The following is a 223307-nucleotide window of genomic DNA, read 5'->3' on the forward strand; positions in this document are numbered from 1 at the left end:
CAGAGCAATGAAAACAAAAAAGCAGTCATATGGTAATCTGAAACTCAAACTTATTGAGACATCTCATGAGAGATAATTTAACATATAACATCTCTGATGCCCCCTAGCACTAGGGCCACACACACAAGTCATATTCAATGCATTTAAACAACCTGATAAAGTTAATCAGCTCCAATTCATTCAATACTTCAATTCAAGAGTGTTTCAATAAGCTTATTGCTTCCAACACAATCAAACTAAAACTAATACTGCAATTTTTAAATCTATCCAATTGATTTCAAATCTCCTATGCAGTGATCTCCCCTTATCAGTAGTCTGCCAAGGGACGTAATTGCTGTGGAGGAATTTGATTTCAGTAAAATTACACATCAGGGGAGGTAACCATGGGAGGTAGCTGGAAATATATTTTTTGATTAAGCCTAGAGTTTCCTTCATATAAAATCATTTACAAAATTGTAAGTAAAATATACATCATTTCATGATACCATTCAAAAATTAAATATGATGCAAAAAAATCCTTGTACTTGTTCAGCACCTTATCCATCTAAAACAAATATTAAACACATACTCAGAGATCTTTAAACATTACCCTTTCATATTAGTTATAGAGATTGTTCAAAATCTCCCCTCAAAAACTAACTTTATAAATTATTCAATAGAATGCTTCATACAAAAATTAAAAAGAAACTTTTGCAAGGAAATTTAAACAATTACCATTTATAACTTAAGAAAAAAAAACATCACTGGCTCTGAGACATTGTAAATTCATTACAAGAACCACATTATTGGTTCAATAAATGATGACAAAAAGGTGTCAGCTGAGTGACTAGCACGTGATTTAATAGCATTTCTCTTTATCACAATGTACAGTAAGGTAGATGTCATAATGATGCTTAGACTGTGTTTCAATTTCCCCCAAATTGTCTTCACAATTGCAGCTCTCTCTCTGGAGGAAGTGGTGAAAAGTACCAGTCTACGTGTTCTTTGGTCACCCCTTCAACTGTGGCAGGATCCCATTTCGGACTCTGATCTTTGTCTATTAATACTGCAAAAAAAATATAAATAAATAAACATGCATAAAATTATATTTAAAAATACAAAACTAAACAAAATTTAACAATATATGATGTATCCCTATTAAACTTTCTTTTTCTATTATTTGAAAAGTGGGTAATTACAAAACATGTTTTAGGCTTTCCTTTTAAAGTCCAACAAAACCTTAAAGAATCACAGAAATCCTATTAACCATAAAATTATGTCTCTAAACAATCTGGGCATTTTGTTCATTGGTGATTTGCTTGATATCAGTATGTTGCTAACCATAAAATAGCAAATAAAATTAATAATCATTGATTTGTACTTATAGGTATACAGTGCAAGATCTTGTGACAATCACAATCAAGTTAAGTTCAAAAGTTCAAATAACTGCCACATATGTGGATTTTTATAAATTCAAAATTTAACTATTTCATGTTAAAATGTTGAATTCTGCTTAAGCTGGTGCTAAGGGGGCGTAGATAGTAGTTTGCACTTGACAGTACCATCCATGAAAAGGCTCAATCAAACTGAGCCTGCAACATTTTCAATTTTGCTGTTTTGGGCTTTCTTTAGGGATTCTTATTTTCTCTATTTTACATGTAGATCTGATTGTCAGAAACCCTTTTTTTCCCTAGCCAAACTAGATATTCCAATAAGGCTATTTGTAGCCCACCAATAAAATTATCCATTTCAGAGCAGCGTTTTACAAAAACATCATCTTTTGTGAAGTTAGTAATCTGTTGTTAATTTTGCCTAACAAAAAAAATCAAGTAGACATTTGGATTTTGAAAACATTTTATGCGGAACAATAAATTCTATCATTTTTGTTATTAATGCATTGATTCAAGATTATTTATCTATTAAGCATTAAAAATTTAACATTGACATTTTTGTTCACCAGTATTATCTTGAAATTGTTAAATTATGAACACATTTCTAGTTTCCCAATGATTTAAAATAGAAATTGATCCACTTTCAAAAAAGTTACAGCTGCCACTGATTGGCTGATTGAGGGGTCAAAAGAAGCTGACCTCTTATCTGTCACTGTCAGATCCTTAAGCATAGCATTATTCATGAGCTGATTTTTAGTCACATTATGCCAATCATAGCAGAGTTTTCATTTCTATCTGAGGCAAAATATGTGCCACTGAAAACAACTTATTTGGATATTTAAATCAACAGGCTAAATATACATCTAATTTCAACAGCATGTTGACCGATGATATGGATCGCCAATCTGTTAACAATGAAAGCCTGTCATAGACGGAATAAAACAGACAAATGTTACCTGCTCTAACACCTTCATAGAAATCTTTATCTTCTATACATCTCTGACTTAGTCTGTACTCTACCTCGAGATCTTCCTGTAATGTCCTAGCAGTTCCCTCATTCAATAATCGTAATGTTATCTTCATAGAAACTGGTGACTAAAACACATGTGATCAAATATTACATGATGACAAATATCCACTCTTTTTAAAGCGGCATATCGCCAGATTTGTGTAATGTTTTATATAATCTGACAAATTGTTCGAATGAGCAAAAAGAAAACGTTGTTAAGAGTACAAACTAAAAGAGTTCCGCTGAGTTTAAAAGCCTAAAATTTGAAAATAGATCATCTGGGGCACATTAAATGGAAAAATTATGAAAATCTTGAGGAAAATGTCTGTCAGCCATCACTGCTTCAGTCACACAACTGCTTCAAAGTCAGTCACCATTACTTCAAAGTCAGAAAATGCTTCAAAGTCAGTTATCACTACTTTGAAGTCACACAAACGCTTTTAAGTCAATCGTATAACTTTAACTTTGAAGCATATCAGTTTCAAAGTCAGTTTTGAAGTCTTTTATATCAAAAAAATTTCACTTTGTCATCAAAACTTCAAATCAGCTTCAACAGCTCTGCAGCAAGTTGCAATAACTGCAGTTAAATTTACATGTATCTTCTCACCAATGATTTTGTTGAGGGGTACAAATGTACTTATAATTACAACATTCAAAATTTTAAAAAGGAAACCAATACAATGTTATTTTAATATAACATTAACAAACCATTTTCTTTAGTGTTTCTAGCTGTTTTGATGCCCATGGAGAACCATCTTTTTCAAGGTTTTGCATAATTTCTTCCACTGTTTCACCTTCAAACAATCTGTTTATTTCCTCCATGTGATCCCTTAAGATAAAGTCTGTATCAGGTATACCTGTGCTCTGGTGGAATAAATTATCACTATGTTATCTTAAATGTGTACACTTTGGAATGATAAGGAAGAAAATATTTAGACTACTTGACCAACTCTCAAAACCGTTTCCTGGACCTAACCAGTACTGATATCATATGAAGAAAAATAGTCAAGAAAATTAAATTCCAGAAAGTCAAAATCAATTCCCTGAGATAGGAATAGCAATAGACTTGTGCAAAGGTTACATTGGCTATAAGTATAGAACCAGTCAAGCCTGTCCATCTATACAGTATGAAAACACTCAATAACATTGCCGCCTCAGGCTTTTTTTGGTGACTTCAATCATAAGTCATAATGGACACTGTTATGGACATATGGTGACTTTCTAACTTGACTTGCAGAAAAAACTTGGGTGCACCTTTGCTTTATTTCAGGCACAAGCAGTCTTCAGAATGGAACCATACATGGTGGATAGCTTCCCGACGAAAAAAATTCCAAAGTCCCTGACTGGACTGTTTTACAATGAAGGACAAGTCTGTCATACAAATTTAGCTATGTAAAAGGTAGGAGTTAATTAAAAGGTCACAGCGAGGACTTACCTCGTGCTGAAACTTATCCAGTACATGAGCAACATCCAACGGCTCTGGATCATGTAATTTAAGTAATGACTCCTCTAAGGCATGCATCTGAAAATGACAAAGATCTATCTATACTTAATATATAACAAAATAATACAGTATGCACATACATGTACTAGCATTTGATATTCATTTTTTTTTAACAATTGCAATATTATATAAAACATTACATAAAACAAACACACATTAAAATCATTTTTAACACTCAAAGACCAAGATCAATTAGCAAGAGAAATTTCACCCTGCCCAAGGATCGTAATGTTTTGTACTGTATATCTGTTTAACATTTGATATATGTGCAGCTTTATTTTTTGTAAAAGTAAGTAACCTTATCAGATTGTACAAAGTGAGTGGCAACTCCTGCTTTCTGGACGTCCCTTCCTTTCAACCTGAATCCTGTAAGTGCCAGGTAGACTCCTAACCTACCACCCAATCTTGACAAGAAATACCCTCCACCAACATCAGGAAACAAACCTGAAATAATGGTTAAATTGTAAAAATCGGGAAACAAACCTGAAATAATGGTTACATTGTAAACAAACCTGAAATAATGGTTACATTGTAAACAAACCTGAAATAATGGTTACATTGTAAACAAACCTGAAAAAATGGTAACATTGTAAACAAACCCGAAAAATATGGTAACATTGTAAAAAACCTGAAATAATGGTTACATTCTAAACAAACCTGAATAATGGTTACATTGTAAACAAACCTGAAATAATGGTAACATTGTAAACAAACCTGAAATAATGGTTACATTGTAAACAAACCTGAAATAATGGTAACATTGTAAACAAACCTGAAATAATGGTTACATTGTAAACAAACCTGAAATAATGGTAACATTGTAAACAAACCTGAAATAATGGTTACATTGTAAACAAACCTGAAATAATGGTAACATTGTAAACAAACCTGAAATAATAGTAACATTGTAAACAAACCTGAAATAATGGTTACATTGTAAACAAACCTGAAATAATGGTAACATTGTACACATCAAATTCACAATAAAACAAAAACTTTTTTTAAATTTATGTCACACAGGCACTTTAAAAATTTATGTCACACAGGCACTTTAAAGGACATAATATTTATGGCTACTTTTCGGCTTTACTTGTGGACGATGACATCTGGGCACCTGAGAAAAACCAATGATTGTAAGCTCGCTGGACAGCTTCCTCAAATGAAAGATTCCAAAGTCCTTGATAGGATTCTAACCCACAGAAGTGAGAGACAATTTTTGTGACCATAAAAGAAGCAAAATGCAGAACATTATTCGATACCTCTATAGCATCCACCGACGAGCCTTGCCTCTACAATAAATATGACAATTAATCAAGGCAATAACTTGAACCTTCCATAATAACATAAAGTGATGCCATCAAAAATATATGTAAGTATTTCAGACAATAGTAATAAGCCTAGACAGACTTAACAAATGTGCCAGATCCTGTTGGCAAAGCCTAAGCTGTGAATGTCAGTTTCAATAATTATAAAAAATACACTCACCAATGGCAGTTTCAGGCATTGCAAATAAGGTTCTTTCTGTAGCAACTCTGTATGTCCCATGTACAGATAGACCGACACCCTGTGAATAGATGACAAAAGTTTAGTTGAATAAATGACAAAAATCTAGTCATACCAGAGTTTTAAACCTACATGTACTTATAAAAGTGATATTTCTGACTAAAAATTATAAACAATATAAATTACTTAAAACTTAGCTTGCTTTACAAAATACCTTTTAATTTGGTTTATATTATGGACGAATATTAAGCAAAATCACATACAGTATGTTTACATTTTAATTTGAAATTCAACTATATGTAAGGAGGCATGGTACATTTTTTTTTCAGGATCAAAAAGAAACATGTAAATATTAGTTAATTCAAGCTCTTGACATAATCTTGAATAAAGAATATACTTACCCCACCCATAGTAATGCCGTCAATAAATGCTATATAAGGAATCTCATATGTACCTAAAAATAAATAAAACACCTATAGTTTGTTTGTTATGCTTATTCTAAATAATTACTAGCCACCAGTCCAGCTAAACAAGCAAATTCATAGAATTTATATCTCCCGCAGAGTACTGGTTATTACTAACACAACAACTGAAGACAAAGGGCTTAATTTATATATTTATCATGGCAAAAACAGTTATATTCTTTGAACTTGATAAATATACAGGGCAGAACAGAGCCATAACTCTAGTGTTAAATAGTAATATCTGGAAATGTCAATGAGATGTATGCATACTGCATAACTAATCAAGGGCCATAAATCTGAGTTATAAGTATCTGACCGGAACAAGGGGAGTGTATGAACATCTCCTCTTCGTATCCCATAAAGTTTCATTGAATTCCAGCCAGTAGTTACAGAGAAGTAGCACAAAAAACAATTATTGCTCTGTATTTATACTGCATAAGTTATCAAGGGCCATAACTCTAAGTTTAAATGTCTGACACAAACAAGGCGACGATATGCCCATCTCCTCTTGGTATCGAAGGTTCCAATAAAGTTTCATTGAATTCCAACCAGTAGTTGCAGAGAAGTAGTGCAGAAACAAATATTTTTCTATATGCATACTGCATAACTAATCAAGGGCCATAACTCTGAATTAAAGTGTCTGACCGGAACAAGCCGACGATATGCGCATCCCCTCTTGATATTGAAGGTTCCCATAAAGTTTCATTGAATTCCAGCCAGTAGTTGCAGAGAGGTAGCGTGGAAACGATTTTTACTCTATATGCATACTGCATAACTAATCAAGGGCCATAACTCTGAGTTAAATGGTCTGACTGGAACAAGTCGACGATATGCGCATCTCCTCTTGATACTGATAATTCCCATAAAGTTTTGTTGAATTACAGCCAGTAGTTGCAGAGAACTAGTCCGGAAAAGAAATTCAGACGGACGGATGGACGGACGGACAAAAGGACGGACAACGCCAAAACTATTCAAAACAACTTTCCATGATTACCAACCTGTAATTACTAATTTCTACACAATGTTACCAATGTTAATCCCATACGATTTCTGATTAAGCATTAATGCCCAAAAGACTCAATGTCAAAGATAAAATGTTACAGATAAAATTTTCCTTGCCAACAAAATGGCTCACAATTCTGATGCTCTCCCTATTGACCTACATGTATATGGGTGGACCAAAACGTCTTTAGAAGCATGTGAATAAAATGCATTAATCATGTCACAGTGTAGTGTTTTTATCCTTTGTAAAGCATCATCCATTAAGGGCCCTGTAACTTTTTAAAATAAAATATGCATGTTTTAAACATAATTTAAAATAAAATTACAAACTTAAAAAAAGATTTCCAGCATCTTAAGATATATCCAATAAAGCTATTTGCAGATTGTTTGAAATAAATATTGAAACAAAGTTTAATAATTTTACCAAGTACAAATGGTTAAAACACAATCTTGTTGATTTACCAAATTTGCTCAAAGTTAAAGGAAATATAGCATGAGGCGCATTACTATGCCTTATGCAAGAAAGTAAGCTTCCTTGATAGAATAAATTTCAAACAAAACAAATAAAACTAGAGGATGCTTTTGTAAAAAAGCGCATGTCTCCCCCACTGCTGAGAATAACTGTGAATGGAAACAGGAATGGAAATGGAGATAAGATAATGTAAATACCCGGTAGTCACTTCAATGAAGGCTGTCTATGGATGGTTTCTATTGTTAAGGTTGTATGAGAAGATGCTTCCTAAACTGTTTGTTTTTAACCAGGTATTCAATTTCTATAAGACCAATCATCCTATGAAGTTTGAGGGCTGTAGGTCAAAAGGAACTCTAGTTATCATCCGGAAAGAGAAATTGACCAACGGTCACTGTGACCTTGACCTTTGAACTACTGACCCCAAAAACAATAGGGATCATCTGCTCAATAAGACCAATCATCCTATGAAGTTTGAGGTCTGTAGGTCTAAAGGAACTCTAGTTATCATCCGGAAACGAGAAATTGACCAACGGTCACTGTGACCTTGACCTTTGACCTACTGACCCCAAAAACAATAGGGATCATCTGCTCTATAAGACCAATCATCCTATGAAGTTTGAGGGCTGTAGGTCAAAAGGAACTCTAGATATCATCCGGAAACGAGAAATTGACCAACGGTCACTGTGACCTTGACCTTTGAACTACTGACCCCAAAAACAATAGGGATCATCTGCTCTATAAGACCAATCATCCTATGAAGTTTGAGGGCTGTAGGTCAAAAGGAACTCTAGATATCATCCGGAAACGAGAAATTGACCAACGGTCACTGTGACCTTGACCTTTGAACTACTGACCCCAAAAACAATAGGGATCATCTGCTCAATAAGACCAATCATCCTATGAAGTTTGAGGTCTGTAGGTCTAAAGGAACTCTAGTTATCATCCGGAAACGAGAAATTGACCAACGGTCAGTGTGACCTTGACCTTTGACCTACTGACCCCAAAAACAATAGGGATCATCAGCTCTATAAGACCAATCATCCTATGAAGTTTGAGGGCTGTAGGTCAAAAGGAACTCTAGTTATCGTCCGGAAACGAAGAATGGACGGACGGACTGACGGACGGACAGGGCAAAAACATTATGTCTCCCCCCGAGGTGGGGGAGACATAATAAATATGTGACATGCTTAGTAGTCGGTATTAGTTTATAAATGAATAATACATGTACCTATTTTGTTATTGAGAATATACTCCTCTTTAAAGAAATCCTTGGCTAGTTGACCTCCAAGTTTTCCTGATTCTGTAACAGCTGAAATATAAAAGAACATGACATGATGTCACAATTCTGACTCATATGTTATAACAGTTATACAGAAAAGTTATTTATTGGATACCCATTTTAGTATTATAGAATTAAACCGTAAATATATACAAGAGCTGTCTGTAGGACAGCATGCTCGACTATTCTAAGTGCTTGATAGTAAAAGAGCCTTGATATTGTTAAATTTTTTAAGTTCACAAAAAGGCTAATTTTTTTTTTATAAATTCATCTTATAGGCCTTAGAGAGAGTCTAATTATACAGAATTGGCTTGACTATTCGGAAGGTAATGTCACAAGGGTTTTTTACTGAGTATAATAATACTAATTACCTATGAATACATAAATTTGACAAAAAGGTACAAAGGTTTGTTATTAAGATGTTTTATCAAGTAAATCACTGCTTTATTATTATGAATGCATAAAATTGTCCCAAAAAAGGCACAAACCCTTCAGTAGTTATTGAGATAACAGCTTACAAGCAAAACTGTACCATGAATTTCTAAGTTGAAAAAGGGGAGAAAAATCAGCCTTAATGCAAGATAGAATTATGGATCTTTGTCAGTGACCTACAATTATGACCCTAATTGCATATGTGAAGTTTTAAATAAATATCTTTAATAGTTATTGAGATATGTAAAACTTGCATGTAAACATTAACCAAGAAACTAAGTAGAAAAGGGGATATAAATCAGCCTTAATGCAAGATAGAGTTATGGAACTTGGTCAGTGACATACAATTATGACCCTCCAATTATGACCCTCAGTGCATGTGTAAAGTTTCAAGTAAATATCTTTGAAGACTGTTAACCTTTAACCAAAATTTCTAAGTTTCAAAGGGGCAAATAATTCTGCAAATATTGCAGACAGTTATGCAATTTTGCAAACTGATGTACATTGTTACCTTAAATAAGTATTTTATATTTCAATTGAATATCTCAAGCAATAATTGAGATATTTGACTTTACAAAAAAACTTTAACCAAAATTTCTAAGTTCCAAAGGGGCATAATTCTGTCAATATGGTAGGCAGAGTTATCCAACTTGTCAATCTGATGTACATTGTTACTATAAATAAGTATTGTAAGTTTCAATTGAATATCTCAAACAATAATTGAGATATTTGACTTTACAAAAAACTTTAACCAAAATTTCTAAGTTAAAAAGGGGCATAATTCTGTCAATATTGTAGGCAGAGTTATCCAACTTGTCAATCTGATGTACCTTGTTACTATAAATAAGTATTGTAAGTTTCAATTGAATATCTCAAGTAATAATTGAGATATTTGACTTTACAAAAAACTTTAACCAACGCCGACGCCGACGTGGACGCTGACGCCGACGCGACTACAATAGCTCTCATATTCTTCGAATAGTCGAGCTAAAAATGTGTTTTGACCGCAAAGAGGTATTAACTTACTTGGAAGCTAGCATTACATGGATTAACCCTGACCATACTAAATTTCTTAAATGGATTTGTCCAGCTTCCTTTTTATGAAATGCCCATTATCAATAATAGGGATATCAAGATGAAAACTTAAAATTAGTCAGCCAATAATTTTGAGCCTGGTAAGACTGTATAGATGTCTAGGGCTGGCCTGGCTCTATACTGGTGGCAAATGTAAGACACATTTGGTTACAGGAAAAGAAGGGTTAAAAATGAACCACATACCTACAATGTCACCACCAGCACAAAATGCCTTGTCACCAGTCCCTTTCATGATCACCATTGTCATGTGGGGATCATTCTCCCAGGTCTGAAAGCAAGATATTTATCATATTATATACAATTCTACCTTGAATTAATAGTTAGTTTCAGACCATGCTTTTTTCTATCAATAGTAAGGGCCGCTTTCATGAATTTAATCCTAAGGAAAAGTCTTCAAGGTTGGAAGTTTAAGCAAAATCTGCCATCTGGTTTAAGAGGAGTTGCGTTCACAAAATTTCTACATTATAAGTATCTAGTGAAAAATCAACAAAGGGCCATAATTCTGTTTAATTTGGTCGCAGCAAAAATTCCTTCCTTTACTACCATCTACACCTTAAGGTTGTTCATCCCTGGAAGTTTAAGCAAAATCTGCCATCCGATTTAAGAGGAGTTGCGTTCACAAAATTTCTACATAGTATATAGTGAAAAAATCAACAAAGGGCCATAATTTTGTTAAATTTGGTCGCAGCATAAATTCCTTCCTAAACTACCATCTACACATTAAGGTTGTTCATCCCTGTAAGTTTAAGCAAAATCTGCCATCCGGTTTAAGAGAAGTTGCGTTCACAAGATTTCGGGACGGACTGACGGACGGACAGACGGATGGACAAGTGCAACGCTATATGCTCCCACATTGTGGGGGCATAAAAATTCTGCATCCTATAATTCCTATTTTCACTTAACTGTTCTCAAAAGAGTTAATCTAACCATTCATTTAAACATTGTATCAGTATCCCAATCAATATAAAGTAAGTTAACAACATTGTTACTTAGACACTAACAGGTGCTCCTTTTGAGTTGGTTTTATCGTTATATTTTTCTTATTACAAATGTAGCATCAAACTATTAGATCTACTCAGTTTCTGCATGGTAAAGGTTAAAATATACAAAATAATTTTTGGACACTTACTGTCATCTGGGGCATTATTTTCTGGATCATATTCAGGTTTAGAGCATTAAGAGCTTTCGGTCTGTTCAGGGTTATAATTCCCTTTGTATCAATCTGTTGTATGAGAACTTCATCATCTACACTAGATGATGTTGTGTATGCAGCAGCCATTCTCTGAAATATTTTAATCATATGATTTTTCATGTACAATTACTGATAACTTAAATGTAAAAGTTTCTTACCTTATACTTTAAGCTACATGCAGTGTTTTAATTTTTTATCAGAGGCAAAAGTGGCCCCAAAGAAAATAACAGATTTTGTCAAGGGTGATATTTTGATATACAGGAAAAAAATACATCTGAATTAACAGCATTTTAACCAAAGATAAGGATTGCCAATCTGTTATTAATGAAAACCATGTACCTTACATGAGAGCTCAACCACTTTTAGTTGGAGACTCCCACTTTCTGCAGCCACATTTTCAAAGATTTTTCTTAACTTAAGGTGTATTTTTACAAATTAAAGAAATCTCCCCCTTTTTGATGTCAGAACTTCTTTGTTATTTGCAATTTCTAAAATCTCCCTCTTTTTGAAGAAAATTCTCCCACTTGATCATCAAAAAATGTTCACATGTATACTGTACATGTATGCCTTTGATTGACTTATGAAAGTAAACTTTTCATCGTTATTTGATTGATGAGAATACAAAAGGAATAACAAGAGCTGTCCGTAAGACAGCGCGCTCGACTTTTTTATTGCTTGCCAATAAAAAAAGTTTTTGCAGTAAAAGGCAATACAAGAATCTCTGTATTTTTAAAGTGAACTAGTTGTTTGATACCCTTGAATATTACAGCAATGTTTATATGACATAATTTATGGTAAAGTGAACAAGTGGATAGGAATGAATTTTTTTAGATTTTTTAAGTTTTTTAGTGCTTGCCTATAATACAAAACATTGACAGTTAAGGGCCATAATTCAAATAAAATCTTTGACAGAATTACCTTCTCCTGGACATGTTTTGGGAATCATGATTGTAAACAAGTATTCCAACTTTCAAATTAATATCTCAAACAGTTCAGTCAAAAAGTGGACTGGTACTAAAAACTTAACCAAGATTCTAAGTCGATAAAAGGCCTTAATTTTTTAAAACAAATCCTTGACAGAGTTACCTTCTCTTGCGTACAGATGGGGGTAATGATGTGAAATAGCATTAAAAGTTTCAAAGCAATATCTCAAAGGGTTAAGGCAATAAGTGGATTTTACCCATATTCAATGTATTTTCTAAGTCAAAAAGGGGCATAATTCTGTCAAAAACCTTGACAGAGTTATGTCCTCTTGTCTGTTGATGAAGGTCGTGATGGTAAACAAGTATGGTCAGTTTCAAAGCAATACCTCCAATGGTTTTGAAATAAAGTGAGGTGGTACAAAAAACTTAACCAAGCTCAATACACTTTCTAAGTCAAAAAAGGGCCATAATTCTGTCAAAAACCTTGACAGAGTTATGTACTCTTGTCTGTAGATGGAGGTTATGATGGTGAACAAGTATGGTAAGTTTCAAAGCCATACTTGTAATACTTCTGAAATAAAGTGGGGTGGTACGAAAAACTTAACCAAGGTGTGACGCCAACGCCGACGCCGACGCCGGGGCGAGTAGGATAGCTCCCCTTTTCATAGAAAAGTCGAGCTAAAAATCTCATACTGTAAAACAAGTATATTTATAATGCATATGAAAAATATTACCCTTGAATATTTTTTTTGATTTTTGAATGTTTTCATTCTTAAGAAAATCCCTACAAGATATTAACAATTTATATATCAAATATATATCAATGAAAACTATATATTATCCTTTATCTAATATGTGTTTATTAGTTTCCAATTCCTAACTGGCCTATTAAAGTATTTACAATGTCTTGTTCCCAATGTTTGAAGCATTTGTGGCCTTCCCAAAATATTGAATAATTAGCACTTGTACATATGATTATTCGGAAATTACAACAAAGTCTTTTCAGAAGTATGAATGTTTAACAGATTGGAATTAAAATCTGGAGATCACACCAAAGTTTGTTACATGTATGTAAAATGTTTTATACATGTAGATTGGAATCAAAAAGTGAAATTTATTTATTGTAGACAGAAACTCACCACATGTTTGAAAACTACGCCCAACCTTCTCAAGGGTCTAAACAACATTTCTTTATCAGTCTGCTTCACCAATGATTGCCCTGAAATAACAAAATAATACCTGAATCAGGATATCATATAGAATCTATTCCAAATTATTCCCAATATTGAATAATCTAAATATTTGCTGTCTGAGAAACAGAGACATGTTCCTGTAGCTTTAACTCTAAAAATCACTATGTGGCTGATGGGTTGCCTTTACTTGATTACAGGCATCAGAATTGCAGCCACTGTTTATCTCTGCATGATCCTAATAAGAGACAAGATTGGTTCGAATTACTGAAGTCTATACATCTCTTACCTCCAGCAGGCAGTGTCTATTCTAGGATTCGAAAAACGGGGGATTTTTATTGAAAAGTGAAAATTGATTACATTTGTTGATCTTTTTCCTTCTTTGTCTATGTAAAATTTTCCCCTTTCCTCTCAAAAAATAGGGGTGAATTCTCAAAAAAAAAGGGGTGAATCCCCCCCATCGCCCCTCCTAGAATAGACACTGGCAGGTGAGATGGTTTGAGCCCTGGTGTTACTTTTAAGTTTGTAACACCCAGTTTAGCCAAAATCATCTTTCCTGTTTTGGCACCATTAAACCAAACCAAACAAGACTGCATTTGAGAAAAATGCTATGCCACCGCATTAATACAACACTAAATAGTAGTGTAGGAACAGAATTTTTTGGTTTCTATACAATTTTGAAGATTGTCATAATGCATAGATGCCTGGCCTATCTGATTCCTATTATCAGATTTAATTCAAAACAATCTTGATACAGGTCCACCAAACAATTATAATTTGAACAATCTTGGTAAAGGTTCCATATAAGGAAAACCTATAGCCCCAAGGGCGTGGCTAATTTTGACACAAGACGCAAAATTTGAACAACTTTCGTAGAGTACCTATAGATGAAATCATTTAACAAATATTAAAGCTCTAAGCCTTGTACTTTCAGACAATAAGATTTTTGATTTTTTACTATATGTATATATTGAAAATCAATGACCCCCGAGGTGGGGGCAAATTTGACCCAAGAGCTATAATTTGACCAATCTTGCTAGAAGTTCACTTCACAATGTTTCATGCAAAATATCTAACCTCTAGCATTTGTCAGTTGCTAGAAGAAATTTTTTTAAGTTTTTACTATATACATATAAGGAAAACCAATGACCCCCGGGGCGGGGCCGATTTTGACCCCAGGGCTATAATTTTAACAATCTGGGTAGAAGTCTACCTGACAATGCCTTATGCAAAATATCTAAGCTCTAGGCCTTTTGGGTCTTTACAAGAAGGTATTTTAAGTTTTTACTATATGTACATATAGTGAAAATCAATGACCCCCAGGGCGGGGCTGATTTTGGCTCCAGGGCTATAATTTGAACAATCTGGTAAGGGTCTACCAGACAATGCCTTATGCATAATATCTAAGCTCTAGGCCTTTTGGGTCTTTACAAGAAGGTATTTTAAGTTTTTACTATATGTACATATAGTGAAAATCAATGACCCCGGGGCGGGGCCAATTTTGACCCCAAGGCTATAATTTGAACAATCTTGGTAGAGGTCTACCAGACAATGCCTTATGCAAAATATCTAAGCTCTAGGCCTTTTGGGTCTTTACAAGAAGATTTTTTAAATTTATTCTTATAATACCTTTTGGTTGCCATGGCAACCAGATTTCTGCATGGAATGAAATTCTTTGAACAACTTTGGAAGCCCTTCACCCAAGGATCAATCCTGCCAAGTTTGGTTGAAATTGGACTAGTGGTTTTTCACAAGAAGATTTTTTAAGTTCACTATATAATCTATATAACACACACACACACAAACAAACACACACACAGGTGAATCGCTATATGCCACCGCATCGCAGATGCTGCGGTGGCATAACAAAAACAAACAAATACATTTTGTTACTATAAAAAACAAAAACTACTTTCAGTGATCACATGTGTCACCTCATGATAGCCAATTGCATGCCTGCTACTGTGTTGCAGGAGTCACAAAGATTAACAAGGGCCATAACTCAGTCAATAATAATTCAACTGGAAAACCTTTGTAATATGTGCAGATACTTAAGTTAACAATCAATCCAGTAAAGCTTCAATAAACTAGCATTAGTGGAGCAGTGATTAATTTAGATGTGCGTCTTGCATAAAATATGCATAAAAATCTAAAAAGATGCACAGTTTCAAAATATGTGCATTCAATTTGATGCATGCAAATCTGGTAGTTTATAATCCAAAATATCACAATTAGTGATTGCTATGTACCATTTGTACTCCACTAGAGTAGTGTGAACAAATTTTGAAAATAAAAACCATTAAAGGGCCATAACTCATCAAACTGGAAAATATCAATGATATGCACAACTAGACTTGGTATTAATTATTCTTGTACAGTTTGGAGTTTCTAACAAGCAGTTCAGACAAGCTTCTGTGCAGCTGCAACAGAAAAAACACTTTTCTTTTTTGTTCAAGGGCCATAACTTCATTCAAGTGGAAAACCTGTGTAGTATGTGCAAGTAATTGAGCTATCCATCAATCCTGAAGGTTCACAAAAATTGCATAAGTGGTAATATACACTCGGCCACGGCCAGGGCAATCTTTTTTTAACACCTTTTATATTGCCTGCTGCACGGTAAATGGGCCAATTTTTCAAAAATACATGTAATGCAGGCTTTTTCAAAAAATATTTTGCATTTGCAATTACTTTTTTGTGTTTTTACAAAGGACTTACTATAAAGCAAATGTGCCCAAACGTTTTTTATTATAGCATTACCCAAAATATAGATACAGACATTTTTATACCCTAAAAATGCCCAATTTTACATCTTTTTTGGTGTTTTGAGAATTAACACCACTTTTATCTGTTCTAATTTATCTCTTAAATTTTTTTACATGCACATAGAAAATTTAGTTACCTTTCCGATGATATATTATACTTGGTATATATCATCCTAGTTTTTATCGTTAAGATGATATTAGTAAATTCAGACTTTCGTAATGCATCAGTTTTTCCAAAATATAGTTATTAATTAAACAAGTATACCTTTATGCAATTACAAATAAAATAGTACTTTATTGTCTTAATCTAATGAAATATGAATTAAAAACATATGTAAAGTGTTTTCAAAACAAATTTTGAAACAATTTTACCATAGTATGCATAATAGTGGTGAATAAAAATTTGTGATGAAAAAACTGTAACGTCCGTCCCCCTCTCATTAAATATCCAATTTTAAAACAATACTCATAAAAAACAATGTTTCTGGTGCCTATTGATAGTCTTACTATGAAAATGTTACAAAAATTGCCAATTTCTATGTTAATGGGAAAAAAAATACAATAATGTAAAAGTTGTCTGTTACATCCGTCCCCGTAACATCTGTCCCCCTATATATGGTACTTATTAAATCTCAAATAAACTGTAACTGAAAAGGGAATTTTACACTAAAACATCAAAGTTACAATGAAAAATGAAGAAATAACATAAATAAAGGACTGAAATGATGTATTTATATAAAAATTATTATTTGTGAACACCAAATTCCTTAATTTTGAAAAAAAATCATTATTTTTTGCTAAAAAACAAAAATTATTTACTTTGAAATAAAGTTTATATGTTATTTTTAAACATCAAATGGGCCTATAAGTTTATAAAACTAATAGTTTAGTTAAGCTTATATGAATTTATGACAAATATAATCTTTTGTTATACTGTGTTTTCAAACTAAGGGTACAGGAGGGGACGGATGTTACAGAAATTAACTATTAGAACTAATGATTCTTTTTACAGTAATACTCAAACTTATCTTGTTCTTATGATGCATGACAGAGAAGTGGTAAGTTTTGCAACTGTATAGGAATGTTTCACACAACAATAAAATAGTATTAAAAAAATAACTAGAAGAAACAAACACAAAATCCAAAATAGGATATACAGAAAAGGTGTAAACAGTAGAGATGTTGAAAGTATCTTTTTGATTAAAATTAGTCATTTGTTAAAACCTTTCTTCTTCTATTTGAATTTAATGAGGGTCCATCCGCCCGTGAGGGCACAAAATGCAGCTTGCGCTGTCGAGTACGGACCCCGGACATGTCACCAGTCATGTCCTTAAAGAGTTAATTTTGAAGCACAAAATGGTGATAATTTACCTCCATGCAATTTCCATGGAGTATTAGCCAAAGATATGAATTTTGAGCCAAAAGTAGGTCTCTGTACGGCGGTCAATGAGAACCTAAATGTACAGTAACCTGTGACAATAGGAAAAGTGTTTAGCCCTGAAAAGGGCTGTTGGTGTCAGCTATAGGCCTGCCTTACAAGCCGTCTATCTGTACTAGGGGCTCACGCACCCTAGCACACCATCCTCGTCGTCGCAGCCTACTTTGTAGGGCCCTCCCCTCGGCATTAGTCAGGACATCGGCAGCTGGTCAGCAGAAGTGACAAAGTAGTAGTTCCGTAGTTACCACCCACGGTTGAAGGCAAAATTAAAGTTGTCTACCAGCCAAGTTGTAAATCTTCTGCCGAAGCCCTGTGCCTTCTCAGCGACGTGCACGCTCCGAGGGGAAGTGATAAGTCATTTGTTAAAACGTAAATTCTTTAGCCTTAAATAGTTAACAAATCATCTATCCCAGCCCCTCATAAAACAGTGGGATATGGATCCTTAATCTATACACACAGAAGGGGCTGGCACTTTATTGGAAGTTAACGAGCTGTATATTGGGAGCTGTGTATTGTATATTGGGAAGTGTGATATATTACAAAACAGTAGGGGTGCCAATATAGGGTGATGTACATATGCTTAAAAACAGTGGGAGGGACTACCATATCTGTTAGAGAAGGCCTGTTATTAAAGTAAACTGTAGATCAATTAAGTCAAAGGATTTATTGAACTTCAAAATTTTACAGGCTAAAGATGTAGTCAATTAAAAAAAACAAATAAAGAAATACAATTCAATACCCTGATTAAATTTCTTTTTCTTCAAAATTCCAGCATATTTTCTTACAATTTGACCCATTTAGTTATCACTAATAAAGTGGAAGAAAATCTTAAGTAAAGGATATGGTTCGGATTCCTTTAATGAAAAAGTTGGGATAACTGTGAAAAATTGTCTGTATGAACCCTTCGCAAATTATTTTGAACCTATATACATTTTATTGAATGATAAATTAGTTCATAGTTAAGCAGTTCATGTACAATGAAATATTTACACAGAGAATTTAAAAGTTAGAAATAATGAGTTTATGATACTGAATCATAATGAAATCTTTGGATAATGCTGCTGACATTCCACAGTAATTTACTTAAAATTTCATCAAATTGATAGTACTTAATTACAACAATTTAATATCTTTTTAATGAAATTTTTAAATTGTTTATAATTTATGTATTTAGTAATGACAAATTCAAGCTTGCATATGTTTCAATCTGAAAACTTCTTATCTACTTCACACTGTATCATATCTTTTACAAAGATAAATCTTATTATAAAACAAAAGTATTTTGTAAAATTTACTAAATGATTTCATGTATAGAAAGGTACCGTTGGTATGACATTCTTTCTTTAACATAGTGTTAATGCATTATCTCAGGCAACAAGGATAATTTTATTTCATTAGCAATATTCTTATTTTATTCCAAACATTTCAATGTTCATTCAAATGTAAGATAACTGGAAGAAAACTAAGTCATTGCAGCTTTTCATTGTGAAACGCAAAAAGTAAGAAACTCCATAATTGTTGGGTATATTTCTACATTTTGCTCATAATTTGTTCAATTATTTTACATTTATTGTACTATATAAAGCATAATACTCTAAGAAATTTTATTACTTGAAAATAAAACCAAAGAAAGTATGAACTATAAGCTTTAAACATCTAGTGTAACATCCGTCCCCCCAAAAATGTAACATCCGTCCCCCTGATGCAATTCATTTCTGGATTATCTGACAAGAAATAAACATAAGAAAGTCCTATAATTTTTTACTGTTTTATAAGAAATGTGTTTGCAAATTTGATTTAAGTATGATTTGATGTACCTATCCTTGTTTTTTTACTTTGTTTCTAACATGTTTGAAAATTTAATTTTGCAGGGAAAAAAACTGACAATTTGATAGCAAATATTTTTATATCTAAGACGAATTTTCTGAAAAAAAATTGTGACACTTAATAGAATACATAATATTTTAATAAAATAAAGAGAAATAATACAATTTTAATTGTAAATTTTAAGATATTCAGACTTTGAGTATATCTTTGTAACATTCCATCCCCTACCCATACGGTTCACATAAGATGTAATATTTTGAAAAAAGTATTCAAAAACTTATCCTTTCTTTCCAAAAATTTTTTTGTTACAGACATTTCTTTTTTCCAAATTGTTTGTTTCTTATAAAAAAGTAAATTTATTTTTCTTTTTTATTGTTTTTTAACTTTTAATTTTTTTTTTTTGTACTTCTTTTTAATTTTTGCTTTTAAACTTTTTTTCATTTTTTTTTTTCTCCTTTTATTTTTTTTTTTTTTTATTTTTTTTTTTATCTGTGCAGCATTTTTTTGCAATTTTTATGTTTTGAATTTTTTTTTTTTGGCCAGTGTTATAAGTTTTTTTTTTTTTCCAATGAAAATTCATTCAAACTTTTTTTTTTTTGGTAAAAAGATTCATTGATTGTAAAAAAATTGTTGGACTATTTCAATCTGTCAACAAGACTTGTGAACTGTATTATTTTCCTTTTGTAAATGTTTTTTTTATTGAGATTTTGAATTTTTGTCACAAGTACATTTTTTTTTTATTTTTTAGAGGATGTAATTAGTTTGTTTTTTCTAGACAAGTTCTCAACTTTTTGTTTGGCAGACGATTTTTTTTTATTTTTGGAAAAGAGATCCCTAAATGTTGCTGCGACTCTGTATTAAGGCCACACAGAAATGTATAGTTTCCATGAAAATAATCTGCTGGCTGGGCTTTGCTCTCATCAGTTGTTAAATTGTTATCTTGTTTAATATGGCAATGTATAGTAGATTGAATTAACCAATAAAGTTTTCATCTTCATCACTACAGAGAAGAATCTGTATTTATGTGCTTTTTCACACAATTGCAAGCATTCATTTTTAAGTAATTTTCAATTCTAACCAAAAGATATATTTAGTATTTTACAAATGTAAAATTAGTATTGTATTATAAAGCTAAAAATTCCACATGACTTTCGAAAAATGCAGGGTCTTGGCCATGTGATCAATACTTGACTGAATGAAAATTACTCAATGTCATTTAAGATATTTCACCAATTCTTCACCAATAGATGTACGGTACTTAAAACCACAGTTTTAATATAGTATATAGTATACTATATTAATAGTATATATGGATGAAATTTTTTAAAAACAAATTTTCTTTGTTGATTTATTGAAAATAAGATATTTTAAAAATATTTTGAATAAAAAAATATTTTATTAGTGAAAAAAAAAAAATTTATAAAAAAGTAAGTGGGCGTGGTCATGTACATGTATACTATCCAAGCCACGCACCGATTGCCTGTGCATTTTCCAAAGTAATTGCTGGCATAGGTATATTAAAATCGTTTTTTAATTTAGTTAAATGTCCCATTAAAATGTGAAGGGGTCGTATCATCAGAAAAAACAAAATGGCCGAAAATGTCAAATTGAAAACTTGATTGCAAGTTACCAGATATGCGTGGAGAGAACGAGAATTCTTTTATGGTCCTGATTTTATATCAGATTTACACAAGACATTCTCAAAATATAAACATTTACACCCATTTTATTCAAAAGAAACTTTGATCAAAATTACATGACGTACATTTAGCCAGTTCCGATGGATTTGTCTGCAACTTTTTTCATGAGGTCCCATACGGGGACAACCTTTATTAAATTATTTTATCAATTTGATTTGATTACATGGGTCATGCTTACATATTTCTCCATGCAATATGAAGTATATACAATGCCAATCACAACTTGTAAGCATGATTTGGCTGATTTAATGGTGGTGTGACATGAAATAATTATGTTCATTATATTACATGATGATGAAAATACATCTAGTCATTGTATTATGTTGTTCTTCCAGTTATATTGTGAAATAATAATAAAAAAAACACTGAACATTGATCTAAGATAATTACATTTTATGTTGCTTGCCTGAATGCAGAAATGTTTAAACTTAAATATGTGTCTTTCTAACAGGAGTAATGGCCAGAATTAAGAAGACCAGTGACTTGGGATCTTGTAGGACACCTTGCAAATCAGCAAGAAAAAATGCTAATATTGCCAGTCCAGTCCAGAGTAAAGCAAACAAAATAACTTTAAAATACAAGAGAGGGTTTAGAAAATCCCCAGGTAAAATAGAAAGAGTAAAGTTTGCCATGAAAGAGGTTTTAAATGGGATGTCAGTTCTGAAAGCTGCCAAGAAAAACAACTTATCTGAAAGTTTTTTGAGGCGTAGGATTGCTGGGGATGTTTCATTAGAGAGTAGAAATGGCCCAAGGCCTGTTTTTAGTGCAAAAGAGGAAGAGGAAATGGCTAAGTGGTTGGCTGAGATGTCCAGAAGAGGGATGGGTTTAGGTGTGGCAGACTTTTTAGAATTTGTTTGTGGTATTTTAAAGAAAGACAAAAGGAAGAATAACTTTAAAAATGATCGCCCAAGTTATACATGGTATTACAGTTTTATGGCACGTAATGCTCATTTAGTAGAGATAAGAAAAGAGTCATCTTTGGAAAGTTCAAGGGCCAAAGTTACCTCTACAGAACTTGATAAGTGGTTCTCTAATTATTACAAGTTTGTATCTCAGCTTCATCTGTTGGACAAACCAAATAGAGTCTACAATGCAGATGAGTCAGGGTTTTCTATGGGGAGTAAGGCTGGATCTGTGATTGGGCCAACAAAGTCAGAATACCCTAGGAACTTGCCACATTTGAGTGGCAACAGTAAGAAGAGGTTGACTGCCATGTTCTGTGGTAATGCTGAGGGTGATATCATCCCACCATTTTTGGTATACCCTAGTCCTCAGCCTACAGCATATGATCCCTTGATTAACAGCAGGAAAGGTACAGTCATAGAGTATACTGACAAAGGATGGATGAATGCCAAGACATTTTTCAAGTTCCTCCAACATTTTGATAAGTATGCATGTCCAGACAGACCAGTAATTTTACTCATTGATAGTGTGAGCAGTCACATTGATTTGGATGTTTTTACCTTCGCCAGAGAGAAAGGGATAGAACTATATAGACTTGTACCAAATGCAACTCACTTCTTACAACCCTTAGATAATGGTGTATTTGGGCCATTGAAAAAATCATGGTACCAAATTGTTAGGAAAAATACAAAAGAAAACCCAGATAAGAGCATTGGGAAGGAAAATTTTGCAGCAAAACTTCAAGAGGCATTTTTAAATTTTTATAAACCACTTACTGTAGTTAATAGTTTTAAGTCAACAGGTATTTTTCCAATTGACCGATCAAAAATCTCTGAAAGTCACCTTAAGCCTGCAATGACTTTTCAGTCACTATCATCTGAGAAAGAGTATGCTCCGTTTGATTGTAATAACAATTCAGTAACTAGTCATGTGGTCAGTCCTATGTCTGCTGTTAGTGTAACACCAGTTACTTCTTTAGCCAACCCTGTGTCAGTTTTACCAGGTACCAGCTGTATTAATGTTACACCCCATTCTATGTCAGCAGAAAATATGTCCCTTTTGACAGTTACTACTACTAGTCATGCCACCCCTGAGTCAGCTTTACCAGGTACTAGTTTTGTTAATGTAACACCCAACTCTTTGTCAGGAGATATATCTGGTACTACTTTGTTAAATGCAACAGAACTGCAGTCTCCATTATCTCTGCTTGCTGATGTTGCTTTTAATTTGTCTAATACTATATCTTTACCTCACAGTGTGAGTACATGTAATGTAAATTCTGACAGTTCTGATTTAAGTACATGTAGTAATGTAAATTCTACCAGTTCTGATGTAAGTAGTAATGTAAATGCTGCCAGTTCTGGTGTAAGTACATGTATTACTAATACTAATACTACTCCTATAACACCACAGTGTGGTTCAGGAGTTCATGATACAGTTTCATCATCTGTTATGGAAGCACTAGTATTCCCATCATGTAGTAATGTAAAAAAAAGAATATCAACTTCTGACACTTTGCCCGATTGCTTAACTTCAGCAGAGAGTATTAGAACATCTGCTTTAAAACAACTAAATGCTACTAGACTATTTGCTAGAAAAGAACTGGCAGCTAAAAAAAGATACATGAAAGAAAAAGTTAAATCTCAGGTAAAAGACAAAAAGGTTGCTGAAGGTAAAAGTAAAGGTAAATCTGCTGCAGCTAAAAGTAAAGGTAAATCTACTGCAGCTAAAAGTAAAGGTAATTCTGCAGCTCTTTCTTATAGTAAGAAATCTTGTGTTAGTAGGGTTAAAGCAAAGAAGGCTTTATCCTTTACTGCAGGTTCTAAATCAGATCAATGTTTGGTTTGTAAAAAACTTACAGAGGATCCAGATGGTTGGGTCCAATGTGATATTTGTGACAGCTGGATACATGTATCATGCATACCTAAAGATCATGATTTTGACCATGCTGCTTTGACATTAGAAACTGTTGAATTTTTCTGCCATATTTGTGTTACATAATGAATGCAGGATTTTTGCATTTATAAAAGTCATGCCATAATTAGCACAACATAACTTCTGATTATCATGTATAACAGACACTTTGCTATAGTTTTAAAATTTATTAACATAAATAATATGTTATTGTAAAACTTTGTAGTTTGTCTCTATATATATATGCATTTACTTGCCATATACTGATAAGATTTAACAAATGAAACACATAGATTCACTAGAACAATAAAATTGAAAAGTTGCTCTTTTGTATTTCAAAATAAAAACATCATTTGTGAGCATTTCTTAATTGTTATTTATCAAATTGATGTTCATTGCCTCCTTCTCAGGCATAAGATTTAGGGCATCTGTTAATAACTCAAAATCTTTTTGTTCATTAGTATGAATTTTATAGTCACATGGTATGACTGCACCCCCTCCAGTTGCATCTGGTGCTGGCCATGGAGGGAAGCTTGGGCAAGGCTCTCCAGTGGCTGTGGCAGTGATTGTCCCATCTGATTCTAATATTTTTCGAAATGCACATGCAAGTCCTCTTGGAACATGGCCTATAGGCAAGCCTGCAACATCAGACAACCTCAGATACCGTTTGCTGTCAGTGACAATTTCTCTCATTTCAAGTGGAAAGTTATCCAAAGGTGGAATCCATACTAAGGCTGCATTTTTATCATGTACATTTGTATATTCCAGATCTACTTTTAGGTCATATTGCATTGGAGGCCTTATCTTAAAATGGTGGTATCCTTTTATGACGCTGTTTTCAATTTTAATATGAAACATGATGCAAAATATATGATCTTAATTACTTTATGTGGAGTGAGGCAGTATAACTGTGACACTAGAAGTTTCCCGTGAAGGGCCTCTTTACGTATTCTCACGGAAGAGTAAAAAAAACGATATCCGCCGTAACCGGTGAAAGTGCTTCGGAACTGGTGAAATTCGACCAATGAAAATAAGCTCGGCAGCGAAATAAGTTAAATAAACTTTTACTTAATATTTAGCGACTTTGAAATTAAGACTAATATCATACTAAATCAGCAATAATATTTTTCTTTATCTGGTCTATTTTGTAGTTTGACCGCATAATATAAAAAGTTCGTCGAAACTGGCGAACAAACTGTACAGTATACAGACTCGGCACAATATGGCCAGTTATGTGTTGACGTGCCATAAAAATCCACACAAAAGTATACAGACAGAACTAGAATCTAGTTCACTACACTAGTCTATTTCAGTCTAGATATAAATTTAAAATAGAAAACATTACCATATTTGCTGCATACATGAGATTCAGTACTCGACATTTCAACTAATCACATAAGAACCACAACAAAGTTTTGAACCAATAAGAAAAAAAGATCAGTCATTAATTTACATACAACAATGCACAATCAATTAAACAACTTGTTTAAGATGTAGGTAATCAACTGCTGACAATGTTCAGCAATTCAATTGTCAATGCAAGACCTACATGTATGCAGGTAATTAGGTCAATATCTCTACTAAAAGCCAGTGTCATGTCATAATCTAGAATATGTGATAAAAATAATCATTTAGGTATACCCGTAACAGATCACCGACAGTCTACTTTACCGTTATATACTAATAAAGCTCGTTATCTTCTGTCCAATTTTTCCAGGGCCAAGGGTAATGAACCGGAAGTAGATCTTCATGGAGAAAAACACATAAATCACAAATATCTACAAATGGCGGAAGCAGCAAAATTTTTCGAAGAGACTTCAGAACCTGCAAATTTCTTTGAAAAGAAGAGTCAGATCGAGAATTTTGTTGCTAAACACAATGAAGAGAGTACACCCGTCGTTCTTGTTACGGTAAACCCTTGTTTTTGCTTTTCGTCAGTGTCGTTTATACAAATAAGTTCCAGTCATTTCGGCCCCAAAACGTTTCGACCCAATATGGGCTATTCCAGAAAATATCCGCACTCCCCCTATGGAAAGCACTTTTTTGTCCAATGGGGTATTTTGAAGAAGGATTTTGTCCGAGGGGTATCCGTGGGGGGACGAGTGTATTTGAAATGGTTTGTCCAGGGGGTGTGTGTCTCTTATATCCTCAAGGTACTTTATACCGGGAGGTACTTTGTACCGGGAATGTCCAGATATTACAAACAATACTTACATAAAAAATTTCTTTTGTATGCAAGTGTTTTTCACATTAATTTCATACAAAATATCCCTGTTTCTCGTATTCTCGGGGTTTCTCGTATTCTCGTGGAATCATTAAAACGGATGGAAGCGACGCTCGCGACTTCCGTCGATATCCGAAAACATGTCTATTTAGCAGAGCAATTCATCTCCATTAAAAAATAAAAGAAATGCGGCAAAAACAGATAAAAAAACCAAAAAAAACGGTGGAAATAATCGTAAAATCGGGAAATTTAATTAATTTTTTCAATTTCCCCCCAAAAATCATCAGTTTTCTAGTTTTTTCCATGTTGCAGAAACCTGTAGCAGGTCTCTGACGCAAGACGCTTCAAATGACGATCTCACACTACTATTTATACAATACAGCTCAAAATATTTGTTCCACGAATAGATGATATAAAAAAGATATGAACTCCAATTAAAAACAAATAATGAAACATTGTTTGTCCTAAACACATTTCATTTTTGACAACTGCAACGGAAAACAGTAGTATTCATTGTTAAATGCTCATATAACTGATGAGTAACTAATAAATAAACGTAAACTTAATGTATATTAGAGAGATTATGTAAATAACAACACTAAATGGAGTTCAAACTATTTTTGGAACAATCAAAATCATTTGGTACCAAAGAGGCGTCAATATGATCCTTAAAGTTTGATATGGCCTGCCAAGCTGTTATTAAAACACAATAAAATTACAGATTTAGGCCATTTAACACTTAATTAGGTGTGGCACTAATGATTTGAACTGGTATGTAGAATAAAATCATCACATAGCGACCAGCCTTAACAACCAATCAAATTCCACGAGAATACGAGAAAGCACCTGCTTCACATTGAGGGTGAAGGTCAGTATATACAAGCAGAAATATCTTTAGTCTTGCTTACAGTTACGATCTTTCTTTCATTGTATTTTGTTAATAAGGTATTTCTCTGTGTATCAGGCTAAAAATACTTTAACAGAATGTTTTATAAATATTATGCAACCAAGTTTAGTCCTTAACCCCCCGAGAATACGAGAAAACAAGATATAGCATTTTTTGAAGAAAATTCAAAGTTTTAATAACCCTATTCACATAAATGTGTTTTATGTATAAAAACCAGTAATATTGCTAACAATTTGGACCCATCATGATATTTTGAATGCGTGTGCAAATGCTTATCAAATTATTACCCTTTTACTGTGTGATAACTGATAAATATTGAATAGAACTTCAGTATCATTAACAGTAATGGACCATTTACATATGTTTTTAACTTTTTATTGATTGCTTAAAAGTCATTCCTGGTATTAAGTACTTAAAAACAAAAATGGCTGCCACTCATATGAGGTTATTAACAGAACTATCTTTTTGATGTATAGTTAAAATTTCTTTTGGATGATTGTTATTTTCATCAAAAAATGGTACCTCCTACAGAAAATAACTATTTTATATTAGATTTTTTTTGTATTATATGATGGTGGGCCTAATAAGGCTTACACTCCCGGTAGATAGTACAACCAGGATAGTAAAAAAATGGTGTCGACGGGGGGGTGTTTCTCAGCAAAAAATGCCTTCCATACAGTGGGTATCTGTCCAGCGAGGTTTTGAGACTGAAAACGTTTCGACCCATAAAATACTGAACATGTTTCACTCAAAACATTTCTGTATTTTACAAAGCTGACCAATTTTTTAATTAGTTAAAGGATGAACAAACATGTTTTTACCAAAATTATTGTAAGAAGTCTCAGTAAGTAAAGAATTTATCATAAGTTTTTGAGTAAATAGTAGAGGTGCAACGATACCTTTCCATGCATCGAAAACCGGTTTTATGATCGCCAATTCGATTCCCGATACCAACAGTAACATTTGAGATTCGATTCCCCACCCAAAAATAAACATGGAAAAAAGTGAGAATTTTAGTCTTTCCCTTCACGCTTTATCACATTACATAGGATTGGCCAGTTAAAACTCGGTCATCCAATCAGTGGGCGCGTAATGTTTTATTTTCGGCAAACAAGTCAAAATTCTACCAACATCAATGTTGATAAAATAAAATTAAAAAATCCTCCTAAAAAATTAAAATCAAAGGTTTGGGAACACTTTGGGTTTCGGGAAGGCCAGGACACGGATAAAGCTACTTGCAAAATATGCTTTACGGACGTGTCATATCCAAAGTCCGTCAGTACGCAGCGTTTTTTTTCTCTACTTTGGGAATGGTGCCGGTACCAGACTCATTGGGAAAAATGCGTTATTTTTACTAAAATTGGGATTTTTTTAATGCATTTTTTCAGCTACAAATGAGATTAGACATCATGAATAAAGATAGCTAACAGCTTCTACTGTCTAGATAGAACTATTGAGTGGTGATTTATATGAATATGTTGGATTTAAATGATTTTAGAAAAATCACTTTGCCTTGTGGGCATTTTGAACAGTCATTTTGGGAATTTTCCATTGGAAATTGGGAATTTTAATGTCTATTTTCTATTGGGAATGGTACCGTTTTAGGGTAGTAGTTATATAAAGAAAACAAACACTGGTACGTCTAATTTAATGCAATATATGAAATGAAAACACGATGTGGACTTGTTTTGGTCAGCTTTATCCGTGTCCTGGCCTTCCTGAAATGAGTTTGATTAGTACTACAGTAAGTAGGCATATTTGACATTGGGATTGATTATTATTTCTTTAGTCAAGTGTGAAAAAAGTGATAATTTCATGAATTTCATTTTTTCTGTATTGTTTACTAGATTTAGAAGTATTGTGTGACAACACTAACATTAGGATTGATTATTCATTTTACATATTATGGGAATTATAAACAGAATATCTGAATATTAGTTCTGACAACCTTGTGAAACTTTGTTCATTATTATTTAATTTACAATTTACATACTTTGTTAAATTCCTAGTCAGTAGAAGGTATCTGTGATAGTCATGTAACTGAGATGGATGATTATTTGCCTGATTAAAATTATTTCTAAATAGACAAGAGCTTTTTATTCTCATAAACACAATTATTAAGTCACTTAAGTTTATAGAATAGTAATATTACAACGGAAAAGCAAAGCACTAGGTTGAAGGCCACTCACTTTTTGAGCAGACAAGCAGAATTATATACCAAAGATAAAGAAGTAATCAGAAAATTGTATCAAATCGAAAAAAATCGAATCAGATTATAGTAGAGCCCACTGAATCGAACATTTGGTGTATCGTTGCAGCCCTAGTAAATAGGGGTGAATTTCCCCCCTCATAGGTGACAACAATGTTGCTTTATGAATATCAATCAAGGACCAGTTGTTTTTTTTTTCCAAAAAAAAAACAAAACAAGGTAGCTGGCTACATAACATTTTGCCTCATTTAAATAGGCTAATGAAAATGCCCGATTGTGCTTAAGAAATAGAATATCATATTTCTAGAAAAATAATAAATATGTTTCTTTCTCACTTGTTTTGTTTACTAAGCATTGATATATGATTGAAATCAAAATAAAATATTTTGGTTATCTTTATTTTGTAGAATTATTTCCCTTTTTTCTCATTTTCTAGAAACATAGTATTTGAAGTTCATAAAAATTATATAGTAATGTGAAATTCTAATTAGAAATGTGTCAAACAACTACATTTTCTTTAAATACTATGAGCAGGTATCAGGGTTTTGTAAACCCCCAATTCCAATTCTGGTTATATAGCATTTATTTTTGTTAGACTGTGCAGGAAGCTGATAGACATACTTTTGAATCTGTTCCAGTGACCAACCAGCACTGAGTAATGAGTGTAAAGTTTTTTGCTGAAGGAAACAGTGACTTACCCCTGATGGGGTTTGAACCCATGTCGCTTGAGATCATTAGGTTGTTAGTCTGATGCATTAACCACTTGGCCATGCCACCAAGTTTGGTATAGAACTGTCTTTGCCCTTTTAAGTACATATAGTGTAATGTTTCGAAGCATAGAAATTAGTACACTTGCTACTACTTGTCTCTGTATTTATTTGTTTGAATATTTTTCAGTCAGGTGGCACAACTGTACCATTAGAAGGGAATACAGTAAGATATATAGACAACTTCAGCATTGGAACAAGAGGGTCTGCCTCAGCAGAGTATCCTTTTAAAGTTTATCATAACACATTCTCATTATCTTATTCTTGTACAGTCTATGCTACCCAGTGATTTTACACCTTATATAAATGAGGCCTATAAAAGGCTTCTTCCCAATTAAAATTTCTTTAAAATCATACAGTTTCCCAAAAATCTGAACTTACACCAGCTTTTTTTGCTTCCGAAATTGAAAGTTTTAGTGATTTTTCATTATTTCACATCACAGATTGCTGACCAACAAAAGGAGATGTGTTGCATAGGTATTTTACATGAAGCTATACTTTTGTGGTTTGTTGTCACTAGAGGCAAGATCATTAAAAATAAAAGTATAATTACTGGTATTTGATAACTAAGATGTGTGTGCACTTGTGCAAGCTTAATGATAGAATTTACAGTTTCACTCAGGCATATCATGGCCCTCTTCTTTAAATACTTTCCTTAACATTAATTATACTTCAGACCCTTTAGATAACATAATAGTATGTTCTTGATAAAAAGTTAACAATTATTAATGATTTTGTATGTATGTGCCATCGCTTTTCGATAAAGACAATAATATCATATGTAACTTTAATTTCCATAACAATAAATATACAGATATTTTCTGGAGCATGGTTATGCTGTTTTATTCCTTCATCGTCAGCGTTCCCTGCAACCTTTTACTCGACACCTTCCACAATCACATCTTCTTGACATTCTGGAGGTCAAAGGTGACAATGAGGGGCCAACACTTTGTGGTATTAAGATTTATTTTAAGACTTGTTTATGTGTTTTCAAACCATTGACATGCTCGAACCGAGAGTGATTAACCTTTGCTACCATTATGGAGCCATGGCAGCCAAGCATATCAGTGCAATCATTCCAGACTGTTGGCTGACAAACTTCAAATTTTCATATTGATAGCCTTCAAGTTAATAATGTACAGTTCCAAAATCATCGTTGCTACCAGCAGAATAGATTCAGTGCTTATCACATAAAACCACATCACAGGAGTGTTATAAGCCCATTTGATAATAAAGATTTTGCATAAGTGTAATAACACTGAGGTGATGTAAAAATGTGTTACATACAAAGATAGCCTTAAAGGCGCTAATGTTAACAATAAAGATCCTGCAACTCTGATTTGATCTATAAAAAGATGTTTTATCTATTTACTCAGTAATATTCATATTTGAATAATATATAAAAAGATGTTCATAATAGGAATACAAATGTGGATTTTTTCATGTAATACAAATGCAGATATTTTAATAATGAGTGATACACCATTATCATTTCTATTGATGACAGCTCTAATATAGATTTATGTTTTCTAGTCAAACAAGAGAGCACATCAAAGTTGCTGAACATAATTCAGAAATACCATGCAGTTCAACAAGAAGGGAGACTACTCATGATAGAGTTTACAACTCTGGTGGATTATCTGCACTTGCTGAGAGCTTCTTCTCTAATACTGTCAACTCTAGGGAAGAAAGCTTCATTGTACTTAGCAGCAGCAGTGTCTGACTTTTACATTCCAAAAAATAAAATGGTGAGTCAAAATATAAATAAAACTAATTGTCACTCTTCGAACACAATTTTAAAAATATATGCAAAAGATCAAGTGATTGAAAAAATCATAAACTTTAATGTTTTTACCATATTGGTACTGGTGCTTATGAAAATGATATTATATTGTACTGTTATATTTTAAAATTACATGAATATTAAATATTTATTGCTTTTTTTTCAAATCTTAGCCACAGCATAAGATACAGTCATCGAATGGTCCCCTGCAACTTTCTTTGGAGCTGGTTCCCAAAATGCTTGAAGCTCTCGTGAAAAACTGGGTCTCATCAGCATTTGTTGTATCATTTAAGGTAACTTTTATAATTCAAGGTATTCACAGTTTTCAAAATCACCGAAAATCAACTTTTTAAAGGAACTCCACTGAAGTTCAAAGCTCTAAAACATAAAATCTGAAAGTCTTGCAAAGGTCGAGTAGAGAACTTAATCCAAAAAAAAAATCTGCAAACAATTTAAAGAAATACACTCGAAATTAAATTGAAAATTAATTTTTTTGTGCGATTCTTAGCCTGATTTGATTAAAAAGAATGAACAATAAAAGTTATAATTTTGTAAAAGCAGGATGAGAGAATGATCGTAAGATTTGCACACCATTGCCTGATCCAGATCTACATCAAATGGTACACAAATCTTAGACAAATATTTCCAGTCAAGTCATGTCGAAGAAATATCAGTGTAGTTCCTTTAATGAATTACCAGTACATGTAAAATTAAAAGTTAATTTACCCCATTCATGATTTATCACTTAAGCATTTCATCTTAAAGTTCTCAAATTCTTACCCTCTTCACATAATTACGCTGTTACACAGACAGGGCAGTAGAGTGCATTATTCTACCATATATGGGCAGCATCATAAGGAATGCTTAAGTGTCCTTTGATATAAAGAGTAACCGTATTATCATTTAATCTAAATGAATGAATAAATCAACATTTCAGTTAGAGACGGACCCAAACTTGCTGACTGTCAAAGCCCAACAATCGCTGGAAAAGTACGAGCATCAACTAGTCATAGGAAACATACTTGATACCAGAAAATACGAGGTTGTGTTTGTGACCAATAGTGACATAGACTGGATAAAGTTGGACGATAAAGATATACAGAACGGTGTTGAGATAGAAAGTAAAATTGTGAAAAATATAGTTGAAAGGCATAGACAGTTTTGTTGCGAATGATTCTTTACAATATATTTGGTTTTTTAGCTCATCTGTCACAAAGTGAGCTTTTGTGATCTCTTTTCGTCCGGCCGTCCGTAAACTTTTACTTAAAATGACATCTCCTCATAAAAAAAAAAAAACAAAAAAAAACACTAAGCTAATTTCATTCAAACTTCACAGGAATGTTCCTTTGGTGGTCACCTTTAAAAGCTGTTCAAAGAATTTAATTCCATGCAGAACTCTTTCGCAAAACTTAAAAATCTTCTTTGAAATAATCCAAATAACTAGAGTTTAGATTCTTTTAAAAAACCCTGAGAGCTAGACCTTAGATATTTGGCATGAAGCACCATCTAGTAAGTGTCTACAAAGTTTGTTAAAAAAAAGCCCTGGGGTCAAAACTGGCCCCGCCCCTTGGGTGTCAATGTTTTTAACTATATTTGTACAGCTGGTCATTGCTTTACAATATACATTGTATGTGTGTAGTAAAACCTAAACATCATGAAACATCTTCTAATGGGTGTCTTCCAAGTTTGTTCAAAAATAAAAGCCCGGGGTTTAAACTGGGCCTGCTCCAGGGGGCCTATATACAGGTGAGCGACCTGAGGGCCATCATGGCTCTCTTGTTATTATTTAAATTGTAACAATTATTTGAAAAAAGAAATACTGATGATATATTATAGATTTTAAAATATATATTATAGATTTTAACATTTTATCTATTAATTGTATTTATACAAATGTAGATAGTAGATAGAAAGCGGGACTTGGTGTGTATATTCATACATATATATTATATGGATAATTGCAAGGGATGGGAATGAAAAAGCTAAAAATAAGTATTGGTATGATATGTTATACTTTATATCCGTACGTTTGGTTGATTGGGCCATGATAATGTTTATACTAAAGAGACAATATACAGTATATTATATTGAAAATAAGTGACCTCATATGAGCCACGTCACGACAAAACCAACATAATGGGTTTGCGTCCAGCATGGATCCAGACCAGCCTGCTCATCCGCGTAGTCTGATCAGGATCCATTCTGTTCTTTATCAGTTTCTCTACTTGTAATATGGTCTGTATGCGAACAACATGGATCCTGATCAGACTACGCAGATGTGCAGGCTGGTCTGGATCAATGCTGGTTGGAAACCCATTTTGTTGTCATGATGCGGCTCATTAATGATAATTAGTTTATATCACACAAGTATTTAAGTAAGAAAAATAGTTTTTAATTTTTCTGGATATATAGAGAACTCAAGGTATTAATGAAATCCTCTGTCCATCCATGGTAAGAACTTAGTACTATGTTTTTCCTTTTGTATTTGAAGGCTCATTATGTCACAGAAATGAATAATTTTTTCTCTCTTTAGAATTAGCAAACATGAGTTTTATCATGATGAAATAATGGTTTTAGAGCATGTAAAATGCTTATAACATGAAAAAAATAGCGTCAAATGTGAAATTATTTGTCATAAATAGTTGCAAATTGAAAACAAAGTACTATTTTGACTTAAGTAGTATTTTGACTTCTAAACAGAATACTAAATTACCATAACTGCCTTTATAACCAAAAGGCGTCAGAAGCAATAGATGGTGAGGCTTATTGGCCAATGATTAAACTTTTTTGAAACTATTACAGCACACAAAAAATAAATAAGCTTTGAGAAATAAAGAATAAAATCATTTCTGGGTGATAATGGGCCTTTAAATGACACTTTTACATGTTTTTGTTTTATGACACATCTGTATGTGTCTCCTATATCAGTTATCCAAGATATATGCATAATATATTTATATTAATTTTTAAACAAGATGTTTCACTGTTTATGTATAAAATTCTCAATATTTTCTCATGTAATTTTTTATCTGACATGTGTTATGTGTATTTTATATAACCTGTTGTTACAGAATTTTGTTGTTTTCATACTTCAACATATCATTACTTTTAAGGATGTAAAGCTATATTTAATGAAATACTTTTATTAGATTCATAAACTTTAAAATTAGGTTGTTTCCATTATGTTTTATATTCCCTTTGAAGCTTGTCAGAGTGAGGTATTGAGCAACACAATGGTTGTTGATCAGGTGAGGGATGAGTTGTCTCAGCTGAGCTGTTACACCATTTCTTGCTCCAACCATTACACTTGATCCATCAGTTCCAAAGGCACACATCTTGGTGAGTGGAAGTTGTAGTTCTTGAAGATGTATTGTCAAGCTGCTGGTAATGGTTTCTGCCTTGCCATTGGGAAATGGTAGGATTGAAAGGAATCTCACCTGACTCAGGCCGACCTTCAGGAATCTTTTATAAATAATGATTTTATCTAACATATCACAATTCTAAATTTGAATTAATGGATCTTAAACAAGTTCTAAAAAATAAAAAAGTAAATGCTAAATAAAATTAATATCTTCCATTTTATCATTTGTAAAAGCACTGAAGTAGGGGTGTACTTGGCTGAGTGGTTTTGTTGATTTCAAACCACTAACCCCTCACCTACTTGGTAGAGTTTTAACTGTTATGCATGTGCCATTCAACCCTAAAGAAATATACAAACATGATTTTTTCTTAAAGATATTTTGAAATATTCCTTCTATATGCCTATTTTTAAAAATGTGACATAATTATGGGATCAGTTTTGCTGTGTCCAAGGTCAGAAGAAGTCTGCTGGATAAGCTCAGTAGGGGACATCAATTTATATTGTAATCCAGAAGAAATTGGTAATTACTGGTTACATATCCAAGAAGGCCGGTTATGTACACTAACTTTCAGAGATATGACCAAAAATTTGTTGAGAAATTAGTGTAGAAAAACAGACAAACAGTCAAAATGAAAGATTAAGTACATGTATTAGTGGATTGTAGTCATTATGAATTGAGGGATGTTAATGTTTATGTAGACAGGGCTTTTTTATAGCTGAATATTTGGTCATATTCCCAATTGAAAATAGTATATTATTTTCTCAATCCACTGGAAAAAATTCCCAATTCAAAGTTACAAAATATAAAAAAAAAAATAAATAACTAAAATCTTTGAAAATAAAGAGGCTGCTTTACTGTAATAGTGCTTAAATGTTTGAAAATGCCATTCTAGACAGTGATTGTTTGGATTCATTTAATTACTTCAAATTTTCAGTCATGCATTTTTCCCCCAATTTTTGACAAAACACCTTCGAAATTCCCAATTCCATAGGTGACAAACATGAGACTGAGACTTTGTGATGGGTGTGTTTTGTGACAATGACATGAGACTGATGGAAATTGAAACAGTAAGATTTATTTTATCTACATGTAACAGATGTATAGCTTTATGCACTTAAAAGTAACACCTGAGATGATGTTTTTTCTGTATCATAACAAAATGTTTGTTATGATAATTATAATATTGCTACAGTCAATTTGAGATTTGTTAAATTATTTCTGATTTGGAAACAAATGTGTATTAGGTTAAGCAAACATGATTAAAAAAACTTTATGCATATATAAGGAGAATGAAAGTTTAATCCTTTACCCTGCTGAATCTTGTCCTACACTGGTCACATGATTGGTTAATCTTCCCCTACGGAATCTTGGTCTGCAATGGTGACATATTTATGATTAATCCTTATTCTACTGAATTTTGGTCTTCACTGGCCGATATTAATGTTTAATCCTTACACCTGCTGAATATTGGGCTGCTTTGGTCGCATATTAATGATAAATTCTTACCCTTGCTGAATTTTGGTTTGCATGGGTCACATATTAATGTTTTATCCTTACCCTGCTGAATCTTGGTCTGCACTGGTCGCATATAAATGTTTTATCCTTAACACTGCTGAATTGTGGTCTGCCCTGAACTCATATTAATGATTAATCCTTACCCTTGCTGAATTTTGGTCTGCACTGGTCGCATATGAATGTTTTATCCTTACCCTTGCTGAATCTTTGTCTGTACTGGTCACATATTAATATTTAATCCTTGCCCCTGCTGAATTTTGGTCTGCACTGTCACATATTAATGTTTAATCCTTACCACTGCTGAATCTTGGTCTGCATTGGTCACATATTAATGTTTAATCCTTGCCCCTGCTGAATCTTGGTTTGCACTGGTCACATGTTTATGGTGAATCTTTACCCCTGCTGAAACTTGGTCTGCATTGGTCACATATTAATGTTTAATCCTTGCCCCTGCTGAATCTTGGTCTGCATTGGTCACATATTAATGTTTAATCCTTGCCCCTGCTGAATCTTGGTCTGCATTGGTCACATATTAATGTTTAATCCTTGCCCCTGCTGAATCTTGGTCTGCACCGGTCACATATTAATGTTTAATCCTTGCCCCTGCTGAATCTTGGTCTGCATTGGTCACATATTAATGTTTAATCCTTGCCCCTGCTGAATCTTGGTCTGCATTGGTCACATATTAATGTTTAATCCTTGCCCCTGCTGAATCTTGGTCTGCATTGGTCACATATTAATGTTTAATCCTTGCCCCTGCTGAATCTTGGTCTGCACCGGTCACATATTAATGTTTAATCCTTGCCCCTGCTGAATCTTGGTCTGCATTGGTCACATATTAATGTTTAATCCTTGCCCCTGCTGAATCTTGTCTGCACTGGTAACATATTAATGTTTAATCCTTACCACTGCTGAATCTTGGTCTGCATTGGTCACATATTAATGTTTAATTCTTGCCCCTGCTGAATCTTGGTCTGCATTGGTCACATATTAATGTTTAATCCTTACCACTGCTGAATCTTGGTCTGCATTGGTCACATATTAATGTTTAATCCTTGCCCCTGCTGAATCTTGTCTGCACTGGTCACATATTAATGTTTAATCCTTACCACTGCTGAATCTTGGTCTGCATTGGTCATATATTAATGTTTAATCCTTGCCCCTGCTGAATCTTGGTCTGCATTGGTCACATATTAATGTTTAATCCTTACCACTGCTGAATCTTGTCTGCACTGGTCACATATTAATGTTTAATCCTTACCACTGCTGAATCTTGGTCTGCATTGGTCATATATTAATGTTTAATCCTTGCCCCTGCTGAATCTTGTCTGCACTGGTCACATATTAATGTTTAATCCTTGCCCCTGCTGAATCTTGTCTGCATTGGTCACATATTAATGTTTAATCCTTACCACTGCTGAATCTTGTCTGCACTGGTCACATATTAATGTTTAATCCTTGCCCCTGCTGAATCTTGGTCTGCATTGGTCACATATTAATGTTTAATCCTTGCCCCTGCTGAATCTTGGTCTGCACTGTCACATGTTTATGGTGAATCTTTAACCCAGCTGAATCTTGGTCTGCACTGGTTGTATCCTATGTTGAATTCTTACTTCAAATTTGATATCATTGATTTTTATAACACCAAAAAATGGAGTAGCTCCTAGTAAAGGGACATGTTAGTCTGCTCAATGTGAGTGCTGGCCTAGCTGGTTCTATACTTGAGGACGTGGTCCATTATCTTAGTTACTAGAGTTTTAATGGTTAAATACATACATGTATTACAAATATAGAAAAATATACAGATTTTTGTAGAAGTATATTTAAACCTGGGCTTTATTAATTTATATTATGTGTATTATCTATTTACAATGTTAATTCTTACAAAATGAAAGAAAACCCCGTTGGGTTTATTATGATCCCAATCCCTGGCATTAGTTTAAACCCCTTTTGGTTTAAATTTTGTAAATTTTAATAATAAAAAAAACTTTTTAAATTTTCACTTGGATTTCCTGTTTCAGCCCCCTTTTTGATAAAAAAAAGTTAAAATTAAAATAAAGAAACTAAAAAAGGTTTATTTTAATGTTAAATTTTACTTCTATTATATAATTTGTTAGATTATCTTTTGTTTTGAAAATAAATCTTGTTTTATACATCTTAACCAATTGCTGTCATAAATATAAACAAAATTTCATAATTATGTTTTTCTTTTTAAATTTGGAACCCCCAAGCTATTTTACTGCTGTACCACTAGAATATCTGATACTAGTTTGGATGTCGGGTCCACTTGTTCCTTGGTCAGGCAACCCCTAGGCAACACATGACCAGTGTGATCACATTTTCCTTTGTTTTAAGCTCACCTTCGCACAGAGTTCAGAAGTGATAACTGTGGGTCCGCTTTTTAGCTCACCTGTCACAAAGTGACAGGGTGAGCTTTTGTGATTGCTTTTCGTCCGGCGTCCGTCCGTCGTCCGTCCGTAAACTTTTGCTTTAAATGACATCTCCTCATAAACCACTGAGCCAATTTCATCCAAACTTCACAGGAATGTTCCTTTGGTGGTCACCTTTAAAAATTGTTCAAAGAATTTAATTCCATGCAGAACTCTGGTTGCCATGGCAACCAAAAGAAAAATCTTTAAATATCTTCTTTTAAAAAACCATAAGAGCTAGAGCTTAGATATTTGGCATGAAACATCTTCTAAAGAGTGTCTACCAAGTTTATTCAAATTAAAGCCCTGGGGTCAAAATTGGCCCCGCCCAGGGGGGGTCATTGATTTTCCCTATATGCATATAGTAAAAACTTAAAAAATCTTCTTTTAAAGAACTGTAAGAGCTAGAGCTTAGATATTTGGCATGAACATCTTCTAGTGAATGTCTACCAAGTTTGTTCAAATAAAAGCCCTGGGGTCAAAATTGGCCCCACCCCAGGGGTCATTGATTTTCCCTATATGCATATAGTAAAAACTTAAAAAATCTTCTTTTAAAGAACCCAAAGAGCTAGAGCTAAGATATTTAGCATGAAACATCTTCTAATGAGTGTCTACCAAGTTTATTCAAATAAAAGCCCTGAGGTCAAAATTGGCCCTGCCCCAGGGGGTCATAGATATTCCCTATATGCATATAGTAAAAACTTAAAAATCTTCTTTTAAAGAACCCAAAGAGCTAGAGCTAAGATATTTGGCATGAAACATCTTCTAGTGAGTGTCTACCAAGTTTGTTCAAATAAAAGCCCTGGGGTCAAAATTGGCCCCGCCCTGGGGGGTCATTGATTTTCCCTATATGCATATAGTAAAAACTTAAAAAATCTTCTTTTAAAGAACCGTAAGAGCTAGAGCTTAGATATTTAGCATGAAACATCTTCTTGTGAATGTCTACCAAGTTTGTTCAAATAAAAGCCCTGGGGTCAAAATTGGCCCCGCCCCAGGGGGTCATTGATTTTCCCTATATGCATATAGTAAAAACTTAAAAAATCTTCTTTTAAAGAACCCAAAGAGCTAGAGCTAAGATATGTAGCATGAAACATGTTCTAATGGGTTTCTACCAAGTATGTTCAAATAAAAGCCCTGGGGTCAAAACTGGCCCCGCCCCGGGGGTCATTGATTTTCCTTATATGTGTATAGCAAAAACTTAAAAATCTTCTTTGAAAAACCCAAATAGCTTTAGTTAAGATATTAAGCATGAAACATCTATAAGTAAATATCTACAAATTAAAGCCCGGGGGTCAAAACTGGCCCTGCCTCAGGGGTGTCATTGTTTTTAACTATATGTGTATAGTAAAAACTTAAAAAATCTTCTTTTAAAAAACCCAATGAGCTAGAACTTAGATGTTTAGCATGAAACATCTTCTTATGGGTGTCTACCAAGTTTGTTCAAATAAACAAATAAAAGCCCTTGGGTAAACATTGGCACGGGGGGAGGGGGGGCCCTCTTGTTACCATTTGTCCTTATCCACTATTTCTTAGAAAAACATCTGCTCCTGAACAATACCCTTGACTTTGATTAAACTTCACGGGATGGAGTGTGTGTGTGATAGTATGTTTATTTCTGCTTGGAGCCCGAATTAACCATTTGTCCAAGATTCATCAGCGTTCGTGCCGATCAACTTTAGAAGTCACACCGGGGACATGTTTTCTTTCTGAATCTTCCTTGACCTGTTTTTCTTGAGGAGGGGATACGGCAATACTGGCAAGGCATCACATTTCTGATAGCATCATAACAAAAACAAACGGCCTCTTATTAGCCTACCCGTACGAGGTAGTCACGATAGGTCAACTCATCGTCTCTGGTACTTGAGGTGACTTGACGTACATTGAACTGCCGTATGTCTTTTGCGAAACGACGCCTAGGGAGGAATTTGGAGATGGCTTCACATGAATGGTTTAGTAATCTTGCCCAGAAGTTGCCCTATTGGTCAAAAACGGATCGCCCAAGGGATCACTTAGTTAACGTAGGTTTTGTAGGAAACTACATTTAGGTCTTTTCTTATAAAGCTGCGATGCCAATAGCTTAAATATTTGGCATATAGCACAGTCTAATGGATCTCTATATAAGTAACTTAGATTGTGTGTAAAAATGGCCATATCTTTTGGCACATTTATGTAACCTAGACTTGTTAGCAAAAAGTCCTAAAAAGTTTTCTACTCTGAAAGAACAATGCTCAGAGTTGATTCAAAACATAGCTGATACTGTTTAATGTTCTATACTCGAGGTTTACTTTTCACTAACCATCACATTAAATGTTCATTTATGTCAAGTTTTGTGTTTGTTATGAAATGATATAAATAGGATATAATATCATGTCTATGAACTCAAATCCATGATTCCAAATATGAGATCGTTTTTTATATGAACACTTGCAAGATCTGATAAGTGTACAGAAGTTTAATGAATAGTCCCAATCTGATGCTAAAGCAGATCTCAAGAGCTGAAAATAGATCTTTAAAATCTGCTTCTCAGAAACTGTAATTTCTATATATTTGGCATGTTGCAACATATTGTGGTCTTCTACAAATTGTATTTAAATCATGACCATTTGGCCATTATTTGGTCCTGCATCGGGGGTTTACTTTTATCTAGTTTATAATTGACTTGTATAGGAAAAATACATTGTGAAATAACATTGCTCGGGGGTTCATTTATTTGACATGCAGCATTGCCAAGTCGGCCTCTTTATTAAGTAATACAAGCAATGTCCGTTACATAAAAAAAATGAACCTGCCCGTTGGTAACTTAACCTTTTAATAAAAGTATCTCGAATAGCCTTTTATACGAAATAATAATGCTTAAAGCTGAGATATTTGTCAATAAGAAATATGGACCTAGATTTGTCTTTGACTCCTCCTTAGCCAAGTTGTGTCACTTTTCAACTTAGTGCACACATGATCTCAAATCTTGCCCACTATGGACATTTGATTCTTTAATGTGAGAGCTATTCAACAAGGTGATGGAACATTTGATAATCCTTCTCAGTGTTCATATGTCTGAAAATAAATAATGAATGAAGGGGAAACTGAAGGCTTTCAAAGATACGACAATTAACTGTCGAGTTTACTGCTGTCGGTCTTAATCCAAAAGTTGGAAAGTTTGCATAATATGACCTTTGCAGTTGTACCATGGTGACTAATAATCTACAAACCCATGTATAAGCCCTTCGTTATACTTTTTCATGTCTAGAAATAAGCAACCTATAATTTGGCAATGTTGAATCATATTTTATAATTTTAAATAAGTTAAAATGATTTTAAAATTCGAATTAAACCCATTACCAGATAATAACACGCCTTTCAACGCCCTAGCATCGCCTTTTTTCTCAAAATGGTGAAAAAAATGCCTTATTTAGGACTCAGACACTTGGATTTTTGTTTGTAATGAGAAATGTTGTTAAAACAGTACCCACTTTTTTCGGCACCGCCTCCTATTCAAAAGATACATCAGAGGGTTGCCAGAAGGGGGATGTGCCTCCTTCTGTGTAACCAACACTGAACAGCTTTTGACTCTATCGTAATCCATTAAGAAGTTGCAGCACTTTGAAATCAATTTTGATGGGAAAAAAATCAACGCAAAATTGGGATTTTTGGCAATTTTTGAGATGTCCCCATGGTAACAGGAAATTTTAGACTTAGCATGTTGCTACAAAGGCAATGGCCTAGTCAACATTTGTGCCAAATTTTATTAGTATTGAAGCAGTTTTTATAGTTTTTATAGCAATTTTGAACTTGTAACGGAATTTTTTTCAATAAAAAACAGCAATTTTTTCACAAAATGCTCATGCAGTTATGACTTTAATAACAAAACACATTTTGTAAGTAATATATATTTACTGTTTACATTTAAGTATTCATATAGTATAACACCAGTAAAAATTCGATAGACCTCAATCAATTTCTGCAATAAAACAATTTACCGTATGTCTTCTATCAAAACTGTTTAAATGTTTCGGTGCATATCTACAATTTTAAAATCCCAAAAGTATAATAACTATGACATTATCAGATCCCTCACCCTATCCCAAAACACTTCCTCATGTGCCTGGTCCTCAGGAAGTTCTAGGTACGTTTGGTTTCGCAAAATATCCATTATTTCCAATGGTAATCCTTTAACTGTCACAGGTTCAAGCATCATAACCAACAACACGTTCCTTTCTGTGTGAAGAGCCTCCATTCTTGCATAGTTCATCTCACGGACGCACCAAGCACTTCTTAGAAAATCGCGACTCATGAGAATCATGGTCTTTCTTGATTTCGTTATCGCATTAACAATATTGTCGACAACGAAATTTCCAGGAATGAAATCACGGTCATGAACCATAACTCTAACGTGCCTTTTTGCCTCTAATTCAGGTACAAGAACTTTTTTCACAAATTTCCCGTTGGAGTCACTGTATGATATAAAAACATCGTAGGCAAATTCACTGGTATCATCATTTCTACAATCTACAGGTGTGTATCCGCGATGCCTCATCTTTGCAGAGTAGTATAAATAACGAAGTTTCCACCTATATCTATAGATTATGCAAGATCCAACGACTACTAGAACAAGTAGAAAGGAAAGTGAGGACGCTATTATAGTTACTTTATAATCGGCACAATCTTTCTGAAGAGTTTCATAAATTGTTTCCGCGTAAGTCAAATCCTTTGTAACACCCGATTCGTATTTGCAAGTGTATGACTTAAGCCGTCGAAAATGTTGTGTCATCTCTGAGAATTGCTTGACAAATCTAATGTAAGAACACGAACAAACAAGTTTGTTATTCTGTAAATTAACAGACAAGTCATGCTCTGTGTCACGAGAAAATTTCAGAAGAGTTTCCATGGTGCTTGTGGCAATTGTTACCAGGAGGTTATTACTGATATCTAACCAAGTTAACCAATTCATGTGGTTAATTTTAACATCAAAAGTCAGAAGAAAATTGTTCGATAAGCACAATTTCATCAATCTTTTAAGACCTGTAAAGAATTTTTTAGGTAAGGTCCTTATCTTATTGTCTGATATGTCTAAAAATTCTAACTTTGCCTGATTCTTGAATATTTCGCCATGCAAGTCATTTCTAAAAGCATTTTCAAGAAAATTTCCTGATAAATTCAAAGACAAAAGATTTGGTAATATATGAAAAACATCTGTTGACATGTCTTCGCAAGCATTCCAGGCCAAATTGAGATTCAAGAGGTCTTCTAAGCCTTTGAATGATCCGTTCCATCTCCAAAATATGTTCCTGCTTAAGTTTAATCTCAGTATTTTGTTTGGCTTACAAACACACAGGTCGTTTAATTCCATTCGTACTCTCATATCACTTGCATCAATATCAACGAGCGTTTCTGTGAATTTGAAGGGAGCATATATTAATGGACAGTTATAGCATTTTCTTGCATAATCCTCGTTAGATATGGTTTGATTATGTGATACAAACATGGATGATTTTAGTGACAATTTTCTTCTTTTATTCTTTTCATCCGTTGCAAGAGCTGTTTTTGACTTTCTCCTGAAAGCATTGACAAAGTTCTCATTTATACTTTGCATAGAGAGATTTATGAATGTAAGATTGGAGAAAATCTGTTGTCTGAATATTTCATATAGGTATCCCCCAAATAAAATCATGTTATCTTTTATAGAAAGACCTTTTATGTTTCTCGGAAGATATGCAACGGCCTCGTTAGAAATAGTTGCTAAGCGATTTGAATCGAGGTAGAGAAGACCAACAGACATATTTCTCATGAATTTGACATGCTCCACTTCAATTGTCATGCATTCGCCTATATTTTGATGTATGTTTATAAGCCTCAGTTCTCGCAATTTCTGTTTCTGTAGACCAGACGTTATATTTGCAAGCCCATCAATCTTGATATCTGGATTGTATGATAGATCAAGAAATGTAAGATTCTGAAGTATTTCAAATGAGTCTTGTTGAACAGATTCAACTTGACAATTGATCATTGTGAAGCTGCTTATCCGCTTACAGAACTTAAACATTTTTGGGTCTATACTCTTTACAGAACATCGTCCATTATAACCATTAAGTGTTAGTGACGTTAAACGTTTCATTTTCTCCATGTGGTTAGCAAATGTCCGGTTTTGCAAACCGTCAATAAGCAGTTCTTCTAGAAAATTTAGACTTGAAAGAGCCTTAGTGGGGTATTGCTCTTTTGGTTCAACATCATCAGTTGAAAAGTTTTGCTGTAAGTTCATGCGTGTTAGAGATTTGAGTTCTGCAAAAACTCCGTTAGGAATACACTTGATTTTGTAGCGTATCTTATTTCCATTTAGTTCAAGGGTTCTAAGGTTGCCAAGTCCTGCAAATGTTTCACTATGTAAAGAAGTTAAGCCAGTTTTAGATAAATCCAGATACAGCAATTTCGATAAGTGTTCGAATGATCTCGGACCAATTTTCGTGATATTGTTACCGTTTAGGGTGAGAACTGTGGTATTCGACGGAATATTTGTTGGAACGGACGTAAGGCCAGCATCAGTGCAATTCACAAGCAACAAATATGAACCATTAGTATACACAGATTCGTCCTTGCAATAACAACTTGGACACCAGGAACATTTTTCTAATTTGCCTTCCGACGGAGTCGCAGCTGTAGATGAAATAAGTAGACATAAAGACAGTAGAAAGATAACCTGAAGTGTTGCATCCATCTCTTTCTCTGTTGTGTTTAAAGAGACAGCCTGCAATAAAATTATATTACTGTATATGACCATTTTTTGCTTGAAATGATTTAATTATTCAAGAATCTTTAGATTCAATAATTGTAAAAGATGCAATCAGAATAATACATTCGAGTGATTTCTATTTTTCTTATTAATTTAAGGAAAAAAAACTCCCCAAAAATCCAAAACTCTTTTTGCAAGAAATTTTAGTTTTAATTTGTGTAAAAAATAAATCCCCTTCCCAAAGAAATAAAAACTTTTTTGGTTGTGCCCTTTTATACCAAATTTTAATTGAGATGTTTTTTTATTTTTCCCCTCTTTTTAAAAATAAAAACACAAACATTTTTTTGAATATCTGTGGGCTCCTTTTCACAATAAACCCCTTTTGAGTTCAGGGAAACAGGTAAAAGACGACTGAAACGGTAATTTAAAAGCAAATTCCTATCAGGGGAAAATCAAAAAACAAACTAAATCAAGTTTCTAATAAAAAAAAAAGGGAAAGAAATAATTTAAACATATTTAAAAAAAACGCCACAAAAATGTTTTTTGTGGTAAAATTTAGGGGCTAAAACATTTTAAAAAAATTTTCTTTGGCAAGTTTAAATATTACGCACCGACGTCGGTGATATTATATTTGGTTTAAACAATATCTATTTTTCTTCCTCCATATTTTCAAACACAATTTCAATACATAAATTGCATTCAGGATTGGATAAAAAGTTTATATGAAACTATCTTCTGTATATAATGATATAATATATTTAAATAAGTCACACGTGATTCATCATCTGAATTGAAATAAAAGAGAAAGTGTGTTGAGCAAATGTATTACATTCATAAATTCAAAATTCAGTTTATTACAAAAATGCATTAAACATATATTTCATTGTAAATTTGCAATAAATATTGAAAACATGCTGCACAAATGATTTAATTATGAGATATTTAGGTGAAAATTCATTTAATTATGTGTCTCATAGTTCAATATATATCGAGTCTTGTACAGGTTTATACCAGTGCATCATATAAATGCAAAATTGGCAAGACTATAGACACGCGCTCTGAACATTAAAATGTCTAGTTATGTTGATTTCTCATCATTTAAAACTTATTGAAAAATCAATTCAGAATCAGGGGTAAGAGACAAATGATCTTTAGACTTAATGTTAGAGATAAATTATAATGGAGATATTTCGGCACCCAAAGGTGCGGGATAACAAGTGTGCACTCTAAAAAAGTCAAGTAGACAGCGTTCTGAGTATGACCATATGGAATTATAGCATTTGTAACAATTCGGCATTCTTCGGCAAGTCCATAAGAAGTGACTTATTGAAGTCGCCTTGGGTGTTCCGATCGGGAAGATAAAAGATTTGCTATCGCTGAAGAATAATGATTTTTGACAAAGGAGGAAGTTTTATGTGAAACTTAAGTTTAAGGAAGTAAAGAAACATCATCCGAAACTTGTCGAAGTTTTTTGCTCTCTGTGAAAGTACAAATATACATGTTTAATTAATGGTTTATGAAATTTTACGTTTTACTTTAATTTTATGAAATGAAAACTGGAAGCAGGAAACATTCTAATAAGCATATAATACATACATAGCTTTATAAGCTGTATTGTCATTAAATCTTTATTTATTTATTTATTTTTAAATTTATATACAATCCTCGCGACTAAATATTTTAAAATTCACAAAAAGCTTGTATATTTTTAAAAGGAAGTAAACATTGAATGGAATTGATAAAACCGGCCGTATTATTTGGGTTTGGATAAAAAAATGCCTCAAAAAGTATATGTATGTTTAATTTTAAAACATGCAATTATTTGCTTTGTACCGGGACATTATACATTTCATTTCAATTGAATAGACTTGCTAATAATACACTAACCAAATACCTTCCAAGATGAAGACAATAAGGTCTCCTTTTTACGGAAGTTTAATGCTTACTCATGTATATTTATTCTCTTACGAAAACGAAAACTTTGATAAAATTTTTTACCAGTGTAACCTTTAGTTGCTCGTGTTATCTTTTTTTTTATCTCGATTCTTCTTTATTTCTTTTATACACGTATTCTTACTTGAAAACGTAAAACTAAGATAATTTCCCCTTTCGTTTTTTTGGAAGACGGTCTATTCATTAACCTGTGTATATTTAAAATAATATGATGTGAAACTTTGATGAAATTGCATATACAATTTCATTAACGAGTGACCCACAACGTCCAGCGACCATCTTCGTAAGTTGTGTATCACAAATGCATTAAATTCGTACTGTTTATATCGTATATATCGTGTACACTGCCGGTCAAAGGTAGCTTTAAATTTAAAAAGGATCATAAAATACGCATCAAGAAAACTGTATATTTTTACTGTATAAACTACGCCGCACAATTTTATTTATTCACCATATAAACGTTGGTGTTTTATTACGTTCTTTCTAGCAGGAAATGTTCTAAACTTAACATAGTCCCTTTGCAAGGTAGCAAGGGAATTACGTCACATAATAAAGTAGAATAAAATACGGATTTGGGTTGCGTTTGTACATATACTGATAGAAAAAAATGAAGTAAGAAACTTTTGGAGAACTAGCATTGAAGCATGCAATCAAGTACGAGTTTATACCATAAATAAGATCTTTAATTGCAGTCGATACGCATTCTTCTCATTCCGTGATATTGCTAGATAAATTGGGCGTCTAACCAGAAAATGCTGAGTGGCCAGACAGAAAAAGCCACACAAGTTTGAATACTTTGTGAGAGTTGTGTCCCACTATCAACAGCCCAAAACTGCAAAAACGTAAAACCGGGATTCGCCAGACAGTGTACAAAACGCCATTGTATTGCCTAGGTGCTCAGCGGCGATGAAATCAAGCATATTGTCAAGCCCTGTCTCACTGTGCCTTGGCGTCAATGAATTACAAACGTATGGTCGGCATGCTTTGAATCGAGCAACACGCAGCTTGTGGCACAAACGGTCTTCTTGCAGTTTAGTTTTACGAGGTCTTCCTGTCATAGGCGTATCAACAATGTAATCTGTTTGCTGTAGTCTGTGCCCAAAGCAACTTATTGTTGATTCATGTCGATGATTCTCTCACTGACAAACCAGCCATTATCATTTCCACTACTTTCAGATCTTCTACTGTCATTCCAGGTCGACGTGCCATGACTGATTTTCAAAAGTTTGCTTTTCAGTTTTAAAGATGTACACTAGCGTGTTTTTCAGCAAGATTAATGGTATTACACTAGCTGTGCACGCACCGAACATGTTTACTACCTTGTTGTATATGAAAGTATTAAAATAAATGTGTAATCAGCATGTTTAACTTTTTTTCTATCTGTATAAATATAGTAATTAATTTATGGGGATATGTAACGGTATTTCTAAATATATCAATAAAAACTTACATGTAAAAACTATTACCCATGTCTTTAAATAGAATCGAGCTATTTGGTAAAACTAGTGGTTGCATTGCTACCAGTGAAAAGAGGCTCCCGTTACAAACGGGGCATCTTTTCCCTTCTTAATCTTTTGACAGATTGTACGATAACTTGCTTACCTTAATTATTTTACTGTTCAAAATGATAATTTACATTTCATGAAAATTAGCTTGAATCAGTGAGAAGCGTACTACTCATTTAATTAATTTGAAAGAGTTTGGTGAAGAAACAGCAGACGATATCTGAAATACAATGGCTGCATCAATGTTAAAAGCATGTCTAACATATAGATATGAGAATAGAATAATACTATAATAGAACAATAAAGAAAGTACTCGACATGATAACTAAATTGGTCTGATGTAATTTTTTTCCAGAGAGCCATTATCGACTCTTAAACAGTGACAACCTTATTCAGGTTGCCCTTTAAGTCAGGACCGGTAAGAACTCTTATTATATACTTATGTCAGCATTAAGGGTGATGTAAGACAGTTGTGTATGATTGGTAAAAGCAAATATTTTAGGAAAGAGTATTATAGTTATCTATGATAATTAGATAATTAATATTATCGGCATGCAAAAGTGTGTTTAACTATGTTTGCATTATTGTTAAAGCAGTTTGGTTGAGTGTTTGAAAGACAGAATTTTACATCAAGAATGTGAAGGGTGAATGAAGACAGTATTGTATGATGGTTAAGACAGCATGAATAGTATTGTTTCAGAGTGTTGTATCATAGCTAAGGCAGCTAGAATGATGGTATAAGACGATGAGTTATGATGGTAATTTCAACATTTAGAAGGAGTAAGACAGTGGTGTATGATGGTTATAACAGCACGTGGGTTGGTGTAAAACAGATCAAATGTTAAAACGCCCATATTAAGCATCTTGCTTTTTCGATTTAGTTAAGGCTTTTCATTAACGTAAGTGACTATTAGAATCTTACAAGTACGGAATGATAGAACTCTGCCTTTACCTGAAATTGTTTAAATCAGAATTTTGAACCATAGACTGATATGTTTATCCTAGAACCTTCAAGTATGTGTCGCTTTTTAGCCATTACATAGAGTAAATGTTTAACAGGTTATAAAACTTGCCTATAATGAACATGCACCTGGACGTCCGTCCGTCCGGCCGCCTGTTAGCAGTTTTCATGTTCGGCCTGTATCCTTTGAACTCGGGGAAGGAAATTGAAACTACTTGGCAGTAATGATAACCATAATAAGACGATGTGCAGAGAGCAGGTTTTAAATTTACTTTTCTCAGGTCAACACTTTGTATAAATTTCGAAATTTTGTGTCCGATCTGTAACTTTTGAACCTATAGAAAGAAATTAAAACCTTTATAAGACTTATATAGGAAAACACATTTGAGGTTTATTGTGTGAAACTATGACGCCAAGACCTTAGATATTTGTAAACCATAAAATAACTGGTATTAAGCTTGCCCATTGGGTCAATATTTACCTTACCTCGGGATTCACTTATAATATAGTTAATATATTTTTGTTTAGGAAACATATTTTAGTCTTTTGTGAAACTACAATGTCTAGGGTTTAGTTATTTGACATGTAGCATTGCCTTGTTGGCCTCTACAAAACGTTTATTAATCATGCCCCTTGTATGTTGGCTCACTTAGTTTATATAGTCTAGTATGTGAAAACATATTTCATTCTAATTTTGTGAAACTACAGTGCAAGTAAAGATATTAAGCAAACAACACTACCTTGTGATTTTTTTGTTGATAAATATGATATACATGCCTCTATATATGGCATAGAGCATTGCAAACTAAACTTCTTTCTCTTATATGAATCATGCACTTAGGGTAAAAAATGCACCACCTTGGAGGACATAGAGTATCATAAAGATAACTAAAGTAATGCTTTTTTTCAGACAAGTTTCTTGATTGGGTCTCTACACTTATTGAAAAATTGGTTGCTCAAACACATGGTTCATTGCCCCGCCTTTGCGGTACCCTTATGATAAGTTGTTTTAGTTAGTTATAAAGATAAGGATCCTCGTTCAGATTAACGCATTTGTTTTAAATTAAGGAAAGTCTTCATATCATTTTTTTATTATCTTAAACGGTTATGACTTAAAACTCGACATATCTTTATTACTAGGACACAAGAATGGAAATAATCATATACAAAGACATGGTTTTAATTTTGTTGAATATTTATTTCACCCATTCTGACAGATTAACAAATACATATCCCCTGTTCATGCTTTGCAAATAAATGCATCAGTTTTGTGTTAAAGACGCACACGCATATACATATATAAATCATGGTTGATTCTATTCATAATTTCAGCAACAAAATAAAATTTAAAGAATAAACATCATAGATCAAGTAGTTTATAATAAGCTAAAAGGAAGAAAAATAAAAAATGTATGTCTTTATGTTCGATTATCCCCTCACTAAAAACTGAAATAGGTAAAGCAGAATCCTAAGAAATTGTTGCTGCTATCACTAACGAAAGTAATTGTAAGCTCATTGGTTGATGACTGGATCCAAAAAGGGAGTGGGACTGTTCCCGACAGCATACCAAGGCAGGCTTGAACACCATTGATCTGACCTGTATGTTTTAAAGAAATAAAGTATTAAAATCAAAAGCAAAAACAATAAAAGAGCAATAAATCATTTCATCCGAGGTATTTTAGAAATATTGTAAGCGACAAATCAGATGACTGTTATATAAACTGAAGAAATCAAGTAAAGAAACCGATAAATATTTTCTTTAGATTAACTTGAATGGTTTAACAAATCCAGCAAATATATTCTCTTAACAACATAGATATACAATAACAATATTTTACTTCCTCCAATTCTCTCTCTATTTATTTTAAAAAAAGCTGTTATACATGAGACAAAACTGAATAAAAATCTCACCGTCCCGTACATACACAACATCATTATTCAATTCAGTTAGGAAATCCCTGATTGTAACCCAAATGACTTTTCCGACATCTGCAGTTATGTTCCACTGTACACTAAGATTGTCGCTATAACCGAATGGGAATCCAGGTGAACACGTTTTGGTTTTTGGGACTTGAGTGGTAGCAAAGAGTTCTTTGAAATAAACAAATTCGTATTTATCTTATTGTGTTGATGTTTAATTGTTTGTAATCGTTAAACAAATCTGTATATTATATGTAGAATAAATATTTTTTTCTTACAAAAAGAAAAAAAAGAAAAGAAAAAAACCTCCTTAACGTGAAATGAAAGGGAGATAAATACATCAACTTGTGATTTACAACTCGAACAAAGTTTGCTCTCTTCCATTTATTACGCCTAAATATTTTAAAATCTAAAGTAAATATTTTGATAAAAATGAAATGTTCTTTTAAAGCAACTTTTAACAAGTTTATTACAATTTTAATATCATTGAAAAGTTAAAACATTGTTATTTTAGATAAAAGACTTTTATACTTACCATTAGTACTTGACACTGATTGCACTGGATCACAAGTGCATACGTAGTCATTACCTACAGTTATGCATGATTGACCTTGGGAACAAGGGTATGGATTGCATCCGTCTAAACCTTAAAATATGGATTTGGTTATTAATAATGAAGAACAGAATCAAGACGACACATGAATATTTATATATATATTTACAAGTAAAACCAAAGAAGTTATATCACAAGCAAATACAAATTTGCAAAACTTGTATTACTCCGCAGTCTGACCAGGCACTTTAATGTTGGCTGACTTACTAAATTTTCATCTTGATATCCCCAAGACTGATAATCTACAGGTAATACAAGTTCATTTAATAGACTTTACATATTAATTAGTAAGATATTTTCTATAAAAATCAAATTAGGCAAATGCTTGTTTGTTTTATGGCGCACCATCACAATTTTGGTAATAAATATCTAAAAATATAACTTGACATGTCATCCCTATTTTATCATAGATTATATAACAAAGTACTGTAACAAAAATAGTGGATCACATATTGTACCTCATTTCTGTCCTGTGTCTGCTCTGTATATCATTTTATGTTTTGCAAACCAAGTATCCTTCAATTTTCTCAACCAATTATCGTTGTTCTTATATGGACATTACGATTTATAAGCAGACATCTTACCGCAGTAGTTGCATTTACAAACTCATCAAAAATTAAACATTCCGATTTTCTTAAATTCACTTGTTTATTACATAACACAACAAAGCCATTCAACTAACAGAGTGGAGCTTGGCAAGACTGTACCATACTGGTATCGAGTAAAGTTTCAGAAGAATCCAGCAGGGACAGGTTTTAGAGATATATTAACAGAGATCCTCAAGTTTTGACAATTCATTGAATATTTAAGTTAAGTCGTTACAAGAAGTGAAATAAGTATAAACATCTTATGGGACTATACAGAATGAACTTTTCTACACAAGATTGTATAAGACTAAAGAGAATTTCCCCTTGAAAAATATTTCTCATTTGCTCATTCTGTCAATAACTATATGCTGATAGAAGGCTTATTCCTTTTTACGTCGTAATAGAATTACAATTTAACTATGTACTATTCTAAATTGAAAGCAGGGCAAATTTTATTAAAAATTTAGTAGGTTTAGAATTATAAGGTGTACATGCACCAATGAAATAACATGAATTATGTAATAAAATAGACTTTATAATATGTATACTCGTTCCACAGTCCACCCCTGTATATCCTTCAGCACATTGACAAGTGTACTCATTAACACCATCAAGACAGGTAGCTCCATTTTCACAAGTTGCATTTACACAGTCATCAATGTCTGAAACATTAAAATAACGTTTGGAATTCAGTTGTACCATGTGCAACATCAACACGTTACATGTAATTGTATAATTACTAAGGTTCGCAATAGTCTATATCTAAAAAGGCACAGAAATTATTTTCATATCTTCCATATTGTAATTACACAGCTTATTTGCTCGAAAATTCATTAGTTGAGACGTTCTATATTATATTAACATTGAACATGCCGAAAGATATTTTCCCTCAAAAGACCCTAGAATGTATTGACATAGATATACATCTTCGTGTGTTTTTCACCAGTCGTTTTATAATAACTATCGTTATACTATGATATTAACAATTCATGATTATAATTTTATTATAATAGAATCATACGAAAAGAAGCCAGAGCTAAAGAAATTAAGACGTTTTATGTTTTCAGCAAAATATATCAAAATTGTTTACTCGTTTCACAAAATTCTCCAGTGAATCCAGACCCTGAACAATTGCAGAACGTGCCTTTAAAATGAGCATTGCATTGGTCTGTCTCCATACAATCACCTGAAACATATAAGGACACTGTGATGATAGCGGTCTTAAAGTGATAAATATCATTGAATTGTATCTGACCTGTGACCAATCTTTTGAAATAAAATGGCCAAAATTGTATGGTAATTTTCTATGTTCATGTTCAAAAATTGAATTCACAATAAGCCTTGGGACACTAATCACTCGCCTCAGTGGACAGACATAAATTAGGGCGTTCTTGATTTTTTCATTTTTAAACATTTTTAACATTCTGTTTAAGGTGCAAATTAGAAAATGAATTGAGTTAAAGTTTGAAGAAGATCCAATAAGCAAGGTGACCTCATTTAAAGTGTTAACGCACCAATCATTGATGACGGGCACTATAAGTAGCTCTCATTACAGCTATTCTATAGTTATCTTACAATTTGACATTGATCACTATCAAATTGCGAAACAATTTCATTTGATAAGTATGCGCACAGATTTGCCTACAATTTGATGACAACTTTAGTATGGCTAGCGTTAATGATGCACGGTGTAGAGCTAAATAAGTATGTAAGTCCTTTTTAACAAGATAACATAGCTCAGTAAATTAAATTAAAAAAATTAAAAAAGACGCAAATATGTATGTGTAAAAATCCCAAATGAGAAGATATTTGATAATCATGATATGATAAGACATTGGAAACATATAAAATAATCAGAATTTGTTTTGTTGTAATGCAATGTTTCCAGTATTACATTGATTTAATAAATGTTTTACTACTTACATTTATAGCAGATTTTACGCGCTTTCACCTTTGCTTTTCCAAAACCCGCCGCCAAGCACGCATATCCATCTGGACACTAAAAAAGATAAAGCTATATCTAACGATTTTGAACTAATTCAAACTTTAAAAGAAGTAATTAAAAAGATACATTTATGATCGGAATTGACGTTGAAATCTTTTCTTAGATTTGCTCTTGCTATACTTTGTCAGTCCTGAGTGTAAAGCGAAATGATATTGTCATTGTTTCGTGGCACATCTCGGATTTGAAGAGTTTGAATACATCAACTCTTGTATTAACGTAAAATGATTTTATTATGTACCTCATTGTGATCATAGCATATGTTGATTCCATTTCCGATTCCAGTTTCCTTTCCTTGCCACGAACGTTTTGATCGATTTATTAACTTTGTGAACTCATTTTTGCTTGCTGCCCTCACATGATTTTTCATCGATGGTTTTGATGCGGATGTTTTCAAATTCACGAATAAAACCAACAACTAGAAAAAAACATTTGTGAAAGTATGTAAGTTAAAATAACATTCGAATGTGGCTTTAGAGAGATTAAACAGAAGAAAGCTGCCTGTATACTTTAGAAATTTAGCGAATTCGTGTAACAAAAAACATAAAAGAATATATATTTACTCACCAGACATATGATGTTAAAATATCCCATTGTTCTTCACTCACTTTATATCAGTTAAAGAAAACTAGTCCTGAAAAGAATATAAACTGATTTGTTTCAAGTATTTAACTGTCCTATTGCAATTTTGAAGAAAAGAGAACTTTGCAGTTTGTAGTTGAATTTACATAGATTAAACCACTGATTACGTCCTAGGATGTTAATGAAACCAAAGAAAGTTAAAATCATTTAAATGCTAGTATCTCCTTAATTTTTACAGACACCATTTTCAGTACCGAAGGTCAGTAATGCCAACTAACATAAAACAATTACGACTAAATGCTAAAGAATATTTAATAAAAAAAATGACCCTGAATATCTGTACTATTTAAAAAGATACGCTGGATGTGTCTCAACTTTCAAATTACGGAAGAACTGATACTTTGTTCCTGAGATAGCAAACCATTGCAAGACAAACCAACGAATTATCTACTTTTGAAACATCTATATTTTTTAATTTTTAAATTAAGAGACATTAGTTCAAGCAAATTTATTTTCAGATTTTTAGTATAGGTTTTATGTATCACAATATTTAGTATCATAATAAAACTTCATTATATAAAAGCATTTTGACAAGAAATTTTTTTTATCTTATCTTCCTTTCACGTTGGCCTGTAAAACTCAATGCTTAAGAAAACGGATCACCTTTTTCGCGATTTATTAATTCACTTTTTACCGATTCACAAAACCGCCTCTAAATAATCCGATAAAAAATGTGGATTATTTATAGATTTTGGCATTGCATTGAATCCATTTGAGATCGGTTTAACTCCATCTGTTATGAATTTATAACTTATGTTCACATTTTTTTGCATGTACCCGTCGAAAGTTTAAGACTGATGGCGATGAGTCGTAGATATTTTCTATAGATTCGAAAAGAACTTAAACCACGAGAAAAAGCTAACGCGTAACAATAAAGTTTGTTCTCCAAGCAACGTGTCTCTGTGAAAAATATAGAATATCATAAAATAATGTATGAAACAAGGAGACTGTAATGAAAATACAAAGTTTTACCTTCCTATAATCCTTTATATCAATCGATAAGTGCACGACTGAAGTATAAGACAAGCGTTCCTGTATTTATACAAATCATAACACTTTTTTTTCAAATTAATGTATATCGTTTTTCCATAACAAAATAATATCTGTTAGATAAGAACATCCGTCCTTCGGAAACCCACCCATCGGGACATAGTGACCTCTTACATTAATAATATCTGTCATATGTCAAATATCTTTATTAACCAGAATAAACAATTTTATGTCATTACAACCTAACAATTTTCATATGAAAGTACAATTAGCGTATGAAATAACAACTTCATTTATAACGGTTGATTTACGTCATCCTACGCATGTCATTGTATAGCACGAAACTTATCTAGCACCCCATGCCAGATGAAATGACCAGCATGGGCAAGAAACTACTGGTACATGTACTAAAAACAACAATACAAATATTATAAAAAAGATCATAGACCGATTGATCAATTAATTACAATGCATTTAAAGCATATACAAACAACAGGGCTTTCTTACATACATAAATATTTATTCAGAATAGAGTTAAAATCAAGGACAAATGAACATGGTTTTTAATTCAAGTTGAGGTTCGAGTATCTGTTATGAGATCAACCCATGTATTTACTTCGCTAAGCCGATATCATTATTCTGGTTATTAAATCTACCCTTTTGTGCAATGGTTTGATGTTGAGCCCTGCCTAGTTATCTAAATTATTCATCTTTAAATTGACAGTTATAGAAATTTCCTTTATTTCAGTTTCGTTATCATCTAAGAGCAGCGTGATTTAAATGACAAACATATATTTTTATATATTTTTCCCTATTGTATGCTAGTTAATATACATTATAATCAATACGTATCTAACTGCGTTATAAATTATGTCTTGATTTGAGAACGTTTCAGATTCATCACTTGATTTTTAAAAGTTTTGTCATCCTGACCTCAACAGTGCAGCATATGTTGTTTACTTGGTGTTTAATACATACAAAAAATAATTCAGTCAATTTTCTGACTTAGGTCAAGAATTTTCAGGGCCACGGAAAAATATAATCAACATGCGTAGGTATATTGTAAAAACTAAACTGCTGTAATAGACGGTGTGATGTTCAAATTATTATCCCATAGATGAACATTTATTAAATGACAGATAAGTGAAAGATATTATAACACTATTGAAAATGTTTAATTATTAATATTACTATTTCAAAGATGTTTGATGAAGCTTTATGAACATTATCGTGTTAATCATAGTTTTATTTCTCCTTTTTTGCAATTCAGTTTCGGTACATTGTCGTTTTTATGGATGTTAATTCAAAGAAGTTTAAGAGGCAATTCATTTTGTGACTTATTTCTTTAGAACTTAAATAGGTCCAGCCAGTGTTCGGTGTCCCCTCTCGATATATATTTCTGAGCTTGACAGAATAAGAAAAATACTGAAGAGTTATACTCCTCTATCAATTTAATGTTACAATTTCTTTGTATGACAAAGGTCAAAAACAGAACAACACATATTGGTTGATAATTTGTGATATGACAAAAATAAAATACACACATAAAAAACTAATTGGGCGCGGAGCTATTTTTGTTGACTATTTTGTTTTTCCATGGACCCGATTTTTACCAATTAATCCCTTCGATTTACAGCTAAGAATATATTTGGAAGCAAGAATTCCTTCCGATTCTACTATGTAAAGCCATATATTGGCTTACCTTTCGGTGATTCGCAGTATGTCATATTAATGGATGAAAACGGGAACAAATTTCATACATGAAAGCAAAATAAAAAGACAACATAAAAAATAAACTTTAAATTTGGTAATTTATTTCTTTGATTTGTATCTTCTACAGGAAATTACTAATTATTTTGAAGTACACAGTGGGTTATGTATGTTTTTATTGTTGTACATGAAAGTTATGAATAGATATGACCTTAACACTGTGAAAGGCCAAATCTATTTACGGTCATTTGTTTTGCGCTATGGACTGGAGAGTTTTGCAGGAAATGATATGCAAACATATTCAACCATAAATTGCACTCTTCACAAAGCTTTTATATCTTTGACTCGCATGAACAGTATTAATCTGAAACTTAGAATATAGCTATTGTATCTGAACTCCTAGGTATTAAAAGAAACCATTTTACTTAATCTGACATGAAAACATGCATGAAATATTATATTAGTCCCTTTTATTGCTATTTTTATATTCTGTTTGTCTATTGTTACAATCATAATAATAGAAAACAGACTTTGTTAATTTTGATAACTGTTTGTATGTTCTAAAGAAAATACATTTAATATTCTTATCTCTAGCAAGCCTACCAAAGTTCATGATGAACAATGTCTCTCATCCGCAAGTCTGTTAAAATCCAATTAGCCATTGAAACGTTAATAAGAATATCTGGTCATCAGATGCCTACTAGTTCATCGTCACTTGCTGCATTTCTTGCTTGGATGACCTTAAAAATGTACACTGGTACTTAATTTAAATAGAAAATGGGTTGTGTGCAGGAATGATTTGGTCAGGTATCTGTGATGAGCGCCTTTTTTGCGCTTAGCTTCTCAATTGCTGCATTGCATCAATATTTGTACTTGTTTTCAAATTGATCGCTTAAACTATGTTTACACAACTTAGATTAATGGCAAAACACCTGGAAATAAGTTAAGCACACCCCAGAAATTTAAAATTGGTTGTGATTGAAAGAACTGTCGTGAGATGACGGCTTAATTGAGCTAAGAAATAGTAATTTGACAAGAAGCGATACCAATTTAGTAATCATAAACCAGTATATTTATGAGTTTAATTCATTCTTAACCAAATTATTGAAGCATAAGCAAATGTGTTGATTTTACATAAAATGTAAGTGTTGTAAATATGGTGTTGGAGCGTTTACAAAACATTTACTGGTTGATATTTTTTGTAAATGTTGAGGATTATGTAACCTAAATGACGTTAAAAAAAATAAATAACGTGCGTAGCCGCCACGTGCGCGGATGATAGCCTCAACCCGTTTCCTTACACCCAGCATTTTTGCCTAAATTGTGACATGACTACAACTGAAATTTTAAATTGTATTTAGCAATGGTACTAACCACCTGTACAGGAACAAACTCTGCACGAAGAATGGCAAAATTTACCTCAAAATCGCATTAAACGCCTTACTGTAAGTAGAAGGATTTTCGCCGATTTGAAGGCATTTTGGTCATATTGAGACAGTTAGTATACCTTACGTAGCGAACTGAGCAGTAATGGCCGATTTCTCACAAGTGACTGACAATAAACCCCTCATATTGTTTCTAAGTGACTCATCGATGACAGACAAATAACCATTAGACCAATAACATTTCGCCTCACCCTTATCTTCTTTTTTTTGTCGTCATAAACTATTTATGCAATCTTATATAAGTTATTTAAAGTACCGTTAACCGTGATGATTTGCTTATGATACTTTATAAAATCAGGCCGGTCTCTCATAATGATAATTTTGTTTAATGGATTTATTTCCATTTGCAATATACAGTTTTTTTAACAGTTCGATTAAATAGACATCCCAAATGCCCAAAGCACCGGTCACAACACCATTCAACATTGAACTTGTTGTAATCAATGGTCTGGAAGGATATGAAAATATAACAATGCATGAATAAAAAGGTTTAAAAAGTTTTACAGTTGCTCACAACACTTGACAATTGATGTTGTGAGTAAAAGTATACTGGGAAAGGATGGACGAGAATACAAATACAATGGAGATTAAAGACTCTGGTTGTGAAAGGTAATGGAAAGAGCAATGTCCCTTACGATCTCTGGTATGTAAAGGACTGTCACCGCTTTATCAAAAAAAATTAAAAAAAAAATTAAATAATAATTATAAAATACACTGAAATAATTTGCCTTTTACATTGTTATTTATGATACATGCTGTCTTCAGGCACCATGATGAATTCACAAAACTTTCGGAAGCTTGATGTGTAGTTTTCATATTCCGTGACACATTTTGGGCAAATATGTATTTTAGAAATCAAGTATTTAGCATTAAAATATAGAAACTGAAATTTCAACGCAGTGAGAGTTTTAGCATTCTGACATCCACCACATAAATAAATAAATAAAACTATCAGCACAAGCAATCATGTTATACTCCGAGAACATATTCTACATTGATTTGATAGTGTAAAATCCGCACCCTGTTTAATTTTTCTTTTTCTTAATTTCTTTAATGAACCAATGTTTATTCACAAATGTTATTTTTAATGAGGATGATGTGAGTTTATCATCATACTTAATTCAACGTACGGTCTAAAGTGTGAAGTACACAGCTGACCATGCTTTTGCAGTCATTTTATGCGTGAGTAAAACCTCGCTTTTGGTTTACTTGGAAGTACACTTCGATTTTGATTGGAAGTACAGAGATATGAATGAGTATCATAGATTTTGTTATCAGTATACTCCTGAATTTATTATTTTCTCTGTGATCATACAGTAATAAAATGTACAAAATATATTATTAAATATAATATTATTATGAAACTACAGTGCAAGTAATACAAAAACATGGTCACTAGGAGTTGTTTGGGTTTTTTTACACAAAAACACACGTACGCACACACATCCGCACCCATACTCACATTTCCAACAATATTAACTACAATGTATACATATTTCGAACATAACGCACACATAAACAGCACACATATTTTTCGATTACCATCAGTAATACAGTTCTCGTAACAGTGTAAACTAATATAATAACAAAAACAGAAAGGAAAAGTAAACAGAGTGAAAATTGGATACAAAAGAACAAAACAAATAATATATCTATAGTTTTGACTATTTTTAAACATAATTATTTTATTTTTCATGTAAAAAAACATTTTTCATATGTTAAATATATGTATCTGGGAAAATATTTCATTTTTGAAAATGACTTTCAAGTTTATCGCGTTTAAATGCAATACATTTTACAATGCATAGTCTGCTCCGAAAATAATGTAAACATAAGTTAAAGATCCTGTGACACAATTTTTTCATGGTTTTATTTCATAAATATAATGCTCAAATTAAGATTTGTCAATATTGTAAGTTCCAATAAGCATTATGTATAAAGATTTTACTGAATGCATGTAATTTAATGATTACATACCATGTGCACAAATATTTGCAAAACACATTTTACATATTCCTCGGTGTTGGAAAAATTGTTTTATTTGCATAATTATATACATATATAATTTTTTGCAAGTGTGGTATACACTCAGTAACAATATCAATCACAAAACATACGGGATCTTTAAATTGCGGTGTCGCGTACGTTTCCTATTTTGCAACTATGTTATATTTTGCCACCAAAATATTTTTTTGCATCTTTATGTGTATCTGTGTTTGTAATTAAGTGAGATATTTTTCAAGTTAATTTATATACTAACAATTTTTCTTTAAAAAAATAATATTCTATTGACGTTGTCTAGATTGATACACGTAATGACATCAGGATGTATATTTCTTATTAAAGTCTAATATTTAAGGTAAACTACACCAGAAATTTGAAAATTGTTTCAAAAATTTGAAAAGTGTAGAATTGATTAATTCTAAAGTCAAACAGATGTTCCAAATATTAAGAGGATATTTTTTCGTTTGAGTAAAATATGGAATATATTTTAACGAAACATGATAAAATGCCACATATTTTCACGAGCCGGGACGGCGAGTGAAAATATGTGGCATTTTATCATGTTGAGTGAAAATATATACCATATTTCACGAAAACGAAAAAATAACCTTTTTATTTAATTTCAATATCAAAGAAAAATGATTACGAACCCCCTTGCTTTCTACGCAACTGCAATTGTACAGCGCGCAGTAATATAATAATTGTATTGTTTTGCACTACATTGTGACGTCACGTAAACAACTTTTAAAACGTCTGTACAGCGTTAATGACTGAATTAAAGATATTGGTGTTCGAATTTATTTTCTTAGTTAGACCATTTTCTATCCCTGCTATCATTCTAGATAGTTTTCAAAACAAAATTCAACAAAAATTTGTTTTGAATTTTTTAGATTTTTCAAACAAAATGGCGAAAGAAGTCCCCTTAAATAAATATGAGTTTTGACTCCGCCCACTTTCATATTTATATTTCATATTTATTTTTAAAAAATATGAAATATATTTGACTGATATAGCACCATATTTCATGGGTAAAATTAAATAAACAATACCATTTTCATACTAATAATTATAGAAGAATGCTTTTTTTAATGTTAGTTCCATATTATTTCATATTATCTTTATTTCGGTTTATGTTTTGGTATAACTTTTATTTGGTTCCAGGATGAAATTATATATCTTTTAAAAAGGATAACTTTTAAAATTGCTTTGTGTAGCTTTGTCATTTAATTCCCATTCAAAAAGTAACTTGCCTCCATAATTGTCTAAATGAGATAAGTATATCGATTTACATAAAGATGTCGAGTCATCATTCATCTATTTTTTTTACCCAGCTTGCTTTTATGAATAATATATATTTTTTCTCAAATCAATCATTTTTCCCCCTCATTTTCATATTTATTCTTCAATGTATCCCTTTTTATCTTTTCTGGTTTATTATCCCAAATGAGCTTATCTCAAACATACGTTTCTCTAAAGTTTTTATTATTTTCAGGCTAGGTAGAGGTAACACAGATAGAGCAAAGATCAGTTAAGGTAGAGCAAAACATATGTTGTGAGCTTGAAAATGAATGGAGTGATAGGTGAGAACATGAAAAGTGTCATTGCAATAAAAGTCACAAACTGTTCTACACTAGTCTTTATATGAACGTATTTTAAATAAGAAGACAGCACAACATATAAACCAAAATAATAAGCTTGGATGTTCATGTGTACTAGGTTATCGTTTGAAGATTTCTTAAATTCATCAGGATCATATAACAGTTGATTTGGTGTAAGTCTGGCTAGTTCTTCTTGTTCATCACAGATGCCTTCCTCTGATACTTATTTAACAAAAAAAAAAAATTGCCAAACACAGAGTTAGTGTTGAAAGAGTAATAGCTAAAGTTAAGACATATAAATTGTTGTCTCATAAAATTTCTACATCATTATTAAAACAAGAATGATCATAGAATATCGTCAATTAAACCTTATGTATTAGTATATTACCTTTATGTTTAAAATATAGTATCTACAAATATATTACCTGATTTGACAGAAATGAACAAGGATGAACTTGACCAAGATTTGTTGAAAATAATGGCCTCTTTGATGAGAAAAGGTATTCAAGAGGATTGCCTTTGGCCCCTTTTAACTGCTCTATATCATTGCTGGTAACCTCTGGAAGCCTGTAAATTTATGAGAAAGGTTTCATAAATTAAAACATTTTTTACAAATTTTTTACATGTTGAGTATTTGACAATTTTTTTTAAAATGACTGTAAGTAAAATGCCTGAATTATTTCTGTTATAGTTATATAAGATAAATAAAGAAGGAAATTTTTAATACATATGTGTAGTTATTTTTTGTACTTTGTTTAAAATCTTACTTCTACTGAGTGTCAACTTGGCACAAAACTGGTTTTCTCTGCCTTGTCTCATAAGCTTTGGCCATCACAACATGGTTAAGTGGGACAGGCTCTACCTTCTCCCCTCTTGGAACATGCCATTGTTGGGGCACACTTGTACGACTCAACTAGTCAGGTACATTACTGAAGTTGTGTAGTTTCAGTCCTTGAAATGTTTTCACTAGACCAATAACGTGGGAAGAGTGGTTTGTTAATCTAAATAAAGTATCTTTAAGTATTTCAATGTGTAGAGTGTGCAGCTTCACGCTTTTTCTCATCGACCTCCAACACCGAGCAACAACCTTTACCTAATTAATTTGGTGGATATAGCCTTGGAGATTGTAGTTTGAAACCTCTTTTAATAATCTTGTCCGTAAAACTTCTATGATTAGGAAGAAAACTAATCGATATATTATCGGGTTCATGTTTTAGCGAGTCGGTTCTTGTTGATATTTGGATGCTGGCTTGTGAGGCATAGCAACAATCACTAGGGATTGCGCAATAGGCGGGAATAATCGAAACTGTCCTTAATGCCCGACATCTTCCTCCCACGGATTTTCAAGTAGAGTTTTAGTCCAACTGGACACAATGGAAGAATGGAATATCCCATGGGATGTCACACTTTGAATGCTTTCCCAGCGCTTTATAAGTGTGCTATTTTTGTATAATCGGCCAATTATCGTCTATTCACATTATAAATACTGTTTGAATTAACATTTTGTATTGAATTTTTATTAAATTTATTAAAAGGGTAGTTGAGATTGCGAAATTCCGCATTTGCAAACTACAAAACCTTTGCACAGGAAAAGTTGCATTTCTTGCATGTTACTCTCAAAAAGCCTTCTTTACAAACTGTTTTATAAAACTGTATACTATTTGGACCTGTGACGAAGTTTGTAGACCACTCTCTTTTCTTTTAGACAATATTTATGTCAGGTTTGGTAAAACCCTATTTAAAAAAATCATAGGAATTGCTATGGGTACCAATTGTGCAACCCTGGTCGCAGATTTGTTTTTATATTGCTATGAAAGAGACGGATCTTCATAATACACAAAAAACAATTCTATTCACAAGAAAATCTATGATAAAAGAGATGACTTTGATTTTGGTATAATAAATTATCAACATTTGGATGGAGACGTACCGCATGCAGCATATAACGGTGTTTATATATCTCAGTTAATTAGATTCGCTAGAGCTTGTAGCAACGTAAAGGATTTTAACGAGCGTAATATTTTCATTATAAGTAAGCTACTCAAACAGGGCTACCGATATTATAGTTTACGTAAATATTATACAAAATTTTACAATCGTAGCTTTGATTTAATTTCAATATTTAATAGTGATCTAAAAACACATCTGCGACAAGGGATTAGCCAGCCTGATTTTTACAGGGATGTTATTTACAAACTTCGTAAGATCTTGGGTCATTGCATTTTTTCTATTGTCTTTACTAAAATTATTAAACGTTTTATTAAAAGGGGTTATGACCCTAGTATTTTAAGACATACCGCATGCTTAGTTTTCAACTCTTTACAGTTGTTCGCTAAGCTCTTCTCTTTTGTTTACATCTGACGGACCAAGTGGGAGACTCTATGATGGACAATTCTTAAATCCCCTGGGACTGAATTGCTTTAATGTTTGTCTTCTGCCTTGCTTCGACGGGCCCTTGTGGGTGATCTTCTTGTTGCGCCGTCTTTCTTTAATTAAGACATTGAGTACTTTTGTTATGGTCATTGGGTTTTCTTTTTTATGTTTCTACATGAGCATTTCGGTGTTTTACTTATTTCACCTTTTGTAACCATAACAACTTTTAGAATTTGACTTGGCGGGGATTTATTTTATTTACGCTGTCTCGTTTATAGGAACATGATGGGGCTAAGAGCGAGGTAGGTAATTTATATGTGTGTATAAAATCTTGTTTCTACTTCTGAATTATGTTTTACATGTTATTGTTTATCACAATAAATAATTGTGAATTCAGGAAATCTCAAAAACAAACACCTAGTACACATGAACAGCCAAGCATATCATTTTGGTTCATAACTTTTGCTATCTTCTTAGTCAGTTCTCATTAAGATGTTATGTATTCATCTGTACTCGCTATGCATTTTCAAGTTAACAACACGTGTTGTCCAATTTTCAGGTCAGGAATATAGGGATAGCAAATCTATGTTACTCGTTCATATCTCTGTACTTCCAAGAAACCGATAAACACTTCCTACGCAGGTCACAACAACATTTAAATAACGCGATGACATGACATATAAAACAACGCAATTATATGCGCAGTTAAAATCTGTTAGCATACAATTAGTCTTGTCATTTACATCATGTGATTTACAGATGATTATAAAGAAATTTAACATTTAATCATTTAACTGAAATGACAGAAATTTACACTTATAATCAATTCGAAGAGGCGAAAGTCAAAATTGATCAGTACATCACTACACAAAAGGGTAGATTTAATAACCAGAATAATAACAAGGGCTTCGCATAGTCAATACATTTGTATTAAATAAAACTATCATATCGTTTGTTAAGTATTATATAAACAACATTCTATTAAAAGTATTTTGTATGTTGCAATGCCTCAGTAGTAAATAACATAACTTTATTCAACATAAAATTGTATACATACAATTTATAGTCATACAATTCAGATACTGTGTGGTGAAAAGTGTTATAAGTTACAGTTAGTTAGCCGAGAAGTATTGTTAATAAGTATAAACAAAGGCTACGACATATCTAACAGAGTTTGCATAACAATACTTTTACATGTAAAAACAAATGTATTTAAACAAAAAAAAGAGAAATATATTTGTCAACTTTGCATTATATCATTATCTATTAATTAAACGGCAATTATTAATATTTCTAAGATGACATAAACGTCGTATGTACAAAGCGTGTATGCTGTCGTAGTTATCTCCTTTTTACCAGTGGACATAAAGGAAAAAGAGTGTTTATGGCTACTAAAAGGCTAAACTCTGGAGTATATGTCATTTTTTAAACGCATAATACAGATATCTTGCCAGAATATTAATTGTGTTGATATTTGTGATTGTCTTTAGTTTTCTGAATTTCTTCATTGTATGCCATCTACAAAAATATATTTAAACATGGCAAAGATCAAAAACATTAGGAGAAAAACAAGACAATCCCAGCAAACACAAGACGTCACACTGACGTCAGATTTAAGTCAGGTTGTGACGTCGGATGACGGTCGGAAAAACGGTTGGATTTGGAAGTTTTTTTTGACGTAATAATCTAACCATTATTTAACCTTCTTCTGACGAAAATCTGACCATTATCTAACCATTTTCCGACCTCAATCTGACCATTTTCCGACCTCAATCTGACCATTTTCCGACCTAAATCTAACCAGTTTCTAACCATTTTCCAACCTCAATCTGACCATTTTCCGACCTAAATATTAACCCTTTTCTGCCCTAAATCTGGTCATTTTTTGACCTTCATCTGATCATTCCCCTGACAAAGATCAGCAACAAGACCAAACAAACAATAAAATGCTTGTTGACTTGACAAATATTAACAACAAGACCAAACAAACAATAAAATGCTTGTTGACATGACAAAGATCAACCAGAATACCAGTCAAAAAATAAAATGCTTGTTAACATGACAAAGATCAACAACAAGACCAGTCAAAAAATAAATGCTTGTTTACATGACAAAGATCAACAACAACAGCAGTCAAAAAATAAAATGCTTGTTAACATGACAAAGATCAACAACAAGACCAGACAAAAAATAATACTTCTTAACATGACAATTGTCAACGACAATAGCAGTCAAAAAATAAATGCTTGTTGACATGACAAAGATCAACAAAAAGACCAGTCAAAAAATAAAATGCTTGTTGACATGACAAATATTAACAACAAGACCAAACAAACAATAAAATGCTTGTTAACATGACAAAGATCAACCAGAAGACCAGTCAAAAATAAAATGCTTGTTAACATGACAAAGATCAACAACAAGACCAGTCAAAAATAAATGCTTGTTTACATGACAAAGATCAGCAACAAGACCAAACAAACAATAAAATGCTTGTTGACATGACAAATATTAACAACAAGACCAACAAACAATAAAATGCTTGTTGACATGACAAAGATCAACCAGAATACCAGTCATAAAATAAAATGCTTGTTAACATGACAAAGATCAACAACAAGACCAGTCAAAAAATAAATGCTTGTTTACATGACAAAGATCAACAACAAGAGCAGTCAAAAAATAAAATGCTTGTTAACATGACAAAGATCAACAACAAGACCAGACAAAAAATAACACATCTTAACAATACAATTGTCAACGCCAAGAGCAGTCAAAAAATAAAATTATTGTTAACATGACAAAGATCAACCAGAAGACCTGTCAAAAAATAAAATGCTTGTTTACGTGACAAAGATCAACAACAAGACCAGTCAAAAAATAAATGCTTGTTTACATGACAAAGATAAGCAACAACACCAAACAAACAATAAAATGCTTGTTGACATGACAAATATTAACAACACGACAAGACAAAAAATAAAATGCTTGTTAACATGGCAAATATTAACCACACGACTAGACAAAGAATAAAATGCTTGTTAACATGGCAAAAATCAACAACAAGACCAAACAAAACAGTAAAATTCTTGTTTACATGACAAAGATCAACAGCAAGACCAGACAACAATAAAATGCTTGTTAACAAAACAAAGATCAACAGCAGAGTTCATTTAAGACATTGTTTTTACAAATTAAATATAAAGATGTATAATAAAGTTAACAAATACATCTCATATAAATCGCTTATATATAAATAATCGAGGAATTAAAACATATTTTTAAATATTTCAATCCAAAGACCACTGAGCAGAACTATTAAACATAAGTTAAACAAAAATCAAAGTCGCCGGCGACGGCGCTTGGTGCACAGAATTTTAAGTACTAAACGTTTCATCATCTTTATAGTTTTAGAGTTTTTCGTTTGGCGGGTTTTGATTGTTGGAATTAGCACAAGCTAGATTTTCTACGTGGTAATTTCAAATTCAAATTTAGGAATGTTTTTGTTAGACGTGTAGTACCTTTGGTCATATTGATTTGTTCTTCTTAGCATGTTCAGAAATGTTTTGTGATTCCTTTATTCTGTGGAATGAATTTAAAGTTTCAAGTTTTAATACACTTAAACGTGGATGGCACGAAAATACGTTTCCCCTACAATGTAGATTAAATTGTTCGTGGGCGGCTGTCATTCCTAAGACGGAATTACGATCAATTTTGTGAAAATACCATTTTTCATAAATTTGTTTGGAACATACTTGTTAATGTGATCTTTTACCCTGATATAATGTGAAGATAATAATGTTATCTGCCTATCAAATAATTCTATATAGTGAAAGATATAATACTACAGATTGATTGTTTAAATATCAGTATATTAGATATACGCTGAGGTAGTATGATAACAGACTATGTGTATTCCTCTCTGATGGTGGCAGTTTTTAGTAAGAATTGTTCGGACATATAGCGATCACAATTTGGCCGTAATAAGGTACATGTATTCTATGGGTTTGATGTTGGGATAAAATACCAACCAAGTTAATTTAGATAAACAATAATCTTTTAATCAAGTCTCAATTATGAATGTATTATGTTTATGAATGAACAGTTTATCAAATAATTTCTAAGTTAAGATTCCTATTTGAGATTAGTACAGCTCTATGAAATTATTAATTGATAGCAGTCGAATTATATTAACACTTGGAAGTGTTTTTCTTTAAGACCGAAGTCTTTATAAAAAGTCAAGGCTTGATCCTTGTTGTACTGACCTAGACGGTGCAGTACCAAACTAACAAACAAGTGTGTGTTTTTAGTTTTGTTTATACTGGGCGCCTGTTTCCCATATGTCCCATAATATCGACCTCTGTTACGTCGCTGGTTGTAGAGCCTGCAACGGAGGACTTAGACCTAGACGGTGCAGTACCAAACTAACAAACAAGTGTGTGTTTTTAGTTTTGTTTATACTGGGCGCCGGTTTCCCATATGTCACATAATATCGACCTCTGGTCGTAGAGCCTGCAACGGAGGACTTAGTTCGTCTGGAACGTCGCCGATCGTAGAGCCGCAACGGAGGTCTTCTCATGCCGTCTTTCGTCGTACATCTTCTCTAGGACCCAGTTCCTCGCTTCCTGAACGCAGTAGACAATATAGAGGCACCACTTCCGGGAGCAGTATAACTAAGTAGCATTCTTAATAGTGTACTCATGTCATTACCCACGTAATCGATACGGCCCCAGTAGGACTGGCACTACTTGAGGGCTCTCCAGAACATTTACCATTACTATTAAGACGCTAATAATTCATTTGATACATCAAATAAAAATGAATACACGCAGGATTCTCCCCGAAGAGACCCCTAACGAAGGCAGATGTAGTAATATTCATATACAAACAAATATTGCATAACTACAATTCCGTACGATCAAACACAAACTAGCCAAACATCGTTAAACTTCGGAGGTTGTTGTTATAATTTAAAAAACAAATATAAAATTATCTCTTTGAACAAATTAAATTTAATAACAAGCGAGGTTTTACGCACGTGAAAAATGGGTGCGAAAGAATGATAAGCTGTGCACTGCATACTGTGATGTCCTATAGACTAATGTTATAATGTATGTGAGACCACCATAGTATATATGTATGTTGTATGTTATATGATACGGGGACTTCCGGAAAAACATGGAACCTTAATAAACACGATTAAACCAGAAACATAGTTGTTATCAATTAATATCCACCATTAGGACTTATCATCTGGCGACGAGGATAAAAACAAACAAAACGGAATTACTTATATAATATTTGGATATATTTTTCATGTGTTAATTGATGGATTAAGACGTTAACCATGAACAATTTACCAGCATTTCCAAGTTTTGATCTTGAAACGGATAAATCCAATGCAGGCACGCGTTGGGAGAAATGGATTGGGCGCCTCGAAAATTTATTTGTAGGGATGAAAATATCAAACGCTGACCAGAGAAGAGCATTATTACTACATTACGCCGGAGAAAAAGTGTACGACATCTATGACGTAGAGAAAAAGGACAGCGCAGCGACTTATGATGCAACAAAAAAGGTACTTAGCGACTATTTTGCTCCCAGAAAGAACGTTCAAATTGAAATTTACAACTTTAGATCATACAAGCAATTAGAAGCACAAACGATTGATGAATATGTGACTGAGTTAAGAACTTTGGCAAAGAACTGTGCATTCGCAGACATTGACAATGAAATTTTACAACAAGTGATACAACATGGCCGCTCAAATCAACTCAGAAGAAGAGCGTTACGTGAACCAGATAAAAAACTCGATGACATTATTACAATGGGTGTTTGAACAATCAGATATGCAAGCATCCGCAATGGAAAATTCAGAAAATTCTAGATCTGTACACAAGGTTTCAAAGTTCAATAGTAGAACACGAGGACGAGCGCCGATGCCTCATGGCCGTGGGAACAGTAGAGGGTCGTATGCAAATTTTGGAGGTCGTGGGAAATATGGTCCGAAGAACCAATCGAATCAACGAAGTAGACCACGTGATGGTGCGTCAGCCAATACTTGCAGAAAATGTGGTTATGAATTCCCGCACAGAGATAAGCCGTCCCCAGCCACAGGTAAAACCTGCAATGTATGCAAGAAACCTAATCATTTCGCGCGCTGCTGTTTAGCGCCGAAATATCAGCATGTCAAAGAGGTCAGCGATAACGCCAACAGTTCGCTACAGTTCGATTCGGAAGAAGAGTACCTCTATAACATCACAGTGAAAAATGTCGGTAAACAAAAAGGATCAAAAACGCCCAAAACACAGATAAAAGTCAACGATAAAACGATTACGGCTACAATAGACACAGGATCAAGTGTGAATATACTAGATGAAACCACGTATAATTACTTAGGAAAAACTAAAATAAAAACAAAAGGGCTGCCAAATTTACTTCCATACGGAGGGGGAAGTGCATTAAACGTAAAGGGCTGTGTGAATTTAACGGTCGAAAAGAACAGAAAATACACAGTAACACCATTTTATATTGTGAAAGGAAACTATGGAGCTCTATTAGGGTGTGAAACATCATGTGAATTAGAAATAATAAAAATAAACCAAGGGATAACGGCCAATATGGAAGATAAATATCAAGGAATTTATGACGGTATTGGGAAATTAAAAGGACAAAAAGTCAAATTACACATAAACCGTGATGTAAAACCTGTAGCGCAGAGAAATCGACGTACGCCATTTCATTTAAGAAAGAAAGTTCAAAAGGAAATTGAAAAGCTACTTGAAAATGACATCATAGAAGAAGTTAAAAATGAATCAACACCATGGGTGTCACCGATTGTCACCCCACCGAAGAAAAATGGAGATGTAAGATTATGCATAGACATGAGAGAGGCAAACAAAGCTATTGAAAGAGAACGGCATCCAATGCCAACAATAGATGAACTTATACACGACATGAACGGTGCAAAAGTGTTCAGCAAACTAGATTTAAAAGCTGGATATAATCAGCTGGAATTAGATGAAGAATCGAGATCAATCACTACATTCTCTACACACATGGGCTTATACAGATATAAACGTTTGAATTTCGGTACTAACTCTGCAAGTGAAGTGTTTCAGAAAACAATCAGTTCTATCATTCAAGACATAGCTGGTGCCAAGAATATTTCGGATGATATAATAGTGTATGGAAACAGTCAAAAAGATCACGACAAGGCACTTGATCAAGTTTTTCATGCATTGCATCGTAACGGGCTGACATTAAATAGAGAAAAATGTGAATTTAACAAGCTTGAAATCACATTCTTTGGAGTTGTATTCAGAGGAGACGGCATTTCACCAGATCCAGTGAAGGTTCGAGCAGTGAGAGACATGCAACAGCCCACAAACGTATCTGAATTGAGGAGTTTTCTCGGAATGACATCGTATTGCTCGAGATTTATAAAGGATTATGCGACAATAACGGAACCATTGAGGCGTTTAACAAAAAAGGACACACCCTGGTCATGGGAAAATGATCAGCAAGTCGCGTTCGAGAAACTGAAAAGAGAATTAAGTAGTGATACGGTTATCACATACTTTAGTCCATTAAAAGAAATTGAGCTAATAGTAGATGCTTCACCAGTCGGTATATCTGGGATACTCACACAGGAAGGAAAAATTATCGCGTACGCGTCTCGTGCACTGACACAGACAGAATCACGTTACTCACAAACAGAAAGAGAGGCTCTGGCAGTAGTATGGTCGTGTGAGCACTATTCGATGTACTTAAGAGGTGCTCCAACTTTCACGTGCTTCACAGATCACATGCCACTGACGAAAATATGGCAGAAGAAACAGCCACCACTACGAATTGAACGATGGGGATTACGTCTACAACCATTTAATGTATGAATACAGGCTTGGAAAGGATAACCCGTCTGATTACATGTCTCGTCATCCGTTGAAATGTGACGAGCAGAGAAATATAGCGGAGGAATATGTAGCATTCGTTTCCGCACAGGCAGTGCCAAATGCAATGACACTAGATGAAGTAAAATTAGAATCAGTCAAAGATAAAACTATACAGAAAGCGATTGAATACGCAAAGAATGGAAAATGGCATGAAATGAAAACAGTGACAGATTTTAAAATCGACATGGAAGAGCTGGTGGTACTCAGAAGCGTAAAAGATGAATTGACGGTTCACAATGACACGGTCTTATTAAGAAATGACAAATTAGTGATACCGAAAACACTCCGAAATCGTGCGATAAAACTGGGACATGAAGGGCACCAGGGAATTGTTAAAACTAAAAGCTATATACGATCAAAGGTATGGTTTCCGAACATGAATGCAGAAATTGAAACAGCAATACAAAAATGTCTAGCCTGTCAAGCCAACTCAAGGGAACCAAGACCGCGAGAACCACTGAAAATGTCAGATTTGCCATCTGGACCTTGGAAAAATATAAGTGCAGATTTTTGTGGACCTCTAGAAAACGGTGATTACCTATTGGTTGCAGTAGATGAGTACTCGCGATATCCAATAGTGGAAATAGTAAAGAGTGTTTCAGCAAATATGGTCATACCGGTTATGGACAAAATAATTTCAATGTTTGGTGTCCCCAAAGTGATTAAAACAGATAATGGATCGCCATTTAATAGTACGGCATTTGCGGACTTTGCAAAATTTTACGGTTTTATACACAGAAAAATCACGCCTAGGTGGCCAAGGGCTAATGCTCAGGCAGAAGCATTCAACAAACCGTTGATGAAGAGTGTTAAATCGGCATTCATGGAGGGAAGGAATTACAAACAAGAACTGTTCAGATTTCTCCGCCAGTACAGAGCTACACCGCACGTGTCAACTGGATTTACGCCATTTCGGCTAATGTTCGGAAGGGAACCGGTAACGCGTATGCCAGACATTAATCAACACCAAAATGAGGACACGCGTGCAGACGAAATAGCACGAAGAAATGATGAGTTATCAAAAGCAAAATCAAAACAATACGAGGACCAGCGAATGAACGCACGAGAACGAAACATTAACGTCGGAGACAGAGTTTTACTTAGAAACGAAACACCAAGAAAGTCAAGTACAATGTATAATCCAGTCCCATATAAAGTTATAAACAAAAAGGGACCAATGATAAGTGTTCGAAATGATGAAGGACATTGTGTCACCAGGAACTCATCTGTTATGAAAACAGTAGATCCAGACTTAATGGGGAATACGCCTAAACAGCACGGGGAAAGCGATATTGAGGACTATCAGGGGGAGGAACTCGCTGAAAGACAAAACACGAGTTATGCGGCAAGGCCAGCACGAGATAGTCGTCCGCCCGCATATTTAAAAGATTTTGTAAGTTAGATTATTGGTTCCACAGTGAAAATGGGCATAATAAACCCAGTGGAACAAGCAGGTCACGCGATCTGCCATGCGAGTTTAATAAGTGTATACATCATGGATATATTTTATGTAATTAGATTCTCAATAGAAAAATTAATACGTAATAGCGCAATAGTAACATGACACCTTATATACGGCAACATGATTTAAATGACAATTTTTAAAGTACATTGAAGTTCTAATATAGTGTGGACATTTATAACAATGCATTTAACAACAAATATTTAAGAGAAAAATAAACAAATTATCAGATTTAGAACAAAATAAATATTCATGTTTGTATAGTGTAAATGTTCGATATTGCTCATGTAGTGGATATATTTAGATACTGCAGACTATAGTAAAACTGACATACAAACGATTGGAATGTGTTAACAGCCATGAGTGAACATTTCTAGAGAAAAAAGTTAGGATGAATTTTACAGTTAGATTCATTATATGTATTCCATCATAATCAAATAATTGTAAGAATAGTTTATCATGTTTAGTAATATCAGTTTACATAACTATAATATAATATTTTCATAATTCATATCTTAATGATTTAAGCATTTTGATTGTTCAATTTAAAACTGATGTTTTATATCTAACTTGAGGAGGGATGTGATGTCCTATAGACTAATGTTATAATGTATGTGAGACCACCATAGTATATATGTATGTTGTATGTTATATGATACGGGGACTTCCGGAAAAACATGGAACCTTAATAAACACGATTAAACCAGAAACATAGTTGTTATCAATTAATATCCACCATTAGGACTTATCACATACCTTTAGAAAGGCCGAATAAAATGCTACCTAGACGAATGTCTGTTTAGAAATGTGCAGTCAAATAAACTAAAGGGGAAGCGTTACGACACGAAAATTATTCCATTACCTCCGTACTTGTAGCACTGTTTCAAACTTTGACAGAACGGGTACGCTTCAGTCAATGTCGTAATGTGCCAGGAATCCAACACCATGCACCTATATATATACTGTGTTGCTCGTAATAGTTTATCAGAATGCCACGAGCATTACTTAATTATATTCCGATTGAACGATATATAGATATTTTATTAAGCAAATGACCAACCATTTAACGTAAAATTTGAGCGTAAACGACATAAAAGTGATCAGACTCATTACCAAATCCACGGATTTATATTATTGTAATGTAAATCCGTGCCAAATCTAACCAAAATAAAACAGCACACGTGTGACTTCGCTTTATTGTAAAAAGGACGACTATTTAAGTTTTTAAACCAGAACTTTGTCAGCACAGCAATATCCAAATGATCTAAAAAGAAAAGTACACAGAAGAAAATGTAAATACAAATGTACATGTAAAAATGTTTTGTAAAGAGTCAGAAATTTAAAATTGGTCATAAAGTGTAAAGCTGATGTATGTGAATGTTTTTATGGACTCATATTTTTATTGACGACTCGCAAAACAAATCGTGCCAAAAAGAAAAAGAAGAAGTAGTAGTAGTAGAAGAAGAAGAGATTATCTTGACAAGATTCAGGATGAAGCTGCAAGAATTGTCAGTGGCTGCACAAAACTTGGTTGTATTTTAGAGCTCTATCTCAAGATAGGTTGCGAAACTCAGGTTAAGGCGCGTCGTAGACATGAAATAATCCTCTTGTAGCCGATGGTCCACTCTAGTGGTATTCCACTCTTGTCCACTCTGACGAAATTGCAACTCACTTAACACCATCATCTTTTCTAAAAAATAAAATATTGTTCCAACATCCCTTTGTCATTGTTACATGTTTATATGATTATATATAGAGAGAAATGATATAAAAAAATACGGATAAATTACGGCGTGGGTTCCAGCAATTAGTAACGATTTACGCGAACGAAAGCAAAGTTTCTTCCCTTTGTTTCATTACTGCCATTTGTAGCCAACTAAAGAAATCTAGAAGATTGTGCTGTAAAGGTATAAATTGCAATTTAAAGATTAACTTTTTATACGAACAAGTATACATTTTAATTTAAGAAACATTCTTGTTGATTTTTGAAACAATGCTTCCAGGTAAAAAAATACATGAATGTTTTCCAAACAAAAAACACTGACTTTTATATAGTTTTAGTAACCTACGGCTGACGTAGGGCCTACTTACATTGATAATCACTGATAATGCAACTTTTAAGTAAGAGGGCTGTTGTTGAACATGGGGTATTCCTTGTCCTATAACATAAGACGTTTCCGTTAGTAGTACGTACACGCCAACATCTTATCGACACCTTCATAAGTTCTTTATAAATAGCAAAACGTGCAGTGATTTTAAAGTGCTATACACCTATACAACAAAGTTTTTTGTGCAAAATATTTTAAATCTCTAGATTTTTACGTAAAACAGAACAACGTTTTACAAATTTCTGCAAAAAGCAACAATAGTCCAATAAATTTTTGCTATGTCTGAAACAAAAATCATTTTCTAAATGTTCTTGTTTTTTGAAACAATAAATTTTGAGTAACAAAGTAAGGATTATTTTAATATCATAAATACAAGATACAAGAAACTTTATTTTAAGTCGGTTTACATATTACAAGAAACATTAGCTAATAAGCTATTTACCGACAATAACAAAGGCATAAAACATATTTTCTAACATATAACAGATCTGAAAATAAAAACTAGTAACAGCTTTAAGCATGAAATAAAAGTATCAAACAGGTTAAGAAGAACTTTACAATAAAATGGTAAATTAAGGCATAGTTTGATGACATGCACAGTACATATTATATTAAAAGTAATAACAGTTTATAAAAGTAATAGATGACTATAGTATAGAAATTTAAGTATAATACATGTAGCAATGTGAAATAAATGAAAATGATAATACATGTAATAAAAATAGAAATTAATAAAATAGAAATAGTTTTAAGTTAACATCTAGAATTTATAGGTAATTGAAGATTTCCTAAAAACTAAAATAAATAAATAGATTAATAAATTCACTTACTTATAATAAAAAAGTGCATAAAAAAAAAAAATCAAGCAAAATAACATGTAGAAATTTTAACTGAAACATGAAAAACTGAAATGTAGCACCATTACTGTGATTTAAATGATGACATTCAAAATGGCTGACATATGGTCTACGTTTGACCACTAAAATTGACTTTGACTGAATATATTGTTGTTTCCTTGGGCCATACAGCAGAAAATACCTATATGTTATAGCTTATATGACAATTTTTGTACCTTAAGTTTCATTTGTTGTTTTCTTTCTGGTTTCAAAGCGTTATGTACCATCATGTAAGAGGAGCAAAGTATACATAAACTGTTTTTACCCAATAATAATACAATATGTTTACTTAAAATACATGGAAACATTAATTGTAAACCTTTTTGCATACAGTAAATTTGCAACAAAAGAAATAAATGACTCACCTTGGATTGCAGAATATCCAATCCAAAACAATCTATCCCACTATTACCACTATAAACATTCAGCCACGTTACCTGTGTACATGTGGTAAATAGAAATCATGATATACTGTAGACAAAAATGATTTCCCTTAATTTTTATGTTGCACATTTATGCAAGAATATTAAAATTTACTGTCTGCATATCTTTTCACTCAAAATTAGATCTGTCATCGATAGAAACGATATCAATGTATGGTTGATATTTTTCTGTTGATCAATAATCAACACATATTTGAAAAAATTGATAATTTAATTTTTTTTTTTAAATATCTGTGAATAATGAAAATTCACATGACAGGTATACAAAAACAGGTGGCCATGCCGAACACTAAGCTGTTGTTACATAACCATTTCATAGCGGTGATGACAAATTATGGTTAGGAAAAATCATGCAAAGGACTTTTATAAACAGGAAACAACATATTTGTATGAACAGAACATATATTTTACTAAAATCATTTTTAACAGGTATGAAAGTGAATTATATACAATAAATTAGGAGTATATATTATTATATATATATCGATATATTGGTGTATCACTGATTTCTGTCATCTGATATCAATGTATCATCAATATGCTTTGCAATGAATAATTGACAGCTCTACTCAAAACATGTTTTTGTAGTATATTACGACGCTTTATGTAGCATTTCAAAATCTCTGCACATTTAAATGACTTGCCATTAAAGGAACTTAATTAAGCATGAACAGTTTGACTCATTTTTCTTACTGTCAAACTGTTATAGTTAATTTCAACTGTCATTTTTACGCATAGAAAAATTATGGGCAACACTGCTGCTAGTTTGAATAGATTTAAACAGTTAAAATCAGAAAACATATTTCAGTTCTTCAAAAAATCATTAGAACATATATTTTTTTACTCAGTGATTTAATTAGTGAAGCTCTCTGAACACATTCAAGGGATTTTAAATTTGCGTTGTAAACTATGCCTTTGGTAGACATGTTATATTGACGTCCTCGTAAAAAATAAATTCTGTAATAACTTTTAATAAAATCAAAATAGTTGATCTGGTCTTATCCGGTCTCTCAAGATCGGGGAATTAAACTGGAGATATGTATATGAGGACTTTAAACTTTATTTTTTACTGAAACAATTTAATTGATTGCTTTAAATCTGACAAAGTTATTCAAAGTTTACTTTTTATTTACAGATTTGATGATGACTATCCATCTATGTCAGTCTTCTGAGAAGTTAAACTGGAATCAGATCAAGCAATCTATTCTGGGTCGCCAGAGGCTTGCTGATAAGTTCACCTGTGCCGGATGTTCTCGTTCATTTGAAACAATCTGCTGCTTACATTTTCATTGTATGAAGCACAATGAAGGTGGTTCATACTATTTTGACCACGTGACCAGTACAGCATTTCCAAAATTGGATACAAGATGTAGCGCCACACAGTTTGAAGCTGATGACTTCAATGATGATGGAAGGCATAAACTGAAAGTACTCATAGGAAATGTTACATCTTTAAAGCCGCACAACTCCAGATGGTAAAGTGTAATATGTAATATAATGTGAAAAAAAGAGTAAAATTTTCAGTTAATGAGATACTGTATAAGTACTTATTTTGGCGGGGGTTTATATTTGGCTATATTGGCGGTCAGGGTCAGTAGCGCCAATTCAAAACACCGCCAATTTAAAGCACCGCCATTTTAGATCATCGCCATTATTCTTTGAAAGGTAGACAACTCATGGTAAAATAGCTTTGGTTTGTCCGAGTAATCTCCCTTGATTATTTGTAATAAAAATAAACATTACAAGAAAGCTGAAAAGAATTTGTTTATTTTTAAGTCTTGGTACGAAACTCATTTAATTATATATCTATATACTGTATTTATTACGAAGATGATCACACGACGAGAAACAAATCTAAATGTCATTTATTATCGAATTTAAGTAAACTAGTATTTGTTTTGTTTTCACTGTTATGTTTCATAATTTGAAATAAAACTAATGATAACTGTAATTATATAGCAATCAGTTGTGGTGACCGTGAACAATTTGTGACCGTGAACAATTTTTCACGCTTTAAAGACTGCAGGATAATAGGGCATACCTTTCTCTTCCATGGTCCAGTTACCACACGGTACCATATTTACACCTGTCTGATCCCAGTTAATTATAAGAATTAGCACGATGTAAAGATAAAGGTGACCAAGCATAGGTATACCGTATGCCGTAAAATAAACGAGGACAGTCAACTACTGCGTGACCGGTGTTATTTTTATTTATTTTTTTTATTCTTTATTTGTAATCGCCAATTCATGACCCCATATTTATGCCAACAAGTGTTTTAATTTGGCGGTCTAAAAGCGTTTGCGCCAATTTATGACCCCGCCAATTCAAAACACTTTAAAAAACGCCAACATTTGACACCGCAGATAAAATGCGCTATACAGTAAGCCTATCCTGGTCTAGTTACCGAGGGTTTAATGTGTAAATCTATTTTTACTGATCACTTAATTCAAGTAAGAAAGTTGACTAAATCATCAATAATAGTGGTTTCTTATTTGAATTATCCACTTCATAAACACAATTGCTGTTAAAAATAGAAGAGATAATTTATTTAACATGATCATGTGTTACAACAGTGGTTGGAAAAAAATTCTGGGATCTGGTATGCCTGTCGGGTATCAGAGATCACATGTATTTCAATGTTTATAGTAAATGTGTAAGCTGTTATAGGTCTTATCATATTTCAAGTTTAAGTTAAAATCAATATACTGGTTATTATGTAATATAATATAGATATATACATGTACATGTATGATGTTTATCATTAATTGTAATGTTTGAGTGCCATGAATAAAGGCAAATTTTAAACCAAAGTAGTTGTTTTGTTTCCCCATACCTGTTTGATAAAATCCAGGAATCTGTATGTTCTGGATCATGGGTCCTGATATTGACCTGAGGTATGCGTACTAATATAAAATAACCCAGATAAAAGTATTCTGTTGTGTAACAAAAAAGGTTTATCCCTATGGCTGAAAAGTGGAATTTTTGTTTTAAAAGCAAAAAATATCAAAGTATGAATATTTTAAGGGAAATTTTTTAATTCTTTCAGTAATTTTATGCTTTGGAAGAGAGATTTGACAATATTAATATGACAGTAGATTTTCTGTTATCTTCTGGAGGCAAGTAGCTTTGACTAAGACATATGAATCCTTTTTTTCAGCTTAAACAAGGAGAATAATACCAACATAGAAGAAAGTGATGACACAGTCAAAAATATCTCAAATGAAAATGGTACATGTGTGTCTGATGGAGATACTAGAACTTACCAAGAGGTTGAAGTTACCAGTGGAAATATTCTTGATGAAGGAACTAAAGAAGGTGAAACAGATGCTAGAATGGAAGAGGAAAAAAGAGAAGGATTTGCAAGGGTGAAAGTTAGGAACATAGAAAGGAGAGAGGATGGTTCAATTTCTTTTGAAATGAATGAGGCCGATGCTCACTTATTTCAAGCTACTGCCAATACTTTGATTGAACAAATTAGGAAAAAGGCTGGAGATTTACCTATACCTGCACAGGAATTGGAGGTAATTTTAAAATTCTAATAGTTTGTTATAAATTATCAGTGCAAGTGATTTTATCACTTTTTATCCCGATTTTGGAAAGTCCTATAGTTAAGTTGAATGAAGGAAGAACATGTTGCAGAAACAGCCAATTTGTGAAATGTGATGATTTTTGTGACGCCTCTATGACATATAGGAATCACTTCTCCATCATCTATTGTCCATCTGTCTGTCTGTTGCAAAACTTGTCTGGACTACCCCTCAAAAACTACATGGATAATTTCATTCAATTTTTACAGGAATGATCACTACCAAGACTTGTTCTGCATATCATCAGCATTTTCCAGTTCATCTATTTTTTGGTGTATGTGTGTCAGTCCATCTGTCCGGTTCTGTCTGGTCTATTTCTTTCTCATTCTTTGAAGGATTACAAAATAATTTGGTACAAGTGTGTACCATGATGGGGTGGTTTGTCGCATACAAAAGCCAGGTCCGCTGTACAAAGGTCAAGGTCACACTTGGGGGTCAGCACAAAACCAGTGTCCAGAACTTAACTTCCTCATGCATGGAGAGATTTTGATATAACTCGGGACAAATGTTTTCCATAGTGAGGCGGGGTGTAGCGCAAAAAGTCAGGTGTGTGAGGTAAAGGTCAAGGTCACACTTAGGGGTCAAAGTTCAAATAACAAAATGAGACATTCATTTTCGAATATAACTTCTACATACATGGATGGTTTTTAATATTACTTAACACAAATGTTCTCCATATTCAGTTGAGTTGCTTCGCGCAAAATGAAGGTCAAGAGGTCTAAGGTCAATAAAAATATCAAAATTTGATTGTTTGCGCTGTATCTTGCTCATTCTTTGAAAGATTACAAAGTAATTTGGTACAAATGTTCACAATGGTGGGGTGGTGTCACACACAAAACCCAAGTTCGCTGTTCAAATGTCAAAGTCACACTTGTAGGTCAGCACAAAATCTGTGTCCGGAGCGTAACTTCCACATGCATGGAGTGATTTTAATATTACTCAGGTAAAATGTTCTCCATAGTAAGTCGGAGTGTCTCTGGAAAATTTCAGGTGTTTGTGGTAAAGGTCAAGGCCACACTTTGGAGTCAAAAGGTCAAATAAAATAAAACATTCATTTGCAAGTATAACTTCTGTATACATAGATTGATTTTTATATAAATTAGCACAGATCTATGTTCCTCAAGTCTCACGCAAATTGTATTTCATGGTCATAAGAGGTCAAAGGTCGAATAGAAATATGAAAATTTGTTTGTTGGCTGTAACCTGCTTATGCTTTGAAGTTTTATGCTTTGTGGTCAGAGGATTTTTAAATTGAGCCGGTTTGTGATGTGGTCAACTTAATACACTGTAAGTTGCCACCTTTTCATTTTTAGCGGTACTGTATCTTGCTTATACTTTTAAGTATTATGCTTTAAGTGGTCAGAGGATATTTGTCACTGAGCTCCACATAGTTGTCAAAATGGCTGTTCAGTGTTTTTTTTGGGTGCTTGCGTCTAAACTTGTCCATGCCATAACTTCTTTGTGTATGGAGGAATTTTCCAAAAAATATAAAAAAAGTCATTTTGGACTTTCTCTAGGGATTTCTATTTTCTCAAATGTTCATCATGAGACTTTGTTTCATGCACATGACCAAAGTCACTGGGTCAGAGGTCAATGTCATCTAAGGTGAAGCAATGAAAAGAATTTGCCTTGGGTATAAAAAGGGTGTCTTGCGCACATCTCACCTGTGTATATAATCACTATATATCTTTCTCCTTGATCTGAAATTTATAGACTCGGGTTTGAATTAAGACAAATAGGATCAACATTCTGCCCGTTGGCATATCTTTTATTTTTAATGTTTGTCCAGGCTATTCCTCTAATACCATTAATGCAATTTCAGTGAAACTTTATATGATTAATTGGTAGCTCAAGTACTTAAGCATATTACAAGGGTTTTCAGCTTGAATAAATTTTTACTGTGCTTATTATGGTCCTTAAATACAAAGGTGTTTTGGCCTGTTAATGTTTTTTGTGTTGCCAGGTACATAGAAGCTGATTCATGCACAACTTATAGGGATAACTTTTTTATGGTCTGTCTGTCTGTCACAAAACTTGTCGGGTCTCCTCCTCATAAACTACTGGTGCAATTTCATCCATATGCTGTAAAGAATAGACAAGCTTTAAGCAGCATGCATCCAGTTTTATGCTAATCTTCATGAAAAAATAATTGAAAAGGTATTTAAAAGTAAGTGAGCAAAAAAAGTGATTTACTTAAGTTGCAATTGTCGCTTACAGTCCAGGGACGGTAAAATCACTTGTCTGTATTGCCCACAGACAAGTTCAGAAATGCTTTAAACAAATGTTTACAAGAGAGTTTCAATTCATAACTATAACTTTGAGACTTGGAATGAGAGGTTTGGATGCATGAACACATCTGCACATCTGTTTCTAAATTCAAAATTTTAACCATTACATGTTTAAATGTTGAACACTGCTTAAGCCGGTGCTAGGGGGTGTGGACGGTAGTTGGCAATTGACAGTGCCATCCATGAACATGCTCAAACAAATTGAGCCTGCAACATTTTCAATTTTGTCATTTTGGACTTTCTCTTGGGATTTCTATTTTCTCAATTTTATAAACTGGTCAGATCATTTTTATAAGACAGGCTAAACTATGCCCGGAATATTATATTGTATTTTACTATGTGCAGCAATTTACTAAATGCACAAATAAAGAAACAATTTCAATGGTTTCATGGTTGCTAGGAAATTGATGATACCATGTGTATCTCTTTATACACTGTACTCAATTTAATACTAGTACATGTAATATAAAGACAATCTTGAAATTCAATAATGCCCTTTTATATGCTGATTATATTTATTAATATTTTCAAGGTGATGGTGCCAGATGATTCACTCCAAGTTGAACATTCAAAGGTAAGTGAGGATCCTGAACTCACTGATAAACAAGCTGCTGTTGATCCAGTCAGTAATAATGAAAAGGAAAAATCCCCAACAGTTTCAGATGTACAAGAAGATCAAGACATTGATACTTTGGTGGAATATGAAATAAACCAAGATAAAGATGTAAAATCTAGGACAACTGTTGACATTGAGAAAGGTAAAGAGAAAGACAATCGCAGTGACATTGATAGAAGAAACAATGAAATTGTAAAGAGATCTTCTCAAAGAAAAATGCTGGATCAGGTCAATGAACTTGTTGAAATGAAAATGGATTCAACTGATGATATCAGGTTTAAAAGCAATAGAAAGTTATGTAGTAAGAAAAAGGAGCAAAATGTTGATGATGTTTCACCAGATAAAGATATTGAAAAGATTGGTGCTAAAACTAGTCGTAAAAATTCTGAACTTGTTGATAAGAAACAAAATAATAGTTTACCAGTCTATACACGTTCTCAGAGGAAAAGAAAATTAACCACTAAAATGAAGGAAAGTGAACTACCAGAAATGTTGAAACTTACAGGAAGGACACCGCAGTTGCAAGAAACCAAAAATGAGAAGCTTACATTAAAACGGAGAAAATCTCTAATTGGTGAAACTGATTTCAATGCTGGTGAAACTTTATTAGCTTTAAGAGAAACTAGGGATCTTAAATCAATGAAAAGTTCTAATAGGAAAACTGGTTTATCTACCTTTTCTAAAGATAAAGATAAATATTATAATGAAGAGATGGACTTCAATGCTGATAAAACAAGTGATCATGAAGTAACTTGTAATGAAGATTCTGATGCTGAGAAAATAGATGACGCAATTGTTAGAAATGATTCGAGGAAAGGTATTGGAAATGATGGGTCTGGTCTGTTAACAGAAAACAGTGTTTGTAATGAAGAGGAAGAAGAAGAGCTTGATGATGAACTATGTGATGGAGAGGAAGAAGATTTAGAGAAAACAATTAAAAGGGTATATCCAAAGAAACAACGGCGGAAAAGATTAAAAAAAGGTCAGATGCCGTTGAAGAGGCGTAATGACTTTAAGTGTAATGAATGTGGTAAAGTTGGATCATTGAGCATGATAAAATATCATGAACAGATGCATTCTGATAAAATGCCATACAAGTGTGAGGAGTGTGGAAAATGCTTCAAGACATCAGCCTGTAAAAGGGTTAGAATTATGAGTTTGTTTTTTTATACACTCCCAAAAAATTTGACTGATTGTTATGCACCTGGCAGTCTATTTGTCCATCTGCACTACTGGGTGCCATGTATCTGTAAAGAGAATAAAAGGGAATAATAGAGTTCAGAGGTCAATGCCTTTCTATTAAAAAAGGAAAAAATAACAAAAGAACAGTTACCAAAGAGCTAGATATGTTTTTATTGGCAGCTCAGGTATTTGATCCTTTTTCTTGCATACAGCATATTATTCATAATTGTGAAAGAAATTGCGACTATTAATAATTTAAATTAGCCCTTTTTTCTTATAGTAGCTTATGAATTTACAACTTCATTCATAACAGCAAAATGATGCACCTTTTATTAACCCATTACTTCATGAGCATTTTGTGAAAAATGGCTGTTTTCATTGAAAAGTCTCCCGTTACAAGTTCTAATTACTATAATACTATAAAAACTGCTTCAACACTAATCAAACTTGGCACAAATGTTGACTGGACCATTGCCCTTGCAACAACATGCTCAGGCTTAAATTTTCTGTTACCATGGCAAAGAGGGGACATCTCAAAATTGCCAAAAATCACTATTTTGCGTTGATTTTTTTCCATCATAATTGATTTCAAAGTGCTGCAACTTTTCAATGGATTGAGGTAGAGTCAAATGCTTTCCAGCGTTGGTTACACGTTACCTTATGATCAATCTGAGGTCATTTATAGCCTCTCACAAGTCCAAAATTTTCTTGGCGATGAGGGGGACTCCGCCCCCCTTCAAACCCCCCAAACAGAAGAGGGCACTTCCCCCTTGTGGCAACCCCCTGATGTATCTTTTGGTTGGGGGGCCGCGCCGAAAAAGTGGTCACTTTTTTTAACAACATTTCTCAAACAAAAACAAGTGTTGGGGGCCTAAATAAGGCATTTTTTCACCATCTGAGACAACAAAAAGGGGGGGGGGGTGAAAAAGGCGTTAAAAGGCGTGTATATGAAGTAATGGGTTAATGAACTGCGTTCTCAGGATGGTGTCATTTTGCCGTTATGAATGAAGTTGTAAATTCATACACTACTATAAAAAAAGTGCTAAATGAAACTTTAAGTTTTCGTAATTGCTTTCCGAAATACAATGTATCATTAATTTGTAATATGCAAGAAAAAGAATCAAACACAGGCTGTCATCACAGACAGGAATATCTAGCCCAAATGTTCTCTTTTCAGTTACATGGCACCCAGTAGTGCAGATGGACAAACAGACTGCCAGGTACATAACAATATACGCCAAACTCAAGTAACTGTTAAGCTGTCTGTACTGGCAGCTGGTGTGAGATCCAAATATTGTACTGTTAAGGATTAAGGTCAATGGTTCACATTTTGCTAATTATACCCCTGAAACGATGTTTGGGGGGGTATATAGGAGTCACCCGGTGGTCGGTCCAGCGGTCCGTTGCATTTTCCTTGTCTGGAGCATAACTTGAAAACTAATGGTTGGAAGTCAATATAACTTCATACAATGGTCCCGGACAAGGAAAAGTAACAAAGGGAATTGAGAGGAAGTGCAGTGCACAAGAACCGTAACTCCATATTGACTAATTACAGAGTTATTGCCCTTTGTTACTTTTCCTTGTCCGGAGCATAACTTGAAAACTACTGATTGGAATTCAAAACAACTTCATACAATTGTCAAGCACAATAAGGGGGAGGTGCAGTGCCCAAGAACCATAACTCCATATTGACTAATTACAGAGTTATTGCCCTTTGTTACTTTAGTTGTCCGGAGCATAACTTGAAAACTACTGATTGGAATTCAAAACAACGTCATACAATTGTCAAGCACAATAAGGGGGAGGTGCAGTGCACAAGAACCATAACTCTATCTAAAGTAATTACAGAGTTATTGCCCTTTGTTACTTTTCCATTGCTTTCTTTTGTCCGGACCATAACTTGAGGACTAATGGTTGGAATTCAATATAACTTCATACAATGGTCAAGCACATTGAGAGGAAGTGCAGTGCACAAGAACCATAACTCTATCTAAAGTAATTACAGAGTTATTGCCTTTGTTACTTTTCCTTGTCCGGAGCATAACTTGAAAACTACTGATTGGAATTCAAAACAACTTCATACAATTGTCAAGCACAATAAGGGGAAGTGCAGTGCGCAAGAACCATAACTCTATCTAAAGTAATTACAGAGTTATTTCCCTTGTTACTTTTCCATTGCTTTTTTCTTGTCCAGACCATAACTTGAAAACTACTAGTTGGAATTCAATACTATTTCATACAATGTTCAAGTATATTTAGAGGAAGCACAGTGTACAGAAATCATAAATCTTTCTAGACTCATTTAAAAGTTTTTGTCCTTTGTTACTTTTTATTGTCCAGTGCATAACTTAAAAATTAATGGTTGGAATTCAATGAAACTTTATACAATGGTCAAGGACAGTGAGATGAAGTGTAGTGCACAAGAACCATAACTCTATTTGGACTAATTACAGTTATTGCCCTTTGTTCCTTTTCTTTGTCTTTCTAGACTTATTGCAGAGTAATTCAATAAAACTGGCCAACCACATTGAAAGGAAATTCAACATACAAGAACCACAACTATCTTTAATTGCCCACAACCATAACAGTATTTCAATTGTTTTACTAGGTATTCTGTTACAAGTAACATCCTCATTTCAGAAGCAGTCTTGTGGGAGTATTAATCACATTTAGTGATAGTTCTAGTTTTCATGTGTTAAACATCTATATACATATGTACATATATTATACATCATTTACTTGAAACATTACATATAAATTAACCCTATCATATGTACGATATCATTATTTGTGCAAATTCTGACATAAATTTTGCTGTTACATTTATCTTTAGCCTCATTGCTACCATAAATTCTATCTATGCAACCAGGGCAGACCAAGATCGGTCAGCAAAATCTGGCTGTTCTGATCATGGTGTGCACTGTTCGCTATTCTGTCAGTTATTTTCTTTTGAATTTTTCCTAAAAATTATGAATGGTTTTGTCCAGATTGAAAGATGGACAAGTCCATTTTAAGATATAAGGAGTGGAAAGGGTTCACACATGTATGAAAAGCTTCATATTTATTTTGATGTTTTCCAGAGTCATATGTTGCAACATGGAGAGAAAAAATGGAAATGTGAGCAGTGTCCAGCAGCATTTTATAGGAAACAGTATCTTGATGTACATATGACCAATCATACCGGAGAGTATCCATATGTGTGTGAGCTCTGCGGAATGAAGTTTAAGTAAGTTATCTTTACTTGATAGGGTTCATTAAATCAATGTATGTTATGGTACATTGATATGGTTCTTTAAAAGAAAGTAAGTAATTTTTTGCCAAGTACATTAAAGCAAAATGTCATTAAATCAAAGTAATTCCCCAGGAAGATAAAGTCATGACTTTTGGAAATTTTATTTATTATACGAGTACGAGTTATAAAAAGCTGCCAAGAGAAAAAAAACTGATGTACATGATGTAGATTGGCATTTGAAATATGTAAAAATCAAGAAAATTGTATTGGAAAAAACACATGTTATCTTTTTTGGTAAATGTTCTTTGTATTATTTTTCATTTATGAATATCTACAGATTACAGTTTGTAAAGAATAAATGTGTATAGTATCTAGATACATGTATAAATCAACTTGTTTTTCATTACAGAATGGCATATATAGTAAGGCGACATGTGAATAATGTGCACAAGAATATCCGGAACTACAAATGTGACATTTGCGATAAAGAATTTTTCCGTGTCGCCACAAGAGACCAGCATCGAAACCGACATTTTGACCCATTCCTACAGTGCTCATATTGTCCAAAAAAGTTTAAAGGGGACTTGGACTTACGAAAACATGAATTAACACATACTGGTGAAAAAATGTATTTCTGCCCCATTTGTAATCAGGGATTCACTCAAATTTGGCCGTATTATAAACACATGTGGAAAATTCACAATATTGAGAAAGAAGAAGCCAAGAAAATGAAAATAAGAAATCCTGACATAGTTAACATGCGAAATGTAAATAAGGATTCTGTTAACAAAGAACAAGCATACGTGCATGAATTTATAGGGAAGCCAGGGTGCACTTTTGATATGCGAAAAAGCTTTAATCAAAATGTCAATCAGTTAAAATTCATTGAAAATAAACTTGGAAGTCATCAAAGTGGAAACAATGAAGATGGGAAGCGAATTTGTGAGACTAGTCTACAAAATGAAGGTAACGCTGTTTATACAGCAACAGAAGCTGATGTGGCTGATACTATTGTTATGAATATAGGAGATGACTTAGATAACCGGGAAACTATAGTGATACAAACTGAAGAGTTACAGTCTATTGGTGACCAACAGACTGGTTATATTGTTGTGGAAAACAGTCATGGGGAGGATAATATTGTCATCTATTCTGGTATGCCGCAAAATGAAGCAGCAGACGTTCATCAGTTTATTGGCAACTGCTGATTATCATAACAAATGGTAACAAATAAGACTAACATTGATCAAATAAATGAAGAACAGTTATTGAATATGTGAAAAAACAGTGATTAAATACATGAAGAACAGTGATTAAATATATGTAGACAGTGATAAAATATGTGAAGAATAGTGATCAAGTATATGAAGTACAGTGATCAAATATATGAAGAACATTAATCAAATAAATGTAGACAATGATTAAATATGTGAAGAACAGTGATCAAATATATGAAGAACAGTGATTAAATATATGAAGAACAGTAATTAGATATATGAAGAACAGTAATCAAATATATGTAGACAGTGATTAAATATGTGAAGAACAGTGATCAAATATATGAAGAACAGTGATTAAATATATGAAGAACAGTAATTAGATATATGAAGAACAGTAATCAAATATATGTAGACAGTGATTAAATATGTGAAGAACAGTGATCAAATATATGAAGAACAGTGATTGGATATATGAAGAACAGTGATTGGATATATGAAGAATAGTGATTGGATATATTGAGAATAGTGATTAAATGTAGGAAGAACAGTGATTAGATATATGAAAAACAGTGTTTAAATAAATGAAGAACAATGTTTAAATAAATAAAGAACAGTGATTAAATACATGTATGTGAAGAACAGTGATTAAATATATGAAGAGCAGTGATTAAATTTAGTAAGAACAGTGATCAAATATATGGAGAACAGTGATAAAATATATGAAGAAGAACACATTTAAGTTCACTTTATAGTGAAATTAAAACTGAACTTTGAAAACAAATATTAATACTATCACAATGATATTAATTTACTGGTATAGTACTTAAATGTCATTCGACATGATATACATCATTTAGACGAAATTTTGATGACACTAAAATTATTAAAAATTAAGATTAGTTTATAAATTACTTGTGTACTTATTTCAAAGATATTGTTACCGTGATACTGACAGATGTTTGATGGTTAAATGTCGCAAATATGAAAAGTGTTGCAACGCTTTTCACTCAAAGTAGACTAAGAATCACACAAAAAATCAATATTAAATTTAATTTTGTGTAAATTTCTTTATTTTCCTTTTCAGATTTTTTCAGTAAAGTGCTCTACTTGAGTTTCAAATTTTATGTTTTTATGCTTTTTGACCTCAATGGAGTTCCTTTAATTAAACCTGGTCTAATCTCATGAAAAAACTGCTTTGTATAGAAAGGAAAACTGTTTAGTGTATACAGCACAGCATTATAAGAGATGTTACAAATTATGATATACTTACACAACTTTCTGCAGCAAATTTTTTTATTTTGGAAAAAACAAACAAAAAACAAACAAACAAAAACACTAAGAAGAACTTATCAGCATGTCATAGACCTTTGTGTATCTCATTATTCATTGTTAATTGTGGATTGTGGTCAGTTGTGACTTTTGTTAAAAGTTGATGAATAATTTATTTCAATATTATAGGTTTTGGGTTGTTGATCTTTAGGAATGCGTTTATAAGTTACTTTGTTATTTGTTAGGACTGTAGGAAGTCATTAAATTTAAGTTCTTATAAAGAAAATTGTAAAAATGAAATGAGTTTTAAATATTGTTGGAAATTAAACTTTTTATTGAATAAGTATTGAAGTTTTTTTGCCCTCATTTGAAACAAAGTGACTTTTAATGCCCCCAACATATAGTCATTGAACTGTCTAGCCTAGGTTAACCTAAAATTCCAAGTTGGATTTTTCCTAAGTTCTACCTGTACCAATGGCTTCATAATTTACACACTTATTAATCAATACAAAGTACATTTACATAATCTGGGCAAGTAACAAAACTATGGCTTTCATTTTTACCAAGTTTTTGCCCTTTTCAGCACTTTGAACATGAAAATTGTTGACCTAAACCGGCAAGTTGGATAATCTTATGTTCTATCTATACTAATGGCTTCATAATTTCCACACTTCCTAATTAATACAGTACATGATATTGCCAAGTCATATAAATGTGCCATCCATTTTTAGCACACCTGTCACAAAGTGACAAGGTGAGCTTTTGTGATCACTTTTAGCTTTTTAAAAAACCCAACGAGCTAGACCTTAGATGTTTAGCATGAAACATCTTCTAATGGGTGCCTACCAAGTTTGTTCAAATAAAAGCCCTGGGGTTTAAACTGGCCCTGCTCCGGGGGCCTATATACAGGTGAGCGACTTCAGGGCCATTATTGGCCTCTTGTTTTAAGTTATTACCCTTTTTTTAAATCCCATTCTGCATAGCGGAAAGAAAATTATAGGAGTGGTCTCCATCTGTCAGTCCATCCGTCCCTCAGTCTGTCCATCTGTCCGTCCGTAACACTTTTGTGTCCGCTCCAGGGTCAAGATCACCCTTACTAAAAATAGAAAATTGGATTCCGGACAATAACCAGAAATAGGAATGAAATAGAGATATCAAACTTGTTGTATATCAAGCTTATATATGAAGACCCTGGTTGGTTTTGCATTTGGATCCGTGGGGTCAAGGTAAGGGTCACCGTTACTAAAAAATAGAAAAATGGTTTCCGAACAATAACTAGAGTTAGGAATGAGGTATTGTCATTAAACTTGGTGTATAACAAGCTTAAATGAAGACCACGGTTGGTATTTGGAATCAGTGGAAGAATATACTAGACATGAATTTCCAACAAGTTTGGTGCTGTTCTTTTATTCTTTGAATAATTTTCTAAGTTGATTTTTTTCATATCCTCTAGTAAAACACAACAATTATTAAAGCACAAAACTAAATTACGCAATTACGCAAGGTTACACTAAATTTCTTTATCACTCAACCATAACCTTCACATTTATGCATATTGCACGTTTATAACGATCTTTATACACCGATGCAGTCGATTTATAATTTTTTTCTCTGATAAAGTTTGCAGTATTATAAATTAATTAACAAGTTATATGGTCGTACGGCTTTGGTTATATATAAAAACAACCGTTTATATTAAGTCATAAAACCTGTCAATTTTATTTGTTTATTTATCTTTTTATTTATTTATGTGTTTTTTCTGTTATTTCACATAGAAATAAATAACCAATAATGAATGAAGATACAGCGATGTTTCAATAGAAAACATGATCGGATCCAATCTTATCAATTTTGCATAGTTTTCCTTTCCTGTCCAAATACTAGTACCCAAATCAAACGCATCTCGTACCCTATATAGCCTCTTTTCCAGAGTCCAAAATATACATACCAAATGCACATTGCATCCCGTAAAGCCTCGTTTTTATATATTTATTTTTCAGAGCACAAAATATCTATATATCAAATGCATATCGTAAAATCAGATGAATTCCTTGTTATACTATTAAAGATCTGTTAAAATGTTACAAATGTGAAATAAAGAGGTCAGTATATATACATTGTTAAGAACAATAATGATTCTATTGGACTCTTACACAGCACAAAACCTATATCAGAGTCGGCTAGTGCCTCGTCCAACTACAATATCTGACAACTGTGTAATCGTCCAGCAGAATTTAACAACAATTTATAATTACCTCATATAATATATATAGCATGAACCCAATCCTAACATACGACAAGTGACACGATTTATAAACATTTATTTATAAACATTTATCAATAGTTAATGTTTGGCCAATGCCTATAAATTCATTATCGCATTTTATAGGGTCCTTAAGCCGATTTATAACGTCCTATGGAGTTCTTCAAGCTCACGATTTATACCTCAAATCACGTGACATTATTTGCTTTTCTGTGAGTAACACCGTATGACATCACGGAATTCGGAATACGGTAAATTATTCAAGTTTTTAAAAAATATATTGTGCCCTGAAATCCTCTAATGTGATACAGTTTTATTCAAATTTTCATACTCAAGTTTTTGTGTTATTACAAAAAAGGATTTAATTTTTTTATTGGAGCAACATAATGTAAATATGTGTAGCATTGCAGTAAAATGTTTCGCAACAACAACATTTATGTTCTTCGCTCATGGTAAGTGAAATAATAGTTCTTAACTGCCTTTTGTGCTTGGTTTATATTATAAACAGCATGTAAATTTGTAACAGATTTTGGAAATTTTGGCCTGAGACGTTTAGAAATCTAAAAAATGTGTGATAATTTCTTAGACATTGTCAAAGCTAGTATGGCAAACAATATAGCTATGTATTGCTAAAATGCCAAGAGAACGTTCCACGCAGTCAGGGCTGGTGGTAGTGGGAGCCCTTCTTATTAACTTTTTGTATTAACGCCACGTTAATACGAAGAGTTAGATAAAATTCACATTAATCTTCATAAATAAACACATTTCGTTTTCTTAAGAAAGGGCAAATAAGTGTGTTACAATGTTTTAGTAATGGATAAAGAACACGTTGGATGCTTAATGCCATTAAAAAGAAACGCTGAATATATGAAATAATTTGTCATCAACCTAATCACAAAATCTGTTCTTATTGCAAAAAAAGTGTTAAAAAATATAATAATCACAAAATTGTAATAATTGCAAAAGAATTAAAAGAATTAGAAAAAAAAAAAAAAAACGGATGTATCAAAGCTGTAATTAAAATTAACAGGTCAACAAAATTCAAAATGTTTAAACAAAAAAAAAAAAAAAAAAAAAAAAAAAAAAACACACACACACACACACACATTTGTGGGCCATAATGGGCCTTTTTAGTTGTAATCAGTGAAAGAAATGTTCATGCGTAAGAACAAAGAACAACAACTTACAATGCAAGTTGATCAATACATTGTTTAACTATAAACTGAAATAAAGCTGCTATTTTTATACAGAGAGTTTGTTCTTTTCAGACGTATGGACATTATTTGTTTCAAACTGAATACAAAATTTATTAAGACTATTATGTATATGAGCCGTGCAATGACAAAAACAAACATAATGGGTTTGCGACCAGCATGGATCCAGACCAGCCTGCGCATCCGCGCAGTCTGATCAGGATCCATGCTTTTCGCTATCAGTTTCTCTACTTGTAATAGGGTTGGTAAGCGAACAGTATGGATCCTGATCAGACTGCGCGGATGCGCAGGCTGGTCTGGATCCATGCTGGTCGCAAACCCATTATGTTGGTTTTGTCATGGCACGGCTCATATATAGTATTGAGGAGCTTCACATAAAATAATTATGTATATGTCCATTTCTAACGGGTGACCAAGATTTTTGAGTTTCCGTATCGGTCATTCAAACAATGACCTTTTTATATGGCAGTTAAACTATCGTACGACTATATAAGTATCATAAAAGCCTGACTATCATTTTTTTCACACTTATTGAACTCTTCGTGTTTGAACCACGTGATCACCCAAACGAAATCAATATCAGATCAAATCTTATAATTTTGCCTCGTTTTCCTCGCCGGAGTCCAAAAATCTATATCAGCTGCATACCTTGTCCAATATGGCCTCGTTTTCATTTTTAGTGTCCCAAACATCTAATAAAATACATATCGTACTCCATTACAATTTTGAAACTATGAGGTGATTATACATTGCCGATTCCAATAGAATCAGTATTGTACAATGACCTCTATTTTTTACACAACCACTTTTTTTACAAAACGTTGTTACTTCACTAACAATATGAATTTGATATAAATGTTTGGACTATGAAATTTATCATTTCTTCGTTATATTATTAGTTATAAAGATTTTGACATGTTATATGTATATAAACGGTTATATTGCAAACAACTGTATATATAAGTCAAGAATATTTATAACGAATTTATAATACAGCAATTTTCCCTTTTCTCTTAGAGAAAAAAGTAAGATTCAGCAGCCGTGTATATAAAACCATAAAATCATCACGACCAAATGAAAAGCGACGTTACAGCGCGTAGTATTATATTGTATATACCATTATCGTATGTCCTTATTGGATTCAAATCCTTATTGAAATAAAGTGAAAAATCTATGTTAACATATGTGAACGTGTTTATTAATGTGATATACTGTACCTTTGTTTGGTTAGTAGACATTCTGACTGTACTGAAATATGTACTGAAATATGTCACCTGTTGCACGTCGGATCGGAATATTCTTCCCAAGGGAGCCGCATTACCACAAATGGACAAATGGACACGCGGGTCATCTCCACCCATATACCCCTCCCTTGATACAGAATTTAAATCATGTAATAATTAAGTATTCTTGTAACACCATGATATATATCATCATGCAAGGTTTGAAGGAATCATGTTTACCCCAGCCATTTTTCTGTGAAATCTTTTTGTAATTTGGTGGAATATCTCATAGGTATTTGAAATAAAATGTATAAGCCGCCTCATATACATATGTCATTATTTTGCAGTTTTGCTAAAAGGTATTAAGTTGTATCTCGATTCACAAAATATGCTATGCTCGGTTACCATACATGTTGTATATAGTTTCAGCGCAGACGATGACATTACAGCCAAGTTCGATATCTGTGGGTGGAGGCGTCGCTCCAACGGATGTTGTTGTAATGGAATGTAAATCAGAAAGACTGATCTCTCCTCAATCAGTATATTCAATGTACATCAGACGTGAATCCATCTCATTTGCTGAAATAGAATTAGGAAAATCAGCGGTAGTGAGCCAGAATGCACCAAGTGATATTAAAGCTAAGACTCCTACGTTGGAAGGAAGAATTGACGCAAACAATTTATATAACAGCCATTTGAAAGCAACATTTCTGGTTTCAAAAATGAACTGTAACGATGCCAAGTCGTACCAATGTGTTATTACTTACAAACCAGTTGGTATGGATACGACCACACGTAGTGCTGAAATGGAACTACGCGTTAATGGTTAGTAAAAGATAAGAATAGATGATAATGAATTAGTGTAGTTTTAATACTTAATTATAGGTAGGACATATGTATAGCGCTAACATTTGTGTGCTTGTATATAAAGGGTTTTATTATACACTCCTGGCCTTAGTTATGTGATAAATTATATCTTCAAATTACACTCCTAGATAGCAAGAGAATTTTAAGTTTGTAGAACAGGGTTCAAGAAATTGTGACTCGCCTTTTACCGCGCTCGGATAAAATCGCGCTCGGAGATTCACGTTCGGCGTTTGGACAAAAAAATCAAACAAAAATCTGACATGATATAGTCCAATATGAACTTACAAGCTCGCGTATACTTGTTTTTTTTTTCATTCTCCATTTTGGCAACTTTATCAACAGTTTAGCCTGATTCATATAATGGTCTCATTGGCCCCCCTTGCATTACTAAGTCATATGAATATTATATATCAAAAAGAAAAGGAAAAACAAATATTAGTCGCATTTAGTGAATTACTGGATTCAAAATTAGTAGGTCACCATTTAGCAACTTCAATACTATTTAAGGACATGTCCTTAATCCGTACTCTCAGCTCCTGAAAGGGCGGATGACCCCTTATTAAAGTTAAAACATACACACAGTACAATAGCTGATTGAGACAACCAGATATCAATCGTGCGGTTGGATTTCACTCTATGTACAGTGCTGGAGCAGTACCTATATAGACTCTTGCAGAAATCATGATCAAAAAGTAGAAAGATATCGCTTTTTCACCGATTGTTTTACATTTTCCATTCATTTTCGGATATAAATAGTTGTGAAAAGATTATTTAGATGTTTAAAGCTCATTCTGTTGAGTGAAAGGCGAGATTTTACATTTAAGCAATCAAACGACTTATCCGGTATATGCTGGAAAACGGTATTTTGTGTGGTCTTCGTATTGAGGTTATCAGTAAAATGTACCACAAAGAATTTTGTCTGTCCTACTTGTCTTTGTTTAAATCAGTGATTATGACAAGAAAAAAAATAATTATATTAATGTTACTTGTGTCTATAGTATTTCGAACTTAACACGCACTCAAACGTTAAACAGTTAAATGAATAATGATAAAGTTATAACTTTTCAAAGAAACAAAATATATTTGAGCTTAAAACGCACTCAAAAGCTTGATAGTTTATTGAATAATGATATTAAATTTCTATTTGAAAGACCCTGTTCTATCTTAATTTTATGGAGCAAAACTGATAATTTATAATAAATTCATGTGTATGTGTGTGTGTGTGCGTGTGTGTGTGCGTGTGTGCATGTGCTTGCGGGTTTTTTCTCACTTACACTGACATTCCAATTACTTGTAACTATTCTTATGAAAGTATCCGGAAAATATGTATTATAAAATTAGACTTTGTGGGAAAGGCTGTTGCTAATGTTGTTATAATTTGTAGCCCAACCATTTGTACTATACTTATACATGTTATATGTACATTTGTTTTTGTGTTATTCATATCTGACATGTATTGTATAGTTCAAATATTATTAAACTAACTAATGATAAAATAATTACTTATCAAAGAAACAAAATATATTTGAGCTTAAGACACACTCAAACGCTAAATAGTTTGATGAATAATGATAAAAATTTAATACTTGTCAATTAAACAAACTTGTAAACAAAACTACTGAATTTATATACACTTAATTCTTTTTAAGTGCTGACTGTAAATATACTATATACATTACTATTTATGTAGCATTTATTTATTGTTGGCTTTGTTTTTTAAACTTAATGTCTATTTGAATATATTGAATATAAATCACAATCATTTATTGTGTAACAGTGTAAGCTATAGCAATACGTGTACTAATGTGGGACAAAAAAGGTGTAATGTCTTATGTACCATACATGTACCATATAGCCTGGATATGAAAAGTATTATTTTTATGAACAATTTAATTTTTTGAAAACACGCTAATTAGCTAACACGGTATATGAAACTTTGCCCCAACCCCCTGCTAATTAGCGTGTTTTCGCCGTTTTATTTCTTAAATCTCGCTCTGCGTGGCGAGGTAATATTTATTAAATCGCCATTTTAACTTTTTAATTCTTTACTTTTCGTTTGGTGGGGTCGCGATGCGAAAACACGAATGGCACCAATCAGCCACCATAAGATTTTTTTTCTACTTATTTACTCCCCTGCATTACTTAACCTTTTCCCTGATAAAAGCGTGTTTTGACGGCTTTTTGCCCCCCCCCCCTTTTGAGGACTCAAACAGTGAAAAAATGCCCTATTTAAGCCCAAAACACTGTTTTTCGTTTAAGAAATGTTGTTGAAAAGTGACCACTTTCTCGGCGCGGCCCCAATCAAAATGATACATCAGGGGGTTGCCAGAAGGGGATGTGCTCCCTTCTGTTTAGGGGGTGGGGCGGTAGTCCCCTCATCGTAAAGAAAATTTTGGACTTGTGACAGACTAAAATGGCCAGGTCGATCTGAAGGTGACGTGAAACCAACGCTGAAAAGCCTTTTACTCTATATCATTGCCTTGAGAAGTTGCATCACTTAAAAATCAGTTTTGATGGAAAAAACAATGCAAAATAGTGAGTTTTTGTAATTTTGAGACGTCCCCCGTTGCCACGGTAACAGGAAATTTAAACTTGAGCAAATTGTTACAGAGGTTATGGTTCAGTCAACATATGTGCCAAGTTCCATCAGTATTGAAGCATTTTTCATAGTTTTATAGCAGTTGGAACTTGTAACAGGAGACTTTTTAGTGAAACGTCCATTTTTCATAATATGCTCATGGGGTAAAATTTTAACGCAAATCGAACAAGGAGTCGCACTATATATTTAATTTCAATTTTATCCCATGTTTACATTATACTTTATTGCCTTTTCCACATTTTTTCCGTTTACAAGTGCCACGATTTATTTATATAAGAATTTCAAATATTATGTTGTAATTACAGGCTTCTAGACCTTAGGCAATATAAGTTCCTTTAAAATACTTTATAAAAAAAAAAAAAAACAATGTATTAGATGTCCTCCTTTATAACAAAAGATACGCCATAAATGTGTGCATGGTCGGGACCCATATTTTAATTTTCTAATCATTTGTTTGCTTTAAGTACTTAACATATTTAAAAATTTAAAATAGGATTTATCTTCCCATGTATGATTCACGAGCACATGACTTGAACAAACAATGTTTTAAGGCCCATTATGCCTCAGAAATGCTTTTATTTTTATTCCTCAAAAGTATTATGAAATTAATGTTGGTGTTCTATTATTGTATCCAAAAAATACTCATGGCTAATTACATGAACCATGTTTTTTTTTTTTGTTTTTTTTTTGCTATAAGTTATTATAGTGATTTTGTATGGAAGTCAGGATACTACTTTGTTTACATTTGGCTACTTTTATGAAATATTATTTCGCATTTATCGCTATTTTAATCAGGTTACAAATATCTAACATTTCATAAACCATCATTTAATCATTAGGAAATTCATGTTCGTCCGTTCTAAAGAAGTAAAAAAGTTATTTGTTTCTGATGCATAATGTGCCTTTAACCATTCTCTTGTAAACATACACTGATCTCACCATACCTTCCTTTTTCAAACTTGACGACCAACAATTTGGAACGCCATATCCTGGGGGGGGGGGGGGGGAATGTGGGGATGAATAAGAGTTTGATAAGCTACTTTTGTGTCAAATTGTCAAAGATGTCTTTCTAATCCCCAAAACAGTTATGAAAAGTGGGGCTTATCTTTTTTCTTTTTTTTATTACCGAAAATAATTGAACAACTGAACAATCATTTGTACGTCTGATTATTTTATTTAAATTGGACTAATGACTCAGCTAAATGAGATCATGCGTTGCTAATCAACAACATTGATTTCCTGTTGAAAATTCTTTACACCTTGTATAATGTAAAAAATGCCTATATATTCAATTGATTCATTAATAGTTTGGAATTTCGAATATCTTTCACCTTTTAACAGCGTTAATTCCTTCCGCCTTGCACACAAACGCACGCACACAAACACGCGCGCGCGAGCACTCACGCCCTTTTATTACTCGAATCCCTAAAGTACTTTCTTGTCCTAAAGACACGTCCCCTATTCAATGAATTCTTTTCTATATTGCCTTGCTTAATGAAACGCCATATGTTGTAAATGGCCCTAAAGTATTGCACACATGAGAAAACAACAGCAGCAGCAACAACAACAACACAACACCAAAAGGATAAACAAAGCACTACAAGAAATAAATACAGTTTATTTATGTAACACATAAAGACATAGCATATGACATTGTATTAATTTACATTTACAAAGGAGTTTAATAGTAAACGAAATCAGCATGCATTTTGTCCCCTAGTCGCTTCCGTTATCGATAACGGCCCCTGGATCAGAGGGAACTAATTTTTTTTGAATACATATTTCATCGTTCAATGCGAAAGAGCGTCAATATCATATGGACTTTTCTATCTTGGTCTTTTGGAAATTTGACTCCTTTATAATTAAAGGGAGCTGGACAACTACATATATTCGGCCATACAAAGATATTAATTATATGATGTACATTTTTAGTGCTACCGAGAGACCTACAAATCAGTGCTGCACTGTCTGAAGACTATGGTGTTGTGCCGATTCAGAACCAGTCAATTATTGACAGAGGGGAGCAGGTAGAATTCTCCTGCACTGGTTACATTGGTAGCTCCCAGTCTACTATCATAGAATGGTTCAAGAAAACGCCTCCTAGCACGTTCTTTCAGGTAGGTGTATTCTTCTTTTTACGAGCTATATCTACAAGTAATAGAAATAAGAGCATAGAAACACGAAGCTATCTGATTTGTACGAGTATTAATCAGATTGCCGATTGTTTTGATGTTCTTTCTCCTTTGTATCATAGTCAAACATAAAAAACGTTCCCTCTGTTACAATATGAATGCCCAGAAAAAAAGTAACCAATGAACGAGCATCTGAATATAATATTTCTGTCGCTTTCTCTCTATTTACCGTCACAATAAGTAAACACGAGCAAAAATGAGCCAATCAACGGGCACTCTCTGGCGTGCGGGTACCTAATACCTGCACTCTAGTTAACGCACTGTGCATGTATATGTATACGATTTAACTCTGATACATTTTCAACAGAAAGGTCCCCAAACAATGATACAATAAAAAGTTATACACTGGCCTCTTCAGAAAATTGATAGTTGTACAGCATCAGCGTCACTGTTTTGGTTATTTTTTTGTATCAATCACTTGAAAAGCGTTTCTTTGAGACACAGACTACTTAAATTTGTTATATTCATTCATATATTTCGGCTACGGTATTAGAATTTGTCACAACACTATTATTATGCATCCTTTTGAGTAATTGGGTTTAACGTATACATGAAGGTCATATGGCGACTTTCCAGCTTTACTGGTGGAGGAAGACCTCAGATGCCCCTCTGTATATTATTACAGACACAAGCGGTCAGCTGAATAGAACCACCGACTTTCTGTACCTAAAGATGTGAAAGGCAAGAGGTTTGAAACCACTCGGGCACGGGTACCTTTTTGACTCTAAGCCACTTTGTGAACTTCTATAATTAAATTTTTATTTCCACATCCGTTGCAAAATGACCTCTTGACTCCAAAAAACAAATGCCAAAGGTAAACTTAAGGTTGTTGGTCGCTCCCCAAGAGGTTTAAGTCTTAAACGAACGTAAATTGTAACAACTTGTGAACATGGAAATCCATGTGCTAAACTACATCCATTAAGTGTATTCATTAGAAACTTCACACTTTCCTTTATGTATTTGGCCATCTAGAACGAATATTTTCTAAATTGAAACCCTGTGTGACCGTACATGGTTCCTGGTTTTGCTATTTATGTTAAGATTGCGCTGATAACTAATTATGGAAGAGATTTATTCGCAATTATGTATCTTTTTCTTTGTGAAAAAAACTCCTTTATTTAGCATCGAACTCTGATAAAAATATTGCACACAATTGAAAATATTTCGATAAACACAACAAAATTGTACACATAGCCTTTATTAATCAACATAAGTTAGTTGCACATGTATTTGATGTTTTTGTTACATCTAGAGACACTTCCCTACACAAGCAGACGACATTATAGATGACGGGTTACCTGTTTCTACACAATGTGAATACATGCGCACCTCGAAATTACGCTTCACTATGACGTCATCGGAAACAGCAAGACCAGCGTTCCGGTGTGAGGTGGCGACACAGCTCTCTTCCGGTGGAGAAGTACGGGTACTCTCCGAGGAGTTTCATTTAACACCAGGTAAAACTTTATATACGGCTGAACAAGCTATTCACGTGTTTTTATATGAGATATAAATCAAAGAATTATGCACATGGATAGCTCGACTTTCAGCAGAAAAGAAGGACTCTACTACTCGCAAGGCGTCGGAATCAGAAACACCGTCGGCGTGATAATTTGTGTAAAGTTTTGAGCATCTTGTCAAGGGGCAGGACGTGAATTGGTTGCAAACTTGACAAAATGGCGAACACGGCATGATTTTTTGAAACGGGTGAACGAAATTTTGCCAGGCAAGTAGGTTTCTTTGTTATTTTGAAATTCATTAGTATGTCTATTCCATAATGCAATATATATGCCACACTCGCATAAAGGTTTCAGCATCCTAGATTCTGTTTTAACGAAGTTATTGAAGATATAAACTGATCATGTAAATATTTTGAAATTTGGCATGTGACTGTTTTGGTCGGTTTTTCTCCTAATTTATATGTCTTTGTAAGTTTTTGACTGCATTTAACAATAACAAAATATGTTTCTGTCAATGCTGTACAAATGGTTTAGTTCGCAAGTCCGAAGATAACGTTCAATACACAAAAATATCTTGTTCAAGCACATTTTGGTTGCACATTTATACTTCAAGCATTTTTGGTTGCAAACTTGTGTGTCAATAATGTGGCATGCATATTTTTAGCGAAGAATAACTAATCATTTTTTTTTAAATAATAAGCAATATTAAGGCAAGTATACCCGTTCATCTAATAAGAAATATATATACAAATTGTGCATGCGTGCAGATATATCCTAACACAGGGTCTTTCAAATAGATATATAACAATATATGCTAAATTGAAGTTCAGTTGTGTTTATCTTCATCATTTTTTTCTCCTCGATATACTTCTTTTCTTTTTACAAAGTCTTAGGACTTTTTTATTCCTTGGCATGACTAACTGTAAAGGAAAAGAAAAAGAAAATAGCAACAAACAGCTTTCATTATTGTTCTTTTTTGAGATTTGATATGAATTTGATTATATAGTTGAAAAAAACATGTGTATTTAAATTGTTCCTTATTATTGACCAAAAATTCCCTATCTCGAACAATGACTTTAGGTAGTTTTGTCACGTATCAGTCAAGGTAAATAACCAATCGTATTTCATTTATATTATGATCTGATTATCAAAATCATCTTTAGAATACTAATTGACATATTATGTACAAATCCAAAATATTGTAAACAAGCATGTCATTTTAACCTTTTGGTTTGTAAAAATATTTTAAGTACATTTACATACTTTATGTCTAAAGCAACTGCTGATCTTTTCTCAGAAACAAACAAATTAACATTTCTTGTTGTTTTAATAAACTTTGGAAATTTTGCCGAGTAACATCGTATGTGTGCACATGTCCTTAAGTTTATAAATGATGAAAATAATTCACTTACATACAACAGTACTCTCACATACGTTTGTTTTGTATGTAGTTTTCATTTGCATTTTACATATGATGACATATTTTAGAATTGAAGTATCAATAAATATTTTTCTATATGCTATTATTTTGTTTGCAGGCTTTTACTGATGATTATAGTATTGAATTGAGAACCATGTACAATTGTTGTAAAAGAAGAAAGTATAAATAACATTAATTTATAACAAAAACAAGTAACAGAACATAAATGTCAATAATTGCCATTCAAAATAGGTTAATAAATATAACCTTAAGGCTTCTACACTCCTTTTGCAAAGTTTTACTATGGATTTCAATAGAATAAGAATAAGTTTGCAACAAAAAATGATTGAAGTCTGCATCCAAAATGTGCTTGAACAAGATATTTTTGTGTATTGAACGTTTTCTTCGGACTTGCGAACTAAACCATTTGTACAGCATTGACAGAAACATATTTTGTTATTGTTAAATGCAGTTCAAAACTTACAAAGTCGAATATATTAGGAGAAAAACCGACCAGAACAGTCACATGCTGAAATCTTTAACCGAGTTCGGCATATATATTGCATTCTGGAATAGACATACTAATGAATTTCAAAATAACAAAGAAATCCACTTGCCTGGCAAAAATTCGTTAACCCGTTACAAAAATCCACGCCGTGTTCGCCATTTTGTCACGTTTGCAACCAATTCGCTCGCTTGAACCAAGTGTGCAACCACTTCACGTCCTGCCCCTTGCTTGTACAACTTCGTATCTAATTTAAAATCACTAAAGATGTTTGCTTTTTTCTTCACAATTGTCTTTTCAATTCGTAATTTGAGGGGAGGGGCATTATTTTCCACGGCCCATAAATTTAGCATGCATTTGGATTTTTGTGAAATTTGTAAGTGACATCAATTTTATAAACTACCGAAGGTAAAAATTCATAAAGTTTATGCATATCCAGGTACATAAATGGAGGTCACTTTCCATGGCCAATAACTCTGACATGAATTTTGGCAGATTGATGACCTATGTGAACATACACAAATTCCTGGGTATATTATTGGCATGTAGATATTTATGGTATTCTTCAATCGTTGAATATCTAACATGCTCTTCGTTCATTATTAAAACATTATGTAACACATAAAGAATTTACAAAATATGGATTTCTGAGACATAATGCTAATAAGTCAACTTCATAAATTGATCTTTTGACATACAATACATAATAATCAAGTATATGCATAATAAAGCGACATACATGGAATAAGTTACGAAATCAAAATTCTTTGCAGTTATTTTGACTTTGATTCTCCTTTATATTTGCAGGTTTCAGCCCTTCAAATGGAGCGGACAAATTAAATGCGTGGGGGAATGTCTTAGTTTGGACTTTAATTTACCTTTCTTTAAAAACAATTTTCTGTAACTGATACTAACCTTATTAAATTTTGTATTAGTTTTTTTACTGTACCAAAAACGGTGGACACTTATTACACTTAAAGGTTTTACTATTTATAGTAACAATATTCTTACGTCATCATTGGAGGCGAGGCACACGAATCACACGAGGCACACGCATTGATACAGAGGGTGACTGAACTAAATACACACTGTGGCAGATATTCCTAACAACGAATAAATGGAATGTTAAGATCCACATGATTTATGAAATTCAACTTAAATGCACAAAAAATCTGTGTAGTCGTGTTTAAGGACATTTAAGTTAAGGAAAAACAATAAATTGTATAACATGCTTAAGGAGCTCTTCTATGGTCCAAAAGCCAATAAACATAAAATATCAATTTCTGATGTAGACCAGCTAAAGCGTTTGAAATAAATAGATATGCAAAATTCAATAAAGAAATATACATGTATCCAGAAATAAATCAATTTTGGAATGATCTGAAAAGTTGGTGTAGAACTACATCATATGGAACATTAATCTCGAAAAAATTATTTCTAGTTCCACCATGGCAAGAAACCTCAGTGGAGTCCGTTTAAATTCAGCTTGTTTTTATTCTGACATTGAAGACAAGTACCCTATACGTCTTCAATTTTAAGATTTCATTGGATGTATTAAAGATATAACTCAACTATAAAGTATAATATCATTTCTTGTTTGTATACATATGCGATGTTTAAGTTAAAAGTACATGTATTGCACATTTGAGCAATTTTGTTTGCATTTCTTTTTTACATGAACAGGTAACTCCGTCATTACAAAATCTCTTGTCTGAATATCATTTCATTGTACAACTGTGAAAGTTCAAAGTATTGCTATTTTGAACAATATTGTTAACATCTTATTTATAATATAAGTAGATAACTCTGTTAATACAATACTGTGTCTGAATAAATGTCCAATGTGTTAAACAAATTGTCTATTTGAACAAAACCGGGAGCATTTCTTTATTACATGAATAGATACATGATTATATCTGATATTAAAATATGTTTCTCATTTGAGCAATATCTTCAGCATTTTTAGTTGAATAGATACATAATATATATGTTATTAAAATATCTATTGTCTTAATTATGTTCACGTATATGTTCACTTTATTGCCCATTTGAACATCTGTTATTACAACCGCTTCTGTGTGAATATATGACCAATGTACATGTCAATGTTTGTCGGTTTGAACAATCTTTTTTTAACACGAAAATATATCACTTTTATACAAGCTTCATAAGGTGCTTTTTGTCAAACTGTAAAATGAATATATTCAAAGTATTTTACATAGGAACAATTGCGTTGAATATCTTTATAACATAAATAGATAACTCTGTTAATATACATAATTAAATGGATGCTGTATTTGTATAAATAGATAAATCTACTATAAAATATATCTGTTCTGTCTAAATGTGAAATGAATACAGTAAACTTCACTTATAGCGAACACGGTTATAGTTTGTTTGTTTGATTGTTTCATTTTACGCCTTTTCCTAACAGTATTACAGTCATATATTACAGTATTACAGTCATATAGGCGGGACGTTTCCTATCTATCGTTCCTGGAGAGAAACTACCTTCATCCTCCGGTTATAAGGAACAATTAATTTTGGCACGAATTTTGCCTTTCTTTATTTAATTTAAAATATACGGTTATAGCAAACACGTTTATAAGGAATTATCGCTTATAAGGAATTCATTTCGTAGTCCCAATTTAGTTAAAAGTACAGAAAAATACACTTTTATAACGAAGTCGAAAACATCGGCTATTCGTAAATAGATCCCGCATGTACTTCAAAACATGAATTTGTATACCAGTACGTTATAGTTTTCAATTTAGAATATTTAGCATGAGTTCTAAGATAATTTATTCATCACTAAGATAAAACGTTTATTACTTTGATTCTAGTATTTCTTTTCTTTAATAACTTTGCTCGAACAAAATAATGCATTGATCCCTTACCTGTCCAAGAAAATGTATTAAAAATAGAATATTGTAAAGTGAACAAAAATGTAGTTTACACATTGCATATTGCATACACATTGTTCACTAAATTAATAATAAAGGTAAAAACATTTTGCTATATAGCCCTTATTACGTTAGCCACGCAGTAAAAATATGGCGATAAATTCTGCACTGCAAATAACATGTAAATTACTTGAATTGTCAATATTTTACTTTTCTTAAAATCTTAGTTCATTTTTCTCAAAGTAGAATTCCTGACTCCCTGAGAAATTTGCAGGAAAGAAATGAATAAAAGAAGGATTTTCATTGGCTACTTTAAACTTGTCACATTTTGAATTATTACATTATTGTAAATGTCGAGTACATTGATAAGAATGCGTGCTTCCCCATCCTTGTACGTCATGAATGAAATAATCATAAGTAATGTTTTTGTTTTGAATATCATTTTACTCGACACTATAGTCGAAAAGTGTGCCATAGTACTAAAATGTTTTTGAACTGTCAATCAAACACCAGTTTATGCTAATGACGACTAAGATATGTTTAAGATTCCTAATAAGAAAGTAGGCAAAGTCGATAAACGAGAAGTCAGAATAATTAAATAATTATGTCCGTTCATTTTTTATAATTGTTTAAAAAAATATTTATAGCATGTCAAAGCCCTTGACTTCCCCATATTATGATGAGAACTTCAACTTTTATTTAATGATTTAGAAACCGAAAGCAGGGAACGGTAATCACTGACTGCGGTTTCCTCGTCACGTAGGTTTTCATTTTTATTAAGTATTAATTACGACACGTTTTTTTTTAGCTGAAATGAACAAGTTCTTACATAGTTGATTGAACTTAGGCAACCAAACAGAAAAATGTTCCAAGTTTAACGATGCTACATTGTATATCATTAAGATCAGATTTGAATTGTAATATTTCTTGACGATTTTTAGCCCGTTTTGAGACGCTTTTTATTTCTGTGTCATTCAGCACATTTTCCTCCGAAAAAACGAAATGAGCAAATGATCTGAAATTTTGCACGCAAGATGAGACTTAAGCAAACGCAATATTGTATATAAATATTGATGAAATAAAGGGAAGTAAATGCAAATAAAACACTCTTAATAAATTTCGCGAAGTTATTTCTATGTACAGATTTTTTTCATTTGCTGTAATAGGTTGTCATGTCCTGGTTTGAAAGTGAACCACTAGTATTGCCTTATACTGGCACATAATAAAAAGACTTCATTGCATTAAATATAATGTCCAGTTATCAGCAAAACTATATAGTCAATCTTTTTTATGAATCTATCTGGGGAAAGCATTGTTGTGCATGTACCCTACCTATTTTTGTTGCTACGGGCGACTCCAACGAACTGTAGCTCCTAAAAGCATCTAAGTGATGCTAGATTGTTTTCTAAATTACTTTTGTGGTCTAATAAATGGAATAAAACCTTATTTAAAATATAATCTTATTATCTTGTGTGCGATGTAAGTGAATATAAGATATTACGATGTTTCGATTCAAACTCACCATATGCCATTTTCAGTATAAATAGTCTTTATAGAGAAAAAAAAACATATGTATATAAATGGTTGATATATTAAACTGAATTATCAATAATTGACATTTTGGTTTAAAAACTAAGAAACCGTAGTTAATGGTGGCTGATTTGGCGAAAACACGACAGAGTGGTGACTTTGTCGTATTAATCATCGGAGAGAAAATAGAACATGGCACAAAACAGCTACCATAGCACACTTTAGCTGCCACCATGCCGACTTAATTATGCTATTGGAGGGGATTTAGCTACCCCTTTGACAACCTAACGTGGATGTTTAAGGACCTCCACTGTAGACAAAAAGTCTAAAACATAAAATTTAAATTCCTACATCAAATGAAGCATTTGAAATGGAAAAGTCTGCAATAGGTTATTAAGAAATATACTCAGACTTGAATTAAATATTGATTTTTGTGCGATCCTTAATCCGATATGAGTGAAAAGCGTCGAAACGTTTTTTCCTTCATTTCTGGGTTACTTTGCACCATAAAATGATAAATCGAAAAAAAAAAAAAAAACACAACAACACAAAAAAACAACACAAAAACAACGGATTGTAGAAATAATCTATGATTTTGCACACAAGTCATTGGTCCAGACTTTCATCGAATGATAACGAAATCTTGAGGAATTATTTCAATTTCTGTCATGCGTAAACAAATCTCATTTGAGTACCTTTAAAAAATCAGCAACTAAACTTATTATTTATACAAAATGTCGTATAAAATATCTTCAAGCTACATACAGCACACGTTGAATATGGATAGTCAAATTTTTTATATCGAGTTTATATTGACCTTTTACAAAGAAGTATATTAATATACATTTACACAGAATGATCGGAAAAAAATGATAATATATCTCACCTCAGTACAATATGGTACATTAATTGTATGAATCATGTCAAGGAAAAATAAGATCAAAAGTATGAGGTGTTTTAAGGGTGTTTTAAGACAGAGTCTGATTTGTCTAATGCATCGTCGGAACCCACGGTAAACATTCCGTATACGGTAAATAACCTGGATTACCGATACGGTAAATAGCCTGGGTTACCGAGAATGGGTCTAATGATGCGTGGTATAAAATTATGTAGGATGTGACGTACATGTATGAGGGAAAATAAAAAAGTATGAGGGACACTGCAAGATGTATGAGGTGTAAGAAAAATACAAAAAGGGAGATAATAAAGAATGAAAAGTAATTAGATGAGGGGTGTGCCATGAAGGGTATGCGGGTAAACTTGAGCATAAGTTTCTAGGTACAAGCTTGAAGTATGAAAGGTGCATACATACATATTAGGTGTATTGCAAGCAGTGTGAGTGGTATGGTAACAATTTGAGAGTTAAGATAAGGGGAATGAGCAAGAAGAATGAGGGCTGAGACAAGAGGTATAAAAGGTAAAACAATATTTAAGAGTAATGTTACAAGAATATGAGTTAATATACCAGATGTATGAGGGTTAGAACAAGAAATAAGAGTGAAGATAACAAAAGTATGAGGAATGAGCAAGAAATATGAGTGAAGATACCGGAAGTATGAGGAATGAGCAAGAAATATGAGTGAAGATACCGGAAGTATGAGGAATGAGCAAGAAATATGAGTGAAGATACCAGAGGTATGAGGGATGAGACAAGAAATATGAGTGAAGATACCGAAGTATGAGGAATGAGCAAGAAATATGAGTGAAGATACCAGAAGTATGAGGGATGATACCAGATGCATGAGGGATGAGACAAGAAATATGAGTGAAGAGATCAAAAGTATGAGGGAAAATACAAGAAAAATGAGTGAAGAGACCAGAAATATGAGGAATGAGACAATAAATATGAGTGAAGAGACCAGATATATGAGAGATGAGACAAGTAATATAAGTGAAGAGATCAGATATATGAGGAATGAGACAAGAAATATGAGCGAAGATACCAGAAGTATGAGGGATGATACCAGCTGTTTGAGTGATGAGACATGAAATATGAGTGAAGAGACCAAATGTATGAGGGATCTGAAAAAAAGTATGAGTGAAGATACCAGCTGTATGAGGGATGAGACTAGAAGTATGAGAGGAGAGACCAGCATTATGAAATAAGAGTTGTAAGGGAGAGGCGTGAAGTTTGAGGATACAACTATTTATATTGATGAGATGAAAAATATGAGAGCTTGTTAAATACTTTGTTTTGTCGAGCTATAAAAACTTATCTTCATTCTGAGGGTGTTGACAGAGGACAATAAACTCGAGTTATAGGACAATAAACTCGAGTTATAGGTCGTGATGTATTTTTTCAAAGCCATACCAGATGTTAGCTTAATACACGTGTGTATGTTCTGACTGTCCTCTATAAAATTTGAAATATAGTTATGAGGAAAAATGCCAATGGTATAAAAAAGTATGAGTAGCCAGACAAAGTACTAGGAGTATGAAGAAAAAGTTATGAGTTATAAGACAAAAAGTACAAGGGATATTAAAAAAGTTCAGAGTTTTGAGACAGATAAAGTTTGAGTATGATAAAAAAAGTTATGATTAATTAAGCAGAATGTACCGGAGATATGAATAAAGTAAAGTTATGAGATAGATAGTACAAGGAGTGTGAAAAAAAATATGAGTAATAAGGCAGAAAGAGAAGAGGTATAGAAGAAGATATGAGTAATGAGGCAGAAAGTTTTAGGGTATGAAAAAAGTTATGAGTAATGAGGGAGTAAGAAGAAAAGGATGAAAAAAGTATAAGTAATGAGGCGGAAAGTACGAGGGGTAAAATATGTATAGGGTAATGAGTCTAAAAGTAGAAACTGGAGGTAAATAGTATGAGTATCGATGCAGGAGTAGTTGGGATTTATAAAACATGAAGAAAAGGTAAAAAGGTAGAAAGTAATAGGGATGTAAAAACATGAATATTGAGGCAGAACGAAAAAGGGGTAAAATGTGTGGGTAATGTGGCAGAAAGTAGTAAGGGTATGATAAAAAAGTTATGACTAACGAGGTAGTAATATGAAGAAGTATACAAAGTTATGAGTAATGAGGAAGAAAGAAGAATAGGTATAGACATGTTATGAGTAATGAGGCAGAAAGTAGTGAGGATATGAAAAAGGTATGAGTCAAAAAGCAGAAAGTAGAAAAGGTTATACAGAGGTTATGAGTAATGAGACAGAAAGAAGTTAGGATATGAAAAAGTAATGAGTAATGAGGCAGAAAGTAGAAAAGGTGTAAAACGGTTATGAGCAATAAGGCAGAAAGTAGTTAAGGATATGAAAAAAAGTAATGAGTAACGAGGTAGTAATAAGACGGAGTCTACAAAGTCATGAGAAATGAGAAAGGTATAGAAAGGTTATGAGTTATGAGGCAGAAAGTAATGAGGATATGAAAAAAGTGATGAGTAATGGGTCAGTAATAAGGAAGCAGGAGTATATAAAGTGATAAGTAATGAGGCAGAAAGTGTGAGAAGTATGATGAGAGGTTATGAGGCAGATAATTCTCTGGGTATGAGACCAAAATTATGAGTATTGAAACAAGATTGAATACTTACAAGGCATACAAAAGTATATTACTGTAAATGCGGATTTACAATATTTGATTAAACAATTATACTCTCATAACTGTTTTGTTCATGAAGGTTATTGTTTGATTTTTTTAATGACTTATCGATTTTATCCCAGCGGACACATAATATCTTGATAGTGGGGCATATAGATAGCGTGATACTTTGAACACCTTGACCTTCACTGTAAAAAAGTTTATGATTTATGTCCTCTTAACATACTTTGTTATTAATTTAACATTTTGCTCTCACGTGAAGACCTCATGCTAGCAGCATGTGTTCTAATTCAAACCGTTTTTATGAAAAATAAATGAATGATTTACATCAAACAACTTGAGTCATAGGCAATATTAAACACGTTAGTTATAGAAAATTGGTAAAAGTATTCAAACGTAGCCCTAATAGTTAGAAAGTGGTAACAAAATAAGTAGATATTGTCAAATTAGCTTATTTATAAAGAGTAAATGAATTTACAATACGTGTATGTAAAAATTCTAAATTCTTGATGCATTTTCTATGAAGCTTGATATGTCTTAAAATGCCATCATTTTCATATACAAGTTATATAATGTCAGAACAAAATCAGATAACTCCCCCCCCCCCAATATCAAATAAAAAATTCGTTATTGCTTTGGTACAACCCTAAGTCAGTCCGGTTTATCTCAGATTAGGAGTTGCCGCATGTTAAGCCGGTGCGACATCATAACCGGAAGTGACATACCTTAATCCAAGTAAAATATTATGGTTACTCTAGGCATAGAGAGTCGTTTTCCATAGAATAAAAATACTGTCAGCAAAAACAACAACAACAACAAAAAAAAAAAAAGAACAAGAAAACCCCCAAAAAACAACAACAACAAAATACCCCCCCCCCCAAAAAAAAAAAACCCCAAAAGCAAAACGACAACAACAACAAAAATAACAGCACAAACAAATAAAAAAAATTAAAAAAAGCAACAACACATTTTTGGACCCAAACCTTATAATAAGAGGCTTATCGAAGAGCGATGTACTCCGGCTGCATTTTCCTGTGCATCCGACATTTAATATGAACTGAAACTAAGTCAGCTTGAGGACATGAACATTACATGCGATGCATTAATTGTTTAATAAGAGATACGTACACCAATATTATTGGCCTGTAAAATTCAATTTTTTTTTTTTGAGAAATCTGAAGAATGAAAACCGGTGTATCAAGGTGTCCTCATTTAGCGGTGTGAAAGCTTTGAAATGTCGTCCAGAATTTACAGGCCAACCGTGCAGTGAGTGTTTTATACACTTATATATTATAAATATATCCTGTCACATTTGTTGATGTCTTTGTAGAAGTACTTGGTTCCATTTATTGTGTGGGCAGTGTGGTTTTGTCATAGCGAAGCTTGTTCAAAACATTTTACTTTAAAAAAGAATTGGTGTTGTTCATACGAATCAAAAGCTGACATTTTCCCCAAAGTATTTTACTTTAAGATTGCTTAAGCTTGACAACTCAGGAGAGCAACACAAAACTTATAAAATTGCCCCCTTGTAATGACATAGAAATTATACGTCAGGTAACAGGTGTGCGGGTCAAACATATGTGCGTTTATAATTTAAAAAATAATGTGTGGGCTTTACATTTATCTATATAACGCCTTTTTGAAACGGGATAATAACAGTGTTTCTTCAAGTTTGTTGCTGCTACAACTTGTGTGTGAACATTCTATTTCTAAAATGGCACGGAAACTTATTCTCCAGAAAGTGGTGAGTTGAAAATGTTAATACATTGTATATTTATTGCATTTCTTTCTATAGTTTGTGATAATTAATGTGTTTCTTTTGAATTATTTTTAAATATCTCTTATTCATGCAAACATATTAAGTGGAAAGAGCTGTTACACATTAGATATAATTCTTTTGTATCATAGTTTCTGAACTTTTCTGTTGAAAATTGTCAGAGTTAAATCGTATACACATACATGTACAGAGCGTTAACTGGTTTGCAGATATTATGTTACCCACACTTCAGATATATCATACTCAGATGCTCGTTAATTGTTTTTTTTTTTTTTTTTTTTTTTTTTTTTTTTTTTTTTTTTGGGGGGGGGGGTCATATTGCGACAACAGGGGAACGTGTTTTCATTTTTTGCCTATGATGCAAAAGGAAGAGATATCCTCTCAACCTCATATATTTTTACGGGTTTTTGTGATATAATTTATAGAAGTTTGAAGTTATAAAAAGTTATTATTCTGATATCGTATTGAAAGAAAAAAATGAAGATCATTGAATTAATATCTTTGAATTTTTAAACCTGAGAATGGGTGCACGATTTTCAAAATCAAGGCATTTTAAGATTTTAAGTACATTATCAACATGTGTAGCTCATTCATAAATAGTTTCCTGTTAACTTTTTTCTTTCTTAAAATATAATGTAGGTTTTTTTAAACTTAAAAAACGTTAAAAAATCTAGTTTATACAAATGTATTTTTTTTAAATGTCTCGGATGATAGCTAAAAGTCACTGGAGACATTGTATTGTGTGAAGGTAAAAAAAAAACAAACAAAAAAAAAAACCCAACAAAACAACATAAATTATGTCGTGTATCGGTTTTTACCATGTGTGAATTAGGGGTGTTGCGTTTTTTCTTTGTCGTTTTTGAAAAACCAATAACCGGTAACTGAGGTTAGCTGAAAACTTTACACATTTTAGTCTGATTATAAACATTATATTTGTTTCCTTTATGTCAAGATATGAAGTTTTTTTTTTAAATCTATTATTCCCCGATTGCCTGCTATCTTAATATTCTGTATGGCACGGTATTACAGGCAACATTAGAATATGTTATAGCTTTTGATTACAACAAAATACACAGAAAATGTGCTATTTTTATCTAATTAGAAAATAGTTAATGTTAAAAATTAAAGAATTATTTTTAGTGCGGACGGTTTTAAATGTTATACACGGTTATTAGGACGCCGTTTAAACTCTTATCATTTTTGTTAATCGTTTCACCCCCAGTGGTAGATGCAAAGATAAGTAAGTATGTGAATCAATTGATATTAGATCTGAGATCGATATTTGATCGGAGATCGATATTAAACACTCAGCAGGACATTGGCACTTTGTCACATTTCATGCCAGAAGTAAGTTACAATTGCAATATCCTACCGAATGCACTGCATTGTCCTAGTCTGTCTTCGTGCCAAAGTCATCCACTTAATATAAGTCACATAGATGGTCATAGCCTACGTTTTAAATATATGCGATTTTTTTCGAAATTCTGGTAACATACCGTTTTCACTTGATTATTTAAAACCTCATTTTTCTGCTGCCGTTTGGATGTTAATGCCTGATGATAAACTTTTCTGTTGCAGATACTGGTGATTGTGATTTTGGGTTCGGCTAAAGCAACGCATAATTGCAGAAAGAATTTTCCAGATGTATGATTTTTTCTATAAACTTTATCTTTTTTTTTCAGTAAATAAGACCAAAATATTCTTTAGTTTATCTTATAATGTTTGAATTTAATCCAATTTCCACAGATTTGAAACGAATTTAGGATATATATAACAAATTTTCTTGGTTCTTGAATAAAAGTGATAATAAGAAAACACACAAGCATAGTTCTAGGTCTTTTGTGCATTGTCTGTTCGAATAAAATCATGGCTAACAATAGTATATCACTTACAGACTTTAATTTATGTATTAAATTCTTTATTGCATTTTTAAAACAGGATTGTCCGGCTGGCGAGTTTTGTGCTGCTCCCGGCAGTTCTTCCAATCCAAGTCAATTCAAATGCTACGACTGTAAGTTCACTCATATTGTCACCATAGTCCAGTAATGGGTTAACTAATTTATATAAAATAGTTGTAAATCTGTTACTTCACTAAGGTGACGCTATGATATTTATTTATTTACTTTTGAATCAATTTCTGTTTTGGTATTGCACAGATAATAAAAATCGTACATTCTATCTTGATTTAACGTTTCTTAATATATGAAGAGTTAAACCAAGTTATCGATCATTGTTGTACAAAATATGCTCTCTTTTAAAGCAGCACGCCTCCAGATTCCTGCTAATATTCATGAAAATTTGAAAATGTATTCAAAAGTAAAATATTGTTAAGCTGACAGAAAATGATATGCACATTTCAAGCGGCACTTGCATCCAATGTTTATTACAAAAAAGAGGTCAAAATATGCAAAATTAACCCTTACTGCGTTAGTAACGCAGTAAAAATATGGTGAAGTTTTCTGAAAAATTAGCCATTAATCGCAAATAAAATGGAAATTTTTACTTTTATCTTGAGTCTTTATACTTTTCATACATTTTTCTCAAGTTTTATTTTCTTGAAATACTTTTGCTCATCTGGAGGTATGCAGCTTTAAAGTCAAATACACGTTAAACGAACTCCACTGAAGTCCCAACCCCTTTAATATAAAATTTGAATTTCTTACATAAAACAGCTTGGGCAAATACAACAACAACAACAAAAAAAAAAACCCAAAGAAACAACAAAATGAAATGATACATTAATCTCGAAATCCCGTCATGTCAAAAAACCTCAGTGGAGTCCCTTTAATGCTGAACATTATTTTTTTGTAAAGAAAGTATTCAGATCTTCAGGTCAACAATGTTTAGTATTTAAGTTTTAAAGAATGTTTTATTTATATCTCTAGGCCCATGCAGCATGACAAGTCAGTGTAGGTTAGAGGGTGGTAATGTCGTATGCAACTGTACTGGGTCGGGATATACAGGATCAACATGCACCACTGGTAAGATACTACCTTCGAGCATGCCTATACACCTGTATGTCCGTTGGTTTGTCCGACTTTCTTGATTTTTATTTTGACTCTCATTATGTTATTTGCATTTTCAACAAACTACTAGTATACTGTGTGTTTAATTTAGCTTTTAACATACTCATCATCTAGTTTCTATATTGTTTGTTGTCTATATAAACTTCAATAATTCTCTTCCCTAATGATTGCTTTTACATATTGGTCTTATGTGATACTCAACAATTACAATGGCGTTTCAAATAATGGTTTCTAAAGTATTGCACATTCAAGTGCACGTCTGCATTGTGTTTCAGTAATACAATTACAAGTTATTGCAGATCTCGTGTCCAGTTAGTTTCACCACATGAAATAACATGCTAATTGTATTCATTTCTGATAAAAATGAAATACTTCAAGTGTATTAGACACAATGAATATACTTTTGTCCGTACTTTTTACATGTATCAGATATAGACGAATGTGCAACTGGTGCGGACAACTGTGATGAAAACGCCCAATGTACAAACACAAATGGAACCTTCACGTGCGCCTGTAACGCAGGATACTCTGGTAATGGCGTTTCGTGCGTAGGTAAGTAATTATTAATGTTATAAACTCAAAACGCGTTTCGGCCTTGACTAGATGGACCTCTTTGATTATTTCTGTCAAAAACTTAGATTTATAACTATAAATATTTATTTACCTATTACTTGCTGTAATTAAAAGTGGTTTACACAGTCAACAACCAGCCTGTATATCCGTTCAGTATTGCTATGGTTTTAATAATTATGATAGTAGGTCATGTTTTGTATATTAACATTGAACTTCTTTAGTTAAGAAAAAGAAAGGAATTATCGGATTTCAAGGCAGGGCAAATTAATTTGACAAATTCAGAAGGGTAAACATTGTCGTGATTTAATCACTTAGTAAAAGTAAAATTTTGGCATTGGTTTGTGATAACACATTCTCTAGAAAATTTACACTTAAAAATATCTTCAAGTTTTTATCAAAGTCAACGTATTTTGAAGGTAGACAAATGGTAGAAGGAACAACAAGGCAATCCTAGCTTTTGTTAAAAATAATTTGCATATTGTATGAAGTTCTTCATTCGAACCCTGAACATGCTTGAACCGAAACGGATTATGATTAACATATTATTGAACAGTTCAATAGTTTAATACTGAAGTCACACTTACTTCAAATTTTCGTCAAAAATTTAAAATTGAAAATAAAATAATGAATGAGAGCTATATGAAAGTTCAGCCAAGAAATTCGGATTGTTGAAAGCTTAAACGTTACACGTGGAGTAAAATATTTCCAAATAGCAGGAGTCCGTGTATATTGTCTTTCAGTGTTTTTTATCAATTGTACACACGAACTAAAAATTAATGCGGAAATATTTGAATATCCTTAGATACTGTGAAAATATCATTGCTCTTTTACTTATCTCAGATATTAACGAATGTACCACTAATACGGACAATTGTGATGGTAACGCCCAATGTACAAACACCGTAGGAAGCTTCACGTGCGCCTGTAACGCAGGATACTCTGGTGATGGCGTTTCGTGCGTAGGTAAGTTATAATTGATGCTATAAACTGTCAACACATTTCGGCCTTATATATTTTATTTAGTGATTAAATCACGACAATGTTTACCCTTCTTAATTACGCACCTAAAAGTCCGTGACTAGATGTATGATATGACCTAAATGGACCTATTTGTAAATGTCTGTCAAAATCTTATAATTATCAGTTTAAATATTTATTTACCCTAACCTGCTATAACAAAAAGTGGTTTGCCATTGCCACTTTTACCGGCCAACAACCAGCCAGTATATCCGTTCAGTATTGCTATGGTTTTAATAATTATGATAGTAGGTTATGTTTTGTATATTCACATTGAACTTCTTTAGTCAAGAAAAAGAAAGGAATTATCGGATTACAAGGCAGGGCAAATTAATTTGACAAATTCAGAAGGGTAAACATTGTCGTGATTTAATCACTAAGTAAAGTTTTGCATTGGTTTGTGATAATACATTCTTTAGAAAATTTACAATATCTTCAATTTTTTATCAAAGTCAATCTATTTTGAAGGTAGAAGGAACAGAAATATTTAAAAATTCATTAGAATACTGTTTTCAGTGGATTATGTAAAAGAACGTTGAGACCTTTTCATTAATTTTAAGTATTCTCTCGTACATATTCTGAATTAACAAGGCAAACCTAGCTTTTGTTAAAAATAATTTGCATATTGTATGAAGTACTTCATTCGAACCCTGAACATGCTTGAACCGAAACGGATTATGATTAACATATTATTGAACAGTTCAATAGTTCAATACTGAAGTCACACTTACTTCAAATTTTCGTCAAAAATTTAAAATTGAAAATAAAATAATGAATGAGAGCTATGAAAGTTCAGCCAAAAAATTCGGATTGTTGAAAGCTTAAACGTTACACGTGGAGTAAAATATTTCCAAATAGCAGGAGTCCGTGTATATTGTATTTCAGGCGTTTTTTGATCAATTGTACACACGAACTGCAAATTAATGCGGAAATATTTGAATTTCCTTAGATACTGTGAAAAGATCATTGTATTTTTACTTAACTCAGATATTAACGAATGTACCACTAATACGGACAATTGTGATGGTAACGCCCAATGTACAAACACCGTAGGAAGCTTCACGTGCGCCTGTAACGTAGGATACTCTGGTGATGGCGTTTCGTGCGTAGGTAAGTTATTATTGATGCTATAAACTCTCAACTCATTTCGGCCTTGACTAAATTACGCACCTAAAAGTCCGTGACTAGATGTATGATATGACTAAAATGGACCTCTTTGTAAATGTCTGTCGAAATCTTATAATTATCAGTATAAATATTTATTTACCCTAACCTGCTATAACAAAAAGTGGTTTGCCATTGCCATCTTTACCGGCCAAAAACCAGCCTGTATATCCGTTCAGTATTGCTATGGTTTTAATAATTATGATAGTAGGTTATGTTTTGTCTATTCACATTGAACTTATTTAGTCAAGAAAAAGAAAGGAATTATCGGATCCCAAGGCAGGGCAAATTAATTTGACAAATTCAGAAGGGTAAACATTGTCGTGATTTAATCACTAAGTAAAATTTTGGCATATGTTTTTGATAATACATTCTTTAGAAAATTTATACTTAAGAATATTTTCAAGTTTTTATCAAAGTCAATCTATTTTGAAAGTAGAAGGAACAGAAATATTTCAAAATTCATTAAAATACTGTTTTCCGTGGATTATGTAAAAGAACGTTGAGACCTTTTCATAAATTTTAAGTATTCTCTCGTACATATTCTGAATTAACAAGGGAATCCTAGCTTTTGTTAAAAATAATTTGCATATTGAATGAGGTACTTCATTCGAACCCTTAACTTGATTGAACCGAAACGGATTATCCTTAACATATTATTGAACAGTTCAATACTGTGGTCATATTTACTTCAAATGTTCGTTCAAAATTTAGAATTGAAAATAAAATAATAAATGAGAGCTATGAAAGTTCAGTTAAGAAATTCGGATTGTTGAAAGCTTAAACGTTATACGTGGAGTAAAATATTTCCAAATAGCAGGAGTCCGTGCATATTGTATTTCAGTGTTTTAATCAACTGTACATACGAACTGCAAATTATTGCAGAAATATTTGAATTTCCTTAGATACTATGAAAATATCATTGCTTTTTTACTTATCTCAGATATTGACGAATGTACCACTAATACGGACAATTGTGATGAGAACGCCGAATGTACAAACACCGTAGGAAGCTTCACGTGCGCCTGTAACGCAGGATACTCTGGTGATGGCGTTTCATGCGTAGGTAAGTAATTAATGATGTTATAAACTCATAACACATTTCGGCCTTGACTAAATTACGCACCTAAAAGTCCGTGACTAGATGTATTATAAGACCTAAATGGACCTCTTTGTAAATGTCTGTCAAAATCTTATAATTATCAGTATAAATATTTATTTACCCTAACCTGCTATAACAAAAAGTGGTTTGCCATTGCCACCTTTACCGGCCAACAACCAGCCTGTATATCCGTTCAGTATTGCTATGGTTTTAATAATTATGATAGTAGGTCATGTTTTGTATATTCACATTGAACTTCTTTAGTCAAGAAAAAAGAAAGGAATTATCGGATTTCAAGGCAGGGCAAATTAATTTGACAAATTCAGAAGGGTTAACATTGTCGTAATTTAATCGCTAAATAAAATTTGGGTATTGGTTTGTGATAATATATTCTTTAGAAAATTTACACTTAAGAATATCTTCAATTTTTTATCAAAGTCAATCTATTTTGAAGGTAGAAGTAACAGAAATATTTAAAAATTCATTAGAATACTGTTTTCCGTGGATTATGTAAAAGAACTTTGAGACCTTTTCATAAATTTTAAGTATTCTCTCGTACATATTCTGAATTAACAAGGGAATCCTAGCTTTTGTTAAAAATAATTTGCATATTGAATGAGGTACTTCATTCGAACCCTGAACTTGCTTGAACCGAAACGGATTATCCTAAACATATTATTGAACAGTTCAATACTGAAGTCACACTTACTTCAAATTTTGTTCAAAATTTAAAATTGAAAATAAAATAATAAATGAGAGCTATGAGTGTTCAGCCAAGAAATTCGGATTGTTAAAAGCTTGAACGTTACACGTGGAGTAAAATATATCCAAATATCAGGTGTCCGTGCATATTGTATTTCAGGGTTGTAATCAATCGTACACACGAACTGCAAATTATTGCAGAAATATTTGAATTTCCTTAGACACTGTGAAAATATCATTGCTTTTTACTTAACTCAGATATCGACGAATGTACCACTAATACGGACAATTGTGATGAGAACGCCCAATGTACAAACACCGTAGGAAGCTTCACGTGCGCCTGTAACGCCGGATACTCTGGTGATGGCGTTTCGTGTGTAGGTAAGATATTAATGATGCTATAAACTCTCAACACATTTCGGCCTTGACTAGATTACGCACATAAAAGTCCGTGACTAGATGTATGATATGACCTAAATGGACCTCTTTGTAAATGTCTGTCAAAATCTTATAATTATCAGTATAACTATTTATTTACGCTAACCTGCTATAACAAAAAGTGGTTTGGCATTGCCACTTTTCCCGGCAAACAACCAGCCTGTATATCCGTTCAGTATTGCTATGGTTTTAATAATTATGATAGTAGGTCATGTTTTGTATATTCACATTGAACTTCTGTAGTCAAGAAAAAGAAAGGAATTGTCAGATTTCAAGGCAGGGCAAATTAATTTGACAAATTCAGAAGGGTAAACATTGTCGCGATTTAATCACTAAATAAAATTTGGGCATTGGTTTGTGATAATACATTCTTTAGAAAATTAACACTTAAGAATATCTTCAAGTTTTTATCAAAGTCAATCTATTTTGAAGGTAGAAGTAACAGAAATATTTAAAAATTCATTAAAATACTGTTTTCCGTGGATTTTGTAAAAGAACGTTGAGACCTTTTCATAAATTTTAAATATTCTTTCGTACATATTCTGAATTAACAAGGGAATCCTAGCTTTTGTTAAAAATAATTTGCATATTGAATGAGGTACTTCATTCGAACCCTGAACTTGATTGAACTGAAACGGATTATCCTAAACATATTATTGAACAGTTCAATACTGAAGTCACACTTACTTTCAATTTTTGTTCAAAATTTAAAATTGAAAATAAAATAATAAATGAGAGCTATGAAAGCTCAGCCAAGAAATTCGGATTGTTGAAAGCTTAAACGTTACACGTGGAGTAAAATATTTCCAAATAGCAGGAGTCCGTGCATATTGTATTTCGGTGTTTTAATCAATTGTACACACGAACTGCAAATTGATGCGGAAATATTTGATTTTCCTTAGATTCTGTGAAAATATCATTGCTTTTTTACTTAACTCAGATATTGACGAATGTACCACTAATACGGACAATTGTGATGGTAACGCCCAATGTACAAACACCGTAGGAAGCTTCACGTGCGCCTGTAACGCAGGATACTCTGGTGATGGCGTTTCGTGCGTAGGTAAGTTATTATTGATGCTATAAACTGTCAACACATTTCGGCATTGACTAAATTACGCACCTTAAAGTCCATGACTAGATGTATGATATGACCTAAATGGACCTCTTTGTAAATGTTTGTCAAAATCTTATAATTATCAGTATAAAAATTTATTTACCCTAACCTGCTATAACAAAAAGTGATTTGCCATTGCCACCTTTACCGCAACAACCAGCCCGTATATCTGTTCAGTATTGCTATGGTTTTAATAATTATGATAGTAGGTCATGTTTTGTATATTCACATTGAACTTCTTTAGTCAAGAAAAAGAAAGAAATTTTCGGATTTCAAGGCAGGGCAAATTAATTTGAGAAATTCAGAAGAGTAAACATTGTCGTGATTTAATCACTAAATAAAATTTTGGCATTGTTTGTCCTTGTAGATCGTTCAGCACGACATTATTGTTGTGATTGTGGTATTTTTTGTTTCAACTTTTCGGCATTTTCTAGTTTGGTGGTTCCAATATTCCTACTTGAATAATGTTGAATCACCCTTAGGATATGTTGTCTGCCTTTTAAATTTGTCTTTTAACGTCTTATCTATGATACGCAGGCTTCATAACCTCTGATCCCCTTTCAAAATTCCATTTTATTTAGTTCCGCCCATTGTTTTCTCGTTAAGGGCACACGCTTTTTATTACTTGGGGACCATACACCGCTTTTCATGGAATGGCACTTGCGTGTCACATTGAAGGTTCCATGATAACCGCCGTATGAACACATCTGCTGATGTTTCTAAATTCAAAATTTTACTATTTCACGTTTAAATGTTGAATTCTGCTTAAGCCGATGATAGGGGCGTGGACGGTAACTTGCACTTTCCAGTACTGTCCATGAACAGGCTCAATCAAACCGACCCTGCAACATTTTCAATTTTGCCGTGTTGGGCTTTCTTTAGGGATTCTGTATCTATCTATTTGTGATAATACATTCTTTAGAAAATTTACACTTAAGAATATCTTCAAGTTTTTATCAAAGTCAATCTATTTTGAAGGTAGAAGGAACAGAAATATTTAAAAATTCATTAAAATACTGTTTTCCGTGGATTATGTAAAAGAACTTTGAGACCTTTTCATAAATTTTAAGTATTGTCTCGTACATATTCTGAATTAACAAGGCAATCCTAGCTTTTGTTAAAAATAATTTGCACATTGAATGAAGTACTTCATTCGAACCCTGAACTTGCTTGAACCGAAACGGATTATCCTTAACATATTATTGAACAGTTCAATAGTTCAATACTGAAGTCACACTTACTTCAAATTTTCGTCAAAATTTTAAAATTGAAAATAAAATAATGAATGAGAGCTATATGAAAGTTCAGCCAAGAAATTCGGATTGTTGAAAGCTTAAACGTTACACGTGGAGTAAAATATTTCCAAATAGCAGGAGTCCGTGTATATTGTCTTTCAGTGTTTTTTTATCAATTGTACACACGAACTGCAAATTAATGCGGAAATATTTGAATTTCCTTAGATACTGTGAAAATATCATTGCTCTTTTACTTATCTCAGATATTAACGAATGTACCACTAATACGGACAATTGTGATGTTAACGCCCAATGTACAAACACCGTAGGAAGCTTCACGTGCGCCTGTAACGCAGGATACTCTGGTGATGGCGTTTCGTGCGTAGGTAAGTTATTATTGATGCTACAAACTCTCAACACATTTCGGCCTTGACTAAATTACGCTACTTAAAGTCCATGACTAGATGTATGATATGACCTAAATGTACCTCTTTGTAAATGTCTGTCAAAATCTTATAATTATCAGTATAAATATTTATTTACCCTAACCTGCTATAACAAAAAGTGGTTTGCCATTGCCACCTTTACCGGCCAACAACCAGCCTGTACATCCGTTCAGTATTGCTATGGTTTTAATAATTATGATAGTAGGTCATGTTTTGTATATTCACATTGAACTTTTTTAGTCAAGAAAAAGAAAGGAATTATCGGATCTCAAGGCAAGGCAAATTAATTTGACAAATTCAGAAGAGTAAACATTGTCGTGATTTAATCACTAAGTGAAATTTTTGCATTGGTTTGTGATAATACATTCTTTAGAAAATTTACAATTAAGAATATCTTCAATTTTTTATCAAAGTCAATCTATTTTGAAGATAGAAGGAACAGAAATATTTCAAAATTCATTAAAATACTGTTTTCCGTGGATTATGTAAAAGAACGTTGAGACCTTTTCATCAATTCTAAGTATTCTCTCGTACAAATTCTGAATTAACAAGGCAATCCTAGCTTTTGTTAAAAATAATTTGCATATTGAATGAGGTACTTCATTCGAACCCTGAACTTGCTTGAACCGAAACGGATTATCCTTAACATATTATTGAACAGTTGAATACTGAAGTCACACTTACTTCCAATTTTTGTTCAAAATTTAATATTGAAAATAAAATAATGAATGAGAGTTATGAAAGTTCAGCCAAGAAATTCGGATTGTTGAAAGCTTAAACGTTATACGTGGAGTAAAATATTTCCAAATAGCAGGAGTCCGTGCATATTGTATTTCAGTGTTTTAATCAACTGTACACACGAACTGCAAATTATTGCAGAAATATTTGAATTTCCTTAGATACTATGAAAATATCATTGCTTTTTTACTTAACTCAGATATTAACGAATGTACCACTAATACGGACAATTGTGATGGTAACGCCCAATGTACAAACACCGTAGGAAGCTTCACGTGCGCCTGTAACGCAGGATACTCTGGTGATGGCGTTTCGTGCGTAGGTAAGTTATTATTGATGCTATAAACTCTCAACACATTTCGGCCTTGACTAAATTACGCACATAAAAGTCCGTGACTAGATGTATGATATGACCTAAATGGACCTCTTTGTAAATGTCTGTCAAAATCTAATAATTATCAGTATAAATATTTATTTACCCTAACCTGCTATATCAAAAAGTGCTTTGCCATTGCCACCTTTACCGGCAAACAACCAGCCTGTATATCCGTTCAGTATTGCTATGGTTTTAATAATTATGATAGTAGGTCATGTTTTGTATATTCACATTGAACTTCTTTAGTCAAGAAAAAGAAAGGAATTATCGGATTTCAAGGCAGGGCAAATTAATTTGAGAAATTCAGAATGATAAACATTGTCGTGATTTAATCACTAAGTAAAATTTTGGCATTGGTTTGTGATAATACATTCTTTAGAAAATTTACACTTAAGAATATCTTCAAGTTTTTGTCAAAGTCAATCTATTTTGAAGGTAGAAGTAACAAAAATATTTAAAAATTCATTAAAATACTGTTTTCCGTGGATTATGTAAAAGAATTTGAGACCTTTTCATAAATTTTAAATATTCTTTCGTACATATTCTGAATTAACAAGGGAATCCTAGTTTTTGTTAAAAATAATTTGCATATTGAATGAAATACTTCATTCGAACCCTGAACTTGCTTGAACCGAAACGGATTATCCTTAACATGTTATTGAACAGTTCAATACTGAAGTCACACTTACTTTCAATTTTTGTTTAAAATTTAAAATTGAAAATAAAATAATTAATGAGAGCTATGAAAGTTCAGCCAAGAAATTCGGATTGTTGAAAGCTTAAACGTTACACGTGGAGTAAAATATTTCAGAATAGCAGGAGTCCGTGCATATTGTTTTTCAGTGTTTTAATCAATTGTACACACGAACTGCAAATTAATGCGGAAATATTTGATTTTCCTTAGATTCTCTGAAAATATCATTGCTTTTTTACTTAACTCAGATATTGACGAATGTACCATTAATACGGACAATTGTAATGGTAACGCCCAATGTACAAACACCGTAGGAAGCTTCACGTGCGCCTGTAACGCAGGATACTCTGGTGATGGCGTTTCGTGCGTAGGTAAGTTATTATTGATGTATAAACTATCAATTCATTTAGGCCTTGACTAAATTACGCACCAAAAAGTCTGTGACTAGATGTATGATATGACCTAAATGGACCTCTTTGTTAAATGTTTGTCAAAATCTTATAATTATCAGTATAAATATTTATTTACCCTAACATGCTATAAAAAAGTGGTTTGCCATTGCAACCTTTACTGCAACAACCAGCCTGTATATCCGTTCAGTATTGCTATGGTTTTAATAATTATGATAGTAGGTCATGTTTTGTATATTCCCTTTGAACTTCTTTAGTCAAGAAAAAGAAAGGAATTATCGGATTTCAAGGCAGGGCAAATTAATATGAGAAATTCAGAATGGTAGACATTGTCGAGATTTAATCACTAAATAAAATTTTGGCATTGGTTGTCCTTGTAGATCGTTCAGCACGACATTATTGTTGTGATTGTGGTATTTTTTGTTTCGACTTTTCGGCATTTTCTAGTTGGGTGGTTCCAATATTCCTACTTGAATAATGTTGAATCACCCTTAGGATATGTTGTCTGCTTTTTAAATTTGTCTTTTGACTTCTTATCTGTGATACGCAGGCTTCATAACCTCTGATCCACTTTCAAAGTTCCATTTTATTTAGTTCCGCCCATTGTTTTCTCGTTTAGGGCACACTCTTTTTATTACTTGGGGACCATACTATGCTTTTCATGGAATGGCACTTACGTGTCACATTGAAGGTTCCATGATAACCGCCGTATGAACACATCTGCTGATGTTTTTAAATTCAAAATTTTACTATTTCACGTTTAAATGTTGAATTCTGCTTAAGCCGATGCTAGGGGCGTGGACGGTAACTTGCACTTTCCAGTACCGTCCATGAACAGGCTCAATCAAACCGAGCCTGCAACATTTTCAATTTTGCCGTGTTGGGCTTACTTTAGGGATTCTGTATCTATCTATTTGTGATAATACATTCTTTAGAAAATTTACACTATAGAATATCTTCAAGTTTTTATCAAAGTCAATCTATTTTGAAGGTAGAAGGAACAGAAATATTTCAAAATTCATTAAAATACTGTTTTCCGGGGATCGTGTAAAAGAACGTTGAGACCATTTCATTAATTTTAAGTATTCTCTCGTACATATTCTGAATTAACAAGGCAATCCTAGCTTTTATTAAAAATAATTTGCATATTGAATGAAGTATTTCATTCGAACCCTGAACTTGCTTGAACCGAAACGGATTATCCTAAACATATTATTGAACAGTTCAATAGTTCAATACTGAAATCAAACTTACTTCAAATTTTCGTCAAAATTTAAAATTGAAAATGAAATAATGAATGAGAGCTATGAAAGTTCAGCCAAAAAATTCGGATTGTTGAAAGCTTAAACGTTACACGTGGAGTAAAATATTTCCAAATAGCAGGAGTCCGTGTATATTGTATTTCAGTGTTTTTTGATCAATTGTACACACGAACTGCAAATTAATGCGGAAATATTTGAATTTCCTTAGATACTGTGAAAATATCATTGCTTTTTTACTTAACTCAGATATTAACGAATGTACCACTAATACGGACAATTGTGATGGTAACGCCCAATGTACAAACACCGTAGGAAGCTTCACGTGCGCCTGTAACGCAGGATACTCTGGTGATGGCGTTTCGTGCGTAGGTAAGTTATTATTGATGCTATAAACTCTCAACACATTTCGGCCTTATATATTTTATTTAGTGATTAAATCACGAAAATGTTTACCCTTCTAAATTACGCACTTAAAGGTCCGTGACTAGATGTATGATATGACCTAAATGGACCTCTTTGTAAATGTCTGTGAAAATCTTATAATTATCAGTATAAATATTTATTTACCCTAACCTGCTATAACAAAAAGTGGTTTGCCATTGCTACCTTTACCGGCCAACAACCAGCCTGTATATCCGTTCAGTATTGCTATGGTTTTAATAATTATGATAGTAGGTCATGTTTTGTAAAAGAAAAAGAAAGGAATTATCGGATCCCAAGGCAGGGCAAATTAATTTGACAAATTCAGAAGGGTAAACATTGTCGTGATTTAATCACTAAATAAATTTTTTGCTTTGGTTTGTGATAAAACATTCTTAAGAAAATTGACATTTAAGAATATCTTGAAGTTTTTATCAAAGTCAATCTATTTTGAAGGTAGAAGGGACAGTAGTATTTAAAAATTCATTAAAATACCGTTTTCTGTGGATTATGTTAAAGAACGTTGAGACCTTTTCATAAATTTTTAAGTATTCTCTCGTACATATTCTGAATTAACAAGGGAATCCTAGCTTTTGTTAAAAATAATTTGCATATTGAATGAGGTACTTCATTCGAACCCTGATCTTGCTTGAACCGAAACGGATTATCCTTAACATATTATTGAACAGTTCAATACTGAAGTCACGCTTACTTCAAATTTCGATCAAAATTTAAAATTGAAAATAAAATAATAAATGAGAGCTATGAAAGTTCAGCCAAGAAATTCGGATTGTTGAAAGCTTAAACGTTACACGTGGAGTAAAATATTTCCAAATAGCAGGAGTCCGAAATCTAAAATTGAAAATAAAATAATAAATGAGAGCTATGAAAGTTCAGCCAAGAAATTCGGATTGTTGAAAGCTTAAACGTTACACGTGGAGTAAAATATTTCCAAATAGCAGGAGTCCGTCAATATTGTATTTCAGTGTTTTTTTATTAGGCCACTAAAGTTATGAGTATATGTAGCTTGACATCAAACAAATTGCAACACAAGCTTTCTTCAGTATTTTACAATCAATATATATGCATGGACCTTGTAGTAAAATCCTTAAACAAATATACCTTCGGAAACTTTAGTTTACGAGTACCTGTCCAGACATAAAAATCGTAATATAATATCGTAATATGTTAAATATGTGGCGACTGTCTTGTCTTTCTCTGTCATAGATTTGTATTTTTTTAGCCAGCATGTATTGGTGTTAATAAAATAGAATTTGCAATGAATAATAACAGGTTTGGCCTCTTTTGTATTATTTATTGACATGTGACACACAAGATTATTACCCCACCCACTCATAATAATAAAGCAAAACGTTCAAATTGCATTATCTTAAAAGTACCTAATATTTACAATTGAAAAGAGGTTCATATTATATTTATATCACATAAGCTTATATAAATAAAGAAACATAATCACTTAAGACATTTTAAAAGCAAAATGTAACATACGTTACATCAATTACATTGACATTATTCTAGCATTTTTAACTATTTTTGAAAAATTTATGAAAATAAAGAAAACAAACTTAGTTACAACAAACAATGCATATGGTTATATACTCAATATCTGAAAGTAACATGTTATTTAGTCTTTGGTGTGTCATTTAACATATTTGTACGTTACCTAAGTCTCATCCATCCAAATATTACCCATAAATGTTATGCAAACTATCACTTTTAACATGATTTGGTAGAAATAACTTCATTTATCATCGCCAGGATTTGTCCAACTATCTATAATGCACAACACTTAAGTTAGTGAAGAATAAATGCTGAAAATAAGCTGTAGTTATTTCTTTAGTAATGGTTCAAAATTAGAATTTTTTATGTACAAAATGCCAATTTTATGTCATGTATCATTTAGGTTGCTTTAAAAAAATATTTCACCTTTGAAATTGAATGCCATCACATCTTGTTTAACCTATTTATGTTTTCTTCCATATTATATAAAGAGATATTTAAAAGTGATCTCCACATCTCTATGTCTCTCATAATGCTCATTAGTTCGACTACACATAGTCAAATTTAAAAAAAGTTATCCTTTCAATAACTTTCAAAGTGTTGCATAGTGGTTAAAAAGCTTTTTCCTGCTGTTTTCCATGGTCGTTTCACTGGATTTGCAAGTTGTGTATGAAAAGAACGTCTTGGAATGACTGTTACTGTTACAACAATGGTGGTAACGTATTTTAGCTGCCAGGAGGCCATTTACGCCTTTAATTCTTCCTAGGACCTTACTTCACGCTTAAATTGTCTTGTTTTACACAAAGACTTGATTTAAACATGAAAGTCGAAGGTTTCAGCTTGACTGACTCATCGCCACAAAATTTATGTTCTTTCTGCAACTTACACAGATATTGTCTTAAATAAATATACTTTCAACATTTTTCTTGTTTCTGAGCTTCTAATCATAATTTATGTTTTCTCTTCTCGCTGTAATGATAACAATACTTCTTTTTCTATCATTTCGGCTTTACATCCAGTCATCTAAAATGGAATTAAAAAGATATTACAAAAACATTGTCTGGTCTTAAAAAATAATACTATTCATCAAATAAATTTTACCAAAAAAGTGGAGTCCTCTTCAGAGAAATGCATAAATTTGGGTGCACTATAGTTGCCCCGTATATTCATTTCAGTATTGTAATATTTTTCTGGTCTTTCAGGATCATTGAATCCAGCACTTTAAGTGTTGAGAATTTAGTACCGCTCAATCCGGTGCTAGGGGGCATGAGGGGTGTTGCACTTTACATTATCCGTCGTATACAGACTCAATCAAACCGGCTCTGCAATTTTCATGTAAATTGATTTTTAATGCATCTGAGGGATCACTTTTTTACCAGATATTTAAATAACATCTGTTACTGTTATTGACGAGAGGAACAGAATTAAATAAAAGGAGGCCTGTGGTCACATGATTTTAGGTATGGCAGGGCTTTCATTAGTGGCTTATCAAAAAAAGCACCCGAACTTTTTATCAATCACTTCATATAAATGAGTTATCTGTTCCTTTACGCCAATACTTTCAATATGATTCATAGACTATATTCTGTAGTTTTCATAAATATAGGACGAACAGCATAAGGTAAGGAAAGCAAACAGATAGCCAAACCCTATTAAAGATAAGCAGATGTTTACAGTATCTCAGAATCAAGTTTTACAACTATCAAATTTTATTCTTTGGTAAAATATGATAAACAAGATCAACAAGGAGAGGCGGCGTTCAATGAACGCAGCCCCCATATAATCCAGCAAGACAAAAAACTGAGAGCCAGACGAACAGAAAGGCAGATGTTTTTAAACAGAAAGACAGACGGTATAGATTGACATAAAGATATCCACATTAGCACAGACATCTGTGATTCATTACGTTTGTATTGAAACTATCTTATCTCATGTGTTTGTCAAATTGTACAACGAATTTAACACTCAAAATAGGGATCTATTACCACTGGCAAAGCAGCAGTTAACTCCGAATATAGCTCCTCATCAATATTCGTAGCACAATTTAGTTAAACCAGAGACACAGATAGTATTTTATCTATGTCTCTGGTTAAACCATGGAGCTGAACAACAATTTGAACTGCTTACTGTGACTGTAAAATAAGTTTTCTCCCTTAGTGGAATCACAATTTTGAATTTACATAATCATTGTAAATTCTGCATCTGTTTTGACTCCCCTGAAATCTGATATATCACTAGTAGGTAAAAAAGATAATATACTCGTATCAAGCTCAGTATTACCTTTCAATTCTTATCTTCCAAATGTTATTAAAATGAAAACATAGTAGCTATCATGCACAATGACATTTTTTTATCAAAAACTAATGATATGTTAATAAATATCATGCATTTTTGATATTAAAATCAATAACAATTTATTCAAGATTTCGAGCATTATTTACCCAAACACGCTTCCCTAGTTACATTTTGAAGCTACCCAGGATAAACTTACATTTGTTTATTTTTATTTTTCCTACTTCATAAACATCTTATTATCAAAAGGAATGTTAATATATATCCTAATGATTATTTTTATCTCATGAAAACTGCAAAATCTTTACTGTTTTTAAACGACAAACACTGATTTATATACACTCGAAAACCCATTACAATTCATTCATTGTATTTGATTTGGGGCATGTACAAGGCTAAAACATGTAAAAACAAGTAAATATAATATGAAAATGTATAGTATTACATACTTTGTACAACAGCTTCTAAATCCAACTCTAAGTAGTAAATGTGTAAATTTTGATACATTTAAATCGCGCGGCCTCATAACTTGTGTTTACCTCGATACCGGTAACAGTATAATACTCTGGGTATGGTGTACATGCAGAACCATATAAAAACTCGAAACAAATGCAAAATTTGAATTGCTTTTTTTACTGGTTTGCCATGGTTAGATTTTTTTAGGGTTTTTACCTGTTTTATATGATGTGTATAACAAACTAAAAATGTAAAAAAAGCTTGTGTTGCAATTTGTTTGACGTTAAATTTTACTTTAATCGGACTATATCAATTGTACACACGTACTGCAAATTAATGCGGAAATATTTGATTTTCCTTAGATACTGTGAAAATATCATTGCTTTTTTACTTAACTCAGATATTAACGAATGTACCACTAATACGGATAATTGTGATGGTAACGCCCAATGTACAAACACCGTAGGAAGTTTCACGTGCGCCTGTAACGCAGGATACTCTGGTGATGGCGTTTCGTGCGTAGGTAAGTTATTATTGTTGCTATAAACTATCAACACATTTCGGCCTTGACTAAATTACGCACCAAAAAGTCTGTGACTAGATGTATGATATGACCCAAATGGACTTCATTGCAAATATCTGTCAAAATATAATAATTATCAGTATAAATATCTATTTACCCTAACCTACTATAACAAAAAGTGGTTTGCCATTGCCACCTTTACCGGCAAACAACCAGCCTGTATATCCGTTCAGTATTGCTTTGGTTTTAATAATTATGATAGTAGGTCATGTTTTGTATATTCACATTGAACTTCTTTAGTCAAGAAAAAGAAAGGAATTATCGGATTTCAAGGCAGGGCAAATTAATTTGACAAATTCAGAAGGGTAAACATTGTCGTGATTTAATCACTAAGTAAAATTTTGGCATTGGTTTGTGATAATACATTCTTTAGAAAATTTACACTTAAAAATATCTTCAAGTTTTTATCAAAGTCAACCAATTTTGAAGGTATAAGGAACAGAAATATTTCAAAATTGATTAAAATACTGTTTTCCGTAGATTATGTAAAAGAACGTTGAGACCTTTTCATAAATTTTAAGTATTCTCTCGTACATATTCTGAATTAACAAGGGAATCCTAGCTTTTGTTAAAAATAGTTTGCATATTGAATGAGGTACTTCATTCGAACCCTGAACTTGCTTGAACCGAAACGGATTATCCTTAACATATTATTGAACAGTTCAATACTGAAGTCACACTTACTTCAAATTTTCGTTCAAAATTTAAATTGAAAATAAAATAATAAATGAGAGCTATAAAAGGTCAGCCAAATATTTGGATTGTTGAAAGCTTAAACGTAACACGCGGAGTAAAATATTTCCAAATAGCAGGAGTCCGTGCATATTGTATTTCAGTGTTTTAATAAATTGTACACACGAACTGCAAATTAATGCGGAGATATTTTATTTTCCTTAGATACTATGAAAATATCATTGCTTTTTTACTTAACTCAGATATTGACGAATGTACCACTAATACTGACAATTGTGATGGTAACGCCCAATGTACAAACACCGTAGGAAGCTTCACGTGCGCCTGTAACGCAGGATACTCTGGTGATGGCGTTTCGTGCGTAGGTAAGTTATTATTGATGCTATAAACTATCAACACATCTCGGCCTTTCTAAATTACGCACCAAAAAGTCTGTGACTAGATGTATGATATGACCCAAATGGACTTCTATGTAAATGTCTGTCAAATCTAATAATTATCAGTATGAATATCTATTTACCCTAACTTGCTATAACAAAAAGTGGTTTGCCATTGCCATCTTTACCGGCAAACAACCAGCCTGTATATCCGTTCAGTATTGCTATGGTTTTAATAATTATGATAGTAGGTCATGTTTTGTATATTCACATTGAACTTCTTTAGTCAAGAAAAAGAAAGGAATTATCGGATTTCAAGGCAGGGCAAATTAATTTGACAAATTCAGAAGGGTAAACATTGTCGTGATTTAATCACTTAATAAAATTTTGGCATTGGTTTGTGATAATACATTCTTTAGAAAATTTACACTTAAGAATATCTTCAAGTTTTTATCAAAGTCAATCTATTTTGAAGATAGAAGGAACAGAAATATTTCAAAATTCATTAAAATACTGTTTTCCGTGGATTATGTAAAAGAACGTTGAGACCTTTTCATAAATTTTAAGTATTCTCTCGTACATATTCTGAATTAACAAGGCAATCCTAGCTTTTGTTAAAAATAATTTGCATATTGAATGAAGTACTTCATTCGAACCCTGAACTTGCTTGAACCGAAACGGATTATCCTTAACATATTATTGAACAGTTCAATACTGAAGTCACGCTTACTTCAAATTTCGATCAAAATTTAAAATTGAAAATAAAATAATAAATGAGAGCTATGAATGTTCAGCCAAGAAATTCGGATTGTTGAAAGCTTAAACGTTACACGTGGAGTAAAATATTTCCAAATAGCAGGAGTCCGAAATCTAAAATTGAAAATAAAATAATAAATGAGAGCTATGAAAGTTCAGCCAAGAAATTCGGATTGTTGAAAGCTTAAACGTTACACGTGGAGTAAAATATTTCCAAATAGCAGGAGTCCGTCAATATTGTATTTCAGTGTTTTTTTATTAGGCCACTAAAGTTATGAGTATATGTAGCTTGACATCAAACAAATTGCAACACAAGCTTTCTTTAGTATTTTACAATCAATATATATGCATGGACCTTGTAGTAAAATCCTTAAAAAAATATACCTTCGGAAACTTTAGTTTACTAGTACCTGTCCAGACATAAAAATCGTAATATAATATCGTAATATGTTGAATATGTGGCGACTGTCTTGTCTTTCTCTGTCATAGATTTGTATTTTTTTAGCCAGCATGTATTGGTGTTAATAAAATAGAATTTGCAATGAATAATAACAGGTTTGGCCTCTTTTGTATTATTTATTGACATGTGACACACAAGATTATTACCCCACCCACTCATAATAATAAAGCAAAACGTTCAAATTGCATTATCTTAAAAATACCTAATATTTACAATTGAAAAGAGGTTCATATTATATTTATATCACATAAGCTTATATAAATAAAGAAACATAATCACTTAAGACATTTTAAAAGCAAAATGTAACATACGTTACATCAATTACATTGACATTATTCTAGCATTTTTAACTATTTTTGAAAAATTTATGAAAATAAAGAAAACAAACTTAGTTACAACAAACAATGCATATGGTTATATACTCAATATCTGAAAGTAACATGTTATTTAGTCTTTGGTGTGTCATTTAACATATTTGTACGTTACCTAAGTCTCATCCATCCAAATATTACCCATAAATGTTATGCAAACTATCACTTTTAACATAATTTGGTAGAAATAACTTCATTTATCATCGCCAGGATTTGTCCAACTATCTATAATGCACAACACTTAAGTTAGTGAAGAATAAATGCTGAAAATAAGCTGTAGTTATTTCTTTAGTAATGGTTCAAAATTAGAATTTTTTATGTACAAAATGCCAATTTTATGTCATGTATCATTTAGGTTGCTTTAAAAAAATATTTCACCTTTGAAATTGAATGCCATCACATCTTGTTTAACCTATTTATGTTTTCTTCCATATTATATAAAGAGATATTTAAAAGTGATCTCCACATCTCTATGTCTCTCATAATGCTCATTAGTTCGACTACACATAGTCAAATTTAAAAAAAGTTATCCTTTCAATAACTTTCAAAGTGTTGCATAGTGGTTAAAAAGCTTTTTCCTGCTGTTTTCCATGGTCGTTTCACTGGATTTGCAAGTTGTGTATGAAAAGAACGTCTTGGAATGACTGTTACTGTTACAACAATGGTGGTAACGTATTTTAGCTGCCAGGAGGCCATTTACGCCTTTAATTCTTCCTAGGACCTTACTTCACGCTTAAAGTGTCTTGTTTTACACAAAGACTTGATTTAAACATGAAAGTCGAAGGTTTCAGCTTGACTGACTCATCGCCACAAAATTTATGTTCTTTCTGCAACTTACACAGATATTGTCTTAAATAAATATACTTTCAACATTTTTCTTGTTTCTGAACTTCTAATCATAATTTATGTTTTCTCTTCTCGCTGTAATGATAACAATACTTCTTTTTCTATCATTTCGGCTTTACATCCAGTCATCTAAAATGGAATTAAAAAGATATTACAAAAACATTGTCTGGTCTTAAAAAATAATACTATTCATCAAATAAATTTTACCAAAAAAGTGGAGTCCTCTTCAGAGAAATGCATAAATTTGGATGCACTATAGTTGCCCCGTATATTCATTTCAGTATTGTAATATTTTTCTGGTCTTTCAGGATCATTGAATCCAGCACTTTAAGTGTTGAGAATTTAGTACCGCTCAATCCGGTGCTAGGGGGCATGAGGGGTGTTGCACTTTACATTATCCGTCGTATACAGACTCAATCAAACCGGCTCTGCAATTTTCATATAAATTGATTTTTAATGCATCTGAGGGATCACTTTTTTACCAGATATTTAAATAACATCTGTTACTGTTATTGACGAGAGGAACAGAATTAAATAAAAGGAGGCCTGTGGTCACATGATTTTAGGTATGGCAGGGCTTTCATTAGTGGCTTATCAAAAAAAGCACCCGAATTTTTTATCAATCACTTCATATAAATGAGTTATCTGTTCCTTTACGCCAATACTTTCAATATGATTCACAGACTATATTCTGTAGTTTTAATAAATATAGGACGAACAGCATAAGGTAAGGAAAGCAAACAGATAGCCAAACCCTATTAAAGATAAGCAGATGTTTACAGTATCTCAGAATCAAGTTTTACAACTATCAAATTTTATTCTTTGGTAAAATATGATAAACAAGATCAACAAGGAGAGGCGGCGTTCAATGAACGCAGCCCCCATATAACCCAGCAAGACAAAAAACTGAGAGCCAGACGAACAGGAAGGCAGATATTTTTAAACAGAAAGACAGACGGTATAGATTGACATAAAGATATCCACATTAGCACAGACATCTGTGATTCATTACGTTTGTATTGAAACTATCTTATCTCATGTGTTTGTCAAATTGTACAACGAATTTAACACTAAAAATAGGGATCTATTACCACTGGCAAAGCAGCAGTTAACTCCGAATATAGCTCCTCATCAATATTCGTAGCACAATTTAGTTAAACCAGAGACACAGATAGCATTTTATCTATGTCTCTGGTTAAACCATGGAGCTGAACAACAATTTGAACTGCTTACTGTGACTGTAAAATAAGTTTTCTCCCTTAGTGGAATCACAATTTTGAATTTACATAATCATTGCAAATTCTGCATCTGTTTAGACTCCCCTGAAATCTGATATATCACTAGTAGGTAAAAAAGATAATATACTCGTATCAAGCTCAGTATTACCTTTCAATTCTTATCTTCCAAATGTTATTAAAATGAAAACATAGTAGCTATCATGCACAATGACATTTTTTTTATCAAAAACTAATGATATGTTAATAAATATCATGCATTTTTGATATTAAAATCAATAACAATTTATTCAAGATTTCGAGCATTATTTACCCAAACACGCTTCCCTAGTTACATTTTGAAGCTACCCAGGATAAACTTACATTTGTTTATTTTTATTTTTCCTACTTCATAAACATCTTATTATCAAAAGGAATGTTAATATATATCCTAATGATTATTTTTATCTCATGAAAACTGCAAAAATCTTTACTGTTTTTAAACGACAAACACTGATTTATATACACGCGAAAACCCATTACAATTCATTCATTGTATTTGATTTGGGGCATGTACAAGGCTAAAACATGTAAAAACAAGTAAATATAATATGAAAATGTATAGTATTACATACTTTGTACAACAGCTTCTAAATCCAACTCTAAGTAGTAAATGTGTAAATTTTGATACATTTAAATCGCACGGCCTCATAACTTTTGTTTACCTCGATACCGGTTACAGTATAATACTCTGGGTATGGTGTACATGCAGAACCATATAAAAACTCGAAACAAATGCAAAATTTGAATTGCTTATTTTACTGGTTTGCCATGGTTAAATTTTTGTAGGGTTTTTACCTGTTTTATATGATGTGTATAACAAACTAAAAATGTAAAAAAAGCTTGTGTTGCAATTTGTTTGACGTTAAATTTTACTTTAATCGGACTATATCAATTGTACACACGTACTGCAAATTAATGCGGAAATATTTGATTTTCCTTAGATACTGTGAAAATATCATTGCTTTTTTACTTAACTCAGATATTAACGAATGTACCACTAATACGGATAATTGTGATGGTAACGCCCAATGTACAAACACCGTAGGAAGTTTCACGTGCGCCTGTAACGCAGGATACTCTGGTGATGGCGTTTCGTGCGTAGGTAAGTTATTATTGTTGCTATAAAACTATCAACACATTTCGGCCTTGACTAAATTACGCACCAAAAAGTCTGTGACTAGATGTATGATATGACCCAAATGGACTTCATTGCAAATATCTGTCAAAATATAATAATTATCAGTATAAATATCTATTTACCCTAACCTACTATAACAAAAAGTGGTTTGCCATTGCCACCTTTACCGGCAAACAACCAGCCTGTATATCCGTTCAGTATTGCTATGGTTTTAATAATTATGATAGTAGGTCATGTTTTGTAAATTCACATTGAACTTCTTTAGTCAAGAAAAAGAAAGGAATTATCGGATTTCAAGGCAGGGCAAATTAATTTGACAAATTCAGAAGGGTAAACATTGTCGTGATTTTATCACTAAGTGAAATTTTGGCATTGGTTTGTGATAATACATTCTTTAGAAAATTTACACTTAAGAATATCTTCAAGTTTTTATCAAAGTCAATCTATTTTGAAGGTAGAAGGAACAGAAATATTTCAAAATTCATTAAAATACCGTTTTTTTTCGTGGATTATGTAAAAGAACGTTGAGACCTTTTCATAAATTTTAAGTATTCTCTCGTACATATTCTGAATTAACAAGGCAATCCTAGCTTTTGTTAAAAATAATTTGCATATTGAATGAAGTACTTCATTCGAACCCTGAACTTGCTTGAACCGAAACGGATTATCCTTAACATATTATTGAACAGTTCAATACTGAAGTCACACTTACTTCAAATTTCTGTTCAAAATTTAAATTGAAAATAAAATAATAAATGAGAGCTATGAAAATTCAGCCAAAAAATTCGGATTGTTGAAAGCTTAAACGTTAGACGCGGAGTAAAATATTTCCAAATAGCAAGAGTCCGTGCATATTGTATTTCAGTGTTTTAATCAATTGTACATACGAACTGCAAATTAATGCGGAGATATTTGATTTTCCTTAGATACTGTGAAAATATCATTGCTTTTTTATTTAACTCAGATGTTGACGAATGTACCACTAATACGGACAATTGTGATGGTAACGCCCAATGTACAAACACCGTAGGAAGCTTCACGTGCGCCTGTAACGCAGGATACTCTGGTGATGGCGTTTCGTGCGTCGGTAAGTTATTATTGATGCTATAAACACTCAACACATTTCGGCCTTGACGTAATTACTCACCTAAAAGTCCGTGACTAGATGTATAATATGACCTAAATTGACCTTTTTGTAAATGTCTGTCAAAATCTTATAATTATCAGTATAAATATTTATTTACCCTAACCTGCTATAACAAAAAGTGGTTTGCCATTGCTACCTTTACCGGCCAACAACCAGTCTGTATATCCGTTCAGTATTGCTATGGTTTTAATAATTATGATAGTAGGTCATGTTTTGTATATTCACATTGAACTTCTTTAGTCAAGAAAAAGAAAGGAATTATCGGATTTCAAGGCAGGGCAAATTAATTTGACAAATTCAGAAGGGTAAACATTGTCGTGATTTAATCACTAAGTAAAATTTTGGCATTGTTTTGTGATAATACATTCTTTAGGAAATTTACACTTAAGAATATTTTCAAGTTTTTATCAAAGTCAACCAATTTTGAAGGTATAAGGAACAGAAATATTTCAAAATTGATTAAAATACTGTTTTCCGTGGATTATGTAAAAGAACGTTGAGACCTTTTCATAAATTTTAAGTATTCTCTCGTACATATTCTGAATTAACAAGGCAATCCTAGCTTTTGTTAAAAATAATTTGCATATTGAATGAAGTACTTCATTCGAACCCTGAACTTGCTTGAACCGAAACGGATTATTCTTAACATATTATTGAACAGTTCAATACCGAAGTCACACTTACTTCAAATTTCTGTTCAAAATTTAAAATTGAAAATAAAATAATAATTGAGAGCTATGAAAGTTCAGCAAAGAAATTCGGATTGTTGAAAGCTTAAACGTTACACGTGGAGTAAAATATTTCCAAATAGCAGGAGTCCGTGCATATGGTATTTCAGTGTTTTAATCAATTGTACACACGAACTGCAAATTTTTGCAGAAATATTTGAATTTCCTTAGATACTGTGAAAATATCATTGTTTTTTATTCAACTCAGATATTGACGAATGTACCACTAATACGGACAATTGTGATGATGACGCCCAATGTACAAACATCGCAGGAAGCTTCACGTGCGCCTGTAACGCAGGATACTCTGGTGATGGCGTTTCGTGCGTAGGTAAGTTATTATTGATGCTATAAACTGTCAACACATTTCGGCCTTTCTAAATTACGCACTTAAAAGTCCATGACTAGATGTATGATCAGACCTAAATGGACCTCTTTGTAAATGTCTGTCAAAATCATATAATTATCAGTATAAGTATTTATTTACCCTAACCTGCTATAACAAAAAGTGGTTTGCCATTGCCTCTTTTACCGGCCAACAACCAGCCTGTATATCCGTTCAGTATTGCTTTGGTTTTGATAATTATGTTAGTAGGCCATCATTTTTATATTCACATTGAACTTATTTAGTGAAATAAAAAAGAAAGGAATGAGCGGATTTTAAGATATGGCAAATTAATTTAAAAAATTCAGAAGGGTAAACTTTGGCGTGATTAAATCACTAAGTAAAGTTTGGCATTGGCATATGATAATAAATTCTTTTTGAAAAATTACACTTACGATTACCTTGAAGTTATTATCAAATTCATCCTTATTTGAAGGTAGCAACAGAAATATTTCAAATTTCTTTAAATAAAACATGTTTTCAGTGGATTATGTAAAAAGTACTTTGAGACCTTTTCATAACTTTTAAGTATTCTCTCATACATACTTTGAACTATTAGCACAATCCTAGCTTTTGTTAAAGATAATTTGAATATTGAACGAATTTTTTCATTTATTTGAACCCTGAACTTGCTAGAACCGAAACGGATTAAACTTTACATATCATTGTAGTGGTCGATCAATACGTTAGTCTTACTGACGTCAAACTTTCTTTTTAAATTGAAAATAAAAAAATAAATGAGATATATTATAGTTCAGCCACGAACTTGGGTAATGGCGTTTCGTATGTAGGTAACTTGTTATTAATGCTATAAAATCACATCACGTTTCGACCTTGGCTTAATGAGGTATAGAACATTTATGGACCTTCAAGTTTCTGTCATTATCAACTTAAACTTGTGAAAGCAGGGACAGAAATATTCATGCATTTGAACAATGAACTTGCATGAAACGAAACGGATTTACCTTTACATATCATTGCAGTGGTTCTATATTATCGGATAATTAAATAAAATTGACATTAGGAAATACCAAATTATTGGACACTAGTTGGCAAGTTCTTGTACGAAATCTGGGAGGTTTAGTGAACTTCTTAAGATATTTAATGAAGGCCCCAATCCCAAATGAGAGCAAATGCATTTCAGAAATCGGGTATGTTATAATGTTATAATTTTAGCCCTAAATATCATTTTGAAAATTAACTTGTGACAATATATTCTTTTTAAAAATGTTATTTTATGGATTCCTACAAGTTATTATTATTGTAGAAAGCAGAAGTCTATTTTAAGAAAAACTGTTTTGTGTGGATCATATGGAAATTCTATGTTGTACATTTACAGACATCAACGAATGCGATGCCTCACCCTCACCTTGTGACACTAATGCTTCATGCGCGAATAGCGTTGGAAGCTTCTCTTGTACATGTAACACTGGATATTCTGGGGATGGATCACCTGGCAACTGCGAAAGTAAGAAATAGTATATTACCTTTTTTATTGTCATAACTGTGTTTCCTAACATAAAATCTAAAAAGTTTTAGAATGAAACATTAGATAAGGCGTATGCTTTATGCTATCCGTTCAAAGTTAAAATGCGATTGCTAACAAGTTTTGCTGTCACCACATTAAGTTTAAATAACAGTTTTTTCCATACTCTTCTACAATATTTTCAAGACTAATGTACAACTGGTAATGGACAATGCAACATCTACATACTCATGTCTAATGTGGCAAGGATATTTAACTATTTTATTTAACTATACGTTTTAACCAATCTGTCATATCATCTTATGTTTTACTAATTACGTCAAAATAGCTTTACATTATTATAAACATCGAGGGCGATTCCGCCCAAATTAGTATTAGCTTTAAATGTTTCTTGGTATCGTATTCTTACAACATGCAAATAAAAATCTACAGTATGAAAGTTCAAAATAACTTTTTTTGTCAACAGATATCAACGAATGCCAAACACTTCCCCAACCCTGTCCAACTGGGTTCGACTGTAATGACGAAACACCCGGGTTTTGCTGTATACCTTCTTAATATCCTGTAACAGTAATAGAACAACGCTCCGGACAGACGATTCAAGCCGAAATATCGACCTTATAAAATTATGATGATGGACATGAACTCTGTTTTATTCCTTTTTTTCTTACATATACATAAAGAACTCTTACATATACATATAGAACTTCATTAAAATGCGTTTCTTAACATCGATTTAAATTTCAATGTTGAAATAATGTTATATGTATGATGATGATCTTTCTTTCTATCTCTCCTTTCTCTTTTCTATCAATTCTGACTTGGCATCCACAAATAAATTTCAAATCAATGCAGATGAGTTTATTGTATTTTATATGCATGTCTATGACATTGCCGATATTTTGTTGCGAATTCACAAGATTTTTATTCTATGTCACTCAGGTTTAAATTATGTGTAAAATTATGTTTTCTTTTGGTGTTATATCTCGAACACATTTCCATTAAAATAATTTTACCTACTACGTATATTTTAAACAGTCAATGACTGTAGATATTAAAAAAGTAAAAATAAATGCTTATCTACATGAGACTTCTATGGCTGCGTGATTAGGCTTCACGTGCTATAATAACACTTACCCTATTTTGGTTCGAAACCGCGCAAGGACAACAAAATTTAAATTTCGATCACTCTGTAATTAAGAGATGTGTTAAGTACACTTACTATAGAAAGGAAGTTCTAGCAAAAGGTAATTTTACTCTTACGAATTCGTCACGTGTGTAAATAAAGAGTACAGTTTCCTTCCTACGTGTGCGATAAAAACATACGAAAATTTCACAAACACGAACAATGGAATTCCGAACCTCTTTTTTAGTAATCTCACAAAGTATCAACAAAATTTTGGCACACATTTCACAAGGCATTGCTTGGTAAAAGAAGATGTACGTTTAGCCGACTTTATAATGAAAATGTAGACCTTACCTGAGCACAACTAGTCCGTAGATACGTGCATCCGAACATGTTATAGATTTTACAAATGAAATGTTTGAAATGATCTTTCAGTACAGTACAAGTGATTAGGAGATGGAACATAAAAAACAACTATTAGTTTATTAGTTTAGGCAATATTTTAGACATGACATTATAAGGTCATTAAGTACTATTCGCTACACTCGGAAGAAGTACAGGAATAAATAATACTAATACAACTACTAATAACTATGAAACAACAAACTAATACACATGCACATATTCGAACGCACACGCACGCACACACACACACACACACCAACACACACACGCACGCACACGCACGCACACACGCACTCACATACATGTCTTAAAAACATCGGCAAAAATTCAGTACTAATTAACCACAGTTAGATTAATCAAATTATGAAATCAATAACTTTTTTTTAATTAATGCTTGTGAGTGAATTGATCCGTGGGGAAAATTATTTGATATTCAAGTTCATATTGAGGAAGTTTCATTTTAACTTGTATTTAAGCATAGAATAAAACATAACTTTTTTGTTTGGCTTTGTTTTGTATAAAAAGTTATTTTATTTTATCTTGCACAAAAACAAACAATTGTCCTCTAAATTTCAAACATAAAAGCGTCAATGTTATAGGTTACTTAAAGAAATATTTGCCAACTTAATAACAAATTGAACTTAAACTGATCTGCAACTGATTAAGCCAGATTAAAATTTTAGAAAAAATTAAAAAAACAAAACAAAAAAAAAACAAAACAAAAAAACAACAACAACAGAACAAAACAACGTAGTCAACAGCAGCAACCTAATTATTGATCGCATCTTGTGATTTGAATTAGTCGCATATTAGAAAAGGATCAGGTAAACTAATTTTGTAGTTGTTGCAATTCTCTTGTACGCACACGGATTAGGTCTGGAAAAGGATTACGATTTAAACATAAATTGTGGTTTGAGAAAACCTATTTTATTTACATGATTTTGTTCTTTTGAAGTAAATGAGATATTTTGACATTCAATTCAAAGTTGTATTTTAATTACAAGTTTATTCGAGGAGACTTTTAACTGAATATTACAAGTATTATCTTTAAAGTTCAAAACTGTTGCTCCTTATATACTGTGCGTTTAGGATAACTATTTAGTGACGGGGTGGTGAAGTCGACTATAATGGTATAAACAGTTATCGTATTGTGTTTAATATCTTAAGTCAAGCAGGCTTGCCATATAAATTAAAATATCGACAAATTTACCAACTATCGGCGTAACACAGTAGGTAAAGATGTCTGGTAAATAGTTAAATATCAATGCAAGACAGTCGGGTTCGGTCCCAAACAAACCTGTATAATTATCAATCGAGTAAGAATATGCTTTATTTTCTTGTAAAGATTATTAGTGCTGTGTTATTGCCTATTAACTTCTCATTTCACTTTTGTTTTTAAATGTTGCTATATTTAGCAAGTTGATGCAGCCTGATACGGAATGCATACATGTACATAAATTCTTTCAATTATATTTAAGTTGGCACGAAAAACTTGTGCACTGCAAAAGTACTATGACTACTATATATTACACACTACACAGGATAAAAAATCATTATTTCCAGTATATCTAAATTATTCGACATCATAACAAAACTGCCAATTCTTTGCATCTTTTGTAAAAATGGGGAAAAAAAATTAGGGAAAGAAAAAAGGTTAGACATCTTGTGAGGCTCGAACTCATGATAAAATTTAATTTGTATGGCATCCTATTGACTTTGTAAACTTTTGTGTACATAAAAAATGTAACGTCACCCTCACAGTAGCAGAAGGTTTTGTTACTTTACAAATTTAGGGAAAAAATAGTTTAATACAATAACGCCGAAAGACAATTGGTTTTGTTTGACTTTTTTCTTAATTGACTCTTAATACATGTATGTTCTTTATTATTTATATATTTCACAAATTTTACTTCTGAAGTATCGAATCGTTTCCATACTTTAAGTTTGAATTTGTCATCATAAGAATTCATAAATACATGACCGTAAATCGAAAGATGCCTTATTGAAATGATTTTAGAAACCATTGGAAACCCAAAATTGATTGTTTTCTTAACTTGGTTTAGCCATTTTGTGTACATATAAGCATAATTATCCATCTGACATTTCATAGTTTTAAAAAACCATGTTGGAACTCGGAAATGATATCTTTATATGTCATTTCTTAATTTGGATTGCTGCAAAGATTCACAAGAAGGGTGTTCAACCTACAACGACTGTCCGCATGCGTTCTTTGGGCGGTCCTTTTTAGTGCCGTAAATGAACTTTTTACAAAAAACCTATTTGTTTCATCTTCGCTGTAAGTAAAAGTAATAAAACAAATATTCTTACAGGATATTTCATTTCTGATCAAGAAATTGAACACAAATGTCATATTCACTTATCAGGTTGTATGTTTTGAATATTCAAAAAAGTTATAATATCAAAGTATGAATAGGCAATTACACTTTTTACACTTACTTACACTCATCAGTCAATTCAATCATAAAAGCATCTTGGTTGAGTTTTTAACACACATAGTTAATTATTTCTATTTCTGTCTGATTCTTTATTTTTCACTTAAATATCAATGAAATAATAATTTTCTTAATTTTAAAACGCTCGAATATCGATTTAAATTTCTTTTGCTTTTTATTAACAAACGGTTCTCAAATGAATTTTTGATTACGACTACCACCACCCCTTCTTATAATGCATGCTGACTTTGACAGGAAAATATTAAAAAAAGAACATTTATATCATGATTTGAGACAAGCGAAGGTTTCACTTCTTCATTATGAAAAAATTGATGTAAGTTCATTATTCTTTTCAATTTCGGCTCGGCCACATAAGCAGAACTAAATTTTGAATATATGCACTAGAGAACAATCTTCGAAATGGCATCCTCTCAGGAGTTTCAATGGTTGTTTGTATAAATATATTTATAAGACAAAATGCATTCGATCAGAGCGATATGAAGTGTAGGTTGGTGAATTAACATAAGGGAATGTTTCCCATATATAAGGACACAAACCACTCTTGGTGGTGAGCTAGCTTTTTACTGACATGAATTATGTGCGTTACAACGTAAGATTTGGTGGCCAGTGTGAGGGATGTAGTCAACTGCCGGCCTTGAGTTGACGTACCCAATGATTTCCAGACCAAGTCTTGGGACAACACTTCTCGAAGGGGGGGGGATGGGGTAATGTCACGACGTTGGTAGAATGTCATAATAATGATAATGAGCATAGAATATGCAAAAACTAAAGTTGGAGAATTAAGATAAGGTAATGTTTCCCATATATAAGGACACAAATCACTCTTGGTGGTGAGCTAGCCGTTCACCGACAGGGTTTGTGTGTTTAAAAACAGTCATATCAGATATTTAGTTACAGCCAGTTCCTATCTCATTAGACATACTTGACTATGCCATCTATCGACTTTTGTTGAGTCGCTACGGAGGACTTCTCAAGCTGTCTGTCTTCGTAGAGACCAAATTTTTCACATCGTTGAACAACGAAAGACAATTGTGTGACCTATGCACTCCGTGCGACATGCACATCACGAATGAATGTCGGAGTATAATAGCAAACATTGTCTAAGTACATGGTTTTATATACATGCTACCAACTTAATGTTTGTCTATTGTTATACATACATAATGTCAGAATACTTTTTTGAAAGACAAGCGGAAAAAGATCAGACAATAAAATTTGCAGAATTAATTTCCGTTTATATCGAAATTTTCAAGATGATTTTTAAGAGCAAAAATGTTTAAAAAAAAGACCCATTCATATTTCAAGTGTGGTCAAATTTGACAATGGACTCCTTGTTGTTTTAAATAATGTTAATTGAAATCGATTTCTTGCTTATATCTAGATACTTTTCATAATTACCATTAACGTCCTTAATTTTATTTTCGATCATTTTAAAAACATATGATATAGACTTCGTTAATATTCAGTATTTGTGCGTTATTTTTAAAACATCTTTACAAATCAGAATGAAATATTTAATGGCCGCATCTTTATGTGTTTTCTTTATGATTATAGGGATAAGGCCCTCATGTGAGTAACACTCAGTTTAGTTGATTATTTAAAAATAATGTGATTATTTTACTTAACAAACATTTCATCTCAGCTTATACAAAATGTAAAAGAGAACAAAAAAGAAGATTTTAGTACACGTATATTAAAATCAGTTGGAATAAGTTAAAAATGAGATCACTGGCCTGTAGGTATCAAATGCCTAATACAAGTTTAAAAATCGTATATTAAATACATGTATGTTTTTTTCATATTTCTTTGTGTTTAAAGGGTCTTTAAGTGAGGTTATATATTGTAACAAGAATAAAAACTATTTCATAAAAGAATTTCATTATAAACAAATATTGTATGAAAAATCAAATAATATCAAACTTCTAGAAGGTTTTACGATAAAATGTATTATTTTCTTTAAGTATATGTACATGTAAGGCTAACTTAACTTTAACAAATTATTTTCTATTTTTATGTGAGTTGTGACCTTTTCCTATTTCCGAGGCTTAATAAACACCTTGCTGGAAGAAAATATCAAACGAGACAAACTAGGTTCGGCTTTTTTCCAATGTCTGAACAGTATACTTTAAAATTTTATCAGCAATCATTAAAATGGATATGAATAAAAGACTAAAACCTTGTATATTAAATGATGATAAGTATTTTGAAGGATTGAGATATCTATTTCGGTACTCTTTTTTAAGCACTTCTGAAAATTGACCCAGTTGCATTCATATTTAAACACCCCTCGTTTTATTCTCAATTATTATTCTTTTTGTTCTACAATTTGACTTGATCTAGGGACTTGTAGTTTTAAATTTATCATAATATTAAGAAGTTTTGTAGCATATATGTAAGTCAGTGATTGTTGCTTTGAATCAAATTCCATTTTCGTTTTTTATTTGTAATAAATTTGTATAAAACTTTTATCTAAAACGATATACTACAAAGTATTTTATCCACGTGGTTGCATTCGTGAAACAATCATTTTTATTCGGGTATTTAGTTTCAAATATTTAATGAAAGACCTTTAGCAATCCATTAAGTATTTCGAGTGTACATGTATATGTATATCATTAATGATTTCATTTTATTCTAATCTTTTAAATTACTTCTTCCTTTATTCTCTTTTTTATAAAACCTTTTTTTGCGAAAAGGCTGCATTATAACTTTGAGATGTTAATCAAGATTGATACTAGTAACTTTAAAAGATTCCCAGTCTTTGTGCTGAACCTTTTAAAGGGCTCCAACGGGTAATAATATATCGTTTAATAAAAATAATACCAGTACAAATAATGATAATCATAACATTCAAATAAAAACAATATTTTCTTGAATACAATATAACTTTCATCATAAATTTCAGCGCATTGTTTTGCAGAAGAAAATGAAAACCCCAATTATTTCCATTTGAAAAGTGGCTCAGTAATGTAGAAAATTAAAAACCCTATTCTTTCCATATTATAAGTGACTCTCTTATATCTTTATAGAAAACTTCCCTGGCTATTGTCTTTGAACAATGCATATCTAACATTTGACAAGTATCAAATTTTTTATACTTAATAACTAAGTTCTGTACTAATGACCTATTTCCGATCCGTTTAGATCATACTCTTAGTAATTACGTGCGTCCCTAATTTATGTTCCTGAAGAACAAATTCAATGATAATAAACAGCAACAACAACAAAAATAACAACAACAACAACAATAGCAATAGCAACAACAACAATAACAGTAATAATAATATTAAAAATTAATAATGGTACAACATTAACAACAACAACAACAACTACAAGAACACCACCACCACCAACAATAATAATGACAGTTTTAATTACCATTATCATCATAATTATAATGATAATGATAAAATAAAATAAAAGTGGTAGTAATGGTGGTGGTGGTGGTGGAAATGGTAGTAGTAGTAGTAGTGGTAGTAGTGGTGGTGGTGGTGGAAATGGTAGTAGTAGCAGTAGTAGTAGTAGAAGTAGTAGAAGTAGTGGCAGGATGGGAAGAAGGAGAAGAAGTAGTAGAAGTAGTAGTTGTAGAAGTAGTAGTAGAAGTAGTAGGATGGGAAGTAGGAGAAGTAGTAGTAGAAGTAGTAGTAGTAGAAGTGGTAGTAGTAGTAGTGGGATTGGAAGTAGGAGAAGTAGTAGTAGAGGTAGTAGAAGTAGTAGTAGTAGAAGTAGTAGTTGTAGAAGTAGTAGTAGAAGTAGTAGGATGGGAAGTAGGAGAAGTAGTAGTAGAAGTAGTAGAAGTAGAAGTAGTAGGATTGGAAGTAGGATAAGTAGTAGTAGAGGTATTAGAAGTAGTAGTAGTAGAAGTAGTAGAAGAAGTAGTAGTAGTAGTAGTAGTAGTAGTAGTAGTAGGATGGGTAGTAAGAGAAGAAGTCGTAGAAGTAGTCGTAGTAGTAGTCGTAGTAGTAGTAGTAGTCGTAGTAGTAGTCGTAGTCGTCGTCGTCGTCGTAGTCGTAGTCGTAGTATAGTAGTAGTCGTAGTAGTCGTAGTCGAAGTCGTAGTCGTAGTAGTCGTAGTAGTAGTAGTCGTCGTCGTCGTCGTAGTAGTAGTAGTAGTAGTAGTAGTAGTAGTAGTAGTAGTAGTAGTAGTAGTAGTAGTGGTAGTAGTGGTAGTAGTAGTAGTAGAAGTAGTAGTAGTAGTAGTAGTAGTAGGCGTAGTAGTCGTCGTCGTCGTCGTCGTAGTCGTAGTCGTAGTCGTAGAGGTAGAGGTCGTGGTCGTGGTCGTGGTCGTAGTCGTAGTCGTAGTCGTAGTAGTAGTAGTAGTAGTAGTAGTAGCATAATATATTAATACTAACAATAGAAGCAAAAGAGGCCACAGCAGAAACAAGAACATACACAATTTTAACAAGCTTTAGATATAAGACATAATAAATTATCATAATACTCGGCATTGGAGGGTCATTCTGATGCAAAATTTATTGACTTTCTTGTTAAAGTGAATTACTATTTTTTGTATTATTATCTATTAAATATTTTTTTAAATGCTCATAAATAAAACTGAGTGGTATGTGGATAATACAGTCTTAAACGCACCTTTCTGAGGTATGGTTTTCGACTGCGGATCTTCCTCCATCGTCAGCTTGGTGCCCGCCAGATGTTTCGGCCCTTATCCAAGTACATCTGTAATGGCGGGTGGGCCCACCGTCTTACGGTGTGGAGGTTGATCGCATCCAGCTTGTCTCCTCGCGTCGTAGCCACAGCCAGCTAGACGCCCGCTCTGCAGCCTGGCTCAGCTTCTTGATTGCCCGGCGCCTGTCTCTGCCAGTGGTGCCAACAGCTGTCATCAGTCTACATACAGATTGCGCACAGAACCCTCTAGCGCCTACTTCGATGGGGAATAGCCAAGTCCGCCAACCTCGGTGTCGGCACTGCTCAAGTAGTTCAGTGTACTTGGCCTTCTTCCTCTCATTGGCCTCTTCACATCTCGTCTCCCAAGGTACTGTCAACTCGATGACAACGAGCTTCTTCCCTGTCTCGGACCACAGTACAATGTCTGGTCTCAAGTTGGTCTGGACGATACCCGGGAACACAGGCTTCATTCCTAGATCGACTGACATATTCCATCCTGTAGCGCCGTCAAGGATCGATTTCTTCTGTGAAGCTTCTGTCTTCGCAGTTTCACCCGGTCTCACAAAGTTGATGTGGCCTGCCTGTGAGTTACTTCTGCTTGGCTTCTTCTTCTCCCCTTCCAGCCAATCGGCAACCTCTCTGAGGACGTTGTCGTGTCGCCAGCGATATCTGCCCTGCGTCAGTGCTGTGGAGCAGGAAGATAAAACATGTTCCAGAGTGCCTGGTTTCTTGCTCAGACTGCATGTTGGGTCTGTGATTAGTCCCCATCGGCAGAGGTTAGCTGGAGATGGCAGGAGGTCATGAACTGACCTGAGGAGGAAGGATAGACGAAGTGGTTCATACTTCCAGATGTCTTCCCAGGTCAGCTTCCTTTCCATGGTTTCCCACGTTGTCCATGCACCCTGCGCACCCATCTCTACCTCTCTGGCCTGTCTCTTGTTTTGCTCTTCCTTCCGTACTTCTGACTGTATCAGGGCTCGCCTCTCAGTCTGGTTGGCTTGACTCCATAGGAGTGTTTTGGTTGCACCAATACCTTGTCGTCCGACAGCCGTTACACCGACGATGTCCTTGTGCATGAGAGAGCTCTCCGCCTGGCTGACAGTCTCTGTCGCTGACCACTTACTACCAGTACGGGTAACGATCCCTGCTTCCCGGATCTGCTCATCTGGGGAGTCTCTTAGGGTAAGCACCAGTCTTTTCTTCGCCGTCTTGAATTCTTCTACCAGTGAAAATAGTGGGAGTTGCAGTTTGTTGGTTTTCCCATACAGTCCAACACTGGGTGGGATTCCAAGCCACTTGCAAAGATGTCGGCTGGTGATTCTCTCTAAGGCTTCTATTGTTGAGCTGGGTACCTCGTACAGCATCATTGGCCAGATCAGCCTTGGTAGTAAGGCATGCTGGTACAGCCAGGCCTTGAACGTCCCAGGTAGGTTGCTCCGGTCTATCTTCTTCAGCCCGTCTTCTACCTGGTTCTCTAGCTTCTTGACGTTGTCCTTGTCTACTAGGCTGGCATCAAACCACTTCCCAAGGCACTTGATTGGGTGCTTCGTGATGGATGGGATCTCCTCGTTCTGTACTCGGAGCACGAATCTGTCTGTCGTCTTGCCTTTCTTGATAATGAGGGACCTGGACTCTACGGCCTTGAATTTCATTCGGGCCCATGACGCGACGTCTGTCAGTACTGTCAACATCCATCTAGCCTGGACGTGTGTTGGTGTCGTCAACATGAGGCCATCCATAAAACCTCGGCTTGATGGGAGGTAGATACCTGAATCTGTCTTTGGTCCGCGGGTCTCTCTAATGGCAGCATTGATGAGCAGATTCATCCCCATGACGAAGAGTACCACAGAAACAGAACAGCCGGTGACTATACCTTTCTCCAACTTCTGCCACTTCGTCAGCTGGTCGCCAACAGAAAACCGAAGCTTGATGCCGTCAAGGTTGCTGGTGATGATTTTCTGGACATGGTTGTCGACGTGGTAGTGCTGGAGGGCTGTGTAGATCAGCTGATGGGGAATAGATCCGTATGCGTTGGCAAGATCGAGCCAAACTACTGTCAAGTCTTTCTTCTCCGTCTTCGCCTCTTGAATTAGTTGGGTGATAGCGCTGGTGTGCTCTACACAACCGGAGAAACCAGGTACTCCACCCTTCTGGACTGAAGTGTCGATGTACGCGTTGGTCGTCAGGAAAGAGGTAAGTCTTCTGGACAGGATAGCGAAGAATATCTTCCCCTCGACATTTAGTAGCGAGATGGTCCGGAACTGATTGACTGTCTTGGAGTTCCTTTCCTTGGGCGTGAATATTCCCTCTGCTTCCTTCCAGGCTTCTAGTACTTTCCCTTTTCTCCAAACCACCTTGAGGAGTCTCCATAGCCTCTTCAGTAGTAGTGGGCACATCTTGTACACTTGTATTAATATTATTTGATAGGCTATGAGACCAACTTATAAATTTCTTTGTTAAAAATGATCGGCATTTTTATTGAATTAAATCACTTGCAAAAATGATATCTGTAAACATCATGTACCAAGGCATGTGTTGAAGGAGTTGAACAGTCATAAAATGTCGCAAAAAACAAACATCTAATTTTTTAATGTTTTTAAATGGTTAGATTTTCAATTCCGTTGATGCAATAAACAATACAATTCACTAATGAAATATTGAATATGATGTGATATTCACCGGCAGATGACATATTGACTGAGGCGTTAGCCGAGGTCAATATAACTTTCTGCTGGTGAATATCACATCATATTCAATGACACGCTAGTCAATAATTGTTTTTGTTATATGAATAGGCTATAAGAATTACAAAACAAAACAGAACGTGCGACCTTATACATATTCAACATGTGCCTGTTTCGATGAAGCGCGGGAAAAAGACGCACGTGTAAGGCGTGCAACAACTTAGCGAACGCTGCGCATACAAAAGTAATTCAAGTTTATACTCATAATTGCGGTGTAACTTTTAACTATAATAGTAATGTCATGATTTTTAATCGAAAAATATACCATAAAGAATAATAAATTGAGTTACAGGAACTTTAAATATCAACTTTACTCTTGTATCAAATTCCTTCCTAATCATAAAATTAAATTAAATCTTGGTAAAAATCTTGTAACTTAATGCATGATTATGCATATGAAATGAGGTAATAATAAAATTTCCCAAAATCAAACTAATATTTTAGTACAGATTTTATATCTTATATGCCGTTTTCAAAAGATTGGTATTGCTTTAAATTTGTAGGCCATTGCAAGACTGTAGTCATATTAATTTAGTGGTATTTCAAAAAGAATTTCTATTCATGTAGACCTCATTTAATGTTTATCTTACATGGACATTATATTCAATTTCAGATTTAATGAAATTTGGGACCATAAAGTTCGAACCAGAAAGGGTAATGGAATGCCATACAGCACGCCTAATTTACACACCAAACCAGAGCGGCAAAGAACGCAGATGGGTCAGAGAACATATAGATACAGCAACGGTAGAAACAATTTATGAACACAAGAAAATACAATACTATGATACAACCAAATACTTTGAATTAAAACATGGTGACAAGTTCATCTTATTTATATCAGCGATTAATTCAACAGACAGTGGAGAATATTTGATTTTTAATGGTGAAAGATTCATCGGTCGTTCACGTCTAACTGTAATTGGAAACTCTTCAGAAGGAGGTATAAGTTGAATCAATGATAACATTTTCATTAAAGCAGAGTGAGATTGTTACCACGTCACATATTACATCACTCCATTTTGTGTAATAAAAGATAGGGTTATGAAAACGAATATTAAGCGAAAATTGAGATATCATTGTAGAAAATTCGCAATATGTCATCTTATATGAACTGTTTGAGGGGGCATTGTGATATGGTCATCACAATTCTGTAAGCTAGTTCGACATTAAGTTATCGAATGGTTTCATTCCTTTGCTTTTGAACTTTTGCTACTGTATAACAATTTTCTTTTGAGATATTAAACGATTCCCGCATGGTATAAGGATTGATAGTTTAAATTAAACATATCATGAAAATAAAAAATTCTTTCACATCAACTGAAAGACAACACATGCGGTACGAAACATTGAAGAGTATTTAGCTAGCATATCCACTGCACAATCTGGAGATGTGTACAATATTTACACTTTGTATTCAAACGTTTTAAATTCTTCTATATTTACCTCTTTTATAATATTATTAAGAGGCTTTAATAAATGTAAATGACAAGTTGGGATAAATCGTGTAGTTGGGATAAAGGAATTAACAATTAATTTATCATTAAGATAGATAATCTAAAACATAATTATATTTACATGTATGCTAAATTGGTCACCATTTTATTTTACACGGAGAAGTCAAATTTCGGGACCTAGGGTATAGCACACATGCATAATTAAATGGAAACCAAATAAAACATTAAAAATATGTATATTTCTATACCTATCAGTGAAATTTTCAATGTCATTTCTAGTTGGGCGCCGTCATTTTCAATGTAACTCCAGATAATAGGCTGGATATTCCAATAACGGAAATATCGCAACTGATTGGCTTATAATTAGTAATAATTCTCCAGATGTTCCAAGTGAAAACGGAAGCAGTGCATATAATACTGGATGACATCTTAAAAAAAATCAACGATTCTTCTCAACCGACTTCCCTGTTCATAGGCTTTGCCTAATTTCATATTAATTTTCGTTTAATTTAGTCATCATTGTTTCATTAAGGTTGCATTGATAAATGTGGCGAGCTTTGGATCACAAAATCAAACATCACAGACGGAGACCAAGTTGCTTTTCAATTCTTTGTTGCTTCTGGCAAAAACGTGATCTGGGAAAAGAAATTGGTTTCATCCTTTAATCAACTGGCTGGTGGGAAGTATGAGATAGCAGAGACTGAAGAGAAACGGATGCATACCCTTGATATTTTAAAGACAGATTTAAGCGATAGAGGTGAATACAGAGTAAATTGCGGTAACACAGTGTCAAATTCAGTTTATTTGAATATTGGTAACTATCTTATATTGCTTTAACATTATTCTAAAGATAAATCGTTAAAGTGAATTTTTCATAAACTCCACCCCCTCCTAAAGAAACTGCATATATACATAAAAGATAATGGTGATAATAATATACTGTTCTAATCTTAGTTCATGGTACTTGCCGCTTTGAAAAAAGAAGGAAAACAAACAATAAAATAATGGTATAAAAGCAATCATAAGCTGTAACATTTAGGTACTTTCTGCTGAAACAAAAACATACTCAATCAAAGTCATATCTAATGTGCCAGACGTAGACCATAGGTCAGTCATTTTGGAAACACTATGTCATTTAAATCAAGGAAAATGGTGTTACACACAAGTTTGTTTATGTTTTGGTTGAAATTACTTAATGTTGTATTGCTCAATTTGAAATATTAAAACTTTCTGTACTTTTGTAAATCAAAAGTATTTCTTTCGAAAATCAAGAGGGTTTAGAAAATAATGATTGTTTCAGACATTTACATGTAATACAATTAGGCCATTTTGCAGAATTTTGTAAATTGATGTTCCGTTTCATATTTAATTGCAAAACTGGCAAACATAATAATTTCTTTGTAAACTATGCGGTAAGATTATATTCCCCATACATATCTAACATTATTGTATTTATGTTCTGTCATATTTTTTTTACCAATATAATGAACATTATTGATGTTCACATATACAAGTAAAAGAGGTTGATTTAAATATTTCAGTTCTACCAGTACCAGTATTTTCCAACGTTGAACGCAAATCTTACTGCAAACTTAAAAGATGTATATTGGCCTCTCTTAATGAAGCCGTAATGGTAGAATGTTCCGTTAAAGGTGCTCGATCATCAGAAGAAGTTTTCATGTCGAAGAATGACCTGATGCTTAAGAATGCAATACACACTCACGAAGACAGATTTAATGTGACCTATACTTATGTAAAATACAGTTTTGTGCCAACTAGATCAGATATTGACACAATATTTAAATGTATGGTGAAAAATCAAGGTCCTTCAGAATTTTCGTCGGCATCTGTAATGGCTTATGTTTCAGGTATGTAATCAATAAATTCGTAAAATTGTTTATATAATAAAGGCAGCAGTCATTACAGTATTGACATCTCATTTGCATAAACGTACAAAAAAAAACAACTTTCAGCTCTATCTGTATCAAAGCTGTATATTATATAACACTACATGCGGATATATATGGATACATTAGATCTAGTCAATATTTTTTAAGAAATTGACCGAGTATATGATTTGAATAATATGTTAAAAATCAGTTATGGATTCATTTAACGATAAAGACAATAATGTTTCCCGATGCAACCAGTAAATGTTAGCCTTTTCTGATAAACGAAACAATTAAAACAATATGAGCCGTGACATGACATTTCCAACATAGTGGTCAAATGACGTAATCGTAGAAACGCGACGTCAAAAATGACGCACGCAAATATTCTTTAATGATATGACGCACGCTTTTCCAATCATCACTGTGTAGTTTTCAGCGAAAAATAATCTGATCTATCATTTTTTAGATATTCGACAGCATAAGAGTTAAATGGATGTAAAATGTCAATTGCAAACTGCTAATATCGTCAGTGAACAAAATGTGGTAAATATCGATAGAAATACTTGAACATGGTAAACATCGATAGAGATATACTTGTACATTCAAATATCTCTTTATTTGTTTAAGATAAAAAACGCATCACAGTCAGGTATGCTTGGTTTGTTTTTGGCCTCGTCGTTTTTGCCTATTAATTCGGTTTAATCCCGTAGACATGTATTTACACAATGTTAACATATTTCATGTCTGAAGTACACATAATTTGAATTTTATTGTTCGACCATACATTTGGCTTTACAGCGAATAATTTACAATTGCGATGAACGATTTGATAAGATAAAGGTTTTGTATTCTGCTTTTATGGTAAAACCTGTTAATTTTGATTTAACGTTGTTTTAATCTTTATCGTATTTTTAAAATGATAATAAAAAAGGAGATATTGTATGAAATATGTTTAATAAATTAAGTATCGATTACCTCTCTAATCCAAAGCCCACTAAGCTACCGTTTCAGAAATTACTGATGCTTAACGATAAGATATTAAGCGTAAATTTTATTTTGTCAACAGTTTGGGTTGTTATTTGAGATTAATAATAGGATTAATAGCTGTCATATGTTGCGGTTCAGATCAAAATATCCGTCTTAAGGGGACTCGCCCATCGGCAGGTTCGATGAGAAGAGAATTTCAAAGAAATTTATGAGTTGACAAATCTTATTTCATCTTGACACTTGATATATTGTCCTTGCAATGAAGAACACTTTCAGGGCTAACTTATTTTAAGTAATTAAACAATAATCACATTTATTCTTTCGATTGTTATTTTATTTCCACTGTCAGGATGTTTTTCAAGTATTTCTCTTTATCCATATATAAAGTATCATGTAGGGACTGATGTACACTATATTAACCAGAATTAACACTTTTATGCGAACAGAATAAGGAAGATATTACAGCAATATGGTATCATTATTTAATTTAATGGACACTAAATAATAAGAGTATATAACTAAGAGACAATGATTTAGAAAAGATTGGATTTTGACAATCTTTAAAAAATAAAAAATGTCAAATTTGACCCATATGTTGGAAATGTTATGTCACGGCTCATATGCTTGTAAAAGATAATTTAATTACGCTAGCACTTACGAGTGTATTTTTGTTCTACGAACTCCTATACCAGGTTAATACATGATAGTAAAATAGGTTGTTTCTCTACCATTTTGATATGCATAACTTTTCATTGGTCCAATAAAATTGTTATCGTTATAATGTAAGAGATAATTGAGTTATATACATTAAATTAAGTTTTACATACTAGTTATACTGAAATAGTATGTGTACTTTAATATTTCAGTTACCCCAGAAAAGATTGAAATCAGTTTCAACGAGATAATAGAAGGAACGAAATGTGAAGTTCAATGTATTGCAATTAATGGCAGACCACCACTAAAATCGAATTTGTATATAGATGGTCAAAATGAACCTGGCACGATGAAGACAAATAAAAGAGGGCCTGGAAACATGTATACTATAACCACGTCGATAACTAAAAATTTTACCCGCCTCCATAATCAGGTAAAGGTACTGTGCTGCAGTTCTGTTGGTAATGGAATATGTGGAGAAAAGAAAGTCAATATTTTGTGTAAGTTTGTCTCTGATTTAACCCGAAATAAAGATAAAATGATTAAATTTAAGAATTGAGAATATGTTTGTAAACAAAATAGAAAACAATTTAGGTGTTTAATAAACGATTTAAGGTAGATCATATAAATAGTTAAGACGTTGTGATAATACTGACAGGTTTAAGAACATAAAATACACATGTTTCATGAGGTCAATTTGAACAGTGAGTACCACTGTTTTCAGTTATATACAATACATAGATGATAAAAAGAGAATTTATTGATGCCATTGCATTTTGTGATAGAAAGACATCATTGTATCTTATTATATATTTTTAATATTCTACTTATTGGTTTTCGTTGTCCACACGTGATATCTTTAAAATGGTGTCATAAAAATGCACCAAAGTAATGTCACATGAAATGTTTACTTATAACCGTTCTAAGAAAACATCTGCTTAATATGTATTTTTGATTATTTGTCCTACTTTGACTTCTTCGTATTGTTGAATTTCTTAAGAACGGGGATGATAACTTTCATTTATCGCTGCTGCCGACGAACATAAAAATTAATTTAGAACACATATACAAGCTGAATATTACATGTGCATTGTATTTCATTATTTGCTATTCTTGTTTTTTTATATCTGTTTCACTGTTGGTGGTTTTGATATTTAAGTCAGTAATACTAACGATCAATTTAATTCCCGAACAGTGAAAATCATCGATTTCAAAATTTACAGTTAATATTGCAAAAAAATCATATCAATCTAACAAGAAATTCAATTTTTAGCTATACAGATAATTCCACGACAATTAGATAACATTGAAATAACGATCAATTAGGTGTCGCAAACCTTAAAAAAAGAATACTTGGAAACAATGTCGTGCTAATTCCAAGAGACCAGATTTGTTTCATAATACAAAGACACTTAAATCGTAATTTTGATTTCAAAATGTTGTTCAGGTGTTTATGACCTCAAACCGAAATGATTATTAGACTATTTTGATTGAGATTTATTCAGATTCTTTAACGTTTTTTTATATTCTACGTACTGTATATGGGTTTTTGATTTCATATAATATTTGCCTAAATTACATATATCACCATGAAATGTATCAAAGCTGTTTAAGAGTCTAAGAACTGAGACGTTGAACAGGAAAAAGTATCACGCGATGTCCAAGCGAATAATCGCCGGATTGTATCAGTTATGTTTGAAAAGTTGATGAGCTAAGTACTCCTGGTTCGATCGATGTCCTTTTCAAATTTGTTGTGCCATTAATATTAGCAAAATTTGCAGATGTTTTCAAATTATTGCATATTAGCATTTCGTGTTTAAATATGTTATTTTGCTATAAACTGAATTGTTTATAGATTCACCAATAGTTAACATATCTTGGCAAGAAAACAAAGATATATTCGTCGGTGATGACGTTCACTTGACTTGCCACGTGGAAAGTAATCCACCGTCAACAATATCTTGGTACAATCAGTCTGGTTTAATTCAAGGCGAGTATAATACAGAAATCTGCAAATCATTGACAATATGCTACACTTTATGTAGTCAATCAGAACTATCTAAAAAAAACACTGTTTCCTTGATTTTAGTTACTTTACTAGTTGTTATATTGTACACGTTATATGTTTGTCTGTATGTCAAACCCTAATGATATGAATCATTTTAAGATACCTTTGCAAACTACGAGAAATTCAACATTTACTGGTAAATTATGTCTTTCTCATATGCTAGATTAAAAGGTGTCCAAAGTGATATATGAAGTATTATCATTTTCTCTTTAAGTGGTTTACGAAACAAAACTACTCGATATCAATTTAACAAGCGTCTCGACAGACTATTCCGGTACATACACCTGCACGGCACACAATGGTATAGGTGGGATAGCATCAAAAAGTATATCACTTATTGTAAAAGGTATTGTCTGTTAACCACAGGTTATGGTTATATTTAAAGACAAAACAATAATTGTGGAGCTCTCTCCCTATTGTATGAGTTTATTTAACATTGTCTAAAATTTGTCGAATAATTATATTAATTTTAACCATTGACAAATAAATGAAAGTATTTTATCTTGAGCGAACATATCGGTGATCGGTTGAAAACAAATATTATCTTCCTAATTTTTGCTTGTTTTCTATCAAAATTTATACATTTTGTTTTATTCAGAATCAAGAAAAGCTATGGTTCACAGCTATGTTTTGGGTCTGGCTATAGGTATTCCTATAACTGCGGTTCTGACCTCTGTCATATCTTTCATTATGGTTTATAAAAGAAGAAAAGGTGCATTGTTGGTGACCAGAACAGACGGGGTTGACAATGAGTATGTCCTTATTCAGATGTTATGTAAATATTTTATAACAATAGTGTTGTAGAAATGGTCAGTGTTAGTTATTATTGTAAAACGCTAACCTCGAGTTTCTTGCTCTTTTCTATTACGGCATGTCCGTGAAAGGTATCTGATACGTATTAAACTTTCATTCAATAGAATCATTTATGACATAAAATGTGATATTCATTCATCACATAAAATGTTATATTCATTCAGGACATAAAATGTGATATTCATTCATGACATAACATATGCTATTCATTCATGATATAAAATGTGACATTCGTATCACTCATCTTCAAAATTTGTTAGAACTACGGTATCTAGAAAAAAGATATATCTTACAGGTACAATAATTATTGTTTTCGAAATCTAAAAATGTTAGTAATTTGTTACTGAAATCTTCATACATGTGCACTATACCAACATTTAAAGATTGACGATACAAAAACTTCTGAAGAAATTCAAATGTTTGTTGCTATAATCTTGCCTTAATGTTGACTAATACTGGAATATTGTTTTTTAATGTGTTTTACGATGTACAGACGAGTTTTGGCCAAACCATTACGGAATATTCTGAATGTCAAAAAATATATGAAATAAGCGTTCTTAAATGTCCATGAATAGTGTAGAACAGGTTTATATTGACTTGTGCTTATATATAGTTTTACATTAAATAATATTTGTAATACTATCACAAAATGGTAAATATCCCGACAATTGTATTTTTGATACTCTTTTTAAGGTATAATGGAAGCAGAAACGACGGTAAGAAAATAAAAACAAGCAGTTATTGTGAAGCTGTTTTTACCTTTAAGAAGGCATTACATTTTGTGTTTTATGATAGCATTACGATATGTGTTTTATTAAAGCATAACTGTAACAATATGTATGTCATAAATGTTGAAGCGTTACAATGTACCTTATGATGAAAACATAACCAAAGGATCTGCCAAATTCATAAATGAATTACAATATGTTCTTTATGAAAGTAATACACCTTGCATTTGACATAGTGTGTCAAGTAATATGTTCTAAAATCAAGTCTCCTGAGCATTGAACTCGTTAATCTAACACCAAGTATATGAAAATATAATGGCTATTCAATTGTTTTACAAAGGAAAAGACAGATAACACAATTTTAACAATTTCTCTTCAACTTAATAAGGTCATGATATCATATTCTTGTAAAATATATTTAGTGTTAGCACTATCTCGTGCACATTTCCTTTTATTATGGAGGTGTGTTAAAATAGGAATTTGTCAATTTTGAATTAAATATTTTATAACGGAACATATCTAAACATTAAACGTTGACGTCAAAAATGACATCCATTACATTGCACTGATTTTTCTCCGTTACTTAAAGCTTTATATATTTGTTTATATTTCTATAAGTATGCGACAATTCGAATAAGCAAGCTCATTATAGGCTTCTTAGGAATGTACATTTTTATCATGAACATTTATATCTCTAAGTTTTCACGCTTACATTTAAAAGATTTGAATTCTTCTGTATTTGTCTCCACAAATGTAACGATGGCAGTGCATGCATTTCGGCTTACAGAATTAATATAACTGTCGTTTTATTCAGATACAATGTGTCAGATGTGCTTTAGGCTTCAAATTTATTTTGATATATTTTTCTGAACTAAATCTTAAAAACTTTAATAAGGCCTATTCTAGTGATAATGCCATTGTCTTCGTATTGGCCATTGCACTTCAAGATCGATAATTTTGTTTGCTTGCTTTTGCTTTCAATGTAGTAAACGTAATTGTCATATAACTATCTGTTATTTATTTCATTTTTCTTTTTAAATCGTTATCTCTTATTTTTCAGTTTCATTCTCAGATTATGTGACATTGTCAAAGTAAATTAATGTGGCAGTAGCCTAATCAAAGAAATTTGCTTGACTTGAAATAACACTTATTTGGTCATTCATTTTGTCTTACCTTATACAAGTTCATATAGGAATTGAAATAGACTCATCATTTTCATACATCATTAACCACTCATTTGGTTGATATTTTTTAAGAAAGTAAATTCATATGGAAATCTGATAAATTTAAGGTCGCAGGAATGCTAAAATGTTAACAACTATTCTAGCACATAAGTTAATTTTATAACAAAAAATAAAATTGAAAACACTATTGATAAAATGCATTTGATTTAGTCTTCTGCTATCGCGACTATCGCGATTCTCTCCCTTTATTATACTTTAAAATTTATGTTAAACCTTTGAATATAATCATTTCCTTTACAGATGTTTTTAAATTCGGGATTAAATTTATTGACTGAAAGTCATTTGATTTGATTGATAATTGTTCAGATTTGGGAAGCGTATATTGTCTGAAGCTGAAATTCTTGTTTTGCATAAGTTATTATCATCGACTTTCTTCCATGAGATCACAGAGTGGAAATCACTGTGATAATGATAATATACTCAATTTGTGAACACATTATTGACGTTGTGTAACTCAAGTTCTATTTCTAGACGTATGCCATATTTGTATGCTACTAAATCTTCTATTTTGTAGATACTGACTTACAGGCCGGATATGAGTCTTTGGCAAGACAAGACACATCGAATGAGGTAGAAATGTATACACAAATAGGTTTGTAAATTTTTGACCACTATTGATTTGCTTTACAAAAATAAATGGTCTTTGTTGAGAGAATAATTGTATTAGCATTTTGTAACAATCAATTTTGTAAATCCGTATGCATATCTGGAAATACTTTTCTGGTAAAGCAAAAATTGTTTCCAAAACCATGACACTTACAATCAAACATTTCTGAAATGTTGAAATTTTGATTTTGATAATGTTTGTATAATTAAGGCAGAAGATACTTCAGCATTTGAGAATTCAATATTTTATCCCAATCTGACTGAAGAAATTAAAATATCACAATATCAGAGAGTTTGCTCGACTATATCTTGGAATGAACAGACATATAACTAGTCAAACAATCAGTTTAAAACAGAATATTTTGTTTATTCCTGGCTATTTCACTATACATATCTGTCTTCATTTTTAAAGATACTTTGGATCTATTTGGTATGAAAATATAATTTTGCTCGTCAAGATTAAATAAGGTCATAACGTTGCTATCTTACTGAACGTCTTACTGAAACAAAACCTGAGGTTGGTCTTCTTGGTATTGAGTGATTTGTGAGTAGTGGTAGTACACATACCTTGTTTTTTGGCGTTTCTTACTGTATTGGATATGTCATGACTTCTTTATTGCATTGAATAGTGACCATCAGCATTTATATTCTTCACTTCTAAAATAGAAAAAATACGGCTGCCACAGGAACGCCATAAACGACATAACTAAAAGGGTGAGTTGCAGGCTATGTTTTATTGAGCGAATTAATTGATGGTTAGTGAAAGTTAAAGTCCATACAAAGAAACATGACAATGGTGAAATTATGAGTATTGAACATTTACAAATGTGTTTATACGTCGGCGATCATGAAACCATTAACAGGACACGTTCGCAATATTTGTTTTCAAACGTTGTATGGTCCCCAAAAATAAAATGTGTGTGTATCGTAAATAAAAAAAACATTGGCAAAATCAAATGAACTCGAATTTTGATAGATCGTTGATTCATTTTTTGTTTGTTTGTTTGTTTGGTTGGTTGGTTGGGCAATATGGCGCCAAAAACAGGAACAATGATTTTGGTTATCTGCGGATTTCACTAAACGTTAAGCAGCACCAGGCGTCAAAACCACAACAACTGCTGTAGCTAAGAAATGCATATATTTCAATAATTCGAACTTATTAAGTCGCCTCTTTCGATCACGAGGGTTGCTGCAATTCTGATATCTCAACGCGTATACCATCCTTCAGACAATAGGGGTGAATCAATCAATGTAATACAGTCTTCCTTCTGCTTGGCTTGGCAAATGTTTACGGTATGACTCGTTTCTCCCTAACAGATGTATCCTTTACCATAGCTGTCCCTCCGTTGCCATTCTATTGATACCTCCTCATGTTCCTATATGTCATTAAGGGGCTCATATAGGAGCTTGGCGATTGTTGCAGCAACTGCCTTAAGTGCTGCAGTTGAAATCCAACCAGTGTCAGGTGCTTATTTGATCTTAGGTTCCAAAATCGTTTTTAACCCAATTAGTGTAAAATTAATCCAATAATAGAGGTAAGATTACCATGGCAAATTGTAAAACACTTTGGAGCCCATTTTTATCTACTGAACATGATCAAAATAGCTCGTTATGTATTTTTTAAGTACATTCAAACGTGGAAAAAAATAAAGATAAAAAACATCTAGCTGTGATGCCAAGCATGTAAATTATGTACGTATGTCAAGCTTCTTTCATCAGGTAGCTGCACAAAGCACTATTCGGTCTGTTGCAGCGTTTTGTTATCTTCAAAGTTTGCTCTAGTGATATTTTTAAGGCAGATGACCCCAGCTTCTGATTATTGCATAATTGTCTAATACATTATATGATGAAGTATATGATGCTGGAAAATAAAACTTGCAAAATGTGCCAAATGTCTAAAGAGTATTGTAAAAAATAACTTAAGTACTGAATCTAAAAGTAAACATATATTGTGGAAGGTAAACATTGTTTAGAGGATAGAAAAGAGACACAACCAAGTGAAACAGATTGTTTTCTTTTTCACGATTATTATAATAAATATTTTGGCATTTTACAGATAATCGTAAACCCACAGAATTGCGTGTCGTGTATGAGAATTTAGAGTTGTAAGTTACATTTATAAACTTAAGCTTAATTTCAATTTACATTGTTTTGGTAAAATTATACTTTATTTTCTTAATTTAATTTTTCAAACTCAAAACTGCCACTTACTTTCATGAATGTATTAATTTAGATAATTTCGTGCGTCAATATCTGTTAAAGCACGAGGACTCATTTAAAGCTCAAACCAACGAGGTGAAGTTAATTTAGTACAAACGCTATGTACATCTGATGTAAGTCCACGAATAATGTGTATTTGCGCTTATCTAGCGTAAGATTAAAGAAAATGTTGTTAATGTTTTTCATATAAAGAAATCAATTTTGTCTGTGCTAGCGCGATATCACTTGAAAGTTTTGTTTTAATAATAAAACAATCAGGTCCGTCAGTTTCATCAACTTTATTCAAAAATGCACCCTGAGTCATGCATGTTAAAAACCTGCAACAACGGTGCGTGTTCGTGTGATTTTATCTGTAAATGTCCGTTTACTTCTCCGTTAATGTATACCTACGTGTGCAATTTTTTATATAAGAATATCTTTGAAAGTCTTTACTTACGTTATATTTTCCCTCACATCTTTGCTTTGTTGTTTTCAGATGTAGAAGAGGAAACCAATAAGTGTGATATGGATATTTTACATCTTTACCTAAAAACTATTAGAGACAGAGAAAAATCTAAATTATGTTACTGATTTCATCATTTTGGTATTTCATTTTGATATTCAATTTTAAAAAGTGCATTGACATTTTAGGCCTGGTCAGACATTTAAATTGTGCATACTTTAATTAAAGATAGGATTACTAAAACTGTAATTGGGATAATGCTCTCGTGATTGTAGTTTTATAAATAATTTTGAAATTATTTTCACAATATTCATCGTTTATTTGACACTGGCAATGTACTTGGTATATGTTTTGACATAGATCTGTGAAATCACAGTTTAAAGTTGCGAAACGGTGTACTGTACAATGCATGTTACAGTTTACATTTTTACTTATATCAAAACTATTACAAAATTTCATCTTTTGAGTAGATATAAAATAAACATATTAACATGAATAAATGTGTGTATATAAAGTTCTTATTCGTAATCTTTGTGATAATACTCTTTGATCCTGTCTTTGATTTGCATATCATTTATTGTACATAGTTAAATCTATGATTATTCCAAAATTATGGCTAGACTTGTACCATAATTGCCGACTTTGAACTATGGAATTATAAAAACAGTAATTGTGACCAATATTGTTACAATTTATTGCACCAAAACGTTATCCGAAACCTTTTAATAAAATAACGTTATAAGAAGCGCCCTAGTTTAACAGTTACGGGCTCTTTTCATACACAAAATGCATAAGAATTTTGAAAGGTTTGTGTGATTTTTGCATGTGTAGTATACTATTAGTAAATGCTTTTCTTTACCTTTTTTATATAATTGATGGTTAGTGAAAGTTAAAGTCCATACAAAGAAACTATGTATGTATGCATGTATGTTTGCATGTATGTTATATGGATTATATAGTGAATTTAAAAAAACTTCTTGTGAAAAACCATTGGTCCTGATTGATTCTTTGGTGAGAAAAACTTAAAATATCCTCTTGTCTGAAGGTACAAGGCTTTGAGCTTTAATATTTGGTATATGATATCATCAATAGAACTCTACCAAAGTTGTTCAAATTTTGCATCTAATGTCAAAATTAACCCCGCCCCGGAATCATAGGTTTTCCTTATGTATGTACAAAATATAGTAAAAACACCCATAAAAAATCATCTTCTCTAAATTGACAAAGGCTAGAGGTTAGATATTTAGCATGAAATATTGTGTAGTGAACCTCTACAAAGATTTTTTAAATTATAACCCTAGGGTCAAAATTGTCCCCGCCCCGTGGGTCATTAATTTTCACTATCTACCTCTATAGTAAAAAATTAAAAAGATCTTCGTGTCTGAAGGTTCAAGTCTTAGAGCTTTGATATTTGGTATGTAATATCATCTATAGGTACCCTACCAAAATTGTTTAAATTCTGCCCCTAGTGTAAAAATTGCCCTGCCCCAGGGACGATAGGCTTTCCTTATACATGTATGTATACAGTAAAAACTTGAAAATTCTTCTCTGAATTGACAAGAAGTTGGCTAATGTTAAGATATTTGGCATGAAACATTGCGTAGTGAACCTCTACAGAGATTGTCAAAGTTAAAAAGATCTTCGTGTCTGAAGGTTCAAGGCTTAGAGCTGTGATATTTGGTATATAATATCATCTATAGGTACTCTACCAAACTTGTTTGAATTTTGCCCCTAGTGTAAAAATTACCATGCCCCAGGGACGAAAGGTTTTCCTTACACATGTATGTATATAGAAAAAACTTGAAAATTCTTCTCTTAATTGACAAGAGGTTAGCTAATGTTAAGATATTTGGCATGAAACATTGCGTAGTTAACCTCTACAGAGATTGTCAAAGATAGTCATGGGGTCAAAATAGGTCCTATCAGACGGGGGTGTCATTCATTTTCACATTCGGAACTGCCTCGGCTATTATCTATAATAACCTCAGAAACAATACGGATTGAAAGTAGTTTACCACGTGGTTTCAGATGTAAATAGAAACAGAGATAATGTAAAACGAATGTATATATTTGACATCTTATGTCCGTTCCGGTAGTCTTATAATTAAAAATATGTCTGACAATAATTTGTTATTTAAATATGCCCACTGATGTTCAATTTTAAACAAATCCAAATAAATGTCAACATGTTGGTTTTTTGTACTTTCGCATTCTACAACCATGATAATAAATATATAAATAATGTATTGTTGGCTTTTGTACCTATGAAATCACTTACTTGCTTTTACAACATATATTTGAAATAAACGTGTCAACAACTCCCAGCATTAAATTACTATTTGTTAACATGTTTACTTTCTTAGCGTAGGTTAGTCCGAAATACAGCATCCGTTCTGTGTATTCATACTATTGTGTTCGATGTCCTTATCCGAAGACTGACGGAAAGGGCCGAGTAGTTGCGATTGTGATTTTCATCATGTACTTATAATAAACTTTTAAAAGATTCTCTTGTATGAAGGTACACGGCTTATAGCTTTTATATTTGCTTTATAATATCATTTATAGGTCCTATAGGCCATGTGAAATATGACCTTCCCCACCAAATTCACTAGTCTTAACTACATCGATAGATTCTTTTCTCTGATCCTTTACTTGAATAACATTATATTTGACATGTGCTCTTTTGTTAACAAATAGGTGTTGGTGAAATTATTATTATATCCACTGATTAGATAGGTCAGGGATCTTTGCATTAACGCAATGTTCAATTGTATAAAAACAAAAAAATCAACAACAAATATTCTACTTTTATATATTTAATTATATTCTCCTGAAAATTAGCTTAAATATGAAGGTATGTCGCTTTAAGATAACACTGAATTCATATCTTTTTCTTTCGAAACTATTTCCAATATTTCTGGATACCTCTCATAATTACCATTTATATCCTTTGTTTCTGTTCAAATATGTTTTAAGATTATGTCATGTATGTGCGTTTTATAAAAAAAAACTTTGAACAAATCATAATGCAATCTTTGCTTCTTATGCAGTTTTCTTTATAGTGATAGGAATTAAGCACTCATGTAAGTAAGAATATATTGATTTACATGTATACATCAAAAACACAGCATTTAACACTAAGCCAGTAATAATATGTATAATAATTTTGTACTTTTTCTTTAGTATAAAAATTGCATTGTTATTTCAGGTAAACTGAAGTTACGAAATGCTAAATAAATATAAAATATTGATTTCTATTACGGAATGTGTATAATGTTTTGAATAAAAAATGATATCGAGATCAACTAGACAAGGCGTTTTTCACTTTACCCAGCCTTTGACATAGCACAGAAACAATATCCGATGTGTTACCAAGCAGGACACTGCACAGAATTAGGAGAGGGTACAAGGGCAGGGGTGAAGGGGAGACTTGGTGGGACTTTTTCTAACAAAATTTTCAAAATTTTAAAATCAATTTAAGGACCTAGGTACAAACCGTATCGTAAAGGATTAACGCTTCTGTAAAAAACTCATTTTGGAATACCATAAATGATTTTTATCATGAAAGCAATTAAAGTATCTGAAGAAAAAGAAAATAGAATAACAATCAAAGATATTCAGAATAAATTTCATTTGCTTTCTTTTTGGGCCATTTTAGTCCAATCCTAGTAAAAAGCGTTACAACGCATTTCAGTTGTGGTCAATATGCACAAAAATGGTTGTTCTAAAAAGACTTGGTGACTAAATGCTCTGAAAATTTGCACTTACGTTATTGGTCAAGACCTAAATAAACGCTGCAAAAGTTTGGAAAAATGATTCTAGTCACGTAATGTCAAGAAACCTCAGTGATACCCCTTTAAAGTTTATTTAAGATTACAAGTAGAAGGAAGCAAAACAAAATTTTACATGATAAATGTCCCTATGTATTGATAAAAACTTCCTCGACAAACATCTCAAAACCATGTTTTCCACACGTATACTACTTTGTTTTATACTCAAACATTATTTTTATACTCAAACAGTACAATAGTTTAAAGTGCCATTTGCAATATATTAATTACTTTCTTACTTCACATCACCATATTCTAATTTAAAATAAATTTTCAAAATTTCCCGAAAATAAACGTGACTCTGAAGCTATGTCGCTGAATTAACATCCTTTTTTTTTCGAAAATAACACCTATATTTTTAAATACTTTTCATAATTTCCATTAATATGCTTAGTGACCGTTCAAATATGTTTTAGGTTACAATTCTGTGCGTTGTTTTCTTTTAAAACATTTAAACAAATCAAAATGCAATCTCTGCTTCGATATGCAGTTTTCTTTATAGTGATAGGAATTAATCACTCATGTAAGTAGGAATATATTTAAGTACATGTATACATCGAAAACGCAGCATTTGACATAAAGCCAGTAATGATATGAATAATAATTTCGTACTTTTTCCTAAGTGTAAAAGATGCATTGTAGTTTCAGGCAAACTGAAGTTACAAAATGCTAAATTAATATAATGCTTTAAAACATTGATTACCACTAAGGAATGTGAATAAAATTTTGAATAAATATGAAAATCGAGATCAGCTAAACAAGGCTTTTATACTCAACACAGCCTTTTCCCAAACATAAATCCGGTGTGTTACCCAGTAGGACACAAAACAAAATTAGGAGAGAGTACAAGGGCATTTCAAGGAGGGGAAATTTGGAGGGGCGATGTAATTACGAATTCTTTCAAATTGTAAAATCACTTTAAGGACCTAGGTACAAGTGGAAAAAGTATCTCAAAAAGATTAATACTTCTAATATAGAAACGTGTACAGAAACTTATTTTGGAATACATAAAAATATTTTATCATAAAAGCAGTTTTAGGGTTTCTATATGTGCTTATAACGTAGAAAAAAAACCAAAACATGCGTTCCTGACAAAACGTCATTGTAAACACTAAATAATAAGGACAATGACTGTTTATCTTTTTAACAAGTTTTGTTTGGAAGCATATTGTAAAAAATACTATTAATATTGTTTAGTTTATATTCTACCTGCCTCATTATAGGAAGAAAGAAGTCTATTTACTACACTTTCTATACAATCAAAAAACAGTTCATGTTATTATATATTAAACAAAGGTTACGATATATCTTACATAGTTTGCATAAAAATACTTATACATGTAAGAAACAAAATAGAAAGATATTTGTTAACTTTGCATTATATCATTATCCCTAAGAAGACATAACCGTCATATGTCGAAGCATTTGCTGTCGTAGTTATCTCCCTTTTACCAGTCTGCATAAGAAAAAACAACAACATTTTTATGGATACTAAAAGGCTAAAATCTAAAGTTATGTCTTTTCTTTAAATGAATTATACAGAATACATAATCGTGACTCAATGGATTATATTAAGAAGTATTCGACTTCATGTGTGATGTCACAAGCGCTTGTAAGCGCTTATGGAAACGCTCTACACTACGGATTTCTTGAAATTTTTTTTTAGAGAAATAACAACCTATAACAAGAGCTAGTCTTTCGTGCAATTAAACAACTCTTGGTGGATTTCTTAAATGTGTTTATCGATTTTTTTTCGAAAGTAGTGGAGCCGAAGGGCAAAAGATTGAGCGAAAGGTCGGTTGTTGGTCGCAAGGCGATATTAAGTTGATGTAAAGAGCGCTGTCTAATAAAATCTTTCAAGGTTAAAATAGACGTACTAAAATGTGAAGCTGGAGAAATATGATAATACATTTTATATCCTTTTATTTCTACTATTGTAGGTCTATCAATTATTGAAAAATTTAGTCCGTACACCGACTGAGCACTGCCTTTTTTCTATAACGTTCGTTCTGTTCATTGATACTCTGTGAATAAACAAACACAATTTTACAGATATATTTTTTAACCTACTCTTTACTTAAATCAAGATTTGTGCTGACAATATGCAGTGTTTGATTATAAAGGTAAACAGTTCTATTTACACTTACAGAGGAAAATGATAAACTAAACAACAATGATAAATAAATAAGAGAAGAAATATCTTGAAACTTGGCTGAAACACGTGTTATATCCTCAAAACGACTGTCACAATGTCGACCATTTTCATAGAGATTTACCACCTTACAAAAATCGTTCAATTTCTTGAAAACGGGGCTTATTTGTTTTTGATCTAAACATATACATTAACGCTATTTATTACAGAAGGTAATAGTAAAATGAACTCGGTAGTAGTGATCCATTCAATGTGCCCCTTGCATAGCATTATTTGGTCTCTGTTCTGCACCTTGAATATCTAACTTTTGAAAAACATAACATTTCGGCGGAAACAATCGCGTTACAAGTACCTGCTCAGAAACATTTGTTCGCGGTAGAACTGAAAATATTCAATTTTGTCGAATTAGCATGTTCACACGTTTTTAAATGTACATAACCGTGTCAAAAATCAAGATTGAGCTCGAATAAGTGGCATCCTGTACGCCATGCATATGATTCAATGATCGGGCCTCATCAAAATCTGAAACATAAATAATGGAATTTATAAGGTACCCATAGTTGACACCTTCGCGATAACATTTATTACCGTAACGATGTAGTCGTTCAAAGGATATCACGCTTTATTAGTTGTCTTTAAAAGGTTTATATATATCGGTCTCAACACTTGATCATGTCTATTTTTACTACTTAAGCTTTTATGTATCCAAATTCATAGACTACGCTCCCCAACTACGCCAAATTAATATCAACTTGCGCTCAACATCGAACCTCCCGCTCCGTCTCTTGCCCTTTGGCTCCACTACTTTCGAAAATATCGTTTTACAAATTTAAGAATTCCTTCAGGAGTAATAAATATTGCATGAAGGACAAGTTCTTATAACGGGTTGATATTTTTCTCATACACTTTTTAAAAAAGTCCGAAGGGTATGGCATTTTAATGATTGGGAAGCTCAATATTCTACAAATCGTCGTTCACTTCGTCAGGGAAAAAAAGTTCTCCCGGGTTTAAGATTACTTTTTTTGTTACAGCTTAGATCAATGAAAGCCCAAAACAATCCTACACAGAACTACATTTCCGTAGTTTTAATGAATAACAAGACAAAAACATAAACAAAACTTACAATTAGCGGTTTAAATCGGCCTTCCACTGTATCTTGGTAATGCCTTTTGCTCGTTTGACAGTTCACCGCAATTTTACAGTGGAGAGACAGTTTGCCGGGCGTGATAATAAGGCAAGTGAAATAATCGACAACCAGTTCCCTTCATATGAACAGATAATCGACAACCATTGCCGTTCACATGACCAGATAATCGACAATCAGGGCCCTTCACAAGAACAAACACAAACGACAAAAGGCTCCCCCACCCCCTGATCAAGTACGTGAGATAATCAACAACGAGCTCCCCCACACAATCAGACAAAACAATCAGCTCGTAACTTTTTTTGAATAACTAGGTCTCATTTGACCAAACGTGTGAAAAAGAAGTCAGCGCGTGATTGATTTAAGCTATTTTTAAAAACAATTGTTTTCACCCCTTTAACTAAGTTATTTTACTTATCCATCAATATGATACATGTACATGTATCACGTAAATAATTTTGTTTTACCAAAGTCATGTATCTAATATGTAAAAGTTGTTTTCAATTTTTTTAAGTGCTTTCAAAAAAGAAGAAAAAAGTAAGTATATTGTGGTGGATGTATTCTTTTTTCAATAAATTTCCGTTTTAACTTCTATGAATTACATATGTTTCATTACATCCGCATATTAATCATTCCAGAAAAAATCATTTTACTGTACAAATAATATAATATCAGCTATTTACTCATGAAAAGTTCCCCTGGGGCATATCTGTACACATCTAATTAAATATGACTATTTTCAAGTGTCCTATAATTGTTTAACATCCTTTTTTTCCTAACCTACTTACGATATATCTAGATAATTTAAATGTTCATAATAACCATTTATATTCTTAGTTTCTGTTCAAATATGCTTAAGATCGTTATTGTATTCTGTATGTGAAGTATGTGAATGTTGATTAAAAAACCTGTCATATTTAAACGTTGATGTGAACGTTGAGTTAAAGAAAGAACGAGAGACGTGTCATATTTAAACAAATCATAATGGAATCTCTTTCTTTAGGATTTACAGGTGTTATTTTCTTTATAGTGGTAGGAATCAAGCCGTCGTGTGAGTATGAATATTTGTTTACATGTACATACATCAAAACGCCTAATCCTACATGAAACAAATAATTATAAGTTTAGCAACTTCTCAAATGTTCTTCAATGTAAAATATGATATCTTTAAAGCAAAGTGAATGAAATATGTGTTTAAGAAATATGGTTTTCAAGATCAACAATGCATGGCGTCGTTCGCATTACACAGACTTTGACATACTCCAGCAACAAACACAAACACTGGTTAGATACCCAGCATGTCAGCAAACAAAGCTATTTATAAAGAAATGAAGTGTATAAGTGAAGCGCATATGAACGCTTTTGCCATTGTATAAACACCGGTCTCTCAAATATCGACCTGTGTCTTACGACGCATTACTCACCCCAAATGAGGGTAAAAGTGACTCCGACATAAAGAAGTCCGCGTAGGGATGACAATTTTATTTTATAAAACACAATATATCTTTTCAAGTGATTAAAATCGTTTATTGCATCCAAGAGATCACTGTTTTCCAGAGTTTGATATTGCAATTGCAATTGATAGTTCGATTGTGTTACTGTTTATTCAAATATTCAAAACAACTTTCACTTATGGTTTTAAACTAACAACCGACAAAATACCATCACGTGTATTGAACGAAAATGGGTTTGTATACCACTAAAGGATTGTATGGAAAAAGTTTAATGTTTCAACTGGCCGCATTTGCGTTTTGTTCTATTACTTCCGTGTTCAAGCCGCCATGTTAAAAGAAGTGCGTTCCCATCATGCTTAGGGTGGTTTCACACAGGTCAGTAAGACCGGTTTACACAATTCGCTTTTGCTGAATGATTAAAACAGTTACTATAGGAAAATCAAACGAACTTCCAAAACGGCAAAATTGAAAATGTGGAAGGCTCGGTTTGATTTTACTTGTTTATGAACGATACTTGAAAAAGAAAGCCTTTGCCCACGCTACCTAGTAGCAAAATTAAATATCAAAAGGAAATTTACTGATTTCCAATTACATAATTTGGTATCTGACGTACCTGCAGGAGAAACATTTCCCGTTTGCTATCTTTTTCAGGCAATGCTAACAGTTAGTGTCATGACCTTTAAAGAAAACAAATATCTAAAAAAATAACTATAATCTAAAAATAAGATTGTTTAAAGAATGACGTCTATCAACTGATTTACGAATCACTGGAATATTTCTAGTCTATACCAATGTTATCATTTACAAACAATACACGCTTAGTAATACAAATGGTTGCATTACTGTTTCTACACAACTTTACTTTCACCATAGATAACCAAAAAGTATCTTAACGGAGAAACCACATGAGAAGTGTTTAAAAATATTCACGGCATATATCTTTGAAATCATATATTATCTGACACGTATAAAGGCATCCGTGGCAGAGGCATTGAGGTCGTTGATTTCAAATCAGTTCTTCCTCACCGTTGTGGTTTCGACTATGCCATGTGAGGAAGCTATACAGCTAAGCTACAGAAAGTTGGTGCTTCTACTCAGCTGCCCGTTCGAGTTTAAAATAATGCACAGAAAGATATATGAGGTTTTCTGCAACCAGTAAAGTTAGAACGTCGCTATTTGACCTATACTGTATTGGTGTGACGTAAAACAAAAACAAAAAATCTGACATGTTAAATCTCACCCATTACAATAATTATACCACTTAATAAACATCCTTTACTAACTGGTCTATTTCCGATCTGTTAAGATGGCTCTTTTTATAAAAATGCAAGCATCCTATATATTAGTTAACAGTCAAATACATGTACAATCCACAACCACATTATATCAAGCTCTTTTAGTTATTTATTAATTTATTATTTGCTTGTTTGTTTGTTTGTTTATTTATGTATTTATTTATTTATTTATTTATTTATTTATTTATTTATTTATTTATTCATTCATTCATTCATTTATTTAATTATGCTTAGATGTAAATGCCGTTAACTGAGTGTTTGTTTCTTAACAATAAGAAACCTCTTTTGAACAGTTTCTTCCACATCGTTTTTTCCAAAACCCAATTGTATCCATAGTTCTATCAAAAATGACAAAAATAGTTGGCGTTCATATAAAAGTTTACTTATATTTGCGCTGTCGATTGCAATCACCCTGTGTGTTTTACTGTTAGAAAAACAAAATATTCTAGTACATGTACAGGTGCGTCAAATCACACTTTTCTGCATTTTTGCTAAATCTCAACTAAATAAATTCATAACGCAACTTGCATTGTAGGCAGACTGTATTTTAGGTCTTGATAGATATATAGATAGATACTTTATTAACTAAAACTTAAACAAATAATATATAAAAAAAATTTACAATCACATGACAATGGCATATATAGAAAGATTTAAAAAAAACATAGAGACGCACACACACATGGTAAATAAAACATTTATCACACGGAGAAAGAGGATAAGTTTGTGAATACAGTTACAATACAGTTTAAGAATACAAAAATCATACACAACCTAGATTAAGTAAGGTACAATATGCGAATAAGTTATAAAAAGACAAACTGCATATTTAGCAATTGTATTTTTTTAAATGGAAAAGCAGAGTTAAATGTATTTTTTTCTTATTCTTAATCAAAACGTTAGATTTGTATTATAAACGCGCTATACACTTTTTATTCAAGATAATCGCAGGAACTTGAAATTCTATCAATATTAATGATAATATCCAAAATATACCCCCTATACAGTATAAATAAACACAAGGAATGAAACGCCTTTTCCCCACCCCAACATAATTTACGCCGAACAAATCAACAAAACAACGGATCAAAATAATTTATCGGGCCATTTCGATAAACAATACATAAATGCATTAAAAAAAAATATTAAAAACGAAAGTACTATTTCAAAGATTTACCGTTCTTGTTTGGGGTTTCCCTTTCAAATGTACTTATAAAAGTAATTTGTTAAAAAGGTTTTACATAAAGATGTTTAAATATATTTACATAGAATAATTTTTATAAAAGTTGAATACATTCCTGTTATTTTTGGAACTTATTATAAATGATTTTAATAAATATTATTCTCCTCGAATCAAAATCCAGTGACGTCACGGAATGGAGTCGGCGACAAACTCAGATCGCGGGAAATAATCAGAAAATGTTGAATTATTCCTACATAGCTATGCTATTTTAGAAAGTTATCGGTGGTTTTTGATGCCTTTATGTATTGTTTATCGAAATGGCTCGATAGATTATTTTGATCCGTTGTTTTGTTGATTTGTTCGGCGTAAATTATGTTGGGGTGGGGAAAAGGCGTTTCATTCCTTGTGTTTATTTATACTGTATAGGGGTTTTTTTTTGATATTATCATTAATATTGATAGAATTTCAAGTTCCTGTGAGATAATGTAATGGAGTAATATTGTATAAAACACAACTTAAAAGATATCCCTAAACCAGATGTAATTAAACGATTTCAAATCAATTATTGTATTAAGTATATTTAAAAAAAACGTGTATCTTCACAATCTGGTCTTTGATAGGAATCAAACAAGATGCTCCGGCATCCATACCAATTTACCACACTTAACTAACGTGTGATATTACCAGTGTTTGTCCAATTTCCTGTGCGAAAGTTAATAAGGTGCCAGGTCAATATCGTTGTACAATATTTATAAACTTGGTCAATGTTCGGGCGCAAATATCTTAGTATCTGAGTCAAACTTTTTTACTCTTATTAAACAAACCTTTGGACCTAAAGTTTAAATGATTTTCAGAAAATATGAATAAAGAGAGTTTTGTTTTCTTCTTCCGGTTGTATTTCTTATACAATTTGCATAATTTTTGTATCGGCTCTACGGAGTAGTGGTGACATAAAGGGGTTTAATTCTCCGTCGTCTGTCTGTCCTTCCGTCTGTCTGTCTGTCTGTCCATCTGTCCGTCACAAAACTTGTCCTCTTATACTACTAATAGAATTTCAATGAAACTTTACAGGATTGATCGGAAGCTCAAGTTCTGGTGCTTAGTACACAGGTTAAATATTTTTGGTCCAGTTATGGCTATCATGAGGCGACACACATGATCACTGAAACTTAATTTGATATGAACAACTTATTTAAATTCAGATTTAATCACATGTGGAACTTTAAACTTCGAAAATCACAAAGTAATGGAATGTCAGACTGCACGCTTAATTTACACACCAAACAAGGAACAAACACACGAAATGCGCAAGTGGGTCAGAGAAATTAACTCAACCTCATCGAAAGTGATTTATAACTACAAGACGTCAAATGATGAAAGTAAATATTTCGAATCCAAACAAGGCGAAAGTTTCATCCTGTATATACCAGCAGTTAATTCAGCAGATGCTGGGGACTATCTTGTTCATTGTGGAGGCAGGCATTATACTCGCCGATCAAATTTAGGCGTATCCGTTAATACTAATGGTGAGTTATTTGTTTTTTTTTAAAGTATTTGTTTGAACAGCCAAAACGAGTTAAGAGATTCCGATTGAAAGTTTTCATTGATGACTTGCATTTCTAAAATGATTTTTTTTTTCTATTTCCCATACACCTTTGGTATATGAACTGAGCATTTGTTAAAACGAAATCTCAATTTTGCTTTGATTTACACATTTATTCCCAGTAGTATATATAATGCATATCTTCATAGAAACAATCAACAAACAAAATATTTTACATACTGGAAAAAGATGAGAACGAAAGAATAGTATTATATAATTTTCTGCTGCAAGCGACTGTAAATAAAATTTGAATTTCGAGCCAGTTCGAGGATCGAAATTCGGAATTTGCAAAGGCCGAATTTCGAGCAGGGGATTCAGCTCGAGCCAGCTCAGAAATCTAAATTATGAAATTTGCAAGGCTAGATTGTGAGCTAATATTGAATTTCGAGCCAGTCGTATTTCTAGCTGAATTGAAATTCTAGCTTGCATGAACATCGAAATTCAAATGATCCAGCTTGGATTGTATTTCGATTTCCTTGAACGTCGAAATGACTTAAGTAGAATTTTGAGTCATCTCGAAGGTCGAATTTCAACATAAAATAGAGAAAAACAGAATCCCCAAAAGAAAGTCCAACACGACAAAATTGAAAATGTTGCAGGCTCGGTTTGATTGAGCCTGTTCGTGGACGGTACTGGAAAGTGCAAGTTACCGTCCACGACCCCTAGCACCGGCTTAAGCAAAATTCAACATTTTACACGAAAATGGTGAAATTTTGAATTTAGAAACATCTGCTCATGTGTTTATACGACTGTCATCATGGAACCTTCAATGTGACACAGTATGGCACATAGATAGAGAGAGAGAGAGAGGGAGAGAGAGAAAGAGAGAGAGAGAGAGAGAGAGAGAGAGAGGGAGAGAGAGAGAAGAGAGAGAGAGGCAACATATCCTAAGGGTGATTATACAGTATTCAAGTAGGAATACTGGAGCCACCCAAGTTGAAAAGGGCAAACAAAGAAGACACTTAAATTACCACATAACATGTATACACAAAAATAATGTCGTGCTAAACGATCTTCAAGGATCGAAAATAAAACATCATTGATTAAATGTACGGGGAGACTTTTTACAACAGCCGCCACACGGCACACATAACACGGATGTGACAATAAAATAGAGAAAAACAGAAAGTCAAATGTCCAGCTTGAGTTAAATTTTGAGCCAGCTGGAAGAACAAAATTCAAAATTTGAAAAGGCCAAACTGTGTGCTAGAATTAAATTTTGAACTGGCTCAAACACCGAAACTTAAAGTAAGTTTAAGCCAAATTTTGACATGGAGTTGAATTTCGAGCTAGATTTAAATTTAGATTTACCTTTCAAATTAGACTCTTTCGAGTTTTAGATAAATTTCAAACACCAATTTCGAGTATAGAAATTCAAATAAAAAAGTATTTTAAGCAGCATTCCTCCAGATTCGTGATATTTCGTTGAAACATTTGAAAGTATAATTTTGTGAAGTAACCAAAAAAAAAGCAATTAACACATTATCAATGGCACTTGCAACCCAGGTAAATTACCAAAAAGAGGTTACAATATGCAAAAATAACCCTTACTGTGTTAGTAACGCAGTATAATATTGTGATAAAAACTAAAATACATGTATTAGTCATTTATCGCACAAAACATGTAAATTATTACTTGAATCTTGAATCTTTTTACTTTCCCTAAAATATTAGTACATTTTTCTCAAGTTTGATTTTATTGACAAACTTTGGTTCATTTTAGGCATGCTGCTTTAAACTTCGAAGTAGTTCGAAGATCAAATTCAAATAGCTTTAGCTGAATTTATAGCTGGTGGCAAGCCAGCTCGAAGATCGAAATTCAAAAGTTACAAAGGGCGATTTTTTACCTAGACTGGAATCTCAAGCCAGACTGAAGATCGAAATTGAAAGGAAGCTTAAGCCAAATTTCCAGTTTGAGTTATATTTCTAGTCAGCTCAAAGATCTAAATTCAAAATTTTCAATATTTTTACAACGTTCAATTTTTGTGGAACAATAATATAATTGATTGTGAAAATACGTCAAGAGTCATTTTTTTTAACTTCAAATGTCAATTGAAACGAAGTTTCAAACCACAGTTTTGACAAAAGTAGTTTGGTCTGGAAAGTTAACGGTTTGTATACATATAATTATACAAAGTGTATAATTTAGAAAAAGAGGGAAAATGATCCGTTTGCAGCAATCGGGACAGAGACCGTAAAGCTTGAGTCATTGACTGTTCAGCTTGACAAATGCATACTTGATGCAGACCGGTGCTTCACTATAAAATATTTCCACCAAAGTAGACATGAGTACAGCTCTCGTTACAAGTACTATAAGGACACTTTATTTAATCGTATCGTTGATGACATTTATCATAACGTGAGCTGCGCTTGTGCACATGTGGTCATGTTTGTTAAATGCACAGAGTTTTATGCCCCCGAAGAGTGGCATATTAAAATCGAACCGTCCGCCTGTCTGTCAGTCCGTCCGTCCGTCTGTCCGTCCCGCTTTATACATATAGACAGTGGTGGTCGTGTCCGCTCTGAAACTTCAGTATGCATGAAAGGATTTTAAATTTTCTTTCATAAATGAAATTACCATACATGTATTGTGAGTCGCAAACAAGATTCGGGTTTCTACCACTAAGGTCAAGGTCACTGTGGGGGTTCATACTTTGTCATTTTTAATGTTATATAAATATATAAGGTGGTGGTCGTGTCCGCTCTGAAACTTCAGTATGCATGAAAGGATTGTAATTTTTTCTTACACATATGAAATAACCATAGATGTATGCTGTGTCGCGATTCGGACTTGTGTTTCTACCACTAAGGTCAAGGTCACTGTGGAGGTTCAAACTTTGTCATTTTTAATGTTATATAAATATAGAAGGTGGTGGTCGTGTCATCTCTGAAACTTCAGTTTGCATGGAAGGATTGTAATTTTTCTTTCATATATGAAATAACATAGATGAATGTTGTGTCTTGATTAAGACTTGGGTTTCTACTACTAAGGTCAATGTCACTGTGGGTGTTCAAACTTTGTCATTTTTAATGTTATATAAATAAAGAAGGGTTGTTGTGTTCGCTCTGAAACTTCAGTATGCATGGAAGGATTGTAATTTTTCTTTCACATATAAAATAACCATAGATGTATGGTGTGTCGCGAACAAGACTTGGTTTTCTACCACTAAGGTCAAGGTCACTCTGGGGGTTCAAACTTGGTCATTTTTATGTTATATAAATAAAGAAGGTTGTAGTCGTGTCCTCTCTGAAACTTCAGTATGCATAGAAGGATTGTAATTTTCCTTTCACATATGAATTAATCATAGATATATGGTGTGTATGTAACAAGACTGTGGTTTTATACCACTAAGGTCAAGGTCACTGTGGGGGCTCAATCTTTGTAATTTTTCTTTGTATATAAATAAAGAAGGTGGTGCTATTGTCCCCTCTGAAACTTCAGTATGCATGAAAGGATTTTAATTTTTTTTCATATATAAAATAACTATAGATGTATAGTGTGTCGCGAACAAAATTCAAGTTTCTACCACTAAGATCAAGGTCACTGTGGGGGTTCAAACTTTGTCATTTTTAATTTTATATATTAAATAGAGAAGGTGGTGGTTGTAGGTGGCGGTTGTATTCGCTCTGAAACCTCAGTATGCATGGAAGGATTGTAATTCTTCTTTCACATATAAAATAACCATAGATGTATGGTGTTTCGCGAATAATACTTGGGTTTCTACCACTAAGGTCAAGGTAACTGTGTGGGTTCAAACATTGTCATTTTTTATGTTATATAAATATAGAAGGTAGTGGTCGCGTCCACTCTGAAACTTCAGTATGCATTGAAGGACTTTAATTTTTCTTTCACAAATGAAATAACCATAGATGTATGATGTGTCGCGAACAAGACTCTGGTTTCTACAACTAAGGTCAAGGTCAATTTGTGTGTTCAAACTTTGTCATTTTTTATCGTATATAAAAATAGAAGGTGGTGGTCTTGTCCGCTCTGAAACTTTAGTATGCATGAAAGGATTTTAATTTTTCTTTTATATATAATATAACCATAGATGTATGGTGTGTCGCGAACAAAGACTTGGGTTTCTACCTCTAAGGTTAAGGTCACTGGACGTTCAAACTTTGTCATTTTTATTGTTATATTAATATAGAACGTGGTGGTCGTGTCCGCTCTAAACCTTCAGTATGCATAGAAGGATTGTAATAATTTTTCTTTCACATATGAAATAACCATAGATGTATGGTGTGGCATTTGTCACGTTGTGTGACAGCTCTTGTTCTATTTCCTATTCAATGCATTATCTTGAAATTGTCTCCAAATATCAGATAATGATTATCTGCAATGATTACAACACATAAATTAAGATGAAAATGATGAAAGTTTGACTGTACTATCCTCGAAGTTAAGGTTATACCTACGTTTGTGTGCAGTTGTGTATATTTTCTATAAAAGTATTAAATATTATTGAATTAACAAAAATAAAACACATAGTAAAATGTAGATTGGTGTTTCTAATTTGACAAGTATTTAATCACATACTTCTATGATATGTGAACGGAAATAAATATATGATTAAATACACATACGTCTATGATATGAGTTGTGTATATTTTTTATAAAAGTATTAAATATTATTGAATTGAGCCGCGTCACGACAAAACCAACATAAAGGGTTTGCAACCAGCATGGATCAAGACCAGCCTGCGCATCTGCGCAGTCTGATCAGGATCCGTGATGTTCTTTATCAGTTTCTTTACTTGTTATAGGGTCTGTAAATGGTGGTCTGGATCCATGCCGGTTGCTAACCCATTATGTTGGTTCGCTTACAGACCCTAAAACAAGTAAAGAAACTGATAGCGAACAGCATGGGTCCTGATCAGACTGCGCGGATGCGCAGGCTGGTCTGGATCCATGCTGGTCGCAAACCCATTATGTTGATTTTGTCGTGACGCGGCACAATTAACAAAAAAAAACATAGTATAAAATGTAGATTGGTGTTTCTAATTTAACAAGTATTTAATCACATACTTGTATGATATGTGAACGGAAATAAATATAATTATTATGATTAAATACATAACATGACGTGTACATACATGTATTAAGTAATTGTCTTGATAAATTGCTTGATACTAACGGTTTTTAAGGCATCTAAACCTGGCGGCGGCTCGGGTGATATTCATTTCACATTTATATAGGAGGAAATTAATTTTCAATTATTTCAATTAAATTCAGAAAAGAGGAAAAGTAGAAATAGAAGAAAAAATGATACTTTACTGGTTAAGCCTAGTCTAAAAAACACGAATTGTCAGCTCAAAATTCAGATTTTTGCAATATGAATTTCTGTCTTCGAGCTTGCTCCACAATAAACTCTAGGTTTAAATTCGGTCTTGAATGATTTTGCAAATTATGAAACTCTTGCTCAAAATTCAGCTTTAGCTTACCATGGCTTTTGGTCTTTGAACTAGTTCAAATGTCAACTCATGCTCGAAATTAGGCTTTAAATTAGATATCTTAAATTGTGATGTTCCAGCATGCTTGAAATTGAGCTCAGGCTCGAAAATCGGCCAAGCTGCTCTTCAAGCTGGCTTGAAATTCAAATCCAGTTCGGTATCGGCTTTTACAAATGTTGAATTTGGCCGTGGCAAAATTTAAATTTCGATCTTTTACTGTGTCGAGATTCAGCTTTGTTAGATTTGAAGTTGCTCGAGGTTCAAAGCTAACTCAAAATTCAATAAAAACTGAATTTTGATCTTCGATTTCAGTGCTAACTTTTCGATGCTTGTTATATATACCTTGTAGTTGTAAGATGCAGACAAATACATGTAATTTTTAAGGAATTGTTAAATTTTTAAAATAATTATATCTAAACTACACTGTAGGTTGCATTTGATTGCCTCGTAAATCTTATTTCGCCTATTCCTTTCTGAACTTTGTTATAAGTCTCCTTTTCATCTTAGGCTGCCCAGAAAGATGTGGCAAACTTTCAACTACAAACAGTTACGTCATAGAAGGAGATCCAGTTACTTTTCAATTTTCTGTTGATCCTGGTAAAGACATCACATGGGAAAAGAAAGTTGAGACTACCTATACACAACTCAAAGATCAAAAGTATATTATAAGAGTGGTACAAGAGAAAAAAGTGCACAGCCTCGATATTCTTGAAACAGAATATAGCAATAGTGGAGAATACAGAGTAAATTGCGGTGACACTGTGTCGAATTCGATCTATCTGAATATCGGTAACTAAAACATATTTTACCACCTTATTTACATCAATTGATAAAATATTTTAACAAGTTTTGCAAAGAAAAAAAAAAAACTATCATTATCCTTTTGAACAAGAGCTGTCCAAAGTGCATCACCATCCATTTTTCCTAGTGCAAGTTTATATGATAAAAATACATAAGAAATTATTTAAAAAAAACAACAACAAAAAACAACGCAAAACCGACGGGAAATTAACAGCACCGAATAGTACACAAATATTTTTTGTATCTGATGGTTTTGTGGGCAAATAAACAAATGTAAAAAAGATAAATAAACATAAAATAACTTTCAGAGTATTCTGCTTTTTAGAAAACCATTTCAGTTTGAAAAATGTTTAAAACTTCAGCACAAACACTACGAGTTTAAAGTGAATATCTTCCATATTTATTTGAGAATTCAACTTATCAAAAGGAATAACTAAGAGTTAAATTTAAGTTAAAAGACGCATAACATTGCTGACTATAATTTCAAAAATATCCGACCTTTTGATATGGCTTCAAATTTTGACAATGGATAAGTGCTTAGAGTTTGAAAAAAATTAAAAGTCATGGGAAAATGGAATTTAACACTTAACAGTTCCAAGTGAAGTTGACCTTTGACATGTTGACATGGCAACGAGTTTGACAGGTAGCAGTATTTTATCTGAATCTGCATATGTTATTTTATTTATTTATTTATTTATTTATTTATTTATTTATTTATTTATTTATTTATTCTGTTTTTCACTATTTTATTTTCCTGAGTTATTGCACTTGTACAAGTCCCAGTGACCATTTGTCCTGAAAAAAGTTGTAACGGGAAAAATGTACATGCACAGCAATTTATCGGTGAAACGTTTTATAGTTTATTATTACAGGTTCATGTGATTTTGATATTTGACCTAATGACCTAAACATAAGTTGGCATGTTGCATCTTTAAAGTTTTTAGTTCCTCGGATGATACATTTCGCTTAAGTAATAGCCAATTTTGTTCAGTCATTACAAAGCCTGTTGACAATGAAGTTCCATGAAAATGAAAATATTTTTAGCATTGAATATAATGACCATGCTTGAAAACCTTACCAACGACGATGCTTATGCTATCCCCTTGATAGCCTTTGACAAACTTTACTGATATTGATATTGATCGGATTTCGAGACGTTAACGTTGTGATCATCATTTTAAACACAAATTTTAAATTGCTATTGCAAATTCAAATGTTGTTTTTTGTTGTTGTTTTTTCGCACAACGTCATTAGCAATAGGCATGGCATTTTAATGTTTTGTGCAATAATGTTAAATAAACGTCTCAAAAAGCGCCTACATCAACGAACTGCACTGGAGTGTGTATAACCATGGATTTGTTTGATATGTGCTACAGACAAGTTATCTGCATTTCCAAGTTAGACAGAATATCTGGGTTTTTTTTGGTATTGCTCTCCGATTTAGTTTAAAATAACACAATCTGTTTGATTAATTTTCCTTTAATTTCAGTGTACAGTCACCCATCAAACCCAGTATTTTCCAATGTGGTATCCAAGTTTTACTGCAATAACAAGGAATGTATATTGGCTACTCTAAATAAATCAGTAACGGTAGAATGTTACGTAGAAGGTGGATCAAAACCCATAGAACTTAACATGTTAAAGGATGGAGCTAAACTAACAAATACCAACAAAAACAGTAACGACATAAATACCATAACTTATAACTATATTAGATACAGCTTTATACCAACTATGTCAGATATAAACGCCATGTTTACATGTACAGTAAACAACCCGGCCATTCAAGAACCATTGGCAACGTCTATAATGCTATATACTATAGGTATGTGTTTAATACGTTCAGGGTGGTTTTGGTGGAGTTTACGTTGCAGCATTACTGAAGGAAACCTCAAGCGTCATCTGTAGAAACGGACACATCATGCAGAAATTATTTTGTACAATATTTTATTTAAAATTGGTTCATACACTTGTCATTTCATTACCAAAAAAAAAAATGTCTGTAATTTATCGTTACTTTACCAATATTAATAATTATGTTAATTGGTAAGGTGTAAAAATTTTCTTAACCGTATCACATATTTTCAGCAAATGTCATTGAGCAATATAAAGAGCGTTTTATTTATGATTTAACGCTAAGTAAGTTTAAAACAAAGAAATGAGAAAAGGTTGATGTAAAAAACTTTAAATTTATAAGTACTTTTATATTTTAGTTCCCCCAACAAGTATTGAAGTGAATGTCAACGAGCTAATAGAAGGAATACAAGGTGAGGTTCAGTGTATTGCAAAGAATGGCAGACCGCCGTTGAAGTCGGACATAAATATAGGTAGTAAACAAGAGACTAATACAACAAAGACAGTTGACAAAGTTTCGGCTAATCTGTATACAATCACTATGTCGGTAACTAAGAATTTTACACGGATTCATAATCAGGAAAAGGTATTGTGTTGCAACAATATTGGCGAAACTACATGCGAAGATAAGAACCTTAACGTATTATGTAAGTTTCATTCATAATTTGATTTTTTATTCTGTTTTGGTATTGGTTGATTGATTGATTGATTGATTGGTTGATTGATTGATCGATCGATTGATTAGTTGATTGATTGATCATTTTGAAAAAAAACGATATAAACAGTACGTGTATTTATTTATTTATTTATTTATTTCAAATTCTATTTTTGACAGCTTGTGTGTGAATTCGTTTTTATCCATTTTTCCTGCACAGAAATGTGTATTAATATACTCTTAACTTTACTGATATTTATCTGAAAATGATCTTCAGAAAAGTTGATCCTTTGGAGGAAAAAGATATTTGACCAAAAAGATGCATCAGATTTGAAGAACAAGAAATATAATTATGTTGATAGATCACTCAGTGTCAGATCTCACATTACATTATAAAGACAAGATAATGAAACTTGTATGTACATTTAAGGATGACAAAAATATTAATGCTGGGGAGTTTGAGACATGAAAGCAGTACATGTAGGTGTTTGTTGTTAATATTTAAATTTAAGAGACTTATGGTAAGTGAGTCCCGCTTTATAGATTGATTAGGTTTCATTATGTAACAGCATAACTCTGTTTCTGATATCTTTACCGATCACTTATATTTCAAAATAAAATAGTTCCACCAAAGAATGTTATTGTTGAAGAAATTTTCAAACGCAATGAAGAAAATGGAGACACCGTGATAACATTGAAGTTTATAGCCGCAGAATCTAATCCTAGAAGCTCTATTGACTTAAGTGGACTTAAACATGTCCAGCGAAAGATGGTCGATAACAGGAATGACCCGGATAATGAAACGCATGGATGGATATATACAGCGGTAAGTGAAATATTTAAACGCCGCTCTCTGTCCCTCTCTGTATGTTTCTCTCTCCGCCACTAATAATAAATCATTAGTAAACAGGATCTGATCTGGCCCAATATTTTATTCGTGTTCAATTTGGAATGGTTTTGTTAATGATTGTCTTAAAACGTTTTGAGAATTTCATTGGAGCAATGGTCTATTAAAATAGGAAATGGTTGTGTCATAGAATTTATTCAAAATTACATTTTTTTTCTAATTTCTTATACATATGTGGCTATATTATGTATTTATTTGTACAAGAAAAAAAAGAAACACATTTCTTTCATAAAACAGAATAGAAATATATGTTCTATCTAAAACATTTTTTATAGTATACATAAAATATTGGATGGTTTCTTTGGCTTTTCCCAAAGTTAAATGTTTACCACAGTTTGTTGATCTGCATGTCCACAGACTCGTTCAACTGATATTTACTATTTTGAATAATTATCAACGCATCAGCTTGTGTTTTATTATGAAATAAGATGAAAAGATGTACTTGTATATACTTCAATATTTATATTATTTTAAGATAATATTTCTATAATTTTCAGGTCTGGAGCTTCAATTTCACCAAAGATGATGATAAAAGGGAGATAAAATATGAAGTGCAAAATGACGGTTTTCCCGACCTTGAATTGAGTAACATATATACATTAAACATAACATGTGTGTTATTTGTTAAATTGTTTATTTTGTCATTTGTATTTTGAAATTTGTATTCTTAAAAGAAATTTAAACAGTTAATAGAAAATCTGCAAAATCTTTAATAAAGATTATTAATTTTACAATTCCTCTTCTGAAAAGAAATTCAAAAGACTGTTATGGAATGGTATTTTGAAACATTCTTTGTCAATTCATGAACATGTACTATATGAAACTCCTTTTTCGTTTTTTTTTATATTTACTTCCTTTATTTCAGATTATCCAATAGTAACAATATCAGAAAATGAACATAAAACTGTTTACCTTGGTGAAGATGTTGATTTGACATGCGATGTAGACAGCAATCCCCTATCAACACTTTCGTGGCACAATCAGACCGCCGTAATTGATGGTAAATAGCAGACAATTAAATGTTTTTGAAAATATTAAAGAAAATAACAAACCTTTTCAACATATAACATTATGAAATTTAATTCTTACGCAAAGTAAGTTTTCTATGCATATCTTTTCATTGAAAGCTATTTCATTTGTTTTTTTTTTAACTTTTTTACTATTTTATATTTCCGCCAAAAATGTCTAAAATGTAACGTGTGTCTATGCTGGTATTCTGTATGAGCTTTTTTATTTGTTGCGTAACCTCACTCTGGTACGCACAATTTAAATGGTACGAGCAGGCACCTAGGTAGAACCACTGATCTTTATAGCTTCTGCATCTGTGAAATTAGGGGTTATTGATTTGACGTGAAAGACATTAAAGGGAAAGACAAGGCTAGAATAAAAACTTGATTTCAGAAAAAGAATACTATAAATAATAAATCTGCAAATTTTCTGCCGCCAAATAATGATATTAAACGAATGATAACAAAATTTAAATCGCTAAATCACCGATTTCTACATATCAGTAGGCGCGGCCATGTTTGTGTATTGGCCGTATAAAAACAGGTGCGCGTGATGTCATTTCCCCACATCTAAATCTAGTAGAATCGTAGCGAAATATTAATATAATAAAGTATTGACCAGACAAATTAATTTTGACAGGAGATGTAGAGGTCAAAATATGTAAAAATATCCAGAAATAATAAATAATAAAAAATAAAGAAACAAATAAAAAATCAACGTCTACCGGTCGCACAACTTCAGGCCAGTGATGCCCGTTACTATTTTCATTAAAGTCTCATCTTAATGTAATTAAACAATATTTCACAGATTTTATAAATACACATGTTATTATTTAACAAAGTTTCACAATCAAATAATGCAATTAAATAAACAAACGCACCAACGAATAATTGGCTGTTAATTATTCAACGGCGATAATTGTCATTATTATAAAAATCCTACTAAAACGTGTTCTTAATAGTACATGTAATTAAATTTTTGCAGTTTGATTCTGACTTTCAAATTAAAAGGTGTGAACATATGTTATAATTGATGTACACATTTCAAAAATTTAAGTTACTCTTTTGAAAAGTAAATTGTAAACATGTCTGTCAACGTATAATGCTGCGTGGTATTTATTTACATCGTAATCGTAGCCTAATATTAACTGCAGGCAACACGTTTTTATTGGCTGCTCAAAAATCTAATTTGCATAATTTATTCACACAATTGCTGGTTCTTACTACTTATGTCTAATACTGTGCATTATCCATTTTAATTGTTCCTAATTTGCACCAAATGTTCCTGTCACACTGTGTACTGACGATTTTTATTGCTCCTTGTATGCCTCTGTGCCGACAGACCTTTTGATCATGCACAATGTTGCCCTGATTGGTTAATCACCCTTGTCAAATATTCTAATGACGAAATGACATCTATTTTTTTTACGCTTCATCAGTGAACTGAATGACCTTAGGGGAAATTAAGTTCCACACTGTCAAATTATACTGTAAATAACAGCATTTCATAAAATAGCAACACATTTTTTTTTCATTTACAAATAATCATTTTAAATATTAAGTAGATTTATGATTTTTTGTTTTATTGGATTAAATTTACGGTAGTAGAAATGCGTATCTGTGTGGGAAAGGGATTGGGTAAGTAGATAACGTGGAAAAAAAGCTATAAAGAACTGGATAAACCGGAGAATATGCGTAATTACAGGGGAATGGGCAACCTGTTGCTGTTGGTACCAGTTTTGACTGGATGCCTACATAATCTAACGGACAGTTTTTTTTTCATACGATATTAGTCTGGCTGCCGATTTTCCTGCGCCATTTTCATTTTCTGCATATTGGATTTAGTTGATATTCTACGCTGAAATGCTTAAATCATGTGGTGGGATCATCAGCAAGCTTGAAAATCGGACAAATGATAATTAATGTCTCGGCGTCTTCAATTAATTAATTAAAACAATTCAGTTCCATATGATGTTTTCATAAATAATATATAATGTACGCAATAAGATTAATAAGTTCTTCATCAAGATATATTTCAGTTGTACAAGCGTGTACACCTATACCGGAAGTGGGTGTAACACGTCACAATCTCGGTCTCGTCTGTCTCGCGAGAGTGACAGAACGCCAAAATGGCGGCACCCGTGAACTTATTTCTCAAGTAAAAAATAGTGTCTTAAAACACGAATTTCTCACCTATAGAATTGATGTCAACAGAAAAACTGTCATGGTACCTCTTTTTAAATCATGAATATTTATATTAAACAGACATCAATCCATCCATTCCTATTCCTTTAAGCATTCGATCAAAGAGTCCACTATTTGTTCTCAAGTACTCAAAATGAATCAATAATCTAAATAAAAGTCAGATTTTGTATTTATTTTTATAGAGATATTCGGAGCAAAAAGAATTGAACTTCATTTAACAAACGTTTCGACAGACCATTCCCAGACATACAGTTGCAAGGCTCAAAATGGAATTGGTGGAATTGTATCAAGAAATATAACGCTTACTGTAAAAGGTATAACCTGTACGCTACAAACATTAGTGTTATATTCATGTTGTCTAAAATGAATTACAAGGGAAAACTTTAGATACATATATGTTGTTGGAAAATAGTATGTGTCCATAAAGCTAAAAACTCGTTTTCTCTTGAGTGATTAGAAGTAATTTAAGCTAATCTAAGCTACTGAGTATTATAAAACTATAACTAAAACTATATTTTGATAATTTGTTTAATCCCATAGGGAAGTGCAGTAGACAACTTGGAATCACCAGGTCTTTACATATCCTTTTCAATGTGTATTTACTTTGTTTACTTTTCAAATATTATATTTGTCCTTAAATTTGATCGTTTTTCTTTAAAGAAAAAGCACGATTATATATCAGCATACAACTCATATATTATTTCAAAAATTAATGTTTTGGCAAATTTGAATATTTTACATTCACAACTTTACTCTGAATATGGCATGAACGATCGAAAATTTGTAAACACACTGAAAAGTCGTTTTTTTATTCCAAACTTCGGAAGGGTAATTTGTGTTCTGATCAACTTATTTATAAAACCTATTCAACAATTTTGATGCATTCTATTTGATTCGATAGATTAATTGCCTTTTTTACAATTCTCTAGATCCATCTGAAAGACCAGTAACAGAAGCAATCAAACCATCGGCCGAGTCAAACATCGCCTCAGTCGTTGGGCCAATTATTGGCTGTTTATTGTGTGCGATACTTATAGCAGTTATTGTGGTTCTTATTATACGTAAGAAACGACAGAATGAACCATCAAACAAGAGGAACATTCATGAAACTAAAATTGAAGAAATAAAACCGTAAGTATCATTACTTATTATATATGTTACTTAGGATATTACATTTTCCTTTCCGTTGATTTATCGTACACTAAAACGTAGCAAGCCAATAAACTGTAATTCCTTTTTTCTTGTTACTAACAAGCGAATACACAACATATTGCATTGTCAGGTTTTAAATAAAAACAATCGCACAGAAACTGTTCGTTTTCAAAAGTATAATTTGTTAATAGCATGCGAAATACTTGAAACAAAAGATGGCATATATAGTGCTGAATTGGGTAACTCTCGGCCCACAATAAATTAATAATAAACAGTATAGCTACATAACAAAAGAAAATGCTTTCTTATAGTGTTTTACCTCTTTTTACTTTCAAAAGTTTACATCCGACAGGAAAGGGTAAGCTTTCTATAACAAGCATGCGTCTGCTTATGTTACATATGAACTTGTAGTACTTTCTATTGCAGTTTACTTTATCCTCTTGCATGGTGTAAATCTAGCATCTAAAATCCGCTGTGTTATGCCGATAACGGCCCTCGGAGATATTCAACTGATTTCGGAAAGTTATGGCATTGGTCTTAAATGTTGTTGTTTTCTTTGGCAATATCAGTAGGTCAGTTACCACAGATGCATATTAAATACCTAAGTAGATTTCGGCAATGACGTAATGACATTTAACTGAAGCTACATAGCACAATTTGTCAAATTAAATGATACTACTGTCTATTTGTCATTACATTGTGTCGAGAATTTGCATTCGTTACCAACAACAAGTTGACATTAACTATACATGCATTATGATACATTGTTCGGTTTTACTTCCTGATTAGACGTCATGATAATACTACGAAGTGCAACACGTTTACTTATTTTTCTTTGTATTAAACGCAATTAAGATATTTTATTCCTTTATGTTCACCACTTACAACTATGTTTCATTTGGATTCATTATTTTATACTTCATGTTGATGTAAATGTTTAAGTTTAATGTATACGTACTGCAATGAAACGCATCGCTTTTCACATGTCTTTGTTAGATCCTGTTCTAAATACATCATTAAATGTGTATTTGATAAATAACGTTACATTCACAGCAGTCGAGTAATTTATAATAAGATATTTGACATAAGTGTTTTCTTACCTGTCTTTGGAAATCGTTTTCTGAATATTCTGTAAAAGGGATAATACGTAATTAATTTATAAGAAGTTAACATTAATTCTCGAGGAGTTAACATTAATTCATGTGGAGTTATTATTAATTCATAAGGGGTTAAAATTGTTTCATAGGGAGTTAAAATTGATTCATAAGGAGTTAAAATTTATTTAACGAGGAGATTATAATCTTAATTCATAATGAGTAAAAACTAATTCACGAAGAGATAAAACAAATTCATAAGAAGTAAGAATTAATTCACGAGGAGTTAAGATTAATTCATGAAGAGTAAAAGTAAATTCATGAGGAAATGAAAAGAAGTTTCCAGTTTGGCCAAAACATACAATTATCTCTGGTATTATAACAATCTTTTATGACGTCAAATATTAGGTCGACTATCCAGATGACGTCATCTATATTGCAAATGAACAATGGATTTAGCGTTTTTATAATTGTTGTTATGTTTCATATCAGCACGTAAGAAGTCCGGAATGTTAATGTTTTGAAAATTCATTCTACTGAATGGTTTAGTGTAAACTTTGGAACAAGAGGCATTTCACTGCATTTTAAAACTTACATTTTAGCATGTTAATACATGTTATGCGACATTCCACAACAATTTAACATTTATGCATCTTATATTTTTAAAAATACAGGTCAAAGACGCTTTGTGTATGCCTCTGTACATTTGTTTTTTTTAACTTATTATGATTTTTAAATCAGATTTAAGCAAGTGATAAGTTTATTTTCTCTGGTCAGTGAATAGCTGTAACGATCCCCAGCTGTTTTGCCTTCTATGCTGCTTGTTTAATAATGAAGAATTACATATTCTATTGCTGCATAATTTATATTTATGTTCCCATAAATATCACCTCTTCTATTGTAAAAATCTTATCCTTATAATTATTAACACAGTAAAAATGCAAAACCGACTAAGACTGACATAGCCTGGAGGAGCAGTTAAAATACATTGTATCCTTTTCGTTTTCCACCAATGCAGTAAACCAAACAAATTGATTATGCTGTCAATGAAATAATATGAATAACTGCCAACTTAATATTGACATAAGTGTTATTGAAAAAATATATATCTATACATACTTTTAAACTTATCACATGTTGTTTGTAAAAAGGATCTCTGGTATCTAAAAGTTATTATAGAACATTTATCACTGAAGTCATTACACTCTATAAATGAAGATGTGAACGAGATCTGATGACGTAAAATGTCCAATGAACGTAATATAATAAAGGAATATCAAATCACATACTTTTCTTGTGTATGATAAAAAACCGTAGATGAAAAGACATAATAATAATGCGTAAATGCATCAACTAGTGCGTCCCATAACTGATTTCTGAATTTAAACGTTGGGGCCTTTGACTTATTTTAATATCTTAAAATCTGTTATCACCTATGTATGTACTTCAGAATTTTATGTATTAATATAATATTATATTATAATTAAATAAATAAATAATAAAGGTAATGTCAAACCTGTATTCGTGTACATTTATGGTAACGTCCGGTCAACAATTGTGTCAGTTGTGGTTGGAATTTTGAAAAAAACGTTATAAATATGTAATACATGATGATGATGATGTGACGCGCATAGGAGTAAAGTCTCCATTTCAGAGGTCAAAGTGACACTTGTACATCAAACGTAACTATTGTGGATAGATGGTCATATTAACTATCAAGGTCACACTAAGATTTTTAAGATTTATAGTTTCATAAAAATACATTGATTGTCATATTCAGTAATAAATTTTGTCATTATTAAAAGCCTTTAGACAGCTAGAACGATAAAGAATACTACTTGAATGTCAAAATAGTACTTTTGTTTATTGCGTTTGGTCATATCTTTTTCATTCATAAATGGATGTTTTTCTTTTAATTACTGGACTGACCACAATGAGAATAGAAGAAGGTATTTGTTTGTAACTCTCTTCTTATAATAACCATACTTATGTGGTAACTCAAAGGTCATGGTTCCTGTACTGTGCCCGGCTTTTTATCATTTGTCTGTTTCCAATGATACTTTTTTAAGGCAATGTGTACAGTTGTTGTTGCTGTGATTTGCATTTTACAAACTTATATAGATGCGATATAGATTCCTTACACAACTTTGTGTTGTTGTGTCTGGTCATATCTGTGTCATTTATTCATGGATGTTTTTCTTTTTAAATAATTGGCCACAGTGATCAATTGACAGAGTGTCTGTTAGTGTTTCTACATTTTGATTTTGCAGATACTGAAATGCAGGCCGGGTATGAGTCATTGGCAGGACAGGATACTACTACGGAAATAGAAATGTATACAGATTTAGGTATGTAAATTATTTGTTCTTATGCTTACCAAACGGTATCTTTTTCAGGGGAACATGACTTGGCATTTTTCTTTTGTTGCAATTGATTTTTGTTTTTAAAAGTGATTTATTTCAGACCTCTAAAGCCATGCGTTCTAATAACGCTAATTTGTTTGTGATAGGCAGTTGATGATTTTCAACCGTCTGGTTTAGAAATACGTCGTATTCTAAGTTCGAAGTTTGGCTAAACAGTATGACATTGTACAAAAATAATTTTAAGTTGTCTAAAGACTCCACTGTTATATTTGTAAGTTATTAAAATAATTGGCCACACTGATAAATTGAGAAAGTGTTTGTTAGTGTTTCTAAATTTTGATTTTGCAGATACTGAAATGCAGGGCACTACTACTGAAATAGAAATGTATACAAATTTAGGCATGTAAATTATTTGTTCTTATTCTAACCAAACGGTATTTTTATTTAGGGGAACCTGACTTGGTATTTTTTCTTCTGTTGCTATTGACTTTAAATTTGTTTTTGAAAGTAATTTATTCAAGACCTCTACAACTAATCGTTCTAATTACTCTAATTTGGTTGTGCTATACAGTTGATGACTTTCATCCGCCTGGTTTAGAGATAAACTTTGTCTCCTAAAATATGATAAACAAGGTCAACAAGGAAAGGTGGCGTTCAATGAACGCAACCCCCACACGACTTAGCAACAAGAACCAGTGGCTAGGAGCCCAAGAAAACCCCAAATAAAAACAGGACAGGGCACAAGGCAGAGCACGGACAGGCAAATAACTGAAAGTTCGACGTTTGGCCGAAAACGTACAAAATGAACTAAAATTATCTCAAGTTGTCTGAAGGCAACACTGTTAATAATAATTGTCCGTTTTTTTAAAATTGCCCACACTGATAAATTGAGAAAGTGTTTGTAAGTGATTCTAAATTTTGATTGTGCAGATGATGATATGCAGGCAAGGAATGAGTCATTGGCAGGACAAGGTACTAATACGGAAAAAGGAATGTATACAAATTTAGGTATGTAAATTATTTGTTCTTATGCTAACTAAACGGTATTTTTGTTCAGGGGACCTGACTTGGCATTTTCCTTGCAAAAAGTAATTTATTTCGGACCTCTAAAACGAAGCGTTCTAATTCCGCTAATTTGTTTGTGATAAACAGTTGATGATTATTATCCGTTTAGTTTAGCTATACTTCGTATTCTAAGTTCGACGTTTGACCGGAAACATACAGAATGAACTTAAATAATCTCAAGGTGTCTAAAGAATTGTCCGTTTTTAATTAAAACAATTGGCCACATTGATAAATTGAGAAAGTGTTTTTCTATATTTTGATTTTGCAGATACTGAAATGCACCCCGGGTATGAGTCATTGGCAGGTCAGGGCTTTACTTCGGAAATAGAAATGTATACAAATTTAGGTATGTAAATGATTTGTTCGTATGCTAACCAAAAGGTATTTTTGTTCAGGGGAACATGACTTGGCATTTTACTTGCAAAAAGTAATTTATTCCAGACCTCTTAAATGAAGCGTTATAATTACGCTAATTTGTTTGTGATATACATTTGATGATTTCCACCCGTCTTGTAAAGATATACCTCGTATTCTCAGTTCGATGTAGGCCGGAAACGTACATAATGAACTAAAATAATCTCACCTTGTTTAAAGGCAACACTGTAGTAACTGAACGTTTTTATCATTATAAGACACGTAGCCAGGTAGTAAGTAAAAAAAAACAGAATAACAATTTACTGCACGAATATTTCATTCTACATGTCTGTACATGTAGTCATTGTATTTAAATAGACGCAATAAACTTCTTAGTTCTTTAAAACAGAAAGACAAATGTTTGTATCAAAATTAAATATTGTTGGATAATTTACGGTCATGATGACTCTTTATCACTAAGCAGTGTTCACAAGGAAATATGTTGACTTGTTTAGAGATCCAAGGATAACCTGTAAGAAAAAATGTTTTTATTAAATCCATTTCGTTTTGACATTTTGATTTTTACTATAGAGATACAGAGGGGAAAACGCGAAAGGAACTCTCGAGCTTAACGAGTCATAGTTATTTGTACAACCTTGCTAAATGGTTAAACAATAACAATTTCTGTGAACTGATTTAAAATGACAAATAATCACCCCCGATACATATATTAAAATGTATTTCGCTTTTATAGCCATGACAGCCACAGCTCTGCCTGGATTCTGACTGGACTGTTTTTTGCGCAATGTTTTTTCTTCATGTCAATTTGTTCAAGACCCTTATACCGAAAATTTCTACTAGACAATAGTACTTGTAAGCTAAACGGAAATTGCCCTGAATAAAGTTTTACAATTACGAAGTGACATACAATATGAGTATAAGTGCTCTGAATAAAGGTTAACAATTAACTTACATTTTAAAATATTTGTTGCAAAAAGGATAATGAAAACACATCTTTGGTAAGCGGCATACATCATCAAAAATCGATACTTGCGGCGGTATATATAATAAAAATTTTGTTGTTTATGACAACATAAGATGTATATTTGATTGCAAAAATAGAACAAAACAAGAATAATATAACATAGAATGTCATGCATTCCTTCAATCATTTCATAATGATAATAGATTTCGTGATTTTCTTTAATTCTACCATTATTATTTTTTTTTTATTTTTCTTGAAGCTTCAACTATTTATAATGTTCCATTAAAAAACATGTTGTCTAAATGTCAGTAGGAAAGATAAAAAAGCGGCACAACCAGCTAAAATACTTGTTGCATGCAACTGCACTTTCATTTACAATTGTATTTTTACAGAAGGCCCAACGTCCACAGAATTACCTTCCGAGTATGAACATTCAGAATTGTAAATTGGATTTATTTAGGTATTATTAATTTTTCTACTCATTTTTATATACTGTTTGTAATAATGTTTTATAGTTTGGCTTGTCATTAAATATCTTCAAACTACAACTTTTTTAGTGAGATTTATTTAGTTTTGAAAAATGTATGTAACAATACGAGACAAAAGACTTGTGTATAGAAATAACCGTGACATTTTGTTTTATGTTTCCTTTTTTCAGTCGACCGCAACAGATACAGAAGTGGAAGAAGTATAATGTTTTATAGAGATTTTACATCGGATTATTAGCAACAAAACGAAAATAAAAAAGATTTAGTTCTGTACCTGTGATGCAGTGCATGCGACAAAACAAAAGTTTTCTTTAAAATCTTTTGTAAATTGATGACATATCAAAATTATTTAATGTCTTTTAAAATGTCCGAAGACAATAATAGCAGCTCGAGCTGATATTTATGCATTGTTGTGTACAACATACTATTGTGTGCACATAATATTATTATGAAACGTTTAAGAAGAATGATGCTATACTGTCCTGTAATATTATAAGTCAAACAAAATAAATTATGTTGCTGATGTCATCATTTTACGAGAACGTTTAAATATTCAATATATTAAAATGCACTGGTAGTAAATGCCTTGTTTTAGATTTGTATTTTGCATATTTATAACAGAAATGAATATAAGAGCTGTGATTTGTATAAAGCTACTTTGAAGATAGATTTTTGTAGATAGTTTCAAAATTGTAACCACAATTTTTATTATATTTATTTTTAATATTTAGTTCTTTATTAAATGCAAATGTTTTATAACATCGTTCACATCTTATTTATGCTTTAACAGAAATTAGTATTTTACCTACTTTTTAATCGGGGAACAGCAAGAATAATTAGAATTTTACATTTATTTTTATGAGCATAGTGTTAAAACAGTTTTAATATACTTATTTTCCAGTAAGTTGTTTTACAATCAATTATTTTCAATCAAAATAATCTGCGATATATTTGTAAAATGGACATTTACGAGTATTCAAACTAACAAACAAATAAAAACAAATCACAGACACAAATAAACAAGACAAAAACGACATACGAATATTTGCTTTAAAGAGAAAGTTTTCGTAAAACATGCACCGTATGAATAGCGGTTTTTTTGTTATTTAATTTGTTGGTTATATTGGGAAAATACGTGAGATTAGTCAAGATTAAAGATTTTATTAAGGCACACATATTATGTATATTGCCGTTATCAATAATGGCGTGTATACATACTAAAAAGTTATGAATTTATTTGATATTCAAAATAATTCACAAATTAGTGAAAATAAATACTGTATTGTTACAAAAGTTGATATTGTTATTTTGATATCAAATTCTATTACTAAAATGTATCAACTGTAATTAGCATTGATAAGCTAACTTGTGTCTCTCTTTTTAAAGCATTTGTAAAAATTCATTCTTTATACAGGTTAATAACTGCTTATGAGTTATGACCGAGTAAGATTAATGATATTTCTGTTTGTAAAATCTTTCTTAAGTCAGTGCACAGTAAGCGTTTGAGTATATGTAAAATGGTTCTTATTATGTATTTCATAACATGAAATACGTTTTTGTATAATTATAAAGTTCTTATTTGTTATTTTTATGGACAAAAACAACAAAACGCTTTAATCCTGCTCCTGATATGGACATCATTTATTGTAAATATCTCATATTTATGAGTTAACGTAAACGTTAATTGTTCATATACCATTTACTTTCCTAAGTATAAAAATATTACGAGTGTAACAAAGTTGTGAACATAAATGACTTCTTAATGTACTGCATCAAAACATTATCTAAATCTTTAAATAATAGAAAGTTACATTTAAGCATCCTATTTTAATCTTTATGAATATATTATTACGGAAAAATACCAAAGAAGTTTGAATGCTAAACGTCTTATTCATTTCAGTTGTTTTTTAAGTTTTTTTTTGTAATTTATTTTATTGCGGTTTTGACAATATATTTGTATAGTAGCTGCATATGTTCTTTTTGTATTTTTTAATTGTTTTTTCGTATTTAAAAACATTTATAGCATGATGCAAGCTTGATATGAGTTGTTCCTACAATCGAAAAGTTTTAATATGTATTTCATTTTAAAATTTGTTGATGAAAGTGTTCGTATTTCTATATCTAGTTGTATGTTTTCAGATTAAAGTAGCGTTACTTTGATATTGAAATACGCATTGGTGAAATTGAATTTGATCAAACAAGTAAAACGCTTATCTACAACATAACCCACAATTGAACCCGGTGAAAGCAGTTAAAACCTACTTCTGAATTGTATTCCCAGTTTTCATAATATTATCGGACTAAGAAATGGCTTGCTTGCTATCACCATTCGATCACCATATCTTTATCAATGATGTACATATTTTATGAATTTGATTGTTAAGTTTCATGTAATAATCTTTGCCACATAATGTCAAGCGCTCTTCCTCACAATGCACGTCAGTATATGATGCAATCATATGTTTACTATCTAACGATGAGTTACTAAGTGCGCAAAATATGTTTGTAAAGCTATTCAATTTCTTTCTTTGTTGATATTTTTATTGTTGCTTCGTTTTTCATCCTAAGTATTTTGATTTTCATTCTCTTATTCATAATTATATTTTAAGATATAACATGTTTACTAAAAAAGTATTCTTTGTTTCTCCCTGATAATAATGTTGTACTGCAAATTCACAAAATAAAATCATATTTGGGTACCAATATTCTATTTGCAGGAAATGTACAGTTTGATCATTCAGTAGTGATTGGAAATGCATTCATGCTTTTTGTGTCTGTAATGATTTATATAGTTTAATCAATATCTATCAATATCTTAAAAAAAACTTCTTTTCTGATCATTAAAAGATTTCATTATGTCAAGCATGTCGTAACTGGATGATTTTTGTGATTTATTTACCCTCTTACATGGACGCAATTAGTGTAGGCATGATCCTGTTATAAAATACAGATTTTGAGTGACCTCCCTTTATGTAAAATTTACTGATAATTCACAGAAAAGAGTTTCTGTTATGATTAATTAACTGCAAGTATTGATGAACACTAATTGCAACGATTTTGTGCTTTCCTAGCACGGTTTATTGCTGAATGTTTTGTATTTAATATTCATAAAACGATCAAAGTAACTTTCATAGCAAATGCAATCATTCCGTATCAAATACCTCTTTTGTGACTTTTTTCTATTCAAGAATGTACTCGGGTTATTGCTCCGCGCCCACAGGCGCAAAGCTTTTTGTGTTTACTTATTTTTTTGTCCATGGGCCCGGATTTTATCAATTAATCCCTTCGATTTACAACTAAAAATAAATTCAGATTCAATAACTCCTTCCGATTATTGTATTGGTTCCCCCTTCGGTGATTCGCAGCATTTTAATGAATAAAAACCGGAAAATAGTTCTGCTGTACATGAATTCGAAAGCCATAAATAGCTATAAATGTTCAGATTTTTGACACTTGGGTTATAAATGTGTATTTTCCCGTTTTAAGTAGTACATAAAATTATAATTTGTTACATTTTGAATGACATTTACACACAGCATATCAAGTATACTATAAGTGATTGAATTTGTCAATATAAAGAAGATTTCAGGCATAAGACTTTAATTATTTTGCTTTTAATAATTATTCTTAATTTAAACTTATAAAACTAAATGTTTAATAAGAACATGTTGATATATTGGTTATTTTGAAATAATTATAACTTTAGTATATAAGGTTATATTTCATTGGCATCATTGGTAATGCACGAAAGTAAATTATCAACATTTTGTGCTTGGTGACATGTCCGGGGTCCATACTCGACAGCGAAAGTTGCATTGTGTGCCCTTACGGGCGGATGGATCCTCATTAAACATAGACTATAGAAAGATAGATTGCATCATTGATAACAACAGAAACTTTGATCTGCAGTTTGAACGTGAGATGTATTGTTTTTATTATATAAATGTTTTTAAAGCAATTCAGCAAATACCTATATTGATCTCCCAATAAATCAATTAACAATAGCTTTTTATATATCACCAATGTCAAGTAGCTTTTACATCTTTGACTCGCACGAACATGACTGCCTATAATTCAGTTAACAGTCTTCTATTAGTATTGAAAGAAACCATCTTTTTTAATTTGACATGAAAAAAATGTTTGTAATATTACTATATTATAATATTAGTCCATTTCGTTACTATTTGTATATTTGTTACAGTTATAATAATAAAAAACAGACTTTGATATTTTTATCTTCTTATGTTACTGACTACAGTAGTGACACAAACAGAACATAGTACATTCATGTCACATAACATTTACAAGTCCTGTAAGTCTTGTTTGAATTCAATGGTATTACGTTCCTAACCAGGTAGGCATCAGTGAAAGCACTTTTTCAAATTAAATATCTGGCCCGTCTTTTTAATTATGGACAGTGCATAAGATAAGTATAATTATGCACAAAAATGGTTTACAAAACATTCGGAAAAAATCTACAATTATTATAGTACTTAATCTGAATATAACATGACCTGTGCGTAGGAATAATTTGGTAAGGTATCTGTAATGAGCGCATTTTTGCGCGGAGCTTCTCAATTGCTGCATTGCAGCAACATTTGTACTTGTACATATAGGAAAGCACTTGGCCAACTAAAATTGTAAAATTGCCAAATGAATTCATAGGGCTAGTTGAAACAAATGCTGAATTCAAATAACGTCGTCTTAAATCCATTTGGTAAGATTAGAATGTATACACAACAAAAGGCACTGTACCTCTTCTTTAACAAACAGCGCTGTATTTGTTCACTTTGAGTATGCCGTTTTTAGAGTAATTGATAACAATATCTTGTGTTTTATCATTTATATTTTATCAATATCAAGATAATAATGATTTTGAGTTTGTAACTGGACACAAATAAAATAAGTACAATGACTTTTTATAACTTTACAAATTCAATCGTTATCCCCGAGAAGTAAAAGTTAGCCCTAAAAAAAGAATTAAAAGAGCAAATTTATATATTTGAAAAATGTTGGAAAAAATCAAAGTAAGTGTCAGTTTAAATTTTAATTTTAAATCAATAAAAACAAGGGCTGTGCAAATAACGGATAAAACAAGGTTTGGGCCCATAACGAAAAACATATTCAAATAAAAACACTTCCCTCTGATCAGACTTTTGGGCAATTTTAAAAAACAGCCAATTTTCCAACCCGGACCCAATTTTATAACAGCCCCAAGCTCCTTTTTGATAGACTTTAAGACCGAAAATAGCAAAAAGTTTAAACTGCTTAGAGTTAAATTTTTTCAGCCCCCCCTTACAAAGTAAAAAATTTCAAAACAAACAGCTCCAGTGTAATTTTTATAGTGGTTTAAATTTAAATAGTGACTTTAAAAAATTAAAAATTTAATTTTTTTTTCAAAAGGTTTAAAAAAATTAACATTAAGTTTTTTAAGGTAAATAAGGGGCCCAAAATGGCCTTGATGGAGATGAAATATTCCCGTGTTGCGGGAATGTTAAAAGGGCGTAAATTACCCTTGGGGTTAAAACCAAATTTTTTAAAACTTTCCTTTTTAAATTGGTTTCCTTTGGGTTTTTTTTAAAAATTTTTAACCCAAAATTTTAACTAAAATTTTTTTTTTCGGCGCATGTAATTGGGAAAATTATGACAAATTGAAAATTTTTTTTCAGAATTAGCGGAAATTGAGGGAAAAAATTGTCAAAATTTTCATTTTTCTTGGGGGCATATGAAAAAAACTGGAAAGGTCTAGAATATTAAAATTTAAAGAAAAAAAGGGTTTTTAAAACTTTTCAAATTTTTTAAACTTTTGTTTTTTCCCCTTTTTTCCCGTTTAAATTGGGCTACAACTGATCTCAAGTTATAGTTGAAAATGGCAATTTTCTTCTCAAACTATGCCATCTTACCGAAAAATTTGCCCAAAAGAGTACTACAAATATAAAATTGTAATTCATAACCATAATCATTTTTTTCTTAAAAATAAGGGTCAAATAACTCCATATTGAAATGTTCACAATTCAATTATTGGTTGTAATCTTTCGTACGCGACATTAAATAACATGAACTTTGATATCAAAATGTTTAAAAACGTTTCGTCAACTCAACAAATCATTTAGAAAAAAATGACAATTCAAATAAAAAATAGAAGCCCACAACTTAACTGCATGACAGATCAATGTTTAGGTGAAGCAACTGTCAAGATGCTTTTTTGAATTATATACTTACAACTTTTGTTATATTGTTTCTCAATGGTTGTTACAAGAAGCAAGAAAACGTGACCCGAATTAAGAAACAAATAATATTTTTTAACGGGCCCTTCCCTTCCCCCCCAATTTTAAAATATTTTAAAAGTTTTAAATAAAAATAAAAGCTAAAGTAATAGGGGGGTATATAATTGTTAAATAAAAAGTAACCCAAAAGGAAAAAATAAAAAAGGGCTGGTTTAAATCTACTAGAACAATTCTATTCAGATTTACAAAAATTGAAAATTTTAAAAAGGGAAAATTTTTGAATGCCTTTTTTATTTTAAAGGTGTCCCCCGGGGGAGTAGTGAAGTGCCAAAAATTTTAAATAATAAGTAAACTTTTATTTTTTCACATCTTTTTTTTTTTTTGTTCTTTTTTCGGGAAAGTGTTGCAACCGCGAAAAACCCCCCAAAAAAAGATAAAAGAGGGGAGGGTTAAAAATTTTAATTAATTTCCCAAAAAAAAAAATTTCGTTGGTCAATATTTAGCGTACAATCGCCATAATTTGGCATTTTATCATACTGTTCATTTTGTGCGTCCCCATCGATGCCACTCTATATTTCTTTTCATTATTTTGTTTTGTCACAGTCAAGTAGGTGAGCCCACGAAATAATGGACAACAAGTAATTGAAATTAAAATAAAAAAAAGCAACAAGCAAACAAATTACTGGGCAGCCTAATCGGAAACTCGAACCTAGGACCCTCGGAATTTTTTCCATTTTACAGCCGGCCTCTGCTGGCCGGAGCTATCTGGCCTTCTATACATGTTTTCCCCCTAAAAAGCTAACAAAGTTTCGTGAGCCAAATATTCTTTCTCCGCTAATATTAAATTTTCATCCTCAAAATTTTCAGGTTACAAGATTAAAATGTGAATTAAACTCTAAGCTTATTCTGGTCACGGGCCCCCAAATTTTAGCGCTCAAAAGCCACCCGGGTAAAAGTGTGTTAAAATGATGGACTCGAACCCGGAAACCCCCGGAATGTTTTTAAAAAACAGCTCTTTCAACCCGAGCCCATCCAGCCAGCGGCATAAAAATCTTCCCCCAAAAATAAAAGTTTTGAACCAAAGGGAAAATAAAATTTAAAATTATCAAAAACTTGCCTTTCATGATTTTTTTCAAAAAGTTAAAGTAAAAAACCAAAATACTTCAAAACCCGGAAATTTTGGTTTTTTACCCTTGTTTTAAAATTTAAAAAAATCTTTTTGGGTGAAAATTTTCGACATCTGTAAAATTTAAATTTTTAAAAATTCAATGTATGTAAATTGTTAACTTTAAAAATTTTGCAGGAACAAAAAGGGGCCCAACCCAAATTTCAACCCAAAAAAATCTTTTACAAGTAAAAACAATTTTTTTATAAACATAAGCAACAAGATTAAAAATGTTTAATGCACATAAAGTGTAAATAATTTTAGTCCAATTTGATTAAATATATTATATTTAGAATTATCTCTTGTCCTACAAATTGGTAATTTTGTAACAGGATGAGAAAATGTGCAGCGTGACCAGGACTCAAACCTGAGACCCTCAAAATACCTTACTTTAGCTCTACCGACTGAGCTATCAAGTTGCTTGCCCATCAATTTCTCTTAATAGTGAACTCTTCTGAACCATGCTAATTACTTTCCAGTTAATATTGAAATTTGTCCTTAATTTTTTTAGGGTTACAGAGCTATGTGAATTAAACCCTGAGCTATATATGCCAAATGTAACAGAGTGAGAATAATATTCAGTCTGACCGGGATTCCAAGCCGGGACTCTCAGAATATCATACCGTGGCTCGAAAAACCGACTTGAGCTAATCGGACATTTTACAAAATTTTCTCCCAAAACACGTGAACAGTTTTTTAAAACCCGGAATATCCCACCAATTAAATACAAATTTTTTTTTATTTAAAACCTTTTAAAAAAATTAAAGTTTTCAAGAAATAAATCCAAAAAAATTTAAAAAGGAAATATTTTCCAAGGGGGTGATCGGGTTTTTGGAAAATTTAACATTTGAAATTTGGATCCCCAATGTGCCCTACCCAAAATCTAAAATCAAAAAATATAATGTCAACAATTTACAATGGGGTAAAAGCATATGTTCCAAAAGGAAACTTTTGACCATCGTTGTCTCTAAAATAGGGAAACAAAGTAAATGGTAGGGGAATGAATTTTAAAATTCCCCTTTTTGAAACTCCTCCTTTTAAAACTTTAAATTTGATTCAATGTATATTGTTTTAAACCCCATTACCAAATATATATAATGTTTTGTAATTTACCAAGTTTTGTTAAAATTTTTAAGATTAATAATAAATCTAAATAGATTTAAATTCATTTATGCATATGAATTATTTATTTAATTTTTCTAAGTTGAAGTTCAGTTAATATTTCAGATTGATCACTTAGCCCACGGTCAAGAATAATGTCTCTGACTGATGAATCCATTGTACCACAGGATTTGTACTGAACAATTCTCTTTTACCAAACCAATTTAGACATTACATAATATAGGTATTTAAGCTAAAACATGTGGTAAATCTGAAAATAAGAATGATTGGCTATTTTAATTAATGCTCACTTTGCATGACGATAATAGAAGATTAAATACTGTCTTTTAATATCCTTAAATTATTAAAAATAAGTCATTTTTAAAAAAAAAATCAAATCAATCAGGATTGTATGAAATATCTTAAAAACAGGTAAAGGTATTCTCATTTTTTTTTATGTATGTGAATCTTTGCAACTTTCAACTGGTAAGATTTAACTTTGAAGTTCCCTATAAATTAAATATTTACTGTAGCATTAATAAGTTTTTTGGTTTTGCCCCGCACAGAATGTGCATGCTTCTTCCGTTTCTAAAATAATATCACACATTGTAAATAGGTTTAAATTTTATAGGGTCCAATATACAAACACATTCAATGTACATGTTTTAGTAATTAATCAAAATACATTTTATTTTTGGTTTCAAAGCTTTTGCGTGTGAATTTAGCGTTTTTTTACACCGTTCATTTGTCAAGTTATATTTTAATGAAAATTTTTGCATTGGCAAATCCATCAATGTTTTTGATTTGAACTTCGTAATAAAAAGTGGTTATACTAGAGTTTTGTAGCAAAACATCATATATTATTTATATTAATTTCCTTAAAACTTTAATTAGTGTTCCAAAATTTACTTTTGGATCTTTTTTAGGTTTTAAATTGTTTTCCCCAAATCATGGGGCTTTTGGGGCCCAAAAATGAAGTTTTTTTAAAGTTAAGATAAATATAATAAAATTGGGGGATAAATTTAAAAACCCTATTTTAAATCAATTAAAATTTGCATTTTTATTGTTTATAAAATTAAAACAAAAAACAATGAAAATGGGAAGTTATTTTAACGTTTTTCCCCCAAAAAAAAGGGGCAAAAGACAGAGCGATTTAAAAGCTTTTAACTGCTTATGGGTTAAATGTAATTTCCCTTTTCCAAAAGCAGCATGACATTATTATAGGAAACAACATACCCTTTTCATATATAATCAAAAAACCAGCAAAAATTTTCTGCTTGCTTTTCCCATACGCATATTTAACTTTTTTTCCCTTTTTGAAGAACAAAACCCCTTCAAAAATTATGTGTATGTATTTACAGAACGAAAGGGGAGATAATCAGGTGTATGCTGACCTAGTTATAGCCGAATATCTTGTCCTGGCAGTTAAAAGACCCCTTGTTTACTATGCATGAGCAGACAGAATACGTCTCAATATATTTCAGTAAGACCGGCGCAGCAGCGATAGCAGACAGCTTATGGCGACGACAACTAAAAGCGACGTTTACTATATAAGGGCCAATAAAATTGCTAGAGGATCAAAAGATAAAATAAAAACAATTCCTTTACAAAATATTTTGGGTCATGCGTATATCTTACAAAAAAATTTTCAGCCGTAGTAACAATTAAAGTCATGCACCATCTATTCAAACATTTGTAGCGTATGTGCATGTCATCATTTTTGAATAATCTTTCGTTTTCGTTAACACACATTTAATTATCTCTTTACCACTTACTGTATCAATAAACAAATGTCAATTAAATTATACTTTGTAGAAGGAAGCTTAATGTGTAAAAAACCTTTCACGCATTAACATCTTCAAACCATGTCTTTCTGACATGTACTACTATTTGTTATAATTAGAAAATAAACAAGAGGCCACTCTATTTCAACATCATTTTAACAAACCGATCTTAAATTTTTATGGCTCTCTTTATAAAAAACATGGAATACTGCAATTTATTAGTCCGTTGATTAGAAATTAATTAAATACAAACAACAACAAAAAGATTCAACCAACGTTTGTTTATATAAAAAGGTATAAACAGATTGGTATAAATGTTTACCCTCATGCTAATTTAAGCGTGTGCAAATTGCCAATGTCTCAAATTGTTTTTCTGGGCAATGAAGCCATCTTTTTAAAACCCGGAAATACGTATATGTTATTTTCCTTATTGTCTAGTTGATGAAAAACCCAACCTGTAAATGTTCTTTTTTAAATTAACTAGCTGACTTTTTCCGAATGTTTAAAAAAATAAAAAATAAATATTTTGAAGGCAAAAAAGATGGGGGGACAATTTGGGGATTCCTAAAAATTTTGAACGACGACCCGAAATTTAAAATTGGGGGAAACTATTCATTCCCGGGAAATTTTAAAAAATGAAGCATAACAGTCATTCATTTTTAAAAAAAACTATTTCTTAACTCTTTTTTTGTTAATTTTCCAAACCTTTTAAATTTTTTATATTTTTTTATTATAGTTTTTAAATAATTTTAAAATAAAATATATAAAATATAAAAATATATATATTATACTTTTTAAATATAATTTTTTTAATTTTTTTTAAACATTTTTCAAAGAACATTGCATCAATTTTTTTATCTATTTATAAAAAGATATAAAATATCCCCCCAAAATTTTGCATTGGTTTTAAATTATATTAAAAAGGGATTACACCCTTCTTTTAATTTCATTTTTTTATTAAAAGAATTTAAAAAAAATTTGTGTAAATTTAAAATGCTAAATTTGAAAAAGGATGCCTTTTCAATTTTATAAAACCACATACCTTTTCGATTAAAAATAAAAATAAAAAAACACCAAAATGAAAATTTTCAGGGAAACCCCAAATACTTTTATTTCCTGGGGTACTTCATGCAAACTTCAGTCCATCTTAAAAGTTTTTAAAAATTAAAACCCCAAATTTTATTTTTGAAAAAATTATTCTGACAAATACAAAGTAGTTTTTTAATTAAAAGATAAAAAAATAGTAATGTTTAAAATTTTTAAATTTTATTTTAAAAATATAAAACTCCGTAAAATTTAAAAAATAAGGAAACAAAAAAAAAAAATTTTAATTTTAAAACCCAATTTTACAAATAAAATATGGATTTAAAAAAAATAAAAAACTGAATTTTCCCTTTTAAAAAACAATTGTGTAGGGTACTGTTTGATTTATAAAACTTAAATCAGCGAAGGGACAATAAATGAAAAGAAACTTTATTTTTTTTCTTTTTTCCCTTTTTTCTGGGGATTTTCTTTAACTAGAATTTAAAAGCTTAAAAATATTTTTAAAATATACATTGAAAAATTTAAAATTAAATTTTTAAAAAAACCCCACAAACCTTTTTAAAAATATAAATGAGATTTTTATAAGTATTTTTGTTTTTACAAAAATTTATAAGGGAAAATCGTTTTAAGTGAAAAAAAACTAAGTTTTAAACAAAAGGGAGTGGACCTCTTTTTAAAAATTATTTTTCATGATTAAATTTTCAAAATTTGTAATTAAGGGTTTAAATTTTTTATTCGGTTTTCCCCGAACAATTCCCGGGCCCTAAACTTTTCAGTTTAAAACTCTTATAAAAAATTCTTTTTTTTAAAATTTTTAAAACACCCCATGGGAAACTTTAAACATAAATTAAAAAAAATTTGATTTAAAACTAGTCCTTTTTAAATGGCCCGTAACGTACACCCGCTTTCTTACTTTACAAACGTTTTTAAACCGTGCAGTTTTACAACATGGGCAATTTGGGGCCAGTTTTAAATCATGGCCCGATTAAAATCAAAACACAAATTTCCAGTCTGAAATTGGTGCGGGCTTTCTTAATTCAAATCCCCGTTTATGGCAGTTTTTACACCAAAAGTGCAATTTTCCATCTGTAAATCCCTGCAGGCCCTTAAAAACCAAACGCAATTTACAGTCTTACAACCCTGCCGTAAAACACCAATCGAATTTCCAAACCTGCACAACACATCGGGGCGTTCAGCATTTTCCCAAACCCTCACGGGACATGCAGGGGAAGGTTTACATTTCAGCAGCCCATTTGTTCTCCCCCAGTGTAACAAACCCTGCGCAAGCCCCTTTTTGTACATCGGGGAGGGGTTTTTCAATTTTATTTTAAAAATTTGTCAGTCAGGAAAATCCAGTAATTGACATCATACGCCCAAATTGGGCGTCTGTACATCCGTATAAGGGTTTTCATCATCCAATTGGCAAGTAAAGTAATCCAATTTCGTCCTACACCTTTTGGGGATGCAGTTTTAACCGTGCAGGGGTTTTAAAAGGCGCTTTTACTGTATGGACCCTTTTTGGTTTTGATGGGAAAATTGCAAAGGTTAAAAGTCCGCCCCCATCCTTTCGCCCGGGAAAAGGTTTAAATTTTTGTTAATATAATATTTTGTCTAAATTTTTTGGATTAATTTTGGGTTATCGATTCTTTTTCAGTTCTAAAAACAATAATGAGAAAACTGTTTTTTTTAAATTTAAAAATTTTTCTTTTACTTGAAATGATCAAATAAAAATTTTTCCAGTCGGGGGCGGACATTATGAGATAAATTGATAAGTAACGATGTTGGGAAAAATTGAAAAAATCTGGAAAAAGTGATCCCTTTGGAAACATTAAACAAAAATATACAAGAGGATTTAGACTCCCGGTTTGTTTAATCTGTACATGAGGAATAAATGAATTTGTACAACCCTCCCTCACGTCCCCAGCCCGGTTGAGCGGTATCACCTCAACACTTGATAGTGGGTGGCATCAGACCCGAAGGACCAAAAAAAATAGAACAACCTGAAATGATGGGACGTCAAAATACTGAAACGAGCATAATATTTTGCAAAAAATACTTTTTTTTTTCTTTTATTTGGGGCAAATTGGGGGGTTAAAACCAAAGGGCCCCTCCCGAGTTTCCCCTCCCAAGATTTTCCCCGGCCAAGTCTTGGGACCCAAAAGCTCGAAGGGGGGGGAAAAAAATGGGCATGAGCGTTTGGGAACGTCCCTAAAACTGACTTGAGCCCTAATAATGGGAAAAATTTGATAAGAAATTAACATAAAAGGGAAAGTTTCCCCTTTTTTAAGGACAAACAATTTGGGAAACGTCCAAAATTTTTAAAAGACAGGGGGTGGGAATTTAAAAGGTTTCCCAAAAAACAACCAGTTCAAAAATATCAGACATATAGATACTTAATTTCAACCCGTTCCCATTTATAGATTATTAAAATACACGTCAATTAATAAAAGAAACCTAAATTTTGTGTTTTTTTAAGTTTTTTTATACTGGCGTCGGGATGCAATTTTTCCCGGATAAACGGCCTTTGTGACGCGCTGGTGGAGGGAAAATTTTTAAAACTGTCTGTTTTCATAGGGAATTTTTCCCCCAAAGGGAAAAAACATTCTCACCTCGTTGAAAAAAAAGAAGAGAAAGACAAAAGATGAAAGGCCCTTTTTTTCGGGGGGCCAAGAAGCACTCCCTTTGCCGAAAATAACCCCAAATAGGAAATTTACGGGGCTCCCTCTGTTGGGAAATTTTTCACTCCGAAGACGCGGGGCATTGCGAGGGGAATTCGGATAAAGGGCTACCTTGTCTAATTCCCTGGTTTTTCAAATGCCACCCGCCTGGGTGTCCAATGTTAGGGGGAAGAAAAGGGCCCGAATTCTTTTAGGGGACAGAAATGTTAGCCCTTATTTTAAAAATTTTGATAAATTAATTTTCCGGGAAATATCGAGTTTTCCAAAGGGGTAATTTTTAGAAAACAAAAATTTAAGGCAAACCCGTTAAACTGATAACCCCCCCCTTAAAAAATTTTCTTCATCATATTTAAAAAAACCAAGTCAATAAAATTTTTTTTCGAAAAGGCTGGGATTATCATTCTGAGATTAAATCAAGGGTTTAATAAGTTTTAAAAAATTCTCCCGTCCCCTTTTGCTGAAAAACCCTTTTAAAAGGGTCAATGGTTTTTTAAAATCCTTTTAAAAAAAAAATAACCATTAAAAAAATATGAATAAATTAAATAAAGAAAAATAAATTTTAAACAAAAAAATTGTTGAATCAATTTTAATTTCCAAACATAAATTTCGGGGTTTCAGAAAAATAAAATTCTAAATTTTTTCCCTATTTAAATGGCTATTTTAAAATTTTAAAAAAAACTTCCCCTTGGGGTAAAATTTTTCATTGAAAAATGCATTTCTGACATTTAAAGTAACTTTTTTATTTAAAAATTTTAAAACCCAAAAACTTAACCCCCACTAACGAAACCTATTTCCCATTTGTACGATTAACCCCTTTTGTTAATAAGTGTTTTCCCTTTAAATTTAAATTCCTGTAAAAACAACAGCAAAGAAGAATTGCAGCAGAGCAACAAAACAGCAAAAATCAACAAAAATCAAAAAACAAAATGGGCAATAAAATGAAAAAAATAAAAAAAATAAATAATGGTACAAACATTAAAAAAACAACAACACCCCACGGGCGCAACAACAACAATAGTAATTTAAAAACATTTTTAAATTTAAAAAACATTTTTTTTAATGATAATCAAAAAAAAAAAAAATGATAATTTTAGTATAAAAATTGGGATAAAAAATAGTAGTAAATAGAAGTGTAGTAAACTAGTAGTTAGTAGCGGTTTGAAATGGTAGTGGGTAAAAATGGTAGAAGGGGGTGATGGAATTTTTAAAAAAGGGGGTGGGGTTGGTGGGAAATTAATAGTGGCGGTAGAATGGAGTGGGAATGTTGTTAAAAATGTAGTTTTGGGGGTAATGGTAGTGGGTGGAGAGGGGGTAGTGGTTGGGAGTGGGAGAATGATCGTAGTAAAGTAAATAGTAGTTTGGTTAGTGTGGGAAATTATAGTGGGAGGGTAGGGGGTTTTGGAGATTGGTAGTGGGTATAGTAGTAATTTTTGGGTGTAGTAGGGAGTAGTAGTTTGTTTGTAGTGTAAATGGATAAGGGGAGTGGGAAATAGTGGTGTAAATGAAACCCTAGTGGTAAGTGGTTTAGTGGGGGGTAAGCATAATATATTTACCAACAACAGAAGCAAAAAGGTCCCAAAACATAAACAACAAAATACAAAATTTACAAGGGTTTAGATATAAGACATAAATTATCATAATATCGGCGTTTGACTCATTCTGGGTGCAAAAATTTTTTTTTACTTTTGTAAAGTAATTACATTTTTTTTTAAATTTTTTTTTTCTATCAATAAATTTTTAAAAAAGATCATAAATAAAATTAAGGGGGCATTTATATTATTTTATAGGCGATAAGACAACAAAAAATTTTTTTATGTAAAAAAAGAAACCCGGCTTTTTAAAAAAAATTAAATTTACATGGCAAATGATATCTATAAAAAATCAGTACCGCTAAACCCAGGAGTTGGGCAGTTTTAAATGTGATAAAAAAATTTTTTTCAATTTTTTAAAAAGTTTTTGGTAAAGGTTAGAAATTTAATTTTTGAACCAAAAAAAGACAAAGCTTTTTTATGTATTTTTTAGTAATTCTATACCTAAAAAAATAAAATTGACCAAATTTTCCATTGAAAATATAATTATAATTTCACCCCAATAACATATTTACCGAGGCCCAAAAGCCGAGGGCAATTGCCTTTCCTGCGTAAAATTTTCATTACATATTCAAAGGCACCTAATCAAAATTGTTTTAATTTTTTATAATTTCGGCCCCAAAGAATTTTAAAAAAAATCAAAGAACGTACGAACCCTTTTAATTAACAACGTTTTCCCTTTTTGATGAAGCGCGGGGAAAAAAAAACCTGTTAATCGGGGCCCAAATAATGGCGAACGCTGCCCCAACAAAAGAATTCAAGTTTATACCATCGTGGGGGTAACTTTTAACCCATGAAATTTTTAAAGTTTTAAATTTTTAATCATCTAAAAATTTTAAAACCATTTTTAAAAAAAACGAACAAATTTTTAAATTAAATTTAACAAAAAATCTTCTTTTAATATCATATTTTGATATAAAACCCTAAACAATTTTGGGTTTTAAAAAATTTTAAAAAATCAACTTTTATCTTTTACAAATTCCCTCTATTTATAAAAATTAAAATTAAAAACTTTTTAAAAAAACCCGGGAACAGAAAAGCATATGAAAAAAAGGGAAAAATAATTTTTTTTCAAAATCAAACATTAATTTTTTTACAAAATTTTTTTATCCTTTTAGTTTTCCCCTTTTAAAAAGTTGTTTGCTTTTTTTTTTGTAGGCCGTATGAATAATTATTTGGGGGTTTCATTTTGAATTTCCCATGCATGTAGACCCCCATTTTGGGGAAATCAATATGTACATTAAAATTTAAATTTCCCGATTAAAGAAATTTACTTAAAATTTGAATCCAAAAACTTTTAATTTTTCCAGACAGCACGTCCAAGGGGGAAAAACACCAAACGCGGAAAAGCAAAAAAGAAATTGGGGGCAGAGAAAACGGATACAGAAACAGAAAAAAAATTAAAAAATTCAAAAAGTACAAAAAGGGGGAAGAAATACTTTGAAAAACAGGGAGACAAATTTACCTTTTTAAACCCAAAATTAAAACAGACAGTGGGGGATATTTGGGATAAAGGGTTTAAATAACAAAACGGTCCCCCTTCCCTTTTTTCCCTAAAACCTAATTGGGGGAAAATCTTCAGAAGGAGGGAAATTTTTGAACAAATTTTTACTTTTCATTAAAAAAGGAAATGAAAATTTTTTGCAAAAATCACAAAACAAATCACTCCCTTTTTTTAAGAATGGAAAAGGGTTATAAAAAAACTAAAAACGAATATTTGGAAAATCAAAGAAAATTCAAAAAATTTGTCATTCTCAAAATGTATTGTTTTGGAAGGGGCCAATTTGTGTAGGGGCATCCCCAAATTTTTATGCTAAATTGAAATTAAAAATTAAAGAATTCCCTTCCTCTGCTGTTGAACATTTCTTCCCTATTACAATTTAATTTTTTGAGATATTTTAAAATTCGCATGGTATAAACGATTTTGGTTAGTTTTTAAAAAAACTAGTAATTTTAATATGAAAAATTCTTTTAATTTAACTGAAAAAAACAATCCGGGACGGAACACTGTAGGGGAATTTTGCTAGAATCTCCCAACTTTCAAAGGGGGAGATGTTCCCCAAAAAATTTTAATTTTGTAATTTTAAGTTTGTTTAATATTTTTCTTATTTTTTCCCTTTTTTAAAATTTTTTAAGGAGCCTTTAAAACGTAAAAGATAATTTGGGAAAAAAATTGTCCCATTTTGAAAAAGGAAAATTAAACAATTTATCCCTTTTCAAAAATAGATAATTTAAAACCATATTTTTTATGTATAAGGGAAAATATTAAAAAATTATTTTACACCCCGGGGAAAAAAATCCCTTATTCAAAAGGAAAAAAATAAAAAACAAAGAAAAAATATATTTAAATTTTTATACCTATTTTTGAAATTACAATTAAAACGTGCCCCTTTTCCCAAATTTAAAATGATTAAAAGGTGGCATTCCGATAACGGGAAAAATAAACAATTTGGCTTTTAATTTAAAAAAAAAGCTTTTAACACCAACCCCTTTTCGAAGAAACCCGCTAATTAAGAAGATTTTTTAAAAAACCCCGAATTTTTTATTCTTTATTTTAATGGGCCTAAACCCCGAATTTGGGGACCAACCCTGTTTCGTAATGCGAACAGTAAATTTCCATTTCGAACTGTAGCTTTGGGGAAAAACCAAAAGTACGACCGGGCACTTTCCCCTTTATTTTTGGGCATGCGGGTTTTAATTAAAAGCTTTTAAATCTTTTTGGGGCACGTGATGGTAAAAACAGTTTCCCCAAAAATTTTGACTTTTAAAAACCCCTTTAACGGCAGAGGGAAAAGGTTTCTTTGGTTTTCAAACCCCGGTAAATGATTTAAAAAATATTGCCAAAAATTTCTTTAATTTTACACCTTTTAAATTTATAAAATTTTGGGGGGGAAAAAAACAAAGTATTAGAAAAAGAAAATTTCAAAAAAAGTTTTTAGGGTTTTTCCCGGTTTTATTTTCCCTTTTTCGTTCCCTAAAATTTTAAAAAAAAAAACATTTGGTTTTTAAGTTGTTTCGGGATAAAAATGGTGAAAATAAAAAAATTTAAATTTTTCGGTGTGCTTTGGGAAATAAAATGGTGATTTAATAAGAAGTCGTGTCCCTTCCCTTTTAAAAAAAAATTTAAAAAAAGTTTTTTTAAAGACCCTTGGTAAAAAAATTTTAAAAATTTTAAAAGGGAAAAAAGAAAAAAAATAAAAAAATTAAAAAAAAATATTTAAATGATCTTTAATTTTCTTCCCCCAATTTTTAAAATAGTTTTCCCAAATTAAACATTTTTATAAAGAAAATTCCCCTTTAAAAATATGCCTTTTTGTTTTTCTGTTTGGCCAAACTCATTAATGAGACCAACCCGCTATTAAGACCAGATTTGTAAAGTCCCGTCATTGGTCTCATTAGCGAGTTTTTACTGTAATAAAAATCGAGATGTTCTGAGTGAAAACGGAAACAGTGCATGTAATACTGGATGACACTTTTACAACAAACAAAGACAATTCTTTTTAATCAAAGTCTTTGCCCTATTTTATATTAATTTTCGTTTAATGTTGTCATCATTTTTTTTCATTATAAGGTTGCATTGATAAATGTGGCGAACTTTGGGTCACAAAATCGAACATCATAGACGGAGACCAAGTTGCATTTCAATTCTTTGTTTCCTCCGGCAAAAACGTGACCTGGGAAAAGAAATTAGTTTCATCCTTTAATCAACTGGTAGATGGGAAGTATGAGATAGCAGAGACTGAAGAGAAACGGATTCATACCCTTGATATTTCAAAGACAGAATTAAGCGATAGAGGTGAATACAGAGTAAATTGCGGTAACACAGTGTCGAATTCAGTTTATTTGAATATTGGTAACTATCTTATATTGCTTTAACATTATTTTAAAGATAAATCGTTAAAGTGAATTTTTCATAAACTCCACCCCCTCCTAAAGAAACTGCATAAATACATAAAAGATAATAATGATAATTATATACTGTTCTAATCTTAGTTCACGGTACTTACCGCTTTGAAACAAGAAGGAAAACAAACAATGAGATAATGGTATAAAAATAATCATAAGCTGTTACATTTAGGTATTTTCTGCTGAAACAACAACATACTCAATCAAAATCATATTTAATGTGCCAGACGTAGACCATATGTCAGTCATTTTGGAAACACTATGGCATTTAAATCAAAGAAAATGGTATTACACTCAAGTTTGTTTATGTTTTGGTTAAAATTACATATTAATACTATTGGGACTTTTTTTGCAGAAATTTGTAAATTGATGTTCTGTTTTATATTTAATTGCAAAACTGACATACATAATAGTTCCTTTGTAAACTATGCGGTAAGATTATTTTCCCCTACATATTTAACATTATTGTAAATATGTTCTGTCATAATTATATTTACCAATATAATGAACATTAATGATATTCACATATACAAGTAAAAGTTGATGATTTAAATATTTCAGTTCTACCAGTGCCAGTATTTTCCAACGTTGAAAGCAAATATTATTGCAAACCTGAAGGATGTATATTGGCCTCTCTAAATGAAGCCGTAATGGTAGAATGTTCCGTTAAAGGTGCTCGAACATCAGAAGAAGTTATCATGTCAAAGAATGACCTGATGCTTACGAATGCAATACACACTCATAAAGACAAATTGTATATGACCTATACTTATGTAAAATACAGTTTTGTCCCAACTAGATCAGATATTGACACAACATTTAAATGTATGGTGAAAAATCAAGGTTCTTCAGAATTTTCGTCGGCATCTGTAATGGCGTATGTTTCAGGTATGTAATCAATACATTAGTAGATCTAGTCAATATTTTTTAAGAAATTGACCGAGTATATGATTTGAATAATATGTTAAAAATCAGTTATGGATTCATTTAACGATAAAGACAATAATGTTTCCCGATGCAACCAGTAAATGTTAGCCTTTTCTGATAAACGAAACAATTAAAACAATATGAGCCGTGGCATGACATTC

At 32.3% G+C, this 223307-nt stretch overlaps 12 protein-coding genes across 31 annotated transcripts; 9 read left to right on the forward strand and 3 right to left on the reverse strand.

Moving 5' to 3' along the window:
* Positions 1 to 819: 819 nt before the first annotated feature.
* Positions 820 to 25801, reverse strand: LOC132731858 (3-hydroxyisobutyryl-CoA hydrolase, mitochondrial-like). 2 transcript variants are annotated; one of them, XM_060718155.1, is made up of 12 exons: positions 25651 to 25801; positions 13385 to 13464; positions 11260 to 11412; positions 10314 to 10398; positions 8553 to 8633; positions 5788 to 5840; positions 5369 to 5447; positions 4182 to 4327; positions 3815 to 3901; positions 3088 to 3243; positions 2327 to 2465; positions 820 to 1045 (listed from the first exon to the last, which is right to left on the reverse strand). In XM_060718155.1, exons 2-12 carry the CDS (start codon positions 13430 to 13432, stop codon positions 927 to 929), a joined length of 1146 nt encoding a protein of 381 aa, XP_060574138.1. In that variant the 5' UTR covers positions 13433 to 13464; positions 25651 to 25801; the 3' UTR covers positions 820 to 926. The 2 variants fall into 2 exon arrangements, with proteins under 2 accessions (XP_060574138.1, XP_060574139.1); XM_060718156.1 differs by having other exon boundaries at positions 25621 to 25732.
* On the forward strand, positions 20948 to 24093 carry LOC132731857 (uncharacterized). The gene is made up of 2 exons (XM_060718154.1): positions 20948 to 20974; positions 21614 to 24093. The coding sequence occupies exon 2, from the start codon at positions 21619 to 21621 to the stop codon at positions 24064 to 24066; it is 2448 nt and encodes an 815-aa protein (XP_060574137.1). The 5' UTR covers positions 20948 to 20974; positions 21614 to 21618; the 3' UTR covers positions 24067 to 24093.
* Positions 25725 to 37211, forward strand: LOC132731859 (phosphopantothenate--cysteine ligase-like). The gene is made up of 6 exons (XM_060718157.1): positions 25725 to 25889; positions 30217 to 30305; positions 30901 to 31040; positions 31620 to 31834; positions 32043 to 32162; positions 32807 to 37211. Exons 1-6 carry the CDS (start codon positions 25764 to 25766, stop codon positions 33041 to 33043), a joined length of 927 nt encoding a protein of 308 aa, XP_060574140.1. The 5' UTR covers positions 25725 to 25763; the 3' UTR covers positions 33044 to 37211.
* A 5821-nt stretch (positions 37212 to 43032) lies between these two features.
* Positions 43033 to 45941, reverse strand: LOC132731853 (toll-like receptor 4). Its single transcript, XM_060718138.1, has one exon. The coding sequence runs from the start codon at positions 45879 to 45881 to the stop codon at positions 43224 to 43226; it is 2658 nt and encodes an 885-aa protein (XP_060574121.1). The 5' UTR covers positions 45882 to 45941; the 3' UTR covers positions 43033 to 43223.
* A 5551-nt stretch (positions 45942 to 51492) lies between these two features.
* On the reverse strand, positions 51493 to 57136 carry LOC132731854 (fibropellin-1-like). 2 transcript variants are annotated; one of them, XM_060718139.1, is made up of 9 exons: positions 57052 to 57136; positions 56005 to 56071; positions 55679 to 55855; positions 55359 to 55434; positions 54526 to 54621; positions 53984 to 54097; positions 52771 to 52881; positions 52227 to 52406; positions 51493 to 51912 (listed from the first exon to the last, which is right to left on the reverse strand). In XM_060718139.1, the coding sequence occupies exons 2-9, from the start codon at positions 56029 to 56031 to the stop codon at positions 51755 to 51757; spliced, it is 939 nt and encodes a 312-aa protein (XP_060574122.1). In that variant the 5' UTR covers positions 56032 to 56071; positions 57052 to 57136; the 3' UTR covers positions 51493 to 51754. The 2 variants fall into 2 exon arrangements, with proteins under 2 accessions (XP_060574122.1, XP_060574123.1); XM_060718140.1 differs by lacking the exon at positions 57052 to 57136 and adding an exon at positions 56683 to 56823.
* Positions 57137 to 71546: 14410 nt separating this feature from the next.
* Positions 71547 to 72038, forward strand: LOC132731849 (uncharacterized). The gene has a single exon (XM_060718132.1). The coding sequence runs from the start codon at positions 71547 to 71549 to the stop codon at positions 72036 to 72038; it is 492 nt and encodes a 163-aa protein (XP_060574115.1).
* A 2090-nt stretch (positions 72039 to 74128) lies between these two features.
* On the forward strand, positions 74129 to 75556 carry LOC132731850 (uncharacterized protein K02A2.6-like). Its single transcript, XM_060718133.1, has one exon. The coding sequence runs from the start codon at positions 74129 to 74131 to the stop codon at positions 75554 to 75556; it is 1428 nt and encodes a 475-aa protein (XP_060574116.1).
* Positions 75557 to 77445: 1889 nt separating this feature from the next.
* On the forward strand, positions 77446 to 92514 carry LOC132731852 (zinc finger and BTB domain-containing protein 24-like). Its single transcript, XM_060718137.1, has 6 exons — positions 77446 to 77523; positions 80199 to 80538; positions 82224 to 82587; positions 85474 to 86700; positions 89820 to 89965; positions 90381 to 92514. The coding sequence occupies exons 2-6, from the start codon at positions 80204 to 80206 to the stop codon at positions 91177 to 91179; spliced, it is 2871 nt and encodes a 956-aa protein (XP_060574120.1). The 5' UTR covers positions 77446 to 77523; positions 80199 to 80203; the 3' UTR covers positions 91180 to 92514.
* A 2437-nt stretch (positions 92515 to 94951) lies between these two features.
* LOC132731847 (uncharacterized) lies at positions 94952 to 108584 on the forward strand. Its single transcript, XM_060718131.1, has 5 exons — positions 94952 to 95175; positions 97584 to 97985; positions 102559 to 102743; positions 104071 to 104275; positions 107011 to 108584. The coding sequence occupies exons 1-5, from the start codon at positions 95118 to 95120 to the stop codon at positions 107109 to 107111; spliced, it is 951 nt and encodes a 316-aa protein (XP_060574114.1). The 5' UTR covers positions 94952 to 95117; the 3' UTR covers positions 107112 to 108584.
* Positions 108585 to 115834: 7250 nt separating this feature from the next.
* On the forward strand, positions 115835 to 146049 carry LOC132731855 (fibrillin-2-like). Of its 12 annotated transcripts, XM_060718141.1 has the most exons (21): positions 115837 to 115926; positions 117538 to 117603; positions 117898 to 117970; positions 118845 to 118940; positions 119415 to 119537; positions 120399 to 120521; positions 121563 to 121685; positions 122683 to 122805; positions 123802 to 123924; positions 124922 to 125044; positions 126597 to 126719; positions 127717 to 127839; positions 128836 to 128958; positions 130506 to 130628; positions 135349 to 135471; positions 136467 to 136589; positions 141291 to 141413; positions 142414 to 142536; positions 143533 to 143655; positions 145049 to 145177; positions 145662 to 146049. In XM_060718141.1, exons 1-21 carry the CDS (start codon positions 115897 to 115899, stop codon positions 145751 to 145753), a joined length of 2331 nt encoding a protein of 776 aa, XP_060574124.1. In that variant the 5' UTR covers positions 115837 to 115896; the 3' UTR covers positions 145754 to 146049. The 12 variants fall into 12 exon arrangements, with proteins under 12 accessions (XP_060574130.1, XP_060574129.1, XP_060574134.1 ...); XM_060718147.1 differs by lacking the exon at positions 123802 to 123924 and having other exon boundaries at positions 115835 to 115926; XM_060718146.1 differs by lacking the exon at positions 122683 to 122805 and having other exon boundaries at positions 115836 to 115926.
* Positions 146050 to 150651: 4602 nt separating this feature from the next.
* On the forward strand, positions 150652 to 170546 carry LOC132731851 (titin-like). Its single transcript, XM_060718136.1, has 12 exons — positions 150652 to 150769; positions 157183 to 157512; positions 158559 to 158840; positions 159568 to 159894; positions 161772 to 162059; positions 163415 to 163549; positions 163842 to 163973; positions 164226 to 164379; positions 165134 to 165156; positions 166927 to 167004; positions 169075 to 169123; positions 169714 to 170546. The coding sequence occupies exons 1-12, from the start codon at positions 150706 to 150708 to the stop codon at positions 169733 to 169735; spliced, it is 1884 nt and encodes a 627-aa protein (XP_060574119.1). The 5' UTR covers positions 150652 to 150705; the 3' UTR covers positions 169736 to 170546.
* Positions 170547 to 173895: 3349 nt separating this feature from the next.
* LOC132731846 (nephrin-like) lies at positions 173896 to 206952 on the forward strand. Of its 7 annotated transcripts, none has more exons than XM_060718125.1 (17): positions 173896 to 174033; positions 181941 to 182264; positions 188303 to 188584; positions 190086 to 190421; positions 190810 to 191097; positions 191729 to 191931; positions 192510 to 192624; positions 192878 to 193012; positions 195407 to 195538; positions 196154 to 196355; positions 196715 to 196734; positions 199741 to 199818; positions 200182 to 200232; positions 200764 to 200841; positions 201167 to 201244; positions 202630 to 202697; positions 202896 to 206952. In XM_060718125.1, exons 1-16 carry the CDS (start codon positions 173976 to 173978, stop codon positions 202680 to 202682), a joined length of 2433 nt encoding a protein of 810 aa, XP_060574108.1. In that variant the 5' UTR covers positions 173896 to 173975; the 3' UTR covers positions 202683 to 202697; positions 202896 to 206952. The 7 variants fall into 7 exon arrangements, with proteins under 7 accessions (XP_060574108.1, XP_060574107.1, XP_060574110.1 ...); XM_060718124.1 differs by lacking the exon at positions 173896 to 174033 and adding an exon at positions 177633 to 177857; XM_060718127.1 differs by lacking the exons at positions 173896 to 174033; positions 201167 to 201244 and adding an exon at positions 177633 to 177857.
* The last annotated feature ends 16355 nt before the right edge of the window (positions 206953 to 223307 follow it).

Source organism: Ruditapes philippinarum, unplaced genomic scaffold, assembly GCF_026571515.1.
Source record: "Ruditapes philippinarum isolate M1 unplaced genomic scaffold, ASM2657151v2 ctg4888_1_1_1_1, whole genome shotgun sequence".
Classification (NCBI taxonomy): Eukaryota; Metazoa; Mollusca; class Bivalvia; order Venerida; family Veneridae; genus Ruditapes; species Ruditapes philippinarum.

What these genes read in the sequence shown, in the direction of transcription:
- LOC132731846 (XM_060718124.1), top strand. Translation starts at nt 177,791, where the DNA reads ATGGAATCTCTTTCTTTAGGATTTACAGGTGTTATTTTCTTTATAGTG. An exon ending in GGTAGGAATCAAGCCGTCGT is followed by an intron (nt 177,858 to 181,940) that starts GTGAGTATGAAT and finishes ATTTAAATTCAG; the next exon opens with ATTTAATCACATGTGGAACT. An exon ending in AGGAATGTATACAAATTTAG is followed by an intron (nt 200,842 to 201,166) that starts GTATGTAAATTA and finishes TTGATTTTGCAG; the next exon opens with ATACTGAAATGCACCCCGGG.
- LOC132731859 (XM_060718157.1), top strand. Translation starts at nt 25,764, where the DNA reads ATGGCGGAAGCAGCAAAATTTTTCGAAGAGACTTCAGAACCTGCAAAT. An exon ending in AGAGGGTCTGCCTCAGCAGA is followed by an intron (nt 30,306 to 30,900) that starts GTATCCTTTTAA and finishes ATAAATATACAG; the next exon opens with ATATTTTCTGGAGCATGGTT. An exon ending in CATTTGTTGTATCATTTAAG is followed by an intron (nt 32,163 to 32,806) that starts GTAACTTTTATA and finishes TCAACATTTCAG; the next exon opens with TTAGAGACGGACCCAAACTT.
- LOC132731851 (XM_060718136.1), top strand. Translation starts at nt 150,706, where the DNA reads ATGAAATATTTAATGGCCGCATCTTTATGTGTTTTCTTTATGATTATA. An exon ending in TATATCACTTATTGTAAAAG is followed by an intron (nt 163,974 to 164,225) that starts GTATTGTCTGTT and finishes TGTTTTATTCAG; the next exon opens with AATCAAGAAAAGCTATGGTT. An exon ending in ACAGACGGGGTTGACAATGA is followed by an intron (nt 164,380 to 165,133) that starts GTATGTCCTTAT and finishes ACTCTTTTTAAG; the next exon opens with GTATAATGGAAGCAGAAACG.
- LOC132731852 (XM_060718137.1), top strand. Translation starts at nt 80,204, where the DNA reads ATGATGACTATCCATCTATGTCAGTCTTCTGAGAAGTTAAACTGGAAT. An exon ending in TACCTGCACAGGAATTGGAG is followed by an intron (nt 82,588 to 85,473) that starts GTAATTTTAAAA and finishes AATATTTTCAAG; the next exon opens with GTGATGGTGCCAGATGATTC. An exon ending in CTCTGCGGAATGAAGTTTAA is followed by an intron (nt 89,966 to 90,380) that starts GTAAGTTATCTT and finishes TTTTCATTACAG; the next exon opens with AATGGCATATATAGTAAGGC.
- LOC132731857 (XM_060718154.1), top strand. Translation starts at nt 21,619, where the DNA reads ATGGCCAGAATTAAGAAGACCAGTGACTTGGGATCTTGTAGGACACCT.
- LOC132731847 (XM_060718131.1), top strand. Translation starts at nt 95,118, where the DNA reads ATGTGTAGCATTGCAGTAAAATGTTTCGCAACAACAACATTTATGTTC. An exon ending in ATTTATGTTCTTCGCTCATG is followed by an intron (nt 95,176 to 97,583) that starts GTAAGTGAAATA and finishes TGTTGTATATAG; the next exon opens with TTTCAGCGCAGACGATGACA. An exon ending in AATGGAACTACGCGTTAATG is followed by an intron (nt 97,986 to 102,558) that starts GTTAGTAAAAGA and finishes GTACATTTTTAG; the next exon opens with TGCTACCGAGAGACCTACAA.
- LOC132731854 (XM_060718139.1), bottom strand. Translation starts at nt 56,031, where the DNA reads ATGGGATATTTTAACATCATATGTCTG. An exon ending in ATTTTAACATCATATGTCTG is followed by an intron (nt 55,856 to 56,004) that starts GTGAGTAAATAT and finishes GTTTTTTTCTAG; the next exon opens with TTGTTGGTTTTATTCGTGAA. An exon ending in ATCAGTGTCAAGTACTAATG is followed by an intron (nt 52,407 to 52,770) that starts GTAAGTATAAAA and finishes TTTATTTCAAAG; the next exon opens with AACTCTTTGCTACCACTCAA.
- LOC132731858 (XM_060718155.1), bottom strand. Translation starts at nt 13,432, where the DNA reads ATGTTGTTTAGACCCTTGAGAAGGTTGGGCGTAGTTTTCAAACATGTG. An exon ending in GCGTAGTTTTCAAACATGTG is followed by an intron (nt 11,413 to 13,384) that starts GTGAGTTTCTGT and finishes AAAATATTTCAG; the next exon opens with AGAATGGCTGCTGCATACAC. An exon ending in ACGGCATTACTATGGGTGGG is followed by an intron (nt 5,448 to 5,787) that starts GTAAGTATATTC and finishes ATCTATTCACAG; the next exon opens with GGTGTCGGTCTATCTGTACA.
- LOC132731850 (XM_060718133.1), top strand. Translation starts at nt 74,129, where the DNA reads ATGTCTCGTCATCCGTTGAAATGTGACGAGCAGAGAAATATAGCGGAG.
- LOC132731853 (XM_060718138.1), bottom strand. Translation starts at nt 45,881, where the DNA reads ATGGATGCAACACTTCAGGTTATCTTTCTACTGTCTTTATGTCTACTT.
- LOC132731849 (XM_060718132.1), top strand. Translation starts at nt 71,547, where the DNA reads ATGAACAATTTACCAGCATTTCCAAGTTTTGATCTTGAAACGGATAAA.
- LOC132731855 (XM_060718141.1), top strand. Translation starts at nt 115,897, where the DNA reads ATGGCACGGAAACTTATTCTCCAGAAAGTG. An exon ending in TAATGGCGTTTCGTGCGTAG is followed by an intron (nt 119,538 to 120,398) that starts GTAAGTAATTAT and finishes TACTTATCTCAG; the next exon opens with ATATTAACGAATGTACCACT. An exon ending in TGATGGCGTTTCGTGCGTAG is followed by an intron (nt 127,840 to 128,835) that starts GTAAGTTATTAT and finishes TACTTAACTCAG; the next exon opens with ATATTGACGAATGTACCATT.